Raw genomic sequence first — 267577 nt, 5'->3', positions numbered from 1 at the left:
CGGCCGGGGTGGCCAAACATGGAGTCTGATGGTCACGTGCATGGGTGCAGGCACGTGGTCTGGGGATCGTCTCAGGTCCAGTGTAGGAGGATTATGTACAGTTATGGGTGGACGGGAACCAGTTCCACCCGTAGATCCGGGGCTGCGGAGATCAGCGAGGACCACGCCACGAGGCCGGGTCCAACACACCCACACACATAACCACACGTAACCACACACAACCAGACTCAACCATGCCCAACCACACACACACAACCACACCCACAACCATACCCACAACCACACACACAACCCCACACACACGCAACCACACACACAACCACACCCAGACACACAACCACAAACACACACAAACAACCTGTTAGAAGGGGCGATCCCAGAGGCCAGGTTATGTCTACCCGACTCCACCGTGACCCGCCTCTCCCACCAATAATGCCAAGCCTTATGAGAGATCTCCACCGAGAAGACCTCAAGTAGCAAATCGTACACACCACACTTATGAACAGACACCACACCGTGGGTTTCGTTATCAACTTCTTTATAATCACGTAAAAAGTATTATCACTCATACACAATGATCGAGGGATCGCAGAAAGTCTCAAGTCTTTAGAGAGGGGGTAGCGGGACAGTCTTAGTCTCATAGGCCAGTACGTAGCGTACCCTGCACACAGCTCTCAATCCTCGAGTCTTCAAGATTCAAGCTCGAGCAGCGATGAGGTCAGCAGGGCTCCGATGTTTCAGTTCCAAGAACGAGCCGCGACAGCGTCAGCAGGGCTCAAAGAGTTGCGAGGTTCAGTTCAGCCGCGATTAGATCAGCAGGGCTTCCTTGTCCAAGATACAACTGCCCGCTAGTTCAGGGGAGGGCCTTGATATAGTCCAGTGGCCCTCTGATGTCCGGACCCTCACAGGCGGAGGTCCGAGGCTCTGGGGGCAGCCCGTGGGTGAGGTCCGGCGGTTGGTCCTTTGATCCCTTTGAGGATGCGACCGGGAATTCCCAGACGCCCAGTAGGTCTGGAGCCAGCACTCAGGGAGGCCAGAGGTGCAATCGAAACTGGCCCCCAGGGGGAAGACCAGAGGTGTGACAGAAACTCGTCTCTCAGGGGAGGCCGGAGGTGCCATCGAAACTCCATGTCTTCTCTCACTAGGGTAGCCCTCACCCTCCCAACGGGGCTGGCGCGTCTGGAGCCTACGCTGCGCTGGGGCTGGGGTCATGCTAGGCCCACGGAGTCAGGGATCTCGGGAAGGGAAAATGGCTGCCGGTGGGCCTATGGGGCCTTGCGGGTTTGGGGCGCGCGGGCTGGGAAGGTGGCCGGGGACAGGCCGATCCGGGCCGTGGGCGTTTGGTCGGACATGGGCAGGGCAGCTAGGGGTTTCTGGGTACGGAGATGGGCTGACGGGTAGCTGAGTAGCGGGGAGAACCACGCCACGAGGCCAAGTCCAACACACGTCCCCCCCAGCTGAAAGGCGGAGAGAACTACCCATCCCCTTGGGGGTTCTCTTCACTGAGGCGGAAGAATCGGGACAGGCCGTAGGCGTTGGCGTGGTCAACACCCGGCCGGTGCTCAACAGTGAAATCCATCCCCTGGAGGGAGATGGACCATCGCAACAATTTGGGATTCTCCCCTCTCATTTGCATTAGCCACCGGAGGGGTCAGTGGTCGGTTTGGACCCAGAAGTGAGTACCGAACAGCTTCTTCAGGGCCCAAACCACCGCGAAGGCCTCCCGCTCGATGGTGGTCCACCTTTGTTCTTGAGGGAGTAACCTCCGGCTAATGAAGGCCACTGGCTGATCCAGGCCTTTCTCGTTCAATTGGGACAGGACGGCCCCGATGCCATGTTCGGATGCGTCTGTCTGGACGACGAACTCTTTGGAGTAGTCGGGGGCCTGCAACACAGGGGCAGTGCACATGGCGTGCTTCAGGGCTTCAAACGCCTCCTGGCAGGCGGGGGTTCAGCTAACTTTCTTCAGCTGGTTTTTGGAGGTCAATTCCGTGAGGGGCACTACGATGCTGCCATACCCCTTTATGAATCTTCGGTAGTACCCCGTGAGCCCTAAGAACGCCCGCACCTCCGTTTGGGTGGAGGGGGCCTCCCAGGCCACGATCGCATCGATCTTCGGTTGGAGAGGTGCTACGAGGCCGCTGCCGACCTGGTGCCCAAGGTAGACCACAGACCCCTGTCCGATTTGACATTTGCTGGCCTTGATGGTGAGACCGTTTTTTATAAACAAGGGAACCCCACTTAATAGAACCTGGGGTGGAATGATGCTTTTTTAGTTACAATGGTTCAGTTTTGGCCTGATTAGGTCCTAGAGGACAGGTATGGGTAGCGAGTATTCAATAAACGCTAGGGAGCAAAGACTGTAGGTGTAGGTAGAAAAAAGTTATTTATTTTGATCTTTTTTGGATATACATAAATACTTATACTTATACTATATTTCAGGTGCTCAAGTGAATAGTACGGTGCAGGTCGTGACAAAAGTGAAAAAAGTGAACGGACTGTCACACAACAACAACAAGGTTAAAAAACAATTATATACAATGGAAAGAGTAAGAATCCTTGGGTATGTCGACGGCGTTTCGATCTATGTAACTTTAGATCATCATCAGGACTGATGAGCTTCCTGAAACTTGCCAAGGCATTTTCAGGCAAGGGGGAGATTTGAATATTGGAGTTGAAGGTTGCTTGCTGTAGAGAACAAAGTAGTTAATGAAAATGTTCTCTAAATCTGATGATCCAGGTAGCGCTCGGACACTTTAACTTGGACGAGGGTTCTACTAGGATTGAATGTTTGAGCAGAGCGAGAGAAAAGGTTTTTTCGGTATCCTCGCTGTGGAACTTTCAATTAATAGCGCGTTGAATATGGCGATATTTGAAGCCGATAGGGGGTCTGCCTGAGCGCGTTCGTCGCTCTGCAAGTAGAGGTCAACCGGCTGGTGAGAGACTCGGACCCCCGACCTCCTCCGCGAGCGTGCTAGAATTAATTTTTAGGCGCCAAAATACCTCTACTTGCAGAGCGACGAACGCGCTCAGGCAGACCCCCTATCGGCTTCAAATATCGCCATATTCAACGCGCTATTAATTGAAAGTTCCACAGCGAGGATACCGAAAAAACCTTTTCTCTCGCTCTGCTCAAACATTCAATCCTAGTAGAACCCTCGTCCAAGTTAAAGTGTCCGAGCGCTACCTGGATCATCAGATTTAGAGAACATTTTCATTAACTACTTTGTTCTCTACAGCAAGCAACCTTCAACTCCAATATTCAAACCTCCCCCTTGCCTGAAAATGCCTTGGCAAGTTTCAGGAAGCTCATCAGTCCTGATGATGATCTAAAGTTACATAGATCGAAACGCCGTCGACATACCCAAGGATTCTTACTCTTGCCATTGTATATAATTGTTTTTTAACCTTGTTGTTGTTGTGTGACAGTCCGTTCACTTTTTTCACTTTTGTCACGTCCTGCACCGTACTATTCACTTGAGCACCTGAAATATAGTATAAGTATAAGTATTTATGTATATCTAGGGCTATGTTGGCGATGTGGCGCGCAAGGGGACCTACAGCAGGGTCTTCTTGAGCAGGGGGCAGTTGGGGTCATTGGCATAGTGCCCTGTTTGATTACATCGGTAGCAGGCTGTGGTTATTCTGGGTCCTGGTCTAACGGGAGGGAATCCGGCCTTTGCATCCGGTGGGGGGTTCCCTGGCTGGTTCCTAGGGGGACTGTGGGGAGGCCCTGCCTGGGAACCCCTGTGTCTATTCTGATTCCCTGCACCTCTCTGACGGGGAGATCCTTGTTCGTTTCGGTTATAGTCCCCCACGGGCCCTCGGGGGACTCTGGTGTTCACCTATCGATCAGCCTCTAGGGCCAACTTCCGGGGGTCGGCCAACTTGCTATCCAGAAGGTGCTGTCTCAGTTCTACAAAGCAATTGTTGGATAGGTGTTCATAGGCGATGAGGTCTACAAGTCCTTCGAAGGTGGTCACTTTGCTGCCCTTGATCCACCCTTCCAAAGCCCGGCTGTAGAAATTCACATATTCTACCCATGTGGTGCCGGGGATCTTTTTGCAGTCTCGAAATCTCTGCCGGTACATCTCCGGGGTGAGCCCATAGCGAGCCATGAGGGCGTCCTTCATATGGGTGTAGGAGTTCATGACGGGGGAGGGCAGATCCAGCAGGGTGTCTCTTCCCTCGCTGAGGAAGCGGCCACATAATCCGGCCCCCCAATCCTTCTCAGGTACTCGGTGGGCGGTCATGGCGACCTCGTACACTTTGAACCACAGCTGGCTATCGTCATTTTTATAATATTCCTTCACTACATCCTTGGGGATGTGTACTTTCGGCTCGACCGGGGGTCCAGGGTCTCTGTTCCCCGGGGGTCGGGTCTCTTCGTTCCGGGCTTTAATTTCGAGCTCTTTCAAGCTACGCTCGTGTTCGAGTTGGAGTTTCTTTCCTTCGTGCTCTCGCTGGAGCTTCTTTTCTTCCAGCTCCCACTGGAGCTTCTTTTCTTCCACTTCTCCTTGCAGCCGTAACTGCTCTACGGCTAGTTTCTTTTCCGCCAGCTTTATTTCTCCTTCGATTTTAAGTCGGCCAGTTCTAGCTTGTGGTTTCGGTTGCGCTCTCGGTCTGCCATTTCTTCTATCGACAGACCTCTCTCCATGCTGGCATTCCGTGGCAGGGATTCAGATCCCTCTTCCCTCAGGCCGTCAGTTTCGGTCAGCGGCTCCTCCTCTTCACCATTTCTTTCTGTCGTGGGGAGGGGGCCCCGGCTTCTACCCAGGCCATCAGGGCTTTCTGGAAGTCGTCTTTGGTGCTCAACCCAGTGGTAGCGATGCAGAAATCTTTACAGAATTGTTTTAATTCTTTGTGTGTATAATCTTCCAGGTTTTCTTTCTGAAATGCGGTTTTTTCGCTGGTTCCGGTGAGACTCATGGTTGCCCTTGTTCGGGTGGTGTGTCAGTCGCTTTACTGTACGATTCTAGACGTAGGCTCTTATCCCGTTGCTTGCCACCAATGTTAGAAGGGGCGATCCCAGAGGCCAGGTTATGTCTAGCCGACTCCTCCGTGACCCGCCTCTCCCACCAATAAGCCGAGCCTTATGAGAGATCTCCACGGGGGAAGACCTCAAGTAGCGAATCGTGCACACGAGGACCACACCACACTTATGAACAGACACCACACTGTGGGTTTCATTATCAACTTCTTTATAATCACGTAAAAAGTATTATCACTCTTATATACAATGATCGAGGGATCGCAGAGTCTCAAGTCTTTAGGGAGGGGGTAGCGGGACAGTCTTAGTCTCATAGGCCAGTACGTAGCATACCCTGCGCACAGCTCTCAATCCTCGAGCCGGGGGAATACGGAAGATGGTAGCCGCACTGGTGATCCTACTCACTTGAGGATGAATCAACTCGTGTTGGTAGCGTCGATAGTCCAGCCGGACTAGAATGTTCCTCGAGCCGCGACGACGTCAGCAGGGCTCGCTCTGGAGGAAGTTCTGGGGGAGCCGCGACCACGTCAGCAGGGCTCAGAAGGTTCAGTAGAGGTCTTCAAGATTCAAGATCGAGCCGCGACGAGGTCAGCAGGGCTCCGATGTTTCAGTTCCAAGAACGAGCCGCGACAGCGTCAGCAGGGCTCAAAGAGTTGCGAGTTACACACACACAACCACACAACCACACACACAACCACACACACACAACCATACCGCCACACACACAATCACACACACCCACACACACAACCACACACACACCACACACACAACCACACACACAACCACAACCAACCATGCACAACCACACACACAACCACAACCACACACAAAACCACACACAGCCACACACACAACCATACCCAAGCACAACCACAAACACACACACACAACCACCCACACACACAAAACCACACACACAACCACAACCACACACACATACACACCCACACACACAACCACAACCACACACAACGATGCCCAGCCACACACACACCACCAAACCCACAACCACATCCACAGCCACACCCACAATCACACCCACAACCCCACACACACACACAAGCACACACACAACCACACACACAACCACACACAAACCACACACACAACCACACACAACCATACCCACACCCACACACAACCACAAACACACACAAACAACCACAACCATACACAACCACACACACAAAATGACACACACACAAACCCACACAACCACTCACACAACCACACACACACAACCACAAACAAACACAACCACACAACCAACCACACACACACAACCACACACATACAACCACACACACAACTACACACACAGCCACAACCACACACAACCACAACACCACACACACACAGACACAACCACACACACAACCACTAACACAACCAAACACAACCACACACACATCCACACACACAACCACAACACACACAACTACAACCACATACGCAACCACACACACACACATCCAAACACACACAACCACACACACAACCATAGACACAACCACTAGCACACACACACCACACACAACCACACACACAACCACACACACATCCACAACACACACAACAACACACACAACCACTTACACAACCACACACACACACAACCACAACCACACACACCCACAACCACACTCACACCCTTACACAACCACAACCACACACAAGCACAACCATACACACACACAACCACACACACACACAACCACACCCACAACCACACCCACAACCACACACGCACACAACTACATACACACTCACACACACAACCACACTCACACACACTACAAACACCACCACCCACACAACCACTTACACACAACCACCCACAACCACACATAACCACAACCACATCCACAACTACACACACACACAACAACTCATACACAACCACAACCACACACTCAACCACACCCAAACCCATGCACACACACAACCACACAAACAACCTCACATCCACACACAACCACACACACACAACCACCCACAACCACACCCAGACCAACACACAACCACACCCACAACCACAACCACACCCATAACCACGCACACAACCACAACCACACACAACCACACCCACAACCACACCCATAACCATGCAACCACACACACAGCTACACAACCACACGCTTAAACACACACAACCACACACATACAACCACAAACACACACAACCACACCCACAACCACACACACAACCACACCCACAACCACACTCACACAACCACACACACACATAAGCACACACACAACCACAGCCACACACACAACCACATACACACCCACACACAACCACAACCACACACAACCATGCCCAACCACACACACACCACCAAACCCACAACCACACCCACATCCACAACCATACCCACAACCACACCCCCACACATACACAACCACACACACACAACCACACACACAACCACACCCACAGCCATACACACAGCCCCACACACACACACACAACCACAACCACACACACAACCACACACAACCACAACCACACTCACACAACCACACACACAACCACAAACACACAACAACACACACAACCACACACACCACACGCAACCACAACACACACAACCACACACACATAACCACAACCACAACCACACACGCAATCACACACACAACACACACACAACCACACACACACACAACCACACACGCAGCCATACACATAACCAGACACACATTCAAACACACACAACCACACACACAACACACCCACAACCACACACATACACCCACACACACAACTGCCCACACAACCACAACCACACACACTCTCAACCACACACACACAACCACTGTTGGACCCAGCCTCGTGGCCTGGTTCCCCCCGCGACTCAGCTCCCCGTTAGCCCAGCTCCGTACCTAGAGATCCCTAGCTGCCCTACCCATGTCCGACCAAACGCCCATTGCCCGCATCGGCCTGTCCCCGGCCACCCTTCCAGCCCACACGCCCCAAACCCGCAAGGTCCCATAGGCCCATCGGCAGCCATTTTCCCTTCCCGAGATCCCTGATGCCGTGGGCCTAGCATGACCTCAGCCTCAGCGCAGCGTAGGCTCCAGACGCTCCAGCCCCCGTTGGGAGGGTGAGGGCTGCCCTAGTGAGAGAAGGCGAGAAGTTTCGATGGCACCTCCGGCCTCCCCGGAGAGACTGGTTTCGATCACACCTCTGGTCGCCCCCCTGAGGGCCAGTTTCGATGTCACCTCTGGCCTCCCCGAGTGCTGGCTCCAGACCTGCTGGGCGTCTGGGAATTCCCGGACGCATCCTCAAAAGGATCAAAAACCAACCGCCAGACCTCACCCACGGACCGCCCCCCACAGCCTCGGACCCCCGCCTGCAAGGGTCCGGACATCAAAGGGCCACTGGACTATATCAAGGCCCGCCCCTGAACTAGCGGCAGTTGTATCTTTGACAAGGAAGCCCTGCTGATCTGATCGCGGCTGACTGAACCTCGTGAACTCTTGAGCCCTGCTGACGCTGTCGCGGCTCGTTCTTGGAACTGAACCATCGGAGCCCTGCTGACCTCGTCACCGCTCGAGCTTGAATCCTGAAGACATCTACGGAACCCTCTGAGCCCTGCTGACGTGGTCGCGGCTCCCCCAGAACTTCCTCCAGAGCGAGCCCTGCTGACTTCATCGTGGCTCAAGGAACACTCTAGTCCGGCTGGACTATCGACGCTACCAACCCGAGTTGAATCACCTGCAAGTGAGTAGGACCACCAGTGCGGTTACCATCTTCCGTATCCCCCCGGCTCGAGGATTGAGAGCTGTGCGCAGGGTACGCTCCGTACTGGCCTACGATACTAAGACTGTCCCGCTACCCCATCCCTAAAGACTTGAGACTTTCTGCAATCCCTCGATCATTGTATCTAAGAGTGATAATACTTTTTATGTGATTATAAAGAAGTTGATTACGAAACCCACGGTGTGGTGTCTGTTCGTAAGTGTGGTGTGGTCCTCGTGTGTACGATTTGCTACCTGAGGTCTTCCCCGGTGGGGATCTCTCATAAGGCTCAGCATTATTGGTGGGAGAGGTGGGTCATGGAGGAGTCGGGTAGACATAACCTGGCCTCTGGGATCGCCCCAGCAAACAGTTATTCTAATTGGTGTCAGCAGGGTTTAAAGAGTTCACGAGGTTCAGTTCAGCCGCGATCAGATCAGCAGGGCTTCCTTGTCCAAGATACAACTGCCGCTAGTTCAGGGGCGGGCCTTGATATAGTCCAGTGGCCCTTTGATGTCCGGACCCTCACAGGCGGAGGTCCGAGGCTTTGGGGGCGGCCTGTGGGTGAGGTCCGGCGGTTAGTCCTTTGATCCCTTTGAGGATGCGTCCGGGAATTCCCAGATGCCCAGCAGGTCTGGAGCCAGCACTCGGGGAGGCCAGAGGTGCAATCGAAACTGGCCCCCAGGGGAAGGCCAGAGGTGTGACAGAAACCAGTCTCTCAGGGGAGGCCGGAGGTGTCACCGAAACTCCTTGTCTTCTCTCACTAGGGTAGCCCTCACCCTCCCAACGGGGGCTGTCGGGTCTGGAGCCTACGCGGCGCTGGGGTCATGCTAGGCCCACGGAGTCAGGGATCTCGAGAAGGGAAAATGGCTGCCGGGGGTTTATGGGGCCTTGCGGGTTCAGGGCGCGCGGGCTGGGAAGGTGGCCGGGGACAGGCCAATGCGGGTCGTGGGCGTTTGGCCGGACATGGCCAGGGCAGGTAGGGGTTCCTAGGTACGGAGCTGGGCTAACGGGGAGCTGTGTCGCGGGGGGGGAACCACGCCACAAGGCCAGGTCCAACAGGATCCAATACAGCAAAGCTTTAATTAAGATTATTATATTATGGGATTGAGAGCTAAATCGAATCTCACTGGAGTTATAATTGAGCTTGATGGAAGTTTAAAGAGGGCCCTAATGAACTTATTTTCAATCCTTGTCACACCCTCTGCTGCAGCGTAGCCTCAAATTTCCACCCGATAAATTGCAGATGTTACAGCTGAAGCTCTATATACAGTAATGACCAGGGACAGAACTCCTCCCGAGGCAGCTCTACATTTTCTTACAATCGCCGAAGATTTCAGTTGGAGAGTTGCTTTACTTTTTTCCAGCTGAGGGTCCCATGTCTGATTATCACTCAACCCAACTCCCAGGTAAGCAAAATGTGGGACTTTTTCAAGGGGAACTCCCTCTTTGGTCACATTCCCTCTTACGTTTTATGGGTATTTATGGTAATAACTTTGGATTTAGTAGGGTTAAGTTCTAAGCCTCTTCCCTCACAGAAGGTGACAAAGGCATTTAATTCTGCCTGCAACCTCATTGGTGTTTGCGAGATTAAAAAGGTGTCGGCCAAGAACATCAAGATGGGTGTAGGCAACCCCGCTATTTTGGGAGCGTCGTGTTGACAGTCCATCAATTTCTTAACTGCGCAATTAATATATAAACTAAAAAGCGCAGGTACAAGTACACACCCTTGTCTGACCCCTTGCTTGATCTGAATCCTGTCTGTCAAATCCACTGCGGTGTTCCATCTGACCCTTGCATATGTGCTTGCATGTGGGATTCTCAATAGTCTAAGTAGGCCTGGAGGGATGCCGTACCAATCCAAGACTTCCCAAATGGTTTCCCTGGGGACCAGGTTGAAAGCCGCTCTCAGGTCAAGGAAAGCAACGTACAGATGGTCACACTTCAGGGTAACATATTAACAGGTTATCACCTTGAAGTGGAGGACCTGGTCCAAGGTACAAATCTTGGTTCCAACACCTGCTTGCGCCTCTTCCAGAATAATATTTTGACCTATCCATTTGTTTAGTTTAAACAGCACCTGCCTGCAAAAGATTGTCTGTGTATTATCTAGCAGGCTTATAGGTCTGTAATTTGAGGGGTTAGTTCTCTCTCCCTTCCTAGGTCTCGCCTGCGGCAGCGCATGCGCTACTCTGGCAAGACACTTAGTAAGCGGCTTTTTGAAGTGGTACCCACAGGCTTTTTCCGGCCATCAGCTTGCTGTCACAGGCAGAAGCGTACGCGCCTCGCTCCGCCTCTCCAATGTTGTGCGCACATCCCTAGCGTGCTTAGGACAGAGCGCGTCAACGCAATCACTTTCGCTTTCATGTCCGCGCAGCGTTACTTTTACGGCCGCGCAGCCAATGCTTGTTCCCTTTGTCTGTGGTACTGCACGGTCTTGCAAGCTCTCCTGCAGCTTCTGCCTCTTTGTCATCTCCTATAATTTAAAGAAAGTGAATACTTTGTCATAAAAAAGCTTCTAAAAGCTGCGATCCCTTTTTCAGGGCATCAGACATGAAAGCTAAGCTTGCTGATGAAAACTGCAGCTTATCTCTTTCTCTTTGGCTTTTCATGGCAATAAGCATTGTTCGTCTTGTTGGAAGCGTGTCCCGGTTTGATGGTCTGCAGGAAGGATGCGAGGGCACTGAATGAGGCTCCGACTACCTCCACAGGCTTATTTTTAGCAAATGACAAGGATATGCTTCCTGACTTCATCTCTGCGGAATTGTGCTTCCCCCTCCCAGCCATCATCCTATCCTCAGATGTTGTTCAAGACAGGGCACCCTCGAGAGATCCCCTTGAAGACCGAGTGCAGCCTAGCTGTGCCCTGCAGAGTCAAAGTTGAGACTGGATTTTCTTGCTTGTGTTTTTAAGAAACCTTTCCTTATTTTTGTTACCCTTGAAACAGACGTTTGTTCCAAGGCTTGGCATTGGGGGACTTGCTGATATCCATCCTTCCTTTGACATTTTGCTGATCACTAATCATTTTAATAACTTTGACACCAGAAGTCCCTTTCCTTAATTGGCTACTTATATCAAATCTACAGTAAAGAGCTTTGTGGAATCACGAAAGTGGGACGACAACTGCCCTGGTAATGTCAGGATAATCTTGATGGCTGTCGGAATATTGTCACAGCTGTCCGTCAGATGCTTGAACATTAGTGAATGTGGACAAGTCTGAGAATAGTCACAGAAAGGTCCTGGGGAAGGTTGTAATGGAGTTTTTTTATTTTATTTATAAAACTGTATAAGAATAACATGTTTTTACATAGCTCTTTCTATCACATCCTCTGTCGTCTACTAGATCTATGAAAATCTAATGTTTTACCACCTTTATTGCACCTTGCCCAGCTCAAACCTTGGTCACTTTCCCTATCACAGTAAGCCTCGCTTTAACTCTGCACTGTTGAAGTTCAACCTATACCCTTCCCTTTCACACTGGACCGCTCGTCGCTCACACTACCGCTCATCTTTCCACTTTACCGCCCCAGTGTCTCTACACCTATCAACCATCACACTGTTCCTCTTCCTGTTCTACTGACAGTCTCTGGTTATTACTCTGCTCCATGCCACCTCAATGTGACTACCCCTCACCTCCACAATCCACTTCCCTCATCACTGCACATCTCTCTCGGTCCTCACTTACTGCTTACTTATATACTTACTGCTCGCCTTGCCACTGAGTCTCTAACCACTGCACATCACATAGAACCTTCGTCTCTCCCAGTTGTGCTGTGCCTGCTCCAATACGACAAATTGTTTCACTAAACACTACTGCAGCAGTGCTGGGCGCAGTGACACTGGCAGCAGGTAGACGCCCCCCCATACTGCGCTACAGAAGCATTTGTCACTGACCTGTCATTTGTCACTAAGCATGGGCGAATTTTGCAAATCTGGCGTTCGCGAATTTGCGTATTTGCGAACTCGCAATTTGCAAAATCCGCGAATTCTCGTGAATTTGCAGATTTTTTTTTGTGTTCGCAAGGGTTTCTTCCAGTTCACGAGGGTTTGGTACCAGTTCGCAATTGCGAACTTACTTGTCGGCTCGCAACGGTCGCGACTATGTTGTTTCAACGTCTGGTTCATCATCACAGGTTCCCAGCACCCTCTGTTTAACCACTGCCACCCTCTGTTTCACCCATGCCACCCTCTGGTACATCAATGCCACCCTCTGGTTCATCATCACTGTAGATTATGAGGGGGAAAAGCAAGCACACCTGCCCTGCTTCAACTGACATGAATTCATTTGGGGTTGGTTTATTAATGTGTCACTGTTTTAAAATTCCAGTCTGGCACCTGCTTCCTTATCTGTAATTTGCTTTCTGTTGCAGTGCAACTTTTGTTTTTCAGGACCTTTGTGGCCTACTTGTAGCTATTCTATGAGCCTGCTGTGAGGGTCAGAGCAGGGTCATACAATTGTTGCAACTAGCAACTGAACTCTGGAGGGGCCCCAGTCAGGAAGCACTACAGGGAATGTTTACTATTACTAATGATGAGTTTGAACTTTTGCACCTGCTGAGTGCTTTCATTTTTGAAAATTCGTTTTTCTGCAGAGCAGCAACTGTAATGCCCCAAACAAACATAGGCAACTGAACTCTGGAGGGGGCCCTCAGGAAGTACTACAGGGAATGGTTACTAATGATGAGTGAACTTTTGCACCTGCTGAGTGCTTTCTGCAGAACAGCAACTGTAATGCCCCAAACAAACTTACTTATGAAAGTTGATTTCTAATCCAAAAGTGATCCAAAGAGAGTCAAAAGGCCTCAAATCCCAAAAAGTGCAGGCAAATGTCAACCTGAGGAGTTATTCTGATACAAATCATCATTTTAAGAAGGTCTATGCTGCTTGCTAGTGGATTTCTTGTGCAGAATTGCAAATTTTGTAATTTCGCGAGCGCGAGATTGTTGCTGCCCGCCGCACCTACATGTTCGCAATTGCAAACTCTCGCGATGCGTCGCCAAACTCCTGCGGGATCCTGCAGCAAGATCCAAAATGGCGCAGCACTCGCAAAAATATCGAGAAAAACAACTCGGCAAACGCTGAATGACGGTAAGTGAACGCTGCACGCCATAAAAATTGTATCACCAAGAAAAAAAAAATCGCTGCGTGCAAATTTGCGGATTTTGCGGGAAATTCGCGAATCTCGCGGATTGCGAATTTACCGAAAATCCGCAAAATTTGCGAGCGGAACGGATTTTCCGCCCATGCTTATTTGTCACTCTATCCAATATCACTGTATCTCATCACGAAGCCCGCCCCACTTCGTAACTCCGTGAACTCTGCCTGCACCATTGGCAGGCTGTTCACAAGTATTTGTCACACTGAGCTGGTAGAGCACTGATTAGCTCCAAATCTGAGAAAGCAGAGGCACTCGAACAGTGTAAGCATTACACCCTATCACAGCAGCGGACCCTCAGTCCCTTCCCTCATGGTTTAACCGAGACTCGAGTTGAAAGCTGTTCTTTATTGGATGTAGCTCGTGAGTATGGTACAGGGGTGAATGTTTGGCTGGACAGTGTCCACATCGCAAAGGGGAAAACACATGATACTTAGATTTAAAGATGGATCACGGTGAATAATGGATGTTTTCACCATGAGGTTTTGATTGATATCCAGTAGATTAGTGCTAAGCTGTAGTTGTCTAGGATGTCACACTCATCTTCGAGGCAGATCCATATGATTGACACCCACTAGGTAACGAGTGCCAAGGCGCAGCCGTCTCTAGGATGTCACCCTCACCTCCTAGATAAACAAGCATTGGCATAGCCAACAGGTCTCGCTTTTGGGACCTTATAAGTATTTAGTTATGCAGCACAATATCCTTGGTGCAACAACATCAACAGTTGCGTAGCTAAACACTTATAAGGTCCCAAAAGCGAGACCTATTGGCTATGCCAATGCTTGTTGTATATTGGCACACTGATTGCTCCATTCCATGTTGGAGGAATTGGATTACCTTTAAAGATACTATTGGATACGGCTTTCAAGTACGGGGTCCAGATGTCTGGTTGAGACAGGAAAAGATCTCCTGGTATGCCATCCATCCCTGGACTTTTTCCTTTTTTGTTAATATTATTGCTCGATAAGTTTCAGCTAGGGTAAAACAAATACGGTCTCTTGTTATGGGAGATTCTCTACTCTCTTTGTGGCTTGCAATTTCCTCATGGGCACTAGTTTCCCGGCAAGCGGTTTGTCTAATTTGTTTTAAGTCTGATTACCCTGATACAAACAGCTGAATTGGGGCTGTAAGTAAAGGTTGGACAACGGTACAATGCAGGTAACTATATTGTATGCCTTTACCACACTTTTTACCACACATGTTTTTACTGCAAATATGCTTTTACAATGCATGCCATTACCATGCATTGTTTTTATATATAAAAACATTGTATTTGTGGGGGAGACCCCCCACAGCCTCCAACTTACCTTAAATGTGTGGTGAAGGCATGTGTTGTAGAGGCATGCATGTGGTAAAAATATGTGTGCTACAAAATGCATGGTAAAGGCACAACGAAGTAAAAACCTTGCTGTTAAGGCTGTTTCCTGTCAATAAAATGGTAAGTATTCATTTGTAATCTTATTTTTTTGTCTTTGTTTCCTTTAATTATGAGTGATGGGTCCTTAATGCAGCCCTAGAACACATTTAAAAGTGCTATTTATGTTTGTTGATTGAAGTATGCATAAATAAGTGCTAAAAATACCTGCTTTAGGTGATTTTGCTCATTTTTGTACTGGCTGGGACATCAAAATACCGGTGGTGCCGGTATATATCCGATCAGCCTGCAACCCTAATCAGGAGACTGAAACTTTGTTGCAGGGTCAGCACATTATTTATTTCCTCCACCCTCCATCCCTGATTGATGCCATAATAGCAGTAGTTTAACTTATATCTGAAACCCTACGCCGGCCGTCAATACAATGCGGAGTTACTCCAGGTGTCTGGGAATATATCCTGCATTCACACAACTTCCTCCTCATTCTCACAAATCACCCTTCACCTTCATGTTCACCCTGGACTTACAGCGATCACACTGAACTAGCACTGCTCTCTATGCACTGACACCATTTACCTCCCGTAGGAAGCGGGCTCTGTATATACTATACCAAAATGAGGTATAGTCCAGTGGAACCCCAAGAGTAAGCAGAGGTAAAAGTAGATAGCACTTTACTCTCTATTTGTGGTAGTGCCGGCGAACAGTAAGGCTTTATCAGAGGGTAGTGTTAGGCATTTGTTGTGCAAACTCAGGCAAGAAATGATGTCACACACTCAGACCAATTTGTTTGTATAAAAATATTATTTAGTTTTTTTTATTTCTAGAACCAAGCCAGGCCTAGTGCAGGTAAATGAAATAATACTTTGCAAAATCGTATGCAGTGATTTACAGTTGAATGCAGGTTCAAATGCAGTTGGTTGAATTACAGGTAAGTCAACAGTTCAAAATTACTTTTCAGTTGCTTTACAGATTATTGTGCTCATTACTTTTTAGATTACTTTTTTTAGTTACATTTGCTAATCAGTTTGATATGCCTAGATATCACACTGAGGCATTTTTTAGACAAAAGGTAAGTCATTAACTTTTAGTGCATTTTCAGTTTGTCAATGTTTCATCCAAACCAACCCCACACTTAGAAGAATTTTCAAGGAAAGAAATCAATGCAATCCTATGGAAGGAAATTAAGTTAACGGTTTGCAGGTAAGTACTTATTTGTGGGGGTTGGTATTCTGGAGTTAGAATCAGAGTTCCCCGAGGGTCGAGGATGCACTCTCGAACACCCTCAGTGGTACTAGGACAGCTGGGTACAGAGTGCTGAGGCCCAATGTTATCCAATGGGTGATAGGGGTCTCCGGTTGGTGGCTGCTCACGAGCAGGCCACAAAGATGTGGGAGTAAAGCTCCCGGCGTTATGCTCAGGCCAAAGGGAAATCCAAGTTAGCACACAAAGGGCACCCGCAGCGGCGCCTGGGCGACTGGGTACTGTTTTGGCGTCGGGTGCCCTGTTGTTTTCAATGGGAGTTGCATGTTTTGGATTTTGCCTGCAGGATCGGTCCAAGAAGACTTCCGGAGGAAACCAAAAGCTTGGCAAGTAAGTTGGAGGGCTTTGGGACGTAGGCGCACTTCGGGTTCTCTTCTCCAGGGCACAGGAAGGGCTGGATGCAGGTGTTTCTTTTGAGGTCAGATTTCTCCTTACCGGGCCACTTACGGTTTGGGGGGTCCGTGCAGAGGCTGCAGGTAACGTTGGGAGTCCTGGAGGGGTCAAGCCACAGTGGACTCGGACTCTAGAGCGCTAGATGACCTCGTTGGAACCAGTGGGCCACTCGAGGTCGGGCCGTAGGCGTCAGGTGCAGTGGTGGTTCCAGGCGTCAGGTTTCTTTGTCCTCAGCAGGCTCAGAGTTTTTCTTGGCTGTGTCTTTTGGACAGAGCTGCTGTTCACAGGAGAGCCCGTCTTTGTTGAAGGCAGTCAGTCCTCCCAGGGGTTCTGGAGATCGCTGACTGCAGGACAAGGTAACTTTTGGCGCAGGATCTCTGGAAACTGCAGAGGGGCCGGTAGGGCTGGGGACAAGTCAGTTTTTCTCTGCAGTCTCCTCTGCTGGGTGTCTTCTTTCATCCTTCTTCTTTGGTTGCTGGAATCTGTCTTCTTGGATCAGGGCTGCCCTTAAATACTGTATTCAGGGGTCGTTTCAGGGGTCTTGAGGTCAGTAGCTAATGGGCTACTGACCTTAGGTGACTACACCCTTGGTGTTCTCACCCCACGTGGGGGAGTGGGCACAATTCCTAATCCTGATTGGAGAGAGCCTGCCTTCTGCAAGATGCAGGCACTGAAGAGTGGGCTTCACCTCGACTCCCCACCTATTAGGGTTGGCAGAGGTGGGCACACCTTCTGGCCTGGGCTAATTTTCCCGCCTGTCTTCCCATTGAAAAGGAGTGGAGGCAGTAGGGGGTCTGCTCCCGAGAGCAGGAGAGGCTGGGGGTTGCCTTACAAAGGCGGCAAGGCCTTTGAAGCTCCCCTACCACAGATGGCTCTTCCTGGCCTGGGGGAGGTGCGACCACCTATGCCCAGAAAAAGGCTTTGTTTCTGGGATAAGGGAGTGACGGCTGCCACCCCAGGGGTCCAGAAACATATCTTGTGATGGCAGGCTGGTGTGTACCAGTCAGGGAACACACTAGAGGCTGGTCATTTTTCAGGGGGCATCTCTACAATGCCCTCTGAGTGCATTTTTCTTTAAAACCCACAACTGGCATCACTGTGGGTTTAATGTGCTGAGAAGTTTGATACCAAACTTCCCAGTTTTCAGTAAATCCATTATGGTGCTGTGGAGTTCGTAATGACAAACTCCCAGCACCATATACTCTTAATGACATTACTGCACCCCCTCTAAGGATTGATCTAGACACTCTAGGGGTACAGGGTTCATGCACCTGTACTCTCACCACTGGTTTAGTGCACCCAGCTAGAGGCGTAGCTGACCTATGCCAGGGCAGTGGGTTGTAGGCATGGGACACAGTGATGCATGCCTTGTCGACTCTTCACTTTGTGATGCACCAAAACACTCAGCCTGCACTGGCAGCGTGTGTGTAAAGGTACAGGGTAACAAAGGGTAATACAATATGTGCTGCAGCCCTTAGTGTCCTTCCCTGGCCACAGTGCCCCTGGAATCTATGGTACATTTTGCAACTGACTGCCATGTGGCCAGAAAGGTGCCAAATGGGTGTAGAAGGTACCGTTTTGGGAAAGAATATAGGCAACGTCGGAATCCAGAAGGCGGCACTGGAATGGATCATCTCCTTCCTCGATGGAAGAACACAGAGAGTCCGTCTACCACCATACAAGTCAGAGGCCACCGAAGTCATCTGCGGCGTCCCTCAAGAATCATCGCTGAGCCCCACCCTCTTCAACGTCTACATGAGCCCCCTCGCGGCCATCGCACGCCAACACAACCTCAACATCATCTCCTACGCTGACGACACCCAGCTGATCCTTTCCCTGACCAACGACCCCGCCGCCGCCAGAGCCAACCTTCACGAAGGGATGAAAGACGTAGCCGAGTGGATGACGACCAGCCGCCTGAAACTGAACTCAGACAAGACGGAAGTCCTCATCCTGGGCGCCTCGCCCTCCGCCTGGGACGACTCCTGGTGGCCCCCCGCCCTGGGCACCGCACCCAAACCGACAGACCACGCACGCAACCTGGGCTTCATCCTGGACTCCTCCCTCTCCATGACCAGACAAGTCAACGCCGTCTCCTCGTCATGCTTCAACATCCTGCGCATGCTACGGAAGATCTTTCGGTGGATCCCCACCGAGACCAGGAAGACGGTCACCCAGGCCCTCGTCACCAGCCGACTGGACTAGGGCAACGCCCTCTACGCCGGAACCACCGCCAAGCTCCAGAAGAGACTCCAGCGGATCCAGAACACCTCAGCCAGACTCATCCTCGACATCCCACGACACAGCCACATCTCCGGACATCTGAGAGACTTGCATTGGCTCCCCGTCAACAAAAGAATCACCTTCCGCCTCCTCACCCACGCACACAAAGCCCTACACGATCAAGGCCCGAGCTACCTCAACAACCGCATCAACTTCTACGCTCCCAAACGCCATCTACGATCAGCCAGTCACGCCCTCGCTGCCCCGCATCCGAAGAACGACAACAGGAGGAAGGTCCTTCTCCTACCTGGCCGCCAAGACCTGGAACTCCCTCCCGTCCGACCTGCGCCTGACCCAAGACCACCTCTCCTTCAGGAAGAAGCTCAAGACCTGGCTGTTCGAGCAGTAGCAGCCCCCCCCCCCCCCCCCCCCAAGCGCCTTGAGACCCTCCGGGTAAGTAGTGCGCTCTATAAATGCCTTTGATTGATTGATTGATTGATAGGCCCTGGGAACCTGATTGGCAGAGACCCATGGCACATCAAGTTGAAGTGCATCAATAGTCTGGCAAAAATGGGGGGGGGGGGCTACTGCAACGGAAACCCAGCTTCCTACACCTTCTCCCTACCCTGCACTCACAGGAGCACACCGCTCACCCTGCACACACATGACACACCACTCACTTGTCACTTTCACCGCTCACACTACGCTCAAAGCGATCACACTGCACTCACTATGTTACCCTACACTAACAGTTCATCCTCCTTTTACCCTGCGACCACACTGTACTTCTGCCCCTTGCCATGAACTCATGCTATTCTCCCTCCACTTATTCTGCGATCAAAGGGTACACCGCTCACCCTGCACTCACAGTGATCACACTGAACTCACACCACTCGCCATGTACTCACGCTTTTCACCCTGCACTCATGTGACACTAACCTCATCGGTCACTCTCACTGCTCACTCTGCAATCTCACTCAAACAGGCACATCACTCACCATGCATTCATTCCTTCCACTCTGCACTTTAACCCACACCCAAACTTTACTGTCACTACTCTCACCCTACTCTCACAATGCTCACTGTGCACTCACATAGGCACTCCAGTCACTCACACAGCTCACCCTTCACTCACATGCAGGGCCGGCACTAGGGCTGTGTGACCAGTGCCACTGCACCGGTTGCTGAGTTCAGGGGGCGCTGAGTTTGCAAGTTTATTTATAAACCTTTCTTTTATCTATATCACAGGTAACCCAGGAATAAAGAATACCAAAGGAGGGTATACCAGTAGGTATTTTTAAGATGATATATTTTCATCTGGCTCCCTGCTTATCCAGTTTTGATTTATATAGAAACTCCCATCACATCTTGCTTGAGTCCCCCCTGGTGGTACCAACTTACCAGGGTGCGGATAGGCGATGATGATGAAGCATGTCACTATTTAGGGCCTGATTCTGATGCGGTTAGGAAAGAATTCCCATCTAGGGTCTGATTCTGATGCGGTTAGGAAGGCCTCCTAATGGCATTTGCTCTTTCCAAATCGGATCGGGAACGTGTCTTCCCGACCCAGGGCCCAATTATGATGCGGTTAGGAACATATGCTCCCATTGAAGTCAATGGGAGTCCAACCAAATCGTATCTGGAAGCATTTCCAAACCGATTCGGTCGGGAAGCTTTCCAACCCGAATCAGAATCAGGCCCTAAGTGAGTGAGGCATCTAATCCAAAATCTTTGGATACCTGTGAGTCAGATTATAAGGGTCATACATATGTAGTAAAATGACTACAGATTGATTTTATTCACACCCAAACACATTTGCGCCACTCTAAAGAGTTTGCCAGTGAAGCGCTACTTTTGTTTTCTTGTCTTCCTTTGAATGTCATTGTTTTCCCTGGGCGGGGAACTAGTACATCAATACTGAAGGTACTGCAACACATGGATTAGAAATAAAATGACATTTTACTGATTGATATAGACCTCATCCGAGATCCACAATATGTTAAAATAGTATATACAAATTTCCAATACCATTGTATTACAATATATCATAAAATTCTTTATAAGCAAAATTGATTATTGTTCTTAGCTTACATATCTCTAAAATAGCTGGAATAACACTTTTAAAGTGTTAAAAACTTTGTAACATACAAATTCATCAGGAGGGGTTCTTATAATCTTAATCAGATCCATAATTCTAAAAATATTATATTTTATACAAATAGGTTTTAAAAATCGAGAGCATGCATCAACCAAACTGCCATTTGGACAGACAAATAGGACATGTACCAAATTTTGTGTTTCTCCATTACACATATCACATTGGCCTATTTTGTTAAAGTTTCCACCCCAGTTTTTTGTTACATCTTTTAGCGGTATTGTCCTCATCCTTAGCATCAAGATGCAACACTGAACCTTGTGGTCCAGTGTAAAATTCAAATATTTTGGGATCTCTTTATACTCCACCCTAGCTAACGTAAGCTTGTAGTGCAATAACTGTTGGCAATAAAGTTTGTCCCTCCGCTTCGGAGTAGATTTTTTCAAAAAGAATTTCAAGAGTTCTGGGGACCAACTTTGTAAAAGGTTCTCGGAGCATTGAAAGTGCTCAAACGAGATCTCTAAATTTCATTTAAAAGTATATACTCCTGGATCGGCCTTAAAAGTTATCTGAGGGAAAATTGCTCTTAATGTACCGTCAGGTGCATGTGGCATATTATAAGCCCATCTGACAAGGTTTGCTATAGCTCTTGCATATGCACTCAATTCCAATCGCAGTGCCTGTACGGGAGTGGCTTGGCTTGTAGTCGTAAGCGTGTGCAAGGGTTTTCCCTCCCTGAGATTTAAAAAACCTTTATAGCAATATATTCTAAACCATATGTTAGAATCGGGGTGAACTTTGTTCGATAGACTTCCAGGAGAGCTGAAAAATGTCACCTCCTAGTAGAGAAATAAAACTTTTTTAGATCACTCACATGGGATACTGTCCAGTCCGCTGAAAGTGCGGAACAGTACCAGTGGGCTGAGATAAAACTCTCCCTAAATAGATGTACGTAGATGCTATTTCTATTGTAATTCCTCCTAGTTCCCAGGTAAAATGTATAGCTTTTTTCTTAGCCCTAAATGGTACTATTTTTGTTTTTGAAATATATATATTTTTTAAATGTCTTTCAGTATAATTAAAAAGAGCTTCACATTACGCTGCAGCCCAATTGGGGTTAGATCAAATAAAACCACGTCATCAACATACATTAAAAGGTGGATTTTTTGTGATACTAATTGAGGTGGGAAATTATTTACCTCCTGGAAACAGTCCGGTAAATCGCTAAGGAATAGTGAAAAAAGGAGGGGGCAATTAAACACCCTTGCTTGAGGCCGTTTTGCGTAGAAATCTCTTGGGTTAAGCCCTTATCTCCTCCCATTTGTACCTTACACCATGTAGTTGTGTGAAGCGCTACTATTATTCTTAGCAGACTTGTCGGAACACCCAACGTCAATAGTTTCCTCCACAGGGAAGGCCTAACCACCTTGTCAAAAGCTGTAGAAAAATCTACAAATAAACTATAAACCATGTGAGCTCTACTAATTACATATTTGTCAATAATAGTTTGCAGGATGGTGATATTGTCAATCACAGAGTGGTTTTGACGAAAACCTGCTTGTACCATAGGAATTACACCCCCTAGCTATGGCCCAATCGTTCAGATATTCCAAAATGCTGGCCGCAAATATTTTTCCCGTAGCATCAAGGAGGGCAACCTGATGATAATTACTCAGAGAAAAGCGGGAACCTTTTTTCAAAAGAGGAACTACTATACTGCCCGTCCATGATTTCGGAATTTGGCCAGTTCAATAGCAGTGCTTGAATAGGGGGTCCGAGAATTGACTTCATCCTTCAAAGTTTTCTTTTAGGACCTTCACCGGAATCCTGTCTGGTCCCATTGCTGCTGTGTCTCTCGCTTTGACTAACTGTGTATGCTCCCATTGCTTTGTATGCAGTACCCACCCTCCCTAATGCACAGTATTTTCTTGTGTTCCATGTCTGTTGAATGACTCCTTGGTGACTTCTTTGACTATGTAAAGCGGTCTGATACCCTAACGGGTCAGGTTCGCGCTCTATTAAACACCAAAATAAATAAATGTATACAGCAATTTGCTGATAAGTAGGTGACTTTTTCTGCTGGTCGATTCCCTTGCAAAGAAATTTCCCGATATCAATAGATGGTAAATTTTCCTCATATAATTTGGATAAGTAAGTGACCCATTCTTTTTGTGGGACGGTAGTTGCTCTCTGTGGTATATTGTTTCCACTAGCTTTTGCAACTATATCCCAGAAGGCTTTAGAATTTTTAAAACACTGCTTCTTGCAGGTCTACCCAACATCTATCAATTTTTTTATTCTATTCTCTTTCATGCAAAGCCTTTTTCGTCTTTTCTGCAGGGTGGAAATTTCGGCTTTCCTAGCCGGAGAAACATAAACTGCAACCTAATCAGCTGGTTTAATTTCTTAGACAGGAGGTTTACTGTCAAATCGTTTATCATTTGTGGGCTATCTTTACTGGGAAGATGCTTCTTTTGCATAGTAGTAAATATCAGGGTTTTAAAGTTTTCAAAATTGGAGATTGGGTTAACTCTCTTGTTGATTTGCTCATACATTTGGGACTCCATAATCTTATGAATTTCATTATAAATTTGCTTATAGTTCTTACTGCTCCACAGTATTCGAGCAGGCATTTGTTTGAGTGATACTTCCCCCCCACCATGTTATAAGAACCATGTGGAAGCTGCCATGTTTTATGTAATGCCCTAGAATCAGTTAGCATTCTAGTGCTAACTCTGTATCTACACTTAACACCCACCCACCACTGATGTCACTGGTCATGTGACACAGCATCAATAAAAGAGGCCGAGCGCACGTGCTCTGGGCCAGTTGCACCATACCTCCAGTGTGTCCTGCGTCAGTGCATGAGTGCTTGCCAGCATGAGGGCCTAGGGCCCACCACAGCCCTTTACAATGGCGACGAGGGTTTAGCTGTGCCCATGCGTGCCAGCTAATTGAAAACGCCCACCCGCCTAAGAACAGGCCCGTCGGCCGAAGGTGAGCCCCAGACTGTGAAGCACTAAAAGCGGAGCCCACCCGCTATGAACCACGAACATCTACTGTGCCCCCAAAAGTGCGAGCAGTGCCGGCCGCTATTGCCCCATCATTGAATCAAGACTCGCGGAGCCCACCCGCGGCTTGCCTGTTGCGACGCGGCGTCGGCCGCAACTGCCCCCGTGGTGAAGCAAGGCTCGCGGAGCCCACCCGCAGCCTGCATGCAATGTCCCCCGCAGCGTGTATGAAGTGCAGCGCTGGGAAATGACTGAAGAGGAGAGCGCCCGCAGCGTGAGGGGGCTGCCGGGCGCCCAGAGAATAAAAGCGGAGTTCGCCCGCAATCAACTTAAGTCTAAACGGAGCCCACCCGGCGCTAACATCTCCCCGCGCCGCGTGTGCTATGAAGGCGGCGGGGGAGGAGAAAGGTGAGATCCTGCACCCGGCCCGCAGCCGGCTATGGCGTCAGTGATCACATCCTGCGCAGCCCGGCGAGAAAGAGACTCACCGGAGAAGGAAGGCTGTCCAGCAGTGACCGCCCGCCTTGCCCTGCTGCCCCGTGCTTGTGGGCCCTAGAACGGAGCGGCCCGAACACCAACGCCGACGCCTCTCCCCGCCGCGCAGCATATGAGGAAGGAAGCTGCGGCGGCGGGGCACACAAGGACAAAGACAGCATGCGGCCTGACCCGAAGACGTTTCAAACCCCCAGCGCTTACCTAGGCGAAGGCACTTTGGGAAAGGAGAAGCCCGTTGTAAGGAGGCTGGAGACCGCCATCCAGTTCCTCTGCTCTCAACTAAGCCCCCTTCTTCACAACCCAGAGTCAAGTCAAAGTTTATCTGCATAATTAGTAAAAAAAAGCCCCAGAGGAAAAGCGAAGAACTTAGCAGGATTCAGCAAGCAGGCAAAAGGAGGCAGCCCCTCTCACACGTTGTCTGCTGCCCCCAGCACACCAGCAGAGCCAGAGTGGCTGCACCAACACTTGCCCCCATGCAGCATGAAACCCTGAACCGGACATAAGACTCGCAAAAAAGGGAAAGTCTGCCGGTACCTGCAACAGAGATCCCTGCCATCTAGTGGCCAAACTGGAAAATCGCACTCACCCATTGAAGGACACTAGCAGCCAGGTTAAATACCACAAAAAAAGAAACAAGACTCCAACAAGCACAAGGCAACCCAAGACTGCATGGCCCCCACACAAGCGTTGCCCAGAAACTGATAGAGAACCACCTGCTGGCAGGTGGCTACTCGCAAGAAGAGAGGAACGCGCCACAACACACAAGGAAGGTCTACAGCAAAAGACTACGAAGACCAGCAACCTGCCCGCCGTCATGCCCTAAGAAGTACACAAGCCATCACACCGCCGAGGAAGAGACAAGGTAATGGCGCAGGAGCGCGCCAGAAGCACAATAACGCGACAGAACCTAAGAACAGGGACAGAAATCCCAGAAGCGCGCCAGGGGTGCAGCGACTCCTCACAGGATATCCAAGAGAATGCGCGACAAGTGCGCCCACGAAAAGGAGTTTACAAGAATCGCAACCAGCACCAAACAGAAGAATCAAGACCAGAAGAACGTCAACGGAGTGGTGACGCAACCCTCCAGAAGCATCTACGCCACGCCAGAAGAGGAGACAGCGATGCCTAGCGGCCACAGGCCATCGCTGCAGCAGAATGGCGAAAGCAGGAACACCCCACACGAACCAACGATGGTTCTAGAACCCAGCACCAGGAAGTGCGAAAGCGCATGACACAAATACGTAGCAGTGCGGCCAGCACTAGCCCAAAGTAGCAAGTCACAAGAGATCACCCGAAGAGCGCACCCAGTTGCGCACCAAAGCAATTAAACTGAGATGAAAAGGAAATGGTTGCGCAGACAACCCGCAGAACTGAAGATTCAACACAGAAGCAACGTGACCACTCAGCCTGGTCACAAAGCACGAAGTCGACCAGCCAGATGGTTGCACCAAGAAGCCTACCTGCCGGACATCGGCAGAAGGGACCAGCACGAGGTCCAAGAAGCTCAGCACCACGAATCTTACCTGCCAGACCTCGGCAGAAGGGACCAGCACAAGGTCCAAGAAGTTCGGACAAGGCGCGGTCCGAGGACCTGGACCCACGAACTTCAACCACACAAACTAACGGAAGCAACAGGAAGAAGATGTGAAGGTCGTGACGCTAACCCTGGAAGTGAGTGACAAGAAGACAGTGTCCTAGGACTAGGACAAGACCAGGAAGACACGTGCAGAGTGCGCGCACTGCATGGGGAAGCCTGGCCAGAGAAGATGAAGAAAAGGGAACCAGGGTACGTCGCAAGAAGAGAAGAAGAATGATCGGAGTGGCATGCCGCCACCGAAGAAAGGAGAAACAACAGAGTGGCCACCGCCACTAAGAAGAAAAGAAGGAAGAAGTAATCAGAGTGGCACGACTGTCAGGGTAAGAAGAAGGAAGAAAGAATAGAGTGGCCGCTGCCGCTAAGAAAAGAAGAAAGAAGCCACCCCTGCGGAAAGAAGGAAAGGGACAGGCACTGGAACACCTGAGTGCAATGGAAGACAAACCTGGCAAGAGCACCGGCAGTGCAGAACAGAGACAACCACCTACGAGACATCCATCCACATGGCGATCGCAGAAGAGAGCAAGATAGACTGTTGGCGACATCTACCTCTGGGGTTTGAGCGGAAGATTGGATGGCGAGACTACTCAGGCCTCTGGAAGTTGAGGACCTGACCTACCTCGCACCAGCCCGTGGCAAACCAAAATCAGAAGCCTCGAGGGACTCTGGTGGCAGCAAGTCCCGCACGAGAGACAGACCTACTGAAGCACGTCTGCAGGACCCAAGAGGATGCTAGCCTCGCGAGCAATGAAGAGTCGACAACTCAACCTTCAGGTGGAACTAGGACACGACGGTGAGGCTCGTGGAGCGCCCTGCTCACGGCCCGAAGGCTATGGTAGAGCAACGTGACCAAAAACACCAGTCCAGTGGAAACCTGGCAAAGAGGTCCTCCCGGACATCTTGTGGCAGAAGAAAACCGTTGAGAGGGGCATCCTAGTGAGAGGGATGTTCGCACCTATTCTATTCACCTGCCAAGAAACACACTGAAGCCTGCCTGGAAACATCACGCAACCAGCATGGAGAAAAGAAGCCGGAAGACAAACAACAACCATGTCATCCATCTCTCTTTAACTATTCGTCACCAAGAGAGCAAAGCAAAAGACAGGGCTGAGAACAGCCGACAGAGAAAGAATGAACCCGCTGAACAACTGCAAACCGTGCCACCAAGAACTGCTAATTCAAAACGCAAGAACTATACTGCCTGCGGCTTGCAAGCAGCCAAAGAGACTCATTTTGAAAGCGCAAGTCCAATGTTATTTTCTGTGTTTTCTTTCCCCCACAGGTTTTTGGACTTTTTCTGTTTGGGTTAATTTTTAACCAATTTGGGGAGGGATGTAATGCCCTAGAATCAGTTAGCATTCTAGTGCTAACTCTGTATCTACACTTAACACCCACCCACCACTGATGTCACTGGTCATGTGACACAGCATCAATAAAAGAGGCCGAGCGCACGTGCTCTGGGCCAGTTGCACCATACCTCCAGTGTGTCCTGCGTCAGTGCATGAGGGCCTAGGGCCCACCACAGCCCTTTACATTTTAGACAACTTTATATTACGTCCGTCTTATCTTTCCTTTCCCCGCTGCCTGGATTTCTGGCTTTCTCTCGCCTTCCTCGCAATAGGAGCCCTCGCACCCCACCCTCTGAACAGCTGAGGGTTTCTTATACATGTGCGAGAGCTAACGCCTAGAATTTGAATAGGAAATATGCTATCAGAACAAAATAAACATTGGAAACAAAACTACAAATGCCGAGCATACTAGGAAAAAATTCCCAGTATGACCAGCATTTGTAATTTTGTTTCCATTGTTTAATTTGATAACACATTTTGTAGGCACGGGGTAGAGCTGATACTTGAACCGATTCCTTGCTCATGGAGTCAGCAGCTCTGTAGCTTACATTACACCTTCTGAAAAGTATAGCGGACCCTGAACCACCACAAGTATGGCTGCACCAAAATGCTGATATATGTAGGTGACTGATGAAAAACAGCAACGGAATATGAAAGAGTAGTCTGGGCCATTGGTACACTACCGCTAGCCCATTCCAGTAAGCACATGTTTGTGGAGGGAGAAAGCAGTGCGAGCAGGGGCTGAACATGTGTAGCAGCCTAGGAGAGGTGAGTGCAGGCTGCTACTGCTTCCCATTCACTGCTTCCAGGTCTTAATATTTGGCCCTATTCTTCGTGCACATTTATCCTCCTGCATAATGTTACTCGATGTACCCCATGTGCTGGTCCCTGCCCATTTCCTCTTCAATGCTTGTTGCTTCCCCACTTGCGTCCTCTGTGTTGATTACCCCTTCCCCCTGTTGCTTCCGCCCCCTTCCACCCCCCTATGTTGCTTCCAAGTACCCCCACCTTGTGTGTTTCTTCAGTGTCCCCCTGCCACCTCCCATGGAGCTTGTGTCCTATGATGCATGCACCCCCGTTCCTTCTGCCCTAAGTTGCTTCCGCTGCCCCCTCCTCCTGATTTAATAAAGCACTTGCCTCACTCTCACACCCCGTCACCCTTACACCCCCTCACCCTCACACACACCCTCACCCTCACACACCCTCTCACCCTCACACACCCTCTCACCCTCACACCCCCTCTCACCCACCCTCACCCGTCTCACCCACCCTCACACTGCCTCACCCTCACCCTCACATCCCCTCACCCCCTCACCCTCACACCCCTCACCCTCACGCCCTCACACCCCCACACCCCCTCATCCACCCTCACCCTCACACCCCCTCACCCAACCTCAATCACCCTCTCACCCTCACACACCCTCTAACCCTCACACCCCCTCACACACCCTCACACACACCCTCACCCACACTCACCCTCACACACCCTCACCCTCGCACCCCCTCACCCCATCACCCTCACCCCGTCTCCCTCACTCTCAAACCCCCTCACACTCCCTCGCCCTCACACCCTCACAACCCCACACCCTCACAACCCCACACCCTCACACACCCTCACCGTCACCCCTTCTCACCCTCACACCCTCATACACCACCTCACCCTCACACCCCCTCACCCTCACACCCCCTCATCTTCACCCTCAAACCCCCTCACCCTGACACCCCCTCACACCCTCACCTTTACACACCCTCTCACACACCCTCTCATCCTCACACACCCTCACACCCCTCACACACCCTCACCATCACACCCCCTCATCCTCAAACCCCCTCACCCTCACACCCCCTCACCCTCAACCCTGTCACCCTCACACCCCCACACCCCCTCACACCCCCTCACTCTCACACCCTCACAACCCCTCACCCTCACACCCCCTCACCCTTACACTCACACACACCCTCACACACACCCTCACCCTCACAGCCCTTCACCCTCACACACCCCCTAACCCTCACACCCCCTCACCCTCACCTACCCTCACCCCCTTACCTCTCACCCTCACACACCCTCACAACCCCACCCCTCACACACCCTCACCATCCCACCCCCTCACCCTCACCCCCTCACCCTCACACCCCCTCACCCTCACACTCACACACACCCTCACACACACCCTCACAGCCCTTCACCCTCACACACACCCTCACCCTCACAACCCTACACCCTCACACCCCCTCACCCTCACCTACACTTACCCCCTCACCCTCACACCCTCTCACCCTCAACCTCACCCTCACACACAAACTCACCCTCACACGCACCCTCACCCTCACAACCCTTCACCCTCACACACTCCCTCACCTTCACACCCCCTCTCCCTCACACACCTGTCACTATTTAGGGCCTGATTCTGATGTGGTTAGGAAAGAATTCCCACCTAGGGCCTGATTCTGATGCGGTTGGGAAGGCCTCCTAATGGCATTTGCTCCTTCAAATCGGATCGGGAACGTGTCTTCCTGACCCAGGGCCCAATTATGATGCGGTTAGGAACATATGCTCCCATTGCAGTCAATGGGAGTCCAACCAAATCGTATCTGGAAGCATCCGGATGCATTGTACTCCGTCGGTCGGACTCTGCCGATCCGAGTGGGTCGGAAACCATTTCCAAACCGATTCGGTCGGGAAGCTTTCCAACCCGCATCAGAATAAGGTCCTAAGTGAGTGAGGCATCTAATCCAAAATCTTTGGATACCTGTGAGTCAGATTATAAGGGTCATACGTAGTAAAATGACTACAGATTGATTTTATTCACACCCAAACACATTAGCGCCACTCTAAAGAGTTTGCCAGTGAAGCGCTACTTTTGTTTTCTTGTCTTCCTTTGAATGGCATTGTTTTCCCTGGGCGGGGAACTAGTACACCAATACTGAAGGTACTGCAACACATGGATTAGAAATAAAATGACATTTTACTGATTGATATAGCCCTCATCCGAGATCCACAATATATTAAAATAGTATATACAAATTTCCAATACCATAGTCTTACAATATATCATAAAATTCTTTATAAGCAAAACTGATTATTATTCTTAGCTTACATACCTCTAAAATAGCAGGAATAACACTTTTAAAGAGTTAAAAACTTTTTAACATACAAATTTAACAGGAAGGGTTCTTATTATATTTTATACAAATAGGTTTTAAAACATCGGGAGCATGCATCAACCAAACTGCCATTTGGACAGACAAATAGGACATGTACTAAATGTTGTGTTTCTCCATTACACATATCACATTGGCCTGTTTTGTTAAAGTTTCCACCCCACTTTTTTGTTACATCTTTTAGCGGTAGTGCCCTCAGCCTTAGCATCAAGATGCAACACTGAACCTTGTGGTCCAGTTAAAAATTCAAATATTTTGGGATCTCTTTATACTCCACCCTAGCTAACGCAAGCTTGTAGTGCGATAACTGTTGACAATAAAGTTTGTCCCTCTGCTTCGGAGTACATTTTTTCAAAAAGAATTTCAAGAGTTCTGGGGAACAACTTTGTAAAAGGTTCTCGGAGCATTGAAAGTGCTCCAAAGAGATCTCTAAATTTAATTTAAAAGTATATACTCCTGGATCGGCCTTAAAAGTTATCTGAGGTAAAATTGCTCTTGATGTACCGTCAGGTGCATGTGGCATATTATAAGCCCATCTGACAAGGTTTGCTATAGCTCTTGCGTATGCACTCAATTCCAATCGAAGTGCCTGCACACCCCCTCACCCTCACACACCCCCTCACCCCCCCCACACCCTAACACCACCTCATCCTCACACCCTCTCACACCCCCTCACCCTCACACCACCTCATCCTCACACCCTCACCCTCACACCCCCTCACCCTCACACACCCTCAATCACCCTCACACCCCCTCACAACCCTCTCACCCTCACACCCCCTCACCCTCACACCCACTCAACCCCCTCATCCTCACACACCCTCACACCCCTCACCCTCACCCTCACACCCCCTCACTCACCCGCACACCCCCTCACCCTCACACCTACTCACCCTCACACCCTCACACACTCTCACCCTCACCCACCCTCACTAACCCCCACCCAACCTCACCAGTATAGCATAACAAAACATAGCATAGCATAAAAAAACACAGCATAGCATAACAAAACACAGCATAGCATAGCATAACAAAACACAGCATAGGATAGCAAAACATAGCATAACAAAACAAAGTATAGGATAGCAAAACAAAACATAGCATAACAAAACAAAAGATAGCATAGCAAAACACAACAAAGCATAGCATAGCATAACAAAACACAACAAAACATAGCATAGCATAAAAAAATAGCATAACAAAACAAAGCATAGCATAACATAACAAAGCATGGCAGAACAAAACATAGCATAGTATAACAAAACATAGCATAGCACAACAAAACACAACAAAACATAGCAGAACAAAAACATAGTATAACATAACAAAACATAGCATAACATAAAAAAGCATAGCATAACAAAACATAGCATAACATAACAAAACAAAGCATAGCATAACAAAACATAGCATAACAAAACATAGCAAAACACAACAAAACAGCATACATAACAATACATAGCATAGCAAAGCAAAACATAGCATAGCATAACAAAACATAGCATAGCATAACAAAACACAACATAGTATAGCATAACAAAACAAAGCTTAGCATAGCTTCACAAAACATAGCATAGCAAAACAAAGCATAGCATAATAAAACACAACAAAACATAGCATAACATAACAAAACACAACAAAACATAGCATAGCATAACAAAACAAAGCATAGGATAGCAAAACAAAACATAGCATAACAAAACATAGCAAAACATAACAAAACATAGCATAACAAAACACAACAAAATATCCCCTTAAGTGCTGCCTCGGTGCATTGGCCGATGGCAGCACTACCTCCCCAGTGCTGCGCACGACCATTGGACGTCCATTCAGCACTAGTTCCAATGGACAGCGCAGCACTGGGGAGGAATGTTTAATAGCATCTATGAGGTTAAAGCATAGCAAAACAAAACATATGATAGCATAGCATACTAAACACAACAAAGCATAGCATAGCATAAAAAATAGCAAAGCATAGCATAATAAAACACAACAAAACATAGCATATCATAACAAAACATAGCATAGCAAAACAAAGCATAGCATAGCAAAACATAGCATAGCATAACAAAACATAGCATAGCCTAACAAAACATAGCATAGCATAACAAATTAAAGCATAGGATAGCAAAACATAGCATAGCATAGCTAAGCATAACAAAACAAAACATAGGATAGCGAAACAAAACATAGCATAGCATAACAAAACATAGCATAGCTTACCAAAACATAGCATAGCATAACAAATTAAAGCATAGGATAGCAAAACATAGCATAGCATAGCTAAGCATAACAAAACAAAACATAGGATAGCGAAACAAAACATAGCATAGCATACAGCATCACTCAGCACCACCACAACATCACTCAGGGGCACCACAACATCACTATGCACTACCACAGCATCACTGAATGCCACAGCATCACTCGTTCGCCAATCACATCACTCAGCGCTACCACAGCATCAATCTGTTCAACCATTCAACAACAACTGGTTCAAATGAGTTCTCTCAATGATTTAAGCTTTATTACAAATGTAACAAAATGATGTTAATATTTCACTTCTGTTCTTGGATTTTTGTCACAATAAAATACACTGAACATAATCTTCACAAAAGTTATTTACAAAAGTTTAAGATATTGCCATTATAAATTACAACAATCTTTTTTAAATATTCATTATTAAAAAAAATAAAAGCCATTGTTATTTGTAATGTCAATACATGTAAGTCACGTAAATACAACACATATTGCATTGCAAATGCTATAGGTGTAACATTTGTGAAAGTTATAACTATTGGCATTGTAAATGACAAAGCTAATAATTTCGCTATTACCAAAAACAAAACATAAATAAAAAATGTGTCATTTACTATACCAATAGCTCAAACTTTCCTAATGCGAGACCTATTGCATTTCAAATGCTTGTTCCAGGATGTTGTTACTTTTTTTTTGTAGGCAGCAAATTGCTCGTCTAATGTGTAATTTAAAGTCAGCCACATCCAGGTGTTTATAGCGGGGCACAATTGGGTTGTAGTTGAAGGCAATGCAAGTTTCTCTCAGTGGGTCAGTATGGCGTTTAGTAGAGGAGAGCACCATAGTCAGAGCTTCCCAATTTGGAACTGGGGAACCTGGTTCTGTAGGACGATTATTGAGAGATGTCTGCCCTGTCAGCACTACCTAACAAGCATTTACAATGCAATGGTCTCGGCTTTATTAAAGTTAGAGCTATTGGCATTGCAAATGGCATTTTTTTCATTTTTTGTTTTTTTTAAACATAAATAAATGGTATTGTCATTTACAATGGCAATAGGTGAACATTAGAGAGTGGTAGAGAGTATTAGCGGACACAGAGCCACACACACAGAGCCACACACACAGAGCCACACATACACAGCCACACACACACAGAGCCACACACATACAGAGCCACACACACACACACACACACACACCCACACACACAGAGCCACACACACACACAGAGCCCCACACACACACAGCCCCACATACACAGAGCCCCACACACACACAGAGCCCACCCCACACACACAGAGCCTCACACACATACTCCATAATAGCAACTACAGAGTTCCTTCCAACCAAGCCACTGAATAAGATGTAGCTGCAAGCAATAAAAGGTGCAAATAATCACAATAGTGTCAAATAAGGTCAGAAACAAACTAAAATAGAAAAAATGTATGCTCAGCCACTTTCAGCTCCAAACTCTAATGCGCCCCTTCACCACCCCGTGAATGGCTACTTGGAGAATGGTATGAGCCGCAGAGTACCATGTCACTTCTACACACACAAATGACAAGGGGGTTATGGCGTTAACACATGGAGATGTGTGTCAACTGACCCGAGAGGGCAGTTGAAGTATTCAACACACGTCTGACACTCTGGTTATGCCAACCATACATAAGATACAGGTGGGTGGTACCCCCTCACTTTTCAGCCCATGTTCGACACATAAACCACAGGCATACTCAAGACTCCAACAAGGCCTTCCCTAAGGCGCGTCCGAAACCCTGGACTTTCCCAAACTATGCCGCCTTGCAGCTCCCTCAACTACCCCCAGATGTACCCTCTCGAGAAGTCACTTGCATCTGGTTGTCACATACTTCCAACAGCCTAAGTCTCACCTTGGATACTTACAAGGCCGTAAGCTGCCTCTTTCATGCAACTGCCATCGATAAGAGGTACCTGTCCAGTCCACATACCTTCGATACTCAAAACTAACATCCCTGGACCTTGAAGACAGCCACCCTCGCCCAATAAGCCACACACTTCACGCCAATGGCCCTGACATACTCACAGCTGCCAGCTACCCCATCAGGTGCTTACTGTTGCTGTTGTACTCCCAGCTACCCTCATCACTGGGTACAGCAGTCCCGGGTCATTCTAGAAATACTGAAAGACAGTGCAGCTTCGCAATGACAGCCGCCCTGCAGCCCACAAGATACTCACAGCTGCACGGTCCACCCAGGCAGTCCGTCGGGTACTTGGGCTAACCTCCTCCGACTACAGTCCACCAGGTCCCCGAAGCAGCGGCACGAAGCCGGGCAGGTGCGACCGCGTGCCCCGCACAGCAGCACCGCCAACACCCAGAGGTGCAGGCCGGGCCACGGTACTCCCCGCAGCCGCCGCTGCCCCTCGGGACAGAGCCACATCGCTGCCGGCGGTGAGATTCCCGGGGCTCCTGTGCTCCCGAGCCTCCTGCACGTACGGGTCCTCCCACAGAGCACAGAGAATCAGATTCGGTCGTGTTATTGACACCTGTCCCCTCCTGAGTCTTCGGTTTGAAGAGGTCCTTCCTCTAAAAAAGCACTTGTTGTTGCTGTACTCGCTGATCCTTCCTCACTTCTGGGGGTTACCCGGGATGTACTTGGTTGTTGTGATCTACCCTGTTGGGGTCTATTGGAACTGTCGCTCCCTGATGATGAGGTGTCTGTTTTCTGTGTGTAAGGACGGTTCCTCCTCCTTTGGGCGTACACCTCTGCCCAGGTGTACACCTCCTCAAGCTTGTAGTCTAAGGTGTCCCTCTTAAACTTTCTGATTTTTCTTTCATTTATTTCTCTGAAGTGTTTAGTTATCTGATCGTTGATTTCCTCCAAGGTTTTAGACCATTCCTCTGTTGTCATCATGCCGGTTAACTCCGTAGATACCTCTGCTATCTCTTTCGTTAATTCTTCCAAGATACTGGAGAGTTCCTCGATGATTAATAGGATCAGGTCCAGAGAACATTTATTCAGGATAGCGAACCACTTATCCTGAAAGTTTTTTGAATTTTTGCATAGTGATGGTTTTAAAGCTATGCGGAGCCCGCGGGGAAATCGTTGTGATTTGTGGTACCGTATTAACGTGCTGGCATGCAGTTTTTGGTTCACCTCCCTTTTTGACAAGTAAATCAATTGCTTTAAGTATTGTTCTTTGGTTCTACTGGTGGTTGATTGTGTGAATTCTTCCCGAATTCTTCATTCAAGAGGAACCAATATTAGTGTGCCTGGAGGGGATGTAACCAATGACCCATTGGCTACACATTCAGTGCAAGAACAAAAGCGCCGCCATTTTGCGATTCGGGGCGTGCATTTAGCAGTTTAATGACGGATGACGTCACGGTTTAAAAACTGCAAAAAAACACACCACCGAATCGCAAAAAGACGGGGCTTGAACTGAGTGACGCCCCTCTCCTCCAATGGCTGGCCTCCGTTTAGAAAGCCAGCCAATGGAGAAGAGGGGCTGGTTCAAACCCCCATAGTGCAAACAAAAAATCTCGGACTCCGCCCACTGCTAGTGCGACGATAGTCCAAGACCTAAAAAGGGAGTCAGTGCATGCACACAAGAGGCAGTATGTCTGCACCTAGAGAGCGAAGGGGAGCTGTGTGACTGTGCCCAGGGAGCAATGGGGGCTGTGTGACTGCACCCAGGTAGCGAAGGGGGGCTGTGTAACTGAAACCAGAGTCAAGGGCGCTGCGTGACTGAAACCAGAGAGTGAAGGGAGCTGTGTGACTTAAACCAGAGAGTGAAGGGAGCTGTGTGACTGAAACCAGGGAGTGGTGAAAGTGGTGCCCCAGCAGAGGTGCATACATGGGCGCTAGAACACCCCAGCAGGGCTCGAGTCGGGGTACCACGCGGGTGGACGGCGTCCCCCCACTTATTTTAGGGGTCTTACCGGGTGGACGCCGTCCCCCCTGCGCAAAAGCTGGGCTTTAAATTATAGCGTTATTCCTGACTCGAGCCCTGCTCTTGACTCCGTTAGACGCGCTGTTTAATACAATGAATAGGAAGGAGCAAGGACTGCTAGACAAGCACCCCTGCCCTCTGTCCTAATAACTCTGCGATCTTATCAGCGCTGCTGCGGTAATGGAGTATGTGAGCGCTATCACGTATTTGAGCGTCCCCCCACTTCACTTTTTTCCTTTCGTGATGTCACTTCCGGTCGGGTGGACGCCATCCCCCCTGCGCAAAAGCTGGGCTTTAAATTATAGTGTTATTCCCGACTCGAGCCCTGCTCTTGCCTCCGTTAGACGCGCTGTTTAATACAATGAATAGGAAGGAGCCAGGACTGCCAGACAGGCACCCCAGCCCCCTGTCCTAATAGCTCTATGATCTTATCGGCGCTGCTGCGTTAATGGAGTATGTGAGCGCTATTGCAAATTTGAGCGTCCCCCCACTTCTAGGTTTTTTTCCTTTTTGTGACGTCACTTCCGGTCGTGCCGTCACTTCACGTATTTGAGCGTCCCCCCACCTCTAGGCTTTTGCCTTTCGTGACGTCACTTCCGGTCGTGACGTCACTTCCTGTCTGTGAGCGTCCCCCCACTTCTTTATTTAGGACTTGTGCCCTGCACCCCAGTGAGAAATACGGCCCCCTCCCGTGAGGTTAGTTGATTGGAGCTGTTCTTCTCTGTAACCTGCAGAAACTTTAAACTATTCAAAGTGGAATACTCTGCTAAAACAGGTTCCATTGATTTAGGGCTGAAAAGGATTGATTACAAGGGTGCCGCTCGTAGCCGTCGGAGGTGATTAACGGAGCCATTAATGAGGAGGAGAACCATTTCCTTGTGATACAGCAGGGATTGCCACAATTGCCGGGAGAAAAGCAGAGGAGTGACTAGGACTGACCAGCAGGCACGGGACTGCGAGTCCCAGAAGGCGGAGCGCCGAAGTCAGCTGGCGCACCTGCGAATCTTCCCGCCCCCTCCTGCTCAGTAGCTGAAAACGGCTCGCGGCTCCCGCTTCGCGGGAGCCGCTCGTAGGCGTCGGAGGTGATTAACGGAGCCATTAATGAGGAGGAGAACCATTTCCTTGTAATACAGCAGGGATTGCTAGAATTGCCGGGAGAAAAGCAGAGGAGTGACTAGGACTGACCAGCGGGCGCGGGACTGAGAGTCCCAGCAGGCGGAGCGCCGAAGTCAGCTGGCGCACCTGCGACTCTTCCCACCCCCTCCTGCTCAGTAGCTGAAAACGGCTCACGGCCCCCACTTCGCGGGAGCCGCTCGTAGCCGTCGGCGGTGATTAACGGAGCCATTAATGAGGAGGAGAACCATTTCCTTGTGATGCAGCAGGGATTGCCACAATTGTCGGGAGAAAAACAGAGAAGTGACTAGGACTGACCAGCGGGCGCAAGACTGCGAGTCTCAGCAGGCGGAGCGCCGAAGTCAGCTGGCGCACCTGCGACTCTTCCCGCCCCCTTCTGCTCAGTATATAGGAAAGCTTGTACACGCGCACGCGGGACACGCGCACGCGGGACGCGCGCGGGTCGGAGCACAGGGCGAAGCCCGGGCAAAGGGCGGGCCGTTTGAGGCCGTTAGACACTGTTACAGACTGGGCTGGGCCACCCCCCTAAAAAGTTTGTCCGCCTAGCCGTAACTTATAAACCTTGATAATTATCCACATTTGTCCCATACAAACCCTGGGGTTCTGCCTGTATTTCCACACGCTCACCCTCTTCTATGTAAGTGAGACAGTACCCAAATGTCCATCATGTCTACACGAGGAAGTAGAAGCAAAACTGCCGCCAAGGACGGACAAATTACTAGTCCTATCGATAATTTTATCACCTGAGCGAATACTTTTATAGATCAAAGTATTTCCTTGATAGAACGTAGAGTGTCACAAGACTTAGCAAACGCCAAAAGGTCCTCTATGGGTCATTTGGCAGATGCACGAACACCGGATCAACGTAGGGACCTGGGACTGAGTGAAGCCTGTGGCCAAAGGCATAGCCTTCCAACCACGGTGGACCTATCAGTCTCACAGCTTTCCGACTCACAACTCTCCCTGGACTTAAAAAAGACACCAGATTTAGTGATCCATCCTACCCCAGAGGAAATAAGACAGTCAAGAGGGAGGAGGGAGGGTGCAATAAGAAAGAAAAAAACCTACAGCCACAAACAACCAAAAAACAAAAAAACTAGATAAGGGCCCTAATAAGACAGGAGAGACCCGAACCCTTACCCCACCGAGAGGAAATCAGGAAATTTGTAATGTGATTGTTCACCAAACACTACATGACACCCTGCCACCCACTACTAGGGAAATCATAACTGACCTCCCATTAGGTAAGGATGTAGATGATAACTCTGACTGTAATGCCCAATTATTAACAAAAATTGGAGACCTTTTTATACAACTATTCAAACCACTAGAAATGAGACTGGGACAAATAGAAAAAAACATTGGCTGATTTGACAGCCTCTGTAAAAACTAAAACAAATCAGGGGGTACAAAAGACAGGGGGAGGTAAACAGCTATCTACAACCACCACCGTACAAAGTAAACAACCTATCCCCCCGGTAGCTAAATCAGCCCAACAGATTGTGACCAAAAAAAAAGACATCAGAAGACACCCTAAGTAATACCCCGCTTAACATCAACACCACAAACACAAATTTGGTACACAATAATATGGGCCCAGCTACACAGTCTAACAGAGAGTGGGATAGAAGTCCCACCGATGGAAGATTTTTTGTTAATCTCCCACCGGAAGCCAGTCCTTTCATAGTGGTAATGACTGGCATACCAGAATTGGGAGATCATACTAATGAAGCAACCTGGTCGCTAAAGAATAAGGTCCAACATTGGCTAAGCGCAAATCGCCCACCTCCTCCCTATTGTTCAACCAAGATACTAATGGTAAGAAGAGCCCCCTGGGTAGGGCATGGTAAAAAACGATACATGGGGATTGTGTCCTTATCACTTTTGATGATCCTAGACTGGTTGACCATATCTGTTCATGGGACCACCCAACCTCAACCGGCACTATAGGAACAAAGCGCCTTTCTTTCTTCTATCCCCCAAGACATCGTAATGGTTATCATTACGATGGACCCTTGCAAACAGTAGGCCCTCAACATTGGGGTAGAGAAAGGGATGACTGGGGAGGACCATACTATAGGGATCCCTATAGAGAACCACCATCTTGGGAGGGCTGGAGCGGCAATCCAATGACGAATAGTTACAGTGGCTTGAGTTAGTGGATTGACCACCACAGGCTGAAAATCATCCCAGCCCTAAAAAAAGTGAATCAGATGGTAATACTGGACCCCAAATAGCTCTAACTCCAAATAGGGATCCCCAAACTTTGAGTTTTGTGTCTTGGAACATTGCCAGTCTCCGCCCCAAGATCGAGGACGGCACAGCTATAAGTTTCCTAGACAGTCATCAAGGAAACATGGTCACTAACGGAACCACACCTCCTGGGTTTTAGGACGTTCTTTTCGCCAGCCTTGGCTGGGGCCATGGGCAGAGCAAAGGGGGGACTAGCCATCTATATAGTGAATACCATACAACAATTAAAAATAACCACTCTTGAACTGGATGTAAATTTCCAGCTTCTCTCCCTTTCTCTACCCAAAAATGAGACTGTCCTACTTATTAACTTCTATAATAACTTGGAGGAAGGAGAATTTTTGAGAGTAATATTAAATCTAAATGAAAAACTCACTAACTTTTGACAGACGAAAGGTGGGAAAGGGGTTGTTTTCTTTTTATGGGGAGGGGACTTCAACCTGCATCCCTGAGCTCACTCCATCAAAAACTGTAGTAAAATGGTTAACGAATTGGATATCCCCCTTACCCATTTTTGTCATACAAAATCGGGCATAGCCATGAACGACCTTCTGTCAGACCTGGGACTAATAATAGCCAACTACCTAAACCCAAAAACAGGTCAACTAGAACCTACGTATGTAGGGAGGGACTACCAGTCTACTGTCGACTACATCCTCATATCAGATGGGCTGTCAAATAGGATTAAGCACGCTGAGGTCCTATTAAATACTTTAAGCGATCACTCTGCTATCAAGATAGAACTTAACTTACTACACCAACAATCCCTTGAGTCAACAATAGCAAAAGCTTTGAATCAGAACAACCTACAACTGGCCCAGATAGTTATACTCTAAAATGGGGGAAGATAAACCCTGGGCAAATCACTGAAGAGGTGATCAAAACAGCATACCCCCATATCTTAAAATGCCTTGATCTAACCATGATAAAGGAGGAAGTTTTAAGTAACTTCTCCAAAATCTTAACTGTCATCAAGGGCCTCCTAAGAAAAAAATCAAAGGCAGAAACTCTAAATAAGAGAGGCTGGTTTAATCATAGCTGCACCTCGGCACATACTAAGCTTAAAGTGGCCCTGAATAATGAAAATAGAGACCCACAGCTAATTACCAGACTCAGAAAAGAATATTTGTCCGCCCGAAAGCAGAGAAAGGCCGAATTAAAGCAGGCCTTGTGGGATGAATTACATAAAAGTGCCCTACACAAAAACATGGAGGCATTCTGGCGAGTATTAAATTCCCCATTCTTAACTGACGATGACCTCCCAAAAATAGAAGTGGCCATAGAAGAAGGAGCATGGGTTTCTCACTTTTCAGGAATTTTTAAGAAACAAATGTTTCCTGACAGTGAAGAAACAACTCACCCAGCTGTCAATTACCCCATTCTAATAGAATTTGATATTTCCGAAGTTCTTATGGCCCTAAACCTAAGTAAAAATGGAAAAGCTCCGGGCCCTGATGGAGTCCCGGTAGACATTTTTAAATACAATCCGGACCTTTGGGCCCCCGTATTGACCAGGGTGTGTACGGCAGCCGCAAAAAAGGGACTTCTGGAATCTTGGACCAAGTCAGTTATGGTCCCGATTTTCAAAAAAGGAGACCGTCAGGACCCTACCTGCTATCGTCCCATCTCACTGTTGGATTCAGTAGGTAAGGTAGCCGGTAGGGTCATCCTTGAGCGTCTCCAACAATGGGCAGAGGATAGGGGGATACTGTCCGATTTACAATTCGGCTTTCGAGAGGGTTTTGGTACTGTGGAGCAGGCTCTAAACCTATCGATAATCGTGGGAAAATACATCCATGCAAAGAAAGACAAACTATATATGCTGTATGTGGACGTGTCCGCAGCATTTGACTGCGTGTCCCATTCAAAATGATGGTTAGTCTTGTCACAAATGGGCGTGGACCCCTCACTTCTAGACTTTTTAAGAGAACTATACTCCAAGGCTTCCGCAAGAGTACGTTACGGTGTCAGGGGCGAGTTGACTGCATCTTTCGGAGTAGAGCGTGGAGTCAGGCAGGGTTGTGTCTTGGCCCCCTTCTTATTCTCCTTATATACTAACAGCCTGGAGACGGAGCTTCTGAAGGGGGCTCAAGACCTCCCCCGAGTAAGACAACGCCTGATTCCCGCCCTGCTCTATGCAGACGACGCCGTCATCCTGGCCCGTACCCCACGTGAGCTACAAACAGCACTAACCAGGTACGCGGATTTCATGGGCACCCTTGACCTCCACATTAATATTAAGAAGACCTTTGTAATGGTGGCAGGTAAAGGGAAAAAAGGGTTTAGGGATATATCCCTCAATAACCAAAACCTCGAACTGACGGCCCAGTACCCCTACTTAGGTATTACAATAGATGATAAATTGAATTGGAAAGCGGCAGTTGAGTCTAGAAAGCATTCCTTCAAGCGGGCAGTAGCCGCACTGACGTCCTTTTCACAAAAACTGGGCAAACGGCCACCTGTGGAACTATTGAAAATGTATAATGCGAAGTGCCAGACAGTAGCTCTGTACGGGGCTGGGGTTTGGGGGCACGTCGACGTTAGCGCTCTACAGGTGGCAAAAAACTCTTTCTTAAGAATTCTTCTGGTGGCACCAAGGCGAATCTCCACTTACGCTTCCCACATTGAATTAGGCATACCCCATTTTGAGGACCTGGAAAAAATCCAACCTTTGCTATTATGGCGGCCTATATGGACCTCAGAGAAAAACCTGTTAACTAAAGGGATTGCGGTGGACTCAATGTCACTAGACCATTCGGGAAAAATAAAATGGCTCGCCTATATCAGAAACTTTCTCACGGATCTAGGCCTAGAGGACTATTACATAACACCGGAAAAGATCTGTGAAATAACTAAGAAGGACTTGAAAGAAATGGCTCTGAGCCATCTTGATGGACTAAGACTCACAAGCGAAATAAGGCAACCTTCGGTCCACCATGCAATCATGGTTCATTCTGTCCCTATAATTCAGCCTTACCTAATGCTTGAAATTGGCATTTTTGATCGTTTCTTACTAACCAGATTCAGATTAAATCTTTTCCATCGGTTAGTAGCCTTCCCCATGAGAAACACCTGGGAACAAACGTTAGACCATTGTCCTTGCGATGATACATCTGTACAGACTACTATGCATACAGTATTGTTTTGTAAGTACTATCATGTCCATCGCAAAATTTGGTTGGTACCAGTGCTGAAATCGTGGGACCTAAGACAGTGTCGCCCTGCAATGCTACGCCTTCAATTTTTGGACTCTGAAGCTACTTGCTACCATATGATTAACTATTTAAAATGTATTTTTAAACATAGAACTAACCTGTGAGAAAATTGTTCACGCAATGAACTGTATCAAATGTAAACAGAACTGAACTATTTTTTAAGTACCCCTCTTCAAGTTTTTATTGTAAAAAATTTAATTTTAAAAGGTGTATTTCTTTTTATGGTAAAATGCGTATAAGAATGCTTTTATGGATTTCTATCATGAAATACCGAATAAAGAAATTTAATAAAAGTAAATTAAAGTGTCGCATTGTATGTAAGCGTTCTGGTACCTACGGGTCAAGCTAGCGCTATATAAAACTTTTTAAATAAATAAATAAAAATGCCACAATTTTTTCATTTTTGTGCCGCTAAACTAGCAAATCCGAGATCTGAATACACCCGATGCATGCCACAACAGACGGCAATGGGAGAGGAGCACTCGAAGCTTCTACTTCAGTAAGATTCGGCAAGGCAATCATTTAGAACAGCACTAGCCCCTTCTTGGATGCATAGGAAACCCCAGTTCTATGTTCGACTCGTCACTTCTCCGAACTTGAAACTACAGAGCATGCGCAGTGGAAGATTGCCTCTGCCGGGACACAGCGCTACAGAACTGGCTGACGAGTTACGACCGCCGTTGGAGGAATACAGTGGAGGCAGTGTTACTGCTACCGGACGCGAGAAAAGGAAGCCGTAGGTGGGTATACCTGGGTGCACCTCCTCCCTCTGAGGCCACGCCACTTCTATCCTCACGACTCTGTTCGATGGTTTTTATTTATTTTATATACCGCGGACTTTAGCCGCCCGCTATGCAGGCTTTTTGTGTGCAGACCACCGGCTTATCCCTGCTGTATTGCGTGAGCCTGGCAAGAGAAATAGTTATGCTTGTGCGGCCATGCTGGTATTGTGGTTTGATCGGCACGCGGGCCAGTAGGTCGCTACACCCAGTAGACGGCTTCAGTCCTCGCACGTGCGCCGTGCAATGGAGCCTTGTGTTGGAGGGAACTTCTTCTTCCATTGCGGGCCTGGAGGCTTTCCGGTGGCTATCGGCTAACACTTTGCCCGTGACACCAGAAGGGGGACGGCCACTGTCCTGCCGGTTAGTTGCACTATTCGCCCCACGTGGCTTTTGTTACTTAACCTTTCCGGGGTCCTAAAGGTCGATAGCGCCTCTGCTTAGGCTGACCAGACGTCCCTGACTTCCCGGACAGTCCCGACTTTCAAATGACTGTCCGGCGCTTTCTTTAATTTGGAGCATTTTGGGTCAAAGGTCACGTCAGGCTTGGGGAGTGGATGTTGTCTGACGGCTAGACTGCCGAATTTGGTGCTGGAAAGCAAGGTTTCAGTCGCGTCCACATCTTGTCATTCTGGGCAAATCACTTCATCTCCCCGTGCCTGAATGTGTCCTGGTGTAACGTAACCGGTGCTCATGTAAAGACCTCCAATACCTTCGGGTTGAGTTCGCGCTATATAAATCTGCATACAAAAAAAAAGAATTGAAAGGCATCTGGAGTAATTTTTCTTTCGGGCAGCACAGGGGAGGTCGGCTGCATGCATGCTGCAGCAGATGAGACCTTGGGGGCATAGCTAATGAATGATATGTATGCGTAGCTTGTAAATGTGTGGCATATATTTATACGCACACTTGGGGGCAGATTTACAACCCCCATGCGCCACCATATTTACAAGGACAGGAAAAGCCACCCTGTGTGACTTTTCCTCTCCTTGCAAATACGGTCCTTCACACGCATCAGTTTGGGCAGAAGGGGTGTTCCATGGGTGTTGCTGTGGGTGTTCACACGCAACCCCCATGGAACAAGACACATCTCCAGATTTATGAGAAATCGTAAATCTGGAGATGCGTCTGAACGCTACGCCACCTCTGGCGTAGGGAGACACAACGAGGAGAAATGTTTTCATTTCTCCTCGTTTTTTCCTCTTTCAATGCGTGCTGTAGTCTACAGCACGCATTAAAAGAGGAAAAAGCCTTTAGTGGTTGTTTTTGTGCAGAAAGGTGCCCCTTCCTGCACGAAAACCATCTCCCCTTGGCGCAGGCATCCTTGCACCATAGTGCAAGGGTACCTGCGTGGCGCTTGGCAGCTGTTTGTGCACCAGCGGTGCCACGCTGCAGCACTTTCTTGAAGATCTGCCCCTTAATAAATAAATAAATATATATATATATATATATATATATATATTCCTCCAATCCTGCTTCGTTTAAAAACAGGTCTGACATTCTGGGGATGTCAAACACAGATTTATTGCCACCAAAATGCACTTAGCAAATTTCGCGCTATTCACACTATCAGCTCCTGGCAGACGCGTTTCAGCGTGTGTCTTTATCAGTGCCTGGTATCTGCTGTGTGTGCCGAGATGACATTTTTTCGCGGGGTTTGACTTAAAAGTCCTGCCGAGGGTTTTCATTGGCTGCATGTTGTAAAAGTAGAAAACGGTCAGGGAAAGTTCTTTCCGATGGTATCCGCCGCTTTCCTAACCAACAATCCTCGACTGCAGTGCACAAAGTCCTGCAATTAGAAACAGAACAGTTCAATCCAGAACAAGGTACAGTGACCCGTCTTTGCACATAATGCCTTTTGACTTGTCTGCTTCTTTTATTTTGCTGGAACTGCTTGGTGGGTTTTCCATCGTTGCCGGACATGTCCTTTAGAAGATAATCTGCTCCCTCTCCCCAATACCTTCGCCAAAGTCCAGGTTGGAGGGGGGGGGGGGCGCGTTGTGCCTTCCAAGCACCACAATCCACAAATTTTGCCGATAGACGCGGAGCTCCTGACCGAGGGGCGTGCCAGGAAAGCGGAGCCGGCCTCCGCTTGCAAACATTCCTCCAATCCTGCTTCGTTTAACAACAGGTCTGACACATGCTGGGGATGTCAACACAGATTTATTGCCACCAAAATGCACTTATCAAATTTTGCGATATTCACACTACCAGCTCCTGGCAGACGCATTTCGGCGTGTGCCTTTATCAATGCCTGGTATCTGCTGTGTGTGCAGAGATGCGGTACAAAAGGGGGTGGTGATGGACGGAGCATCTGAATCAAACACTCACACCCAGTCAAAAGATCTGGGTTTAATCCATCACCGTTCTTTAGCCCACTCTGCCACCCCAGTTCAGACATGGCTATATGCAAATCAGTCTGACCCTGTGCCTCATGGGAACAGTCCAGCCCGAACTGCCAAGCCATGCCTTCCCTGGACCGGAAACAAGCTTTCGAGGACCGGTTTCTGGCATTCCAGCCGTCTTCAGCTCGGCTTGCTTGAATCCAGTGGCAAAGTGAGCAAGGGACTCACTTCTGAGCATACCCTGCCACACTTATGGCGGCCAAAAGCGGTACAAAAGGGGGGGTGATGGACGGAGCATCTGAATCAATCAAACACTCACACCCAGTCAAAAGATCTGGGTTTAATCCATCACCGTTCTTGGTGTGTGCAGAGTGCAGAGATGACATTTTTTCACGGGGTTTGACTTAAAAGTCCTGCAGAGGGTTTTCATTGGCTGTACGTTGTAAAAGTAGAAAGCGGACAGGGAAAGTTCTCTCCGATGGTATCCGCCGCTATACCTACATACATACATACATACATACATACATACATACATACATACATGTGTGTTTTTACACGTTTACAAGGCTATGCTAAATCGGACCGAACAGGCAAAAAACTCCAGGCTAAATGCTTTAGACCTACTTTTATGTCTGGTCCGTCTCTGTTTTTCCTTCTCATTCTGGGCCCCCTACCTCCACTGTAGTTGGGATTATTTATGTCCTGCTGTCTCTCGAGCTTCAGTATTTCGCAAACACATTGATTTGCAAGTCGAATAACCAAATGTCTCTTTTGTATCGTTGACATCCCCAGCATTTAATTTAACAAGTCGGTTCGTTAGGCGAGCTGTATTTATTTTATAGAATCAGTTTCGTTAAACCGTGTCAGTCATTTATGAAAAGCTAGAGACCAAGACTGAAAAAAATTGTTTCAGTTGTCAAGGAGAGAACAGGTGGGCACCAGTTCGGTGTATGTGTCCCTGGGCTGCAGCTTTTCCTTTGGTACGGTTACCTTATTTACTGTGTATTATTTAAAACCACCGCTTACAGTCGGTGGGTAACTGAAGAGTTTCTCCTGCGATCGATGCGGGCAGTTTTAGGTGGAGCCTCAAATCGTGCATGATCTACTCTGCAAGACTTGTTAGGTCGAGCCTAGAGTAGCACGCATGCACTGAGACTGCCCTTTGTAAATGCTGGCTTCTGATTTATAAATAGGCTTTTTAAACCCTCCTTAGTACCGCCTTGTCTTCATTTGTAACCTCCCAAGGCTACTTGTCCTTTTACTTCTGTTGTTGCACCGTACGTGTTATTTAGTCTGTAAGCACTACGGGGTAGATTTACAAGCCCCTTGCGCCACATTTACACTGCAGTTGCGCCGTATTTACAACGTGACGCATCTAGGGAGATGTGTCATTTTGTAAACCCCTGCGCCACATGAAACCTGCGTCCAGTTTCATGTAGGCGTCCCACGCAGGGACGCCTCGTAAAAGTGACGCAAGATTTCACAGAGTCACTTTTACGGCCATGCTGCGTCAATACCCTGCGCCTGCTTGAAGCAGGCGTATGGATTGATGCAGCGTGTTAGGCATAGGGCAGCCCCGAGCCTTGTCGGAGCCACATCGCACTTGCGATGCTACTCCAACAATGCGCCGCCTTTCCACCGGGGCTGCGACACGCATCTGCCCATATGTGCGCCACGGCGCGCTGCATTATAAATGCAGTACAAAAGGGGGTGGTGATGGACGGAGCATCTGAATAAATCAAACACTCCTACCCAGTCAAAAGATCTGGGTTTAATCCATCACTGTTCTTTAGCCAACTCAGCCACCCCAGTTCAGACATGGCTATATGCAAATCAGTCTGACCCTGTGCCTCATGGGAACAGTCCAGCCCGAACTGCCAAGCCATGTCTTCCCTGGACCGTAAACAAGCTTCCAAGGACCGGTTTCTGGCATTCCAGCCGTCTTCAGCCCGGCTTGCTTGAATCCTGTGGCAGGGTATGCTCAGACGTGAATCCCTTGCTCACTTTGCCACTGGATTCAAGAAACTCCGGTGTAAAGTTTAAAATCAGTCTGATTAATGATGAGACAATCCCGAACCTGACTTTGAGGAGAACTCGTACAGATCTGACTCCTGAAATCAGATTGCCATTCCACATATGATTATTGCTTGCTGATTGCAACTAAGGTTGAGCATATTTATAGATCGGATATAGTAGTTCTTGTAAAAATGGGGCAATATTTAGATCTAAATTGAGCTTTTAAAGGATTATACACTTCATGCAGGGAAAATTGCTGCATGTTTTTCTTTGTACTCATCACATGTAGAAGCTATCAAATGGCCCCTGTGGTTTTCCATGCCAAGTAAATATATTGTGGGATTTAACTCTAGCACTTGTCCCAAATAATATGCACTCATTTGTATGAGCAATCTTAGTTGATCTTTGTAAATCGTACAGGGTCCCTCAGTTACTGCTTCCACCAAACCTCCAAATTGAATGCTCCACAGAATGTCAAAAACTTGCATTTCTCTTTTGTCACAGTCATACTCCCTATCTTTCAGCACCCCGTTAATTCCTGTTAATATCCTGTTGTATTCCTCGACACTATAGGCATGAATCAAACCATCGTCCAGGAAAGCTTGTACTGGCTGGAGATTTTTAAATCTGTACATTAGCTTTGTAAAATAGTAGTCATGAATGTGGGTCGGCATGGTATACGCAAATATTTATGAGCACCAAATGGCGTCCGAGGTAGTTAAGATTTGAGAATTGGCTTCAAGTATCATTTGATGAAGTGCTGCATTAAGTTCTATTGTTGTAAAATAACCGGCATCCCTCAGCATGCCTATCATTTCCTGTATTTTGGAAATCGAATGATGTTCAGTAACTATATTCTTGGTGAGTGAGCGCCAACCTGCACACAATCTTATTTAGACACCCCTCCTTTTGCCCACTCTAGGACAGCGGAAATCAACTGTGCTACATCAACAGGCTTAATAATCTCTTGCACACATAAATCACCTAAAAGCTGCCTCAACTCACCCCTAAGATTGAGTTTCACATTTCCCTTCTTATGTTTGACAGGATGGCGCCTTTCTGCAAAATTGTGTGCTCAAACCGTTTGCTACAACCTACTTTGACAAAGAAAACCTCTCCAAAGCAGTTCAAAATATGACACTCATCCATCCGCCCCATCAAAATCGATGGGTTATCTGTACCTGGTGCGGTCCCTAATCTACCCTGATTAACCCATCCAACTAGGTCTCTACTGTCACTCGCTACGTAGCCTTTTGTGTAGGTACCACTGTCCTTAATCTCCTCAGCAGTCTTCATATAGCCGTAAGTAATGATACGTGCTCACCAAACACTTCATTTTTAATATATGAAGCCTTCAGGAGCTCATTTGCCAGAACTTCTGTAAAACTGTATTCCGATAAAATAGTTACAAGTAAACCCAAATCAGTCATAACCCTTTATCTACTGTTAACGCCAGTTTTGACATTCTTTCACTCACATGATTTATTTTCTCCTTTATGTGACTTACTCTCACTGAGTTATGTGCCTTAAACACACTTTTAAAAGTGTCCTGATATTTTGCACTTCTTTCCCACTGCTGGACCAGCGGAATTGCTTCCCTCGTGTCCTTGAACCACATCTTGAATAGATATCTCCCTCTCCCTTCCTTTTGTATATGACTTTTCTCTAACTCACAACATGGACAGTAGGGTGAATCAATTGTGCTCTTTCTTGCAATGGCCAGAGCAGGTAACATTAACTTCTCAAACCACTTGGCTGTTCATACATATTCTCTCAGGGGCTGGACTTTTGTCTACAGAGTAATCTTTTATGACGATTATTAAAAGTATTCATCTCAATTTGGTCTCTGAGATCTTGGTCAGTGCAGTTTCCAAATTCACTGTGTAGCAGCCCGGAATCCTTAGTGCAGCCATATATTTGTCATTATTTTCCTGCTTTCCTTGTTTCTACTAAAAGTTATGCGCTTCTACTTCGAAACGTGATCCTCCTTAAAGTGCCATTTCTTTCGATTAACAGCTTCAGTGTACTCGTGTCGTCTGCCAAATTCAGCTGGGATCGGCTCAGCTTCTGGTAAGTGTTCACATTTGTTTGGCCCTCATCACCCAATGAAATAAAACAGTGTTTCAAATGACTTTCTATCAATTTCTACCTAATGAGGAATTGAAAACTCTGTGCCATTGTTTTCACTTAATGTTTTTCTTGCCTGGATTTTGGAAAACTGTGGTAGGCTGTTGCACACTCTGCGACGTTGCCATGGTTAGGCCTGCAGTATCTCCTTAGCTTTATCTTCCACTTTGTCAAAATAACTAACACCAGTTTGCAATTTCTACAAAACTGTGCACAGTGCTGTTCATTTCTTATATCCCGATAGCTTTTAGGCCAGTAAAGAATACTTGAATATTTTCTTTGTTCCAATTTCAGTTAACGCTGGCCTTTTGTGACCAGTGAATGTTTTGTGTCCGCGATTTATCTGCTAAACCGAAAAGGACCACTGCATCTTCTCACCATGCGTGGGGACGTAACCGCATTCTATGTACTCTAGGTCAGGCACAGCCGTTGCATGCTGTGATGGGTCAGCCTGACTTTGATTGACCAGCATGTTACTGCTTTGCTAGCCTCATTTGAACAGTATGTTAGATAGCCACAGCCCTCCTCCCTTTTTTGCTCTGCCCGGTAGTGTCTATCCAGCTCCAAATGTCTGCCGCCCACTGCACTAGATGTACTTAATTTTTCTCTGAAGCTGGTTCTTTTGGTTGGTCACTTCCATTAACTTTACACAACAGGACTCAAAACCGCTGCTATTCATTGCCAAAAATATCTGGTGATCTACACTTACAAGCAAATTGACCATTCAGAAAAAAAAATCTGAGTCTTGTGGTGGGTTTGTAAAGTTGTTCGCTCATAGTTAAGTAAATGCTATAAAGCCATAAAACTGCCACAGAAGAATACAATAATTTTCTTTTGTTCACCAAAATAATTGCAGTGTTTGCATCCAAGGGGAAATATAATCACTAAACTGCATACCTAAACTTCTCTAGCCACTCGGATGAATTGTCATTTTGAGTTTTCCTCCTTTGCAGTTAACCCACTAACAAGTGTCAACCTTTCAGCGCAAGAGGCGATATTGTGCTGCATGTCCATTAGATTATGCTGCACCAAAGTCCGTACCATGGGACCAGATCCAAGACTGGGTGGGAATAATAGAGAGAAGAATGTAAGGATTGCACCCTTACTTCCACCCCTGCACCAGGCCTTCCTGAAGCATGGAGGCTACAAGACCCACCATGGTGCTCCCATGTAACCCCTGCACTCCATGACCTGTCTGTAATCTGCCTCTTGGTGCAACCAGACCCCAAGCCTTCAGAAGAGGGAGAAGGCCAAAGGGGAAAATGGCACACCCAGTCATTGCCTTATGTGAATGATTTGTGTCGCATTGCAGTTAAAACCGAGAACGCAATTTTGAAAGCGAGTGTTGATTGGCTGTTAGCACGGGCATAGGGCTTCTCTTGACTTTGTGAACCTCTGTAGTTGCTTATTGACTGGTGAGCTTTATGACCTGTCTGGTTTTTGGCATGTCAAACCACCAGATACTCTTTTCCATCCTTCACGATTAGGCTATTAGGGTCCAGTTAGTTCACAGCGTGTGCAAAGTAATTGAGCTTGAGTTTTCATGTTTCGCTTGTAGGCTACATTTTTCAGAGGTACCTCCTGTAGGTGCTGCTCTTTTATCTGGTAAGCATTCAGCTCCCCTTCATTTGATACTCTGCTATTCCTTTCCCCCAGCCTTTGTACCCTCGTCCAACTGAGTAGTGTAACTGACCTGTTTGTCAGTGCTCCCCATAATTCATCTTACTTTGAATTGCAGGTTGAGAGTACCTTTCAGTTGTTCCTGTGTGGCTTGATGGATTGTAGTGCCAATGTCTTAACCAGTGCTCATTCCTGCTTTTTGGTCAAATGTTGTGGTCCTCGTTCCTTGTCACCACTGACTGCTGCCTCTACAGGCTCCTCTGGCGATGATGATACACTTGCCCTCACTGAGAACGAGTGTTCAATAATGAGAAACCTATCATGTACTCATAAATCTGAGCTGGACAGACGCCCATGCCTCATATTGCAGGCAGCTAAAAGTGACTTGGTGTTTTTGCAAGAGAGCTTCGTAAGTGGGGCTAAAGGAGGGACCGTGGAACTCTTCTCCTCTTGCAGGCTGTTAAGATTTGCTATACTTTTCAGCTCCGGTGAGGTAGAGACTCGAGTGGGTGAAGAATGATGTACTGTTTCTTTCAGGTTATCTTACTAAATAGTGCTTAACATACTGTGCCTTCGCTTTTAGGAATGATGGCCCGAAGAATGCTGCTGTTATCTCGGCTACCCTCCAAAAAGGTGAGGAACTATTTTCAAGCAGGCGTCAGTTAGACTTTGTAGCTTAAATGTCTTTTATTGTGCAACTTGATGTCCTTCTTGCGTTGTCTTACTAAGACTTGGATCTTTGTATGCTGTGGGACCTATGTACATGCTATAGCTTAACTCTTGATATTGGGTGAACTTGTGAGGTCGGTGTTTTGTGGGCCATGCTATCTATTTGAAAAGACCGATTTGTCTGTAGTGCTTCTAAGAAGCACAGATGCATTGTCTGACCGAAGATGGTCCTACAGATGCTGCATTCTAAAAGTATGCTTCGCTCCTCCACATGTGGTGTAAGGTTTAAAATCAGTCTGATTAATGATGAGACAATCCCGAACCTGACTTTATGAAGAGAACTCGTACGGATCTGACTCCTGAAATCAGATTGCCATTCCACATATGATTATTGCTTGCTGATTGCAACTAAAGTTGAGCATATTTATAGATCGGATATGGTGGTTCTTGTAAAAATGGGGCAATATTTAGATCTAAATTGAGCTTTTAAAGGATTATACACTTCATGCAGCGAAAATTGCTGCATGTTTTTCTTTGTACTCATCACATGTAGAAGCTATCAAATGGCCCCTGTGGTTTTCCATGCCAAGTAAATATATTGTGGGATTTAACTCGAGCACTTGTCCCAAATAATATGCACTCATTTGTATGAACAATCTTAGTTGATCTTTGTAAATCGTACAGGGTCCCTCAGTTACTGCTTCCACCAAACCTCCAAATTGAATGCTCCACAGAATGTCAAAAACTTGCAGTTCTCTTTTGTCACAGTCATACTCCCTATCTTTCAGCACCCCGTGAATTCCTGTTAATATCCTGTTGTATTCCTCGACACTATAGGCATGAATCAAACCATCGTCCAGGAAAGCTTGTACTGGCTGGAGATTTTGAAATCTGTACATTAGCTTTGTAAAATAGTAGTCACAAATGTGGGTCGGCATGGTATACGCAAATATTTATAAGCACCAAATGGCGTAACAGAGGTAGTTAAGAATTGGCTTCAAGTATCATTTGATGAAGTGCTGCATTAAGTTCTATTGTAAAATAACCGGCATCCCTCAGCATGCCTATCATTTCCTGTATTTTGGAAATCGAATGATGTTCAGTAACTATATTCTTGGTGAGTGAGCGCCAACCTGCACACAATCTTATTTAGACACCCCTCCTTTTGCCCACTTTAGGACAGCGGAAATCAACTGTGCTACATCAACAGGCTTAATAATGTCTTGCACACATAAATCACCTAAAAGCTGCCTCGACTCACCCCTAAGATTGAGTTTCACATTTCCCTTCTTATGTTTGACAGGATGGCGCCTTTCTGCAAAATTGTGTGCTCAAACCGTTTGCTACAACCTACTTTGACAAAGAAAACCTCTCCAAAACAGTTCAAAATATGACACTCATCCATCCGCCCCATCAGAATCGATGGGCTATCTGTACCTGGTGCGGACCCTAATCTACCCTGATTAACCCATCCAATTAGGTCTCTACTGTCACTCGCTATGTAAACTTTTGTGTAAGTACCACTGTCCTTAATCTCCTCAGCAGTCTTCATATAGCCGTAAGTAATGATACGTGCTCACCAAACACTTCATTTTTAATATATGAAGCCTTCAGGAGCTCATTTGCCGGAACTTCTGTAAAACTGTATTCCGATAAAATAGTTACAAGTAAACCCAAATCAGTCATAACTCTTTATCTACTGTTAACGCCAGTTTTGACATTCTTTCACTCACATGATTTATTTTCTCCTTTATGTGACTTACTCTCACTGAGTTATGTGCCTTAAACACACTTTTAAAAGTGTCCTGATATTTTGCACTTCTTTCCCACTGCTGGACCAGCGGAATTGCTTCCCTCGTGTCCTTGAACCACATCTTGAATAGATATCTCCCTCTCCCTTCCTTTTGTATATGACTTTTCTCTAACTCACAACATTGACAGTAGGGTGAATCAATTGTGCTCTTTCTTGCAATGGCCAGAGCAGGTAACATTAACTTCTCAAACCCCTTGGCTGTTCATACATATTCTCTCAGGGGCTGGACTTTTGTCTACAGAGTAATCTTTTATGAAGATTATTAAAATAAGTATTCATCTCAATTTGGTCTCTGAGATCTTGGTCTGTGCAGTTTCCAAATTCACTGTGTAGCAGCCCGGAATCCTTAGTGCAGCCATATATTTGTCATTATTTTCCTGCTTTCCTTGTTTCTACTAAAAGTTATGCGCTTCTACTTCGAAACGTGATCCTCCTTAAAGTGCCATTTCTTTCGATTCACAGCTTCAGTGTACTCGTGTCGTCTGCCAAATTCAGCTGGGATCGGCTCAGCTTCTGGTAAGTGTTCACATTTGTTTGGCCCTCATTACCCAATGAAATAAAACAGTGTTTCAAATGACTTTCTATCAATTTCTACCTAATGAGGATTGAAAACTCTGTGCCATTGTTTTCACTTAATGTTTTTCTTACCTGGATTTTGGAAAACTGCGGTAGGCGGTTGCACACTCTGCGACGTTGCCATGGTTAGGCCTACAGTATCTCCTTAGCTTTATCTTCCACTTTGTCAAAATAACTGACACCAGTTTGCAATTTCTACAAAACTGTGCACAGTGCTGTTCATTTCTTATATCCTGATAGCTTTTAGGCCAGTAAAGAATACTTGAATATTTTCTTTGTTCCAATTTCAGTTAACGCTGGCCTTTTGTGACCAGTGAATGTTTTGTGTCCGCGATTTATCTGCTAAACCGAAAAGGACCACTGCATCTTCTCACCATGCGTGGGGACCTAACCGCATTCTATGTACTCTACGTCAGGCACAGCCGTTGCATGCTGTGATGGGTCAGCCTGACCTTGATTGACCAGCATGTTACTGCTTTGGCTAGCCTCATTTGAACAGTATGTTAGATAGCCACAGCCCTCCTCCCTTTTTTGCTCTGCCCGGTAGTGTCTATCCTGCTCCAAATGTCTGCCGCCCACTGCACTAGCTCTGAAGCTAGTTCTTTTGGTTGGTCACTTCCATTAACTTTACACAACAGGACTCAAAACCGCTGCTATTCATTGCCAAAAATATCTGGTGATCTACACTTACAAGCAAATTGACCATTCAGAAAAAAAATCTGAGTCTTGTGGTGGGTTTGTAAAGTTGTTCTCTCATAGTTAAGTAAATGCTATAAAGCCATAAAACTGCCACAGAAGAATACAATAATTTTCTTTTGTTCACCAAAATAATTGCAGTGTTTGCATCCAAGGGGAAATATAATCACTAAACTGCATACTTAAACTTCTCTAGCCACTCGGATGAATTGTCATTTTGAGTTTTTCTCCTTTGCAGTTAACCCACTAACAAGTGTCAACCTTTCAGCGCAAGAGGCGATATTGTGCTGCATGTCCATTAGATTATGCTGCACCAAATTCCGTACCATGGGACCAGATCCAAGACTGGGTGGGAATAATAGAGAGAAGAATGTAAGGATTGCACCCTTACTTCCACCCCTGCACCAGGCCTTCCTGAAGCATGGAGGCTACAAGACCCACCATGGTGCTCCCATGTAACCCCTGTACTCCATGACCTGTCTGTAATCTGCCTCTTGGTGCAACCAGACCCCAAGCCTTCAGAAGAGGGAGAAGGCCAAAGGGGAAAATGGCACACCCAGACATTGCCTTATGTGACTGATTTGTGTCGCAGTGCAGTTAAAACCGAGAACGCAATTTTGAAAGCGAGTGTTGATTGGCTGTTAGCACGGGCATGGGGCTTCTCTTGACTTTGTGAACCTCTGTAGTTGCTTATTGACTGGTGAGCTTTATGACCTGTCTGGTTTTTGGCATGTCAAACCACCAGATACTCTTTTCCATCCTTCACGATTAGGCTATTAGGGTCCAGTTAGTTCACAGCGTGTGCAAAGTAATTGAGCTTGAGTTTTCATGTTTAGCTTGTAGGCTACATTTTTCAGAGGTACCTCCTGTAGGTGCTGCTCTTTTATCTGGTAAGCATTGAGCTCCCCTTCATTTGATACTCTGCTATTCCTTTCCCCCAGCCTTTGTGCCCTCGTCCAACTGAGTAGGGTGTCTGACCTGTTTCAGTGCTCCCCATAATTCATCTTACTTCGAATTGCAGGTTGAGAGTACCTTTCAGTTGTTCCTGTGTGTCTTGATGGATTGTAGTGCCAATGTCTTAACCAGTGCTCATTCCTGCTTTTTGGTCAAATGGTGTGGTCCTCGTTCCTTGTCACCACTGACTGCTGCCTCTACAGGCTCCTCTGGCGATGATGATACACTTGCCCTCACTGAGAACGAGTGTTCAATAATGAGAAACCTATCATGTACTCATAAATCTGAGCTGGACAGACGCCCATGCATCATATTGCAGGCAGCTAAAAGTGACTTGGTGTTTTTGCAAGAGAGCTTCGTAAGTGGGGCTAAAGGAGGGACCGTGGAACTCTTCTCCTCTTGCAGGCTGTTAAGATTTGCTATACTTTTCAGCTCCGGTGAGGTAGAGACTCGAGTGGGTGAAGAATGATGTACTGTTTCTTTCAGGTTATCTTACTAAATAGTGCTTAACATACTGTGCCTTCGCTTTTAGGAATGATGGCCCGAAGAATGCTGCTGTTATCTCGGCTACCCTCCAAAAAGGTGAGGAACTATTTTCAAGCAGGCGTCAGTTAGACTTTGTAGCTTAAATGTCTTTTATTGTGCAACTTGATGTCCTTCTTGCGTTGTCTTACTAAGACTTGGATCTTTGTATGCTGTGGGACCTATGTACATGCTATAGCTTAACTCTTGATATTGGGTGAACTTGTGAGGTCGGTGTTTTGTGGGCCATGCTATCTATTTGAAAAGACCGATTTGTCTGTAGTGCTTCTAAGAAGCACAGATGCATTGTCTGACCGAAGATGGTCATACAGATGCTGCATTCTAAAAGTATGCTTCGCTCCTCCACATGTGGTGTAAGGTTTAAAATCAGTCTGATTAATGATGAGACAATCCCGAACCTGACTTTATGAAGAGAACTCGTACGGATCTGACTCCTGAAATCAGATTGCCATTCCACATATGATTATTGCTTGCTGATTGCAACTAAAGTTGAGCATATTTATAGATCGGATATGGTGGTTCTTGTAAAAATGGGGCAATATTTAGATCTAAATTGAGCTTTTAAAGGATTATACACTTCATGCAGCGAAAATTGCTGCATGTTTTTCTTTGTACTCCTCACATGTAGAAGCTATCAAATGGCCCCTGTGGTTTTCCATGCCAAGTAAATATATTGTGGGATTTAACTCTAGCACTTGTCCCAAATAATATGCACTCATTTGTATGAACAATCTTAGTTGATCTTTGTAAATCGTACAGGGTCCCTCAGTTACTGCTTCCACCAAACCTCCAAATTGAATGCTCCACAGAATGTCAAAAACTTGCAGTTCTCTTTTGTCACAGTCATACTCCCTATCTTTCAGCACCCCGTGAATTCCTGTTAATATCCTGTTGTATTCCTCGACACTATAGGCATGAATCAAACCATCGTCCAGGAAAGCTTGTACTGGCTGGAGATTTTGAAATCTGTACATTAGCTTTGGAAAATAGTAGTCACGAATGTGGGTCGGCATGGTATACGCAAATATTTATAAGCACCAAATGGCGTAACAGAGGTAGTTAAGAGTTGAGAATTGGCTTCAAGTATCATTTGATGAAGTGCTGCATTAAGTTCTATTGTAAAATAACCGGCATCCCTCAGCATGCCTATCATTTCCTGTATTTTGGAAATCGAATGATGTTCAGTAACTATATTCTTGGTGAGTGAGCGCCAACCTGCACACAATCTTATTTAGACACCCCTCCTTTTGCCCACTTTAGGACAGCGGAAATCAACTGTGCTACATCAACAGGCTTAATAATGTCTTGCACACATAAATCACCTAAAAGCTGCCTCGACTCACCCCTAAGATTGAGTTTCACATTTCCCTTCTTATGTTTGACAGGATGGCGCCTTTCTGCAAAATTGTGTGCTCAAACCGTTTGCTACAACCTACTTTGACAAAGAAAACCTCTCCAAAACAGTTCAAAATATGACACTCATCCATCCGCCCCATCAGAATCGATGGGCTATCTGTACCTGGTGCGGACCCTAATCTACCCTGATTAACCCATCCAATTAGGTCTCTACTGTCACTCGCTATGTAAACTTTTGTGTAAGTACCACTGTCCTTAATCTCCTCAGCAGTCTTCATATAGCCGTAAGTAATGATACGTGCTCACCAAACACTTCATTTTTAATATATGAAGCCTTCAGGAGCTCATTTGCCGGAACTTCTGTAAAACTGTATTCCGATAAAATAGTTACAAGTAAACCCAAATCAGTCATAACTCTTTATCTACTGTTAACGCCAGTTTTGACATTCTTTCACTCACATGATTTATTTTCTCCTTTATGTGACTTACTCTCACTGAGTTATGTGCCTTAAACACACTTTTAAAAGGGTCCTGATATTTTGCACTTCTTTCCCACTGCTGGACCAGCGGAATTGCTTCCCTCGTGTCCTTGAACCACATCTTGAATAGATATCTCCCTCTCCCTTCCTTTTGTATATGACTTTTCTCTAACTCACAAAATTGACAGTAGGGTGAATCAATTGTGCTCTTTCTTGCAATGGCCAGAGCAGGTAACATTAACTTCTCAAACCACTTGGCTGTTCATACATATTCTCTCAGGGGCTGGACTTTTGTCTACAGAGTAATCTTTTATGAAGATTATTAAAATAAGTATTCATCTCAATTTGGTCTCTGAGATCTTGGTCTGTGCAGTTTCCAAATTCCCTGTGTAGCAGCCCGGAATCCTTAGTGCAGCCATATATTTGTCATTATTTTCCTGCTTTCCTTGTTTCTACTAAAAGTTATGCGCTTCTACTTCGAAACGTGATCCTCCTTAAAGTGCCATTACTTTCGATTCACAGCTTCAGTGTACTCGTGTCGTCTGCCAAATTCAGCTGGGATCGGCTCAGCTTCTGGTAAGTGTTCACATTTGTTTGGCCCTCATTACCCAATGAAATAAAACAGTGTTTCAAATGACTTTCTATCAATTTCTACCTAATGAGGATTGAAAACTCTGTGCCATTGTTTTCACTTAATGTTTTTCTTACCTGGATTTAGGAAAACTGCGGTAGGCGGTTGCACACTCTGCGACGTTGCCATGGTTAGGCCTACAGTATCTCCTTAGCTTTATGTTCCACTTTGTCAAAATAACTGACACCAGTTTGCAATTTCTACAAAACTGTGCACAGTGCTGTTCATTTCTTATATCCTGATAGCTTTTAGGCCAGTAAAGAATACTTGAATATTTTCTTTGTTCCAATTTCAGTTAACGCTGGCCTTTTGTGACCAGTGAATGTTTTGTGTCCGCGATTTATCTGCTAAACCGAAAAGGACCACTGCATCTTCTCACCATGCGTGGGGACGTAACCGCATTCTATGTACTCTACGTCAGGCACAGCCGTTGCATGCTGTGATGGGTCAGCCTGACCTTGATTGACCAGCATGTTACTGCTTTGGCTAGCCTCATTTGAACAGTATGTTAGATAGCCACAGCCCTCCTCCCTTTTTTGCTCTGCCCGGTAGTGTCTATCCTGCTCCAAATGTCTGCCGCCCACTGCACTAGCTCTGAAGCTAGTTCTTTTGGTTGGTCACTTCCATTAACTTTACACAACAGGACTCAAAACCGCTGCTATTCATTGCCAAAAATATCTGGTGATCTACACTTACAAGCAAATTGACCATTCAGAAAAAAAATCTGAGTCTTGTGGTGGGTTTGTAAAGTTGTTCTCTCATAGTTAAGTAAATGCTATAAAGCCATAAAACTGCCACAGAAGAATACAATAATTTTCTTTTGTTCACCAAAATAATTGCAGTGTTTGCATCCAAGGGGAAATATAATCACTAAACGGCATACTTAAACTTCTCTAGCCACTCGGATGAATTGTCATTTTGAGTTTTCCTCCTTTGCAGTTAACCCACTAACAAGTGTCAACCTTTCAGCGCAAGAGGCGATATTGTGCTGCTTGTCCATTAGATTATGCTGCACCAAAGTCCGTACCATGGGACCAGATCCAAGACTGGGTGGGAATAATAGAGAGAAGAATGTAAGGATTGCACCCTTACTTCCACCCCTGCACCAGGCCTTCCTGAAGCATGGAGGCTACAAGACCCACCATGGTGCTCCCATGTAACCCCTGTACTCCATGACCTGTCTGTAATCTGCCTCTTGGTGCAACCAGACCCCAAGCCTTCAGAAGAGGGAGAAGGCCAAAGGGGAAAATGGCACACCCAGACATTGCCTTATGTGACTGATTTGTGTCGCAGTGCAGTTAAAACCGAGAACGCAATTTTGAAAGCGAGTGTTGATTGGCTGTTAGCACGGGCATGGGGCTTCTCTTGACTTTGTGAACCTCTGTAGTTGCTTATTGACTGGTGAGCTTTATGACCTGTCTGGTTTTTGGCATGTCAAACCACCAGATACTCTTTTCCATCCTTCACGATTAGGCTATTAGGGTCCAGTTAGTTCACAGCGTGTGCAAAGTAATTGAGCTTGAGTTTTCATGTTTAGCTTGTAGGCTACATTTTTCAGAGGTACCTCCTGTAGGTGCTGCTCTTTTATCTGGTAAGCATTGAGCTCCCCTTCATTTGATACTCTGCTATTCCTTTCCCCCAGCCTTTGTGCCCTCGTCCAACTGAGTAGTGTGTCTGACCTGTTTCAGTGCTCCCCATAATTCATCTTACTTCGAATTGCAGGTTGAGAGTACCTTTCAGTTGTTCCTGTGTGTCTTGATGGATTGTAGTGCCAATGTCTTAACCAGTGCTCATTCCTGCTTTTTGGTCAAATGTTGTGGTCCTCGTTCCTTGTCACCACTGACTGCTGCCTCTACAGGCTCCTCTGGCGATGATGATACACTTGCCCTCACTGAGAACGAGTGTTCAATAATGAGAAACCTATCATGTACTCATAAATCTGAGCTGGACAGACGCCCATGCATCATATTGCAGGCAGCTAAAAGTGACTTGGTGTTTTTGCAAGAGAGCTTCGTAAGTGGGGCTAAAGGAGGGACCGTGGAACTCTTCTCCTCTTGCAGGCTGTTAAGATTTGCTATACTTTTCAGCTCCGGTGAGGTAGAGACTCGAGTGGGTGAAGAATGATGTACTGTTTCTTTCAGGTTCTCTTACTAAATAGTGCTTAACATACTGTGCCTTCGCTTTTAGGAATGATGGCCCGAAGAATGCTGCTGTTATCCCGGCTACCCTCCAAAAAGGTGAGGAACTATTTTCAAGCAGGCGTCAGTTAGACTTTGTAGCTTAAATGTCTTTTATTGTGCAACTTGATGTCCTTCTTGCGTTGTCTTACTAAGACTTGGATCTTTGTATGCTGTGGGACCTATGTACATGCTATAGCTTAACTCTTGATATTGGGTGAACTTGTGAGGTCGGTGTTTTGTGGGCCATGCTATCTATTTGAAAAGACCGATTTGTCTGTAGTGCTTCTAAGAAGCACAGATGCATTGTCTGACCGAAGATGGTCATACAGATGCTGCATTCTAAAAGTATGCTTCGCTCCTCCACATGTGGTGTAAGGTTTAAAATCAGTCTGATTAATGATGAGACAATCCCGAACCTGACTTTATGAAGAGAACTCGTACGGATCTGACTCCTGAAATCAGATTGCCATTCCACATATGATTATTGCTTGCTGATTGCAACTAAAGTTGAGCATATTTATAGATCGGATATGGTGGTTCTTGTAAAAATGGGGCAATATTTAGATCTAAATTGAGCTTTTAAAGGATTATACACTTCATGCAGCGAAAATTGCTGCATGTTTTTCTTTGTACTCATCACATGTAGAAGCTATCAAATGGCCCCTGTGGTTTTCCATGCCAAGTAAATATATTGTGGGATTTAACTCTAGCACTTGTCCCAAATAATATGCACTCATTTGTATGAACAATCTTAGTTGATCTTTGTAAATCGTACAGGGTCCCTCAGTTACTGCTTCCACCAAACCTCCAAATTGAATGCTCCACAGAATGTCAAAAACTTGCAGTTCTCTTTTGTCACAGTCATACTCCCTATCTTTCAGCACCCCGTGAATTCCTGTTAATATCCTGTTGTATTCCTCGACACTATAGGCATGAATCAAACCATCGTCCAGGAAAGCTTGTACTGGCTGGAGATTTTGAAATCTGTACATTAGCTTTGTAAAATAGTAGTCACGAATGTGGGTCGGCATGGTATACGCAAATATTTATAAGCACCAAATGGCGTAACAGAGGTAGTTAAGAATTGAGAATTGGCTTCAAGTATCATTTGATGAAGTGCTGCATTAAGTTCTATTGTAAAATAACCGGCATCCCTCAGCATGCCTATCATTTCCTGTATTTTGGAAATCGAATGATGTTCAGTAACTATATTCTTGGTGAGTGAGCGCCAACCTGCACACAATCTTATTTAGACACCCCTCCTTTTGCCCACTTTAGGACAGCGGAAATCAACTGTGCTACATCAACAGGCTTAATAATGTCTTGCACACATAAATCACCTAAAAGCTGCCTCGACTCACCCCTAAGATTGAGTTTCACATTTCCCTTCTTATGTTTGACAGGATGGCGCCTTTCTGCAAAATTGTGTGCTCAAACCGTTTGCTACAACCTACTTTGACAAAGAAAACCTCTCCAAAACAGTTCAAAATATGACACTCATCCATCCGCCCCATCAGAATCGATGGGCTATCTGTACCTGGTGCGGACCCTAATCTACCCTGATGAACCCATCCAATTAGGTCTCTACTGTCACTCGCTATGTAAACTTTTGTGTAAGTACCACTGTCCTTAATCTCCTCAGCAGTCTTCATATAGCCGTAAGTAATGATACGTGCTCACCAAACACTTCATTTTTAATATATGAAGCCTTCAGGAGCTCATTTGCCGGAACTTCTGTAAAACTGTATTCCGATAAAATAGTTACAAGTAAACCCAAATCAGTCATAACTCTTTATCTACTGTTAACGCCAGTTTTGACATTCTTTCACTCACATGATTTATTTTCTCCTTTATGTGACTTACTCTCACTGAGTTATGTGCCTTAAACACACTTTTAAAAGTGTCCTGATATTTTGCACTTCTTTCCCACTGCTGGACCAGCGGAATTGCTTCCCTCGTGTCCTTGAACCACATCTTGAATAGATATCTCCCTCTCCCTTCCTTTTGTATATGACTTTTCTCTAACTCACAACATTGACAGTAGGGTGAATCAATTGTGCTCTTTCTTGCAATGGCCAGAGCAGGTAACATTAACTTCTCAAACCACTTGGCTGTTCATACATATTCTCTCAGGGGCTGGACTTTTGGCTACAGAGTAATCTTTTATGAAGATTATTAAAATAAGTATTCATCTCAATTTGGTCTCTGAGATCTTGGTCTGTGCAGTTTCCAAATTCACTGTGTAGCAGCCCGGAATCCTTAGTGCAGCCATATATTTGTCATTATTTTCCTGCTTTCCTTGTTTCTACTAAAAGTTATGCGCTTCTACTTCGAAACGTGATCCTCCTTAAAGTGCCATTTCTTTCGATTCACAGCTTCAGTGTACTCGTGTCGTCTGCCAAATTCAGCTGGGATCGGCTCAGCTTCTGGTAAGTGTTCACATTTGTTTGGCCCTCATTACCCAATGAAATAAAACAGTGTTTCAAATGACTTTCTATCAATTTCTACCTAATGAGGATTGAAAACTCTGTGCCATTGTTTTCACTTAATGTTTTTCTTACCTGGATTTTGGAAAACTGCGGTAGGCGGTTGCACACTCTGCGACGTTGCCATGGTTAGGCCTACAGTATCTCCTTAGCTTTATCTTCCACTTTGTCAAAATAACTGACACCAGTTTGCAATTTCTACAAAACTGTGCACAGTGCTGTTCATTTCTTATATCCTGATAGCTTTTAGGCCAGTAAAGAATACTTGAATATTTTCTTTGTTCCAATTTCAGTTAACGCTGGCCTTTTGTGACCAGTGAATGTTTTGTGTCCGCGATTTATCTGCTAAACCGAAAAGGACCACTGCATCTTCTCACCATGCGTGGGGACCTAACCGCATTCTATGTACTCTACGTCAGGCACAGCCATTGCATGCTGTGATGGGTCAGCCTGACCTTGATTGACCAGCATGTTACTGCTTTGGCTAGCCTCATTTGAACAGTATGTTAGATAGCCACAGCCCTCCTCCCTTTTTTGCTCTGCCCAGTAGTATCTATCCTGCTCCAAATGTCTGCCGCCCACTGCACTAGCTCTGAAGCTAGTTCTTTTGGTTGGTCACTTCCATTAACTTTACACAACAGGACTCAAAACCGCTGCTATTCATTGCCAAAAATATCTGGTGATCTACACTTACAAGCAAATTGACCATTCAGAAAAAAAATCTGAGTCTTGTGGTGGGTTTGTAAAGTTGTTCTCTCATAGTTAAGTAAATGCTATAAAGCCATAAAACTGCCACAGAAGAATACAATAATTTTCTTTTGTTCACCAAAATAATTGCAGTGTTTGCATCCAAGGGGAAATATAATCACTAAACTGCATACTTAAACTTCTCTAGCCACTCGGATGAATTGTCATTTTGAGTTTTCCTCCTTTGCAGTTAACCCACTAACAAGTGTCAACCTTTCAGCGCAAGAGGCGATATTGTGCTGCATGTCCATTAGATTATGCTGCACCAAAGTCCGTACCATGGGACCAGATCCAAGACTGGGTGGGAATAATAGAGAGAAGAATGTAAGGATTGCACCCTTACTTCCACCCCTGCACCAGGCCTTCCTGAAGCATGGAGGCTACAAGACCCACCATGGTGCTCCCATGTAACCCCTGTACTCCATGACCTGTCTGTAATCTGCCTCTTGGTGCAACCAGACCCCAAGCCTTCAGAAGAGGGAGAAGGCCAAAGGGGAAAATGGCACACCCAGACATTGCCTTATGTGACTGATTTGTGTCGCAGTGCAGTTAAAACCGAGAACGCAATTTTGAAAGCGAGTGTTGATTGGCTGTTAGCACGGGCATGGGGCTTCTCTTGACTTTGTGAACCTCTGTAGTTGCTTATTGACTGGTGAGCTTTATGACCTGTCTGGTTTTTGGCATGTCAAACCACCAGATACTCTTTTCCATCCTTCACGATTAGGCTATTAGGGTCCAGTTAGTTCACAGCGTGTGCAAAGTAATTGAGCTTGAGTTTTCATGTTTAGCTTGTAGGCTACATTTTTCAGAGGTACCTCCTGTAGGTGCTGCTCTTTTATCTGGTAAGCATTGAGCTCCCCTTCATTTGATACTCTGCTATTCCTTTCCCCCAGCCTTTGTGCCCTCGTCCAACTGAGTAGTGTGTCTGACGTGTTTCAGTGCTCCCCATAATTCATCTTACTTCGAATTGCAGGTTGAGAGTACCTTTCAGTTGTTCCTGTGTGTCTTGATGGATTGTAGTGCCAATGTCTTAACCAGTGCTCATTCCTGCTTTTTGGTCAAATGGTGTGGTCCTCGTTCCTTGTCACCACTGACTGCTGCCTCTACAGGCTCCTCTGGCGATGATGATACACTTGCCCTCACTGAGAACGAGTGTTCAATAATGAGAAACCTATCATGTACTCATAAATCTGAGCTGGACAGACGCCCATGCCTCATATTGCAGGCAGCTAAAAGTGACTTGGTGTTTTTGCAAGAGAGCTTCGTAAGTGGGGCTAAAGGAGGGACCGTGGAACTCTTCTCCTCTTGCAGGCTGTTAAGATTTGCTATACTTTTCAGCTCCGGTGAGGTAGAGACTCGAGTGGGTGAAGAATGATGTACTGTTTCTTTCAGGTTATCTTACTAAATAGTGCTTAACATACTGTGCCTTCGCTTTTAGGAATGATGGCCCGAAGAATGCTGCTGTTATCTCGGCTACCCTCCAAAAAGGTGAGGAACTATTTTCAAGCAGGCGTCAGTTAGACTTTGTAGCTTAAATGTCTTTTATTGTGCAACTTGATGTCCTTCTTGCGTTGTCTTACTAAGACTTGGATCTTTGTATGCTGTGGGACCTATGTACATGCTATAGCTTAACTCTTGATATTGGGTGAACTTGTGAGGTCGGTGTTTTGTGGGCCATGCTATCTATTTGAAAAGACCGATTTGTCTGTAGTGCTTCTAAGAAGCACAGATGCATTGTCTGACCGAAGATGGTCCTACAGATGCTGCATTCTAAAAGTATGCTTCGCTCCTCCACATGTGGTGTAAGGTTTAAAATCAGTCTGATTAATGATGAGACAATCCCGAACCTGACTTTATGAAGAGAACTCGTACGGATCTGACTCCTGAAATCAGATTGCCATTCCACATATGATTATTGCTTGCTGATTGCAACTAAAGTTGAGCATATTTATAGATCGGATATGGTGGTTCTTGTAAAAATGGGGCAATATTTAGATCTAAATTGAGCTTTTAAAGGATTATACACTTCATGCAGCGAAAATTGCTGCATGTTTTTCTTTGTACTCATCACATGTAGAAGCTATCAAATGGCCCCTGTGGTTTTCCATGCCAAGTAAATATATTGTGGGATTTAACTCTAGCACTTGTCCCAAATAATATGCACTCATTTGTATGAACAATCTTAGTTGATCTTTGTAAATCGTACAGGGTCCCTCAGTTACTGCTTCCACCAAACCTCCAAATTGAATGCTCCACAGAATGTCAAAAACTTGCAGTTCTCTTTTGTCACAGTCATACTCCCTATCTTTCAGCACCCCGTGAATTCCTGTTAATATCCTGTTGTATTCCTCGACACTATAGGCATGAATCAAACCATCGTCCAGGAAAGCTTGTACTGGCTGGAGATTTTGAAATCTGTACATTAGCTTTGTAAAATAGTAGTCACAAATGTGGGTCGGCATGGTATACGCAAATATTTATAAGCACCAAATGGCGTAACAGAGGTAGTTAAGAATTGGCTTCAAGTATCATTTGATGAAGTGCTGCATTAAGTTCTATTGTAAAATAACCGGCATCCCTCAGCATGCCTATCATTTCCTGTATTTTGGAAATCGAATGATGTTCAGTAACTATATTCTTGGTGAGTGAGCGCCAACCTGCACACAATCTTATTTAGACACCCCTCCTTTTGCCCACTTTAGGACAGCGGAAATCAACTGTGCTACATCAACAGGCTTAATAATGTCTTGCACACATAAATCACCTAAAAGCTGCCTCGACTCACCCCTAAGATTGAGTTTCACATTTCCCTTCTTATGTTTGACAGGATGGCGCCTTTCTGCAAAATTGTGTGCTCAAACCGTTTGCTACAACCTACTTTGACAAAGAAAACCTCTCCAAAACAGTTCAAAATATGACACTCATCCATCCGCCCCATCAGAATCGATGGGCTATCTGTACCTGGTGCGGACCCTAATCTACCCTGATGAACCCATCCAATTAGGTCTCTACTGTCACTCGCTATGTAAACTTTTGTGTAAGTACCACTGTCCTTAATCTCCTCAGCAGTCTTCATATAGCCGTAAGTAATGATACGTGCTCACCAAACACTTCATTTTTAATATATGAAGCCTTCAGGAGCTCATTTGCCGGAACTTCTGTAAAACTGTATTCCGATAAAATAGTTACAAGTAAACCCAAATCAGTCATAACTCTTTATCTACTGTTAACGCCAGTTTTGACATTCTTTCACTCACATGATTTATTTTCTCCTTTATGTGACTTACTCTCACTGAGTTATGTGCCTTAAACACACTTTTAAAAGTGTCCTGATATTTTGCACTTCTTTCCCACTGCTGGACCAGCGGAATTGCTTCCCTCGTGTCCTTGAACCACATCTTGAATAGATATCTCCCTCTCCCTTCCTTTTGTATATGACTTTTCTCTAACTCACAACATTGACAGTAGGGTGAATCAATTGTGCTCTTTCTTGCAATGGCCAGAGCAGGTAACATTAACTTCTCAAACCACTTGGCTGTTCATACATATTCTCTCAGGGGCTGGACTTTTGGCTACAGAGTAATCTTTTATGAAGATTATTAAAATAAGTATTCATCTCAATTTGGTCTCTGAGATCTTGGTCTGTGCAGTTTCCAAATTCACTGTGTAGCAGCCCGGAATCCTTAGTGCAGCCATATATTTGTCATTATTTTCCTGCTTTCCTTGTTTCTACTAAAAGTTATGCGCTTCTACTTCGAAACGTGATCCTCCTTAAAGTGCCATTTCTTTCGATTCACAGCTTCAGTGTACTCGTGTCGTCTGCCAAATTCAGCTGGGATCGGCTCAGCTTCTGGTAAGTGTTCACATTTGTTTGGCCCTCATTACCCAATGAAATAAAACAGTGTTTCAAATGACTTTCTATCAATTTCTACCTAATGAGGATTGAAAACTCTGTGCCATTGTTTTCACTTAATGTTTTTCTTACCTGGATTTTGGAAAACTGCGGTAGGCGGTTGCACACTCTGCGACGTTGCCATGGTTAGGCCTACAGTATCTCCTTAGCTTTATCTTCCACTTTGTCAAAATAACTGACACCAGTTTGCAATTTCTACAAAACTGTGCACAGTGCTGTTCATTTCTTATATCCTGATAGCTTTTAGGCCAGTAAAGAATACTTGAATATTTTCTTTGTTCCAATTTCAGTTAACGCTGGCCTTTTGTGACCAGTGAATGTTTTGTGTCCGCGATTTATCTGCTAAACCGAAAAGGACCACTGCATCTTCTCACCATGCGTGGGGACCTAACCGCATTCTATGTACTCTACGTCAGGCACAGCCATTGCATGCTGTGATGGGTCAGCCTGACCTTGATTGACCAGCATGTTACTGCTTTGGCTAGCCTCATTTGAACAGTATGTTAGATAGCCACAGCCCTCCTCCCTTTTTTGCTCTGCCCAGTAGTATCTATCCTGCTCCAAATGTCTGCCGCCCACTGCACTAGCTCTGAAGCTAGTTCTTTTGGTTGGTCACTTCCATTAACTTTACACAACAGGACTCAAAACCGCTGCTATTCATTGCCAAAAATATCTGGTGATCTACACTTACAAGCAAATTGACCATTCAGAAAAAAAATCTGAGTCTTGTGGTGGGTTTGTAAAGTTGTTCTCTCATAGTTAAGTAAATGCTATAAAGCCATAAAACTGCCACAGAAGAATACAATAATTTTCTTTTGTTCACCAAAATAATTGCAGTGTTTGCATCCAAGGGGAAATATAATCACTAAACTGCATACTTAAACTTCTCTAGCCACTCGGATGAATTGTCATTTTGAGTTTTCCTCCTTTGCAGTTAACCCACTAACAAGTGTCAACCTTTCAGCGCAAGAGGCGATATTGTGCTGCATGTCCATTAGATTATGCTGCACCAAAGTCCGTACCATGGGACCAGATCCAAGACTGGGTGGGAATAATAGAGAGAAGAATGTAAGGATTGCACCCTTACTTCCACCCCTGCACCAGGCCTTCCTGAAGCATGGAGGCTACAAGACCCACCATGGTGCTCCCATGTAACCCCTGTACTCCATGACCTGTCTGTAATCTGCCTCTTGGTGCAACCAGACCCCAAGCCTTCAGAAGAGGGAGAAGGCCAAAGGGGAAAATGGCACACCCAGACATTGCCTTATGTGACTGATTTGTGTCGCAGTGCAGTTAAAACCGAGAACGCAATTTTGAAAGCGAGTGTTGATTGGCTGTTAGCACGGGCATGGGGCTTCTCTTGACTTTGTGAACCTCTGTAGTTGCTTATTGACTGGTGAGCTTTATGACCTGTCTGGTTTTTGGCATGTCAAACCACCAGATACTCTTTTCCATCCTTCACGATTAGGCTATTAGGGTCCAGTTAGTTCACAGCGTGTGCAAAGTAATTGAGCTTGAGTTTTCATGTTTAGCTTGTAGGCTACATTTTTCAGAGGTACCTCCTGTAGGTGCTGCTCTTTTATCTGGTAAGCATTGAGCTCCCCTTCATTTGATACTCTGCTATTCCTTTCCCCCAGCCTTTGTGCCCTCGTCCAACTGAGTAGTGTGTCTGACGTGTTTCAGTGCTCCCCATAATTCATCTTACTTCGAATTGCAGGTTGAGAGTACCTTTCAGTTGTTCCTGTGTGTCTTGATGGATTGTAGTGCCAATGTCTTAACCAGTGCTCATTCCTGCTTTTTGGTCAAATGGTGTGGTCCTCGTTCCTTGTCACCACTGACTGCTGCCTCTACAGGCTCCTCTGGCGATGATGATACACTTGCCCTCACTGAGAACGAGTGTTCAATAATGAGAAACCTATCATGTACTCATAAATCTGAGCTGGACAGACGCCCATGCCTCATATTGCAGGCAGCTAAAAGTGACTTGGTGTTTTTGCAAGAGAGCTTCGTAAGTGGGGCTAAAGGAGGGACCGTGGAACTCTTCTCCTCTTGCAGGCTGTTAAGATTTGCTATACTTTTCAGCTCCGGTGAGGTAGAGACTCGAGTGGGTGAAGAATGATGTACTGTTTCTTTCAGGTTATCTTACTAAATAGTGCTTAACATACTGTGCCTTCGCTTTTAGGAATGATGGCCCGAAGAATGCTGCTGTTATCTCGGCTACCCTCCAAAAAGGTGAGGAACTATTTTCAAGCAGGCGTCAGTTAGACTTTGTAGCTTAAATGTCTTTTATTGTGCAACTTGATGTCCTTCTTGCGTTGTCTTACTAAGACTTGGATCTTTGTATGCTGTGGGACCTATGTACATGCTATAGCTTAACTCTTGATATTGGGTGAACTTGTGAGGTCGGTGTTTTGTGGGCCATGCTATCTATTTGAAAAGACCGATTTGTCTGTAGTGCTTCTAAGAAGCACAGATGCATTGTCTGACCGAAGATGGTCCTACAGATGCTGCATTCTAAAAGTATGCTTCGCTCCTCCACATGTGTTGTAAGGTTTAAAATCAGTCTGATTAATGATGAGACAATCCCGAACCTGACTTTATGAAGAGAACTCGTACGGATCTGACTCCTGAAATCAGATTGCCATTCCACATATGATTATTGCTTGCTGATTGCAACTAAAGTTGAGCATATTTATAGATCGGATATGGTGGTTCTTGTAAAAATGGGGCAATATTTAGATCTAAATTGAGCTTTTAAAGGATTATACACTTCATGCAGCGAAAATTGCTGCATGTTTTTCTTTGTACTCATCACATGTAGAAGCTATCAAATGGCCCCTGTGGTTTTCCATGCCAAGTAAATATATTGTGGGATTTAACTCTAGCACTTGTCCCAAATAATATGCACTCATTTGTATGAACAATCTTAGTTGATCTTTGTAAATCGTACAGGGTCCCTCAGTTACTGCTTCCACCAAACCTCCAAATTGAATGCTCCACAGAATGTCAAAAACTTGCAGTTCTCTTTTGTCACAGTCATACTCCCTATCTTTCAGCACCCCGTGAATTCCTGTTAATATCCTGTTGTATTCCTCGACACTATAGGCATGAATCAAACCATCGTCCAGGAAAGCTTGTACTGGCTGGAGATTTTGAAATCTGTACATTAGCTTTGTAAAATAGTAGTCACAAATGTGGGTCGGCATGGTATACGCAAATATTTATAAGCACCAAATGGCGTAACAGAGGTAGTTAAGAATTGGCTTCAAGTATCATTTGATGAAGTGCTGCATTAAGTTCTATTGTAAAATAACCGGCATCCCTCAGCATGCCTATCATTTCCTGTATTTTGGAAATCGAATGATGTTCAGTAACTATATTCTTGGTGAGTGAGCGCCAACCTGCACACAATCTTATTTAGACACCCCTCCTTTTGCCCACTTTAGGACAGCGGAAATCAACTGTGCTACATCAACAGGCTTAATAATGTCTTGCACACATAAATCACCTAAAAGCTGCCTCGACTCACCCCTAAGATTGAGTTTCACATTTCCCTTCTTATGTTTGACAGGATGGCGCCTTTCTGCAAAATTGTGTGCTCAAACCGTTTGCTACAACCTACTTTGACAAAGAAAACCTCTCCAAAACAGTTCAAAATATGACACTCATCCATCCGCCCCATCAGAATCGATGGGCTATCTGTACCTGGTGCGGACCCTAATCTACCCTGATTAACCCATCCAATTAGGTCTCTACTGTCACTCGCTATGTAAACTTTTGTGTAAGTACCACTGTCCTTAATCTCCTCAGCAGTCTTCATATAGCCGTAAGTAATGATACGTGCTCACCAAACACTTCATTTTTAATATATGAAGCCTTCAGGAGCTCATTTGCCGGAACTTCTGTAAAACTGTATTCCGATAAAATAGTTACAAGTAAACCCAAATCAGTCATAACTCTTTATCTACTGTTAACGCCAGTTTTGACATTCTTTCACTCACATGATTTATTTTCTCCTTTATGTGACTTACTCTCACTGAGTTATGTGCCTTAAACACACTTTTAAAAGTGTCCTGATATTTTGCACTTCTTTCCCACTGCTGGACCAGCGGAATTGCTTCCCTCGTGTCCTTGAACCACATCTTGAATAGATATCTCCCTCTCCCTTCCTTTTGTATATGACTTTTCTCTAACTCACAACATTGACAGTAGGGTGAATCAATTGTGCTCTTTCTTGCAATGGCCAGAGCAGGTAACATTAACTTCTCAAACCCCTTGGCTGTTCATACATATTCTCTCAGGGGCTGGACTTTTGTCTACAGAGTAATCTTTTATGAAGATTATTAAAATAAGTATTCATCTCAATTTGGTCTCTGAGATCTTGGTCTGTGCAGTTTCCAAATTCACTGTGTAGCAGCCCGGAATCCTTAGTGCAGCCATATATTTGTCATTATTTTCCTGCTTTCCTTGTTTCTACTAAAAGTTATGCGCTTCTACTTCGAAACGTGATCCTCCTTAAAGTGCCATTTCTTTCGATTCACAGCTTCAGTGTACTCGTGTCGTCTGCCAAATTCAGCTGGGATCGGCTCAGCTTCTGGTAAGTGTTCACATTTGTTTGGCCCTCATTACCCAATGAAATAAAACAGTGTTTCAAATGACTTTCTATCAATTTCTACCTAATGAGGATTGAAAACTCTGTGCCATTGTTTTCACTTAATGTTTTTCTTACCTGGATTTTGGAAAACTGCGGTAGGCGGTTGCACACTCTGCGACGTTGCCATGGTTAGGCCTACAGTATCTCCTTAGCTTTATCTTCCACTTTGTCAAAATAACTGACACCAGTTTGCAATTTCTACAAAACTGTGCACAGTGCTGTTCATTTCTTATATCCTGATAGCTTTTAGGCCAGTAAAGAATACTTGAATATTTTCTTTGTTCCAATTTCAGTTAACGCTGGCCTTTTGTGACCAGTGAATGTTTTGTGTCCGCGATTTATCTGCTAAACCGAAAAGGACCACTGCATCTTCTCACCATGCGTGGGGACCTAACCGCATTCTATGTACTCTACGTCAGGCACAGCCGTTGCATGCTGTGATGGGTCAGCCTGACCTTGATTGACCAGCATGTTACTGCTTTGGCTAGCCTCATTTGAACAGTATGTTAGATAGCCACAGCCCTCCTCCCTTTTTTGCTCTGCCCGGTAGTGTCTATCCTGCTCCAAATGTCTGCCGCCCACTGCACTAGCTCTGAAGCTAGTTCTTTTGGTTGGTCACTTCCATTAACTTTACACAACAGGACTCAAAACCGCTGCTATTCATTGCCAAAAATATCTGGTGATCTACACTTACAAGCAAATTGACCATTCAGAAAAAAAATCTGAGTCTTGTGGTGGGTTTGTAAAGTTGTTCTCTCATAGTTAAGTAAATGCTATAAAGCCATAAAACTGCCACAGAAGAATACAATAATTTTCTTTTGTTCACCAAAATAATTGCAGTGTTTGCATCCAAGGGGAAATATAATCACTAAACTGCATACTTAAACTTCTCTAGCCACTCGGATGAATTGTCATTTTGAGTTTTTCTCCTTTGCAGTTAACCCACTAACAAGTGTCAACCTTTCAGCGCAAGAGGCGATATTGTGCTGCATGTCCATTAGATTATGCTGCACCAAATTCCGTACCATGGGACCAGATCCAAGACTGGGTGGGAATAATAGAGAGAAGAATGTAAGGATTGCACCCTTACTTCCACCCCTGCACCAGGCCTTCCTGAAGCATGGAGGCTACAAGACCCACCATGGTGCTCCCATGTAACCCCTGTACTCCATGACCTGTCTGTAATCTGCCTCTTGGTGCAACCAGACCCCAAGCCTTCAGAAGAGGGAGAAGGCCAAAGGGGAAAATGGCACACCCAGACATTGCCTTATGTGACTGATTTGTGTCGCAGTGCAGTTAAAACCGAGAACGCAATTTTGAAAGCGAGTGTTGATTGGCTGTTAGCACGGGCATGGGGCTTCTCTTGACTTTGTGAACCTCTGTAGTTGCTTATTGACTGGTGAGCTTTATGACCTGTCTGTTTTTTGGCATGTCAAACCACCAGATACTCTTTTCCATCCTTCACGATTAGGCTATTATGGTCCAGTTAGTTCACAGCGTGTGCAAAGTAATTGAGCTTGAGTTTTCATGTTTAGCTTGTAGGCTACATTTTTCAGAGGTACCTCCTGTAGGTGCTGCTCTTTTATCTGGTAAGCATTGAGCTCCCCTTCATTTGATACTCTGCTATTCCTTTCCCCCAGCCTTTGTGCCCTCGTCCAACTGAGTAGGGTGTCTGACCTGTTTCAGTGCTCCCCATAATTCATCTTACTTCGAATTGCAGGTTGAGAGTACCTTTCAGTTGTTCCTGTGTGTCTTGATGGATTGTAGTGCCAATGTCTTAACCAGTGCTCATTCCTGCTTTTTGGTCAAATGTTGTGGTCCTCGTTCCTTGTCACCACTGACTGCTGCCTCTACAGGCTCCTCTGGCGATGATGATACACTTGCCCTCACTGAGAACGAGTGTTCAATAATGAGAAACCTATCATGTACTCATAAATCTGAGCTGGACAGACGCCCATGCATCATATTGCAGGCAGCTAAAAGTGACTTGGTGTTTTTGCAAGAGAGCTTCGTAAGTGGGGCTACAGGAGGGACCGTGGAACTCTTCTCCTCTTGCAGGCTGTTAAGATTTGCTATACTTTTCAGCTCCGGTGAGGTAGAGACTCGAGTGGGTGAAGAATGATGTACTGCTTCTTTCAGGTTATCTTACTAAATAGTGCTTAACATACTGTGCCTTCGCTTTTAGGAATGATGGCCCGAAGAATGCTGCTGTTATCTCGGCTACCCTCCAAAAAGGTGAGGAACTATTTTCAAGCAGGCGTCAGTTAGACTTTGTAGCTTAAATGTCTTTTATTGTGCAACTTGATGTCCTTCTTGCGTTGTCTTACTAAGACTTGGATCTTTGTATGCTGTGGGACCTATGTACATGCTATAGCTTAACTCTTGATATTGGGTGAACTTGTGAGGTCGGTGTTTTGTGGGCCATGCTATCTATTTGAAAAGACCGATTTGTCTGTAGTGCTTCTAAGAAGCACAGATGCATTGTCTGACCGAAGATGGTCATACAGATGCTGCATTCTAAAAGTATGCTTCGCTCCTCCACATGTGGTGTAAGGTTTAAAATCAGTCTGATTAATGATGAGACAATCCCGAACCTGACTTTATGAAGAGAACTCGTACGGATCTGACTCCTGAAATCAGATTGCCATTCCACATATGATTATTGCTTGCTGATTGCAACTAAAGTTGAGCATATTTATAGATCGGATATGGTGGTTCTTGTAAAAATGGGGCAATATTTAGATCTAAATTGAGCTTTTAAAGGATTATACACTTCATGCAGCGAAAATTGCTGCATGTTTTTCTTTGTACTCCTCACATGTAGAAGCTATCAAATGGCCCCTGTGGTTTTCCATGCCAAGTAAATATATTGTGGGATTTAACTCTAGCACTTGTCCCAAATAATATGCACTCATTTGTATGAACAATCTTAGTTGATCTTTGTAAATCGTACAGGGTCCCTCAGTTACTGCTTCCACCAAACCTCCAAATTGAATGCTCCACAGAATGTCAAAAACTTGCAGTTCTCTTTTGTCACAGTCATACTCCCTATCTTTCAGCACCCCGTGAATTCCTGTTAATATCCTGTTGTATTCCTCGACACTATAGGCATGAATCAAACCATCGTCCAGGAAAGCTTGTACTGGCTGGAGATTTTGAAATCTGTACATTAGCTTTGGAAAATAGTAGTCACGAATGTGGGTCGGCATGGTATACGCAAATATTTATAAGCACCAAATGGCGTAACAGAGGTAGTTAAGAGTTGAGAATTGGCTTCAAGTATCATTTGATGAAGTGCTGCATTAAGTTCTATTGTAAAATAACCGGCATCCCTCAGCATGCCTATCATTTCCTGTATTTTGGAAATCGAATGATGTTCAGTAACTATATTCTTGGTGAGTGAGCGCCAACCTGCACACAATCTTATTTAGACACCCCTCCTTTTGCCCACTTTAGGACAGCGGAAATCAACTGTGCTACATCAACAGGCTTAATAATGTCTTGCACACATAAATCACCTAAAAGCTGCCTCGACTCACCCCTAAGATTGAGTTTCACATTTCCCTTCTTATGTTTGACAGGATGGCGCCTTTCTGCAAAATTGTGTGCTCAAACCGTTTGCTACAACCTACTTTGACAAAGAAAACCTCTCCAAAACAGTTCAAAATATGACACTCATCCATCCGCCCCATCAGAATCGATGGGCTATCTGTACCTGGTGCGGACACTAATCTACCCTGATTAACCCATCCAATTAGGTCTCTACTGTCACTCGCTATGTAAACTTTTGTGTAAGTACCACTGTCCTTAATCTCCTCAGCAGTCTTCATATAGCCGTAAGTAATGATACGTGCTCACCAAACACTTCATTTTTAATATATGAAGCCTTCAGGAGCTCATTTGCCAGAACTTCTGTAAAACTGTATTCCGATAAAATAGTTACAAGTAAACCCAAATCAGTCATAACTCTTTATCTACTGTTAACGCCAGTTTTGACATTCTTTCACTCACATGATTTATTTTCTCCTTTATGTGACTTACTCTCACTGAGTTATGTGCCTTAAACACACTTTTAAAAGGGTCCTGATATTTTGCACTTCTTTCCCACTGCTGGACCAGCGGAATTGCTTCCCTCGTGTCCTTGAACCACATCTTGAATAGATATCTCCCTCTCCCTTCCTTTTGTATATGACTTTTCTCTAACTCACAACATTGACAGTAGGGTGAATCAATTGTGCTCTTTCTTGCAATGGCCAGAGCAGGTAACATTAACTTCTCAAACCACTTGGCTGTTCATACATATTCTCTCAGGGGCTGGACTTTTGTCTACAGAGTAATCTTTTATGAAGATTATTAAAATAAGTATTCATCTCAATTTGGTCTCTGAGATCTTGGTCTGTGCAGTTTCCAAATTCCCTGTGTAGCAGCCCGGAATCCTTAGTGCAGCCATATATTTGTCATTATTTTCCTGCTTTCCTTGTTTCTACTAAAAGTTATGCGCTTCTACTTCGAAACGTGATCCTCCTTAAAGTGCCATTACTTTCGATTCACAGCTTCAGTGTACTCGTGTCGTCTGCCAAATTCAGCTGGGATCGGCTCAGCTTCTGGTAAGTGTTCACATTTGTTTGGCCCTCATTACCCAATGAAATAAAACAGTGTTTCAAATGACTTTCTATCAATTTCTACCTAATGAGGATTGAAAACTCTGTGCCATTGTTTTCACTTAATGTTTTTCTTACCTGGATTTTGGAAAACTGCGGTAGGCGGTTGCACACTCTGCGACGTTGCCATGGTTAGGCCTACAGTATCTCCTTAGCTTTATCTTCCACTTTGTCAAAATAACTGACACCAGTTTGCAATTTCTACAAAACTGTGCACAGTGCTGTTCATTTCTTATATCCTGATAGCTTTTAGGCCAGTAAAGAATACTTGAATATTTTCTTTGTTCCAATTTCAGTTAACGCTGGCCTTTTGTGACCAGTGAATGTTTTGTGTCCGCGATTTATCTGCTAAACCGAAAAGGACCACTGCATCTTCTCACCATGCGTGGGGACGTAACCGCATTCTATGTACTCTACGTCAGGCACAGCCGTTGCATGCTGTGATGGGTCAGCCTGACCTTGATTGACCAGCATGTTACTGCTTTGGCTAGCCTCATTTGAACAGTATGTTAGATAGCCACAGCCCTCCTCCCTTTTTTGCTCTGCCCAGTAGTATCTATCCTGCTCCAAATGTCTGCCGCCCACTGCACTAGCTCTGAAGCTAGTTCTTTTGGTTGGTCACTTCCATTAACTTTACACAACAGGACTCAAAACCGCTGCTATTCATTGCCAAAAATATCTGGTGATCTACACTTACAAGCAAATTGACCATTCAGAAAAAAAATCTGAGTCTTGTGGTGGGTTTGTGAAGTTGTTCTCTCATAGTTAAGTAAATGCTATAAAGCCATAAAACTGCCACAGAAGAATACAATAATTTTCTTTTGTTCACCAAAATAATTGCAGTGTTTGCATCCAAGGGGAAATATAATCACTAAACTGCATACTTAAACTTCTCTAGCCACTCGGATGAATTGTCATTTTGAGTTTTCCTCCTTTGCAGTTAACCCACTAACAAGTGTCAACCTTTCAGCGCAAGAGGCGATATTGTGCTGCTTGTCCATTAGATTATGCTGCACCAAAGTCCGTACCATGGGACCAGATCCAAGACTGGGTGGGAATAATAGAGAGAAGAATGTAAGGATTGCACCCTTACTTCCACCCCTGCACCAGGCCTTCCTGAAGCATGGAGGCTACAAGACCCACCATGGTGCTCCCATGTAACCCCTGTACTCCATGACCTGTCTGTAATCTGCCTCTTGGTGCAACCAGACCCCAAGCCTTCAGAAGAGGGAGAAGGCCAAAGGGGAAAATGGCACACCCAGACATTGCCTTATGTGACTGATTTGTGTCGCAGTGCAGTTAAAACCGAGAACGCAATTTTGAAAGCGAGTGTTGATTGGCTGTTAGCACGGGCATGGGGCTTCTCTTGACTTTGTGAACCTCTGTAGTTGCTTATTGACTGGTGAGCTTTATGACCTGTCTGGTTTTTGGCATGTCAAACCACCAGATACTCTTTTCCATCCTTCACGATTAGGCTATTAGGGTCCAGTTAGTTCACAGCGTGTGCAAAGTAATTGAGCTTGAGTTTTCATGTTTAGCTTGTAGGCTACATTTTTCAGAGGTACCTCCTGTAGGTGCTGCTCTTTTATCTGGTAAGCATTGAGCTCCCCTTCATTTGATACTCTGCTATTCCTTTCCCCCAGCCTTTGTGCCCTCGTCCAACTGAGTAGTGTGTCTGACCTGTTTCAGTGCTCTCCATAATTCATCTTACTTCGAATTGCAGGTTGAGAGTACCTTTCAGTTGTTCCTGTGTGTCTTGATGGATTGTAGTGCCAATGTCTTAACCAGTGCTCATTCCTGCTTTTTGGTCAAATGGTGTGGTCCTCGTTCCTTGTCACCACTGACTGCTGCCTCTACAGGCTCCTCTGGCGATGATGATACACTTGCCCTCCCTGAGAACGAGTGTTCAATAATGAGAAACCTATCATGTACTCATAAATCTGAGCTGGACAGACGCCCATGCCTCATATTGCAGGCAGCTAAAAGTGACTTGGTGTTTTTGCAAGAGAGCTTCGTAAGTGGGGCTAAAGGAGGGACCGTGGAACTCTTCTCCTCTTGCAGGCTGTTAAGATTTGCTATACTTTTCAGCTCCGGTGAGGTAGAGACTCGAGTGGGTGAAGAATGATGTACTGTTTCTTTCAGGTTATCTTACTAAATAGTGCTTAACATACTGTGCCTTCGCTTTTAGGAATGATGGCCCGAAGAATGCTGCTGTTATCTCGGCTACCCTCCAAAAAGGTGAGGAACTATTTTCAAGCAGGCGTCAGTTAGACTTTGTAGCTTAAATGTCTTTTATTGTGCAACTTGATGTCCTTCTTGCGTTGTCTTACTAAGACTTGGATCTTTGTATGCTGTGGGACCTATGTACATGCTATAGCTTAACTCTTGATATTGGGTGAACTTGTGAGGTCGGTGTTTTGTGGGCCATGCTATCTATTTGAAAAGACCGATTTGTCTGTAGTGCTTCTAAGAAGCACAGATGCATTGTCTGACCGAAGATGGTCATACAGATGCTGCATTCTAAAAGTATGCTTCGCTCCTCCACATGTGGTGTAAGGTTTAAAATCAGTCTGATTAATGATGAGACAATCCCGAACCTGACTTTATGAAGAGAACTCGTACGGATCTGACTCCTGAAATCAGATTGCCATTCCACATATGATTATTGCTTGCTGATTGCAACTAAAGTTGAGCATATTTATAGATCGGATATGGTGGTTCTTGTAAAAATGGGGCAATATTTAGATCTAAATTGAGCTTTTAAAGGATTATACACTTCATGCAGCGAAAATTGCTGCATGTTTTTCTTTGTACTCATCACATGTAGAAGCTATCAAATGGCCCCTGTGGTTTTCCATGCCAAGTAAATATATTGTGGGATTTAACTCTAGCACTTGTCCCAAATAATATGCACTCATTTGTATGAACAATCTTAGTTGATCTTTGTAAATCGTACAGGGTCCCTCAGTTACTGCTTCCACCAAACCTCCAAATTGAATGCTCCACAGAATGTCAAAAACTTGCAGTTCTCTTTTGTCACAGTCATACTCCCTATCTTTCAGCACCCCGTGAATTCCTGTTAATATCCTGTTGTATTCCTCGACACTATAGGCATGAATCAAACCATCGTCCAGGAAAGCTTGTACTGGCTGGAGATTTTGAAATCTGTACATTAGCTTTGGAAAATAGTAGTCACGAATGTGGGTCGGCATGGTATACGCAAATATTTATAAGCACCAAATGGCGTAACAGAGGTAGTTAAGAGTTGAGAATTGGCTTCAAGTATCATTTGATGAAGTGCTGCATTAAGTTCTATTGTAAAATAACCGGCATCCCTCAGCATGCCTATCATTTCCTGTATTTTGGAAATCGAATGATGTTCAGTAACTATATTCTTGGTGAGTGAGCGCCAACCTGCACACAATCTTATTTAGACACCCCTCCTTTTGCCCACTTTAGGACAGCGGAAATCAACTGTGCTACATCAACAGGCTTAATAATGTCTTGCACACATAAATCACCTAAAAGCTGCCTCGACTCACCCCTAAGATTGAGTTTCACATTTCCCTTCTTATGTTTGACAGGATGGCGCCTTTCTGCAAAATTGTGTGCTCAAACCGTTTGCTACAACCTACTTTGACAAAGAAAACCTCTCCAAAACAGTTCAAAATATGACACTCATCCATCCGCCCCATCAGAATCGATGGGCTATCTGTACCTGGTGCGGACCCTAATCTACCCTGATTAACCCATCCAATTAGGTCTCTACTGTCACTCGCTATGTAAACTTTTGTGTAAGTACCACTGTCCTTAATCTCCTCAGCAGTCTTCATATAGCCGTAAGTAATGATACGTGCTCACCAAACACTTCATTTTTAATATATGAAGCCTTCAGGAGCTCATTTGCCGGAACTTCTGTAAAACTGTATTCCGATAAAATAGTTACAAGTAAACCCAAATCAGTCATAACTCTTTATCTACTGTTAACGCCAGTTTTGACATTCTTTCACTCACATGATTTATTTTCTCCTTTATGTGACTTACTCTCACTGAGTTATGTGCCTTAAACACACTTTTAAAAGGGTCCTGATATTTTGCACTTCTTTCCCACTGCTGGACCAGCGGAATTGCTTCCCTCGTGTCCTTGAACCACATCTTGAATAGATATCTCCCTCTCCCTTCCTTTTGTATATGACTTTTCTCTAACTCACAAAATTGACAGTAGGGTGAATCAATTGTGCTCTTTCTTGCAATGGCCAGAGCAGGTAACATTAACTTCTCAAACCACTTGGCTGTTCATACATATTCTCTCAGGGGCTGGACTTTTGTCTACAGAGTAATCTTTTATGAAGATTATTAAAATAAGTATTCATCTCAATTTGGTCTCTGAGATCTTGGTCTGTGCAGTTTCCAAATTCCCTGTGTAGCAGCCCGGAATCCTTAGTGCAGCCATATATTTGTCATTATTTTCCTGCTTTCCTTGTTTCTACTAAAAGTTATGCGCTTTTACTTCGAAACGTGATCCTCCTTAAAGTGCCATTACTTTCGATTCACAGCTTCAGTGTACTCGTGTCGTCTGCCAAATTCAGCTGGGATCGGCTCAGCTTCTGGTAAGTGTTCACATTTGTTTGGCCCTCATTACCCAATGAAATAAAACAGTGTTTCAAATGACTTTCTATCAATTTCTACCTAATGAGGATTGAAAACTCTGTGCCATTGTTTTCACTTAATGTTTTTCTTACCTGGATTTAGGAAAACTGCGGTAGGCGGTTGCACACTCTGCGACGTTGCCATGGTTAGGCCTACAGTATCTCCTTAGCTTTATGTTCCACTTTGTCAAAATAACTGACACCAGTTTGCAATTTCTACAAAACTGTGCACAGTGCTGTTCATTTCTTATATCCTGATAGCTTTTAGGCCAGTAAAGAATACTTGAATATTTTCTTTGTTCCAATTTCAGTTAACGCTGGCCTTTTGTGACCAGTGAATGTTTTGTGTCCGCGATTTATCTGCTAAACCGAAAAGGACCACTGCATCTTCTCACCATGCGTGGGGACGTAACCGCATTCTATGTACTCTACGTCAGGCACAGCCGTTGCATGCTGTGATGGGTCAGCCTGACCTTGATTGACCAGCATGTTACTGCTTTGGCTAGCCTCATTTGAACAGTATGTTAGATAGCCACAGCCCTCCTCCCTTTTTTGCTCTGCCCGGTAGTGTCTATCCTGCTCCAAATGTCTGCCGCCCACTGCACTAGCTCTGAAGCTAGTTCTTTTGGTTGGTCACTTCCATTAACTTTACACAACAGGACTCAAAACCGCTGCTATTCATTGCCAAAAATATCTGGTGATCTACACTTACAAGCAAATTGACCATTCAGAAAAAAAATCTGAGTCTTGTGGTGGGTTTGTAAAGTTGTTCTCTCATAGTTAAGTAAATGCTATAAAGCCATAAAACTGCCACAGAAGAATACAATAATTTTCTTTTGTTCACCAAAATAATTGCAGTGTTTGCATCCAAGGGGAAATATAATCACTAAACGGCATACTTAAACTTCTCTAGCCACTCGGATGAATTGTCATTTTGAGTTTTCCTCCTTTGCAGTTAACCCACTAACAAGTGTCAACCTTTCAGCGCAAGAGGCGATATTGTGCTGCTTGTCCATTAGATTATGCTGCACCAAAGTCCGTACCATGGGACCAGATCCAAGACTGGGTGGGAATAATAGAGAGAAGAATGTAAGGATTGCACCCTTACTTCCACCCCTGCACCAGGCCTTCCTGAAGCATGGAGGCTACAAGACCCACCATGGTGCTCCCATGTAACCCCTGTACTCCATGACCTGTCTGTAATCTGCCTCTTGGTGCAACCAGACCCCAAGCCTTCAGAAGAGGGAGAAGGCCAAAGGGGAAAATGGCACACCCAGACATTGCCTTATGTGACTGATTTGTGTCGCAGTGCAGTTAAAACCGAGAACGCAATTTTGAAAGCGAGTGTTGATTGGCTGTTAGCACGGGCATGGGGCTTCTCTTGACTTTGTGAACCTCTGTAGTTGCTTATTGACTGGTGAGCTTTATGACCTGTCTGGTTTTTGGCATGTCAAACCACCAGATACTCTTTTCCATCCTTCACGATTAGGCTATTAGGGTCCAGTTAGTTCACAGCGTGTGCAAAGTAATTGAGCTTGAGTTTTCATGTTTAGCTTGTAGGCTACATTTTTCAGAGGTACCTCCTGTAGGTGCTGCTCTTTTATCTGGTAAGCATTGAGCTCCCCTTCATTTGATACTCTGCTATTCCTTTCCCCCAGCCTTTGTGCCCTCGTCCAACTGAGTAGTGTGTCTGACCTGTTTCAGTGCTCCCCATAATTCATCTTACTTCGAATTGCAGGTTGAGAGTACCTTTCAGTTGTTCCTGTGTGTCTTGATGGATTGTAGTGCCAATGTCTTAACCAGTGCTCATTCCTGCTTTTTGGTCAAATGTTGTGGTCCTCGTTCCTTGTCACCACTGACTGCTGCCTCTACAGGCTCCTCTGGCGATGATGATACACTTGCCCTCACTGAGAACGAGTGTTCAATAATGAGAAACCTATCATGTACTCATAAATCTGAGCTGGACAGACGCCCATGCATCATATTGCAGGCAGCTAAAAGTGACTTGGTGTTTTTGCAAGAGAGCTTCGTAAGTGGGGCTAAAGGAGGGACCGTGGAACTCTTCTCCTCTTGCAGGCTGTTAAGATTTGCTATACTTTTCAGCTCCGGTGAGGTAGAGACTCGAGTGGGTGAAGAATGATGTACTGTTTCTTTCAGGTTCTCTTACTAAATAGTGCTTAACATACTGTGCCTTCGCTTTTAGGAATGATGGCCCGAAGAATGCTGCTGTTATCCCGGCTACCCTCCAAAAAGGTGAGGAACTATTTTCAAGCAGGCGTCAGTTAGACTTTGTAGCTTAAATGTCTTTTATTGTGCAACTTGATGTCCTTCTTGCGTTGTCTTACTAAGACTTGGATCTTTGTATGCTGTGGGACCTATGTACATGCTATAGCTTAACTCTTGATATTGGGTGAACTTGTGAGGTCGGTGTTTTGTGGGCCATGCTATCTATTTGAAAAGACCGATTTGTCTGTAGTGCTTCTAAGAAGCACAGATGCATTGTCTGACCGAAGATGGTCATACAGATGCTGCATTCTAAAAGTATGCTTCGCTCCTCCACATGTGGTGTAAGGTTTAAAATCAGTCTGATTAATGATGAGACAATCCCGAACCTGACTTTATGAAGAGAACTCGTACGGATCTGACTCCTGAAATCAGATTGCCATTCCACATATGATTATTGCTTGCTGATTGCAACTAAAGTTGAGCATATTTATAGATCGGATATGGTGGTTCTTGTAAAAATGGGGCAATATTTAGATCTAAATTGAGCTTTTAAAGGATTATACACTTCATGCAGCGAAAATTGCTGCATGTTTTTCTTTGTACTCATCACATGTAGAAGCTATCAAATGGCCCCTGTGGTTTTCCATGCCAAGTAAATATATTGTGGGATTTAACTCTAGCACTTGTCCCAAATAATATGCACTCATTTGTATGAACAATCTTAGTTGATCTTTGTAAATCGTACAGGGTCCCTCAGTTACTGCTTCCACCAAACCTCCAAATTGAATGCTCCACAGAATGTCAAAAACTTGCAGTTCTCTTTTGTCACAGTCATACTCCCTATCTTTCAGCACCCCGTGAATTCCTGTTAATATCCTGTTGTATTCCTCAACACTATAGGCATGAATCAAACCATCGTCCAGGAAAGCTTGTACTGGCTGGAGATTTTGAAATCTGTACATTAGCTTTGTAAAATAGTAGTCACGAATGTGGGTCGGCATGGTATACGCAAATATTTATAAGCACCAAATGGCGTAACAGAGGTAGTTAAGAATTGAGAATTGGCTTCAAGTATCATTTGATGAAGTGCTGCATTAAGTTCTATTGTAAAATAACCGGCATCCCTCAGCATGCCTATCATTTCCTGTATTTTGGAAATCGAATGATGTTCAGTAACTATATTCTTGGTGAGTGAGCGCCAACCTGCACACAATCTTATTTAGACACCCCTCCTTTTGCCCACTTTAGGACAGCGGAAATCAACTGTGCTACATCAACAGGCTTAATAATGTCTTGCACACATAAATCACCTAAAAGCTGCCTCGACTCACCCCTAAGATTGAGTTTCACATTTCCCTTCTTATGTTTGACAGGATGGCGCCTTTCTGCAAAATTGTGTGCTCAAACCGTTTGCTACAACCTACTTTGACAAAGAAAACCTCTCCAAAACAGTTCAAAATATGACACTCATCCATCCGCCCCATCAGAATCGATGGGCTATCTGTACCTGGTGCGGACCCTAATCTACCCTGATTAACCCATCCAATTAGGTCTCTACTGTCACTCGCTATGTAAACTTTTGTGTAAGTACCACTGTCCTTAATCTCCTCAGCAGTCTTCATATAGCCGTAAGTAATGATACGTGCTCACCAAACACTTCATTTTTAATATATGAAGCCTTCAGGAGCTCATTTGCCGGAACTTCTGTAAAACTGTATTCCGATAAAATAGTTACAAGTAAACCCAAATCAGTCATAACTCTTTATCTACTGTTAACGCCAGTTTTGACATTCTTTCACTCACATGATTTATTTTCTCCTTTATGTGACTTACTCTCACTGAGTTATGTGCCTTAAACACACTTTTAAAAGTGTCCTGATATTTTGCACTTCTTTCCCACTGCTGGACCAGCGGAATTGCTTCCCTCGTGTCCTTGAACCACATCTCGAATAGATATCTCCCTCTCCCTTCCTTTTGTATATGACTTTTCTCTAACTCACAACATTGACAGTAGGGTGAATCAATTGTGCTCTTTCTTGCAATGGCCAGAGCAGGTAACATTAACTTCTCAAACCCCTTGGCTGTTCATACATATTCTCTCAGGGGCTGGACTTTTGTCTACAGAGTAATCTTTTATGAAGATTATTAAAATAAGTATTCATCTCAATTTGGTCTCTGAGATCTTGGTCTGTGCAGTTTCCAAATTCACTGTGTAGCAGCCCGGAATCCTTAGTGCAGCCATATATTTGTCATTATTTTCCTGCTTTCCTTGTTTCTACTAAAAGTTATGCGCTTCTACTTCGAAACGTGATCCTCCTTAAAGTGCCATTTCTTTCGATTCACAGCTTCAGTGTACTCGTGTCGTCTGCCAAATTCAGCTGGGATCGGCTCAGCTTCTGGTAAGTGTTCACATTTGTTTGGCCCTCATTACCCAATGCAATAAAACAGTGTTTCAAATGACTTTCTATCAATTTCTACCTAATGAGGATTGAAAACTCTGTGCCATTGTTTTCACTTAATGTTTTTCTTACCTGGATTTTGGAAAACTGCGGTAGGCGGTTGCACACTCTGCGACGTTGCCATGGTTAGGCCTACAGTATCTCCTTAGCTTTATCTTCCACTTTGTCAAAATAACTGACACCAGTTTGCAATTTCTACAAAACTGTGCACAGTGCTGTTCATTTCTTATATCCTGATAGCTTTTAGGCCAGTAAAGAATACTTGAATATTTTCTTTGTTCCAATTTCAGTTAACGCTGGCCTTTTGTGACCAGTGAATGTTTTGTGTCCGCGATTTATCTGCTAAACCGAAAAGGACCACTGCATCTTCTCACCATGCGTGGGGACGTAACCGCATTCTATGTACTCTACGTCAGGCACAGCCATTGCATGCTGTGATGGGTCAGCCTGACCTTGATTGACCAGCATGTTACTGCTTTGGCTAGCCTCATTTGAACAGTATGTTAGATAGCCACAGCCCTCCGCCCTTTTTTGCTCTGCCCAGTAGTGTCTATCCTGCTCCAAATGTCTGCCGCCCACTGCACTAGCTCTGAAGCTAGTTCTTTTGGTTGGTCACTTCCATTAACTTTACACAACAGGACTCAAAACCGCTGCTATTCATTGCCAAAAATATCTGGTGACCTACACTTACAAGCAAATTGACCATTCAGAAAAAAAATCTGAGTCTTGTGGTGGGTTTGTAAAGTTGTTCTCTCATAGTTAAGTAAATGCTATAAAGCCATAAAACTGCCACAGAAGAATACAATAATTTTCTTTTGTTCACCAAAATAATTGCAGTGTTTGCATCCAAGGGGAAATATAATCACTAAACTGCATACTTAAACTTCTCTAGCCACTCGGATGAATTGTCATTTTGAGTTTTCCTCCTTTGCAGTTAACCCACTAACAAGTGTCAACCTTTCAGCGCAAGAGGCGATATTGTGCTGCTTGTCCATTAGATTATGCTGCACCAAAGTCCGTACCATGGGACCAGATCCAAGACTGGGTGGGAATAATAGAGAGAAGAATGTAAGGATTGCACCCTTACTTCCACCCCTGCACCAGGCCTTCCTGAAGCATGGAGGCTACAAGACCCACCATGGTGCTCCCATGTAACCCCTGTACTCCATGACCTGTCTGTAATCTGCCTCTTGGTGCAACCAGACCCCAAGCCTTCAGAAGAGGGAGAAGGCCAAAGGGGAAAATGGCACACCCAGACATTGCCTTATGTGACTGATTTGTGTCGCAGTGCAGTTAAAACCGAGAACGCAATTTTGAAAGCGAGTGTTGATTGGCTGTTAGCACGGGCATGGGGCTTCTCTTGACTTTGTGAACCTCTGTAGTTGCTTATTGACTGGTGAGCTTTATGACCTGTCTGGTTTTTGGCATGTCAAACCACCAGATACTCTTTTCCATCCTTCACGATTAGGCTATTAGGGTCCAGTTAGTTCACAGCGTGTGCAAAGTAATTGAGCTTGAGTTTTCATGTTTAGCTTGAAGGCTACATTTTTCAGAGGTACCTCCTGTAGGTGCTGCTCTTTTATCTGGTAAGCATTGAGCTCCCCTTTATTTGATACTCTGCTATTCCTTTCCCCCAGCCTTTGTGCCCTCGTCCAACTGAGTAGTGTGTCTGACCTGTTTGAGTGCTCCCCATAATTCATCTTACTTCGAATTGCAGGTTGAGAGTACCTTTCAATTGTTCCTGTGTGTCTTGATGGATTGTAGTGCCAATGTCTTAACCAGTGCTCATTCCTGCTTTTTGGTCAAATGTTGTGGTCCTCGTTCCTTGTCACCACTGACTGCTGCCTCTACAGGCTCCTCTGGCGATGATGATACACTTGCCCTCACTGAGAACGAGTGTTCAATAATGAGAAACCTATCATGTACTCATAAATCTGAGCTGGACAGACGCCCATGCATCATATTGCAGGCAGCTAAAAGTGACTTGGTGTTTTTGCAAGAGAGCTTCGTAAGTGGGGCTAAAGGAGGGACCGTGGAACTCTTCTCCTCTTGCAGGCTGTTACGGTTTGCTATACTTTTCAGCTCCGGTGAGGTAGAGACTCGAGTGGGTGAAGAATGATGTACTGTTTCTTTCAGGTTATCTTACTAAATAGTGCTTAACATACTGTGCCTTCGCTTTTAGGAATGATGGCCCGAAGAATGCTGCTGTTATCTCGGCTACCCTCCAAAAAGGTGAGGAACTATTTTCAAGCAGGCGTCAGTTAGACTTTGTAGCTTAAATGTCTTTTATTGTGCAACTTAATGTCCTTCTTGCGTTGTCTTACTAAGACTTGGATCTTTGTATGCTGTGGGACCTATGTACATGCTATAGCTTAACTCTTGATATTGGGTGAATTTGTGAGGTCGGTGTTTTGTGGGCCATGCTATCTATTTGAAAAGACCGATTTGTCTGTAGTGCTTCTAAGAAGCACAGATGCATTGTCTGACCGAAGATGGTCATACAGATGCTGCATTCTAAAAGTATGCTTCGCTCCTCCACATGTGGTGTAAGGTTTAAAATCAGTCTGATTAATGATGAGACAATCCCGAACCTGACTTTATGAAGAGAACTCGTACGGATCTGACTCCTGAAATCAGATTGCCATTCCACATATGATTATTGCTTGCTGATTGCAACTAAAGTTGAGCATATTTATAGATCGGATATGGTGGTTCTTGTAAAAATGGGGCAATATTTAGATCTAAATTGAGCTTTTAAAGGATTATACACTTCATGCAGCGAAAATTGCTGCATGTTTTTCTTTGTACTCATCACATGTAGAAGCTATCAAATGGCCCCTGTGGTTTTCCATGCCAAGTAAATATATTGTGGGATTTAACTCTAGCACTTGTCCCAAATAATATGCACTCATTTGTATGAACAATCTTAGTTGATCTTTGTAAATCGTACAGGGTCCCTCAGTTACTGCTTCCACCAAACCTCCAAATTGAATGCTCCACAGAATGTCAAAAACTTGCAGTTCTCTTTTGTCACAGTCATACTCCCTATCTTTCAGCACCCCGTGAATTCCTGTTAATATCCTGTTGTATTCCTCGACACTATAGGCATGAATCAAACCATTGTCCAGGAAAGCTTGTACTGGCTGGAGATTTTGAAATCTGTACATTAGCTTTGTAAAATAGTAGTCACGAATGTGGGTCGGCATGGTATACGCAAATATTTATAAGCACCAAATGGCGTAACAGAGGTAGTTAAGAATTGAGAATTGGCTTCAAGTATCATTTGATGAAGTGCTGCATTAAGTTCTATTGTAAAATAACCGGCATCCCTCAGCATGCCTATCATTTCCTGTATTTTGGAAATCGAATGATGTTCAGTAACTATATTCTTGGTGAGTGAGCGCCAACCTGCACACAATCTTATTTAGACACCCCTCCTTTTGCCCACTTTAGGACAGCGGAAATCAACTGTGCTACATCAACAGGCTTAATAATGTCTTGCACACATAAATCACCTAAAAGCTGCCTCGACTCACCCCTAAGATTGAGTTTCACATTTCCCTTCTTATGTTTGACAGGATGGCGCCTTTCTGCAAAATTGTGTGCTCAAACCGTTTGCTACAACCTACTTTGACAAAGAAAACCTCTCCAAAACAGTTCAAAATATGACACTCATCCATCCGCCCCATCAGAATCGATGGGCTATCTGTACCTGGTGCGGACCCTAATCTACCCTGATTAACCCATCCAATTAGGTCTCTACTGTCACTCGCTATGTAAACTTTTGTGTAAGTACCACTGTCCTTAATCTCCTCAGCAGTCTTCATATAGCCGTAAGTAATGATACGTGCTCACCAAACACTTCATTTTTAATATATGAAGCCTTCAGGAGCTCATTTGCCGGAACTTCTGTAAAACTGTATTCCGATAAAATAGTTACAAGTAAACCCAAATCAGTCATAACTCTTTATCTACTGTTAACGCCAGTTTTGACATTCTTTCACTCACATGATTTATTTTCTCCTTTATGTGACTTACTCTCACTGAGTTATGTGCCTTAAACACACTTTTAAAAGTGTCCTGATATTTTGCACTTCTTTCCCACTGCTGGACCAGCGGAATTGCTTCCCTCGTGTCCTTGAACCACATCTTGAATAGATATCTCCCTCTCCCTTCCTTTTGTATATGACTTTTCTCTAACTCACAACATTGACAGTAGGGTGAATCAATTGTGCTCTTTCTTGCAATGGCCAGAGCAGGTAACATTAACTTCTCAAACCACTTGGCTGTTCATACATATTCTCTCAGGGGCTGGACTTTTGTCTACAGAGTAATCTTTTATGAAGATTATTAAAATAAGTATTCATCTCAATTTGGTCTCTGAGATCTTGGTCTGTGCAGTTTCCAAATTCACTGTGTAGCAGCCCGGAATCCTTAGTGCAGCCATATATTTGTCATTATTTTCCTGCTTTCCTTGTTTCTACTAAAAGTTATGCGCTTCTACTTCGAAACGTGATCCTCCTTAAAGTGCCATTTCTTTCGATTCACAGCTTCAGTGTACTCGTGTCGTCTGCCAAATTCAGCTGGGACCGGCTCAGCTTCTGGTAAGTGTTCACATTTGTTTGGCCCTCATTACCCAATGAAATAAAACAGTGTTTCAAATGACTTTCTATCAATTTCTACCTAATGAGGATTGAAAACTCTGTGCCATTGTTTTCACTTAATGTTTTTCTTACCTGGATTTTGGAAAACTGCGGTAGGCGGTTGCACACTCTGCGACGTTGCCATGGTTAGGCCTACAGTATCTCCTTAGTTTTATCTTCCACTTTGTCAAAATAACTGACACCAGTTTGCAATTTCTACAAAACTGTGCACAGTGCTGTTCATTTCTTATATCCTGATAGCTTTTAGGCCAGTAAAGAATACTTGAATATTTTCTTTGTTCCAATTTCAGTTAACGCTGGCCTTTTGTGACCAGTGAATGTTTTGTGTCCGCGATTTATCTGCTAAACCGAAAAGGACCACTGCATCTTCTCACCATGCGTGGGGACGTAACCGCATTCTATGTACTCTACGTCAGGCACAGCCGTTGCATGCTGTGATGGGTCAGCCTGACCTTGATTGACCAGCATGTTACTGCTTTGGCTAGCCTCATTTGAACAGTATGTTAGATAGCCACAGCCCTCCGCCCTTTTTTGCTCTGCCCAGTAGTGTCTATCCTGCTCCAAATGTCTGCCGCCCACTGCACTAGCTCTGAAGCTAGTTCTTTTGGTTGGTCACTTCCATTAACTTTACACAACAGGACTCAAAACCGCTGCTATTCATTGCCAAAAATATCTGGTGATCTACACTTACAAGCAAATTGACCATTCAGAAAAAAAATCTGAGTCTTGTGGTGGGTTTGTAAAGTTGTTCTCTCATAGTTAAGTAAATGCTATAAAGCCATAAAACTGCCACAGAAGAATACAATAATTTTCTTTTGTTCACCAAAATAATTGCAGTGTTTGCATCCAAGGGGAAATATAATCACTAAACTGCATACTTAAACTTCTCTAGCCACTCAGATGAATTGTCATTTTGAGTTTTCCTCCTTTGCAGTTAACCCACTAACAAGTGTCAACCTTTCAGCGCAAGAGGCGATATTGTGCTGCATGTCCATTAGATTATGCTGCACCAAAGTCCGTACCATGGGACCAGATCCAAGACTGGGTGGGAATAATAGAGAGAAGAATGTAAGGATTGCACCCTTACTTCCACCCCTGCACCAGGCCTTCCTGAAGCATGGAGGCTACAAGACCCACCATGGTGCTCCCATGTAACCCCTGTACTCCATGACCTGTCTGTAATCTGCCTCTTGGTGCAACCAGACCCCAAGCCTTCAGAAGAGGGAGAAGGCCAAAGGGGAAAATGGCACACCCAGACATTGCCTTATGTGACTGATTTGTGTCGCAGTGCAGTTAAAACCGAGAACGCAATTTTGAAAGCGAGTGTTGATTGGCTGTTAGCACGGGCATGGGGCTTCTCTTGACTTTGTGAACCTCTGTAGTTGCTTATTGACTGGTGAGCTTTATGACCTGTCTGATTTTTTGGCATGTCAAACCACCAGATACTCTTTTCCATCCTTCACGATTAGGCTATTAGGGTCCAGTTAGTTCACAGCGTGTGCAAAGTAATTGAGCTTGAGTTTTCATGTTTAGCTTGTAGGCTACATTTTTCAGAGGTACCTCCTGTAGGTGCTGCTCTTTTATCTGGTAAGCATTCAGCTCCCCTTCATTTGATACTCTGCTATTCCTTTCCCCCAGCCTTTGTGCCCTCGTCCAACTGAGTAGTGTGTCTGACGTGTTTCAGTGCTCCCCATAATTCATCTTACTTCGAATTGCAGGTTGAGAGTACCTTTCAGTTGTTCCTGTGTGTCTTGATGGATTGTAGTGCCAATGTCTTAACCAGTGCTCATTCCTGCTTTTTGGTCAAATGGTGTGGTCCTCGTTCCTTGTCACCACTGACTGCTGCCTCTACAGGCTCCTCTGGCGATGATGATACACTTGCCCTCACTGAGAACGAGTGTTCAATAATGAGAAACCTATCATGTACTCATAAATCTGAGCTGGACAGACGCCCATGCCTCATATTGCAGGCAGCTAAAAGTGACTTGGTGTTTTTGCAAGAGAGCTTCGTAAGTGGGGCTAAAGGAGGGACCGTGGAACTCTTCTCCTCTTGCAGGCTGTTAAGATTTGCTATACTTTTCAGCTCCGGTGAGGTAGAGACTCGAGTGGGTGAAGAATGATGTACTGTTTCTTTCAGGTTATCTTACTAAATAGTGCTTAACATACTGTGCCTTCGCTTTTAGGAATGATGGCCCGAAGAATGCTGCTGTTATCTCGGCTACCCTCCAAAAAGGTGAGGAACTATTTTCAAGCAGGCGTCAGTTAGACTTTGTAGCTTAAATGTCTTTTATTGTGCAACTTGATGTCCTTCTTGCGTTGTCTTACTAAGACTTGGATCTTTGTATGCTGTGGGACCTATGTACATGCTATAGCTTAACTCTTGATATTGGGTGAACTTGTGAGGTCGGTGTTTTGTGGGCCATGCTATCTATTTGAAAAGACCGATTTGTCTGTAGTGCTTCTAAGAAGCACAGATGCATTGTCTGACCGAAGATGGTCCTACAGATGCTGCATTCTAAAAGTATGCTTCGCTCCTCCACATGTGTTGTAAGGTTTAAAATCAGTCTGATTAATGATGAGACAATCCCGAACCTGACTTTATGAAGAGAACTCGTACGGATCTGACTCCTGAAATCAGATTGCCATTCCACATATGATTATTGCTTGCTGATTGCAACTAAAGTTGAGCATATTTATAGATCGGATATGGTGGTTCTTGTAAAAATGGGGCAATATTTAGATCTAAATTGAGCTTTTAAAGGATTATACACTTCATGCAGCGAAAATTGCTGCATGTTTTTCTTTGTACTCATCACATGTAGAAGCTATCAAATGGCCCCTGTGGTTTTCCATGCCAAGTAAATATATTGTGGGATTTAACTCTAGCACTTGTCCCAAATAATATGCACTCATTTGTATGAACAATCTTAGTTGATCTTTGTAAATCGTACAGGGTCCCTCAGTTACTGCTTCCACCAAACCTCCAAATTGAATGCTCCACAGAATGTCAAAAACTTGCAGTTCTCTTTTGTCACAGTCATACTCCCTATCTTTCAGCACCCCGTGAATTCCTGTTAATATCCTGTTGTATTCCTCGACACTATAGGCATGAATCAAACCATCGTCCAGGAAAGCTTGTACTGGCTGGAGATTTTGAAATCTGTACATTAGCTTTGTAAAATAGTAGTCACAAATGTGGGTCGGCATGGTATACGCAAATATTTATAAGCACCAAATGGCGTAACAGAGGTAGTTAAGAATTGGCTTCAAGTATCATTTGATGAAGTGCTGCATTAAGTTCTATTGTAAAATAACCGGCATCCCTCAGCATGCCTATCATTTCCTGTATTTTGGAAATCGAATGATGTTCAGTAACTATATTCTTGGTGAGTGAGCGCCAACCTGCACACAATCTTATTTAGACACCCCTCCTTTTGCCCACTTTAGGACAGCGGAAATCAACTGTGCTACATCAACAGGCTTAATAATGTCTTGCACACATAAATCACCTAAAAGCTGCCTCGACTCACCCCTAAGATTGAGTTTCACATTTCCCTTCTTATGTTTGACAGGATGGCGCCTTACTGCAAAATTGTGTGCTCAAACCGTTTGCTACAACCTACTTTGACAAAGAAAACCTCTCCAAAACAGTTCAAAATATGACACTCATCCATCCGCCCCATCAGAATCGATGGGCTATCTGTACCTGGTGCGGACCCTAATCTACCCTGATTAACCCATCCAATTAGGTCTCTACTGTCACTCGCTATGTAAACTTTTGTGTAAGTACCACTGTCCTTAATCTCCTCAGCAGTCTTCATATAGCCGTAAGTAATGATACGTGCTCACCAAACACTTCATTTTTAATATATGAAGCCTTCAGGAGCTCATTTGCCGGAACTTCTGTAAAACTGTATTCCGATAAAATAGTTACAAGTAAACCCAAATCAGTCATAACTCTTTATCTACTGTTAACGCCAGTTTTGACATTCTTTCACTCACATGATTTATTTTCTCCTTTATGTGACTTACTCTCACTGAGTTATGTGCCTTAAACACACTTTTAAAAGTGTCCTGATATTTTGCACTTCTTTCCCACTGCTGGACCAGCGGAATTGCTTCCCTCGTGTCCTTGAACCACATCTTGAATAGATATCTCCCTCTCCCTTCCTTTTGTATATGACTTTTCTCTAACTCACAACATTGACAGTAGGGTGAATCAATTGTGCTCTTTCTTGCAATGGCCAGAGCAGGTAACATTAACTTCTCAAACCCCTTGGCTGTTCATACATATTCTCTCAGGGGCTGGACTTTTGTCTACAGAGTAATCTTTTATGAAGATTATTAAAATAAGTATTCATCTCAATTTGGTCTCTGAGATCTTGGTCTGTGCAGTTTCCAAATTCACTGTGTAGCAGCCCGGAATCCTTAGTGCAGCCATATATTTGTCATTATTTTCCTGCTTTCCTTGTTTCTACTAAAAGTTATGCGCTTCTACTTCGAAACGTGATCCTCCTTAAAGTGCCATTTCTTTCGATTCACAGCTTCAGTGTACTCGTGTCGTCTGCCAAATTCAGCTGGGATCGGCTCAGCTTCTGGTAAGTGTTCACATTTGTTTGGCCCTCATTACCCAATGAAATAAAACAGTGTTTCAAATGACTTTCTATCAATTTCTACCTAATGAGGATTGAAAACTCTGTGCCATTGTTTTCACTTAATGTTTTTCTTACCTGGATTTTGGAAAACTGCGGTAGGCGGTTGCACACTCTGCGACGTTGCCATGGTTAGGCCTACAGTATCTCCTTAGCTTTATCTTCCACTTTGTCAAAATAACTGACACCAGTTTGCAATTTCTACAAAACTGTGCACAGTGCTGTTCATTTCTTATATCCTGATAGCTTTTAGGCCAGTAAAGAATACTTGAATATTTTCTTTGTTCCAATTTCAGTTAACGCTGGCCTTTTGTGACCAGTGAATGTTTTGTGTCCGCGATTTATCTGCTAAACCGAAAAGGACCACTGCATCTTCTCACCATGCGTGGGGACCTAACCGCATTCTATGTACTCTACGTCAGGCACAGCCGTTGCATGCTGTGATGGGTCAGCCTGACCTTGATTGACCAGCATGTTACTGCTTTGGCTAGCCTCATTTGAACAGTATGTTAGATAGCCACAGCCCTCCTCCCTTTTTTGCTCTGCCCGGTAGTGTCTATCCTGCTCCAAATGTCTGCCGCCCACTGCACTAGCTCTGAAGCTAGTTCTTTTGGTTGGTCACTTCCATTAACTTTACACAACAGGACTCAAAACCGCTGCTATTCATTGCCAAAAATATCTGGTGATCTACACTTACAAGCAAATTGACCATTCAGAAAAAAAATCTGAGTCTTGTGGTGGGTTTGTAAAGTTGTTCTCTCATAGTTAAGTAAATGCTATAAAGCCATAAAACTGCCACAGAAGAATACAATAATTTTCTTTTGTTCACCAAAATAATTGCAGTGTTTGCATCCAAGGGGAAATATAATCACTAAACTGCATACTTAAACTTCTCTAGCCACTCGGATGAATTGTCATTTTGAGTTTTTCTCCTTTGCAGTTAACCCACTAACAAGTGTCAACCTTTCAGCGCAAGAGGCGATATTGTGCTGCATGTCCATTAGATTATGCTGCACCAAATTCCGTACCATGGGACCAGATCCAAGACTGGGTGGGAATAATAGAGAGAAGAATGTAAGGATTGCACCCTTACTTCCACCCCTGCACCAGGCCTTCCTGAAGCATGGAGGCTACAAGACCCACCATGGTGCTCCCATGTAACCCCTGTACTCCATGACCTGTCTGTAATCTGCCTCTTGGTGCAACCAGACCCCAAGCCTTCAGAAGAGGGAGAAGGCCAAAGGGGAAAATGGCACACCCAGACATTGCCTTATGTGACTGATTTGTGTCGCAGTGCAGTTAAAACCGAGAACGCAATTTTGAAAGCGAGTGTTGATTGGCTGTTAGCACGGGCATGGGGCTTCTCTTGACTTTGTGAACCTCTGTAGTTGCTTATTGACTGGTGAGCTTTATGACCTGTCTGTTTTTTGGCATGTCAAACCACCAGATACTCTTTTCCATCCTTCACGATTAGGCTATTATGGTCCAGTTAGTTCACAGCGTGTGCAAAGTAATTGAGCTTGAGTTTTCATGTTTAGCTTGTAGGCTACATTTTTCAGAGGTACCTCCTGTAGGTGCTGCTCTTTTATCTGGTAAGCATTGAGCTCCCCTTCATTTGATACTCTGCTATTCCTTTCCCCCAGCCTTTGTGCCCTCGTCCAACTGAGTAGGGTGTCTGACCTGTTTCAGTGCTCCCCATAATTCATCTTACTTCGAATTGCAGGTTGAGAGTACCTTTCAGTTGTTCCTGTGTGTCTTGATGGATTGTAGTGCCAATGTCTTAACCAGTGCTCATTCCTGCTTTTTGGTCAAATGTTGTGGTCCTCGTTCCTTGTCACCACTGACTGCTGCCTCTACAGGCTCCTCTGGCGATGATGATACACTTGCCCTCACTGAGAACGAGTGTTCAATAATGAGAAACCTATCATGTACTCATAAATCTGAGCTGGACAGACGCCCATGCATCATATTGCAGGCAGCTAAAAGTGACTTGGTGTTTTTGCAAGAGAGCTTCGTAAGTGGGGCTACAGGAGGGACCGTGGAACTCTTCTCCTCTTGCAGGCTGTTAAGATTTGCTATACTTTTCAGCTCCGGTGAGGTAGAGACTCGAGTGGGTGAAGAATGATGTACTGCTTCTTTCAGGTTATCTTACTAAATAGTGCTTAACATACTGTGCCTTCGCTTTTAGGAATGATGGCCCGAAGAATGCTGCTGTTATCTCGGCTACCCTCCAAAAAGGTGAGGAACTATTTTCAAGCAGGCGTCAGTTAGACTTTGTAGCTTAAATGTCTTTTATTGTGCAACTTGATGTCCTTCTTGCGTTGTCTTACTAAGACTTGGATCTTTGTATGCTGTGGGACCTATGTACATGCTATAGCTTAACTCTTGATATTGGGTGAACTTGTGAGGTCGGTGTTTTGTGGGCCATGCTATCTATTTGAAAAGACCGATTTGTCTGTAGTGCTTCTAAGAAGCACAGATGCATTGTCTGACCGAAGATGGTCATACAGATGCTGCATTCTAAAAGTATGCTTCGCTCCTCCACATGTGGTGTAAGGTTTAAAATCAGTCTGATTAATGATGAGACAATCCCGAACCTGACTTTATGAAGAGAACTCGTACGGATCTGACTCCTGAAATCAGATTGCCATTCCACATATGATTATTGCTTGCTGATTGCAACTAAAGTTGAGCATATTTATAGATCGGATATGGTGGTTCTTGTAAAAATGGGGCAATATTTAGATCTAAATTGAGCTTTTAAAGGATTATACACTTCATGCAGCGAAAATTGCTGCATGTTTTTCTTTGTACTCCTCACATGTAGAAGCTATCAAATGGCCCCTGTGGTTTTCCATGCCAAGTAAATATATTGTGGGATTTAACTCTAGCACTTGTCCCAAATAATATGCACTCATTTGTATGAACAATCTTAGTTGATCTTTGTAAATCGTACAGGGTCCCTCAGTTACTGCTTCCACCAAACCTCCAAATTGAATGCTCCACAGAATGTCAAAAACTTGCAGTTCTCTTTTGTCACAGTCATACTCCCTATCTTTCAGCACCCCGTGAATTCCTGTTAATATCCTGTTGTATTCCTCGACACTATAGGCATGAATCAAACCATCGTCCAGGAAAGCTTGTACTGGCTGGAGATTTTGAAATCTGTACATTAGCTTTGGAAAATAGTAGTCACGAATGTGGGTCGGCATGGTATACGCAAATATTTATAAGCACCAAATGGCGTAACAGAGGTAGTTAAGAGTTGAGAATTGGCTTCAAGTATCATTTGATGAAGTGCTGCATTAAGTTCTATTGTAAAATAACCGGCATCCCTCAGCATGCCTATCATTTCCTGTATTTTGGAAATCGAATGATGTTCAGTAACTATATTCTTGGTGAGTGAGCGCCAACCTGCACACAATCTTATTTAGACACCCCTCCTTTTGCCCACTTTAGGACAGCGGAAATCAACTGTGCTACATCAACAGGCTTAATAATGTCTTGCACACATAAATCACCTAAAAGCTGCCTCGACTCACCCCTAAGATTGAGTTTCACATTTCCCTTCTTATGTTTGACAGGATGGCGCCTTTCTGCAAAATTGTGTGCTCAAACCGTTTGCTACAACCTACTTTGACAAAGAAAACCTCTCCAAAACAGTTCAAAATATGACACTCATCCATCCGCCCCATCAGAATCGATGGGCTATCTGTACCTGGTGCGGACACTAATCTACCCTGATTAACCCATCCAATTAGGTCTCTACTGTCACTCGCTATGTAAACTTTTGTGTAAGTACCACTGTCCTTAATCTCCTCAGCAGTCTTCATATAGCCGTAAGTAATGATACGTGCTCACCAAACACTTCATTTTTAATATATGAAGCCTTCAGGAGCTCATTTGCCAGAACTTCTGTAAAACTGTATTCCGATAAAATAGTTACAAGTAAACCCAAATCAGTCATAACTCTTTATCTACTGTTAACGCCAGTTTTGACATTCTTTCACTCACATGATTTATTTTCTCCTTTATGTGACTTACTCTCACTGAGTTATGTGCCTTAAACACACTTTTAAAAGGGTCCTGATATTTTGCACTTCTTTCCCACTGCTGGACCAGCGGAATTGCTTCCCTCGTGTCCTTGAACCACATCTTGAATAGATATCTCCCTCTCCCTTCCTTTTGTATATGACTTTTCTCTAACTCACAACATTGACAGTAGGGTGAATCAATTGTGCTCTTTCTTGCAATGGCCAGAGCAGGTAACATTAACTTCTCAAACCACTTGGCTGTTCATACATATTCTCTCAGGGGCTGGACTTTTGTCTACAGAGTAATCTTTTATGAAGATTATTAAAATAAGTATTCATCTCAATTTGGTCTCTGAGATCTTGGTCTGTGCAGTTTCCAAATTCCCTGTGTAGCAGCCCGGAATCCTTAGTGCAGCCATATATTTGTCATTATTTTCCTGCTTTCCTTGTTTCTACTAAAAGTTATGCGCTTCTACTTCGAAACGTGATCCTCCTTAAAGTGCCATTACTTTCGATTCACAGCTTCAGTGTACTCGTGTCGTCTGCCAAATTCAGCTGGGATCGGCTCAGCTTCTGGTAAGTGTTCACATTTGTTTGGCCCTCATTACCCAATGAAATAAAACAGTGTTTCAAATGACTTTCTATCAATTTCTACCTAATGAGGATTGAAAACTCTGTGCCATTGTTTTCACTTAATGTTTTTCTTACCTGGATTTTGGAAAACTGCGGTAGGCGGTTGCACACTCTGCGACGTTGCCATGGTTAGGCCTACAGTATCTCCTTAGCTTTATCTTCCACTTTGTCAAAATAACTGACACCAGTTTGCAATTTCTACAAAACTGTGCACAGTGCTGTTCATTTCTTATATCCTGATAGCTTTTAGGCCAGTAAAGAATACTTGAATATTTTCTTTGTTCCAATTTCAGTTAACGCTGGCCTTTTGTGACCAGTGAATGTTTTGTGTCCGCGATTTATCTGCTAAACCGAAAAGGACCACTGCATCTTCTCACCATGCGTGGGGACGTAACCGCATTCTATGTACTCTACGTCAGGCACAGCCGTTGCATGCTGTGATGGGTCAGCCTGACCTTGATTGACCAGCATGTTACTGCTTTGGCTAGCCTCATTTGAACAGTATGTTAGATAGCCACAGCCCTCCTCCCTTTTTTGCTCTGCCCAGTAGTATCTATCCTGCTCCAAATGTCTGCCGCCCACTGCACTAGCTCTGAAGCTAGTTCTTTTGGTTGGTCACTTCCATTAACTTTACACAACAGGACTCAAAACCGCTGCTATTCATTGCCAAAAATATCTGGTGATCTACACTTACAAGCAAATTGACCATTCAGAAAAAAAATCTGAGTCTTGTGGTGGGTTTGTGAAGTTGTTCTCTCATAGTTAAGTAAATGCTATAAAGCCATAAAACTGCCACAGAAGAATACAATAATTTTCTTTTGTTCACCAAAATAATTGCAGTGTTTGCATCCAAGGGGAAATATAATCACTAAACTGCATACTTAAACTTCTCTAGCCACTCGGATGAATTGTCATTTTGAGTTTTCCTCCTTTGCAGTTAACCCACTAACAAGTGTCAACCTTTCAGCGCAAGAGGCGATATTGTGCTGCTTGTCCATTAGATTATGCTGCACCAAAGTCCGTACCATGGGACCAGATCCAAGACTGGGTGGGAATAATAGAGAGAAGAATGTAAGGATTGCACCCTTACTTCCACCCCTGCACCAGGCCTTCCTGAAGCATGGAGGCTACAAGACCCACCATGGTGCTCCCATGTAACCCCTGTACTCCATGACCTGTCTGTAATCTGCCTCTTGGTGCAACCAGACCCCAAGCCTTCAGAAGAGGGAGAAGGCCAAAGGGGAAAATGGCACACCCAGACATTGCCTTATGTGACTGATTTGTGTCGCAGTGCAGTTAAAACCGAGAACGCAATTTTGAAAGCGAGTGTTGATTGGCTGTTAGCACGGGCATGGGGCTTCTCTTGACTTTGTGAACCTCTGTAGTTGCTTATTGACTGGTGAGCTTTATGACCTGTCTGGTTTTTGGCATGTCAAACCACCAGATACTCTTTTCCATCCTTCACGATTAGGCTATTAGGGTCCAGTTAGTTCACAGCGTGTGCAAAGTAATTGAGCTTGAGTTTTCATGTTTAGCTTGTAGGCTACATTTTTCAGAGGTACCTCCTGTAGGTGCTGCTCTTTTATCTGGTAAGCATTGAGCTCCCCTTCATTTGATACTCTGCTATTCCTTTCCCCCAGCCTTTGTGCCCTCGTCCAACTGAGTAGTGTGTCTGACCTGTTTCAGTGCTCTCCATAATTCATCTTACTTCGAATTGCAGGTTGAGAGTACCTTTCAGTTGTTCCTGTGTGTCTTGATGGATTGTAGTGCCAATGTCTTAACCAGTGCTCATTCCTGCTTTTTGGTCAAATGGTGTGGTCCTCGTTCCTTGTCACCACTGACTGCTGCCTCTACAGGCTCCTCTGGCGATGATGATACACTTGCCCTCCCTGAGAACGAGTGTTCAATAATGAGAAACCTATCATGTACTCATAAATCTGAGCTGGACAGACGCCCATGCCTCATATTGCAGGCAGCTAAAAGTGACTTGGTGTTTTTGCAAGAGAGCTTCGTAAGTGGGGCTAAAGGAGGGACCGTGGAACTCTTCTCCTCTTGCAGGCTGTTAAGATTTGCTATACTTTTCAGCTCCGGTGAGGTAGAGACTCGAGTGGGTGAAGAATGATGTACTGTTTCTTTCAGGTTATCTTACTAAATAGTGCTTAACATACTGTGCCTTCGCTTTTAGGAATGATGGCCCGAAGAATGCTGCTGTTATCTCGGCTACCCTCCAAAAAGGTGAGGAACTATTTTCAAGCAGGCGTCAGTTAGACTTTGTAGCTTAAATGTCTTTTATTGTGCAACTTGATGTCCTTCTTGCGTTGTCTTACTAAGACTTGGATCTTTGTATGCTGTGGGACCTATGTACATGCTATAGCTTAACTCTTGATATTGGGTGAACTTGTGAGGTCGGTGTTTTGTGGGCCATGCTATCTATTTGAAAAGACCGATTTGTCTGTAGTGCTTCTAAGAAGCACAGATGCATTGTCTGACCGAAGATGGTCATACAGATGCTGCATTCTAAAAGTATGCTTCGCTCCTCCACATGTGGTGTAAGGTTTAAAATCAGTCTGATTAATGATGAGACAATCCCGAACCTGACTTTATGAAGAGAACTCGTACGGATCTGACTCCTGAAATCAGATTGCCATTCCACATATGATTATTGCTTGCTGATTGCAACTAAAGTTGAGCATATTTATAGATCGGATATGGGGGTTCTTGTAAAAATGGGGCAATATTTAGATCTAAATTGAGCTTTTAAAGGATTATACACTTCATGCAGCGAAAATTGCTGCATGTTTTTCTTTGTACTCATCACATGTAGAAGCTATCAAATGGCCCCTGTGGTTTTCCATGCCAAGTAAATATATTGTGGGATTTAACTCTAGCACTTGTCCCAAATAATATGCACTCATTTGTATGAACAATCTTAGTTGATCTTTGTAAATCGTACAGGGTCCCTCAGTTACTGCTTCCACCAAACCTCCAAATTGAATGCTCCACAGAATGTCAAAAACTTGCAGTTCTCTTTTGTCACAGTCATACTCCCTATCTTTCAGCACCCCGTGAATTCCTGTTAATATCCTGTTGTATTCCTCGACACTATAGGCATGAATCAAACCATCGTCCAGGAAAGCTTGTACTGGCTGGAGATTTTGAAATCTGTACATTAGCTTTGGAAAATAGTAGTCACGAATGTGGGTCGGCATGGTATACGCAAATATTTATAAGCACCAAATGGCGTAACAGAGGTAGTTAAGAGTTGAGAATTGGCTTCAAGTATCATTTGATGAAGTGCTGCATTAAGTTCTATTGTAAAATAACCGGCATCCCTCAGCATGCCTATCATTTCCTGTATTTTGGAAATCGAATGATGTTCAGTAACTATATTCTTGGTGAGTGAGCGCCAACCTGCACACAATCTTATTTAGACACCCCTCCTTTTGCCCACTTTAGGACAGCGGAAATCAACTGTGCTACATCAACAGGCTTAATAATGTCTTGCACACATAAATCACCTAAAAGCTGCCTCGACTCACCCCTAAGATTGAGTTTCACATTTCCCTTCTTATGTTTGACAGGATGGCGCCTTTCTGCAAAATTGTGTGCTCAAACCGTTTGCTACAACCTACTTTGACAAAGAAAACCTCTCCAAAACAGTTCAAAATATGACACTCATCCATCCGCCCCATCAGAATCGATGGGCTATCTGTACCTGGTGCGGACCCTAATCTACCCTGATTAACCCATCCAATTAGGTCTCTACTGTCACTCGCTATGTAAACTTTTGTGTAAGTACCACTGTCCTTAATCTCCTCAGCAGTCTTCATATAGCCGTAAGTAATGATACGTGCTCACCAAACACTTCATTTTTAATATATGAAGCCTTCAGGAGCTCATTTGCCGGAACTTCTGTAAAACTGTATTCCGATAAAATAGTTACAAGTAAACCCAAATCAGTCATAACTCTTTATCTACTGTTAACGCCAGTTTTGACATTCTTTCACTCACATGATTTATTTTCTCCTTTATGTGACTTACTCTCACTGAGTTATGTGCCTTAAACACACTTTTAAAAGGGTCCTGATATTTTGCACTTCTTTCCCACTGCTGGACCAGCGGAATTGCTTCCCTCGTGTCCTTGAACCACATCTTGAATAGATATCTCCCTCTCCCTTCCTTTTGTATATGACTTTTCTCTAACTCACAAAATTGACAGTAGGGTGAATCAATTGTGCTCTTTCTTGCAATGGCCAGAGCAGGTAACATTAACTTCTCAAACCACTTGGCTGTTCATACATATTCTCTCAGGGGCTGGACTTTTGTCTACAGAGTAATCTTTTATGAAGATTATTAAAATAAGTATTCATCTCAATTTGGTCTCTGAGATCTTGGTCTGTGCAGTTTCCAAATTCCCTGTGTAGCAGCCCGGAATCCTTAGTGCAGCCATATATTTGTCATTATTTTCCTGCTTTCCTTGTTTCTACTAAAAGTTATGCGCTTTTACTTCGAAACGTGATCCTCCTTAAAGTGCCATTACTTTCGATTCACAGCTTCAGTGTACTCGTGTCGTCTGCCAAATTCAGCTGGGATCGGCTCAGCTTCTGGTAAGTGTTCACATTTGTTTGGTCCTCATTACCCAATGAAATAAAACAGTGTTTCAAATGACTTTCTATCAATTTCTACCTAATGAGGATTGAAAACTCTGTGCCATTGTTTTCACTTAATGTTTTTCTTACCTGGATTTAGGAAAACTGCGGTAGGCGGTTGCACACTCTGCGACGTTGCCATGGTTAGGCCTACAGTATCTCCTTAGCTTTATGTTCCACTTTGTCAAAATAACTGACACCAGTTTGCAATTTCTACAAAACTGTGCACAGTGCTGTTCATTTCTTATATCCTGATAGCTTTTAGGCCAGTAAAGAATACTTGAATATTTTCTTTGTTCCAATTTCAGTTAACGCTGGCCTTTTGTGACCAGTGAATGTTTTGTGTCCGCGATTTATCTGCTAAACCGAAAAGGACCACTGCATCTTCTCACCATGCGTGGGGACGTAACCGCATTCTATGTACTCTACGTCAGGCACAGCCGTTGCATGCTGTGATGGGTCAGCCTGACCTTGATTGACCAGCATGTTACTGCTTTGGCTAGCCTCATTTGAACAGTATGTTAGATAGCCACAGCCCTCCTCCCTTTTTTGCTCTGCCCGGTAGTGTCTATCCTGCTCCAAATGTCTGCCGCCCACTGCACTAGCTCTGAAGCTAGTTCTTTTGGTTGGTCACTTCCATTAACTTTACACAACAGGACTCAAAACCGCTGCTATTCATTGCCAAAAATATCTGGTGATCTACACTTACAAGCAAATTGACCATTCAGAAAAAAAATCTGAGTCTTGTGGTGGGTTTGTAAAGTTGTTCTCTCATAGTTAAGTAAATGCTATAAAGCCATAAAACTGCCACAGAAGAATACAATAATTTTCTTTTGTTCACCAAAATAATTGCAGTGTTTGCATCCAAGGGGAAATATAATCACTAAACGGCATACTTAAACTTCTCTAGCCACTCGGATGAATTGTCATTTTGAGTTTTCCTCCTTTGCAGTTAACCCACTAACAAGTGTCAACCTTTCAGCGCAAGAGGCGATATTGTGCTGCTTGTCCATTAGATTATGCTGCACCAAAGTCCGTACCATGGGACCAGATCCAAGACTGGGTGGGAATAATAGAGAGAAGAATGTAAGGATTGCACCCTTACTTCCACCCCTGCACCAGGCCTTCCTGAAGCATGGAGGCTACAAGACCCACCATGGTGCTCCCATGTAACCCCTGTACTCCATGACCTGTCTGTAATCTGCCTCTTGGTGCAACCAGACCCCAAGCCTTCAGAAGAGGGAGAAGGCCAAAGGGGAAAATGGCACACCCAGACATTGCCTTATGTGACTGATTTGTGTCGCAGTGCAGTTAAAACCGAGAACGCAATTTTGAAAGCGAGTGTTGATTGGCTGTTAGCACGGGCATGGGGCTTCTCTTGACTTTGTGAACCTCTGTAGTTGCTTATTGACTGGTGAGCTTTATGACCTGTCTGGTTTTTGGCATGTCAAACCACCAGATACTCTTTTCCATCCTTCACGATTAGGCTATTAGGGTCCAGTTAGTTCACAGCGTGTGCAAAGTAATTGAGCTTGAGTTTTCATGTTTAGCTTGTAGGCTACATTTTTCAGAGGTACCTCCTGTAGGTGCTGCTCTTTTATCTGGTAAGCATTGAGCTCCCCTTCATTTGATACTCTGCTATTCCTTTCCCCCAGCCTTTGTGCCCTCGTCCAACTGAGTAGTGTGTCTGACCTGTTTCAGTGCTCCCCATAATTCATCTTACTTCGAATTGCAGGTTGAGAGTACCTTTCAGTTGTTCCTGTGTGTCTTGATGGATTGTAGTGCCAATGTCTTAACCAGTGCTCATTCCTGCTTTTTGGTCAAATGTTGTGGTCCTCGTTCCTTGTCACCACTGACTGCTGCCTCTACAGGCTCCTCTGGCGATGATGATACACTTGCCCTCACTGAGAACGAGTGTTCAATAATGAGAAACCTATCATGTACTCATAAATCTGAGCTGGACAGACGCCCATGCATCATATTGCAGGCAGCTAAAAGTGACTTGGTGTTTTTGCAAGAGAGCTTCGTAAGTGGGGCTAAAGGAGGGACCGTGGAACTCTTCTCCTCTTGCAGGCTGTTAAGATTTGCTATACTTTTCAGCTCCGGTGAGGTAGAGACTCGAGTGGGTGAAGAATGATGTACTGTTTCTTTCAGGTTCTCTTACTAAATAGTGCTTAACATACTGTGCCTTCGCTTTTAGGAATGATGGCCCGAAGAATGCTGCTGTTATCCCGGCTACCCTCCAAAAAGGTGAGGAACTATTTTCAAGCAGGCGTCAGTTAGACTTTGTAGCTTAAATGTCTTTTATTGTGCAACTTGATGTCCTTCTTGCGTTGTCTTACTAAGACTTGGATCTTTGTATGCTGTGGGACCTATGTACATGCTATAGCTTAACTCTTGATATTGGGTGAACTTGTGAGGTCGGTGTTTTGTGGGCCATGCTATCTATTTGAAAAGACCGATTTGTCTGTAGTGCTTCTAAGAAGCACAGATGCATTGTCTGACCGAAGATGGTCATACAGATGCTGCATTCTAAAAGTATGCTTCGCTCCTCCACATGTGGTGTAAGGTTTAAAATCAGTCTGATTAATGATGAGACAATCCCGAACCTGACTTTATGAAGAGAACTCGTACGGATCTGACTCCTGAAATCAGATTGCCATTCCACATATGATTATTGCTTGCTGATTGCAACTAAAGTTGAGCATATTTATAGATCGGATATGGTGGTTCTTGTAAAAATGGGGCAATATTTAGATCTAAATTGAGCTTTTAAAGGATTATACACTTCATGCAGCGAAAATTGCTGCATGTTTTTCTTTGTACTCATCACATGTAGAAGCTATCAAATGGCCCCTGTGGTTTTCCATGCCAAGTAAATATATTGTGGGATTTAACTCTAGCACTTGTCCCAAATAATATGCACTCATTTGTATGAACAATCTTAGTTGATCTTTGTAAATCGTACAGGGTCCCTCAGTTACTGCTTCCACCAAACCTCCAAATTGAATGCTCCACAGAATGTCAAAAACTTGCAGTTCTCTTTTGTCACAGTCATACTCCCTATCTTTCAGCACCCCGTGAATTCCTGTTAATATCCTGTTGTATTCCTCAACACTATAGGCATGAATCAAACCATCGTCCAGGAAAGCTTGTACTGGCTGGAGATTTTGAAATCTGTACATTAGCTTTGTAAAATAGTAGTCACGAATGTGGGTCGGCATGGTATACGCAAATATTTATAAGCACCAAATGGCGTAACAGAGGTAGTTAAGAATTGAGAATTGGCTTCAAGTATCATTTGATGAAGTGCTGCATTAAGTTCTATTGTAAAATAACCGGCATCCCTCAGCATGCCTATCATTTCCTGTATTTTGGAAATCGAATGATGTTCAGTAACTATATTCTTGGTGAGTGAGCGCCAACCTGCACACAATCTTATTTAGACACCCCTCCTTTTGCCCACTTTAGGACAGCGGAAATCAACTGTGCTACATCAACAGGCTTAATAATGTCTTGCACACATAAATCACCTAAAAGCTGCCTCGACTCACCCCTAAGATTGAGTTTCACATTTCCCTTCTTATGTTTGACAGGATGGCGCCTTTCTGCAAAATTGTGTGCTCAAACCGTTTGCTACAACCTACTTTGACAAAGAAAACCTCTCCAAAACAGTTCAAAATATGACACTCATCCATCCGCCCCATCAGAATCGATGGGCTATCTGTACCTGGTGCGGACCCTAATCTACCCTGATTAACCCATCCAATTAGGTCTCTACTGTCACTCGCTATGTAAACTTTTGTGTAAGTACCACTGTCCTTAATCTCCTCAGCAGTCTTCATATAGCCGTAAGTAATGATACGTGCTCACCAAACACTTCATTTTTAATATATGAAGCCTTCAGGAGCTCATTTGCCGGAACTTCTGTAAAACTGTATTCCGATAAAATAGTTACAAGTAAACCCAAATCAGTCATAACTCTTTATCTACTGTTAACGCCAGTTTTGACATTCTTTCACTCACATGATTTATTTTCTCCTTTATGTGACTTACTCTCACTGAGTTATGTGCCTTAAACACACTTTTAAAAGTGTCCTGATATTTTGCACTTCTTTCCCACTGCTGGACCAGCGGAATTGCTTCCCTCGTGTCCTTGAACCACATCTCGAATAGATATCTCCCTCTCCCTTCCTTTTGTATATGACTTTTCTCTAACTCACAACATTGACAGTAGGGTGAATCAATTGTGCTCTTTCTTGCAATGGCCAGAGCAGGTAACATTAACTTCTCAAACCCCTTGGCTGTTCATACATATTCTCTCAGGGGCTGGACTTTTGTCTACAGAGTAATCTTTTATGAAGATTATTAAAATAAGTATTCATCTCAATTTGGTCTCTGAGATCTTGGTCTGTGCAGTTTCCAAATTCACTGTGTAGCAGCCCGGAATCCTTAGTGCAGCCATATATTTGTCATTATTTTCCTGCTTTCCTTGTTTCTACTAAAAGTTATGCGCTTCTACTTCGAAACGTGATCCTCCTTAAAGTGCCATTTCTTTCGATTCACAGCTTCAGTGTACTCGTGTCGTCTGCCAAATTCAGCTGGGATCGGCTCAGCTTCTGGTAAGTGTTCACATTTGTTTGGCCCTCATTACCCAATGCAATAAAACAGTGTTTCAAATGACTTTCTATCAATTTCTACCTAATGAGGATTGAAAACTCTGTGCCATTGTTTTCACTTAATGTTTTTCTTACCTGGATTTTGGAAAACTGCGGTAGGCGGTTGCACACTCTGCGACGTTGCCATGGTTAGGCCTACAGTATCTCCTTAGCTTTATCTTCCACTTTGTCAAAATAACTGACACCAGTTTGCAATTTCTACAAAACTGTGCACAGTGCTGTTCATTTCTTATATCCTGATAGCTTTTAGGCCAGTAAAGAATACTTGAATATTTTCTTTGTTCCAATTTCAGTTAACGCTGGCCTTTTGTGACCAGTGAATGTTTTGTGTCCGCGATTTATCTGCTAAACCGAAAAGGACCACTGCATCTTCTCACCATGCGTGGGGACGTAACCGCATTCTATGTACTCTACGTCAGGCACAGCCATTGCATGCTGTGATGGGTCAGCCTGACCTTGATTGACCAGCATGTTACTGCTTTGGCTAGCCTCATTTGAACAGTATGTTAGATAGCCACAGCCCTCCGCCCTTTTTTGCTCTGCCCAGTAGTGTCTATCCTGCTCCAAATGTCTGCCGCCCACTGCACTAGCTCTGAAGCTAGTTCTTTTGGTTGGTCACTTCCATTAACTTTACACAACAGGACTCAAAACCGCTGCTATTCATTGCCAAAAATATCTGGTGACCTACACTTACAAGCAAATTGACCATTCAGAAAAAAAATCTGAGTCTTGTGGTGGGTTTGTAAAGTTGTTCTCTCATAGTTAAGTAAATGCTATAAAGCCATAAAACTGCCACAGAAGAATACAATAATTTTCTTTTGTTCACCAAAATAATTGCAGTGTTTGCATCCAAGGGGAAATATAATCACTAAACTGCATACTTAAACTTCTCTAGCCACTCGGATGAATTGTCATTTTGAGTTTTCCTCCTTTGCAGTTAACCCACTAACAAGTGTCAACCTTTCAGCGCAAGAGGCGATATTGTGCTGCTTGTCCATTAGATTATGCTGCACCAAAGTCCGTACCATGGGACCAGATCCAAGACTGGGTGGGAATAATAGAGAGAAGAATGTAAGGATTGCACCCTTACTTCCACCCCTGCACCAGGCCTTCCTGAAGCATGGAGGCTACAAGACCCACCATGGTGCTCCCATGTAACCCCTGTACTCCATGACCTGTCTGTAATCTGCCTCTTGGTGCAACCAGACCCCAAGCCTTCAGAAGAGGGAGAAGGCCAAAGGGGAAAATGGCACACCCAGACATTGCCTTATGTGACTGATTTGTGTCGCAGTGCAGTTAAAACCGAGAACGCAATTTTGAAAGCGAGTGTTGATTGGCTGTTAGCACGGGCATGGGGCTTCTCTTGACTTTGTGAACCTCTGTAGTTGCTTATTGACTGGTGAGCTTTATGACCTGTCTGGTTTTTGGCATGTCAAACCACCAGATACTCTTTTCCATCCTTCACGATTAGGCTATTAGGGTCCAGTTAGTTCACAGCGTGTGCAAAGTAATTGAGCTTGAGTTTTCATGTTTAGCTTGTAGGCTACATTTTTCAGAGGTACCTCCTGTAGGTGCTGCTCTTTTATCTGGTAAGCATTGAGCTCCCCTTCATTTGATACTCTGCTATTCCTTTCCCCCAGCCTTTGTGCCCTCGTCCAACTGAGTAGTGTGTCTGACCTGTTTCAGTGCTCCCCATAATTCATCTTACTTCGAATTGCAGGTTGAGAGTACCTTTCAGTTGTTCCTGTGTGTCTTGATGGATTGTAGTGCCAATGTCTTAACCAGTGCTCATTCCTGCTTTTTGGTCAAATGTTGTGGTCCTCGTTCCTTGTCACCACTGACTGCTGCCTCTACAGGCTCCTCTGGCGATGATGATACACTTGCCCTCACTGAGAACGAGTGTTCAATAATGAGAAACCTATCATGTACTCATAAATCTGAGCTGGACAGACGCCCATGCATCATATTGCAGGCAGCTAAAAGTGACTTGGTGTTTTTGCAAGAGAGCTTCGTAAGTGGGGCTAAAGGAGGGACCGTGGAACTCTTCTCCTCTTGCAGGCTGTTAAGATTTGCTATACTTTTCAGCTCCGGTGAGGTAGAGACTCGAGTGGGTGAAGAATGATGTACTGTTTCTTTCAGGTTCTCTTACTAAATAGTGCTTAACATACTGTGCCTTCGCTTTTAGGAATGATGGCCCGAAGAATGCTGCTGTTATCCCGGCTACCCTCCAAAAAGGTGAGGAACTATTTTCAAGCAGGCGTCAGTTAGACTTTGTAGCTTAAATGTCTTTTATTGTGCAACTTGATGTCCTTCTTGCGTTGTCTTACTAAGACTTGGATCTTTGTATGCTGTGGGACCTATGTACATGCTATAGCTTAACTCTTGATATTGGGTGAACTTGTGAGGTCGGTGTTTTGTGGGCCATGCTATCTATTTGAAAAGACCGATTTGTCTGTAGTGCTTCTAAGAAGCACAGATGCATTGTCTGACCGAAGATGGTCATACAGATGCTGCATTCTAAAAGTATGCTTCGCTCCTCCACATGTGGTGTAAGGTTTAAAATCAGTCTGATTAATGATGAGACAATCCCGAACCTGACTTTATGAAGAGAACTCGTACGGATCTGACTCCTGAAATCAGATTGCCATTCCACATATGATTATTGCTTGCTGATTGCAACTAAAGTTGAGCATATTTATAGATCGGATATGGTGGTTCTTGTAAAAATGGGGCAATATTTAGATCTAAATTGAGCTTTTAAAGGATTATACACTTCATGCAGCGAAAATTGCTGCATGTTTTTCTTTGTACTCATCACATGTAGAAGCTATCAAATGGCCCCTGTGGTTTTCCATGCCAAGTAAATATATTGTGGGATTTAACTCTAGCACTTGTCCCAAATAATATGCACTCATTTGTATGAACAATCTTAGTTGATCTTTGTAAATCGTACAGGGTCCCTCAGTTACTGCTTCCACCAAACCTCCAAATTGAATGCTCCACAGAATGTCAAAAACTTGCAGTTCTCTTTTGTCACAGTCATACTCCCTATCTTTCAGCACCCCGTGAATTCCTGTTAATATCCTGTTGTATTCCTCAACACTATAGGCATGAATCAAACCATCGTCCAGGAAAGCTTGTACTGGCTGGAGATTTTGAAATCTGTACATTAGCTTTGTAAAATAGTAGTCACGAATGTGGGTCGGCATGGTATACGCAAATATTTATAAGCACCAAATGGCGTAACAGAGGTAGTTAAGAATTGAGAATTGGCTTCAAGTATCATTTGATGAAGTGCTGCATTAAGTTCTATTGTAAAATAACCGGCATCCCTCAGCATGCCTATCATTTCCTGTATTTTGGAAATCGAATGATGTTCAGTAACTATATTCTTGGTGAGTGAGCGCCAACCTGCACACAATCTTATTTAGACACCCCTCCTTTTGCCCACTTTAGGACAGCGGAAATCAACTGTGCTACATCAACAGGCTTAATAATGTCTTGCACACATAAATCACCTAAAAGCTGCCTCGACTCACCCCTAAGATTGAGTTTCACATTTCCCTTCTTATGTTTGACAGGATGGCGCCTTTCTGCAAAATTGTGTGCTCAAACCGTTTGCTACAACCTACTTTGACAAAGAAAACCTCTCCAAAACAGTTCAAAATATGACACTCATCCATCCGCCCCATCAGAATCGATGGGCTATCTGTACCTGGTGCGGACCCTAATCTACCCTGATTAACCCATCCAATTAGGTCTCTACTGTCACTCGCTATGTAAACTTTTGTGTAAGTACCACTGTCCTTAATCTCCTCAGCAGTCTTCATATAGCCGTAAGTAATGATACGTGCTCACCAAACACTTCATTTTTAATATATGAAGCCTTCAGGAGCTCATTTGCCGGAACTTCTGTAAAACTGTATTCCGATAAAATAGTTACAAGTAAACCCAAATCAGTCATAACTCTTTATCTACTGTTAACGCCAGTTTTGACATTCTTTCACTCACATGATTTATTTTCTCCTTTATGTGACTTACTCTCACTGAGTTATGTGCCTTAAACACACTTTTAAAAGTGTCCTGATATTTTGCACTTCTTTCCCACTGCTGGACCAGCGGAATTGCTTCCCTCGTGTCCTTGAACCACATCTCGAATAGATATCTCCCTCTCCCTTCCTTTTGTATATGACTTTTCTCTAACTCACAACATTGACAGTAGGGTGAATCAATTGTGCTCTTTCTTGCAATGGCCAGAGCAGGTAACATTAACTTCTCAAACCCCTTGGCTGTTCATACATATTCTCTCAGGGGCTGGACTTTTGTCTACAGAGTAATCTTTTATGAAGATTATTAAAATAAGTATTCATCTCAATTTGGTCTCTGAGATCTTGGTCTGTGCAGTTTCCAAATTCACTGTGTAGCAGCCCGGAATCCTTAGTGCAGCCATATATTTGTCATTATTTTCCTGCTTTCCTTGTTTCTACTAAAAGTTATGCGCTTCTACTTCGAAACGTGATCCTCCTTAAAGTGCCATTTCTTTCGATTCACAGCTTCAGTGTACTCGTGTCGTCTGCCAAATTCAGCTGGGATCGGCTCAGCTTCTGGTAAGTGTTCACATTTGTTTGGCCCTCATTACCCAATGCAATAAAACAGTGTTTCAAATGACTTTCTATCAATTTCTACCTAATGAGGATTGAAAACTCTGTGCCATTGTTTTCACTTAATGTTTTTCTTACCTGGATTTTGGAAAACTGCGGTAGGCGGTTGCACACTCTGCGACGTTGCCATGGTTAGGCCTACAGTATCTCCTTAGCTTTATCTTCCACTTTGTCAAAATAACTGACACCAGTTTGCAATTTCTACAAAACTGTGCACAGTGCTGTTCATTTCTTATATCCTGATAGCTTTTAGGCCAGTAAAGAATACTTGAATATTTTCTTTGTTCCAATTTCAGTTAACGCTGGCCTTTTGTGACCAGTGAATGTTTTGTGTCCGCGATTTATCTGCTAAACCGAAAAGGACCACTGCATCTTCTCACCATGCGTGGGGACGTAACCGCATTCTATGTACTCTACGTCAGGCACAGCCATTGCATGCTGTGATGGGTCAGCCTGACCTTGATTGACCAGCATGTTACTGCTTTGGCTAGCCTCATTTGAACAGTATGTTAGATAGCCACAGCCCTCCGCCCTTTTTTGCTCTGCCCAGTAGTGTCTATCCTGCTCCAAATGTCTGCCGCCCACTGCACTAGCTCTGAAGCTAGTTCTTTTGGTTGGTCACTTCCATTAACTTTACACAACAGGACTCAAAACCGCTGCTATTCATTGCCAAAAATATCTGGTGACCTACACTTACAAGCAAATTGACCATTCAGAAAAAAAATCTGAGTCTTGTGGTGGGTTTGTAAAGTTGTTCTCTCATAGTTAAGTAAATGCTATAAAGCCATAAAACTGCCACAGAAGAATACAATAATTTTCTTTTGTTCACCAAAATAATTGCAGTGTTTGCATCCAAGGGGAAATATAATCACTAAACTGCATACTTAAACTTCTCTAGCCACTCGGATGAATTGTCATTTTGAGTTTTCCTCCTTTGCAGTTAACCCACTAACAAGTGTCAACCTTTCAGCGCAAGAGGCGATATTGTGCTGCTTGTCCATTAGATTATGCTGCACCAAAGTCCGTACCATGGGACCAGATCCAAGACTGGGTGGGAATAATAGAGAGAAGAATGTAAGGATTGCACCCTTACTTCCACCCCTGCACCAGGCCTTCCTGAAGCATGGAGGCTACAAGACCCACCATGGTGCTCCCATGTAACCCCTGTACTCCATGACCTGTCTGTAATCTGCCTCTTGGTGCAACCAGACCCCAAGCCTTCAGAAGAGGGAGAAGGCCAAAGGGGAAAATGGCACACCCAGACATTGCCTTATGTGACTGATTTGTGTCGCAGTGCAGTTAAAACCGAGAACGCAATTTTGAAAGCGAGTGTTGATTGGCTGTTAGCACGGGCATGGGGCTTCTCTTGACTTTGTGAACCTCTGTAGTTGCTTATTGACTGGTGAGCTTTATGACCTGTCTGGTTTTTGGCATGTCAAACCACCAGATACTCTTTTCCATCCTTCACGATTAGGCTATTAGGGTCCAGTTAGTTCACAGCGTGTGCAAAGTAATTGAGCTTGAGTTTTCATGTTTAGCTTGAAGGCTACATTTTTCAGAGGTACCTCCTGTAGGTGCTGCTCTTTTATCTGGTAAGCATTGAGCTCCCCTTTATTTGATACTCTGCTATTCCTTTCCCCCAGCCTTTGTGCCCTCGTCCAACTGAGTAGTGTGTCTGACCTGTTTGAGTGCTCCCCATAATTCATCTTACTTCGAATTGCAGGTTGAGAGTACCTTTCAATTGTTCCTGTGTGTCTTGATGGATTGTAGTGCCAATGTCTTAACCAGTGCTCATTCCTGCTTTTTGGTCAAATGTTGTGGTCCTCGTTCCTTGTCACCACTGACTGCTGCCTCTACAGGCTCCTCTGGCGATGATGATACACTTGCCCTCACTGAGAACGAGTGTTCAATAATGAGAAACCTATCATGTACTCATAAATCTGAGCTGGACAGACGCCCATGCATCATATTGCAGGCAGCTAAAAGTGACTTGGTGTTTTTGCAAGAGAGCTTCGTAAGTGGGGCTAAAGGAGGGACCGTGGAACTCTTCTCCTCTTGCAGGCTGTTACGGTTTGCTATACTTTTCAGCTCCGGTGAGGTAGAGACTCGAGTGGGTGAAGAATGATGTACTGTTTCTTTCAGGTTATCTTACTAAATAGTGCTTAACATACTGTGCCTTCGCTTTTAGGAATGATGGCCCGAAGAATGCTGCTGTTATCTCGGCTACCCTCCAAAAAGGTGAGGAACTATTTTCAAGCAGGCGTCAGTTAGACTTTGTAGCTTAAATGTCTTTTATTGTGCAACTTAATGTCCTTCTTGCGTTGTCTTACTAAGACTTGGATCTTTGTATGCTGTGGGACCTATGTACATGCTATAGCTTAACTCTTGATATTGGGTGAATTTGTGAGGTCGGTGTTTTGTGGGCCATGCTATCTATTTGAAAAGACCGATTTGTCTGTAGTGCTTCTAAGAAGCACAGATGCATTGTCTGACCGAAGATGGTCATACAGATGCTGCATTCTAAAAGTATGCTTCGCTCCTCCACATGTGGTGTAAGGTTTAAAATCAGTCTGATTAATGATGAGACAATCCCGAACCTGACTTTATGAAGAGAACTCGTACGGATCTGACTCCTGAAATCAGATTGCCATTCCACATATGATTATTGCTTGCTGATTGCAACTAAAGTTGAGCATATTTATAGATCGGATATGGTGGTTCTTGTAAAAATGGGGCAATATTTAGATCTAAATTGAGCTTTTAAAGGATTATACACTTCATGCAGCGAAAATTGCTGCATGTTTTTCTTTGTACTCATCACATGTAGAAGCTATCAAATGGCCCCTGTGGTTTTCCATGCCAAGTAAATATATTGTGGGATTTAACTCTAGCACTTGTCCCAAATAATATGCACTCATTTGTATGAACAATCTTAGTTGATCTTTGTAAATCGTACAGGGTCCCTCAGTTACTGCTTCCACCAAACCTCCAAATTGAATGCTCCACAGAATGTCAAAAACTTGCAGTTCTCTTTTGTCACAGTCATACTCCCTATCTTTCAGCACCCCGTGAATTCCTGTTAATATCCTGTTGTATTCCTCGACACTATAGGCATGAATCAAACCATTGTCCAGGAAAGCTTGTACTGGCTGGAGATTTTGAAATCTGTACATTAGCTTTGTAAAATAGTAGTCACGAATGTGGGTCGGCATGGTATACGCAAATATTTATAAGCACCAAATGGCGTAACAGAGGTAGTTAAGAATTGAGAATTGGCTTCAAGTATCATTTGATGAAGTGCTGCATTAAGTTCTATTGTAAAATAACCGGCATCCCTCAGCATGCCTATCATTTCCTGTATTTTGGAAATCGAATGATGTTCAGTAACTATATTCTTGGTGAGTGAGCGCCAACCTGCACACAATCTTATTTAGACACCCCTCCTTTTGCCCACTTTAGGACAGCGGAAATCAACTGTGCTACATCAACAGGCTTAATAATGTCTTGCACACATAAATCACCTAAAAGCTGCCTCGACTCACCCCTAAGATTGAGTTTCACATTTCCCTTCTTATGTTTGACAGGATGGCGCCTTTCTGCAAAATTGTGTGCTCAAACCGTTTGCTACAACCTACTTTGACAAAGAAAACCTCTCCAAAACAGTTCAAAATATGACACTCATCCATCCGCCCCATCAGAATCGATGGGCTATCTGTACCTGGTGCGGACCCTAATCTACCCTGATTAACCCATCCAATTAGGTCTCTACTGTCACTCGCTATGTAAACTTTTGTGTAAGTACCACTGTCCTTAATCTCCTCAGCAGTCTTCATATAGCCGTAAGTAATGATACGTGCTCACCAAACACTTCATTTTTAATATATGAAGCCTTCAGGAGCTCATTTGCCGGAACTTCTGTAAAACTGTATTCCGATAAAATAGTTACAAGTAAACCCAAATCAGTCATAACTCTTTATCTACTGTTAACGCCAGTTTTGACATTCTTTCACTCACATGATTTATTTTCTCCTTTATGTGACTTACTCTCACTGAGTTATGTGCCTTAAACACACTTTTAAAAGTGTCCTGATATTTTGCACTTCTTTCCCACTGCTGGACCAGCGGAATTGCTTCCCTCGTGTCCTTGAACCACATCTTGAATAGATATCTCCCTCTCCCTTCCTTTTGTATATGACTTTTCTCTAACTCACAACATTGACAGTAGGGTGAATCAATTGTGCTCTTTCTTGCAATGGCCAGAGCAGGTAACATTAACTTCTCAAACCACTTGGCTGTTCATACATATTCTCTCAGGGGCTGGACTTTTGTCTACAGAGTAATCTTTTATGAAGATTATTAAAATAAGTATTCATCTCAATTTGGTCTCTGAGATCTTGGTCTGTGCAGTTTCCAAATTCACTGTGTAGCAGCCCGGAATCCTTAGTGCAGCCATATATTTGTCATTATTTTCCTGCTTTCCTTGTTTCTACTAAAAGTTATGCGCTTCTACTTCGAAACGTGATCCTCCTTAAAGTGCCATTTCTTTCGATTCACAGCTTCAGTGTACTCGTGTCGTCTGCCAAATTCAGCTGGGACCGGCTCAGCTTCTGGTAAGTGTTCACATTTGTTTGGCCCTCATTACCCAATGAAATAAAACAGTGTTTCAAATGACTTTCTATCAATTTCTACCTAATGAGGATTGAAAACTCTGTGCCATTGTTTTCACTTAATGTTTTTCTTACCTGGATTTTGGAAAACTGCGGTAGGCGGTTGCACACTCTGCGACGTTGCCATGGTTAGGCCTACAGTATCTCCTTAGTTTTATCTTCCACTTTGTCAAAATAACTGACACCAGTTTGCAATTTCTACAAAACTGTGCACAGTGCTGTTCATTTCTTATATCCTGATAGCTTTTAGGCCAGTAAAGAATACTTGAATATTTTCTTTGTTCCAATTTCAGTTAACGCTGGCCTTTTGTGACCAGTGAATGTTTTGTGTCCGCGATTTATCTGCTAAACCGAAAAGGACCACTGCATCTTCTCACCATGCGTGGGGACGTAACCGCATTCTATGTACTCTACGTCAGGCACAGCCGTTGCATGCTGTGATGGGTCAGCCTGACCTTGATTGACCAGCATGTTACTGCTTTGGCTAGCCTCATTTGAACAGTATGTTAGATAGCCACAGCCCTCCGCCCTTTTTTGCTCTGCCCAGTAGTGTCTATCCTGCTCCAAATGTCTGCCGCCCACTGCACTAGCTCTGAAGCTAGTTCTTTTGGTTGGTCACTTCCATTAACTTTACACAACAGGACTCAAAACCGCTGCTATTCATTGCCAAAAATATCTGGTGATCTACACTTACAAGCAAATTGACCATTCAGAAAAAAAATCTGAGTCTTGTGGTGGGTTTGTAAAGTTGTTCTCTCATAGTTAAGTAAATGCTATAAAGCCATAAAACTGCCACAGAAGAATACAATAATTTTCTTTTGTTCACCAAAATAATTGCAGTGTTTGCATCCAAGGGGAAATATAATCACTAAACTGCATACTTAAACTTCTCTAGCCACTCAGATGAATTGTCATTTTGAGTTTTCCTCCTTTGCAGTTAACCCACTAACAAGTGTCAACCTTTCAGCGCAAGAGGCGATATTGTGCTGCATGTCCATTAGATTATGCTGCACCAAAGTCCGTACCATGGGACCAGATCCAAGACTGGGTGGGAATAATAGAGAGAAGAATGTAAGGATTGCACCCTTACTTCCACCCCTGCACCAGGCCTTCCTGAAGCATGGAGGCTACAAGACCCACCATGGTGCTCCCATGTAACCCCTGTACTCCATGACCTGTCTGTAATCTGCCTCTTGGTGCAACCAGACCCCAAGCCTTCAGAAGAGGGAGAAGGCCAAAGGGGAAAATGGCACACCCAGACATTGCCTTATGTGACTGATTTGTGTCGCAGTGCAGTTAAAACCGAGAACGCAATTTTGAAAGCGAGTGTTGATTGGCTGTTAGCACGGGCATGGGGCTTCTCTTGACTTTGTGAACCTCTGTAGTTGCTTATTGACTGGTGAGCTTTATGACCTGTCTGATTTTTTGGCATGTCAAACCACCAGATACTCTTTTCCATCCTTCACGATTAGGCTATTAGGGTCCAGTTAGTTCACAGCGTGTGCAAAGTAATTGAGCTTGAGTTTTCATGTTTAGCTTGTAGGCTACATTTTTCAGAGGTACCTCCTGTAGGTGCTGCTCTTTTATCTGGTAAGCATTCAGCTCCCCTTCATTTGATACTCTGCTATTCCTTTCCCCCAGCCTTTGTGCCCTCGTCCAACTGAGTAGTGTGACTGACCTGTTTGTCAGTGCTCCCCATAATTCATCTTACTTCGAATTGCAGGTTGAGAGTACCTTTCAGTTGTTCCTGTGTGTCTTGATGGATTGTAGTGCCAATGTCTTAACCAGTGCTCATTCCTGCTTTTTGGTCAAATGTTGTGGTCCTCGTTCCTTGTCACCACTGACTGCTGCCTCTACAGGCTCCTCTGGCGATGATGATACACTTGCCCTCACTGAGAACGAGTGTTCAATAATGAGAAACCTATCATGTACTCATAAATCTGAGCTGGACAGACGCCCATGCATCATATTGCAGGCAGCTAAAAGTGACTTGGTGTTTTTGCAAGAGAGCTTCGTAAGTGGGGCTAAAGGAGGGACCGTGGAACTCTTCTCCTCTTGCAGGCTGTTACGGTTTGCTATACTTTTCAGCTCCGGTGAGGTAGAGACTCGAGTGGGTGAAGAATGATGTACTGTTTCTTTCAGGTTATCTTACTAAATAGTGCTTAACATACTGTGCCTTCGCTTTTAGGAATGATGGCCCGAAGAATGCTGCTGTTATCTCGGCTACCCTCCAAAAAGGTGAGGAACTATTTTCAAGCAGGCGTCAGTTAGACTTTGTAGCTTAAATGTCTTTTATTGTGCAACTTAATGTCCTTCTTGCGTTGTCTTACTAAGACTTGGATCTTTGTATGCTGTGGGACCTATGTACATGCTATAGCTTAACTCTTGATATTGGGTGAACTTGTGAGGTCGGTGTTTTGTGGGCCATGCTATCTATTTGAAAAGACCGATTTGTCTGTAGTGCTTCTAAGAAGCACAGATGCATTGTCTGACCGAAGATGGTCATACAGATGCTGCATTCTAAAAGTATGCTTCGCTCCTCCACATGTGGTGTAAGGTTTAAAATCAGTCTGATTAATGATGAGACAATCCCGAACCTGACTTTATGAAGAGAACTCGTACGGATCTGACTCCTGAAATCAGATTGCCATTCCACATATGATTATTGCTTGCTGATTGCAACTAAAGTTGAGCATATTTATAGATCGGATATGGTGGTTCTTGTAAAAATGGGGCAATATTTAGATCTAAATTGAGCTTTTAAAGGATTATACACTTCATGCAGCGAAAATTGCTGCATGTTTTTCTTTGTACTCATCACATGTAGAAGCTATCAAATGGCCCCTGTGGTTTTCCATGCCAAGTAAATATATTGTGGGATTTAACTCTAGCACTTGTCCCAAATAATATGCACTCATTTGTATGAACAATCTTAGTTGATCTTTGTAAATCGTACAGGGTCCCTCAGTTACTGCTTCCACCAAACCTCCAAATTGAATGCTCCACAGAATGTCAAAAACTTGCAGTTCTCTTTTGTCACAGTCATACTCCCTATCTTTCAGCACCCCGTGAATTCCTGTTAATATCCTGTTGTATTCCTCGACACTATAGGCATGAATCAAACCATCGTCCAGGAAAGCTTGTACTGGCTGGAGATTTTGAAATCTGTACATTAGCTTTGTAAAATAGTAGTCACGAATGTGGGTCGGCATGGTATACGCAAATATTTATAAGCAACAAATGGCGTAACAGAGGTAGTTGAGAATTGGCTTCAAGTATCATTTGATGAAGTGCTGCATTAAGTTCTATTGTAAAATAACCGGCATCCCTCAGCATGCCTATCATTTCCTGTATTTTGGAAATCGAATGATGTTCAGTAACTATATTCTTGGTGAGTGAGCGCCAACCTGCACACAATCTTATTTAGACACCCCTCCTTTTGCCCACTTTAGGACAGCGGAAATCAACTGTGCTACATCAACAGGCTTAATAATGTCTTGCACACATAAATCACCTAAAAGCTGCCTCGACTCACCCCTAAGATTGAGTTTCACATTTCCCTTCTTATGTTTGACAGGATGGCGCCTTTCTGCAAAATTGTGTGCTCAAACCGTTTGCTACAACCTACTTTGACAAAGAAAACCTCTCCAAAACAGTTCAAAATATGACACTCATCCATCCGCCCCATCAGAATCGATGGGCTATCTGTACCTGGTGCGGACCCTAATCTACCCTGATTAACCCATCCAATTAGGTCTCTACTGTCACTCGCTATGTAAACTTTTGTGTAAGTACCACTGTCCTTAATCTCCTCAGCAGTCTTCATATAGCCGTAAGTAATGATACGTGCTCACCAAACACTTCATTTTTAATATATGAAGCCTTCAGGAGCTCATTTGCCGGAACTTCTGTAAAACTGTATTCCGATAAAATAGTTACAAGTAAACCCAAATCAGTCATAACTCTTTATCTACTGTTAACGCCAGTTTTGACATTCTTTCACTCACATGATTTATTTTCTCCTTTATGTGACTTACTCTCACTGAGTTATGTGCCTTAAACACACTTTTAAAAGTGTCCTGATATTTTGCACTTCTTTCCCACTGCTGGACCAGCGGAATTGCTTCCCTCGTGTCCTTGAACCACATCTTGAATAGATATCTCCCTCTCCCTTCCTTTTGTATATGACTTTTCTCTAACTCACAACATTGACAGTAGGGTGAATCAATTGTGCTCTTTCTTGCAATGGCCAGAGCAGGTAACATTAACTTCTCAACCACTTGGCTGTTCATACATATTCTCTCAGGGGCTGGACTTTTGTCTACAGAGTAATCTTTTATGAAGATTATTAAAATAAGTATTCATCTCAATTTGGTCTCTGAGATCTTGGTCTGTGCAGTTTCCAAATTCACTGTGTAGCAGCCCGGAATCCTTAGTGCAGCCATATATTTGTCATTATTTTCCTGCTTTCCTTGTTTCTACTAAAAGTTATGCGCTTCTACTTCGAAACGTGATCCTCCTTAAAGTGCCATTTCTTTCGATTCACAGCTTCAGTGTACTCGTGTCGTCTGCCAAATTCAGCTGGGACCGGCTCAGCTTCTGGTAAGTGTTCACATTTGTTTGGCCCTCATTACCCAATGAAATAAAACAGTGTTTCAAATGACTTTCTATCAATTTCTACCTAATGAGGATTGAAAACTCTGTGCCATTGTTTTCACTTAATGTTTTTCTTACCTGGATTTTGGAAAACTGCGGTAGGCGGTTGCACACTCTGCGACGTTGCCATGGTTAGGCCTACAGTATCTCCTTAGTTTTATCTTCCACTTTGTCAAAATAACTGACACCAGTTTGCAATTTCTACAAAACTGTGCACAGTGCTGTTCATTTCTTATATCCTGATAGCTTTTAGGCCAGTAAAGAATACTTGAATATTTTCTTTGTTCCAATTTCAGTTAACGCTGGCCTTTTGTGACCAGTGAATGTTTTGTGTCCGCGATTTATCTGCTAAACCGAAAAGGACCACTGCATCTTCTCACCATGCGTGGGGACGTAACCGCATTCTATGTACTCTACGTCAGGCACAGCCGTTGCATGCTGTGATGGGTCAGCCTGACCTTGATTGACCAGCATGTTACTGCTTTGGCTAGCCTCATTTGAACAGTATGTTAGATAGCCACAGCCCTCCGCCCTTTTTTGCTCTGCCCAGTAGTGTCTATCCTGCTCCAAATGTCTGCCGCCCACTGCACTAGCTCTGAAGCTAGTTCTTTTGGTTGGTCACTTCCATTAACTTTACACAACAGGACTCAAAACCGCTGCTATTCATTGCCAAAAATATCTGGTGATCTACACTTACAAGCAAATTGACCATTCAGAAAAAAAATCTGAGTCTTGTGGTGGGTTTGTAAAGTTGTTCTCTCATAGTTAAGTAAATGCTATAAAGCCATAAAACTGCCACAGAAGAATACAATAATTTTCTTTTGTTCACCAAAATAATTGCAGTGTTTGCATCCAAGGGGAAATATAATCACTAAACTGCATACTTAAACTTCTCTAGCCACTCGGATGAATTGTCATTTTGAGTTTTCCTCCTTTGCAGTTAACCCACTAACAAGTGTCAACCTTTCAGCGCAAGAGGCGATATTGTGCTGCATGTCCATTAGATTATGCTGCACCAAAGTCCGTACCATGGGACCAGATCCAAGACTGGGTGGGAATAATAGAGAGAAGAATGTAAGGATTGCACCCTTACTTCCACCCCTGCACCAGGCCTTCCTGAAGCATGGAGGCTACAAGACCCACCATGGTGCTCCCATGTAACCCCTGTACTCCATGACCTGTCTGTAATCTGCCTCTTGGTGCAACCAGACCCCAAGCCTTCAGAAGAGGGAGAAGGCCAAAGGGGAAAATGGCACACCCAGACATTGCCTTATGTGACTGATTTGTGTCGCAGTGCAGTTAAATCCGAGAACGCAATTTTGAAAGCGAGTGTTGATTGGCTGTTAGCACGGGCATGGGGCTTCTCTTGACTTTGTGAACCTCTGTAGTTGCTTATTGACTGGTGAGCTTTATGACCTGTCTGGTTTTTGGCATGTCAAACCACCAGATACTCTTTTCCATCCTTCACGATTAGGCTATTAGGGTCCAGTTAGTTCACAGCGTGTGCAAAGTAATTGAGCTTGAGTTTTCATGTTTAGCTTGTAGGCTACATTTTTCAGAGGTACCTCCTGTAGGTGCTGCTCTTTTATCTGGTAAGCATTCAGCTCCCCTTCATTTGATACTCTGCTATTCCTTTCCCCCAGCCTTTGTGCCCTCGTCCAACTGAGTAGTGTGACTGACCTGTTTGTCAGTGCTCCCCATAATTCATCTTACTTCGAATTGCAGGTTGAGAGTACCTTTCAGTTGTTCCTGTGTGTCTTGATGGATTGTAGTGCCAATGTCTTAACCAGTGCTCATTCCTGCTTTTTGGTCAAATGTTGTGGTCCTCGTTCCTTGTCACCACTGACTGCTGCCTCTACAGGCTCCTCTGGCGATGATGATACACTTGCCCTCACTGAGAACGAGTGTTCAATAATGAGAAACCTATCATGTACTCATAAATCTGAGCTGGACAGACGCCCATGCATCATATTGCAGGCAGCTAAAAGTGACTTGGTGTTTTTGCAAGAGAGCTTCGTAAGTGGGGCTAAAGGAGGGACCGTGGAACTCTTCTCCTCTTGCAGGCTGTTACGGTTTGCTATACTTTTCAGCTCCGGTGAGGTAGAGACTCGAGTGGGTGAAGAATGATGTACTGTTTCTTTCAGGTTATCTTACTAAATAGTGCTTAACATACTGTGCCTTCGCTTTTAGGAATGATGGCCCGAAGAATGCTGCTGTTATCTCGGCTACCCTCCAAAAAGGTGAGGAACTATTTTCAAGCAGGCGTCAGTTAGACTTTGTAGCTTAAATGTCTTTTATTGTGCAACTTGATGTCCTTCTTGCGTTGTCTTACTAAGACTTGGATCTTTGTATGCTGTGGGACCTATGTACATGCTATAGCTTAACTCTTGATATTGGGTGAGCTTGTGAGGTCGGTGTTTTGTTGGCCATGCTATCTATTTGAAAAGACCGATTTGTCTGTAGTGCTTCTAAGAAGCACAGATGCATTGTCTGACCGAAGATGGTCCTACAGATGCTGCATTTTAAAAGTATGCTTCGCTCCTCCACATGTGGTGTAAGGTTTAAAATCAGTCTGATTAATGATGAGACAATCCCGAACCTGACTTTATGAAGAGAACTCGTACGGATCTGACTCCTGAAATCAGATTGCCATTCCACATATGATTATTGCTTGCTGATTGCATCTAAAGTTGAGCATATTTATAGATCGGATATGGTGGTTCTTGTAAAAATGGGGCAATATTTAGATCTAAATTGAGCTTTTAAAGGATTATACACTTCATGCAGCGAAAATTGCTGCATGTTTTTCTTTGTACTCATCACATGTAGAAGCTATCAAATGGCCCCTGTGGTTTTCCAAGCCAAGTAAATATATTGTGGGATTTAACTCTAGCACTTGTCCAAAATAATATGCACTCATTTGTATGAGCAATCTTAGTTGATCTTTGTAAATCGTACAGGGTCCCTCAGTTACTGCTTCCACCAAACCTCCAAATTGAATGCTCCACAGAATGTCAAAAACTTGCATTTCTCTTTTGTCACAGTCATACTCCCTATCTTTCAGCACCCCGTTAATTCCTGTTAATATCCTGTTGTATTCCTCGACACTATAGGCATGAATCAAACCATCGTCCAGGAAAGCTTGTACTGGCTGGAGATTTTGAAATCTGTACATTAGCTTTGTAAAATAGTAGTCACGAATGTGGGTCGGCATGGTATACGCAAATATTTATAAGCACCAAATGGCGTAACAGAGGTAGTTAAGAATTGAGAATTGACTTCAAGTATCATTTGATGAAGTGCTGCATTAAGTTCTATTGTAAAATAACCGGCATCCCTCAGCATGCCTATCATTTCCTGTATTTTGGAAATCGAATGATGTTCAGTAACTATATTCTTGGTGAGTGAGCGCCAACCTGCACACAATCTTATTTAGACACCCCTCCTTTTGCCCACTTTAGGACAGCGGAAATCAACTGTGCTACATCAAGAGGCTTAATAATGTCTTGCACACATAAATCACCTAAAAGCTGCCTCGACTCACCCCTAAGATTGAGTTTCACATTTCCCTTCTTATGTTTGACAGGATGGCGCCTTTCTGCAAAATTGTGTGCTCAAACCGTTTGCTACAACCTACTTTGACAAAGAAAACCTCTCCAAAACAGTTCAAAATATGACACTCATCCATCCGCCCCATCAGAATCGATGGGCTATCTGTACCTGGTGCGGACCCTAATCTACCCTGATTAACCCATCCAATTAGGTCTCTACTGTCACTCGCTATGTAAACTTTTGTGTAAGTACCACTGTCCTTAATCTCCTCAGCAGTCTTCATATAGCCGTAAGTAATGATACGTGCTCACCAAACACTTCATTTTTAATATATGAAGCCTTCAGGAGCTCATTTGCCGGAACTTCTGTAAAACTGTATTCCGATAAAATAGTTACAAGTAAACCCAAATCAGTCATAACTCTTTATCTACTGTTAACGCCAGTTTTGACATTCTTTCACTCACATGATTTATTTTCTCCTTTATGTGACTTACTCTCACTGAGTTATGTGCCTTAAACACACTTTTAAAAGTGTCCTGATATTTTGCACTTCTTTCCCACTGCTGGACCAGCGGAATTGCTTCCCTCGTGTCCTTGAACCACATCTTGAATAGATATCTCCCTCTCCCTTCCTTTTGTATATGACTTTTCTCTAACTCACAACATTGACAGTAGGATGAATCAATTGTGCTCTTTCTTGCAATGGCCAGAGCAGGTAACATTAACTTCTCAAACCACTTGGCTGTTCATACATATTCTCTCAGGGGCTGGACTTTTGTCTACAGAGTAATCTTTTATGAAGATTATTAAAATAAGTATTCATCTCAATTTGGTCTCTGAGATCTTGGTCTGTGCAGTTTCCAAATTCACTGTGTAGCAGCCCGGAATCCTTAGTGCAGCCATATATTTGTCATTATTTTCCTGCTTTCCTTGTTTCTACTAAAAGTTATGCGCTTCTACTTCGAAACGTGATCCTCCTTAAAGTGCCATTTCTTTTGATTCACAGCTTCAGTGTACTCGTGTCGTCTGCCAAATTCAGCTGGGATCGGCTCAGCTTCTGGTAAGTGTTCACATTTGTTTGGCCCTCATTACCCAATGAAATAAAACAGTGTTTCAAATGACTTTCTATCAATTTCTACCTAATGAGGATTGAAAACTCTGTGCCATTGTTTTCACTTAATGTTTTTCTTACCTGGATTTTGGAAAACTGCGGTAGGCGGTTGCACACTCTGCGACGTTGCCATGGTTAGGCCTACAGTATCTCCTTAGCTTTATCTTCCACTTTGTCAAAATAACTGACACCAGTTTGCAATTTCTACAAAACTGTGCACAGTGCTGTTCATTTCTTATATCCTGATAGCTTTTAGGCCAGTAAAGAATACTTGAATATTTTCTTTGTTCCAATTTCAGTTAACGCTGGCCTTTTGTGACCAGTGAATGTTTTGTCCGCGATTTATCTGCTAAACCGAAAAGGACCACTGCATCTTCTCACCATGCGTGGGGACGTAACCGCATTCCATGTACTCTACGTCAGGCACAGCCGTTGCATGCTGTGATGGGTCAGCCTGACCTTGATTGACCAGCATGTTACTGCTTTGGCTAGCCTCATTTGAACAGTATGTTAGATAGCCACAGCCCTTCTCCCTTTTTTGCTCTGCCCAGTAGTGTCTATCCTGCTCCAAATGTCTGCCGCCCACTGCACTAGCTCTGAAGCTGGTTCTTTTGGTTGGTCACTTCCATTAACTTTACACAACAGGACTCAAAACCGCTGCTATTCATTGCCAAAAATATCTGGTGATCTACACTTACAAGCAAATTGACCATTCAGAAAAAAAATCTGAGTCTTGTGGTGGGTTTGTAAAGTTGTTCTCTCATAGTTAAGTAAATGCTATAAAGCCATAAAACTGCCACAGAAGAATACAATAATTTTCTTTTGTTCACCAAAATAATTGCAGTGTTTGCATCCAAGGGGAAATATAATCACTAAACTGCATACTTAAACTTCTCTAGCCACTCGGATGAATTGTCATTTTGAGTTTTCCTCCTTTGCAGTTAACCCACTAACAAGTGTCGACCTTTCAGCGCAAGAGGCGATATTGTGCTGCATGTCCATTAGATTATGCTGCACCAAAGTCCGTACCATGGGACCAGATCCAAGACTGGGTGGGAATAATAGAGAGAAGAATGTAAGGATTGCACCCTTACTTCCACCCCTGCACCAGGCCTTCCTGAAGCATGGAGGCTACAAGACCCACCATGGTGCTCCCATGTAACCCCTGTACTCCATGACCTGTCTGTAATCTGCCTCTTGGTGCAACCAGACCCCAAGCCTTCAGAAGAGGGAGAAGGCCAAAGGGGAAAATGGCACACCCAGACATTGCCTTATGTGACTGATTTGTGTCGCAGTGCAGTTAAATCCGAGAACGCAATTTTGAAAGCGAGTGTTGATTGGCTGTTAGCACGGGCATGGGGCTTCTCTTGACTTTGTGAACCTCTGTAGTTGCTTATTGACTGGTGAGCTTTATGACCTGTCTGGTTTTTGGCATGTCAAACCACCAGATACTCTTTTCCATCCTTCACGATTAGGCTATTAGGGTCCAGTTAGTTCACAGCGTGTGCAAAGTAATTGAGCTTGAGTTTTCATGTTTAGCTTGTAGGCTACATTTTTCAGAGGTACCTCCTGTAGGTGCTGCTCTTTTATCTGGTAAGCATTCAGCTCCCCTTCATTTGATACTCTGCTATTCCTTTCCCCCAGCCTTTGTGCCCTCGTCCAACTGAGTAGTGTGACTGACCTGTTTGTCAGTGCTCCCCATAATTCATCTTACTTCGAATTGCAGGTTGAGAGTACCTTTCAGTTGTTCCTGTGTGTCTTGATGGATTGTAGTGCCAATGTCTTAACCAGTGCTCATTCCTGCTTTTTGGTCAAATGTTGTGGTCCTCGTTCCTTGTCACCACTGACTGCTGCCTCTACAGGCTCCTCTGGCGATGATGATACACTTGCCCTCACTGAGAACGAGTGTTCAATAATGAGAAACCTATCATGTACTCATAAATCTGAGCTGGACAGACGCCCATGCATCATATTGCAGGCAGCTAAAAGTGACTTGGTGTTTTTGCAAGAGAGCTTCGTAAGTGGGGCTAAAGGAGGGACCGTGGAACTCTTCTCCTCTTGCAGGCTGTTAAGATTTGCTATACTTTTCAGCTCCGGTGAGGTAGAGACTCGAGTGGGTGAAGAATGATGTACTGTTTCTTTCAGGTTATCTTACTAAATAGTGCTTAACATACTGTGCCTTCGCTTTTAGGAATGATGGCCCGAAGAATGCTGCTGTTATCTCGGCTGCCCTCCAAAAAGGTGAGGAACTATTTTCAAGCAGGCGTCAGTTAGACTTTGTAGCTTAAATGTCTTTTATTGTGCAACTTGATGTCCTTCTTGCGTTGTCTTACTAAGACTTGGATCTTTGTATGCTGTGGGACCTATGTACATGCTATAGCTTAACTCTTGATATTGGGTGAACTTGTGAGGTCGGTGTTTTGTGGGCCATGCTATCTATTTGAAAAGACCGATTTGTCTGTAGTGCTTCTAAGAAGCACAGATGCATTGTCTGACCGAAGATGGTCATACAGATGCTGCATTCTAAAAGTATGCTTCGCTCCTCCACATGTGGTGTAAGGTTTAAAATCAGTCTGATTAATGATGAGACAATCCCGAACCTGACTTTATGAAGAGAACTCGTACGGATCTGACTCCTGAAATCAGATTGCCATTCCACATATGATTATTGCTTGCTGATTGCAACTAAAGTTGAGCATATTTATAGATCGGATATGGTGGTTCTTGTAAAAATGGGGCAATATTTAGATCTAAATTGAGCTTTTAAAGGATTGTTCGAGGCATGTGGGCTGCTGAATTCATATCTGTGCATAGTCCGCCACCTAGTGTTGGGTCCGGATGATTGCACATTGTTGTCCTGGAAGAGTCTTCGAAGTATCACGAGATAGGTGGCTCCTCCCCTGGACTACAGTGCGCATGGGCATCGCCTCCATCCCCAGATTGTTTTTTTCCGCCATTGGGTTCGGATGTGTTTCGGTTCCCTCTGTCGGAACCGATAGTTGTTCTACTTTTTACTCGAGACCAAAAGGTCTTTAGGCTGGGCATCGGTATAGTTGCGTACGGGTTTCTTACTGACTCTCAGCTCCGATCTCTTACTGCCCTTCCACGTGCTTTCGCGCGGACGGGCCTACACTACACCCTTTGCTATGGAGCGGACTCCATTCAAGAAGTGTCCGCTGTGTCACTCTAAATATTCACACCTCGACGTGCACCCCGTGTGCAATACATGCTTGTCACCGGATCACCGAGAAGACACCTGCATGGCGTGTTCGAAATTTAGAAGTAAGAAGACTTTAAAGATTTGCCGGGCTAATCGGCTCCAGGCTCAATTATCGGCTTCGGCACCCCCACCTGATGACATCTTCCAGGAATCTGTCGAGGGAGAAGACGACGTACAAGGGTCGGACTCTGGCCCCGCGTCCGAGGAAGAGACCTACGACGCGGGTGAGGAGGCCTACGACGAAGTCTCCGACGAGGTAGGGGACGACGAACTGGCTTGTGCCACGATGGGAGATAGCTCGGAGGAAGAGCATCCCCAACCAGACTCAGGGGTTACTCCCCGTCATACGGCCCAGGTCGAGGGATCGCCTTCGGGCCTTACCCAAGATCTCACTATGAGTCCTACGTCCCCGCCTCCGGGCCCGGTCACGGACATTTCTAAGAAGAAACCGAAAGTGAAGCCAACTGGTCTCGCACCCTCGGATGCGAAACCGAAACTGAAAGTGGCGTTGGTGAAGAAGGTTCTGGAGGCGTCAACTTCCACGAAACCCAAAATGGCCGACCTGAAGAGCCACGCCAAAATGGCCGACCTGAAGAGCCACGCCAAAATGGCCGACCCGAAGCCCTCTGGGTCGGCGCCGAAGGTGAAGGCCTCCGACACGGCTGCGTCGGCACCGAAAGGGGTCGTGGACCCGAAGACGGCTTCGAAGAAGCGTCACGCCGACGGTGCGCCTAGCCATGGGGCGTCGGCCCCGAAGAAGAGGCCTACCGGCGATCGGGCTCTCGGAGATGAGGAGTCGCTCGAGCCGGTTCAGCCCTCGGCATCCCTTACAAGGAAGGTGGGGGAATCCTTACAGCGGATCCGACAGTCCACTGTGGTTCCCGATCAGGACACTGTAGTGCCTAGACCCACGCCGAAGCCTGCTAAAGAACAAACGCCCATTCGTTTTACCCTTCCACCCAAGTCGGCGCCGAAGGCCTTCGCGCCTAAACAGGGCGGACACTCAAAGGAGGTATTGACGCCGAAAGCTGCCTTGGTGGTGTCGAAGCTTCGGCTCCAGCCGCTTGCGGTGGAGGAACGTCGTGAGGTGATCATCGACGCCAACACCGGAAAATTGTCGCTCCTCAAACGAAAGATTACGTCGGAGCCGGCCTTGGAACCTTTTAAGATTCCACTCAAGAACAAGAGGTACTCTGCGGACTCTTCGGCTCTGATGGAACCTCTGTCCCCACAGGCCCTGGAACACTCGCCGACCCATTCCCCCGCGCCTGATGTGGACGAGGAAGATGCCGAGTACACCTATCCTGCGTACTCGGATCCGGAAGAGGAGCATGTGCCCTGGACCGCAGGGGGCGACGCAGACGACCCGCAGTCGGGTCAGGACACTCAACTTTTCGCCGCCAAGACGTCCCCGACAGAGGACTCGGCGGCCTTCAATGCCTTAATAGAGAGAGCTGCAGCGAACCATGACGTCGAACTGCACTCGGACCCCGTGGATGCGGACTTCTTAGTCGACACCTTCTCGGTAGCCGAAAAGCAAGTCAAGACACTACCGATGCTTAAAGGGGTGCTGAAGCATGCACAGGAGGTATTCAAGGAGCCCACCCGGGCGCGGTGGTCAATCCTCGCATCGACAGGAAATATAAAGCGGCGCCCACGGGTCCCACGTATATTAAGGGACACTTGCCATTGGACTCCCTGGTGGTTTCCAACGCTCGAAAGAGGGCGAATTCGCAGACTACTGGTGACGCTCCTCCCCCAGACAAAGAGTCCAAGATCTTTGAGGCATCAGGCAAACGCATTGCTGCACAGGCAGCGAACTTATCCAGTATTAGGGGTGTCTTTCATAGATTCACATGCCTGAATCATTCCCCGTCGTCGAGACGGGAGCCTCCGGTAAATAAAAAAGTAATGTCCATAGACATACATAGAGAGAAAAGGGTCCAAGGGTCTCCCCTTAGTAGCCTTTCCTTGTCCTTATGTAAAAAGGACCAAACTGACATAGTCAGCCAATCAGCTCCGACCTCCCTCTAGAACCTTCCTGGGAGGAGCCTCAGTCTCTCAGATTTTCTACCGCACGTTGTGCTAGGGAGTCTCCTGCCTGAGCTCTCCTCAGGATTACTTTAACTTCACCAAACTTTCTTTGAAAGTGTTTTCTGAAGCCTCAAAACTCTTCAAGGACTTCTTCAACACACTATCCTGAAGTAAGTGTGTATTTCTACTGCTTTTTCCATGTCTGACTCGGGGAAGAAAGCCCTGTTCAGGGCCTGCTCTTCCTGCAGCAAGAAAAGAATACATGTGGACGATCGGCACGACCTGTGCCTGTATTGCCTTTACCCGGACCATAATTCGGAGAAATGTGCAATCTGTCAGTCTTTTCCAAAAAAGACTGTGAGAGACAGGGAAGGTCGCCTTCTAATTTGGTTGGACAGGCTAAAGAACAGAGACAATCTGGACTCCTCTGTGAGCAGCGTTTCCAGGACCTCTGCTGTCTCAAACAAGAGGCCAAGGGAAGCTTCCCCGGGCCCCTCAGACACTCCTCCTACGAAGACCCACAAAAAGTCTTCAGAGGCGAGATCTGCGTCATCTTCAGTGTCTGCTAAGGAGGATAAAACCTTTAAAATGCCTGCTCCGTCCTCCAGACAAAGCCAGAGGACTACTTCAGTCAAAACCACAGTGTCCACCACATCAGCATCGTCGCCCTCAGCATCGACGACGATGACTACGTCCTCCTCATCTTCAGGTAGACCTGTCTCTTCAATAATTCCCCTGACTTCGGCGTCGACGACAAAGACCATGTCGACAACGAAGACTACACCGTCGACGACGCCGTCACCAGCGACGAGCCCATCGTCGTCAAAACCGGCGACGACTAAAGTGTCGACGAGAGACTCGTCGACGAGGCCATCGTCTACGAGGGCGCCGTCGATGAAGACGACTTCGCAGTCGTCGACGACCAAGATCCCTTCGTCCACCACACCGTCGACGAAGACCTCGTCGACGACCCCGCCGACGACCCCGTCGACGAAGACACCGTCGACGAAGACACCGTCGACGAAGACACCGTCGACGACGACAACAAAGGCTCCGTCGACGGACCCGTCGACGACACCGTCGACGGACGACTCATCGTCGAATGAACCATGGAAAAAATCGAAACTGGTGGAGGCACCGTCCATGATGCTACCACCGCCGACGATCCCCTCGACGACGACCAACTCTACCACACAGTCTGGCAAACCAAGCAAACCACCAATTACCCCGGAAACGACGTCTCCAAGCAAGGTGGACAAGCAACCACCTCAAGAAATTTTCCAAAGCGAGGAATCCGAAGAGGATCTGGATCCCGCTACTTCAGTCTCAGAACTTCACATAAAATGCCAAAGCACTGATGAGGAACAGGAGGAATTCACCTATCAGGAACACTCCGTCCACGCCAGTGTCCGCACTGAAGTCACCCCCATGATATGCTTACCAGCGACCCTGGTTGATGACTTAAGACTTCTTGTGCAAGACTACAAGCAACGCTTTCCGGAGGCTAACAGAGGCGGTCAAGCGCCTAAGAGTCCCGCACCAGGGGACAAGGGGGATCAGACACCTCCAGCTCAAGTACAGGTGTCCGCACCGGAACGCACTCACCTTCGCCATCAAGCCCACCATGACGTCCAGCCTCAAGTGGTGGTTTCTTCGGACGATGAGGAGGAAGAGGAGGAACTAGAGGAAGGAGAGGTCCGGGAGGTTCACTCGGACCACTCGGACCAGGATGAAGAGGATGAATATATTGCATCGTCCCCAGCTTCACCACAACCACGCCAAGCGGACTCCCCCCCGGTGGACATCGCTGGCTTCCACAAGCTGGTGGAGAGGGCGGCGAAGAGATTCCACATGGTGGTGGAATCCACGGAAACTGACTGTTTCCTGCACGACTTTAAGGAACAGACTCAGAAATCTGCAAAAGCTGTTCCGATCATAGAATTTTTGTGGGAACAGGGAAAGAAGTTAATGCTAACTCCTGCTTCTGTGCCGGCGGTGGTCCCACGCCTAGATAAGAAATACAGAGCACCACTCACTGCGGCGGCTTGCCTTAATGGTCACCCCAAACCGGACTCGGTAGTGACGCAGGCGGCCCAGAAACACTCCCGCAACCCTTCCTCACCACTGTCCGCTCCCCCGGATAAAGAGGGCAGAAAACTTGACACGATTGGTAAACGTTTCACATCCACATCGGCCATGTCCATCAAGGTGGCCAACTCCATTGCCTTGCTGGGGCGTTACAATCGCCAGCTGTGGGAGGACATTGCCCCTTACGTAAAGGAAATGCCTGACGAAGTCCAGGGTGAGGTGAAGGCGCTCCTCGCGGAAGGTCAATCTTCGGCAGCGGAACTCATAGACTGTGCTATCGACGCAGCCATGACAGGCTTCCGTCAACTTGCGGGAGCTGCTGTACTGAGACGCCAGGGATGGCTAAGAGCGACTTCATTCCGCCAAGAAGTCCAAGCAAAGGTTCTGGACATGCCCTTCGACGGCCAGCACCTGTTTGGAGTAAAGGTCGATGAGGCTCTACAGGCCATTAAGAAGGACACAGACACGGCAAGGGCACTGGGCTCTCTGCAGGCTAGAAACCAGTCCTTTCGGGGCAACAGGCCCAGAGGTCAGTCCTCCTATCGGGGCTCATATCAAAACAGGTCCTCGTCCTCGTTCTCATACAATAACAAAGGCCAGTACCAAAACAAACAACAGCAAGGCCGACAATCTTCATTCGGAAGATCAACTTACAGAGGAAAAAATACCAAGACGGGGCGCTGGCGGCCGCCAGTGACCAACTACTCCAGCCAGTCCAAACACCATCTCCATCCTTTCAAATTGGAGGAAAGCTGACCCATTTCCTTCACAATTGGCAACACATCACCACGGACCGGTGGGTTCTTCAAATTATTCGATTCGGCCACTCTCTCGAATTCAACTCCATCCCTCCCAATACCCCTCCACACAGACGGACACACAAACATCCACGCCTGCTTCTGAAGGAACTTTCGACAATGCTACAAAAAGGAGCAATCGAAAGGGTTCCGGCATCCTCAAAGGGGAAAGGATTTTACTCCCACTTCTTTCTTGTACAACAAAAAGAAAACAAGTGGAGACCCATCCTGGATCTCCGGGGACTCAACACCTTCCTGCGGAACCAATCGTTCAGGATGGTGACGATTCAAGAAATCCTGGGCATTCTAGAGAAAGGAGATTTCATGGTATCTCTGGATCTCCAGGATGCATACTACCACATCCCCATCCTCAAGAATCACCGAAAATTCCTAAGATTCGAAGTGGCGGGCCGTCACTATCAGTTCAAAGTCCTGCCTTTCGGCCTCAAGTCTGCACCGCGCATTTTCACGAAATGCCTTGCGCCAGTGGCAGCCTTCCTGCGTCAACTGGGCCACCAGGTCTTCCCCTACCTAGACGACTGGCTGGTGAAAGCACCCTCACCTGGGAACGCAATCGCGTCCTCCAACGCCTGCACCAATCTCTTTCAAAATCTGGGATTGACGCTCAATCTCAAAAAATCATGCATGGTCCCCGCAACAAAGATTACCTTCCTAGGGGCCATATTGGACACAGTGTGCACGAAAGCCTTCCCCTCAAAAGAGAGGACAGACAAGATCTTATCTCTGGCCACGGCTGTGGCAAAGACAACGCACCTGAAAGTTCGGACTTACACCTCCCTCCTGGGGATGATGTCCTCCTGCATACTTCTCATTCCGCACTGCAGGCTCAGAATGCGGCCCTTGCAGGAGGCACTCGCGAGCCAATGGACCCAAAGCACTGGCTCCTTCGAGGACATCCTTCGGATCACTCCGAAAATTTCCAAAGCTCTACAATGGTGGACACGTCGCCAAAATCTAACAGTGGGCTTACCGTTTCTCCTCCCAGCATCACCGCTGGTGATAACAACGGACGCCTCCCTAGAGGGGTGGGGCGCGGTGCTCCAGGACCTACAGATCAGCGGCAAATGGGACTCTCAGGAGCAATCACTCCATATAAACCTCTTGGAGCTAAGAGCAGTATATCTGGCTCTTCAAGCCTTCTTACCCCGCATCCAGAAATCCCCAGTGCTCGTCAGGACAGACAACACCACGACGATGCACTATCTAAACAAACAAGGGGGAACGCGTTCGCTCTCGCTCTCACGCGAATCGCAGAAGATCTGGAACTGGCTGGTGCTGCACGAAATCCAACTCAAAGCGGAATATGTCCCGGGAAAGGACAATACCATCGCGGACGCCCTGAGCAGGCAAAAGTCCCTCTCCCACGAGTGGGAACTATCGGACAGCGCCCTCACTCACATCTTTTCTCTTTGGGGAGTCCCAAACATCGACCTCTTTGCCACCAAGAGGAACGCCAAATGCCCGTGCTACGCAAGTTGGCATCCCCAACCAGGATCACTAGGAAATGCATTTACCATCGGATGGTACAGCGTCTTTGCATACGCCTTTCCTCCATTCCCGATGATTCCACGGCTCCTCAGAAAAATGAAGGCGGAACCATGCACCCTGATCCTGATTGCCCCGTCCTGGCCGAGGCAACACTGGTTCTCGGATCTGCTTCGACTCTCCATCAAATCACCGATTCGCCTGAACCAACACCCGGCCCTTCTGACGATGTCCAATGGGCAAGTGCAACACCCGAACCTCCAATCGCTCAAATTATCAGCCTGGCTCCTGAGCACAGAGTTCCGAGGCCTAAATATCCCACAAGACTGCAGGGATGTACTAGCCAAAGCAAGGGCAGACAGTACGAACAAGACCTACTGTCTCAAATGGAAGAGGTTCTGCATTTGGTGTTCAGACCAAGGCCTACGGCCCCTCGCCATCACACCTGAACAAATATTACCATACCTCCTGCATTTAGCCCAGTCGGGACTGGCACATGCGTCCATCAAAGTTCACCTGGCAGCAATCTCGAGGTTCACCAGAACGGTCACAGGACCTTCTCTGTGGTCTAGTAGACTGGTCAAGCAATTCCTCAAAGGGCTATACAGATCCTTCCCGAGGCCTCGGAAAGTACCTCCCACATGGCAGCTCAACCTGGTACTCAACCAGCTCATGCGTCACCCGTTTGAGCCCATTCACAGGGCATCTCTTCAACACCTCTCATGGAAAACTGCGCTCTTACTCGCTCTAACTTCGGCCAGAAGAGTTAGCGAACTGCAAGCCTTGTCCATTCAGGAACCATATCTGCAATTCAGACATGATAGGGTGATACTGCGACCAAACCCTAAGTTCATTCCAAAAGTACCTTCGGACTTCCATCTCAACGAACCATTGGTCCTTAGGTCCTTCTTTTCCAACCCTTCCACAGCAGCGGAAAGGTCACTGCATTCTTTGGACCTTATGAGGTGCCTCAAGTTCTACCTGGACAAGACTAAGGCTCTCAGGAAATCCTCACAGCTGTTCGTGGCATACAGCAGACCACGAATGGGCCTGCCCCTCACGAAGCAAAGCATCTCCAGGTGGATCTCCTCGGCGATTTCATTCTGCCACGAAAAGGCCGGCCGGCCTTTGAATGACCGTGTTCTGGCTCACTCAACCAGAGCGATGTCTACGTCAGCGGCACTGTTTGCTGGAGTGCCGATCCTGGACATCTGCAGAGCGGCGACCTGGAAGTCACCGCATACTTTCTCCAGACACTACTGCCTGGATATCGAACTCCAGAAGGATGCGGCAGTGGGCCAGGCGGTACTTCGCCATCTCTTTCAGTAAGGTGAGCCTTCCTACATCCCGCCTTCCAGGTATGCACATTATTGCTCTGATGATATTCTGTCTATGCTGTCTCTTTATTGTATGATATTATATGCATTATCTACTATGACGGCAGAGCAACTCTGTTTTACAAATGTGCTACTATGATTGCTAGCTACTCTGATTCAGGCATGTGAATCTATGAAAGACACCCCTAATACTGGATAAGAAATGCGTTACTTACCTGTAACAGCAGTTATCCAGTATTGGTGTCTTTCATAGATTCACATGCAACCCTCCCGCCTCCCCTGGAAGGACTCACTTCCCTCTCGGACTATATTACGCCAAACCTAGCTGGGTGCGTACGAAAATCTGAGAGACTGAGGCTCCTCCCAGGAAGGTTCTAGAGGGAGGTCGGAGCTGATTGGCTGACTATGTCAGTTTGGTCCTTTTTACATAAGGACAAGGAAAGGCTACTAAGGGGAGACCCTTGGACCCTTTTCTCTCTATGTATGTCTATGGACATTACTTTTTTATTTACCGGAGGCTCCCGTCTCGACGACGGGGAATGATTCAGGCATGTGAATCTATGAAAGACACCAATACTGGATAACTGCTGTTACAGGTAAGTAACGCATTTCATCTGGAGGATCTCTAACACCTAAGCCCTGCTTGCACGTTATGATAGGGCCCATTATGACACATTAGAGGCCATTCTGCAGCACTTGCCTGACCAATACAAGGAGGCGGGGGAGATGCTCATTCAGGAGGGTAAACTCATTACAAATGCATCCATCAAATGTGCCCTAGATGTGGCAGACACTGCCTCCAGGGCTATCAATACAAGTGTGTTACTTAGACGCCATGCCTGGCTTCGAATCTCTGGGTTCAAACCCGACATCCAAACCACAATATTGGGTCAAACAGTGAATCCTGACCATCTGTTCGGCCCTGAGGTGGATGCCTCCCTAGAAAAGATGAAAAGAGATACCGAAACTGCCAAGTCTATGGGGGCTTTACAAAGTCAGCAGTTTCGGGGTGGTTCCTTTCGCCGCTCCAATTCAAGAGGCACCTCAAGGGGCCAGGCATCCCAGTCCACACAATACTACAAGGGTAACACCCAGTCCTCGTATAACAACAACAAGGGCAGGGGTGGCTACAGAGGCAATAATATCAAAGGCAGGGGACGTGGAAACAATGCCTCCAGGTCCACCACCACCAACAAGCAGTGACGTCTTGTCACTTCCCCCCGATCACACGACACCTGTCGGGGGGAGACTCCAGCAGTTCCTGCCGGCGTGGAGGTCCATCACCACGGACAGGTGGGTGAGGTCTCTTATCCAGTACGGGTACTGTCTAGAACTTACGTCCATTCCACCGGACATACCGCCAAGAAGCCGTGCTATGTCCGACGAGCACTTGACCTTGTTGCAGCAAGAAGTTCTAGTCATGCTGCAAAAAGGGGCGATAGAGCTCGTTCCATTGCAAGAGCGGGGAACAGGGGTTTACTCCCTGTATTTTCTGATCCCCAAAAAGGACGGATCACTCAGGCCGATCCTGGACCTCAGGCCCCTGAACTGGTACATCAACTCGGAGCACTTCCATATGCTCACATTGCAGCAGGTGCTTCCCCTGCTTCAACAGGGGGACTTCCTAGCTACGCTGGATCTGAAGGATGCCTATTTTCATATTCCCCTGCATCCTTCCCACCGAAAGTATCTCAGATTCACGATCTTAGACCAGCATTACCAGTTCAGAGTCCTGCCGTTCGGGGTCACCACGGCACCGAGAGTATTTACGAAATGCCTAGCGACTGTGGCGGCGCATCTCCGTCGCCAGCACGTCCATGTCTTTCCATACCTAGACGACTGGCTTATTCAGGCAAAGACGGAACAGCAGTGCGTAGACCACGTGTCACGCACCATTCACCTCCTGCACGATCTGGGATTCTCTCTGAACTACCCAAAGTCCCATCTCCAGCCCGCCCACGTGCGACAGTATCTGGGCGCGACAATCGACACTCTGGCAGCCACTGCGCAGCCGAGTTCAGTGAGAATCGCCAGTATCCAGGCGCTGATCCAACGATTCAGACCCCAACACTCGCTTCCAGCGAAGGTGTTCATGCAGTTGATAGGCATGATGGCCTCCTGCATCTCCATTGTCCCGCACGCGAGACTACATATGCGTCCGCTTCAGGAGTGCCTAGCACGTCAGTGGACTCAGGCTCATGGGCAACTGACAGACCTAGTGTTGGTGAGCGGTCGGGCGTACAACTCTCTGCATTGGTGGAATCCACAAAACCTTTGCAAGGGCCGACCATTCCAAGAGCCTGTCCCACAGATCATCCTGACGACGGACGCCTCTCTCCAGGGATGGGGAGCGCATGTACTCCACTACACTGTGCAGGGACTATGGACACTTCAGCAAAGGAAGATGCACATCAATGTGTTGGAACTGATGGCAATCTTCATGGCCTTAAAGGCGTTCAAAGTACATCTGTGCAACAAGGTCGTGTTGATCCGGACGGACAACATGACGGCCATGTACTACATCCAGAAGCAGGGAGGTACACACTCTCCACAGCTGTCTCATCTGGCTCAGAGCATGTGGAAGTGGGCCATTCAGAGGAACATCTTCCTCATGGCAGAGCATCTCCCGGGCAAGGACAATCAAATGGCGGATCTGCTCAGCAGGCACAGCCATCAGATGCACGAGTGGGAGATACATCCATCAGTACTCCAACCGTACTTCCAAAGGTGGGGTCATCCAGAGATAGACCTGTTCGCCACAAAGGAGAACGCAAAATGCCAAAGCTTCGCCGCCAGATTCCCACACCCCCAATCACAGGGCAATGCGATGTGGATGAACTGGTCAGGCAGATTTGCGTACGCTTTTCCCCCAGCACCTCTGATACCGCTGGTGGCACGCAAGCTCAGGCAACACTCGATGACGCTCATCCTGGTTGCTCCAACGTGGGCTCGCCAACCATGGTACACCACGTTTCTGGAACTCTCCGTGGTACCGCATCAAAGGCTTCATCTCACTCCCAGCCTTCTGACGCAAAGCCATGGCGACATTCAGCACCCAGATCCGCAACAGCTCAACCTGGCGATCTGGCTCCTGAAGTCCTAGAGTTTGGCTACCTCAATCTTCCTCCCGATTGCATGGACATCATTCGGGAGGCAAGGAAGCCCACTACTAGAGCTTGTTATGCGGCTAAATGGAAGAGGTTTGTCATCTACTGCGTGGACCACAGCATTGACCCGCTAGACGCTTCCTGTAGGAAATGGGACCCCCGGCCGGCCAGGGCTTGCGCCACAGCCAGTCAGAGACCGCCACTCCTATGAAAAGTCGACCCCTGCTCGCCCTCTAGGTAACGCGGCGCGGGCAGCCAGGCTTATCTCGGAGGACATGTGAAGCATTTGCGCACGCACCCACCAACAACAACATCCCGGGCCTCCCACAAAAGGAACTCCACACCAAGTATATGTGAGAATAGTCTTTGTATTAAGCATGACACATATAGACACACATTGTACAAGGTGCCAGGGGCACGGGCAGGGGCTACAGGGAAGAAGGTACAGCGCAGGGCCAAGGGACCACTGCCAGGAATCACATACAGGGGACATCTGGCATTTCAGGGGGGAAAGGACAAAAGTACATAAGTCTGCAGGGGTACCTGTAGGAAAGACACATAGAATAAATCTCAAGGAGCACAATTGACATTTAGCTAGTCCTCTCAACAGGCCAACCGACCTTCGGGGGCTGGGACGCCCATAGTCTCAATGTCAGGGGTGGGGAGGACTGCAGGTACCCACCGATAAACCTAAACGTGGCAGCGGCCCACGAAGTGCTGGGCAGCTGTAGATGCTGGGGGCATCACGTTGGAGCCTCGCAGGCTCGGCAGGACAAGGGACAATGGTGGAGCCTCTCGGGCTCGAGGAACGAAGGGGCCAGAGGTGGAGCCTCGCAGGCTCGAGGTACGAAGGGGCCAGAGGTGGAGCCTCGCAGGCTCGAGGTACGAAGGGGCCAGAGGTGGAGCCTCGCCGGGCTCGCGAGATGAGGGGGGGCCAAGGTAGAGCCTCGCCGGGCTCGGGAAAATGAAGGGCCAGAGGTGGAGCCTCGCAGGCTCGAGAGATGAGGGGGCCCAAGGAAGAGCCTCGCCGGGCTCGGGAAAATGCAGGGCCAAAGGTGGAGCCTCGCAGGCTCGAGAGATGAGGGGGCCCAAGGAAGAGCCTCGCCGGGCTCGGGAAAATGAAGGGCCAAAGGTGGAGCCTCGCAGGCTCGAGAGATGAGGGGGCCCAAGGAAGAGCCTCGCCGGGCTCGGGGAAATGAAGGGCCAAAGGTGGAGCATCGTGGGAGTCCTTCCCGGACTCGGGGACAAAAGGGGGGGGGGGAGCCTCGCGGACCCACAGCACTCCCCAGGGCAGAGGAGCGTCCCGTAGCCTGCCCGCACTCACCAGTTGTTAGAGGCGGCGGCTCCACGGGGCCTCAGCTCCTCGGCGTGGCGATGGCGGCGCTCCCTCCTCCGGGAGAACCATAGACTGCCGGGTGCGCCTGGGGAAGCCCTCCAAGGTCGGGCCAATCCCTGCGCGGCCCCGCAATGACGCGGTAGGAGTCCCGGCGGCCAGGACCAATGGCGGGGTGGCAATGCTTTCTCCGGGGCCGCCAATGGCAGCGCGGCCCTGGATAGGGAGGCGGGCACAGCGCCTCCACAGCCGACTCCGGGCTGCAGCGGTGAACTCGGGGAGGTAGCGAGGAGTAGGCTCCTTCGTGAATATGCCACGCAAGGGGGTAGGCGAGGTAGGCACTCGCTGGGCGTCTGGCAACTCCGTGGGGCAGGGCAAATGCCGGGTGGCACCGGCTCGATGAATCCAGCGCTCCCAAGCGCTAGGGTATAGATGCCGCGCTCCCAGCGCTAGGGATCAGAAGAAAAGCGCTTCCCCAAAGGCCAGATGAAGGTAGCAAAGTCCATAGGGAGTCTAGGACCTCAGGTGGAGCGTCGCCGCTCCTAGAAGGGGGAACACCATCAGGAGTCCAGGAGTCGGGCAGGGCCCAGGGAGGCAAGCCAACCCTGAGCCCAAGCAGCAGCAGCTCCTGGTAGATTCTAGTTGAGAACAAGAACAAGTCCAGAGTGTCACAGCACCCTTTTTATACACACATTCTTGGTCTGAAGGGGCAGGCAGGGCGAGAACCAGCTGGAACTGGTTATGGGGGGGATTCTTTACACTGGCCAGGCTAGGAACATCAGCCGCACCCCAGGGGGTGGAGCCAGCATTGTCTGGGGAAAACCCAGCCTCATTCATGACACTCAAACCAGACAGTCAATCCACAAGCAGACCCAGGCTCACTCCTCCCCTCACATCAGTATGCTAAACACTCCATTCACCACCGGGGCAGACCCTCCCAGATCCTGGGAGCCAGGCTCACCAGCCAGCCCCGGCCAATCATACGCCAGGCACATATTCCACAAATATGCCAACTTCCAAAAGGGGGACTTCTACACTAGACACACTCATACCTCATATACCGTTGCGCAGCATTCAATCTCACGAGTTCATACATACCAGACTTGACCCTGCACACCCTACGCACCCGGAACTACAGAGGACTCATCCATTCCCCATGTATTCCTATGGAAGGGTAGGTCGCTCTCTCCTCACACTCACTCAGAGGGGGAATCACCATCCCCAGGTTACATATACCATAAAAACTTCAGGGGCGGACCTGCCAGATGGGCCACGTCCAACACATGCCCCTCCCAGCCCAAACGCAGGGTAGACCAATCACTACCGTGATGGACTTCCCTGCTGCAGGGCGATAGAACATGGACGTGGCTCGCGCTACCGAGCCACCCTCCAGTTCGACGCCTACCTGGGCCGATAGACACACACAGGCTAAAAATTAAGAAAAATAAAAAAATAAAATAAAGACATAGGTCCAACCAGGCTACCCCCCTGGCACGCCTTAGTTGTCCGTGACTAGGACCAGGCCCTAGGCCACCCAGATACCACTGGTCCCTGCGAATCCGAAGTGGGGGGTGGTAACCCCGGGCCCACAATAGCCCTTCTCCACTCCCTTTCTCAGGGTAGCCACGACTACCACTGTTCCTTCCACCTAGGGTCCACACCCTCAGGCTTGCCAGAGGTCACGGGCAAGAATGCCCCACCCTACCTCTACTTCTGAGGTTCCGCGTTCTCCCAGGAGAAACACCCTCAGAACACACTTTCCTAACAGTCTTGGAACTTCCTCCCTCCACTGGTCTTCCACCTGGGAACTAAGCGTTTTAGCTCTCCCTAAGGCAAGCCGCGGCCGCGCCAGCAGGTCTTCCTTGTCTGGGATACAACTAACATGAATTCAACAAAACGAGCCGCGGCAGTACTAGCCGGTCTCAAGGTTCAGCTCTCCCCAAGGCAAGCCGTGGCCGAGCCAGCAGGTCTTCCTTGTCCGGGATACAACTACCATAACTTTAACAAAACGAGCTGCAGCAGCGCCAGCCGGTCTCAAGGTTCAGCTCTCCCCAAGGCAAGCCGCGGCCGAGCCAGCAGGTCTTCCTTGTCCGGGATACAACTTAACATAAATTCAGCCAGGGCGACACCTGACGCCTAAACCACATTCAGCGGGGTACGGAACGCATGATGCATCAAACACAATCATCGGGATAAGGAAGGACAAGATTAACGTTGATTCAGCAAGCTCCCCATCCCAGAGAACTTATACTCCATTACTCAGCATATCTCAACATTCATGCACATACCGTTCCCTAGACTGGTAGGACAGTTTTCCACCGCCCCTGATTCCTCAACCTGACCCTCGGGGCACAGGTACCATTACTCTAGGGCAGGGACAAGGACCATACATATTTGAACACAATTTTGCAACCACCACTGGATCCCACCCTCCTGGTGAATCCAGAAAACCATATTACACTAGGGAGATGATTTACCCTCCCAAGCTAGGGACACCTAACTCTCAGTATACATGTACATTTTTTTCTACAGAACAGATATTTAAGTAACCCTTAAAACTTTCCACAGGACGGGTATTTCTAACAATCTTTAACATTTTTCACAGACATTTTTAGCAACCTGACCTGTCCCTATGTGGCACAGGTACCATTATTCCAAGGAAGGGACAGGGACCATATACATTGAACATAATTATGCTGCCACCACTGGATCCCACCCTTCCGGTGAGTCCAGAAAACACATTGTACTAGGGAGTTGATCTACCCTCCCTAGTTAGGGCCATCTAACCAGAACATATCTTTCATAGGACGGACATTTACGTAAACTCTTAAAACAATAATCTCTTTTCTTTGCGACCATTTACAATACAGAGTTTTGTAGGGAGGCCAGTTATCATTGTGGTACTGCGCAAACACAAGTCCGGATCCCACCGCTAGCCACCAGTGTAGGAAATGGGACCCCCGGCCGGCCAGGGCTTGCGCCACAGCCAGTCAGAGACCGCCACTCCTATGAAAAGTCGACCCCTGCTCGCCCTCTAGGTAACGCGGCGCGGGCAGCCAGGCTTATCTCGGAGGACATGTGAAGCATTTGCGCACGCACCCACCAACAACAACATCCCGGGCCTCCCACAAAAGGAACTCCACACCAAGTATATGTGAGAATAGTCTTTGTATTAAGCATGACACATATAGACACACATTGTACAAGGTGCCAGGGGCACGGGCAGGGGCTACAGGGAAGAAGGTACAGCGCAGGGCCAAGGGACCACTGCCAGGAATCACATACAGGGGACATCTGGCATTTCAGGGGGGAAAGGACAAAAGTACATAAGTCTGCAGGGGTACCTGTAGGAAAGACACATAGAATAAATCTCAAGGAGCACAATTGACATTTAGCTAGTCCTCTCAACAGGCCAACCGACCTTCGGGGGCTGGGACGCCCATAGTCTCAATGTCAGGGGTGGGGGGGACTGCAGGTACCCACCGATAAACCTAAACGTGGCAGCGGCCCACGAAGTGCTGGGCAGCTGTAGATGCTGGGGGCATCACGTTGGAGCCTCGCAGGCTCGGCAGGACAAGGGACAATGGTGGAGCCTCTCGGGCTCGAGGAACGAAGGGGCCAGAGGTGGAGCCTCGCAGGCTCGAGGTACGAAGGGGCCAGAGGTGGAGCCTCGCAGGCTCGAGGTACGAAGGGGCCAGAGGTGGAGCCTCGCCGGGCTCGCGAGATGAGGGGGGGCCAAGGTAGAGCCTCGCCGGGCTCGGGAAAATGAAGGGCCAGAGGTGGAGCCTCGCAGGCTCGAGAGATGAGGGGGCCCAAGGAAGAGCCTCGCCGGGCTCGGGAAAATGAAGGGCCAAAGGTGGAGCCTCGCAGGCTCGAGAGATGAGGGGGCCCAAGGAAGAGCCTCGCCGGGCTCGGGAAAATGAAGGGCCAAAGGTGGAGCCTCGCAGGCTCGAGAGATGAGGGGGCCCAAGGAAGAGCCTCGCCGGGCTCGGGGAAATGAAGGGCCAAAGGTGGAGCATCGTGGGAGTCCTTCCCGGACTCGGGGACAAAAGGGGGGGGGGGGAGCCTCGCGGACCCACAGCACTCCCCAGGGCAGAGGAGCGTCCCGTAGCCTGCCCGCACTCACCAGTTGTTAGAGGCGGCGGCTCCACGGGGCCTCAGCTCCTCGGCGTGGCGATGGCGGCGCTCCCTCCTCCGGGAGAACCATAGACTGCCGAGTGCGCCTGGGGAAGCCCTCCAAGGTCGGGCCAATCCCTGCGCGGCCCCGCAATGACGCGGTAGGAGTCCCGGCGGCCAGGACCAATGGCGGGGTGGCAATGCTTTCTCCGGGGCCGCCAATGGCAGCGCGGCCCTGGATAGGGAGGCGGGCACAGCGCCTCCACAGCCGACTCCGGGCTGCAGCGGTGAACTCGGGGAGGTAGCGAGGAGTAGGCTCCTTCGTGAATATGCCACGCAAGGGGGTAGGCGAGGTAGGCACTCGCTGGGCGTCTGGCAACTCCGTGGGGCAGGGCAAATGCCGGGTGGCACCGGCTCGATGAATCCAGCGCTCCCAAGCGCTAGGGTATAGATGCCGCGCTCCCAGCGCTAGGGATCAGAAGAAAAGCGCTTCCCCAAAGGCCAGATGAAGGTAGCAAAGTCCATAGGGAGTCTAGGACCTCAGGTGGAGCGTCGCCGCTCCTAGAAGGGGGAACACCATCAGGAGTCCAGGAGTCGGGCAGGGCCCAGGGAGGCAGGCCAACCCTGAGCCCAAGCAGCAGCAGCTCCTGGTAGATTCTAGTTGAGAACAAGAACAAGTCCAGAGTGTCACAGCACCCTTTTTATACACACATTCTTGGTCTGAAGGGGCAGGCAGGGCGAGAACCAGCTGGAACTGGTTATGGGGGGATTCTTTACACTGGCCAGGCTAGGAACATCAGCCGCACCCCAGGGGGTGGAGCCAGCATTGTCTGGGGAAAACCCAGCCTCATTCATGACACTCAAACCAGACAGTCAATCCACAAGCAGACCCAGGCTCACTCCTCCCCTCACATCAGTATGCTAAACACTCCATTCACCACCGGGGCAGACCCTCCCAGATCCTGGGAGCCAGGCTCACCAGCCAGCCCCGGCCAATCATACGCCAGGCACATATTCCACAAATATGCCAACTTCCAAAAGGGGGACTTCTACACTAGACACACTCATACCTCATATACCGTTGCGCAGCATTCAATCTCACGAGTTCATACATACCAGACTTGACCCTGCACACCCTACGCACCGGGAACTACAGAGGACTCATCCATTCCCCATGTATTCCTATGGAAGGGTAGGTCGCTCTCTCCTCACACTCACTCAGAGGGGGAATCACCATCCCCAGGTTACATATACCATAAAAACTTCAGGGGCGGACCTACCAGATGGGCCACGTCCAACACTTCCATTCAAAACATCATATGTTACCTCTTTCACCTGTATCGTAGTAATCTAGCTTACTCTTCCATCCGCATTCACCTGTCGGCTATGGCAGCATACCTCCAGAATAGGCAGCACCTGTCGCTCTTTAAGGTCCCTGCTATCAAGGCTTTTCTGGAAGGACTCAAAAGGGTCATTCCACCAAGGACTCCACCAGCTCCAGAATGGAACCTCAATGTGGTTCTTACAAGGCTGATGGGTCCTCCCTTTGAGCCACTGCACTCTTGTGAGCTCCAGTTTTTAACTTGGAAGGTTGCGTTCTTAGTAGCAATCACATCGCTACGGAGGGTTAGCGAACTGCAGGCGCTCACCATCCAAGAACCTTTCTTCCAGGTACATGCTAACAGGGTGGTGCTCCGCACCAACCCTAAGTTCTTACCCAAAGTGGTCTCACAGTTTCACATAAACCAAACAATTGAATTGCCGGTGTTTTTCCAAAACCCAGAGACGCTGGCGGAGCGTATGCTCCACACCCTTGATGTGAAAAGGGCCTTGATGTACTATGTGGACAGGACAAAAGATTTCCGCAAAACCAAACAACTTTTCGTTGCTTTTGCCACACAACACAAGGGAAATGCAATCTCCAAAGCGGGGATCGCTAGATGGATAGTAAAGTGCATTCAGATCTGTTACGCTAAAGCTAAGCGCACTCTCACTATCCCACCGAGGGCCCACTCCACTAGGAAGTTGGGGGCCTCTATGGCTTTCTTAGGTAACATTCCCTTAGAAGACATCTGTAGAGCAGCCACATGGTCTACCACACATACTTTCACTAAGCACTACTGTGTAGACGTGCATTCCAAACAGCAGGCAGCTGTTGGTCAGGCTGTTCTAAAAACGCTTTTTCAGACTGCTGCAGCTGGCACGGGCGGCCGCCGTTAATGGAGGGACTGCTATGTATTCTATGCACAGATATGAATTCAGCAGCCCACATGCCTCGAACTGCAAATGCTACTTACCAGTATGCATCTGTTCTTGGCATGTAGGGCTGCTGACATTCATATCGCCCACCCTCCTCCCCGGCGCCTGTAGCAGCTGCAGTATGTATTCATATACACACATATGCTCATAGCATGGTCATCACTCACTTTCTTCACTCCATCTCTGCCAATGGCTAAAAACAATCTGGGGATGGAGGCGATGCCCATGCGCACTGTAGTCCAGGGGAGGAGCCACCTATCTCGTGATACTTCGAAGACTCTTCCAGGACAACAATGTGCAATCATCCGGACCCAACACTAGGTGGCGGACTATGCACAGATATGAATGTCAGCAGCCCTACATGCCAAGAACAGATGCATACTGGTAAGTAGCATTTGCAATACACTTCATGCAGCGAAAATTGCTGCATGTTTTTCTTTGTACTCATCACATGTTGAAGCTATCAAATGGCCCCTGTGGTTTTCCAAGCCAAGTAAATATATTGTGGGATTTAACTCTAGCACTTGTCCCAAATAATATGCACTCATTTGTATGAGCAATCTTAGTTGATCTTTGTAAATCGTACAGGGTCCCTCAGTTACTGCTTCCACCAAACCTCCAAATTGAATGCTCCACAGAATGTCAAAAACTTGCATTTCTCTTTTGTCACAGTCATACTCCCTATCTTTCAGCACCCCGTTAATTCCTGTTAATATCCTGTTGTATTCCTCGACACTATAGGCATGAATCAAACCATCGTCCAGGAAAGCTTGTACTGGCTGGAGATTTTGAAATCTGTACATTAGCTTTGTAAAATAGTAGTCACGAATGTGGGTCGGCATGGTATTCGCAAATATTTATAAGCACCAAATGGCGTAACAGAGGTAGTTAAGAATTGAGAATTGACTTCAAGTATCATTTGATGAAGTGCTGCATTAAGTTCTATTGTAAAATAACCGGCATCCCTCAGCATGCCTATCATTTCCTGTATTTTGGAAATCGAATGATGTTCAGTAACTATATTCTTGGTGAGTGAGCGCCAACCTGCACACAATCTTATTTAGACACCCCTCCTTTTGCCCACTTTAGGACAGCGGAAATCAACTGTGCTACATCAACAGGCTTAATAATGTCTTGCAAACATAAATCACCTAAAAGCTGCCTCGACTCACCCCTAAGATTGAGTTTCACATTTCCCTTCTTATGTTTGACAGGATGGCGCCTTTCTGCAAAATTGTGTGCTCAAACCGTTTGCTACAACCTACTTTGACAAAGAAAACCTCTCCAAAACAGTTCAAAATATGACACTCATCCATCCGCCCCATCAGAATCGATGGGCTATCTGTACCTGGTGCGGACCCTAATCTACCCTGATTAACCCATCCAATTAGGTCTCTACTGTCACTCGCTATGTAAACTTTTGTGTAAGTACCACTGTCCTTAATCTCCTCAGCAGTCTTTATATAGCCGTAAGTAATGATACGTGCTCACCAAACACTTCATTTTTAATATATGAAGCCTTCAGGAGCTCATTTGCCGGAACTTCTGTAAAACTGTATTCCGATAAAATAGTTACAAGTAAACCCAAATCAGTCCTAACTCTTTATCTACTGTTAACGCCAGTTTTGACATTCTTTCACTCACATGATTTATTTTCTCCTTTATGTGACTTACTCTCACTGAGTTATGTGCCTTAAACACACTTTTAAAAGTGTCCTGATATTTTGCACTTCTTTCCCACTGCTGGACCAGCGGAGTTGCTTCCCTCGTGTCCTTGAACCACATCTTGAATAGATATCTCCCTCTCCCTTCCTTTTGTATATGACTTTTCTCTAACTCACAACATTGACAGTAGGGTGAATCAATTGTGCTCTTTCTTGCAATGGCCAGAGCAGGTAACATTAACTTCTCAAACCACTTGGCTGTTCATACATATTCTCTCAGGGGCTGGACTTTTGTCTACAGAGTAATCTTTTATGAAGATTATTAAAATAAGTATTCATCTCAATTTGGTCTCTGAGATCTTGGTCTGTGCAGTTTCCAAATTCACTGTGTAGCAGCCCGGAATCCTTAGTGCAGCCATATATTTGTCATTATTTTCCTGCTTTCCTTGTTTCTACTAAAAGTTATGCGCTTCTACTTCGAAACGTGATCCTCCTTAAAGTGCCATTTCTTTCGATTCACAGCTTCAGTGTACTCGTGTCGTCTGCCAAATTCAGCTGGGATCGGCTCAGCTTCTGGTAAGTGTTCACATTTGTTTGGCCCTCATTACCCAATGAAATAAAACAGTGTTTCAAATTACTTTCTATCAATTTCTACCTAATGAGGATTGAAAACTCTGTGCCATTGTTTTCACTTAATGTTTTTCTTACCTGGATTTTGGAAAACTGCGGTAGGCGGTTGCACACTCTGCGACGTTGCCATGGTTAGGCCTACAGTATCTCCTTAGCTTTATCTTCCACTTTGTCAAAATAACTGACACCAGTTTGCAATTTCTACAAAACTGTGCACAGTGCTGTTCATTCCTTATATCCTGATAGCTTTTAGGCCAGTAAAGAATACTTGAATATTTCCTTTGTTCCAATTTCAGTTAACGCTGGCCTTTTGTGACCAGTGAATGTTTTGTGTCCGCGATTTATCTGCTAAACCGAAAAGGACCACTGCATCTTCTCACCATGCGTGGGGACGTAACCGCATTCTATGTACTCTACGTCAGGCACAGCCGTTGCATGCTGTGATGGGTCAGCCTGACCTTGATTGACCAGCATGTTACTGCTTTGGCTAGCCTCATTTGAACAGTATGTTAGATAGCCACAGCCCTCCGCCCTTTTTTGCTCTGCCCAGTAGTGTCTATCCTGCTCCAAATGTCTGCCGCCCACTGCACTAGCTCTGAAGCTAGTTCTTTTGGTTGGTCACTTCCATTAACTTTACACAACAGGACTCAAAACCGCTGCTATTCATTGCCAAAAATATCTGGTGATCTACACTTACAAGCAAATTGACCATTCAGAAAAAAAATCTGAGTCTTGTGGTGGGTTTGTAAAGTTGTTCTCTCATAGTTAACTCCTTCCATGCTGATGACAGAACGGTTCCGTCATCAGCTACGGGTGAGCTGTGCTGATGACGGAACCGTTCCGTCATGACTCCGCCCGCGCAAGGCGGAGTCAGCACAGGCGGAAAATACGCCCCGCACGGAAGGGGTTAAGTAAATGCTATAAAGCCATAAAACTGCCACAGAAGAATACAATAATTTTGTTTTGTTCACCAAAATAATTGCAGTGTTTGCATCCAAGGGGAAATATAATCACTAAACTGCATACTTAAACTTCTCTAGCCACTCGGATGAATTGTCATTTTGAGTTTTCCTCCTTTGCAGTTAACCCACTAACAAGTGTCAACCTTTCAGCGCAAGAGGCGATATTGTGCTGCATGTCCATTAGATTATGCTGCACCAAAGTCCGTACCATGGGACCAGATCCAAGACTGGGTGGGAATAATAGAGAGAAGAATGTAAGGATTGCACCCTTACTTCCACCCCTGCACCAGGCCTTCCTGAAGCATGGAGGCTACAAGACCCACCATGGTGCTCCCATGTAACCCCTGTACTCCATGACCTGTCTGTAATCTGCCTCTTGGTGCAATCAGACCCCAAGCCTTCAGAAGAGGGAGAAGGCCAAAGGGGAAAATGGCACACCCAGACATTGCCTTATGTGACTGATTTGTGTCGCAGTGCAGTTAAAACCGAGAACGCAATTTTGAAAGCGAGTGTTGATTGGCTGTTAGCACTGGCATGGGGCTTCTCTTGACTTTGTGAACCTCTGTAGTTGCTTATTGACTGGTGAGCTTTATGACCTGTCTGGTTTTTGGCATGTCAAACCACCAGATACTCTTTTCCATCCTTCACGATTAGGCTATTAGGGTCCAGTTAGTTCACAGCGTGTGCAAAGTAATTGAGCTTGAGTTTTCATGTTTAGCTTGTAGACTACATTTTTCAGAGGTACCTCCTGTAGGTGCTGCTCTTTTATCTGGTAAGCATTCAGCTCCCCTTCATTTGATACTCTGCTATTCCTTTCCCCCAGCCTTTGTGCCCTCGTCCAACTGAGTAGTGTGACTGACCTGTTTGTCAGTGTTCCCCATAATTCATCTTACTTCGAATTGCAGGTTGAGAGTACCTTTCAGTTGTTCCTGTGTGTCTTGATGGATTGTAGTGCCAATGTCTTAACCAGTGCTCATTCCTGCTTTTTGGTCAAATGTTGTGGTCCTCGTTCCTTGTCACCACTGACTGCTGCCACCTCCGTATTTCAGGAATCGAACCACGAGAGGGAACCACGAGGTTAAACCGGCATTAGGGTTTATCAGCGCTACAACTGCTGCAGGTAAACTAACACGCAATACGGAGTGCGCCACAACCGTAAATGTTTTACCTGTTTTAGCTAAATTGGTTAAATAAGTCCCCTTGTGAAAACGTTAACGTACAAGTGAGAAAAGGGTGCGATGCTGTATAGCAGCAAACAGTAGCTTGTACTTGAAAATAAACTTGTCTTTAGTGGAAAATAGAATAAACATGGAATAGCCCTTAAAAGATTCGCCCCTTTTTCTTCATTATTAGAAACCAAATTAAATCGGCAATTCGTCGGAGAGACAGACCTGACGCCCAGATATATACTGATAAAAAATGCCTAACATCTGCTAACCATAAGGAATGAGTGACACCGCTATAAGGCAGCGCCTAAACTAATCTTGGTAAGCATTAATAACAGCTGCATCCTATATGCAGAAAATAAAGGGAACTTCAGTAAGAACACTAGCTCGAATTTATGTTGGCTATATTTTTTCATTATTAGGTTCTTAACTGTATAACAGTACATTAGTCATGGTGACGCAATGAGAAACAGACCCCAGATGAAGAATATACATTAACTCTCTAGGGGTAAGTCATCATAAACATGCCCACATCAATACATAACTAAATATATAAGTTGCCTTTAGCTAAAATGTATGTTTTTTTCAGTAGGGAATTGTCACCTCTCTGGTCTCTTAGAGGGGGGGGGGAAAAAAAAAAAAACCCAATACTACAAGAGAACAGTACTGCTTCTGTACATTAGTACTTCTTTAGGTAAGATAGTAAAATGCATGGAATCATGGTGTTTACAACCTGATTAGAATAAAGGCTATTGCAGAACACACTAGGAGTATTCTTTCTGTCCTCCTTTTCCAATTCCTTTTCCTACTCTTTGTCTATTCTTATATGTACAAGCTGATAAATTTTCTCAGAACAAAAATCGAAAAGAAAGTGATGTAATGCTAACAAGTAAATACATTATGAAAAAAGAACAAATAAGTACCACATTAATTCTTTGAACCAGTGATTATGAAATCTGTGAATAAGAAAACGGTTCTTATCTATGTTTAATCACACTAAAATGAATTATGTAAAATATGAGTGTGAATCGTGTAAGAAAACTGTTCTTATCTTTGTTTAATCACACTAAAATGAATTATGTAAAATATGAGTGTGAAACGTGTAAATAACTAGTCATGTAGTGTACCTCCCTGTTTGCACACATTGAACATAATAAGGTTTGTTCTAGAGAATTGTTTTTACACATAGGTGTTTGTTATGTATAATAGGCGGTATATCAAATACTTAAATACCTTTCTTACCAATAGAATTGTGGAAACAACAGGAAACTAGTTCAGTTTTATCATTTGATGATAGGAAATGTAAATAGTAAAACATTGTTATGATCTCTTTTTCAGAAATTGATGGTAAAGTCCTGATGAAGGCATACTCTTACATGTCGAAACGCGTCGACTGGATACCATCTAATCTTTTTAATTTTTTGTGAATACATATGTATCACTTCATGGCAATTTTATCAAATCTGATTAATGCACTGAATTTTATCATTTTCTTTTAATTATATTAAAAATGTATTTTTTCTAAACTGCACTAGTTTGGTTGTTTAATCTATTGTGTAAATAAGCATATGCCTGGGAGCGTTGTTTCACATACTTGATGGATTGTAGTGCCAATGTCTTAACCAGTGCTCATTCCTGCTTTTTGGTCAAATGTTGTGGTCCTCGTTCCTTGTCACCACTGACTGCTGCCTCTACAGGCTCCTCTGGCGATGATGATACACTTGCCCTCACTGAGAACGAGTGTTCAATAATGAGAAACCTATCATGTACTCATAAATCTGAGCTGGACAGACGCCCATGCATCATATTGCAGGCAGCTAAAAGTGACTTGGTGTTTTTGCAAGAGAGCTTCGTAAGTGGGGCTAAAGGAGGGACCGTGGAACTCTTCTCCTCTTGCAGGCTGTTAAGATTTGCTATACTTTTCAGCTCCGGTGAGGTAGAGACTCGAGTGGGTGAAGAATGATGTACTGTTTCTTTCAGGTTATCTTACTAAATAGTGCTTAACATACTGTGCCTTCGCTTTTAGGAATGATGGCCCGAAGAATGCTGCTGTTATCTCGGCTACCCTCCAAAAAGGTGAGGAACTATTTTCAAGCAGGCGTCAGTTAGACTTTGTAGCTTAAATGTCTTTTATTGTGCAACTTGATGTCCTTCTTGCGTTGTCTTACTAAGACTTGGATCTTTGTATGCTGTGGGACCTATGTACATGCTATAGCTTAACTCTTGATATTGGGTGAACTTGTGAGGTCGGTGTTTTGTGGGCCATGCTATCTATTTGAAAAGACCGATTTGTCTGTAGTGCTTCTAAGAAGCACAGATGCATTGTCTGACCGAAGATGGTCATACAGATGCTGCATTCTAAAAGTATGCTTCGCTCCTCCACATGTGGTGTAAGGTTTAAAATCAGTCTGATTAATGATGAGACAATCCCGAACCTGACTTTATGAAGAGAACTCGTACGGATCTGACTCCTGAAATCAGATTGCCATTCCACATATGATTATTGCTTGCTGATTGCAACTAAAGTTGAGCATATTTATAGATCGGATATGGTGGTTCTTGTAAAAATGGGGCAATATTTAGATCTAAATTGAGCTTTTAAAGGATTATACACTTCATGCAGCGAAAATTGCTGCATGTTTTTCTTTGTACTCATCACATGTAGAAGCTATCAAATGGCCCCTGTGGTTTTCCATGCCAAGTAAATATATTGTGGGATTTAACTCTAGCACTTGTCCCAAATAATATGCACTCATTTGTATGAACAATCTTAGTTGATCTTTGTAAATCGTACAGGGTCCCTCAGTTACTGCTTCCACCAAACCTCCAAATTGAATGCTCCACAGAATGTCAAAAACTTGCAGTTCTCTTTTGTCACAGTCATACTCCCTATCTTTCAGCACCCCGTGAATTCCTGTTAATATCCTGTTGTATTCCTCGACACTATAGGCATGAATCAAACCATCGTCCAGGAAAGCTTGTACTGGCTGGAGATTTTGAAATCTGTACATTAGCTTTGTAAAATAGTAGTCACGAATGTGGGTCGGCATGGTATACGCAAATATTTATAAGCACCAAATGGCGTAACAGAGGTAGTTAAGAATTGAGAATTGGCTTCAAGTATCATTTGATGAAGTGCTGCATTAAGTTCTATTGTAAAATAACCGGCATCCCTCAGCATGCCTATCATTTCCTGTATTTTGGAAATCGAATGATGTTCAGTAACTATATTGGTGAGTGAGCGCCAACCTGCACACAATCTTATTTAGACACCCCTCCTTTTGCCCACTTTAGGACAGCGGAAATCAACTGTGCTACATCAACAGGCTTAATAATGTCTTGCACACATAAATCACCTAAAAGCTGCCTCGACTCACCCCTAAGATTGAGTTTCACATTTCCCTTCTTATGTTTGACAGGATGGCGCCTTTCTGCAAAATTGTGTGCTCAAACCGTTTGCTACAACCTACTTTGACAAAGAAAACCTCTCCAAAACAGTTCAAAATAGGACACTCACCCATCCGCCCCATCAGAATCGATGGGCTATCTGTACCTGGTGCGGACCCTAATCTACCCTGATTAACCCATCCAATTAGGTCTCTACTGTCACTCGTTATGTAAACTTTTGTGTAAGTACCACTGTCCTTAATCTCCTCAGCAGTCTTCATATAGCCGTAAGTAATGATACGTGCTCACCAAACACTTCATTTTTAATATATGAAGCCTTCAGGAGCTCATTTGCCGGAACTTCTGTAAAACTGTATTCCGATAAAATAGTTACAAGTAAACCCAAATCAGTCATAACTCTTTATCTACTGTTAACGCCAGTTTTGACATTCTTTCACTCACATGATTTATTTTCTCCTTTATGTGACTTACTCTCACTGAGTTATGTGCCTTAAACACACTTTTAAAAGTGTCCTGATATTTTGCACTTCTTTCCCACTGCTGGACCAGCGGAATTGCTTCCCTCGTGTCCTTGAACCACATCTTGAATAGATATCTCCCTCTCCCTTCCTTTTGTATATGACTTTTCTCTAACTCACAACATTGACAGTAGGGTGAATCAATTGTGCTCTTTCTTGCAATGGCCAGAGCAGGTAACATTAACTTCTCAAACCACTTGGCTGTTCATACATATTCTCTCAGGGGCTGGACTTTTGTCTACAGAGTAATCTTTTATGAAGATTATTAAAATAAGTATTCATCTCAATTTGGTCTCTGAGATCTTGGTCTGTGCAGTTTCCAAATTCACTGTGTAGCAGCCCGGAATCCTTAGTGCAGCCATATATTTGTCATTATTTTCCTGCTTTCCTTGTTTCTACTAAAAGTTATGCGCTTCTACTTCGAAACGTGATCCTCCTTAAAGTGCCATTTCTTTCGATTCACAGCTTCAGTGTACTCGTGTCGTCTGCCAAATTCAGCTGGGATCGGCTCAGCTTCTGGTAAGTGTTCACATTTGTTTGGCCCTCATTACCCAATGAAATAAAACAGTGTTTCAAATGACTTTCTATCAATTTCTACCTAATGAGGATTGAAAACTCTGTGCCATTGTTTTCACTTAATGTTTTTCTTACCTGGATTTTGGAAAACTGCGGTAGGCGGTTGCACACTCTGCGACGTTGCCATGGTTAGGCCTACAGTATCTCCTTAGCTTTGTCTTCCACTTTGTCAAAATAACTGACACCAGTTTGCAATTTCTACAAAACTGTGCACAGTGCTGTTCATTTCTTATATCCTGATAGCTTTTAGGCCAGTAAAGAATACTTGAATATTTTCTTTGTTCCAATTTCAGTTAACGCTGGCCTTTTGTGACCAGTGAATGTTTTGTGTCCGCGATTTATCTGCTAAACCGAAAAGGACCACTGCATCTTCTCACCATGCGTGGGGACGTAACCGCATTCTATGTACTCTACGTCGGGCACAGCCGTTGCATGCTGTGATGGGTCAGCCTGACCTTGATTGACCAGCATGTTACTGCTTTGGCTAGCCTCATTTGAACAGTATGTTAGATAGCCACAGCCCTCCTCCCTTTTTTGCTCTGCCCGGTAGTGTCTATCCTGCTCCAAATGTCTGCCGCCCACTGCACTAGCTCTGAAGCTGGTTCTTTTGGTTGGTCACTTCCATTAACTTTACACAACAGGACTCAAAACCGCTGCTATTCATTGCCAAAAATATCTGGTGATCTACACTTACAAGCAAATTGACCATTCAGGAAAAAAATCTGAGTCTTGTGGTGGGTTTGTAAAGTTGTTCTCTCATAGTTAACTCCTTCCATGCTGATGACAGAACGGTTCCGTCATCAGCTACGGGTGAGCTGTGCTGATGACGGAACCGTTCCGTCATGACTCCGCCCGCGCAAGGCGGAGTCAGCACAGGCGGAAAATACGCCCCGCACGGAAGGGGTTAAGTAAATGCTATAAAGCCATAAAACTGCCACAGAAGAATACAATAATTTTGTTTTGTTCACCAAAATAATTGCAGTGTTTGCATCCAAGGGGAAATATAATCACTAAACTGCATACTTAAACTTCTCTAGCCACTCGGATGAATTGTCATTTTGAGTTTTCCTCCTTTGCAGTTAACCCACTAACAAGTGTCAACCTTTCAGCGCAAGAGGCGATATTGTGCTGCATGTCCATTAGATTATGCTGCACCAAAGTCCGTACCATGGGACCAGATCCAAGACTGGGTGGGAATAATAGAGAGAAGAATGTAAGGATTGCACCCTTACTTCCACCCCTGCACCAGGCCTTCCTGAAGCATGGAGGCTACAAGACCCACCATGGTGCTCCCATGTAACCCCTGTACTCCATGACCTGTCTGTAATCTGCCTCTTGGTGCAATCAGACCCCAAGCCTTCAGAAGAGGGAGAAGGCCAAAGGGGAAAATGGCACACCCAGACATTGCCTTATGTGACTGATTTGTGTCGCAGTGCAGTTAAAACCGAGAACGCAATTTTGAAAGCGAGTGTTGATTGGCTGTTAGCACTGGCATGGGGCTTCTCTTGACTTTGTGAACCTCTGTAGTTGCTTATTGACTGGTGAGCTTTATGACCTGTCTGGTTTTTGGCATGTCAAACCACCAGATACTCTTTTCCATCCTTCACGATTAGGCTATTAGGGTCCAGTTAGTTCACAGCGTGTGCAAAGTAATTGAGCTTGAGTTTTCATGTTTAGCTTGTAGACTACATTTTTCAGAGGTACCTCCTGTAGGTGCTGCTCTTTTATCTGGTAAGCATTCAGCTCCCCTTCATTTGATACTCTGCTATTCCTTTCCCCCAGCCTTTGTGCCCTCGTCCAACTGAGTAGTGTGACTGACCTGTTTGTCAGTGTTCCCCATAATTCATCTTACTTCGAATTGCAGGTTGAGAGTACCTTTCAGTTGTTCCTGTGTGTCTTGATGGATTGTAGTGCCAATGTCTTAACCAGTGCTCATTCCTGCTTTTTGGTCAAATGTTGTGGTCCTCGTTCCTTGTCACCACTGACTGCTGCCTCTACAGGCTCCTCTGGCGATGATGATACACTTGCCCTCACTGAGAACGAGTGTTCAATAATGAGAAACCTATCATGTACTCATAAATCTGAGCTGGACAGACGCCCATGCATCCTATTGCAGGCAGCTAAAAGTGACTTGGTGTTTTTGCACGAGAGCTTCGTAAGTGAGGCTAAAGGAGGGACCGTGGAACTCTTCTCCTCTTGCAGGCTGTTAAGATTTGCTATACTTTTCAGCTCCGGTGAGGTAGAGACTCGAGTGGGTGAAGAATGATGTACTGTTTCTTTCAGGTTATCTTACTAAATAGTGCTTAACATACTGTGCCTTCGCTTTTAGGAATGATGGCCCGAAGAATGCTGCTGTTATCTCGGCTACCCTCCAAAAAGGTGAGGAACTATTTTCAAGCAGGCGTCAGTTAGACTTTGTAGCTTAAATGTCTTTTATTGTGCAACTTGATGTCCTTCTTGCGTTGTCTTACTAAGACTTGGATCTTTGTATGCTGTGGGACCTATGTACATGCTATAGCTTAACTCTTGATATTGGGTGAACTTGTGAGGTCGGTGTTTTGTGGGCCATGCTATCTATTTGAAAAGACCGATTTGTCTGTAGTGCTTCTAAGAAGCACAGATGCATTGTCTGACCGAAGATGGTCATACAGATGCTGCATTCTAAAAGTATGCTTCGCTCCTCCACATGTGGTGTAAGGTTTAAAATCAGTCTGATTAATGATGAGACAATCCCGAACCTGACTTTATGAAGAGAACTCGTACGGATCTGACTCCTGAAATCAGATTGCCATTCCACATATGATTATTGCTTGCTGATTGCAACTAAAGTTGAGCATATTTATAGATCGGATATGGTGGTTCTTGTAAAAATGGGGCAATATTTAGATCTAAATTGAGCTTTTAAAGGATTATACACTTCATGCAGCGAAAATTGCTGCATGTTTTTCTTTGTACTCATCACATGTAGAAGCTATCAAATGGCCCCTGTGGTTTTCCATGCCAAGTAAATATATTGTGGGATTTAACTCTAGCACTTGTCCCAAATAATATGCACTCATTTGTATGAACAATCTTAGTTGATCTTTGTAAATCGTACAGGGTCCCTCAGTTACTGCTTCCACCAAACCTCCAAATTGAATGCTCCACAGAATGTCAAAAACTTGCAGTTCTCTTTTGTCACAGTCATACTCCCTATCTTTCAGCACCCCGTGAATTCCTGTTAATATCCTGTTGTATTCCTCGACACTATAGGCATGAATCAAACCATCGTCCAGGAAAGCTTGTACTGGCTGGAGATTTTGAAATCTGTACATAAGCTTTGTAAAATAGTAGTCACGAATGTGGGTCGGCATGGTATACGCAAATATTTATAAGCACCAAATGGCGTAACAGAGGTAGTTAAGAATTGAGAATTGGCTTCAAGTATCATTTGATGAAGTGCTGCATTAAGTTCTATTGTAAAATAACCGGCATCCCTCAGCATGCCTATCATTTCCTGTATTTTGGAAATCGAATGATGTTCAGTAACTATATTGGTGAGTGAGCGCCAACCTGCACACAATCTTATTTAGACACCCCTCCTTTTGCCCACTTTAGGACAGCGGAAATCAACTGTGCTACATCAACAGGCTTAATAATGTCTTGCACACATAAATCACCTAAAAGCTGCCTCGACTCACCCCTAAGATTGAGTTTCACATTTCCCTTCTTATGTTTGACAGGATGGCGCCTTTCTGCAAAATTGTGTGCTCAAACCGTTTGCTACAACCTACTTTGACAAAGAAAACCTCTCCAAAACAGTTCAAAATAGGACACTCACCCATCCGCCCCATCAGAATCGATGGGCTATCTGTACCTGGTGCGGACCCTAATCTACCCTGATTAACCCATCCAATTAGGTCTCTACTGTCACTCGTTATGTAAACTTTTGTGTAAGTACCACTGTCCTTAATCTCCTCAGCAGTCTTCACATAGCCGTAAGTAATGATACGTGCTCACCAAACACTTCATTTTTAATATATGAAGCCTTCAGGAGCTCATTTGCCGGAACTTCTGTAAAACTGTATTCCGATAAAATAGTTACAAGTAAACCCAAATCAGTCATAACTCTTTATCTACTGTTAACGCCAGTTTTGACATTCTTTCACTCACATGATTTATTTTCTCCTTTATGTGACTTACTCTCACTGAGTTATGTGCCTTAAACACACTTTTAAAAGTGTCCTGATATTTTGCACTTCTTTCCCACTGCTGGACCAGCGGAATTGCTTCCCTCGTGTCCTTGAACCACATCTTGAATAGATATCTCCCTCTCCCTTCCTTTTGTATATGACTTTTCTCTAACTCACAACATTGACAGTAGGGTGAATCAATTGTGCTCTTTCTTGCAATGGCCAGAGCAGGTAACATTAACTTCTCAAACCACTTGGCTGTTCATACATATTCTCTCAGGGGCTGGACTTTTGTCTACAGAGTAATCTTTTATGAAGATTATTAAAATAAGTATTCATCTCAATTTGGTCTCTGAGATCTTGGTCTGTGCAGTTTCCAAATTCACTGTGTAGCAGCCCGGAATCCTTAGTGCAGCCATATATTTGTCATTATTTTCCTGCTTTCCTTGTTTCTACTAAAAGTTATGCGCTTCTACTTCGAAACGTGATCCTCCTTAAAGTGCCATTTCTTTCGATTCACAGCTTCAGTGTACTCGTGTCGTCTGCCAAATTCAGCTGGGATCGGCTCAGCTTCTGGTAAGTGTTCACATTTGTTTGGCCCTCATTACCCAATGAAATAAAACAGTGTTTCAAATGACTTTCTATCAATTTCTACCTAATGAGGATTGAAAACTCTGTGCCATTGTTTTCACTTAATGTTTTTCTTACCTGGATTTTGGAAAACTGCGGTAGGCGGTTGCACACTCTGCGACGTTGCCATGGTTAGGCCTACAGTATCTCCTTAGCTTTGTCTTCCACTTTGTCAAAATAACTGACACCAGTTTGCAATTTCTACAAAACTGTGCACAGTGCTGTTCATTTCTTATATCCTGATAGCTTTTAGGCCAGTAAAGAATACTTGAATATTTTCTTTGTTCCAATTTCAGTTAACGCTGGCCTTTTGTGACCAGTGAATGTTTTGTGTCCGCGATTTATCTGCTAAACCGAAAAGGACCACTGCATCTTCTCACCATGCGTGGGGACGTAACCGCATTCTATGTACTCTACGTCGGGCACAGCCGTTGCATGCTGTGATGGGTCAGCCTGACCTTGATTGACCAGCATGTTACTGCTTTGGCTAGCCTCATTTGAACAGTATGTTAGATAGCCACAGCCCTCCTCCCTTTTTTGCTCTGCCCGGTAGTGTCTATCCTGCTCCAAATGTCTGCCGCCCACTGCACTAGCTCTGAAGCTGGTTCTTTTGGTTGGTCACTTCCATTAACTTTACACAACAGGACTCAAAACCGCTGCTATTCATTGCCAAAAATATCTGGTGATCTACACTTACAAGCAAATTGACCATTCAGAAAAAAAATCTGAGTCTTGTGGTGGGTTTGTAAAGTTGTTCTCTCATAGTTAACTCCTTCCATGCTGATGACAGAACGGTTCCGTCATCAGCTACGGGTGAGCTGTGCTGATGACGGAACCGTTCCGTCATGACTCCGCCCGCGCAAGGCGGAGTCAGCACAGGCGGAAAATACGCCCCGCACGGAAGGGGTTAAGTAAATGCTATAAAGCCATAAAACTGCCACAGAAGAATACAATAATTTTGTTTTGTTCACCAAAATAATTGCAGTGTTTGCATCCAAGGGGAAATATAATCACTAAACTGCATACTTAAACTTCTCTAGCCACTCGGATGAATTGTCATTTTGAGTTTTCCTCCTTTGCAGTTAACCCACTAACAAGTGTCAACCTTTCAGCGCAAGAGGCGATATTGTGCTGCATGTCCATTAGATTATGCTGCACCAAAGTCCGTACCATGGGACCAGATCCAAGACTGGGTGGGAATAATAGAGAGAAGAATGTAAGGATTGCACCCTTACTTCCACCCCTGCACCAGGCCTTCCTGAAGCATGGAGGCTACAAGACCCACCATGGTGCTCCCATGTAACCCCTGTACTCCATGACCTGTCTGTAATCTGCCTCTTGGTGCAATCAGACCCCAAGCCTTCAGAAGAGGGAGAAGGCCAAAGGGGAAAATGGCACACCCAGACATTGCCTTATGTGACTGATTTGTGTCGCAGTGCAGTTAAAACCGAGAACGCAATTTTGAAAGCGAGTGTTGATTGGCTGTTAGCACTGGCATGGGGCTTCTCTTGACTTTGTGAACCTCTGTAGTTGCTTATTGACTGGTGAGCTTTATGACCTGTCTGGTTTTTGGCATGTCAAACCACCAGATACTCTTTTCCATCCTTCACGATTAGGCTATTAGGGTCCAGTTAGTTCACAGCGTGTGCAAAGTAATTGAGCTTGAGTTTTCATGTTTAGCTTGTAGACTACATTTTTCAGAGGTACCTCCTGTAGGTGCTGCTCTTTTATCTGGTAAGCATTCAGCTCCCCTTCATTTGATACTCTGCTATTCCTTTCCCCCAGCCTTTGTGCCCTCGTCCAACTGAGTAGTGTGACTGACCTGTTTGTCAGTGTTCCCCATAATTCATCTTACTTCGAATTGCAGGTTGAGAGTACCTTTCAGTTGTTCCTGTGTGTCTTGATGGATTGTAGTGCCAATGTCTTAACCAGTGCTCATTCCTGCTTTTTGGTCAAATGTTGTGGTCCTCGTTCCTTGTCACCACTGACTGCTGCCTCTACAGGCTCCTCTGGCGATGATGATACACTTGCCCTCACTGAGAACGAGTGTTCAATAATGAGAAACCTATCATGTACTCATAAATCTGAGCTGGACAGACGCCCATGCATCATATTGCAGGCAGCTAAAAGTGACTTGGTGTTTTTGCAAGAGAGCTTCGTAAGTGGGGCTAAAGGAGGGACCGTGGAACTCTTCTCCTCTTGCAGGCTGTTAAGATTTGCTATACTTTTCAGCTCCGGTGAGGTAGAGACTCGAGTGGGTGAAGAATGATGTACTGTTTCTTTCAGGTTATCTTACTAAATAGTGCTTAACATACTGTGCCTTCGCTTTTAGGAATGATGGCCCGAAGAATGCTGCTGTTATCTCGGCTACCCTCCAAAAAGGTGAGGAACTATTTTCAAGCAGGCGTCAGTTAGACTTTGTAGCTTAAATGTCTTTTATTGTGCAACTTGATGTCCTTCTTGCGTTGTCTTACTAAGACTTGGATCTTTGTATGCTGTGGGACCTATGTACATGCTATAGCTTAACTCTTGATATTGGGTGAACTTGTGAGGTCGGTGTTTTGTGGGCCATGCTATCTATTTGAAAAGACCGATTTGTCTGTAGTGCTTCTAAGAAGCACAGATGCATTGTCTGACCGAAGATGGTCATACAGATGCTGCATTCTAAAAGTATGCTTCGCTCCTCCACATGTGGTGTAAGGTTTAAAATCAGTCTGATTAATGATGAGACAATCCCGAACCTGACTTTATGAAGAGAACTCGTACGGATCTGACTCCTGAAATCAGATTGCCATTCCACATATGATTATTGCTTGCTGATTGCAACTAAAGTTGAGCATATTTATAGATCGGATATGGTGGTTCTTGTAAAAATGGGGCAATATTTAGATCTAAATTGAGCTTTTAAAGGATTATACACTTCATGCAGCGAAAATTGCTGCATGTTTTTCTTTGTACTCATCACATGTAGAAGCTATCAAATGGCCCCTGTGGTTTTCCATGCCAAGTAAATATATTGTGGGATTTAACTCTAGCACTTGTCCCAAATAATATGCACTCATTTGTATGAACAATCTTAGTTGATCTTTGTAAATCGTACAGGGTCCCTCAGTTACTGCTTCCACCAAACCTCCAAATTGAATGCTCCACAGAATGTCAAAAACTTGCAGTTCTCTTTTGTCACAGTCATACTCCCTATCTTTCAGCACCCCGTGAATTCCTGTTAATATCCTGTTGTATTCCTCAACACTATAGGCATGAATCAAACCATCGTCCAGGAAAGCTTGTACTGGATGGAGATTTTGAAATTTGTACATTAGCTTTGTAAAATAGTAGTCACGAATGTGGGTCGGCATGGTATACGCAAATATTTATAAGCAACAAATGGCGTAACAGAGGTAGTTAAGAATTGAGAATTGGCTTCAAGTATCATTTGATGAAGTGCTGCATTAAGTTCTATTGTAAAATAACCGGCATCCCTCAGCATGCCTATCATTTCCTGTATTTTGGAAATCGAATGATGTTCAGTAACTATATTCTTGGTGAGTGAGCGCCAACCTGCACACAATCTTATTTAGACACCCCTCCTTTTGCCCACTTTAGGACAGCGGAAATCAACTGTGCTACATCAACAGGCTTAATAATGTCTTGCACACATAAATCACCTAAAAGCTGCCTCGACTCACCCCTAAGATTGAGTTTCACATTTCCCTTCTTATGTTTGACAGGATGGCGCCTTTCTGCAAAATTGTGTGCTCAAACCGTTTGCTACAACCTACTTTGACAAAGAAAACCTCTCCAAAACAGTTCAAAATATGACACTCATCCATCCGCCCCATCAGAATCGATGGGCTATCTGTACCTGGTGCGGACCCTAATCTACCCTGATTAACCCATCCAATTAGGTCTCTACTGTCACTCGCTATGTAAACTTTTGTGTAAGTACCACTGTCCTTAATCTCCTCAGCAGTCTTCATATAGCCGTAAGTAATGATACGTGCTCACCAAACACTTCATTTTTAATATATGAAGCCTTCAGGAGCTCATTTGCCGGAACTTCTGTAAAACTGTATTCCGATAAAATAGTTACAAGTAAACCCAAATCAGTCATAACTCTTTATCTACTGTTAACGCCAGTTTTGACATTCTTTCACTCACATGATTTATTTTCTCCTTTATGTGACTTACTCTCACTGAGTTATGTGCCTTAAACACACTTTTAAAAGTGTCCTGATATTTTGCACTTCTTTCCCACTGCTGGACCAGCGGAATTGCTTCCCTCGTGTCCTTGAACCACATCTTGAATAGATATCTCCCTCTCCCTTCCTTTTGTATATGACTTTTCTCTAACTCACAACATTGACAGTAGGGTGAATCAATTGTGCTCTTTCTTGCAATGGCCAGAGCAGGTAACATTAACTTCTCAAACCACTTGGCTGTTCATACATATTCTCTCAGGGGCTGGACTTTTGTCTACAGAGTAATCTTTTATGAAGATTATTAAAATAAGTATTCATCTCAATTTGGTCTCTGAGATCTTGGTCTGTGCAGTTTCCAAATTCACTGTGTAGCAGCCCGGAATCCTTAGTGCAGCCATATATTTGTCATTATTTTCCTGCTTTCCTTGTTTCTACTAAAAGTTATGCGCTTCTACTTCGAAACGTGATCCTCCTTAAAGTGCCATTTCTTTCGATTCACAGCTTCAGTGTACTCGTGTCGTCTGCCAAATTCAGCTGGGATCGGCTCAGCTTCTGGTAAGTGTTCACATTTGTTTGGCCCTCATTACCCAATGAAATAAAACAGTGTTTCAAATGACTTTCTATCAATTTCTACCTAATGAGGATTGAAAACTCTGTGCCATTGTTTTCACTTAATGTTTTTCTTACCTGGATTTTGGAAAACTGCGGTAGGCGGTTGCACACTCTGCGACGTTGCCATGGTTAGGCCTACAGTATCTCCTTAGCTTTGTCTTCCACTTTGTCAAAATAACTGACACCAGTTTGCAATTTCTACAAAACTGTGCACAGTGCTGTTCATTTCTTATATCCTGATAGCTTTTAGGCCAGTAAAGAATACTTGAATATTTTCTTTGTTCCAATTTCAGTTAACGCTGGCCTTTTGTGACCAGTGAATGTTTTGTGTCCGCGATTTATCTGCTAAACCGAAAAGGACCACTGCATCTTCTCACCATGCGTGGGGACGTAACCGCATTCTATGTACTCTACGTCGGGCACAGCCGTTGCATGCTGTGATGGGTCAGCCTGACCTTGATTGACCAGCATGTTACTGCTTTGGCTAGCCTCATTTGAACAGTATGTTAGATAGCCACAGCCCTCCTCCCTTTTTTGCTCTGCCCGGTAGTGTCTATCCTGCTCCAAATGTCTGCCGCCCACTGCACTAGCTCTGAAGCTGGTTCTTTTGGTTGGTCACTTCCATTAACTTTACACAACAGGACTCAAAACCGCTGCTATTCATTGCCAAAAATATCTGGTGATCTACACTTACAAGCAAATTGACCATTCAGAAAAAAAATCTGAGTCTTGTGGTGGGTTTGTAAAGTTGTTCTCTCATAGTTAACTCCTTCCATGCTGATGACAGAACGGTTCCGTCATCAGCTACGGGTGAGCTGTGCTGATGACGGAACCGTTCCGTCATGACTCCGCCCGCGCAAGGCGGAGTCAGCACAGGCGGAAAATACGCCCCGCACGGAAGGGGTTAAGTAAATGCTATAAAGCCATAAAACTGCCACAGAAGAATACAATAATTTTGTTTTGTTCACCAAAATAATTGCAGTGTTTGCATCCAAGGGGAAATATAATCACTAAACTGCATACTTAAACTTCTCTAGCCACTCGGATGAATTGTCATTTTGAGTTTTCCTCCTTTGCAGTTAACCCACTAACAAGTGTCAACCTTTCAGCGCAAGAGGCGATATTGTGCTGCATGTCCATTAGATTATGCTGCACCAAAGTCCGTACCATGGGACCAGATCCAAGACTGGGTGGGAATAATAGAGAGAAGAATGTAAGGATTGCACCCTTACTTCCACCCCTGCACCAGGCCTTCCTGAAGCATGGAGGCTACAAGACCCACCATGGTGCTCCCATGTAACCCCTGTACTCCATGACCTGTCTGTAATCTGCCTCTTGGTGCAATCAGACCCCAAGCCTTCAGAAGAGGGAGAAGGCCAAAGGGGAAAATGGCACACCCAGACATTGCCTTATGTGACTGATTTGTGTCGCAGTGCAGTTAAAACCGAGAACGCAATTTTGAAAGCGAGTGTTGATTGGCTGTTAGCACTGGCATGGGGCTTCTCTTGACTTTGTGAACCTCTGTAGTTGCTTATTGACTGGTGAGCTTTATGACCTGTCTGGTTTTTGGCATGTCAAACCACCAGATACTCTTTTCCATCCTTCACGATTAGGCTATTAGGGTCCAGTTAGTTCACAGCGTGTGCAAAGTAATTGAGCTTGAGTTTTCATGTTTAGCTTGTAGACTACATTTTTCAGAGGTACCTCCTGTAGGTGCTGCTCTTTTATCTGGTAAGCATTCAGCTCCCCTTCATTTGATACTCTGCTATTCCTTTCCCCCAGCCTTTGTGCCCTCGTCCAACTGAGTAGTGTGACTGACCTGTTTGTCAGTGTTCCCCATAATTCATCTTACTTCGAATTGCAGGTTGAGAGTACCTTTCAGTTGTTCCTGTGTGTCTTGATGGATTGTAGTGCCAATGTCTTAACCAGTGCTCATTCCTGCTTTTTGGTCAAATGTTGTGGTCCTCGTTCCTTGTCACCACTGACTGCTGCCTCTACAGGCTCCTCTGGCGATGATGATACACTTGCCCTCACTGAGAACGAGTGTTCAATAATGAGAAACCTATCATGTACTCATAAATCTGAGCTGGACAGACGCCCATGCATCATATTGCAGGCAGCTAAAAGTGACTTGGTGTTTTTGCAAGAGAGCTTCGTAAGTGGGGCTAAAGGAGGGACCGTGGAACTCTTCTCCTCTTGCAGGCTGTTAAGATTTGCTATACTTTTCAGCTCCGGTGAGGTAGAGACTCGAGTGGGTGAAGAATGATGTACTGTTTCTTTCAGGTTATCTTACTAAATAGTGCTTAACATACTGTGCCTTCGCTTTTAGGAATGATGGCCCGAAGAATGCTGCTGTTATCTCGGCTACCCTCCAAAAAGGTGAGGAACTATTTTCAAGCAGGCGTCAGTTAGACTTTGTAGCTTAAATGTCTTTTATTGTGCAACTTGATGTCCTTCTTGCGTTGTCTTACTAAGACTTGGATCTTTGTATGCTGTGGGACCTATGTACATGCTATAGCTTAACTCTTGATATTGGGTGAACTTGTGAGGTCGGTGTTTTGTGGGCCATGCTATCTATTTGAAAAGACCGATTTGTCTGTAGTGCTTCTAAGAAGCACAGATGCATTGTCTGACCGAAGATGGTCATACAGATGCTGCATTCTAAAAGTATGCTTCGCTCCTCCACATGTGGTGTAAGGTTTAAAATCAGTCTGATTAATGATGAGACAATCCCGAACCTGACTTTATGAAGAGAACTCGTACGGATCTGACTCCTGAAATCAGATTGCCATTCCACATATGATTATTGCTTGCTGATTGCAACTAAAGTTGAGCATATTTATAGATCGGATATGGTGGTTCTTGTAAAAATGGGGCAATATTTAGATCTAAATTGAGCTTTTAAAGGATTATACACTTCATGCAGCGAAAATTGCTGCATGTTTTTCTTTGTACTCATCACATGTAGAAGCTATCAAATGGCCCCTGTGGTTTTCCATGCCAAGTAAATATATTGTGGGATTTAACTCTAGCACTTGTCCCAAATAATATGCACTCATTTGTATGAACAATCTTAGTTGATCTTTGTAAATCGTACAGGGTCCCTCAGTTACTGCTTCCACCAAACCTCCAAATTGAATGCTCCACAGAATGTCAAAAACTTGCAGTTCTCTTTTGTCACAGTCATACTCCCTATCTTTCAGCACCCCGTGAATTCCTGTTAATATCCTGTTGTATTCCTCAACACTATAGGCATGAATCAAACCATCGTCCAGGAAAGCTTGTACTGGATGGAGATTTTGAAATTTGTACATTAGCTTTGTAAAATAGTAGTCACGAATGTGGGTCGGCATGGTATACGCAAATATTTATAAGCAACAAATGGCGTAACAGAGGTAGTTAAGAATTGAGAATTGGCTTCAAGTATCATTTGATGAAGTGCTGCATTAAGTTCTATTGTAAAATAACCGGCATCCCTCAGCATGCCTATCATTTCCTGTATTTTGGAAATCGAATGATGTTCAGTAACTATATTCTTGGTGAGTGAGCGCCAACCTGCACACAATCTTATTTAGACACCCCTCCTTTTGCCCACTTTAGGACAGCGGAAATCAACTGTGCTACATCAACAGGCTTAATAATGTCTTGCACACATAAATCACCTAAAAGCTGCCTCGACTCACCCCTAAGATTGAGTTTCACATTTCCCTTCTTATGTTTGACAGGATGGCGCCTTTCTGCAAAATTGTGTGCTCAAACCGTTTGCTACAACCTACTTTGACAAAGAAAACCTCTCCAAAACAGTTCAAAATATGACACTCATCCATCCGCCCCATCAGAATCGATGGGCTATCTGTACCTGGTGCGGACCCTAATCTACCCTGATTAACCCATCCAATTAGGTCTCTACTGTCACTCGCTATGTAAACTTTTGTGTAAGTACCACTGTCCTTAATCTCCTCAGCAGTCTTCATATAGCCGTAAGTAATGATACGTGCTCACCAAACACTTCATTTTTAATATATGAAGCCTTCAGGAGCTCATTTGCCGGAACTTCTGTAAAACTGTATTCCGATAAAATAGTTACAAGTAAACCCAAATCAGTCATAACTCTTTATCTACTGTTAACGCCAGTTTTGACATTCTTTCACTCACATGATTTATTTTCTCCTTTATGTGACTTACTCTCACTGAGTTATGTGCCTTAAACACACTTTTAAAAGTGTCCTGATATTTTGCACTTCTTTCCCACTGCTGGACCAGCGGAATTGCTTCCCTCGTGTCCTTGAACCACATCTTGAATAGATATCTCCCTCTCCCTTCCTTTTGTATATGACTTTTCTCTAACTCACAACATTGACAGTAGGGTGAATCAATTGTGCTCTTTCTTGCAATGGCCAGAGCAGGTAACATTAACTTCTCAAACCACTTGGCTGTTCATACATATTCTCTCAGGGGCTGGACTTTTGTCTACAGAGTAATCTTTTATGAAGATTATTAAAATAAGTATTCATCTCAATTTGGTCTCTGAGATCTTGGTCTGTGCAGTTTCCAAATTCACTGTGTAGCAGCCCGGAATCCTTAGTGCAGCCATATATTTGTCATTATTTTCCTGCTTTCCTTGTTTCTACTAAAAGTTATGCGCTTCTACTTCGAAACGTGATCCTCCTTAAAGTGCCATTTCTTTCGATTCACAGCTTCAGTGTACTCGTGTCGTCTGCCAAATTCAGCTGGGATCGGCTCAGCTTCTGGTAAGTGTTCACATTTGTTTGGCCCTCATTACCCAATGAAATAAAACAGTGTTTCAAATGACTTTCTATCAATTTCTACCTAATGAGGATTGAAAACTCTGTGCCATTGTTTTCACTTAATGTTTTTCTTACCTGGATTTTGGAAAACTGCGGTAGGCGGTTGCACACTCTGCGACGTTGCCATGGTTAGGCCTACAGTATCTCCTTAGCTTTGTCTTCCACTTTGTCAAAATAACTGACACCAGTTTGCAATTTCTACAAAACTGTGCACAGTGCTGTTCATTTCTTATATCCTGATAGCTTTTAGGCCAGTAAAGAATACTTGAATATTTTCTTTGTTCCAATTTCAGTTAACGCTGGCCTTTTGTGACCAGTGAATGTTTTGTGTCCGCGATTTATCTGCTAAACCGAAAAGGACCACTGCATCTTCTCACCATGCGTGGGGACGTAACCGCATTCTATGTACTCTACGTCGGGCACAGCCGTTGCATGCTGTGATGGGTCAGCCTGACCTTGATTGACCAGCATGTTACTGCTTTGGCTAGCCTCATTTGAACAGTATGTTAGATAGCCACAGCCCTCCTCCCTTTTTTGCTCTGCCCGGTAGTGTCTATCCTGCTCCAAATGTCTGCCGCCCACTGCACTAGCTCTGAAGCTGGTTCTTTTGGTTGGTCACTTCCATTAACTTTACACAACAGGACTCAAAACCGCTGCTATTCATTGCCAAAAATATCTGGTGATCTACACTTACAAGCAAATTGACCATTCAGAAAAAAAATCTGAGTCTTGTGGTGGGTTTGTAAAGTTGTTCTCTCATAGTTAACTCCTTCCATGCTGATGACAGAACGGTTCCGTCATCAGCTACGGGTGAGCTGTGCTGATGACGGAACCGTTCCGTCATGACTCCGCCCGCGCAAGGCGGAGTCAGCACAGGCGGAAAATACGCCCCGCACGGAAGGGGTTAAGTAAATGCTATAAAGCCATAAAACTGCCACAGAAGAATACAATAATTTTGTTTTGTTCACCAAAATAATTGCAGTGTTTGCATCCAAGGGGAAATATAATCACTAAACTGCATACTTAAACTTCTCTAGCCACTCGGATGAATTGTCATTTTGAGTTTTCCTCCTTTGCAGTTAACCCACTAACAAGTGTCAACCTTTCAGCGCAAGAGGCGATATTGTGCTGCATGTCCATTAGATTATGCTGCACCAAAGTCCGTACCATGGGACCAGATCCAAGACTGGGTGGGAATAATAGAGAGAAGAATGTAAGGATTGCACCCTTACTTCCACCCCTGCACCAGGCCTTCCTGAAGCATGGAGGCTACAAGACCCACCATGGTGCTCCCATGTAACCCCTGTACTCCATGACCTGTCTGTAATCTGCCTCTTGGTGCAATCAGACCCCAAGCCTTCAGAAGAGGGAGAAGGCCAAAGGGGAAAATGGCACACCCAGACATTGCCTTATGTGACTGATTTGTGTCGCAGTGCAGTTAAAACCGAGAACGCAATTTTGAAAGCGAGTGTTGATTGGCTGTTAGCACTGGCATGGGGCTTCTCTTGACTTTGTGAACCTCTGTAGTTGCTTATTGACTGGTGAGCTTTATGACCTGTCTGGTTTTTGGCATGTCAAACCACCAGATACTCTTTTCCATCCTTCACGATTAGGCTATTAGGGTCCAGTTAGTTCACAGCGTGTGCAAAGTAATTGAGCTTGAGTTTTCATGTTTAGCTTGTAGACTACATTTTTCAGAGGTACCTCCTGTAGGTGCTGCTCTTTTATCTGGTAAGCATTCAGCTCCCCTTCATTTGATACTCTGCTATTCCTTTCCCCCAGCCTTTGTGCCCTCGTCCAACTGAGTAGTGTGACTGACCTGTTTGTCAGTGTTCCCCATAATTCATCTTACTTCGAATTGCAGGTTGAGAGTACCTTTCAGTTGTTCCTGTGTGTCTTGATGGATTGTAGTGCCAATGTCTTAACCAGTGCTCATTCCTGCTTTTTGGTCAAATGTTGTGGTCCTCGTTCCTTGTCACCACTGACTGCTGCCTCTACAGGCTCCTCTGGCGATGATGATACACTTGCCCTCACTGAGAACGAGTGTTCAATAATGAGAAACCTATCATGTACTCATAAATCTGAGCTGGACAGACGCCCATGCATCATATTGCAGGCAGCTTAAAGTGACTTGGTGTTTTTGCAAGAGAGCTTCGTAAGTGGGGCTAAAGGAGGGACCGTGGAACTCTTCTCCTCTTGCAGGCTGTTAAGATTTGCTATACTTTTCAGCTCCGGTGAGGTAGAGACTCGAGTGGGTGAAGAATGATGTACTGTTTCTTTCAGGTTATCTTACTAAATAGTGCTTAACATACTGTGCCTTCGCTTTTAGGAATGATGGCCCGAAGAATGCTGCTGTTATCTCGGCTACCCTCCAAAAAGGTGAGGAACTATTTTCAAGCAGGCGTCAGTTAGACTTTGTAGCTTAAATGTCTTTTATTGTGCAACTTGATGTCCTTCTTGCGTTGTCTTACTAAGACTTGGATCTTTGTATGCTGTGGGACCTATGTACATGCTATAGCTTAACTCTTGATATTGGGTGAACTTGTGAGGTCGGTGTTTTGTGGGCCATGCTATCTATTTGAAAAGACCGATTTGTCTGTAGTGCTTCTAAGAAGCACAGATGCATTGTCTGACCGAAGATGGTCATACAGATGCTGCATTCTAAAAGTATGCTTCGCTCCTCCACATGTGGTGTAAGGTTTAAAATCAGTCTGATTAATGATGAGACAATCCCGAACCTGACTTTATGAAGAGAACTCGTACGGATCTGACTCCTGAAATCAGATTGCCATTCCACATATGATTATTGCTTGCTGATTGCAACTAAAGTTGAGCATATTTATAGATCGGATATGGTGGTTCTTGTAAAAATGGGGCAATATTTAGATCTAAATTGAGCTTTTAAAGGATTATACACTTCATGCAGCGAAAATTGCTGCATGTTTTTCTTTGTACTCATCACATGTAGAAGCTATCAAATGGCCCCTGTGGTTTTCCATGCCAAGTAAATATATTGTGGGATTTAACTCTAGCACTTGTCCCAAATAATATGCACTCATTTGTATGAACAATCTTAGTTGATCTTTGTAAATCGTACAGGGTCCCTCAGTTACTGCTTCCACCAAACCTCCAAATTGAATGCTCCACAGAATGTCAAAAACTTGCAGTTCTCTTTTGTCACAGTCATACTCCCTATCTTTCAGCACCCCGTGAATTCCTGTTAATATCCTGTTGTATTCCTCAACACTATAGGCATGAATCAAACCATCGTCCAGGAAAGCTTGTACTGGATGGAGATTTTGAAATTTGTACATTAGCTTTGTAAAATAGTAGTCACGAATGTGGGTCGGCATGGTATACGCAAATATTTATAAGCAACAAATGGCGTAACAGAGGTAGTTAAGAATTGAGAATTGGCTTCAAGTATCATTTGATGAAGTGCTGCATTAAGTTCTATTGTAAAATAACCGGCATCCCTCAGCATGCCTATCATTTCCTGTATTTTGGAAATCGAATGATGTTCAGTAACTATATTCTTGGTGAGTGAGCGCCAACCTGCACACAATCTTATTTAGACACCCCTCCTTTTGCCCACTTTAGGACAGCGGAAATCAACTGTGCTACATCAACAGGCTTAATAATGTCTTGCACACATAAATCACCTAAAAGCTGCCTCGACTCACCCCTAAGATTGAGTTTCACATTTCCCTTCTTATGTTTGACAGGATGGCGCCTTTCTGCAAAATTGTGTGCTCAAACCGTTTGCTACAACCTACTTTGACAAAGAAAACCTCTCCAAAACAGTTCAAAATAGGACACTCACCCATCCGCCCCATCAGAATCGATGGGCTATCTGTACCTGGTGCGGACCCTAATCTACCCTGATTAACCCATCCAATTAGGTCTCTACTGTCACTCGCTATGTAAACTTTTGTGTAAGTACCACTGTCCTTAATCTCCTCAGCAGTCTTCATATAGCCGTAAGTAATGATACGTGCTCACCAAACACTTCATTTTTAATATATGAAGCCTTCAGGAGCTCATTTGCCGGAACTTCTGTAAAACTGTATTCCGATAAAATAGTTACAAGTAAACCCAAATCAGTCATAACTCTTTATCTACTGTTAACGCCAGTTTTGACATTCTTTCACTCACATGATTTATTTTCTCCTTTATGTGACTTACTCTCACTGAGTTATGTGCCTTAAACACACTTTTAAAAGTGTCCTGATATTTTGCACTTCTTTCCCACTGCTGGACCAGCGGAATTGCTTCCCTCGTGTCCTTGAACCACATCTTGAATAGATATCTCCCTCTCCCTTCCTTTTGTATATGACTTTTCTCTAACTCACAACATTGACAGTAGGGTGAATCAATTGTGCTCTTTCTTGCAATGGCCAGAGCAGGTAACATTAACTTCTCAAACCACTTGGCTGTTCATACATATTCTCTCAGGGGCTGGACTTTTGTCTACAGAGTAATCTTTTATGAAGATTATTAAAATAAGTATTCATCTCAATTTGGTCTCTGAGATCTTGGTCTGTGCAGTTTCCAAATTCACTGTGTAGCAGCCCGGAATCCTTAGTGCAGCCATATATTTGTCATTATTTTCCTGCTTTCCTTGTTTCTACTAAAAGTTATGCGCTTCTACTTCGAAACGTGATCCTCCTTAAAGTGCCATTTCTTTCGATTCACAGCTTCAGTGTACTCGTGTCGTCTGCCAAATTCAGCTGGGATCGGCTCAGCTTCTGGTAAGTGTTCACATTTGTTTGGCCCTCATTACCCAATGAAATAAAACAGTGTTTCAAATGACTTTCTATCAATTTCTACCTAATGAGGATTGAAAACTCTGTGCCATTGTTTTCACTTAATGTTTTTCTTACCTGGATTTTGGAAAACTGCGGTAGGCGGTTGCACACTCTGCGACGTTGCCATGGTTAGGCCTACAGTATCTCCTTAGCTTTGTCTTCCACTTTGTCAAAATAACTGACACCAGTTTGCAATTTCTACAAAACTGTGCACAGTGCTGTTCATTTCTTATATCCTGATAGCTTTTAGGCCAGTAAAGAATACTTGAATATTTTCTTTGTTCCAATTTCAGTTAACGCTGGCCTTTTGTGACCAGTGAATGTTTTGTGTCCGCGATTTATCTGCTAAACCGAAAAGGACCACTGCATCTTCTCACCATGCGTGGGGACGTAACCGCATTCTATGTACTCTACGTCGGGCACAGCCGTTGCATGCTGTGATGGGTCAGCCTGACCTTGATTGACCAGCATGTTACTGCTTTGGCTAGCCTCATTTGAACAGTATGTTACATAGCCACAGCCCTCCTCCCTTTTTTGCTCTGCCCGGTAGTGTCTATCCTGCTCCAAATGTCTGCCGCCCACTGCACTAGCTCTGAAGCTGGTTCTTTTGGTTGGTCACTTCCATTAACTTTACACAACAGGACTCAAAACCGCTGCTATTCATTGCCAAAAATATCTGGTGATCTACACTTACAAGCAAATTGACCATTCAGAAAAAAAATCTGAGTCTTGTGGTGGGTTTGTAAAGTTGTTCTCTCATAGTTAACTCCTTCCATGCTGATGACAGAACGGTTCCGTCATCAGCTACGGGTGAGCTGTGCTGATGACGGAACCGTTCCGTCATGACTCCGCCCGCGCAAGGCGGAGTCAGCACAGGCGGAAAATACGCCCCGCACGGAAGGGGTTAAGTAAATGCTATAAAGCCATAAAACTGCCACAGAAGAATACAATAATTTTGTTTTGTTCACCAAAATAATTGCAGTGTTTGCATCCAAGGGGAAATATAATCACTAAACTGCATACTTAAACTTCTCTAGCCACTCGGATGAATTGTCATTTTGAGTTTTCCTCCTTTGCAGTTAACCCACTAACAAGTGTCAACCTTTCAGCGCAAGAGGCGATATTGTGCTGCATGTCCATTAGATTATGCTGCACCAAAGTCCGTACCATGGGACCAGATCCAAGACTGGGTGGGAATAATAGAGAGAAGAATGTAAGGATTGCACCCTTACTTCCACCCCTGCACCAGGCCTTCCTGAAGCATGGAGGCTACAAGACCCACCATGGTGCTCCCATGTAACCCCTGTACTCCATGACCTGTCTGTAATCTGCCTCTTGGTGCAATCAGACCCCAAGCCTTCAGAAGAGGGAGAAGGCCAAAGGGGAAAATGGCACACCCAGACATTGCCTTATGTGACTGATTTGTGTCGCAGTGCAGTTAAAACCGAGAACGCAATTTTGAAAGCGAGTGTTGATTGGCTGTTAGCACTGGCATGGGGCTTCTCTTGACTTTGTGAACCTCTGTAGTTGCTTATTGACTGGTGAGCTTTATGACCTGTCTGGTTTTTGGCATGTCAAACCACCAGATACTCTTTTCCATCCTTCACGATTAGGCTATTAGGGTCCAGTTAGTTCACAGCGTGTGCAAAGTAATTGAGCTTGAGTTTTCATGTTTAGCTTGTAGACTACATTTTTCAGAGGTACCTCCTGTAGGTGCTGCTCTTTTATCTGGTAAGCATTCAGCTCCCCTTCATTTGATACTCTGCTATTCCTTTCCCCCAGCCTTTGTGCCCTCGTCCAACTGAGTAGTGTGACTGACCTGTTTGTCAGTGTTCCCCATAATTCATCTTACTTCGAATTGCAGGTTGAGAGTACCTTTCAGTTGTTCCTGTGTGTCTTGATGGATTGTAGTGCCAATGTCTTAACCAGTGCTCATTCCTGCTTTTTGGTCAAATGTTGTGGTCCTCGTTCCTTGTCACCACTGACTGCTGCCTCTACAGGCTCCTCTGGCGATGATGATACACTTGCCCTCACTGAGAACGAGTGTTCAATAATGAGAAACCTATCATGTACTCATAAATCTGAGCTGGACAGACGCCCATGCATCATATTGCAGGCAGCTAAAAGTGACTTGGTGTTTTTGCAAGAGAGCTTCGTAAGTGGGGCTAAAGGAGGGACCGTGGAACTCTTCTCCTCTTGCAGGCTGTTAAGATTTGCTATACTTTTCAGCTCCGGTGAGGTAGAGACTCGAGTGGGTGAAGAATGATGTACTGTTTCTTTCAGGTTATCTTACTAAATAGTGCTTAGCATACTGTGCCTTCGCTTTTAGGAATGATGGCCCGAAGAATGCTGCTGTTATCTCGGCTACCCTCCAAAAAGGTGAGGAACTATTTTCAAGCAGGCGTCAGTTAGACTTTGTAGCTTAAATGTCTTTTATTGTGCAACTTGATGTCCTTCTTGCGTTGTCTTACTAAGACTTGGATCTTTGTATGCTGTGGGACCTATGTACATGCTATAGCTTAACTCTTGATATTGGGTGAACTTGTGAGGTCGGTGTTTTGTGGGCCATGCTATCTATTTGAAAAGACCGATTTGTCTGTAGTGCTTCTAAGAAGCACAGATGCATTGTCTGACCGAAGATGGTCATACAGATGCTGCATTCTAAAAGTATGCTTCGCTCCTCCACATGTGGTGTAAGGTTTAAAATCAGTCTGATTAATGATGAGACAATCCCGAACCTGACTTTATGAAGAGAACTCGTACGGATCTGACTCCTGAAATCAGATTGCCATTCCACATATGATTATTGCTTGCTGATTGCAACTAAAGTTGAGCATATTTATAGATCGGATATGGTGGTTCTTGTAAAAATGGGGCAATATTTAGATCTAAATTGAGCTTTTAAAGGATTATACACTTCATGCAGCGAAAATTGCTGCATGTTTTTCTTTGTACTCATCACATGTAGAAGCTATCAAATGGCCCCTGTGGTTTTCCATGCCAAGTAAATATATTGTGGGATTTAACTCTAGCACTTGTCCCAAATAATATGCACTCATTTGTATGAACAATCTTAGTTGATCTTTGTAAATCGTACAGGGTCCCTCAGTTACTGCTTCCACCAAACCTCCAAATTGAATGCTCCACAGAATGTCAAAAACTTGCAGTTCTCTTTTGTCACAGTCATACTCCCTATCTTTCAGCACCCCGTGAATTCCTGTTAATATCCTGTTGTATTCCTCGACACTATAGGCATGAATCAAACCATCGTCCAGGAAAGCTTGTACTGGATGGAGATTTTGAAATCTGTACATTAGCTTTGTAAAATAGTAGTCACGAATGTGGGTCGGCATGGTATACGCAAATATTTATAAGCACCAAATGGCGTAACAGAGGTAGTTAAGAATTGAGAATTGGCTTCAAGTATCATTTGATGAAGTGCTGCATTAAGTTCTATTGTAAAATAACCGGCATCCCTCAGCATGCCTATCATTTCCTGTATTTTGGAAATCGAATGATGTTCAGTAACTATATTCTTGGTGAGTGAGCGCCAACCTGCACACAATCTTATTTAGACACCCCTCCTTTTGCCCACTTTAGGACAGCGGAAATCAACTGTGCTACATCAACAGGCTTAATAATGTCTTGCACACATAAATCACCTAAAAGCTGCCTCGACTCACCCCTAAGATTGAGTTTCACATTTCCCTTCTTATGTTTGACAGGATGGCGCCTTTCTGCAAAATTGTGTGCTCAAACCGTTTGCTACAACCTACTTTGACAAAGAAAACCTCTCCAAAACAGTTCAAAATATGACACTCATCCATCCGCCCCATAAGAATCGATGGGCTATCTGTACCTGGTGCGGACCCTAATCTACCCTGATTAACCCATCCAATTAGGTCTCTACTGTCACTCGCTATGTAAACTTATGTGTAAGTACCACTGTCCTTAATCTCCTCAGCAGTCTTCATATAGCCGTAAGTAATGATACGTGCTCACCAAACACTTCATTTTTAATATATGAAGCCTTCAGGAGCTCATTTGCCGGAACTTCTGTAAAACTGTATTCCGATAAAATAGTTACAAGTAAACCCAAATCAGTCATAACTCTTTATCTACTGTTAACGCCAGTTTTGACATTCTTTCACTCACATGATTTATTTTCTCCTTTATGTGACTTACTCTCACTGAGTTATGTGCCTTAAACACACTTTTAAAAGTGTCCTGATATTTTGCACTTCTTTCCCACTGCTGGACCAGCGGAATTGCTTCCCTCGTGTCCTTGAACCACATCTTGAATAGATATCTCCCTCTCCCTTCCTTTTGTATATGACTTTTCTCTAACTCACAACATTGACAGTAGGGTGAATCAATTGTGCTCTTTCTTGCAATGGCCAGAGCAGGTAACATTAACTTCTCAAACCACTTGGCTGTTCATACATATTCTCTCAGGGGCTGGACTTTTGTCTACAGAGTAATCTTTTATGAAGATTATTAAAATAAGTATTCATCTCAATTTGGTCTCTGAGATCTTGGTCTGTGCAGTTTCCAAATTCACTGTGTAGCAGCCCGGAATCCTTAGTGCAGCCATATATTTGTCATTATTTTCCTGCTTTCCTTGTTTCTACTAAAAGTTATGCGCTTCTACTTCGAAACGTGATCCTCCTTAAAGTGCCATTTCTTTCGATTCACAGCTTCAGTGTACTCGTGTCGTCTGCCAAATTCAGCTGGGATCGGCTCAGCTTCTGGTAAGTGTTCACATTTGTTTGGCCCTCATTACCCAATGAAATAAAACAGTGTTTCAAATGACTTTCTATCAATTTCTACCTAATGAGGATTGAAAACTCTGTGCCATTGTTTTCACTTAATGTTTTTCTTACCTGGATTTTGGAAAACTGCGGTAGGCGGTTGCACACTCTGCGACGTTGCCATGGTTAGGCCTACAGTATCTCCTTAGCTTTATCTTCCACTTTGTCAAAATAACTGACACCAGTTTGCAATTTCTACAAAACTGTGCACAGTGCTGTTCATTTCTTATATCCTGATAGCTTTTAGGCCAGTAAAGAATACTTGAATATTTTCTTTGTTCCAATTTCAGTTAACGCTGGCCTTTTGTGACCAGTGAATGTTTTGTGTCCGCGATTTATCTGCTAAACCGAAAAGGACCACTGCATCTTCTCACCATGCGTGGGGACGTAACCGCATTCTATGTACTCTACGTCAGGCACAGCCGTTGCATGCTGTGATGGGTCAGCCTGACCTTGATTGACCAGCATGTTACTGCTTTGGCTAGCCTCATTTGAACAGTATGTTAGATAGCCACAGCCCTCCTCCCTTTTTTGCTCTGCCCGGTAGTGTCTATCCTGCTCCAAATGTCTGCCGCCCACTGCACTAGCTCTGAAGCTGGTTCTTTTGGTTGGTCACTTCCATTAACTTTACACAACAGGACTCAAAACCGCTGCTATTCATTGCCAAAAATATCTGGTGATCTACACTTACAAGCAAATTGACCATTCAGAAAAAAAATCTGAGTCTTGTGGTGGGTTTGTAAAGTTGTTCTCTCATAGTTAAGTAAATGCTATAAAGCCATAAAACTGCCACAGAAGAATACAATAATTTTCTTTTGTTCACCAAAATAATTGCAGTGTTTGCATCCAAGGGGAAATATAATCACTAAACTGCATACTTAAACTTCTCTAGCCACTCGGATGAATTGTCATTTTGAGTTTTCCTCCTTTGCAGTTAACCCACTAACAAGTGTCAACCTTTCAGCGCAAGAGGCGATATTGTGCTGCATGTCCATTAGATTATGCTGCACCAAAGTCCGTACCATGGGACCAGATCCAAGACTGGGTGGGAATAATAGAGAGAAGAATGTAAGGATTGCACCCTTACTTCCACCCCTGCACCAGGCCTTCCTGAAGCATGGAGGCTACAAGACCCACCATGGTGCTCCCATGTAACCCCTGTACTCCATGACCTGTCTGTAATCTGCCTCTTGGTGCAATCAGACCCCAAGCCTTCAGAAGAGGGAGAAGGCCAAAGGGGAAAATGGCACACCCAGACATTGCCTTATGTGACTGATTTGTGTCGCAGTGCAGTTAAAACCGAGAACGCAATTTTGAAAGCGAGTGTTGATTGGCTGTTAGCACGGGCATGGGGCTTCTCTTGACTTTGTGAACCTCTGTAGTTGCTTATTGACTGGTGAGCTTTATGACCTGTCTGGTTTTTGGCATGTCAAACCACCAGATACTCTTTTCCATCCTTCACGATTAGGCTATTAGGGTCCAGTTAGTTCACAGCGTGTGCAAAGTAATTGAGCTTGAGTTTTCATGTTTAGCTTGTAGGCTACATTTTTCAGAGGTACCTCCTGTAGGTGCTGCTCTTTTATCTGGTAAGCATTCAGCTCCCCTTCATTTGATACTCTGCTATTCCTTTCCCCCAGCCTTTGTGCCCTCGTCCAACTGAGTAGTGTGACTGACCTGTTTGTCAGTGCTCCCCATAATTCATCTTACTTCGAAGTGCATGTTGAGAGTACCTTTCAGTTGTTCCTGTGTGTCTTGATGGATTGTAGTGCCAATGTCTTAACCAGTGCTCATTCCTGCTTTTTGGTCAAATGTTGTGGTCCTCGTTCCTTGTCACCACTGACTGCTGCCTCTACAGGCTCCTCTGGCGATGATGATACACTTGCCCTCACTGAGAACGAGTGTTCAATAATGAGAAACCTATCATGTACTCATAAATCTGAGCTGGACAGACGCCCATGCATCATATTGCAGGCAGCTAAAAGTGACTTGGTGTTTTTGCAAGAGAGCTTCGTAAGTGGGGCTAAAGGAGGGACCGTGGAACTCTTCTCCTCTTGCAGGCTGTTAAGATTTGCTATACTTTTCAGCTCCGGTGAGGTAGAGACTCGAGTGGGTGAAGAATGATGTACTGTTTCTTTCTAAATAGTGCTTAACATACTGTGCCTTCGCTTTTAGGAATGATGGCCCGAAGAATGCTGCTGTTATCTCGGCTACCCTCCAAAAAGGTGAGGAACTATTTTCAAGCAGGCGTCAGTTAGACTTTGTAGCTTAAATGTCTTTTATTGTGCAACTTGATGTCCTTCTTGCGTTGTCTTACTAAGACTTGGATCTTTGTATGCTGTGGGGCCTATGTACATGCTATAGCTTAACTCTTGATATTGGGTGAACTTGTGAGGTCGGTGTTTTGTGGGCCATGCTATCTATTTGAAAAGACCGATTTGTCTGTAGTGCTTCTAAGAAGCACAGATGCATTGTCTGACCGAAGATGGTCATACAGATGTTGCATTCTAAAAGTATGCTTCGCTCCTCCACATGTGGTGTAAGGTTTAAAATCAGTCTGATTAATGATGAGACAATCCCGAACCTGACTTTATGAAGAGAACTCGTACGGATCTGACTCCTGAAATCAGATTGCCATTCCACATATGATTATTGCTTGCTGATTGCATATTTATAGATCGGATATGGTGGTTCTTGTAAAAATGGGGCAATATTTAGATCTAAATTGAGCTTTTAAAGGATGATACACTTCATGCAGCGAAAATTGCTGCATGTTTTTCTTTGTACTCATCACATTTAGAACTTATCAAATGGCCCCTGTGGTTTTCCATGCGAAGTAAATATATTGTGGGATTTAACTCGAGCACTTGTCCCAAATAATATTCACTCATTCGTATGAACGATCTTAGTTGATCTTTGTAAATCGTACAAGGTCCCTCAGTTACTGCTTTCACCAAACCACCAAATTGAATGCTCCACAGAATGTCAAAAACTTGCAGTTCTCTTTTGTCACAGTCATACTCCCTATCATTCAGCACCCCGTGAATTCCTGTTAATATCCTGTTGTATTCCTCGATACTATTGGCATGAATCAAACTATCGTCCTGGAAAGCTTGTACTGGCTGGAGATTTTGAAATCTGTACATTAGCTTTGTAAAATAGTAGTCACGAATGTGGGTCGGCATGGTATACGCAAATATTTATAAGCACCAAATGGCGTAACAGAGGTAGTTCAGATTTGAGAATTGGCTTCAAGTATCATTTGATAAAGTGCTGCATTAAGTTGTATAGTTGTAAAATAACCGGCATCCCTCAGCTTGCCTACCATTTCCTGTATTTTGGAAATCGAATGATGTTCAGTAACTATATTCTTGGTGAGTGAGCGCCAACCTGCACACAATCTTATTTAGACACCCCTCCTTTTGCCCACTTTAGGAAAGCGGAAATCAACTGTGCTACATCAACAGGCCTAATAATCTCTTGCACACATAAATCACCTAAAAGCTGCCTTGACTCACCCCTAGGATTGAGTTTCGCATTTCCCTTCTTGTGTCTGACAGGATGGCGCCTTTCTGCAAAATTGTGTGCTCAAACCGTTTGCTACAACCTACTTTGACAAAGAAAACCTCTCCAAAAAAGTTCAAAATATGACTCATCCATCCGCCCCATCAGAATCGATGGGGTATCTGTACCTGGTGCTGTCCCTAATCTACCCCAATTAACCCATCCAATTAGGTCTCTACTGTCACTCGCTACGTAACCTTTTGTGTAAGTACCCCTGTCCTTAATCTCCTAAGCAGTCTTCATATAGCCGTAAGTAATGATCCGTGCTCACCAAACACTTCACTTTTAATATATGAAGCCTTCGGGAGTATATTTGCCAGAACTTCTATAAAGCTGTATTCCGATACAATAGTTACAAGTAAACCCAAATCAGTCATAACTCTTTATGTTCGAGGCATGTGGGCTGCTGAATTCATATCTGTGCATAGATCGCCGCCTAGTTTTGGGTCCAGATGATTGCACATTGTTGTCCTGGAAGAGTCTTCGAAGTATCACGAGATAGGTGGCTCCTCCCCTGGACTACAGTGCGCATGGGCATCGACTCCATCCTCAGATTGTTTTTTTCCGCCATTGGGTTCGGATGCATATTGGTTCACTCAAGTCGGAATCTATATAAAGTTTTCCTAAGGCTAAAAGGCCTTCAGTTTTTCGTCGGTATAGTCTTGCGTTCGGTGCCTAGTTCTTTCCAGCTCAGTTCCGAGCCGGATTCCAGGAGAGCCGCGTGCTAGACGCCAGAGGCCTTATCGTCGAACCATCATTAAACGGAGCCCGTTCAAGAGATGTCCCGTGTGCAACTCCAAGTACCCCCATATTGACGTCCACCCGGTGTGCAACAAGTGTCTGTCGCCGGATCATGATGAAGCCAGCTGCATGGCTTGTTCCCGTTTTCAATCCAAGAAGACACTTCTGCATCGACGTGCTGTGCGCAAGGAAGCCCAGCAGACTGCACTGGAGCCTGTGGACATCTTCGATGCCGGGGATGACGAAGGAGCAGACCGGGAGGTTCGAGAGAACCTGTCTAATCCTGCGTCGGAGGTCGACTCCAACTACGACGCGGATGTTTAAATGCTCGAAGCGGAAGAAGTCGTCTACGAGGTAGGGGACGACGACGGGGCCTTTGGGGCCATGGAAGATAGCTCGAGCGAAGAGCTAAGCACACAAACTGACATTAAGGCCGAAACGCTTCATAAGGCTCAGGTCGAGGGATCGCCACTAGGCCTTACCCAAGATCTTCCAATAAGTTCTACGGCCCCGCCTTCGGACATATCTAATGAGCCGCAAACTGCAAAACCGAAAGTGACAGCTCCGGTCTCGACGCAAGCAAAAGCACTGGTGACTACATCAAAACCGAAAATGCGTATTGCTTTGGTCGGCTCGAAGTCTTCGGACCTGTCGGCACCGACGAAGCAGAAGAGCGTTATCGACCCGAAGAAACCACTCAAGGGCGTCGAGACGAAGTCTAGCACGCAGAAGGCTAAGGTCAAGGCACTCGACCCGAACAAATCGGCGCCGAAGACAGTCTACGCCGACAATGGACTCGGTGATCCGAAGGTTCTCGAGCCTCCGCGTCGACAAGACAAGGCCAAGAGCAGAAGGACCCACGAGTCCACGCCTGGTGGTGCCTCGAGGGATCCCGTCGAGTCGACGCAGCCGTCCGCCTCCTTCTCGAAGCAGGTGGCAGACTCCCTGAAGCACATCAAGGACAAAGCCTCAAGTGTCGGGCCTAAAGATCCTCCACCTTCGAAGCCTGCCGATAAACCTCAGAAGACATCGATGCCCATTCACTTCACGCTGCCGCCGAAAGTGGTGCCGAAGGCTTTCGCCCCTAAAATGGCCACCGCCGTGCCCAAGAAGGTGTCCTCGGTGCCGAAGTCGACAACTGTGGTCCCGGCCATAAAGCATCGACAATCCTCGTTGGAAGAGCAACAGGAACAGTTTATCGATGCCGAGACAGGCAGACTTTCTCTTTATAAGCGGAAAATCGCCCCGGAACACCCAATGGAGTCCTATAAAATTCCACTGAAGAACAAAAAAGATTCTTCTTCCAACACCTGTGCTTGTGGAACCTATATCTCCTCGTGGCCATGATGTCTCACCCACTTATTCAGATGTGGACACTGGGGAAGGTGATAATGATGAATACAGCTATCCTGTGGACACTGATCCAGATGATACAAATGAACCCTGGGCAGATGCTGCTGACCCAGGTGATCCTCACTCTGCCCCAGACATTCAAGTGTATGCTGTAAAAACGTCGCCTAACGAGGATTCGGCAGCGTTTAATACCCTCATTTAAAGGGCTGCTAAGAATCATGACGTCCAGCTACATGCTGACCCCATTAAAGTAGACTTTCTTTTTTACACCTTTTCCGCCTCAGAGAGGACTGTCAAGACTCTGCCTATGTTGAAGGGTGTCTTGAAGCATGCTGGGGAAATCTTTAAGGAGCCTACAAGAGCCAGGGTGATAAACCCCAGAATTGAAAAGAAGTACAAACCGGCACCTGGAGACCCTACTTGCATTAAGGGACAGTTGCCATTGGACTCTCTGGTTGTTTCTAATGCCCGGAAGAAGGCTAATTCACAAACCACGGGTGATGCTCCTCCCCCAGATAAGGAATCTATGGTGTTTGAGGCATCAGGAAAAAGGGTGGCAGCTCAAGCGGCCAATATCTGGCGCATTTCAAACACTCAGGCGCTTCTAGCCAGGTATAACAGGGCCCATTACGACACACTTGAGACCCTGTTACAGCACCTGCCAGATGAATACAAAAAGGCAGCTGAGATGCTCATCCAAGAAGGGAAGCTCATATCAAATGCTTCTATTAAATGTGCACTGGACGCAGCAGACACCGCGGCCAGAGCTGTTAACACTAGTGTCATGCTGAGACGACATGCCTGGCTCAGAATCTCCGGGTTCAAGCCAGAGATACAGACCACCATTTTAAATCAAACAGTAAACCCTGACCATCTATTTGGATCAGAGGTGGACACCACCTTGGAAAAAATCAAGAAAGACATTGAGACTGCAAAGTCCATGGGGGCTCTACAGTCGCAGCAGTTCAGGGGTGGTTCTTTTCGTTACTCAAGCAATAGAGGTGTTTCCAGAGGCCAGCTTTCCCAAAACACACAGTACTATAAGGGCGGCACGCAGACCACATACACCAAACAAAGTAGAGGTGGATATCGTGGAAACAGCGCCAAAGGCAGAGGTTGTGGAAACAACCACTCCAGATCCTCAGCCACTAACAAACAGTGACGCCTTGTCACTGCCCCCTGACCACACAACACCGGTCGGGGGGAGACTTCAACAGTTCCTGCCAGTCTGGAAGTCCATCACCACAGACAGGTGGGTCACACAGCTTATCCAGTACGGTTATTGTCTGGAGTGAACATCCACTCCACCCAACATACCCCCAAGACACCGTCCTATGTCCACCGAGCATTTGCACTTATTGCAGCAGGAGGTACTCGTAATGCTGCAAAAAGGGGCAATCGAGCTCGTGCCTGTGGAAGAAAGAGGCACAGGAGTTTACTCACTGTACTTCTTGATACCAAAAAAGGACGGGTCCCTCAGACCCATCCTGGACCTCAGACCCCTCAATCAGTACATTCTGTCGGAGCACTTTCCCATGCTAACACTGCAGCAAGTCCTACCGTTGCTCAGTCAGGGGGATTTTCTCGCAACTTTAGATCTAAAGGATGCGTATTTTCATATTCCGCTGCACCCGTCACACAAAAAATACCTCCGGTTCACCATCCACAACAAGCATTACCAGTTCAAGGTTCTACCTTTCGGAGTCACCACGGCATCCAGGGTGGTTTACAAAGTGCCTGGCGACGGTGGCGGCACACCTAAGGAGACAGAATATTCACGTGTACCCTTATCTGGACGACTGGCTAATCCAGGCAAATTCAGCCCAGCAGTACGCCGCCCACATGTCCCACACCATTCACCTTCACGATCTGGGATTCTCACTGACTTACCCAAAGTCCCACCTGCAACCCGCCTACATACGGCAGTATCTTGGTGCGACAAACACTCTGGCAGCCACAGCACAGCCAAATTCAGTGAGGGTCAGCAGCATTCAATCGCTGATACAGAAATTCAGACCTCAACACTCGCTTCCAGCACGAGTGTTCATGCAGTTGATAGGCATGATGGCCTCCTGCATCTCTATAGTCCCGCACGCGAGACTACATATGCGTCCGCTTCAGGAGTGCTTAGCAAGTCAGTGGACAGTTGAAAGACCTAGTGTTGGTAACCGGTCGTGCATACAACTCTCTGCATTGGTGGAATCCACAAAACCTTTGCAAGGGACGACTGTTCCAGGAGCCTGTGCCACAGATCATTCTGACGACGGACGCTTCTCTCCAGGGTTGGGGAGCTCATGTACTCCACTACACAGTGCAGGGACTATGGACGCCACAGCAAAGGAAGATGCACATCCATGTTCTAGAACTGATGGCTATCTTCATGGCAATGAAAGCATTCAAGGTACATCTGTGCAACAAGGTCGTGTTGATCCGGACGGACAACATGACGGCCATGTACTACATCCAAAAGCAGGGAGGTACTCACTCTCCACAGTTGTCCCATCTGGCTCAGAGCATGTGGAAGTGGGCCATTCAAAGGAATATCTTCCTCATGGCGGAACACCTCCCGGGCAAGGACAATCAAATGGCGGAACTGCTCAGCAGGTACAGCCACCAAATGCACGAGTGGGAGATATATCCATCAGTACTCCACCCGTACTTCCTAAGGTGGGGTCATCCAGAGATAGACCTGTTCGCCACAAAGGAAAACGCCAAATGCCGAAGCTTTGCCGCCAGGTTTCCACACCCACAGTCGCAGGACAATGCGATATGGATGAATGGTCAGGCAAATTTGCGTACGCTTTTCCCCCAGCACCTCTAATACCGCTGGTGGCACGCAAGCTGAAGCAGCACTCGATGACTCTCATCCTGGTTGCTCCGACGTGGTCACGCCAACCATGGTACACCACGTTTCTGGAACTGTCCGTGGTACCGCATCAAAAGCTGCACCTCACACCCAGGCTTTTGACGCAGAGCCATGGAGACATTCAGCATCCAGATCCGCAACCGCTCAATCTGGCGATCTGGCTCCTGAGGTCTTCGAGTTTGGCTATCTCAACTTACCTCCTGACTGTATGGACATAATCAAGGAGGCAAGGAAGCCCACCACCAGAGCATGCTATGCGGCGAAATGGAAGCGGTTTGTCATTTATTGTGCAGACCACAACATTAACCCGCTGGATGCATCTATTCAGAACATCATTTGTTATCTCTTACATCTGTACAAATGTAATCTGGCTATGCTTCCATTCGTATACATCTATCCGCAATGGCTGCTTATCTCCAAAACAGACAGCACCTCTCCCTTTTCAGAGTGCCTGCCATTAAAGCTTTTCTGGAAGGACTCAAACGAGTCATTCCTCTGCGGACCCCACCAGCTCCTGGATGGAACCTAAATGTGGTCCTCACCAGGCTGATGGGTCCCCCTTTCTAGCCACTGCATTCATGCGATATTCAGTTGTTAACATGGAAAGTGGCTTTCCTTATAGCGATTACGTCGCTACGACGAGTTAGGGAACTCCAGGCACTAACTATCCAAGAGCCATTTATTCAGATTCATTCCAACAGGGTGGTGCTTCGCACTAACCCTAAGTTCCTTCCTAAGGTAGTTTCTCAGTTCCATATCAACCAGACTATAGAACTGCCTGTGTTCTTCCAAAATCCAGAGTCGGTTGCGGAGAGGATGCTCCACACGCTTGACGTCAAGAGGGCCTTAATGTATTACATTGATAGGACCAAAGATTTTCGGAAGACAAAACAACTATTTGTTGCTTTTTCGCCACAACACAAGGGCAACCCCATTTCCAAGGCTGGTATAGCCAGGTGGATCGTTAAGTGTATTCAGATCTGCCATCAGAAAGCCAAGCGCACTCTAACCATTCCACCGCGGGCCCACTCCACCCGGAAGTTGGGGGCCTCCATGGCTTTCCTTGGAAATATTCCTTTGGAAGACATATGTAGAGCAGCCACATGGTCTACCACACACACATTTACAAAACTCTACTGTGTTGATGTGCACTTCAAACAGCAGGCAGCTGTAGGGCAGGCTGTTCTGAAAACACTTTTCCAAACTGCTGCAGCTGGCACAGGCGACTGCCGTTAATGGAGGGACTGCTATGTTTTCTATGCACAGATATGAATTCAGCAGCCCACATGCCTCGAACCGAATATGCTACTTACCAGTATGCATCTGTTCTTGGCATGTAGGGCTGCTGACATTCATATCGCCTGCCCTCCTCCCCGGCGCCTGTAGCGGCTGCAGCGTTCACACATACTTCTAGCATGGTCATCATTCACAGAGTTTCACTCCATCTTTGCCACAATGGCTAAAAACAATCTGAGGATGGAGTCGATGCCCATGCGCACTATAGTCCAGGGGAGGAGCCACCTATCTCGTGATACTTCGAAGACTCTTCCAGGACAACAATGTGCAATCATCCGGACCCAACACTAGGCGGCGATCTGAATGTCAGCAGCCCTACATGCCAAGAACAGATGCATACTGGTAAGTAGCATATTCGATGCTGGACAGCTGCTCCACCAAAACCCAGACCTATAAACAGTCGCCAGGAACTGTGATTTGCTTCATGTTTGCAATTGCGAATACATTCCTTTGAGGTCTAGAGTACGTTTTAGAAAGGATTAGTAATAACGCTTGAACTATGTGCTTTGGGAGTACCCAATCTCAAAGTGCGGCAGCACAATCTTGATTGGAGGTGGCATTTAATTAGGCCAGAAGACTGTCCTGTTCTGTTGGGTAATGTAGGAGTGTGATGCCTAGGATTAGTTTTTATCATTAAGCTAACTGTTTGCCATACCCTAAGAGCATGGTGTTAAATTTTTTTACTGCCATTGTTTCTTAAATATAATCAAAAATCCTCAAACGATTTGTGGTACTTTTAATTAGTAGACTTGCATAAATATGTTTACATTTTCTGAAAGTTCCTTGGATGTGTAGTATTCTTAGTCCCTTCTTTTTATAATAATAATTTTTCTCTATGGTGTTGCTTGATGAAGTCTTGATATCTGGGGTCAAAAATAAAGTAATGATACTGATGTAGGATCTCCAGTAATGTACTTAGTTGCAGATTTTAATTTGAAGGCCCACTTTTTAGGTTTCGCCTCGCGATCCGCTGCGCAGCAGCGTTCGCGCAGGCGAAATCTTTTGAGAACAGTCTGGGGCTTTGTTCTGCCTCTCTGTTCCATTGGCTAGCTCCATAAATGGAGGCTAGCCATTGGAACAGAGATGCGTCACTCATTCCCCGAGCAGATTCGTGGGCGTTCCGGCGATTTTTACTCATCCCGCCCATTTTTGTGCGTCATGTGGCGGTGAGCGGTTGTTTTTGGGTTTTTTTCGTATCTGCATGTTGGTTTCATTTCCAACGTGTGCTTTGCAGGGGTGGGCTCCGCGATTTCACTTTCCAAGAGTTGCTAGCAGGTAAGCAGCAGATTTTACTACTTTTTTTTTATCCCGTTCCCGCCCGCCCCCATCCCATCCAATCCCCCCCCCCCCCCCCATCTGCTGTCTGTGGTCTGTGTGCCCGTCCCCCCTCCCGCTGTCAGTGAGCCCGTCCCCCCTCCCGCTGTCAGTGAGCCCGTCCCCCCTCCCGCTGTCAGTGAGCCCGTCCCCCCTCCCGCTGTCAGTGAGCCCGTCCCCCCTCCCGCTGTCAGTGAGCCCGTCCCCCCTCCTGCTGTCCATGAGCCTGTCCCCCCTCCTGCTGTCCATGAGCCTGTCCCCCCTCCTGCTGTCCATGAGCCTGTCTCCCCTCCTGCTGTCCATGAGCCTGTCCCCCCTCCTGCTGTCCGTGAGCCCGTCCCCCCCTTCCCGCTGTCCGTGAGCCCGCCCCCCCCCCCTCCCGCTGTCCGTGTGCCCGTCCCCCCTCCCGCTGTCCGTGAGCCCGTCCCCCCTCCCGCTGTCCGCTCTCGCCCACCCCTCCCTCTGCTCAGCTCTCCTCCGTCCGCTCCGTTGCATCACCCCCATACGTCTCGTGCCTTCTGAAGGTGCCGAGGTCTGCTGAACTGGGTCACGGGTGGCATGCCATTTCAGGATGAATCGGGGGGTGGGGGAGTTAAGTTGCGTGTTTGCATTCATTCCTTCTGTTTATCCTATGTGTCGAGTAAGAGGGTTCTCTTTTCGTACTCGCAAGGCATCGGGTATCTTTCTATGCATGATTAACGGTGCTGAATTCCCAATAAGACTACGTACATGTCCTGACGCCTCTCCGCTGCCTCGCCGTTTGAGCACTCGACAAGTATCAGATGCAGTGTTACTATGCAGGGGAGCGGTCCACCCCACGTCATCACTCAGTAAACTTTTCATCTTCTAAATTTCAGTCTGACGCACTTCAGCTGGCCCACAGGCCTGACATGCGCAGTTAAGAAGAATGCTATTCCTCACCGGCCAACCACAGGCCTGACATCAGACTTCATAAAGGTCTGACAGCCCCCGTTTAATCAATGCCCATAATAGGTATAACCAATGTCCCTTGGACGCTTGGCCAGAGCCCTCTGCAGCCATGAATGGAGCTTTCTGCCACCCTCATGAGGGACCCCTACTGTCATTTCCGGAGCTTGTAATCATCCGCCCATCCCCCCGCCGCACCCCGCAATCTGTATTAGCCACGTACAGTCCGGTCTGATACCCTCTACAGGCTGCACCCAGCCTCTTGGAAGCCGAACCCAAGCCAGGGTGTTATAAAAGCGCAGCGGTGCCCGTTGACTGCACGCCCTTTAGGCCTCCGGCCTCTGTGTGGCGGAGAGGTTCTGGCATCGCAAGGGCTCCTGTCTGCTTGTGTTGGCAGGGCCGGTCCTAGCCATGGGCGGTATGGGCAGCTGCCCATGGCCTCACCGCCGGCCCCGCAGTTGCGGGAATAAATAAATGATGATGGGGAAAAGTGCTGCGCAGTGAGCACAGCACTCGCGCAGGGGCCGGGCCGCAGGCTGCAGGCAGTAACTAACTAAGGCAGGGAAGGAGGCCTGGGAGAAGTCAATGTTCCGGTTATGAAGGCAGTGGGAGAACAGTGATCTGAGGTGCTAGGACAGGCACGTCCAGCTCTGGTATTAAAGATAGGGGCATAGAATGCGAGGCCCCTAGGACAGGCTAATCCAGTCTTTATTATGAACGATGGCTGGAGCTGAAGGTAGAGAGGGCCGGTTGCTTCAGCTGAGCTCTGGTATTAAAGGTTCAGATTTATTTCTACATGAATGCAATCTTCCGTCCAATAATATTGAGTGTGTTTATTTTGCAGACAGTTACCAGGCCTCATTCTCCACACTCTGTTGCACGTGGCCCCGAGGACGAAGTGCCTGACTGAATACATCGCTCACTTACTTGCCTGCCTCGCCTCTGACTTGACATTGGGGACATCTGTTACCGTCTCTGATGCTTGTGCGAACAATTGGCATTTCTGTGATATTCAATTCAAGGGTGTCTGCTGGCTGCAAAGAAAGTGCAAGAGGAGACTTCTAAGAGCTCTGTATTCATTCAGCCATTATTCATTAGGCATCACTGCCCCCTGGCCCCCCTCTCTCTTTCTCTTACTTCACCTAGGGTCTCTGCGTCCCATCTTTGAGCTGAGCCTGCTGCTACTTTTTAGTCTGCACCTCCTGCACAATACAGGGAACAACACTGTCTGCGCATGCGCGCAAAGACGCCTGCACGCCCCCCACCACCTAGCTTGGTTGGTGGTGGTGCGTGCCCTGGTGGTGACGTGACGCCGGCATCGCCGGCCTTGAATCTTCCTCATGCAGGTGACAGTGGGTCCCAGGGTCGTCAATCTGGTAGTGCGCGAAAGCGCTACCAATGACGGCCCTGGACATGATTTTATGGCCAGCCCCCGCTCAGTGTGACACACTCAACTGATGCCAAATAACTAAGATCAAAAATCCTGCGAAGTCACTTTCTGTGATGTCACTTGGAGGGGCCTCACATCTTCCCTTTCGCCCGGGGCCTCAGAAGGCCTAGGACCGGCACTGTGTGTTGGGCTGTAGACCTGATTTCCTCGCAGTTCCCCTGTAGGTCTGTGAGAACAGTCTTTGTCTCCGGTCGTATTTAGTCCTGATTTGGACCCTTTACAGACCTGTCCTTGATCATTTAGTTGGGTATTAGCTGCCAGCCCCAGAATAACAGAGAGGATGTTTGGTTGTCAACTAAGACTGTGGGTTATCCTAGCCCCCGGCCGATAGTAGTAGAAGTAGCTTCAAAGAGACACCCCTGTCAGACAGTTCTCTGCTTTAACATGGCACCAACTAAGCAAATAGTAAACAAAACGGAAGGATTTTTATCTTTTCTGGAACAAATTTAGCAAGGGGCTTATCTTTGCTTTCGTTCACCTGTGAAACATTTATCAGATTATGATAATTGAAAACTGTCTTGGGTATTTGGTTACACAAAACAATGTTTTAAAATTTTTTGTCGACGGTGTTCGCAAATAGAAATAAGCTTAAAAGTAGTGAACTCATTATACATGGTTTGGGACCTGAGTGCGCACATTTAATAGAAGTTGATACTTTATCACTAATCACAGCGTGGAGTGATCTCATACTTCATTACTTTACTACCACTCAGAATAAGATCACACTTTGAAACTCCTAAAACTAGCTTGTACTTTTCCTCTGCACAGAACAAGCGGGTAATGAGCTATTAAGTACTGTATGGCTCTGACATTTTCTAATCCATATGCACATGCACTGTGATGCCTGCAGGAGGCGTAGTCTCCTTTCAGTGCACGTACACAACTTCTTAAGAGGTTGATTATATTTTTAGATCTGCGGCAGCAGCCATGGCCTTTTCTTCTTCATGCTGCTGTCGCTTTGGCGAGTGTACTTTAATGTAGTCCACATGTCTCCAGAACTGCTCACTTCTTTGCATAACTTTGGATGGAAAATATTTAAAGATGCCCGTGACGCCAGTTTGGTAGCAGCAGTGTTAGTGTGGGCTAAATGCAGAACTCGGTGTCTGACACTTACACCGGTTGTTGGAAACTTGCGTCCCCTGTCGCGGCAGATGTTTCCCATGCCGTTGAGTGTGCAAGTACCCACTCAAAGGTTTGATCCGACACGGACTAAGAATCTTATTTCCTCAAACATGGAGTAGGCTCATGTATTTCTCGTCACTTTGCTGCTTTCTGCAACCTCTCACTGAACTCCCTCCACCTTGCCACCAACTTTTTTGCACTCCTTCTTGAGCCTTGCTCTACTCATAAACCCTCTGGTACTTCAGAGTTAGGTGCGTCCTGTATAACCTCCAATTCACGTGTAAAGGTGCTATGATTGTGAGTTGCCTCACCCTTTTATGCGCAGGGATTATTAAAGCGAGGCTCTACTACTGCTGGCCAGTGGATTTTTGTGGGAAGCGGTGGTCAAGGAGTGGGTGGATAAACCTTTATGTTAAATTTGTGACTTTGTGTACACACTTCTTATATTCTTTCCATGAGACAGTCGAAAGCATTTAAAGTGATTTTCAGTCCGTAGAATAGACTGCACTTTTTTGTAATGTTCAGGTTAGCACTGTTGTGGTTCTGCTACAGTAGTTTGTAAAAAGAGGTTGTACATTTTGTATATTGCCTATTCCTTCTGCATTTTCATTTGTTATACTTTTTAGGTTTCGCCTGGCGTGTGTGTGTGTGTGTGAGCTCTGTGTGGGTCTGTGTGTTTTTGTGTGGCATTTGCGAGAGATTAAACTATTGGCATTGTAAATGACAATGCCATCTATTTATCTGTTTTCAAAACCAACACATAAATAAAAAATTTGACATTTACAATGCCAATATTTCTAACTTTAGCGAAGGTGACACCGTTGCTTTGTAAATGCTTGTTAGAAATTGGTGTCTGATTCCTTGAGTGTCTTGTGAATTTCTTCTAAAATGGTTTTGGTGCTGTTTAAATGCTTTACATGTGGTCCTTTGTGTTAGCCTTGCTGCTCAGAGCCACAGCTAGCCAGGGTTGAGCTAGAGGGTGTAGTAAACGAAACCTACTGGTCCTAAATTGGTTGGTAAGTGTATTACACGGTGAGGTATCACAACCACTCCATATAATACACCCCATTTCCTCACATGTATGTACAATGCAACTTATGCAATCATCTTCAGGCAAATTTAACATTTCTGAAGTGGGATCAGTAGAAGTTCCGAAATATTAATAAGCAAGGACTGAGTTATGAGGCCTATGCTGTTGTACAGTCCCAGATTGTTGGCCTTCCCTAGATTTAAAATAAAACTGCAGATTAACTCTTTCACTGTCGACACTTGTATGCTGCATGAAAAGTATAGATTTTTCGTCAGTTTAACTTTTTTTGATACAGTACTTGATTGTTTTTTTTTCTTCTTCAAATTGCAGGTTGAAGGACCAGTGTAGAAGTCTTGTCCCAGGTATAATTGTAATCTTATCTGTAATGGTCTGTTCAGTGATGAAACTAACCCGAACCTTGAATGCGTGATGAAACCTTTTAGTAGGGATTGTAAAGGTGGGCTTGGTTTACAATCCCCTGAATCCCCGCCCCCGGTTTGGTTTTTTAACTTTCTGTTATGCATCTGTTCATTATGGTGCAGTGGCAACTTGTTTTATCTTCAATCGCCACCTAACATGATGCACACTAAGTGGAATTTGCGAGCCTATACCGTCTGGGTGTTTCACTTGTGAGTCTCCTGAATAAGCTACTGCTGCTTAGCCACTAAGCATGTTTAGAGCCTCAACTACAAACTTGGCTTTATCCTAGAGGGTTCATACTAGCTGAATAATTAAAACATGGTGAAGGTGCTTTTATATGACTTAAGACCAAGGGTGGCTGTCAATAGGTATGTGCATGCCAATTTGCCTGCCTGCTAACTGAGAATGTGTTACTTTCAGGTACCTTAGATGAGATGGCAAGACCTGAGGAGTTGGCGTTTACTACCAGAGGAAGTTTAAGGAATAAGAATTTGATTGACCTGATCTGGTGACTGTTTTGGATATTTACACTGATGTATTCAATAAAAGTTTGCTTTGAATTTGTTTGGGTGCATCATTGTGTTGAAAGGCTCTGATCTCCGATTGGTCCGTGTTATAAAAAAGATTATGCTGTCATAACTACATCTTTTGATGTCTTGGTTGGCAGCAAGCTGTGAAGTGTAAATTGGGACTAAATTATGCAGTTATTGAACACCTTTGAAGGCCTGCTTAGGTAGCTGTGTACCTGAGCTACATACAGAGAATTTCAGAGAGCTTCTATGGTATAGATGGCCATTTGTGATCGACCACGATGAGACCACAGATTGGAACTGCAATGGTTGAGTCTCCAGTTAGCCAGACTCTGATGCTTGTTCACTTTTATTCTTCAAAAGCACTCTGGTTTTGCAGCGTGGATCTTTCTGGATTCACTATGCTGTGCATTATTCCGCGGTCTTGTGGTTGGGTCCGGAATCGTCGTCTTTTCTTTGTTTTTTAGGTCTCGCCTATCCCATTCCGCAAGGAATGGATAGGGGAGAATAATAGGAGGCAAAATAAGTTCTCAAACCTTCAGGCGGATTTCAAACAGTTCACTTGAACACAAGCACGCGCTTTTCCCCCACAGGCTTTTTAGTACCATTTGCCCCTGCCTCCGAGAGCTTTAAAGGGATCCTCGCATTGCTGGCCTAATTACTTTCACTTTCGCAGTGATGTTCTCAGTTAGCCGCCTCTGTGCTTTCAACCTTGTGTACTTCACATTTGTCCATTGACACAGGCATTTGTCCATTCTTGAAAGCACTCCAGAGACTGCGTGCCAAGCGCAGCTGAAGTCTGTTTTTTTTCGGGAACTGTATAAATACCGCCAGAATGTTCCCGTTCGCATCTCGGCAGGGCACCTCCACTGGTTCGGTTACTGTCCCTTCCCAGGCTTACTTGTATATTTGTGCATCGCCATTTGAGTTGACAATTCAGGGCTCGCTAAATCAGTCCCTTAATCATGGCCTCTTAACCCGACGTGCCAAAGGACCACTGCGTGGATAAAAAGCCACCACATACTGATGCAATAATTATTTATTTTTTTAGTTAAATAAAGTGTTTGTGTAAAGCTCCGTATAACTTCGTCAGCTTTCTTTAAATCTCATTCATATTACGATTACGTCACGTCTGTTTCAGTTTTTGTCATTTGTACGTCCTCATGGTGTTGTCGACAGTCGTATGGGTACCTTTTCCTAGGGTTCTGTTCTTTACCTACTCTCAGTAATATGGTGTTCGCGGCATGTGGGCTGCTGAATTCATATATCTGCATAGATCGCCGCATAGTGTTGGGTCCGGATGATTGCACATTAATGTCCTGGAAGAGTCTTCGAAGTATCACGAGATAGGTGGCTCCTCCCCTGGACTACAGTGCGCATGGGCATCCTCTCCATCCTCAGATTGTTTTTTTCCGCCATTGGGTTCGGATGTAATTTCGTAACTCGGAGTTCGGAATCGATTACAAACTTTCTAAAAGGCCAAAAAGCCTTCGGGGGCATCTGTATTGTTATTCGATCGGTGCCAACAACTTTATTCCTGTTGCTTTCTACTCAGGACGTCGAATCGGGCCGCGTGGCCTTTTCAACACCAACGGACCGACCGTCAATGGAACGAAGTCCATTCAAAAGATGTCCCAACTGTAACTCCAAATATCCACACATAGATAAACACCCTGTGTGTAACAAGTGTTTATCTCCAGAACACAATGAAGCCGACTGCTTAGCTTGTGCATGATCGAAGAAAACACTTCGGATTCGACGAGCAGCGAGGCAGACAATGCAGAAGCCAGTGCCTGACCCGGAGAATATCTTTGAAGACGACGAAGAGGTCATCAAAGCTGAAAACTCAGATCAGTAGTCGGAACAGGGGTCAAAACATGACTCCAACTACTACGTCGAGGAAGAAGAAGACATCGTCGAGGTAGGGGACGACGATGCAGGCATCGGAGCCGTCGAGGACACTGGGCCAACCGTGAGTACGGAGCCCAGTACATTTACTGATACGCTTCCAGAGGCTCAGGTCGAGGCATCGCCGGAAGGCCTTAGCCAAGATCATGACATCGATTCTATAGCCCCGCAATTCAGCCCGGCTAAGAATATAAAACAAGAGCCATCGGTGCAACATTACCATAGCTTGGGAATATCGAAACCGAAACTGATGGATTCACACCTTTCGGTCCGAAGACTGTAAAGTCTATCGGAGCCGACCAAAAAGAAAATGGTCGTCGACCCGGCTGGGTCCACGCCTAAGCTAAAGGCCGTCGAACCGACAAAATCTATGTCGACACCAAGCAACACAAACAAGGGACTCGAATAGAAGACGGTTGTCGAACCGAAACAGAAAGTCGACAAACTAAGGCCAGTGCAAACAAAGACACTCGAGCCGAAGGAAAGGATCGAACCAAAGGGGTCCGTCGAGCCGAGGCAGTAAAACATCGCTCCGAAGCAGCAAGCTCCGAAGACGACACAAGGCGAAAAAGTGGTTTTGCAGCGTGAATCTTTCTGGATTCACTATGCTGTGCATATTCCGCGGTCTTGTGGTTGGGTCCGGATTCGTAGTCTTTTCTTTGGTTTTTTTTTTTTTTTTGTAGCCCTTGTGGGCGTCGGCGTCACACCACCTCGGGTGCATTTCCGGTGACGTCGGCATGCTTCCTGCGGAAGCTCCCACTCTTGGGCGCCATCTTCGGATTCTTTTTTCCGCGGTCGGGTCTGGATCGTTCCCGTTGGGCTCCAGACATTTTTGGAGAAAGTACTGAAAAGAGTGGAAGTTGGAGGAGATATTGGAAGAAGACTGAAGAAGACTTCACAGAACATTGACGAAGAGGAAAGAAGGTGAAAACCTCGAACTTCGACGATCGTCGACGTCCACGCGGTCAGGGAGGCCTGAACGCACGAGGATGGACAACACGCCGTTCAAGTTCTGCCCGAACTGCAGACACAAGTACGCGCAGAAAGACCAGCACCCGGTTTGCAACCTTTGCCTACCGGTAGAACACATAAGCGAGGACTGAAACGCCTGCGCCGTCTTCGCCCTGAAGACTCTTCGTGTGAGGAAGAGACAGAGGGTAGCACACGCCGCCCTCAAAGGAAAATCCCCGACTCCATCGCTGTACGAGCTGGGGATGTCCTCAGAGGAGGGGGACAACATTGCCGCCGAAGACGACAGCTACGCGGTCGTAGAGACCGATTACAAGAAGACACCTGATAAGGTAGGAGATACGTCCCACAAGAACACGAGAGACTCTGAGTCTCGAAAGTACGAGGCCAAGAGCCCGAAGGCGCCGACGCAGCGACATCTGCCGTCCGCGACCACAAGCAGGCCCAGCGGATCCTCGGAGAAGGAGTCCCTGGCGCCGAAAGCTGTTGACCAGCAGAAAGCGTCGAAGATTGTCGCCGAAAGGGACCGATAGACGTCGAGGGAGAAAGACCCTAAAGCCTCGGCACCGTCCAAGGACCCGAAAGCCAGTTCGACGTCCAAGCCGTCGACGCCGAAAATCTCGCCGCCGAACCAGGCGACGAAGAGAGGGGCGAACTTTCCGAAGCCGAAAACGCGGCCGAGGTGGAAAGGAAAAGACGTCGGCTAGAAGCCGAGATGGCGAGCCTCTTGCAGCGGAGAAAGGAGGTCGCCGCCGAGATGAGTGCCTTCACGATTCCACACAAGACCAAGCACGCCGTGCTAGATCTGGTCGAGGAGGAAGAGGAACATGTCGATGACCATGTACCGAGCAACGAGATGGTCGACGACCGGGAAGCTGAAGAAAATCCCTACGAGGATTACAGCTATGAGGACGAAGAGGGCAGTAGGTTGGACGCCGAGTCGGTCACCTCTGACCCACGCGAGGAGGATTACCTAGACGTCGACACAGAGAGCCTGGAAGAGGCGGTCGACTCATACCCCTCGATACCCTCGCCGCCGGATGACATCGGGGCATACAACTCGGCAATACAATCAGCCGCAACGGCATTCAAGTTAAAGCTCGACGAAGAAAAGCAGAAAGCAGACTTCCTGCTAGAGACATTGCTCCCAACACAAACAAGAAGCCAGTTCCTCCCAATGCTCGAGAGCGTCTTGGCTCAGGGAAAGGAAGCGTTCAAAGAGCCCGCAACATGCAAGGCGGTAACTCCCAGAACAGAGAAAAAATACAAACACTCCTCGAAGGACCCGGCCTACATTCGAGGCGATGTCTCCGCTGACTCCATTATCACGGCCACAGCTAGGAAGAGGGCGAGCGTATCCACTACCTCGGGCCCACCACCGGATAAGGAGAGCAAGAGGATGGATCTGGTGGGGAGAAGGATAGAGCGAAATGCCGCGACCCACTGGCGCATGGCTAATTCCAACGCCCTGTTAAACAGGCACATGTACCAGATCATGGAGGGGCTGGGGCAGTTGGTGAAGGACCTACCCCAGGATGCCAGGCAGAAGGCCGAAAAATTGATCGAAGAGGGGAAAAACGCGGCAAATTCTTGCCTTAAGACGGCCCTGGACGGAGCTGACACCGCCAGCAGGCTCATGATGATGGGTGTCACGGAAAGGAGACCCGCCTGGCTCAGGATCTCAGGGTTCAAACCCGAGGTACAACACAGTATCCTGAACACACCGTTCAACGGCGAAACCCTTTTCGGTGCAACGGTTGACGACAAACTATGCCAACTCAAAAAGATAACGAGACGGCAAGATCCATGGGGGCATTGCAGTTCAGAGGCAACAGAAGAGGCACCCCGGCACGGAGGCCCGGCGGGAGAGGTGGAAACCAGCCAGGTACATCGCACCAAGCCTTCCAGCAGACGCACCAGGCAGACTCGCAGGCTCAGCAAGGTCACCAGAAGCAGGCCTGGCAATACCAGCCAAGAGGTCAGTCCTTTCGAGGGAGAAATGGCCGTGGCCAGAATAGAAGAGGGGGGCAGCAGCCCACCTCAAAGTGACTTCAGACACCTCCGGGTGCCCGACCACAGAAAAGATCCCAGGGGGCACCACGTACGAAGGGGTCAGGACAATCTAGAGACCTACGACCACATGACACCAGTGGGAGGAAGATTAAAGTTCTATCTCCAAGAATGGAGAGAAATAACATCAGACAAATGGATCCTAAACATCATTCAATTCGGATACTGCTTGGAGTTGGAAAGAAAGCCAACAAACAGAAAGCCAAGAGGGAAGCCACCAGCAAGAGAACAGCTGGCGAGGCTTCAGGAAGAAGTGCAAGAACTTCTACAAAAACAGGCCATAAAAAGAGTTCCCTTCAGGGAAAAAAACAAGGGAATATACTCAACGTACTTCCTAGTACCAAAGGTCGACGACAAGATGAGACCCATCCTAGACCTAAGGTTCCTCAACAAATTCATAAGGACACAAAAGTTCAAAATGACCTCCCTACAGGAGGTGCTGCCGCAGTTGCAGGTCGGAGACTTCATGGTCACGATAGACCTCAAGGACGCCTACCTGCACATACCGATGAACGAGAGGCACAAGCATATGCTCAGGTTCGCAATCGGAGGAGGCCACTACCAGTTCACAACGCTGGCCTTCGGACTGAAATCGGCACCAAGGGTATTCACTAAGTGCCTCGCGGCAGTCGCAGCGCACCTACGAAGACAGGGGATACACGTATACCCTTACCTGGACGACTGGCTGGTGAAAGCAAACTTGTACCAGAAGTGCAAGCAGCATGCACATGCAGTATGCACATGCAGTGACAAGCACGCTCATAAACCTGCGGTTCTCCCTCCATTGGAAGAAATCATCAATGGAGCCGGAGCAAGTGAAGATCTTCCTGGGGGCAGAGATAAACACCTTACAGGGCAAAGTGTTTCCCAGCGAGAAGAGAGCGAGGGCACTGGTCAAGGAAACTCGCCTCTACCGGAAGGGACAAGCTCGGACAGTGAGGACTGCGAGCAAGATCATGGGGATGATGGCATTGTGCATCCACCTAGTGCCGAATGTGTGGCTCCACATGAGACCCATGCAAGAATGGCTCCAGGAACAATGGTCACAGGCTTCGGGCAGTTGGGAGGATCTTGTGGTGGTGACGCATGCAGTGCAGAAGGAGATGGCATGGTGGACCTTGGAGAACTTAACAAGGGGACAACCTCTAACACTCCCAACTCCGACAGTGACCATCACCACGGACGCATCCCTGAAGGGATGGGGAGCTCACATGGAGGAGCTCAAGGTGAGGGGTCTTTGGACGCCAACAGATGCGACAAAGCACATCAATTACCTCGAATTGAAGACAATCTTCCTTGCACTGAAAGCCTTCCAGACAAGACTGTACAGGCAAAGGGTGTTGCTACAGACAGACAACACCACGGTGATGTTCTACATCAACAAACAGGGTGGAACACAGTCCACAACGCTTTCGACACTGGCGCAGGAGATATGGAGGTGGGCCATCCCTCTCCAGATAGACCTGCTAGCCATACACCTACCAGGGAAGGAGAACATTCAGGCAGACTGGCTGAGCAGACAGACCTCGGCATCCCACGAATGGGAGCTCAATGCTCAGGAGACAAGGAGGCTGTTCAACAGGTGGGGAACGCCATCAGTGGACCTGTTTGCAACACGCCAGAATGCGAAATGCCGAAACTTCGCATCCAGACAACACGAAGAAGGGTCCCTTGGGAATGCCCTATGGATAGATTGGTCCGGGAAATTTGCGTACGCTTTTCCCCCGATACCACTGATACAGAGTACTGAGCAAGTGCAGAGCGAGCACCATGACCCTGATACTGGTCGCGCCGCAGTGGGCGAGGCAGACATGGTACTCGCAGATCATGGAGATGGCGCAGTGTGCACCCCACAGATTCGGCAGAAGAAAAGACCTGCTCTCCATGCAGAACGGAGAGGTGCTGCACCCAGAACCAGAGAGCATGAGCCTAGTAGCATGGCTCCTGAGGACATAGAGTTCGCACATTTGAGACTGCCCGAGAGCACCCTCAGGGTCCTTCGGGAGGCACGAAGGCCCAGCACAAGGAAGTGCTATGTCGCAAAGTGGAAAAGATTCACGATGTGGTGCAGGAGGGAAAGACTCCACAATAAAATGAAAAAGGACTCCACGGTACTGAAGTACCTGACACACTTACTGGAGAAAACCTCAGCTCGTCCTCCTTGAGAGTTCACCTGGCGGCTATAGTGGCATACACAAGGGGTGAGATGGGCAGAAGCTTCTTCACATCACAAGTTGTAAAGAGGTTCCTGGAAGGAGCAAAAAGGATTGCACCACCCAAGCGGGTACCACCACCGGCATGGAACTTAAACGTGGTCTTGACGGAACTAATGAAGGAGCCCTTCGAGCCACTTCACAAGGCCTCCTTGAAGATGCTAACTATGAAAACTGCTTTCCTGGTTGCGATAACGTCCTTACGAAGAGTGAGCGAGCTGCAAGCGCTAACGCTACAGGAGCCCTACTTACAAATACACAATGACAGGGTGGTGATGAGGACCAACCCACACTTCATGCCGAAGGTGGTGTCCAAGTTCTACATGAACCAGTCCATACAGATACCGAGTTTTTTCCAAAAACCAACAACTAACGCAGAGCGAGCTCTGCACACCCTGGACGCCAGAAGGGCGGTCATGCATTACATTGAAAGGACAAAAGGGCACAGGAAAACGAAACAGTTCTTTGTGCTCGCCCCAGACAGTCGTCAGCCACCTCCAGACGACGGCAGACCTCCTGCACCAGCTTGGGTTCTCCATCAATGTGCCGAAGTCACACTTGTGCGCCTCTCAGAAGCTCCTTTTCATCGGAGCGGTTCTCGACTCGGCGCAGTTTCGGGTTTATACTCCCGAACAGCGGGTTCGGGATATACAGGCTCTGATTCCGATCTTTCAGCCTTTATCCCGAGTCTGTCAGGTTGACGCTGCGGCTTCTGGGCTGATGGCTTCCTGTATCCTTCTGGTGCATCACGCCCGTTGGCGGATGCGGGCTCTGCAGTGGGACCTGAAGTTTTAGTGGGCCCAGCATTAGGGCAACCTGTCCGACCAAGTCCTGATCTCGGAGGGCACTGCGTGAAAGTTGCAGTGGTGGCTCACGGACCGCGATTGGATCAGCAGCAGATCCCTCTCCCTTCCCCAACAGGAGCACGTAGTTGTGACGGACGCGTCCCTCCGGGGCTGGGGAGGCCACATGGGAGAGGCGGAGATCAGAGGCCTCTGGTCTTCGGCAGAGTCCCGGCTCCATATCAACCTTTTGGAGCTGCGGGCGATTAGTCTTGCACTGAAGGCATTCCTCCCCTCTGTCCGAGGGAGTGTAGTGCAGGTGTTCGGACAACACCACCGCCATGTGGTACTGCAACAAACAGGGCGGAGTGTGGTCGTGGACCCTATGCCAGGAGGCTCTGCGCCTCTGGCAATGGCTGGAACATCAGGGCATGACCCTGGTGGTTCAACACCTGGCAGGTTCTCTGAACGCCAGGGCGGACAAACTCAGCCGTCTGTGCATGATGGATCACGAATGGCGTCTGAACTCTGACGTGGCGCAAGGCCTCTTTCATCAGTGGGGAGAGCCTTGGTTAGATCAATTCGCCACAGAAGAGAACACGCAATGTCATCAGTTCTGCGCGTTGGAATTTCCAAGGCGGCACTCGCTCGGAGACGCTTTTCGTCGCGAGTGGAGTTGCGGTCTGTTGTACGCCTTTCCGCCTATACCACTTCTCCCCAGAGTGCTGAAGAAGATCAAACGCGACCGGGCCCAAGTCATCCTTTTGGCTCCGGACTGGGCACAAAGGTACTGGTATCCTGAGCTACTCAGTATGTCAGTCCATCCCCGGTTCGTCTGCCTCTTCAGGAGGACCTTCTGTCGCAGCAGCAGGGGACGGTCCTCCACCCGAACCTGTTCAGTCTCCACCTCCATGCTTGGAGATTAAGCGGCGACAGTTGAGGCCATTTGACTTGCCTCCTGAAGTTTGCAACATCATTCTGGCAGCCAGGCGTCCCTCCACAAAGTCGGTATACGCCTGCAGGTGGAACAGATTTGTGGCATGGTGCACAGCAAAGGCTGTGGATCCCCTCAATGCCCCTCTTTCTGAGGTTCTCCTCTTCTCTCTCTTGCCCAGCAGGGCTCTGCTCTGGGCACTATCAAGGGCTACATTTCTGCCCTTTCAGCCTTTCTAAGGCTGCCTGATCAACCATCTTTGTTCAAGTCCCCTATTGTAAATAGTTTTCTGAAGGGCATCACACACACGTTTCCACCTGTTCCCTTTGTGATGCCTCAGTGGGACTTGAACCTGGTTCTTACTTTTCTGATGTGCGCTCCCTTCGAGCCACTTCACAACTGTCCTATCCGCCTTCTTACTCTGAAGACTGCTTTCCTGGTTGCCATCACCTCTGCCAGGAGGGTGAGTGAGCTCCAGGCTCTATCCTCTAAGCCTCCTTTCAGTTCTGTCCATCCGGACAAGGTTGTGTTGCGGACAAAACCCTCTTTCCTGCCCAAGGTAGTCACAGCCTTCCACATCGGGCAGTCCATCACCTTGCCCACCTTCTTTCCGACTCCGCATCCCTCGAAAGAGGAAGAAAGGCTCCACCGTCTGGACCCAAAACGTGCGCGCTCATACTATCTGGATCGCACACGCCAGTTCCGGGTGGATGACCAACTCTTTGTTGGTTACGTGGGTGCTAAGAAAGGACGGGCGGTTCACAAACGGACCTTCTCTCGGTGGATCGTGTTGTGCATCCAAGCGTGCTACTCTATGGCTAAGAAGGAGCCTCCTGTTGGGCTAAGGGCCCATTCCACTCGGGCCACAGCGACTACTACTGCCCTGGGCCGAGGAGTCCCCTTGCAGGACATTTGTCAGGCAGCAACGTGGGCCTCGCTGCACACGTTATTATTATTATTATTATTATTAACGAGTTTTATATAGCGCCCGGTTACCCTTGGGCATCCCCGCGCTGATCCAAAGGAAGACACTGCCACTGAAACACAAGAACTAGACAGTAAATAAATAAATAAATACGTTGGCAAGACACTACTGCCTGGACAGCTAAGTCCTGAGGGATGGCTTCTTTGGCCGTTCCGTCCTCCAGGACTTTCTGGTGTGATTATTGGTTCGCAGACCCACCACCGAGGTTGGTATTGCTGGGCTATCTATTCTAAGGTAAGGAATCTATCACTAATGTGTCTCTTTCAGATGCACTAGTTACTACTTGTGTAACGATATATCTGTAAGAGACATTAGTTAGTGATAGATTCCTTACCGATCCTCCCCGTTCTGCGAACCGATATCTAGGGTTAAGGTCATCCCTTTTCAGGGCCCGAGTTATAATGGCACCAGTGTTGGTTTTTGACATGGCTCTGCGTTTTTGGCGCGGAAAAGCTGTGTTTAAGAACTGACGTCTGCACGTGGAGGCGGCGTCTAAGTACTCTGACGACGTTATCACGGCGCCCACGATACCGGCGACGGACGCGGAGCCGCAGACGACGCCTACCGACGCGCAAGGGTACTGCTACGCTAAAATTTCTGGATCCAGTCTGACGCCTGGGGATATTCTAAGGTAAGGAATCTATCACTAACTAATGTCTCTTACAGATATTTCGTTACACAAGTAGTAACTTGTGCGCCAGGGCTGTAACACAATTCTGCTCCCTGAAAGCCGCAATCGTTTGTCTTATGCTACAAATTAGCACATATGAACGAAAGCGTATTTTTTTTATATAGCAAAGCTTTATGTTTTTGTTAAATCATTATGTAAGAACAACTATTGACGAAGCTAATAGGCATGGCTGCTTTTTGGTGTGTTTCCACTTGTGTTACATATATGGATTCGCTGACAGGAGTGGAAACATACTAGTTTGGCGGCACTCTATGCTAAAACCTATTTTTTAGGTTATTTGTGTTTTGGACACTTTTGTATTAGTTATGTATGCTTTCTGCATCTCCACTTTGTATATTATTGAGAGATTCAGTTACCCCTACCTCATTTTTATTAGGTCTAGCCTAAGGCATTGCTTTAGCAATGCTTGTTGGCGAGATATAAAGTAAGGGTTTTGAAAAATGCTCCTAAAGTGCGGATTGGTCTATCGCCCTCACTCTATCGCCCTCACTCTATCGCTCTCACCCTATCTCGATCTATCGCCCTCCCTCTATCGATCGCCCTCCCTCTATCGATCTATCGCACTCACTACAGCATCACTCTGCACCACCACAGCACCACTCTGCACCACTACAGCACCACTCTGCACCACCACAGCACCACTCAGCACCACCACAGCACCACTCAGCACCAACACAGCACCACTCAGCACCAACACAGCACCACTCAGCACCATCACAGCACCACTCAGCACCATCACAGCAGTATCACTCGGCACCATCACAGCAGTATCACTCGGCACCATCACAGCATCATCACTCGGCACCATCACAGCATCATCACTCGGCACCATCACAGCATCATCACTCGGCACCACCACAGCATCACTCGGCACCACCACAGCATCACTCGGCACCACCACAGCATCACTCGGCACCACCACAGCATCACTCGGCACCACCACAGCATCACTCGGCACCACCACAGCATCACTCGGCACCACCACAGCATCACTCGGCACCACCACAGCATCACTCGGCACCACCACAGCACCACTCGGCACCACCACATTATGACTCCGCACCACCACAGCATCACTCGGCACCACCACAGCATCACTCGGCACCACCACAGCATCACTCGGCACCACCACAGCAGCATCACTCGGCACCACCACAGCAGCATCACTCGGCACCACCACAGCATCACTCGGCACCACCACAGCATCACTCGGCACCACCACAGCATCACTCGGCACCACCACAGCATCACTCGGCACCACCAAAGCACCACTCGGCACCACCACATTATGACTCAGCACCACCACTCAGCACCACCACAGCACCACTCAGCACCATCGCAGCACCACTCGGCACCATCGCAGCACCAATCGGCACCACCACAGCACCACTCGGCACCACCACAGCATCACTCGGCACCACCACAGCATCACTCGGCAGCATCACTCGGCAGCATCACTCGGCGGCATCACTCGGCAGCATCACTCGGCACCACCACAGCATCACTCTGCACCACCACAGCATCACTCGGCACCACCACAGCATCACTCGGCGGCATCACTCGGCAGCATCACTCGGCACCACCACAGCATCACTCGGCACCACCACAGCATCACTCGGCACCACCACAGCATCACTCGGCACCACCACAGCATCACTCGGCACCACCACAGCATCACTCGGCACCACCACAGCATCACTCGGCACCACCACAGCATCACTCGGCACCACCACAGCATCACTCGGCACCACCACAGCATCACTCGGCACCACCACAGCATCACTCGGCACCACCACAGCATCACTCGGCACCACCACAGCATCACTCGGCACCACCACAGCATCACTCGGCACCACCACAGCATCACTCGGCACCACCACAGCATCACTCGGCACCACCACAGCATCACTCGGCACCACCACAGCATCACTCGGCACCACCACATTATGACTCGGCACCACCACATTATGACTCGGCACCACCACATTATGACTCGGCACCACCACATTATGACTCGGCACCACCACATTATGACTCGGCACCACCACATTATGACTCGGCACCACCACATTATGACTCGGCACCACCACATTATGACTCGGCACCACCACATTATGACTCGGCACCACCACATTATGACTCGGCACCACCACATTATGACTCCGCACCACCACATTATGACTCCGCACCACCACATTATGACTCCGCACCACCACATTATGACTCCGCACCACCACATTATGACTCCGCACCACCACATTATGACTCCGCACCACCACATTATGACTCCGCACCACCACATTATGACTCCGCACCACCACATTATGACTCCGCACCACCACATTATGACTCCGCAGCACCACTCAGCACCACCACAGCACCACTCAGCACCCCCACAGCATCACTCCGCACCACCACAGCATCACTCTGCGCAACCATTCAACAACTGGTTCAAATATGTTCTCTCAATGTTTCAAGCTTAATTACAAATGTCACAAAAAGATGTTAATATTTCACTTCTGTTCTTGGATTTTCATCACAATAAAATACACTGAACATAATCTTCACAAACGTTATTTACAAAAGTTTAAGCTATTGCCATTATAAATTACAATCACTTTTATTTAAGTATTGTAGGAGAGGAGGGTCTGCAATCCTATGGTCACCCCAGATTTTTGCTTTTTGCTTCACTGGTTTAAGACTTTCCCTGGCTGGGGGCCTGCTAATCAGACCCACAGCCTAGCTGTTCTCTCTCTAAATTGACATCCATGTACTTTAGGTGCATATACCAATTGGTATTGGGTCACTCTTGTAAGTCCTTGTACAGTGTACCATAGGTACCCAGGGCATAAGTGAACCCAAGGCCTACCAGGGGCTGCAGCATGTATTATACCACCCCTGGCTGGCCATCCAAATCTGACACAACTGGCTGATCAATCAGCTGGGGCAAGGTGGTGTAATCACCCTTTGCTTTAGATATAGTATACCTATATCTAAACCTAAAATGGACACGTATACTCCTGTAAGTCACTCCTATGGCAGAACAATCCTGGAGGCAGAGTGCTTGGAATTATGTGAGATAGTGCTCTGGCATGAGCTGAGTCTGTCTGCAGCTTTCGGAACCAAGTCCTTTAGCTGTTTCCATGATAACGCTATACCATATACTCTTAAGTGCATTATAATCCTCGCGGTTATTGCTAACTTTTGCATAGCATTATCAAAACATGTCGAGTAAGGGGTCATACGAATTGGAATACTACCCCCTCGCCTATTCTGGCGACGGGGGTAGCATTCCACCCTTTTAGAGGGACACGACATGTATGTAACTGTGAACCCCTGTTAAAGTTAACTTGAGCCTCAGCATCACAAAATGGATGCTGCCACCACAGACACAAGTCTGACCTCCTGCTGCTGGGAGTCCTTCCAGCGAGGGTGGCTTGGACAAAGGGTTTCCTGCCTTGGGAGGTGCTAGCACCACCCCAGACAGGATTTTGTGTATTAGGTAGGACAGGGCTGAAAGGAATGAGACATGCCTGGGGCACACAAGGTGTCCCTGTGCATACTCCGGTCTAAACCAGTTCCTGGGGCACTCCAGCCCCAGCTCTGGCGCAAGACCGGACAAAGGATAGGGGGTGTAACCACCCCCCTTCCTGGTCCCACCCAGAGGAGAGACCTAGTCATAGTACAGCCCCCTTTAGCCGGATAAAGGTAGGAGCTGGTCCCATTCCAGATTAGATTATCCTGAACAACTTTACAAGAAGAAACTCTGGACTTCGACGTTCTGCTCCACAGAAGACTGAAGAAATCTCCCTTGTGGCGAAGAAGTGTCCACCCTGCACCAGCAGGCACCATCAGCGTTCAACGGCTTCCCTTTGTCGTCTTCCCTCGAGGATCCAGATTTCAGAGCCCAACGAGACCCAGATTCCCAGACCTCTCCGACCTCAACTCACATCTGCAGCACAGCTGAGATCCGTGGGTGCGACGAGACACGTGAGACCGGCCATCTTGGAGAAACTGCACTTCGCTTCCAGCACGACTTCTGAGGTATCCTCGACGAAGTGCTTTGGGGATTGAGAAGCCCCAGCCCGAGCAGCTCCTGCACAGAAGACCAGCCCTCCAGCATCCACGAGATCTGCTTTGGGCCCTTTAACTTGATTGCTGCTCGAAGCGTTGTCTGGTCACTTGCCGGCTGGCTAGTGGCCTCCTAGACGATGAACCTTGAAATCCACACCGCTGGTCTGGTTGCTCCAGACTGGCCCTTGCTTCCCTGCAAAGGAGAAGCATCCCGGACCCTCCTGGTCCGCACCAGACGCCGATTCCACTCACCGCGTGGGTTGCCTTTGCCAAGGCCTGTTGACGCCGAATCCGGATCCAACACCGCCGACAGCGAGAGCCTGCGTGGGACAGCTCGTGACTCCATCCTGGTCGTCGAAGACACCTCCTGGTCCACGTGGCTGCAGAGTCAGGCGTCCACTCTTCACCTGATCACAACGACAGCCTCTGGTTCCTTCCTGGTTCTACTCCAGTCACTGGCTAGTGACTTTGAACACTGTCCCCTCTGCTTTCAGGTCTTCAGCTTTCTTGATCCACCCTTGGATCACACTGGACATCTTCCTCCTGGTCGCCTGCAGCATCTTTTCTTCCAGGCTCCATAGACTTCAACGCAGAAACCCAACACGACTTCGCACCTATGCACCCGCAGCCCGTGGGTGAGGTAACAAGAGCATTTCGGTGCTCAAGGGTAGATTGACTAGTGTCCAGATTCAGTCGTTTTAGTCCTAACTAGTCAGGATTGTCCGTACTCACCTTTCTTGAACTGTACTGTCCATAGACGTTGATACGCATCTCGCGTGTGAGTTCACACTCTGCACACACGTTCAGTGGGCCTCCGATTACTTACCTAAAGATAGGATAGTGTAGTCCGAGCGATCCTACAGCCTCTGGACAGCTCCATTCCTTCCATTGACTTCCTTATACCACTTGTTTAGTATATAGTTTGTTGCCCCCCTAGGGCAACATTGTAACTCGTGCAACTTAACGTATTTTTCTTAAGAGTCTTGTCATGTGCTTAGCCCTCTGAACTCATAAAGAGCTCAGAGGTGTTTGTTATTAATAGATATCTGTTTATTTTTATAACAACCTGTGTGGTGTCCTTTCACTTGGTATTCAAGGGTTTATATGTGGTAAAACAGCTGGCTTCACATGCCAAAAGAATTTAGCCTAAGACTGCTTTGTCCATGCTACCATTAGGATAGCTGGTCTATAAGGTTGACTTACAACCAATCACCATAAGGGTTGTTTGGACTGATACAAGGTGATCACTAGAACTAGTGAGCATCATATATCAGGCCAACTTCTCACAAGTATTAATTATTTTAAAAAATTCAAAGCCATTGTTATTTGTAATATCAATACATCTAAGTCACGTAAATACAAAACATGTTGCATTACAAATGCTATAGGTGTCACATTTGCGAAAGTTATAACTATTGGCATTGTAAATGACAAAGCTAATTAGCTATTTTCAAAACCAACACATAAATAAAAAAATTGTCATTTACAAGATGACTAGTTAAAACTTTCATAATGCGAGACCTATTGCACTGCAAATGCTTGTGTTTTTTTGAGCCCAGGTGGCCGTCGACGTCCCACCTTTTGGTGTATTTCCGGTGACGTTGGCACGCTTCCTGCGGAAGCATAGACTCTTGGGTGCCATCTTCAGATTCTTTTTTCCGCTGTTGGGTCTGGATCATTCCCGAAAGGGCTCCAGACATTTTTGGAGAAAGAAGAAGGAAAAATACACTTTTTGGACGAAAACATATTGGAAAGACTACAGGAGACATCATCATCGAAGAAGACAACTAAGGAGAAGGAAACATTCGAGAACTTCGACGTCCATCAGAGAATGCACGATCAGGGGGCCCCCTGAATGCGAGAGATGGACAACACTCCTTTCAAATTCTGCCGTAACTGCCACCACAAGTAGGCGCAGAAAGACCAGCACCCGGTTTGCAACCTTTGCCTGCCGGTCAACCACGAGAGCAAGGACTGCAACGCCTGCTCCGCCTTCACGCCGAAGACCCTTCGAGTTCGAGCGAGGCAGAGGGTAGCCAACGACAGCATGCAGGGCAGGGGCCAGCCACCGTCCCTTCGAGACCTGGGGCTCTCAGGCGAAGAGGACTACGTCGCCGACGAAGACTGCTACGTGGTCGTAGAGACCGATAACACAAAGACTCCTAAGAATGTAGGAGACTCTACGGCCCCTAAGACCCGAGAGACCCTGACTCTCAAAACGAGGGGAAACCCTCGAAAGCGCCGACACGCTACACCCAGCCTCAGCGGATCCTCTGAGACGGACTCCCCGGCGCCGAGAGCTGGAGAACAGCAAAAGACGTCAAAAAACGTCACCGAGAAGCGCCGACCCCTGGCTTAGCCCCACCCTTTTCAACATTTATGTGCCCCCCCTTGCCAGACTTATTAGATCCTTTGGGATGGAGGTAGTCTCCTATGCGGATGACACCCAGATCCTTGTCTCTCTCTCCCAGTCAGTTACGTCGACTGCCTCCAACTTTAGATCTTGTATGGAGGCAGTCGGCCAATGGAAGATTCACAATTCATTGAAACTGAATGGGGAGAAGACTGAGGTGATGGTGTTTGGAGGAAAGGAAGAGATCTGGTCAGCTGAGTGGTGGCCGGACTCACTGGGTGCCTGTCCTGATCCTACTTCCTCAGCTAAAAACCTTGGGGTTATGATTGATCCCATCCTTAGTATGTGCCACACAGGTCAACAGGTCTGTATCGACCTGTTGGGGTATCATCCACATACTAAGGAAAATCAGGCACCACCTCTCTTTGCAGGCAAGAAAGCAACTTGCTGTTGCCCTCCTGGGCTCCCGTCTGGACTATTGCAATGCGCTGTATGCGGGACTGAATAAAAGTCAGCTACAGCGCTTGCAGGTGGTCCAGAACGCTGCAGCCAGATTTGTTCTGAATCTACCCCGACGTGCCTCTGCCACCTCTGCCCGTAAGCAGCTCCACTGGCTTCCTGTTGAGGACCGGATACTCTTTAAGACCATGTGTATGGTCTACAAGGCTTTAGCTAAAAATAGCCCTACCGGCATTGGATCCATTTTGTCCCATCACAATCCTGGCAGGAACCTTCGCTCCTCAAACAGACTTCTCTCTGTTCCGCGTATTCGGAAAACCAGATGGGGTGGTAAAGCTTTTTCCAATCTGGCCCCAAAGTGGTGGAACGCTCTCCCGCTTGAATTAAGGTCTCTCCCCACTCTACAATCTTTTAGATCTGCCCTGAAGATCCACCTCTTTGAACGCGCGTACCTGTAGTTCTGCTCTGCATTTTTGATAGTCGCCTTGACACCTTCGGGTTTAGTTTGCGCGATACAAATTGCATAATAAATAAATAAATAACGTTCGACGCCGAGGGAAAAAGACCCAAAGAACACTTTGGTGCCGACTAAGGACCCGAAAGTCAGCTCGGCGCCGAAACCTTCGACGCCGAAGGTCGGCGCCGCGCCGACCTATCCGCCGAAAAGACCGGCCAAACCATTCGACACATACCACCCTGCCGAAATGGAAAAAAAGAAGACGGCTCGAGGCCGAGATGGAGAACATCCTGCAGCGGAAGAAAGAATTAGACGCCAGGATGAAAGACTACTTGATCCCGACGAAACCCAAGCCACAGGTTGTCGAGATAACGGAGGAGGTGGACTAAGACGTCCAAGGACGGTCGGGAACCACCGAGAGGTTCGACGAACCAGACGAGGAAGAGGCCTACTACGATTATGAAGGGGACGACGACCGCAGGACGCTCCTTGGGTCTGCATCTTCGGAGACTCAAGAAATAGATTGGCAAGACGTCGACACCGAGAGCCCGGAAGAGGGAGTAGACACATATCCCTCATTGGGGTTTACAACACAGGAATGCAGCTGCAGTTTTCAAAGTAAAACTCGATGAAGAGAAGCCGAAGGCAGATTTCCTTCTAGAGACACTGCTCCCCACACAGACCAGGAGCCAGTATCTGCCCATGCTAGAAAGCGTCATGGCACAGGGGAAAGAGGCTTTCAAGGAGCCTGCAACCTGCAAAGCCGTCCCACCCAGGACGGAGAAAAAGTATAAACACTCCTCCAAGGACCCACCCTACATGCAGGGCGCGGTCTCAGCAGACTCCATCATTGCAGCCATGGCAAGGAAGAGGGCCAATGTGCCAACTACTTCTGAGCCACCCCCAGAAAAGGAAAGCAGAAGGATGGATCTGGTGGGGAGGAAAATTGAACGGAATGCCGCAATGCACTGGCGCATGGCAAATTCCAACGCACTGCTCAACAGGATTCACTATGCTGTGCATAGACTTTGTAGCGGTTTCTCATGTTTGTGGCGGCTGGGTGGAAGATGAGCGTTGGTTATTGAATATGTGTTGAAGCACCTTTGGTCTGACTTGTGCTTCCTTGTTCATCTGTATATCCACACAGTAGTGCTTTGTGAACGTGTGCACTGAAGCCCATGTTGCCGCCAGGCATATGTCCTGAATGGGTGTGTTAGCTAGGAAAGCTATTGTAGCTCCCTTTTTCCTGGTAGAGTGGGCACATGTCCCCTCTGCTAGTTCCAGTCCTGCCCGCTTGTGGCAGAACTCTATCGTTTGGGCGATCCATCTCGCAATTGTTCCTTTAAAGTTTCTTAAGGCCAAAAGGCCTTTAGTTTTTTCGTCGGTATTGTCTTGCGATCGGTGCCCAGTTCTGTCCAGCTCAGTTCCCGAGCCGGATATCCAAAAGAGATGCGTGCTTTTTGACGCTGAAGGCCCGGTCGACGCCAGAGGCCTTATCGAGTGGAGTGGTGTGGCTCACTGGTTAGAGGCCGCAGACCCAGAAGCAGAGGACGGCCCGGGACCAGGGTTCAATTCCCGACGCGGCAGGGTCGTGAACCAGGGTCAGCGGACTCGATAATTCTCGCCTTGGTGCCTACTCTAACCAGGGATCACACTCGGCAACTCTGGGCATTAGCTTGCCTCATCTCCACAACGGCCCCCCACAAACGCCGGGGATGCCTGGTTTCACCTTGGAAATACCCAGGAGGGAACATCGCACAGGGAAAGCCAGGACGGATTCCCCAGAGGTCTATAGCGCCAGGACGCCTCCGGGTAGCAGTGCGCTTTACAAGACACACACATTTACATTGACGACCCATCATGGAACGGAGCCCGTTCAAGAGATGTCCCGTGTGCAACTCCAAATATCCCCACATCGACGTCCACCCGGTGTGCAACAAGTGTCTGTCGCCGGATCATGATGAAGCCAGCTGCATGGCTTGTTCCCGTTTTCGATCCAAGAAGACGCTTCTGCATCGACGCTCTGCGCGCAAGGCAGCACAGCAGACTGCACCGGAGCCAGTGGACATCTTCGATGCCGGGGATGATGAAGGATTAGAGCGGGAGGTTCGAGAGAACCTTTCTGATCCCGCGTCGGAGGTCGACTCCAGCTACGACGCTGATGTTGAGATGCTCGATGCGGAAGACGTCGTCGACGAGGTAGGAGACGACGATGGGGCCTTTGGGGCCATGAAAGATAGCTCAAGCGAGGAGCTAGGCCCACAAACTAATACTGGGGCCAAGACACTTCATAAGGCTCAGGTCGAAGAATCGCCGCAGGGCCTTACCCAAGATCTACCAAAAAGTTCTACGGCCCCGCCTTCGGGCTCGGCTTCGGACATGTCTATGGAGCCGCAAACAGCGAAATCGAAACCGAAAGTGAAAGCTCCGGTATCGACGCAACCAAAAGCACTTGTGACTACATCGACACCGAAAGTGCGTATTTCTTTGGTCGGCTCGAAGTCCTCAGACCTGTCGGCACCGACGAAGCAGAAGAGCGTTATCGACCCAAAGAGGCCGCTGAAGGGCGTCGAGACTAAGTCTATCTAGCACGCCGAAGGCAAAGGTCAAGGTAGTCGACCCGAACAAGTCGGCGCCAAAGACAGTCGACACCGACAAAGGACTCTGTGATCAGAAAGTTCTCTAACCTCCAAGTCGGTCGGACAAGGCCAAAAGCGGTACAACCCCCAAGTCCACGCCTGGTGGTGCCTCGAAAGATTCCGTCGAGTTGACGCAGCCGTCCGCCTCCTTCACGAAGAAGGTGACAGACTCCCTAAAGCGCATCAAGGACAAGGCTTCGGCTGTCGGGCCTAAGGATCCTCCACCTTTGAAGCCTGCCGATAAACCTCAAAAGACGTCGGCGCCCATCCACTTCACGCTGCCACCAAAAGTGGTGCCGAAGGCTTTCGTCCCTAAAATGGCCGTCGACGTGCCCAAGAAGGTGTCCACGGTGCCGAAGCCTACAACTGTGGTCCCGGCCGCAAAGCATCGACAATCCTTGTTGGAAGAGCAACAGGAACAGTTTATCGATGCCGAGACAGGCAGACTTTCTCTTTTTAAACGAAAGATCGCCCCGGAACAGCCAATGGAGTTCTATAAAATACCACTAAAGAAGAAGAAGGATTCTACTACAACACCTGTTCTTGTAGGACCTGTATCTCCACGTGGCCATGATGTCTCGCCCACTTATTCAGATGTGGACACTGGGGAAGGTGATAATGACGAATACAGCTATCCTGTGGGCACTGATCCAGATGATACAAATGAACCCTGGGCAGATGCTGCTGACCCAGGTGATCCACACACTGCCCCAGACACATGTGTATGCTGTGAAAACGTCGCCCACTGAGGATTCGGCAGCGTTTAATGCCCTCATTGAAAGGGCAGCCAAGAATCATGACGTCCAGCTCCATGCTGACCCCATTGAAGTAGACTTTCTTTTCGACACATTTTCCGCCTCAGAGAGGACTGTCAAGACTCTGCCTATGTTGAAGGATATCTTGAAGCATGCTGGGGAAATATTTAAGGAGCCTACAAGAGCCAGGGTGATAAACCCCAGGATTGAAAAAAAGTACAAACCTGCGCCTGGAGACCCTACTTACATTAAGGGACAGTTGCCGTTGGACTCTCTTGTTGTTTCTAATGCCCGGAAGAGGGCTAATTCACAAACAATGGGTGATGCTCCTCCCCCAGATAAGGAATCTAAGGTGTTCGAGGCATCAGGGAAAAGGGTGGCAGCTCAAGCAGCCAATATCTGGCGCATTTCAAACACTCAGGCACTCTTAGCCAGGTATGACAGGGCCCATTACGACACACTTGAGACCCTGTTACAGCACCTACCAGATGAAAATAAGGAGGCAGCTGAGCTGCTCATCCAGGAAGGGAAGCTCATATCAAATGCTTCTATCAAATGTGCACTGGACGCAGCAGACACCGCGGCCAGGGCTGTTAACACTAGTGTCATGTTGAGACGACATGCCTGGCTCAGAATCTCCGGGTTCAAGCCAGAGATACAGACCACCATTTTAAATCAGACAGTAAACCGTGATCATCTCTTTGGCCCAGAGGTGGACACCACCTTGGAGAAAATCAAGAAAGACACTGACTGCAAAGTCTATGGGGGCTCTACAGTCGCAGCAGTTCAGGGGTGGTTCTTTTCGTCGCTCAAGCAATAGGTGTTTCCAGAGGCCAGCTGTCCCAGAACACACAGTACTATAAAGGTGGCGCGCAAACCACATACACCAAACAAAGTAGAGGTGGCTATCGTGGAAACCGCGCCAAAGGCAGAGGTCGTGGAAACAACTCCTCCAGGTCCTCCGCCACTAACAAACAGTGACGCCTTGTCACTGCCCCCCGAACATACAACACCTGTCGGGGGGAGACTTCAACAGTTCCTGCCAGTCTGGAAGTCCATCACCACGGACAGGTGGGTCACACAGCTTATACAGTACGGTTATTGTCTGGAGTGAACATCCACTCCACCCAACATACCCCCAAGACACCGTCCTATGTCCACCGAGCATTTGCACTTATTGCAGCAGGAGGTACTCGTCATGCTGCAAAAAGGAGCAATCAAGCTTGTGCCTGTGGAAGTAAGAGGCACAGGAGTTTACTCACTGTACTTCTTGATACCAAAAAAGGACGGGTCCCTCAGACCAATACTCGACCTCGGACCCCTCAATCAGTACATTCTGTCGGAGCACTTTCACATGCTGACACTGCAGCAAGTCCTACCGTTGCTCAGTCAGGGAGATTTTCTCGCAACATTAGATCTGAAGGATGCGTATTTTCATATTCCGCTGCACCCGTCACACAAAAAATACCTCCGGTTCACCATCCAAAATCAACATTACCAGTTCAAGGTACTACCTTTCGTAGTCACCACGGCACCCAGGGTGTTTACTAAGTGCCTGGCGACAGAGGCGGCACACCTACGGAGACAGTCCATTCACGTCTACCCTTATCTGGACGACTGGCTAATCCAGGCAAAGTCGGCCCAGCAGTGTGCCGCCCACATGTCCCACACCATTCACCTTCTTCACGATCTGGGATTCTCACTGAATTACCCAAAGTCCCACCTGCAACCCGCCCACATACGGCAGTATCTGGGTGCGACTATAAACACTCTAGCAGCCAAGGCACAGCCAAATTCAGTGGGGGTCAGCAGCATTCAATCGCTGATACAGAAAGTTCGAGGCATGTGGGCTGCTGAATTCATATCTGCATAGATCGCCGCCTAGTGTTGGGTCCGGATGATTGCACATTGTTGTCCTGGAAGAGTCTTCGAAGTATCACGAGATAGGTGGCTCCTCCCCTGGACTACAGTGCGCATGGGCATCCTCTCCATCCTCAGATTGTTTTTTTCCGCCATTGGGTTCGGATGTTACTATCTTAGCTCAAGTTAGGAAAACTTTCTACAAAGCCAAAAGGCTTTCGATAGCGTCGGTATCGTTTCGTTCGGTATCGGTGCCTTTGCTTAGAGGACACCGAGGATTCAACATGTTTTTTCTTTCCACACTCTACCTGATCTTAGATCTGAAATGGAAAGAAGTCCATTCAAGCGGTGTCCCCTTTGCAATGCAAAGTACCCGCACATCGATGTCCACCCGGTGTGCAACAAGTGCCTGCCCGGTTCAGATCGAAGAAAACCCTCAAGATTCGACGCGCAACTCGATTGGAGTCGAAGAAGTCAGCGCCTGTTCCCGTGAACATCTTCGGGACCGAAGACGAGGAGGTTGTTGATCTGGAAGATCAGGAACACTGCTCCGATCCGGCTTCGGGCCATGACTCCCGAGTATGCCGCCGAAGACGAGGAGGTACAAGACGAAGACGAGAACGTCGTCAATAAGGTAGGAGACAACATGGAGGCCCTTGGGGCCGTAGAAGATCGCTCGGGCGAAGAGCTAGGCCAACCCAGCCGCACAGAGGCCGAAGATGACGCACTCGATAACTCAGGTTGAGGGATCGCCACTAGGCCTTACCCAAGATCCGCAATCTCGTTCTACAGCCCCGTATAAAGGCCCGGCTTTGAACATTTCTAAAGAGCCTGCGGTTTCGAAACCGCCATCGGTCGATACAAAGAAATCGAAACAGACAGCATCTTTGCAGAAACCGAAACCAAAAGTGCTTGTGCCTCTCGTCGGCTCCAAGGCCTCAAACCCCTCGGAGCCGAAGAAAAGTAAAATGGCCGTTGATGCCGGAAAACTCAAGAAGGTCGTCGAGCCAATGGTTGGGGCGCCGAAGACCAAGGTTAAGGCCGTCGACCTATTGAAGCCGACTCCGAAGGGTGTCGATTCGCACAAAAGGCCCGAACCGAAAGAAGGGATTGATCCTCGGTCGTGGCTTGCGGACAAGTCGAAGACTGGCTCCAAGGACCCTGTCGAGTCGACGAGACCCAGTCCGTTCATAGCCAAAGAAGTGTCGGAGTCGCTCCAACGCATCAAGGATAAGGCTACATCGGTCGTACCGAAGAAGGCCCGACGCGGAAGCTGGTCGGACAAGTTCAGACCGCGTCGACACCTATCAAGTTTGGGTTACCACCCTCGGTGCGTCCGAAGATGTTTGAGCCGAAAAAATCTATCGGCGCCACTGCACATGTGTCGACGGAAATGGAGGCTACGGAAGAGCCTGAAGACGAAGAGCCGAGACAATTCATCGACTCGGAAACTAGGAGACTGTCCATATACAAACTAAAGTTAATGCCAGAGACTCCCATGGAATCATATAAGATTCCCTTGAAGAAAAAGAGACTTTCTACAACTTCTCCAGCTCTTGTGGAACCCCTCCATCACTATGGACAGGAACCTCAAAATTTTTCCCCAACATACTCAGATGTTGAGACCGGGGATTATGACAATGAGGATGACCTCTATCATGTGGACACTGATCCTGATGATCAAGACCAACAATGGACGGACCCTGCTGACTCAAGGGATCCGCAGACTGGCCCGGACACTCATGTGTACTGTGTGAAAACGTCTCCTACTGAGGACACAACTGCTTTTAACGCCCTTATTGAGAGGGCAGCCAGTAATCATGACGTCGAGCTACATGCTTATCCTGTGGACGTAGACTTTCTGGTCGACACTTTTCAACTTCAGACAGGGCAGTCAAAACCCTACCCATGCTCAAAGGGCTCCTCAAGCGTGCTGCTGACATTTTTTAAGGTACCACTAGGGCCAGGGTGTTAAACCCAAGGATTGAGAAGAAATATCGGCCGGCCCCTGTGGACCCTCCTTATATAAAGGGACAGTTGCCATTGGATTCATTGGTTGTTTCTAATGCACGTAAGAGAGCAAACTCCCAGACTACAGGTGATGCTCCTCCTCCTGACAAAGAGTCGAAGGTTATGGAAACTTCAGGAAAAAGAGTAGCTGCGCAGGTGGCTAACATCTGGCGCATTGCCAACACTCAGGCACTCTTGGCCAGATATGACAGGGCACATTATGATACCCTTGAGACACTATTACAACACCTACCTGATCAGTACAAGGAGGGGGCAGAGCTACTCATCCAGGAGAGGAAACTCATAACCAATGCTTCTATCAAGTGCGCTCTAGACGCAGCTGACACTGCAGCCAGGGCCATCAACACTAGTGTTATGCTAAGACGACACGCCTGGTTGAGGATTTCAGGATTCAAACCTGAAATTCAAACTTCTATCCTCAATCAGCCAGTTAACCCAGACTTCTTATTCGGACCGGAAGTTGACACCACCCTTGAGAAACTTAAAAAGGACACAGACTGCAAAGTCTATGGGGGCTTTGCAGTCACAGCAGTTTCGGGGTGGCTCCTTTCGTCGCTCCAGTACTAGAGGCCCCTCGAGAGGCCAGTCAACGCAACAGACACAATACAATAAGGGAGGAACACAATCCACCTACAATAAGAACAACTGTGGTGGATATCGGGGAAACAACATCAAGGGCAGAGGCAGAGGAAACAGTTCCAGATCCTCTGCCAATACCAAACAGTGACGCCCTGTCACTGCCCCCCGACCATATAACACCTGTCGGGGGGGAGACTACAACAGTTCCTGCCGGTCTGGAAATCCATCACCGCAGACAGGTGGGTGAGAGACATTGTACAGTATGGGTATTGTCTGGAATTAACGTCCACTCCACCCAACATCCCACCAAGACACCGTCCTATGTCCGCAGAGCACTTACACTTATTGCAGCAGGAGGTCGTCAGCATGCTGCAAAAAGGGGCCATAGAGCTCGTGCCTGTAGAAGACCAAGGGTCAGGGGTGTACTCTCTCTACTTTCTAATACCCAAAAAGGACGGGTCGCTCAGACCTATACTGGACCTCAGGCCTCTAAACAGTTACATTCTGTCAGAGCATTTTCATATGCTCACCTTGCAACAGGTTCTGCCGTTACTCAGTCAGGGAGACTTCCTCGCAACGCTGGATCTAAAAGATGCGTATTTCCATATACCCATACACCCATCACACAGACAGTATCTCCGGTTCACTATTCAACATCAACATTATCAGTTCAAAGTCCTCCCTTTCGGAGTAACGACAGAACCCAGGGTGTTCACAAAGTGCCTGGCAACAGTAGCAGCACACCTCAGGAGACAGCACATACATGTCTACCCTTATCTGGGCGACTGGCTTATTCAAGCAAAGTCGGCCCAGTAGTGTGCCAGCCACATGTCCCACACCATTCATCTTCTTCACAGTCTGGGATTCTCACTGAATTACCTGAAGTCACACCTTCAGCCCGCCCACGTTCGACAGTACCTGGGTGCGACAATAGACACTCTGGCAGCCAAAGCACAGCCAAATTCAGTGAGAATAAACAGCATGCAATTGCTGATACAGAAATTCAGACCTCAACGCTCGCTTCCAGCAAAGGTGTTCATGCAGTTGATAGGCATGATGGCCTCCTGCATTTTCATAGTCCCACACGCGAGACTACATATGCGGCCGCTTCAGGAGTGCTTAGCACGTCAGTGGAATCAGGCTCAAGGACAGTTAAAGGACCTAGTGTTGGTGAGCGGTCGGGCATTCAACTCTCTGCATTGGTGGAACCCACGAAACCTTTGCAAGGGCCGACCGTTCCAAGAGCCTGTTCCACAAATTGTACTGACGGCCGACGCGTCTCTCCAGGAATGGGGAGCTCATGTACTCCACTACACAGTGCAGGGACTATGGACAGCAAAAGAAGATGCACATCAACCTTCTGGAACTGATGGCAATCTTCATGGCGATGAAAGCTTTCAAGGTACACTTGTGCAACAAGGTCGTGTTGATCCGGACGGACAACATGACTGCCATGTACTACATACAGAAGCAGGGAGGAACGCACTCTCCACAGTTGTCTCATCTGGCTCAGAGCATGTGGAAGTGGGCCATTCAGAGGAACATCTTCCTCATGACGGAACGCCTCCCGGGCAAAGACAACCAGATGGCGGATCTGCTCAGCAGACACAGCCACCAGATGCACGAGTGGGAGATGCATCCATCAGTACTCCAACCGTACTTCCAGCAGTGGGGTCATCCACAGATAGACCTGTTCGCCACAAGGGAAAATGCAAAATGACAAAGCTTCGCAAGCAGGTTCCCACACCCACAGTCGCAGGGCAATGCGATATGGATGAACTGGTCAGGCAAATTTACGTGCGCTTTTCCCCCAGCCCCTCTAATACCGCTGGTGGCACACAAGCTGAAGCAACACTCGATGACTCTCATCCTGGTTGCTCCGACGTGGGCCAACCATGGTACACCACGCTTCTGGAACTATCCGTGGTACCGCATCAAAGCTGCGCCTCACACCCAGGCTTTTGACGCAGAGCCGTGGCGACATTCAGCATCCAGATCCGCAACAGCTCAACCTGGCGATCTGGCTCCTGAGGTCTTAGAGTTTGGCTACCTCAACTTACCTCCTGACTGTATGGACATAATCAGGGAGGCAAGGAAGCCCACCACCAGAGCATGCTATGCGGCGAAATGGAAGCTGTTTGTCATTTATTGTGCAGACAACATAAACCCGCTAGACTCATCTATTCAAAACATCATTTGTTATCTCTTACATCTATACACATGTAATCTGGCCTATGCTTCCATTCGTATACATTTATCCGCAATGGCGGCTTATCTCCAAAACAGGCAGCATCTCTCCCTTTTCAGAGTGCCTGCCATCAAAGCCTTTCTGGAAGGACTCAAATGAGTCATTCCTCCACGGACCCCACTAGCTCCCGAATGGAACCTAAATGTGGTCCTCACGAGACTGATGGGTCCACCTTTCGAGCCACTGCATTCATGCGAGATTCAGTTCTTGACATGGAAATTGGTTTTCCTGATGGCGATTACGTCGCTACGACGAGTTAGTGAACTCCAGGCACTAACTATCTAAGAGCCATTCATACAGATTCATTCCAACAGGGTGGTGCTTCGCACTAACCCCAAGTTCCTTCCTAAGGTGGTTTCACAGTTCCATATCAACCAGACTATAGAACTACCTGTGTTCTTCCAAAATCCTGAGTCAGTTGCGGAAAGAATGCTCCACACGCTTGACGTCAAAAGAGCCTTGATGTACTACATTGATAGGACCAAAGATTTTCGGAAGACGAAACAACTTTTTGTTGCCTTTTCGCCACAACACCAAGGCAACCCCATTTCGAAGGCTGGTATAGCCAGGTGGATGGTTAAGTGTATTCAGATCTGCTTTCAGAAAGCCAAGCGGACTCTAACAATTCCCCCGCGGGCCCACTCCACCCGAAAGTTGGGGGCCTCCGTGGCTTTCCTTGGAAATATTCCTTTGGAAGACATATGTAGAGCAGCCACATGGTCTACCACACACACGTTTACAAAACACTACTGTGTAGATGTGCACTCCAAACAGCATGCAGCTGTAGGGCAGGCTGTTCTAAAAACACTTTTCCAAACTGCTGCAGCTGGCACAGGCGGCCGCCGTTAATGGAGGGACTGCTATGTATTCTATGCACAGATATGAATTCAGCAGCCCACATGCCTCGAACCGAATATGCTACTTACCAGTATGCATCTGTTCTTGGCATGTAGGGCTGCTGACATTCATATCGCCCGCCCTCCTCCCCGGCGCCTGTAGTGGCTGCAGCACTCACAATTACTTCTAGCATGGTCATCATTCACAAAGTTTCACTCCATCTTTTCCACAATGGCTAAAAACAATCTGAGGATGGAGTCGATGCCCATGCGCACTGTAGTCCAGGGGAGGAGCCACCTATCTCGTGATACTTCGAAGACTCTTCCAGGACAACAATGTGCGATCATCCGGACCCAACACTAGGCGGCGATCTATGCACAGATATGAATGTCAGCAGCCCTACATGCCAAGAATAGATGCATACTGGTAAGTAGCATATTCGTTTTCAAGCAGCCGTCAGTTTGACTTTGTAGCTTAAATGTCTTTTATTGTGAAACTTGATGTCCTTCTTGCGTTGTCTTACTAAGACATGGATCTTAGTATGCTGTGGGACCTATGTACATGCTATAGCTTAACTCTTGATATTGGGTGAACTTGTGAGGTCGGTGTTTTGTGGGCCATGCTATCTATTTGAAAGACCGATTTGTCTGTAGTGCTTCTAAGAAGCACAGATGCATTGTCTGACCGAAGATGGTCATACAGATGCTGCATTCTGAATGTATGCTTCGCTCCTCCACATGTGGTGTAAGGTTTAAAATCAGTCTGATTAATGATGAGACAATCCCGAACCTGACTTTATGAGGAGAACTCGTACATATGATTATTGCTTGCTGATTGCAACTACGGTTGAGCATATTTATAGATCGGATATGGTGGTTCTTGTAAAAATGAGGCAATATTTAGATCTAAATTGAGCTTTTAAAGGATGATACACTTCATGCAGCGAAAAGTGCTGCATGTTTTTCTTTGTACTCATCACATGTAGAAGCTATCAAATGACCCCTGTGGTTTTCCATGCCAAGTAAATATATTGTGGGATTTACTCGAGCACTTGTCCCAAATAATATTCACTCATTCGTATGAACAATCTTAGTTGATCTTTGTAAATCGTACAAGGTCCCTCAGTTACTGCTTTCACCAAACCTCCAAACTGAATGCTCCACAGAATGTCAAAAACTTGCAGTTCTCTTTTGTCACAGTCATACTCCCTATCTTTCAGCACCCCGTGAATTCCTGTTAATATCCTGTTGTATTCCTCGACACTATTGGCATTAATCCAACTATCGTCCTGGAAAGCTTGTACTGGCTGGAGATTTTGAAATCTGTACATTAGCTTTGTAAAATAGTAGTCACGAATGTGGGTCGGCATGGTATACGCAAATATTTATAAGCACCAAATGGCGTAACAGAGGTAGTTCAGATTTGAGAATTGGCTTCAAGTATCATTTGATGAAGTGCTGCCTTAAGTTGTATTGTTGTAAAATAACCGGCATCCCTCAGCATGCCTACCATTTCCTGTATTTTGGAAATCGAATGATGTTCAGTAACTATATTCTTGGTGAGTGAGCGCCAACCTGCACACAATCTTATTTAGACACCCCTCCTTTTGCCCACTCTAGGACAATGGAAATCACCTGTGCTACATCAACAGGCTTAATAATCTCTTGCACACATAAATCACCTAAAAGCTGCCTCGACTCACCCCTAAGATTGAGTTTCACATTTTCCTTATGTTTGACAGGATGGCGCCTTTCTGTAAAATTGTGTGCTCAAACCGTTTGCTACAACCTACTTTGACAAAAAACCTCTCCAAAACAGTTCAAAATATGACACTCATCCATCCGCCCCATCAGAATCAATGGGGTATCTGTACCTGGTGCGGTCCCTAATCTACCCTGATTAACCCATCCAATTAGGTCTCTATTGTCACTCTCTACGTAACCTTTTGTGTAAGTACCCCTGTCCTTAATCTCCTAAGCAGTCTTCATATAGCCGTAAGTAATGATACGTGCTCACCAAACACTTCACTTTTAATATATGAAGCCTTCAGGAGCACATTTGCCAAAACTTCTGTAAAGCTGTATTCCGATAAAATAGTTTCAAGTAAACCCAAATCAGTCATAACTCTTTATCTACTGTTAACGCCAGTTTTGACATTCTTTCACTCACATAATTTATTTTCTCCATTATGTGACTTACTCTCACTGAGTTATGTGCCTTAAACACACTTTTAAAAGTGTCCTGGTATTTTGCCCTTCTTTCCCACTGCTGGACCAGCAGAATTGCTTCCCTCGTGTCCTTGAACCACATCTTAAATAGATATCTCCCTCTCCCTTCCTTTTGTATATGACTTTTCTCTAACTCACAACATTGACAGTAGGGTCAATCAATTGTGCTCTTTCTTGCAATGGCCAGAGCAGGTAACATTAACTTCTCAAACCCCTTGGCTGTTCATACATATTCTCTCAGGGGCTGGACTTTTGTCTACAGAGTAATGTTTTATGAAGATTATTAAAATAAGTATTTGTCTCAATTTGGTCTCTGAGATCTTGGTCTGTGCAGTTTCCAAATTCACTGTGTAGCAGCCCGGAATCCTTAGTGCAGCCATATATTTGTCATTATTTTCCTGCTTTGCTAGTTTCTACTAAAAGTTATGTGCTTCTACTTCGAAACGTGATCCTCCTTAAAGTGCCATTTCTTTCGATTCACAACTTCAGTGTACTCGTGTCGTCTGCCAAATTCAGCTGGGACCGGCTCAGTTTCTGGTAAGTTTTCACATTTGTTTGGCCCTCAGCACCCAATGAAATAAAAACAGTGTTTCAAATGACTTTCTATCAATTTCTACCAAATGAGGATTGAAAACTGTGCCATTGTTTTCACTTAATGTTTTTCTTGCCTGGATTTTGGAAAACTGCGGTAGGCGGTTGCACACTCTGCGACGTTGCCATGGTTAGGCCTACAGTATCTTCTTAGCTTTATCTTCCACTTTGTCAAAATAACTGACACCAGTTTGCAATTTCTACAAAACTGTGCACAGTGCTCTTCATTTTTTATATCCCGATAGCTTTTAGGCCAATAAAGAATACTTGAATATTTTCTTTGTTCCAATTTCAGTTAACGCTGACCTTTTGTGACCAGTGAATGTTTTGTGTCCGCGATTTATTTGCTAAACCGAAAAGGACCACTGCATCTTCTCACCATGCGTGGGGACGTAACCGCATTCTATGTACTCTAGGTCAGGCACAGCTGTTGCATGCTGTGATGGGTCAGCCTTACCTTGATTGAGCAGCATGTTACTGCTTTGGCTAGCCTCATTTGAACAGTATGTTAGATAGCCACAGCCCTCCTCCCTTTTTTGCTCTGCCCGGTAGTGTGTATCCTGCTCCAAATGTCTGCCGCCCACTGCACTAGATGTACTTAATTTTTCTCTGGAGCTGGTTCTTTTGGTTGGTCATTTCCCCTAACTTTACACGACAGGACTCAAAACCGCTGCTATTCATTGCCAAAAATATCTGGTGATCTACACCTACAAGCAAATTGACCATTCAGAAAAAAAATGTGAGTCTTATGGTGGGTGTGTAAAGTTGTTCGCTCATAGTTAAGTAAATGCTATAAAGCCATAAAACTGCCACAGAAGAATACAATAATTTGCTTTTGTTCACCAAAATAATTGCAGTGCTTGCATTCAAGGGGAAATATAATCACTAAACTGCATACTTAAACTTCTCTAGCCACTCAGGTGAATTGTCATTTTGAGTTTTCCTCTTTTGCAGTTAACCCTCTAACGAGTGTCAGCCTTTCAGCGCAAGAGGCGATATTGTGCTGCATGTCCATTAGATTATGCTGCACCAAAGTCCGTACCATGGGACCAGATCCAAGACTGGGTAGGAATAATAGAGTGAAGAATGTAAGGATTGCACCCTTACTCAGAAGCACGTATCCTCCTGAGGCAGAAGCCGGGAGTTCTTTGTTGTTAATTTTAAAATTTGATGTCACTCTAATTTCCTGATTTTAAAGCACTCACTTGTTCTTTAGGATCCCAGGACTTGTCCTTCGAGCATACCGCACAGCCGAGTGAAGGCTGGTAGCGGACCCAAACAACCAAACATTTCCCGCCGCCATCGCTGGCGTGCCGCGAGGCCACGCCCACTCTGAGGCCACGCCCACCGCCACCCTGCATAAAAGGGCTGATCAATCGCGCCACAGTTCAGAAGCATGTATCCTCCTGAGGCGGAAGCCGGGAGTACTTTGTTGTTAATTTTAACATTTGATGTCACTCTAATTTCCTGATTTTAAAGCACTCACTTGTTCTTTAGGATCCCAGGACTAGTCCTTCGAGCATATCGCACAGCCGAGTGAAGGCTGGTAGCGGACCCAAACAACCAAACATTTCCCGCCGCCATTGCTGGCGAGCCGCGAGGCCACGCCCACTCTGAGGCCACGCCCACCGCCACCCTGCATAAAAGCGCTGATCAATAGCGCCGCAGTTAAGAAGCACGTATCCTCCTGAGGCGGAAGCCGGGAGTTCTTTGTTAATTTTAAAATTTGATGTCACTCTAATTTCCTGATTTTAAAGCACTCACTTGCTCTTTAGGATCCCAGGACTTGTCCTTCGAGCATACCGCACAGCCGAGTGAAGGCTGGTAGCGGACCCAAACAACCAAACATTTCCCGCCGCCATCGCTGGCGAGCCGCGAGGCCACGCCCACTCTGAGGCCACGCCCACCGCCACCCTGCATAAAAGGGCTGATCAATCGCGCCGCAGTTCAGAAGCACGTATCCTCCTGAGGCGGAAGCCGGGAGTTCTTTGTTGTTAATTTTAACATTTGATGTCACTCTAATTTCCTGATTTTAAAGCACTCACTTGTTCTTTAGGATCCCAGGACTTGTCCTTCGAGCATACCGCACAGCCGAGTGAAGGCTGGTAGCGGGCCCAAACAACCAAACATTTCCCGCCACCATCGCTGGCGAGCCGCGAGGCCACGCCCACTCTGAGCCACGCCCACCACCACTCTTACCCCTTGAAAAACATGTGCTTTCACCGTACGCGCAGTGGACGGGCGCAGCGGGCGAGCCGAAGTCGCGCCTAAGGCAAGCCCGTCTGCGCCAGTCATCGCCAAGACATCGCCTCTCGCCTTTCCCCCTGGTCAAATCACCCGGGGAGTCTATCGTTATGATAGAGACTGCCTTCTCGCTTTAAATCTGGGAAAAAACTGCGAGAAGATATCGGGAAATGTTGGACAGACACACCTACACTGTAAGTCGTGCCACTTCTCCACACCCAACCCCCGCTCTTCAAAGCGCCTCTCAGCTGCGTATAAACTCACCCCTCTCACCATTTTACAACTCAATGTGAGATCACTATGTAAGCACCATCAAGAGATCAACACCCTTCTACTTGAAGAAAACCCTGATATCCTTTTTATCTGTGAAACCTGGCTACATGATGATATGACCAGTATCATCAATCTTGCGCTGCCAGAGAGCTATCACATGAAGTCGATAAATAGAGACACCAGAGGAGGTGGCATTGCTGTCATTTATAGAAAGCAATTTCTGTGCTCCTTCACTAAAGAATTTATTTCGAACTGTGAAAGCGCTCGCTTTAAGATCACAGCGGGCCCCCATTTTTCTTTATCTGGCCTCTACATTTATCGGCCCCCCGGTCCCTCATCTAAATTTATAGAAGCTCTCCTTGAAACGGCGAACTCCCTGGTGGTGAGCTCGGCTAACTTAACGATACTGGGAGACTTGAATCTCCATTTCGATAGGAATCAAGATCCCACTATTAAAAACCTCCTAGCCGACATATCAGCCCTACAACTCTGCCCCCTGATCCAGGACGCCACCCACTCGGCTGGTCACATCCTATACCCTGTTTTTACCAACCTCCCGGAGACTATAATAAAGAGGCCCAAACCTATGGATTGGTCGGATCACTACTTAGTCAAATTTACGATACTGATTAAGGAAGTGTTAAATAAAGCTGAACCTACCCGTCATCTCAAAAGAGCATGGCACAAACTCTCAGCTAACGACCTACATACCACCTTAGGAGAATTCCATCAAGAAGCACATACAAACATAAACACCACATATGCTGCTTTCTATGATTGGATTAATCAGGGGCTGGATACCCTTGTACCTCTTAAATGGATTAAAGGACGCAGCTCTCACTCTAACCCTTGGTATAACAACACCTTGAAAGCCATGCGTAAGGACTGCAAGACAGCCGAAAGAACATGGAGACGAGAATACAGTATCAAAGACAAATCTGCCTATCGACTCAAACAAAAGCTTTATCACAAAGCTATCTGTTCCGCTAGGGCCACTTTATATGCGGAAGAAATTAATTCTAGTACCAACCCCTCCAAAGTTGTGTTTAAACTAGTAGATGAGCTGCAGAAAAATAGATCTCCTTCCTCCAATGCTATGTCAGCACAGCAATGTGAGGATCTTGCTTTCTTTGTGAACAAAGTACAAAACATCTACAAATCCTTTCCACGCCACTCTGCTATAGCTCTCAGCTCCCCTCCTCCCATTAATAAATGCACCAGGATGGAGCTTATACCTGAAATCTCTCATGAAGACCTAGCTGTACTTTGCAGGAAGGTCAAATCTGGTTCCCCAGCAGACCCCATGAGACCGGCCCACTTCTTAGAATCCCTGGATTTCTTTTTACCCTCTCTGGCATCTATATTAAATTTGTCCTTTTCCTCGGCCACTGTCCCGACTGTTTGGAAGCAAGCATGGGTCTCTCCCATCATTAAAAAACCGACCCTCGATCCCTCCAAACCGGAGAACTATAGACCCATTTCGTTGCTTCCATGGATTTCCAAACTCGCAGAGGCTCACGTTAACATCATCCTGTCCAAGCACATGGATCTAAATAACATCTTAGATCCATCCCAAAACGGGTTTAGGCCAGGCCATAGCACTGAGTCTGCCCTCCTAGCCACGTCAGAACATCTTTGGACGATACTTGATGCCGGCCAAAGTGCTGCGCTGATCCTATTAGATCTCAGCGCGGCCGTTGACACGGTATCACATAACATTCTACTGTATCGTCTGAACATGGCAGGTATCTCGGACCGTGCATTGGACTGGTTCCGCTCCTTTTTGGAGGACAGGTCTTTTCGGGTGTCAGCCCCTCCATTCCTCTCCCAGTCCCACCCCGTCGGACATGGAGTACCTCAGGGCTCCGCACTCAGCCCATCCCTTTTTAACCTATATGTACAGCCGCTTGCGGCTGTAGCTAGAGAATGGGACCTCTCGCTGGTGTCATACGCAGATGACACGCAGCTAGCAATCACTCTTACTGAGGGTCCCTCTATCTCTGCGGCGAGGTTCAGGGATGGGCTGGCTGCCGTAGCCCAATGGATGACGGATAATTGCCTGCAGCTCAACGCAGGCAAGACGGAGGTACTGCTTCTTGGAAAGAATACCAGTTACTGGAATCGACACTGGTGGCCTCTGTCGCTAGGCACCATGCCTCCCCCCAAATCCCTGGTCAAAAACCTGGGCGTTTGGATGGACTCATCACTCAACTTCCAGACCCACACAAAAAGAATAGCGGCCACTTGTGTGGGCCTGATGAGGAGCCTTAATCCCATACTCGGCTTCTTTGATTCCAAGGTTCGTCAAACGATTATACAAGCCACAATTCTGTCCCGCCTAGACTACGCTAACGTCTTACTCCTGGGCGCCAACAAAGCTGAGATTGCGCGTCTGCAGCGCGTACAGAACACCGCGGCAAGAACCTTGGTCGGACTTCCCCGTAGGTGCTCGGCTAGAGCCACAATACGAAAGCTGCATTGGCTGCCGATTGAGTCCCGTATCCAGTTTAAAGCTCTCGTTATGATCTTTAAAATTCTCAAAACTGGACGCCCAAAACTTCTCCGCCCTCTCCTTATACCTTACTGGCCACCGCGCAATCTGCGCTCTCTTGGCCAACATTTACTGACAGTTCCCCTCACAAAGTTAGCTCACACAGGTGGGCGCTCCTTTAGAGTACTAGGAGCCAAACTTTGGAACAATCTGCCGGTGAACATCCGCTCAATGGAAAATCTGTCTGCTTTCCGGAGAGCTGTCAAAACCCATCTATTTTCTCCCCTTTAGGTTTCTGACTCCTGGTTTTCTGTTTTTTGTGAAGATTCTGTGGTTCTTTAGCGCCGGGACTCCCCTTTGCTGGGGCAGCTGTTTTGCGCTCTACCAAATTTTAACATAACATAACATAACTTCGTCCCCTGCACCAGACCTTCCTGAAGCATGGAGGCTACAAGACCCACCATGGTGCTCCCATGTAACCCCTGTACTCCATGACCTGTCTGTAATCTGCCTCTTGGTGCAACCAGACCCCAAGCCTTCAGAAGAGGGAGAAGGCCAAAGGGGAAAATGGTACAAAAGGGGGTGGTGATAGACGGAGCATCTGAATCAATCAATCAAACACTCACACCCAGTCAAAAGATCTGGGTTTAATCCATCACCGTTCTTTAGCCCACTCTGCCACCCCAGTTCAGACATGGCTATATGCAAATCAGTCTGACCCTGTGCCTCATGGGAACAGTCCAGCCCGAACTGCCAAGCCATGTCTTGCCTGGACCGGAAACAAGCTTCCGAGGACCGGTTTCTGGCATTCCAGCCATCTTCAGCCCGGGTTGCTTGAATCCAGTGGCAAAGTGAGCAAGGGACTCACGTCTGAGCATACCCTGCCACACTTATGGCGGCCAAAAGCGGTACAAAAGGGGGTGGTGATGGACAGAGCATCTGAATCAATCAAACACTCACAACCAGTCAAAAGATCTGGGTTTAATCCATCACTGTTCTTTAGCCCACTCTGCCACCCCAGTTCAGACATGGCTATATGCATCACACATAGGGTAAATGTATTTTTTCTTTATATCCTATGGTGTGTTTAGGATAAAGGCGTTTCTAATTTTCAATGCGATGTTCTTAATGTCACACCACCTTTACCCAGTCCCTCACAACCTTTGCACTGCCCTTCCCCACCGAGAGCACTATAAATGTAATGACTTCACAATTACATTGAAATAACGTTGTTGAATATATGATACACAATATGTTGAACTAAGAACAGAAGTAAATGAGTGCATAAATAAATGCAATTCAAACTTGAACACTGTATATTTCTTCCACAGAATCGTTTACTTAAATTTATTGAAATGAACATGTGGTGTTTGTCTGTATGATGCAATACAGAATAAATCCTGAAAAGTAATTGCTTTGTAACTCGGACCACCTCCTTCTTGTACTGATTTACGGACCCAGGTCCTTGAGTTCTAAGGGCCCACCCCTTTATTACTCACACATATACTCAATACGGCTTTCACTGCACTTGCAATGTCTATTGCTCATGCAGCTATGGCCTCACTTCTGGTATAGTGCTCCCTGCCTTAGGGCGGTGAGACCTGCAAGAGGTGGGACTTATCTATGCCACAGGTAATGTTTGTAGACATGACATGCCGGGATGTGTGCCATGTAGACTTTTAAGTTTTATCTGCACCAAAACACACAGTCTGCAATAGCAGTGAGTGTGTTAGGTGATGGGTCTCTGAGGGTGGTACAATACATGCCCGAGCCTTTAGAGGCTCTCTCTGGTCACAATGCCCTTGGTACCAGTGGTACCTTTTAGGATGGACTTTTATATGGGCCAGAGGTGTGCTAATTGTGGAAGGAACATAGGCTCTGGAAACCTGATTGGCAGTGACCCAGTGCACATTCAGTCAAAGTGCATCAAATGAGGGGGTAACTATGCAAAAAGGGGCACTTTCCTACAGATAGTTTCCTGTATAGTGTTTTCCTACCAGTTAGCCAACAAACACTTACCTGGCAGAATTAAGGCCCATTCTTCTAGGAGTTAAGCGGAAACTGCTGCTCTGAGAAATGTACCCATTTCTGAAACATGTAAAGCTACAACATGGAGATCAGTACATACTTTTGCCAGGCATTACTGACTAGACTCAGACAGATACTCAAGTAAGATAGGCTTCTTTAAAGGAATCTTTTTAGATAATTGTGACAGCTGCTGTTACAGATTTTTGTGTGCATGTTTGTAGTATGGGCTAGCTATTCAATTCAGTGCTTATGACTATTGATGAGGATCCCTAGAAGAGAAGGATAAATTGCTTCTGTTGTCTGAGTTCACTTCCAGGGGAATCCTCATCATTGTTGGAAACAACCCTCCCACCTCCCTGGACAAATTTGTTGTGCAACCTATTACATATCCTTTGTGTTCTGGATTCCATATACCATAAAAAAAGACCTGACCTAACCTAACTGTCACCTGTGAGGCATGATGGGATACAAGGGGTCCTGTGAGGTCTGAAAGACATGGTGCCAGTTTTGCTCTGTGGTGATTTGAATGCAACCTATGGGCAAAGAATGTCTCCTATTCCGGTTAATTTTCCTTTTTAAATAAAGTTTGTTAAATCATCTTACGGTCTTTTTTCTGTTTCTGATCGAAATATCTTGGTAACTGTTGGGTGATTTGATATGAAATGTAATTTGGACATTTTTAGCCTTTGTTATAGGCTGCAGATATATATATATATTCACTGAAACAAACAAAGGTTTAGGAATGTTATGGTAAGGAAATGGAATTTTAAAAAACTTAAATTCACTGAAAAAACTAAAGGTCATAGGGATGTTATATTTGGGCTCAGATTTGACTCGTACAAAACCAGTGAAATTCAGCAGTTATAGTTAGCTGGGCTTACTATAACTAACACCCCTGCAATGCACTGCTTATGACCTTACATATTACATCACTCACTACATAGTCAGTGATATGAGTGATGGCATATCAAATTGCATCAATGACAACATCACTGATGACATCATCCAGTGCCTGTGAGTGTTTTTAAAAACGTTATCAGTGTTAAATATATATATAGCAAGGTGTATTGGTGAACCAGTGGGTGTATGAGTGCCTTTATGGATGATTCAGTGGTTGCGTGACTGAGTGTATAAGTGCGTGATTAGGTGTCTCAGTGAATGTATGGGTGAGTGACTGTGTGAATGTCTGTATCAGTCAGTCATTGACATTGACTGTATCAGAATGTCTGTATCAGTACGTCATGCCATTGACATCCGCCAAATTTCACAACTCCACCCCTTTCGGAAACGTATCAAGACCTGGCTATTTCCCTAACTCTATCCGCCTGCCACTCGTTCTTGTTCTCCTCAGTTAAGAGTATTCTCCAGCGCCAGGAAACCTGCAAGGTGTCAGCTGCGCTATATAAATACTTTAAATAAATAAATAATAAATTGGTGTCAGAGTTCCTGTATGGGTGTGTAAGTGGGTACGTGAGTGGCTGTATAGGTGAGTGATTAGTTGTCTGAGTACCTGTATTGGTGTCTGGGTGGGTTGGGCAAGGGGTTATGTGACTGCCTGTATGGATGGATGAGTAAATGGGTGAATCAGTGGCTATATGGGTTAGTGATTGCATGTATGAGGGGCTGTAACGGGTTGGTGTGTGTTTGGCTGTGTGGGTGAATGAGTGGACTCACGGATCACCTGTTAGGGGGGATTACATCTGGGTCCCCAATAGAATCATGTCCTTTAAAGATCTTGAAAACAGGAAGGAAATCTATTGTACCCCTCCTTACCTCAGTACTTAATGTGGCTATTTCAGAGGGGCAATACCCCATCCCTTGGAAGACTGCAGTGGTTAAACCTCTTTTAAATAAAACCTTCATTAGACCCAGCGGAATTAAAGAATTATCGTTCTATCTCCCTGTTACCAGTTCCAGCCAAAATCTTGGAGAAATATTTGAATCCTCACCTTAGTTCCTATTTAGGGGATTACCAGCTGGCTGATGGTTCTCAGCATGATTTTAGAGGTGAACATAGCACGGAGACAGCGTTAACCTCGGAATCTGATAATATTCATGTTCAGGTTGATGCAGGACACTCTACGCTGTTGGTTCTCCTTGACCTGACCGCAGCTTTTGAGACTGGTGGAACGGCTCAAGGCGATAGGTATTGGGGGCATGGCCCTCAAGCTCCTTACCTCCTTGTGGATTATATCATCAGTGATGTCATGCGTGAGGTCATTTGAGATGTCATCATTGATGGCACTGACCATGATGTAATATCTGAGGTCATAAGCAGTGCATTGTGAGAGGTGGGTTATAGTTAGCTCAGCTAACTATTAATGCTGAATTTCACTGGTTTGGTACGAGTGAAATCTGAGACTAACAATACCATCCCTGTAACCTTTGATTTTTTTCAGTGAATTTCTAAGGTTCTGTAGTAGGGGATCTCTGTGTATAGTCATAATCTAGTGAAATAGTCCCGCCCATGTGCGTGGACCCCGGCAATCAAAAATAATCTCTTAAATTGTCAAAATAATGCAGAAACTGCAAAGACACTTAAGAGAGAATTTAAAGACAAATAATGCAGCCTATATCCACAGGCTACACTGTCCAGTACTTCAACTAGAAATTCCACCAAAAATCACCACACACAGCAAGCCTGCTAGTTTCTACCATAGAGAAACCTGCCTCCCCCAGTCAAAGACTCAGGAATGATAGAGAGGAAGGTAGGGACAGACCAGCCCCATAGGCTGCCATTATGCGGCTTAAATAGGATACTGTGCCTTTAAGAGAACTTTCCAGAGCTTCTCCCAGTATCCCAGAATGCATAGCAGGTCCCTCTACTTTCAGTTCTTTTTTCCGGCTCCTGCTTACAGGACCCTGGCATTGAGCTCTCCCTTTTTCAAGGGTTTATTGGAATTGTTTTTGCACTTTTGAATTCTAAAAGTGTTGCAGTTTATTTCTTGGTGTTCTCTTCTCCCTTTTGTGCTGTTTTAGGTGTTTTGGGGCTCCAAAATGCCTGGCCTTTTTGTGAAGTGCCCAGCATGTGAGAGGAAGAAGGCCAAGAGTGATCCCCATGAGGTCTGCATCGTGTGCCTTCCAGAAGATCATGTCCCTGAGGATTGTGTAATCTGCCAGCAGCTTTCTGCTCGGACCTTGAGGGACAGATTGAAGATCAGGCTGGCTGGCCTGGAGGATAGGCGTCTGCGGGCTGCAGGTGGGTCTGGGCAGCCTGGGAAGGTTCCCTCTGCCTCTGCTGAGGCCCCTGGGGGGCTCCCCGGGGGCAGGAAGTCCAGCAAACGGTCCCATTCTCCGTCGACGTCGATGGCATCGACGACGACGTCGAGAGGGATGACGACGGCGTGCTCCCCTTCTCCCCGGGGCTCCGGGTCGAGACGGCGTGACGGCTCGACGGCGAAGGAGAAGCCGACGTCGAAGCCGCCGTCGACATCATCGTCTTCGTCGACGTCGAGATCTTCCTACCGACGCCGAAGGCACAGTGACGTGTATCGGCGCTCGCCGTCGAAGCGGCACCGACGCTCGCCGTCGAGGCGACACCGTCGGTCGTCGTCGAGGCGACACCGTCGATCGCCGTCGAGGCGACACCGCCGGTCGACGTCGAGGGGCTCCTCGACGTCGGGAACATCAAGGCGGCGTTCGTCGTCGAGGGCGGACCGCCCGACGTCGAGAGGGCGACGTGAGAAGTCGCGGAAGAGAAGGTCAACGTCGAGGAGTCGGCGTTCGACGCCGAGGAGAAGAGGGTCGACGGCGTTCGACGCCGGAGTCGAGGAAGCGTCATTCGACGCCGGAGAAGCGTCGCTCTGCAGACAGCGGTCAGCGTCGAGGAGTAGGTCACCCTCTCCAAAACGGCACAGAAGGGACTCTGGTCCCGGGAGTCACGCTGCTTCCAGTGGAGGACGCAAGAGGAAGCGGTCGCCTGCTGATGGGGATGGCTCTCCGCGCCCCTCGCCTAAAGGGTCACCGGGCTCGGTGTACTCGGAAGTGTACACGCCGTCTCGGCCCAGGACTCCGACTCCTCCCCCCGTGCCTAAGGAGGACCCTCCGCCCAAACCACCACTGCCTTCAGGAGACCCTCCTCCACCTCCGGTCCCTCCGCATGGGCCCACACCGCAGCCAAAGGTTCCTCCGCCGAGGTCCACTTCCCTGCCGTCCCTGCCTGTTCCTCCTAAGGGGACTCCGAAACCGAAACCCCGGGAGGAACCGAAGAAACCCCGTGAGGAACCATGGAAGACCCCTCCACGTAAACCAAAGGAGCGCCCACGAGCTGGCAGGTCTCGCTTTCGCTCTGGGCGGAAGGAGAGATCGAGGCGCAGATCATCCACGAGATCGAGGCACCGCCATAGGAGACGCGAATCTCGATCCCAGACGAGGTCCTCTGGGACAAGGGATTATTCACCTACCCTATCGGGGTCGCCGGATACCAGAGTGTCCCCGATAGATGACCTAGTTGCTTTTCAGGACGTCCTGTTGAGGGGCGCGGCGAAGCTAGGCATATCCCTGACAGTGCCTACGCCAAAGACGTCTGTCATTTTCGAGACTCTACATCAGAAGCATCTGTCTCGCCCTCTCCTGCCCCTGGTGCCGGGCCTGGAAGAACCGGCTATGTCTCTGTTTCTCACCCCGGCGGTGACGAGGGCGGCTCCGTCAAGATAATTAAAGAAGTACCGGGCTCCCGACTCGGATCCCGCCTTTTTGAGAGCGGAGCCTCCGCCTGACTCCGTCATCGTCACGGCCCGCAAGCAGCATGCCACCACTCCGACCTCCACGGTTCCCCCGGACAAGGAGTCAAGGTGGATGGACTCGGCGGGGAGGAAAGTCTGTGGAACTTCCGCTACCTCCATGAAAGCGGCGAGTGCCACGGCTCTGTTGGGACGATACGACCGCGCCCTCTGGGACTCCCTCGAGCGTTTTGCGGAGCATTTGCCTCGGGAGCAGCGTGAAGACTTCATGGAAGTCCTGAGTGAGGGGATGCTGGTGGCCAACCAGATAATCAGCGCGGCTGCGGACTCTTCCCTGTTGGCGGCTCACGGATTTTGCCACGGAATCAACCAACGGCGCCACGCATGGCTCCGGCTTACGTCCCTGAAACCGGACGCACAGCAGAGGGTGGCCAATCTGCCGTTCTCCGGTGAGACCCTCTTCGGGAAGCATGCGGATGATGAAATGGCCCGCATGAAGGCGGAGGCCGAAACGCTGATGGCTGTGGGCCTGGAGAAGCCCAAAGAGACTAAGAAGCAGTACCGCCCCTTCCAACGGCGGTTCGGCGGACAAGGCCGTGGACGGGGACAGGCCTCGGGACAATCGCAACAGCAACACCAGTTCCGTAAGCCGTTCCAGAAGCGGCAGAAGGGCAGGGGAGGCCAGCAGTCGGCTCTGACGCCCAAGGGCCAGGCGGGGTCTAGGCCCTAGGAACTTACTTCCCCCGGATCCGTTACCCACTTCGGTAGGGGGAAGCATCCAATTTTTTCTGGCAGAGTGGAGAAAAATTACTCAGGACAAGTGGGTGCTGAATATTGTTTGCAATGGATACAGTCTTCGGTTCACCAGCCCTCCTCCAGCTATTCCCCCGGTCAGCTCGCGGTTTCAGCTGCGCGAGCTTCAGGCGGAAGCGGATGTCCTGTTAAGGAAAAGGGCGATAGAAGACGTACCTCTGTCCCAAAGAGGAAGAGGTCTGTACTCCCGGTTCTTTCTGGTTCGCAAGAAAGACAAGAACGAGTTCAGGCCCATTCTGGATTTGCGGCAAGCAAACAAATGGATTCGCAGAGAAAAGTTCTGCATGCTGTCGTTGCATCAGATTTACCCTCAGTTGCAACAGGGAGACTGGCTTTGCGCTATAGACCTACAGGATGCTTACTTCCATGTGCCCATTGCACACAAACACAGGAAGTTCCTGCGGTTCCAAGTCGGCACCAATCACTATCAATACACAGTACTCCCATTCGGTCTGAAGTCTGCGCCGAGAACGTTCTCGAAGTGCATGGCGGTGGTAGCAGCACACCTGAGGAAGAACAAGGTGTTCGTCTACCCTTACTTGGACGATTGGTTGATGAAGGCATCCTCCTTCTCGGAAGCGCGAGCACACTTCCAGAAGACGTGCGTTCTCCTGAACAAGCTGGGGCTGCACATCAACATGGCCAAGTCTGTCCCGACTCCGGTCCAATGCATACAGTACTTGGGAGCCTCCATCAATACGCTGTCAGCAAGCGTGTCTCCTTCGGAAGAGCGACGATTATCACTCCTTCGGAAGGCTCAGGTTCTTATGACGACTCCATCTACAACAGTGAGGACGGTGTCTTCTCTACTGGGATCGATGGCCTCTTGTATCTTCCTGACGCCACACGCACGGCTGCACATGAGACCGTTGCAGGAGTGCTTGGAGGACCAGTGGGATCAGAGGAAAGGATCTTGGGACGACAAGATTCGACTGTCGCTGCATGCTCTTCAGTCTCTGAAGTGGTGGTGTTCGGCGGAGAATCTCCTCAGAGGGGTTCCCTTTCACAAGGATATTCCCACGCAGACTGTCGTGACGGATGCGTCTCTTCTGGGATGGGGAGCGCACTCCGGGACTCTACAGATTCAAGGCACGTGGTCACCGATGGAGGCCACGTATCACATCAATTTCCTGGAACTCAGGGCTGTTCACTTGGCACTGAAGGCCTTTCTTCCGTCCTTCCGGACCAACTCTCTGCTTGTACAGACGGACAATACCACCACGATGTATTACCTCAAGCAGGGGGGATCGAGATCGCGCACTCTGTCACAGGAGGCGCAGACGATCTGGCACTGGCTTCTGGCCAGAGGACTGACGATAACGGCCACCCATCTTCCAGGTGTGCAGAATGTTCAGGCAGACGCACTGAGCAGACTACTTCAGGAAAACCACGAATGGGTCATAAACGACGAAGTACTAGGAGAAGTCTTAGCAAGGTGGGGAACTCCAGACGTAGATTTGTTCGCCACCGCCGAAAACAGCAAGTGCAGAGACTTCGCCTCCAGGTACTTCCAGCAAGGGACGCTGGGGAATGCGTTATGGATCAACTGGACGAACGGTTTTCTGTACGCCTTTCCTCCCATTCCCCTGATTCCGGCGGTACTCATCAAGCTGGCCCGGTCCAGAGCTCGGATGATACTCATCGCCCCGGAGTGGCCCAGGCAGTGGTGGTTCACGGACCTTCTTCACCGGTCTCTCCTTCCTCACATTCGGTTGCCGTGCAGGCCGGACCTTCTCACGAAGTTCGGGGGACGGATGTTACACCCCAACCTCTCGTCTTTGAGTTTGGCGGCATGGCTCCTGAGATAGTGCAATATGGCCATCTGAATCTGCCCGATGACTGCATGGACATACTGAAGGAGTCTAGGAGACCTTCCACTCGGACTTCATATGCTTACAAGTGGAAGAGGTTTTGTATCTGGTGCCAGTCTAAGAACCATGATCCTACGACCTGCAAGGAAGATGTCATCCTTCCTTACCTTTTACATTTGGCTCAGTCTGGCCTTAATGTCCATTCCATTAAGGTACATCTTGCTGCGTTGACTGCCTACAGGAAATGCCCTTCACAGACTTCCTTTTTCCAGATCCCTGTGATCAAAGATTTTCTGGAAGGTTTGAAGAAAGTATTCCCTCCTGTCAGGCTTCCCTCGCCTTCATGGGAATTGAATGTGGTGCTGTCCAGATTGATGAAGGAGCCTTTTGAACCTATTCATAAGGCTTCGTTGCAGCACCTGTCCTGGAAGGCGGCGTTCCTCGTGGCCATTACATCGGCCCGCAGGGTGAGTGAAATTCAGGCGTTGTGTTGTAATGAACCTTATACTGTATTTCATGCTGCTAAGGTTGTTATGCGTACTCACCCTAAATTTCTTCCTAAGGTTATTTCTGGTTTTCATGTCAACCAGACTATAACTTTGCCTACGTTTTTTCAGAACCCTTCATCCCCAGCGGAGAGGTCTCTCCATTCCCTGGATGTTAGGAGGGTGTTGAAATTTTATCTGGATAAAACCAAGGATATTCGTAGGTCTGACCAATTGTTCATCAATTATGGGTCGGTCAGGACGGGTCTTGCGACCTCGAAGCAGTCCATCTCTAGGTGGATTGTGTCCTGCATACAATTGTGTTACCAAAAGGCTAATAAGACCTTAGGAGGTAAGCCTAAGGCTCATTCCACCAGGGGCAAAGCTGCCACGACGGCTCTGCTCCGTAACGTGCCGATTGCTGAAATCTGCAAGGCAGCCACTTGGAAGTCGGTTCATACCTTTGCTAAGCATTACTGCCTGGACACTGACGCCAGAGCAGACGCTCAGGTTGGGCAGGCTTCGCTGCGGAATTTGTTCGCACAGTAGTGGCGTTATGTATTTCTTCTCCACCGCCGCTTTGGTGTGGGGATGGGCTTGCCATTCTATTCACTAGATTATGACTATACACAGAGATCCCCTACTACAGAAGGAGTCGTTTCTGTCCTGTAACTCCAGTTCTGTAGTAGGGGTATCTCTGTTATAGTCATAAGCGCCCGCCCTCCTCCCCGGTGGAGATTTTCATTATGTAAAGAATGCGACAGGTCTGGCGTGCTTCGCCTTCAAAAAGAACTGAAAGTAGAGGGACCTGCTATGCATTCTGGGATACTGGGAGAAGCTCTGGAAAGTTCTCTTAAAGGCACAGTATCCTATTTAAGCCACATAATGGCAGCCTATGGGGCTTGTCTGTCCCTACCTTCCTCTCTATCATTCCTGAGTCTTTGACTGGGGGAGGCAGGTTTCTCTATGGTAGAAACTAGCAGGCTTGCTGTGTGTGGTGATTTTTGGTGGAATTTCTAGTTGAAGTACTGGACAGTGTAGCCTGTGGATATAGGCTGCATTATTTGTCTTTAAATTCTCTCTTAAGTGTCTTTGCAGTTTCTGCATTATTTTGACAACTTAAGAGATTATTTTTGATTGCCGGGGTCCACGCACATGGGCGGGACTATTTCACTAGATTATGACTATAACAGAGATACCCCTACTACAGAACTGGAGTTACAGGACAGAAACGACTCCTTTTCTTTATTCAATTTCCTAACAATAACGTCCTTGTGAAGTTTGTTTTTTTCACTGAATTTCTATGTTTTTTAACCCCTTCGACGCTGATGACGAGCTGGGCTCGTCATCAGCGTGCGAGGAGGCTATGCCATGACGAGCCCAGCTCGTCATCAGCGTCGAAGGGGTTAAAAAACATAGAAATTTGTCACGTAAAGTGCGTTTCCGCAAAACCCAGCGTGCATGCGGAATTCCGCTAGCGCGCATGGTGTTAAGTAGGAATGGCGTTTGCAGAGTGGTGGTGAAAGGAGGCAGGGCCTTTGACCAGCTTCCGGAATTCCGCTGTGTAAGACTTACAGAAAGTACCAGGAGGGTTTCTTGGCCCCTAAGTTCTCTCAGCACACAAGAGGACTTCATTCCCCAATCAGTAGTGCGCCAGGAGACATGTTTGCAGAGTGGTGGAGAAAGCGGGCATGGCCTCCGAAGACCTCTTAGCAATCCTGCAGCGTGGGACTTACTGGAGGTAACTGGAGGGATTATTCACCCAGAGGGACCCTCAGCAGCCAAGGGGACTTCATGTCCCAACTAGTAGTGCTTATGTAATCCAATTGGAATGTGGACAGACGCACTCCAAGTGTAGATAGGTAATCAAGGTAACTGTAGGTAGTGAGTGCCTTATTGGTGAACCCTCCTGGGCGTAAGGGTAAGAAACTACAAAGAAACAAGCGTTATCTCCCGTAGGAATACCAGCCCCAATTGGCACACCTTTGACAAACTTTCAATAATATTTATAAGAGTCTTGTAGATGATTTTACCAATTGTTGATTTTATTGTAGTTGAATCTCATACTATTGCAATCATAGTATATAAGTTTTAGCTTCTGGCAATTCACATTGTTCTGCCCAATGCATTTCGGGCAAAAGCCCTTTTTCAGGGGACTTTAGTTCTGAAAGTATTAAAATAAATCATATTACACCATTGGCACTTTAGTTCTGAAAGTATTGAAATAAATCATATTACACCATTGGCACAGGGGAAACATCATGTATATACCATATAAGGAAAGTAAATGGAAAAGGAACCATGCAGGGCATTTCATTAGAAGGTACTCGGGGAGTTAGAGCGAGGATTCGAGAAACGCTTATGAAGTAAAAGTGTTTAATACTGTGCTCTTCTTAGGAGATGCACGCGTGTTTCCATTTCAAAATAGCGCGGTACGAATGTTGAATAGGACTAGTGTACACAGTGGTTGCGGATAGTACCGCCGGACCATTGTGATAATTAAAAAAGATGGGTGTGTCAACAATAATTCATGCTGGAGAAAACCGTGATGGCAGATTGACATAATGAGTCTTACGGGCCCGTGATTGATTCCGAGTTAACGGTGCAAAAGTATATAACGAGTAGTGAGGTGAACAATACATACATTATCGTACAATAGTGCTGAAGTCTGACCTTATTTCAAAATCTTACTTGATTACACTTAGTAAAGAGCTTCACCGAGGCGAAGAGCGAGGTCAGGAAATGGACGATATTACCTAAAAATGAGATCGAAAGTCATTGCTGTGCGTTCGAGATAATCAATGCTAAATGGAGAGGCGGGGAACCGCACAGTTGCTTACCGTAATCTCGTGGCGGAGTGCTAGCGTCAGTGTCCGAATTCATGCATTCAAATGAAATGTCAGGCAGTGTAGTGAATTTAAACAGAGGTTCCGATCATGTGATCATGAAGAAAGAAGACAGACTGTGATGTTAAGTTACAGCGTCAAGCGCAAGTGTGAAAAACAGACTAGCGTGAAACTTCTCGATGTTCCTAATGCACAATAAAGTTATTTTGAAATGATGTGAACTAACCAAAATGTTCTGAACAGTGACGAAATAGTCATGTGGAAATAAGCTGTGGTACCTATGGAAAGTGATAACTAAACATTTGCATAAAAAACTAACAGAATTGTCAAGAAAGGATACCAATGTATTCAGTGGCGGCTGGTGACATTTGAACGTGGTGAGGCGGAAAATGATTTCCGCACTGTAGCTCGCGAACGCAGCGCGCATGCCCTAACACCACTGAGAAAAAAGGTGAAAATAGAGTGGTTCATCACAGCACCATCTGGTTCACCACTGCCACCCTCTGGTTCATCACTGCCACCCTCTGGTTCATCACTGCCACTCTCTGGTTCATCACTGCCACTCTCTGGTTCATCACTGCCGCTCTCTGGTTCATCACAGCACCCTCTGGTTCGCCCCTGCCACCCTCTGGTTCACCCACTGCCACCCTCTGGTTCACCCACTGCCACCCTCTGGTTCACCACTGGCACCCTCTGGTTCACTAATACAATTAGCATTGCCTAAAAATACGGCGAGTTTGCAACATGGACCACAACTACATTTGAACCCAGTGAAGTTCAAGACACAGGTGCCTTTGTGAGCAGAAGACAGGTTTCAGCAGCTCCACTTGGAATACCAGGTACATGTTATCAAACAATATCCCATTCCTTTCAAGCCTCGATGTAAATGCAGATTTGCGGAGTGTGAGATACGGTGCAAATGACACGTTCCTGATCGGGAGCCTCTGAAGGACAGTGGGCTACTCCCCGTGCCAACCCTTCAAAAGGCTTCAGTTCATGCATCTGCAACTCCAGCTGCAAGTTCATTGGATGCATTGTATTAGTGTATAGTGCAAACCGTATTTTCAATGACGCACCGTCGCTGACCCTAATGCCACCTACAAAAATGGAGAACCTTTCCCTTTGTTAGCCACTCAAATATAGTCCTAATTGGGGTGCTCAAGGCTGCTCACACCATGGATCGCAGATGCAAGTATGTATGCTGCATTACTGATATCTATTCCCCTGATTAATTCATCTGTAAATAAATGTGGTCCTTATTTTTGAAATTCCTAAATTCTCTAGTTCGAGCATTGAGTGAGATTGGGTAGGAACCTGTTCTATTGTTCCTATCTCCTCACCTTGTGACGATGTGTCGGTGTTTAATACTTTTGAGTCGATATAAGTGCAGGTCGATATTTTAACTTCGTGGTTATGATAGACCAGCTTTGTTCACAGCTGCGGTAAGAGCCGAAAGCTGAGAGTACGGGCGGACGGGGAACAATAACACGTAGATAAATCGTTCGTTATTATCTGCTCTCGCGCAGATTATGTATATGAAAAATGTTTAGCACGCCGCACTCTCTCAGCTGTCTGACAGCTGAATGTGGTCTCGCAGGAGCGTGGCTGTCAGACTTCAGAAGAAACGGTTCAAGGTTGAAAGGGGTCTGTCAAACACAACTCGAACAGCAGTTACTTTTATTTTCATGTTAAGAGAAAAAACATACACACAAAGAATCGATCTTGGCTTCCCAAAATCAAATGCTGCAGCTCTAGCGCCTAGGCCTCCTCTCCAGATGTGAATAGAGCGGTGTCTGAGACAAGGGGCATTCAGCTCTGATTGTGCTGCCTTCTGGTGGTGTGCATCTTTGCGGCTGCAGTAGGTTGAAGGAATTCGAGGTCCCGGCTTTTACGCCTGTGAGAAGAGGAGATTTCGCATTTGTTTTTGCCTGCGAGTACAAGACCGGAGACCCGATTAATGGAAGTGTAGAGAATTATATCACTGCTTCATGCTCATGTTTTATTGGCTTTCCATATATGTTATTATTTTTTATTTTAAATCAGGGAAAGCAGAAATACACTAATCGAGCGGCTGATGTAATCCCTCGGGGGTACTCGGCAGAGCGCGTGCAGCCGGGAGCACTTGACTAGACACCCCTGGCTCATTAGTATTCATTACTGGAGCAGCCAAACTCCCCGCCCCATTAGGAGACCGGGGGCTGCGGCATGAGGCAACCCCCGGTCTCCCAAGGGGGAGGCTAGTGCGCATGTTCGCGCCGGGCAGGAAAATGACCTGTCCGAAAGGACAAGAGCACTAGCGTGTCTGCACAGCCCCACCCCCCCTTTTCCTGATGATTTCTGGACCGGCCCGGTGACCGGCCGGCCAGAAACTCGTAGCTGAATGTGTGATTTAGGCACACATTGGCGGTCCTGGATGGCGGCGGTGCGCATTGGGAGGGCAATGCCCCAACGCCCCAATGGACGCACCGCTGCTGAATGTATTCATGCACAAAGCAGTAAGCATTTGTTAGAAATGGTGAAAACTAACAGGAAATTCAGAAACAGTGTCATCATGTTCATACAGCTGTGAGCCATGATAACTATGCAAAACTCACTACATTTATAGAAAACAAATGAATTCTAGGCATTTCTTGGAAATGCTAAAAACTAACGGAAATATCAAAGACAGTGATGATGTGTTCATACAGCTATGAGACGTGATAACTATGCAAAGCACACTGCGTTTATAGAAAACAACTGAATTCTAGGCGGCCATGAAGCCTTTGGGTTGTAGCATGGTAAGATGATTTATCCAGAAGATTTCTATCTCTTCTCAATAAATTCTGAGAGTTGTTTCTTCCAGGCAATAGAGGCACATTTTCTAAAATGCAGAAATGAAGTTGGCTTAGGTTATGGTTGAACTGGTTGAAGTGTGCGGCGACTGTAGATTGGTGTTTTTAAGTCTTATATTGCTTTTATGTTCAATAACTTGTGTTTTGATTTTTCTTTGAGTTTTGCCAACATAAACAAGTCCGCAAGGACATTTGAGCATGTATATTAAATTACTACTGTAGCAGGTTCCTGTAACTCTGAGTTTAATGGGGATTCCCCTCGTGGGGTGTGCTATCTCATTTCCCTTGATTATGGCATTGCAGTTGCCACAGTTGTGGCATGGAAGGGTACCTAGATACCTCATTGCTGTTTTGTCTTCTTTTTCTTTAAGTAGTTCGTTGAGATAACGTGTGCGTGCATAAGCAAATCTTGGATTGGTTGTAAAAATGCCTTAGAAGTCTTCCTCCAGTGTAAGTAATGGCCAATGTCTCAGAATAGATTTCTTGATTGCATAACTTCTGGTAGAGAATTTTGAAACAAAAACAGGTCTTTGTTCATCACTTTTAAGTTGTGGAGTGAGTAAGTGCTTCTTTTCCAGCTTTTGAACCCTTTCAGTGGCGTTATTGAGTATGGTTTCCGGATATCCTCTGTATTTGAAGTTCTCGATGGTGATCACTTTGTGTTTGTTGTAGACTTCTTCTGTTGATGCAATTCTTTTGATGTGAATAAGTTGGGAAAAAGGCAGATTTATTTTAAAGATGGTTGATGAAAACTATTGTAGTGCAGAAGATTGTTTCTATCAATTGGCTTAGTAAATACACTGGCTGTTAATGTTCCATTGTCATTTGTAATCAGAACATCTAAAAATGATATTCGGTGTTTGCTGTTGGTAGATGTGTACACAATCCTGTCATTTACCTCACTGAGATTTTGAATTGCGGTGGTCAATGTAATTTCTGATCCTGTCCAAAGGATGAACATATCATCGATGTACCTTTTGTACATGATAAGGTGTCAATTCCAGTCAGGATGTTGTAGTATGTGATCTAGCTCAAAACGATGCTTAAAGATGTCAGCGTAGGATGGTGCAGCGCAATTTCCCATGGACGTTCCGGATGACTGTACAAAAAACCGCTCATTCCAACTAGTAGTGCACCAGGAGGCGTGTTTCCACAGTGGTAGAGAAAGGAGACGGGCCACAAAGATCTCTTAGAAATTCCACAGTGTGGGACTTACTGAAGGTAACAGGGGGAGTAGTTGGCCCTAAAGGACGTCCTTGGGGGCCAACAATCCCTCCTGTTACCTCCAGTAAATCCCAGAGAGCGCGATTACTTACATGACTTTAAAGGCCATACCCCCTGCATCATGTGATTTAGCTCTGGAGTGGTGGTGGTCCCCAAGACTTGCAAGGGTAAAGCGTTGCCCTCTGCTATGTTTTTGGTTAAAGCCCCGGGGAGGTGGTGGTCCCCAGGGCTGCATTTCAGTAGGTTTTTGAGCTACCAGATATCTATATTTTTAAAACTTAAATACCTCTGCAAGTACTGAATCGATTTACACCAAATCATAAAAAGCACGTTCTCATGACCAACATCTAGCTTTCTGACACATTTGGTGTAATTACCCCTTAGACTCAACATGGGGAAAAGGACAAGGTACGACGAAGTAGGACGAGGTAGGACAAGGATCTGCCGCCGGATGTCGTTCGTTGGATGTGGGGGACAGCTGCGAGGGCGAGGCTGGCGGAGCGGAGCTGGCGGGTGGGGGTGTGGAAGCTGGGTCTGCTGTTCAGGTAGTCCGGTCTGGCATTGTGGAGTGCTTTGTGTGCGTGAGTTGGGAGCTTGAAGGTGATCCTCTTGTCGAGGGGGAGCCAGTGTAGGTCTCTCAGATGGGGGGTGATGTGGCTGCGGCGGGGGACGTTGACGATCAGTCGGGCGGAGGTGTTTTGGATGCATTGTAGTCGTCGTAGGTGTTTGGCTGGAAATCCTGCGTAGAGTGCGTTAAGTCTAGTCTGCTTCTGACAAGGGCCTGCGTCACTGTTCTTCTTGCTTCGGTGGGGATCCACTCGTAGATCCTGCGGAGCATGCAGAGGGTGTTGTAGCAGGAGGAGGAGACTGCGTTAAGTAGCTTCAACATGGAGAGGGAGGAGTCTAGGATGAATCCTAGGTTGCGTGCATGGTCGGTGGGTGGGTGTTGTTGCTGTTCCCAGTGTGGTCGGCCACAAGGAGTTGTCCCAGGCTGAGAGGGTGGGTCCTAGGATGAGGACCTCCGTCTTGTCCGAGTTCAGCTTCAGACACCTGCTCCTCATCCAGTCGGCGACGGCCTTCATTCCATCGTGGAGGTTGGTTTTGGTGGTGTGTGGGTCCTTGGTGAAGGATAGGATGAGCTGGGTGTCGTCGGCGTAGGAGATGATGTTGATGTCGTGATGGCGAACCACTTGTGCGAGGGGGGCCATGTAGACATTGAACAGCGTCAGGCTGAGGGATGAGCCCTGGGGGGACGCTGCAGATGATGTCTGTGGCTTTAGATCAGAAGGGTGGGAGGCGGACCCTCTGGGTTCTTCCGGAGAGGAAGGATGTGGTCCAGTCAAGAGCCTTCTCTTGGATTCCAGCTTGTAGGAGGTGTGGCAAATGAATTTTCAGGGGTTTGGGTGGATATGTGTTTTTAGGTGGTAAGGTCTTTTTTAGGGTGGGTGTGGGTTTTTGAGTTCAAGGGACCTTTGGGGTTTTATGGTGGGTATGGGTTTTTGGGTGGACAATTGTATTTTTAGGGTTGAAGGTGGATATTTATTTTTGGGTGGTATGGGATTTTTTAGGGTTTAGGGTGGGTATGGGTTTAGGGTAGGAAGGGGTTTTTAGGTAGCAAGGTAATGTTTAGGGTTAGAGAGGGTATGGGTATTTTGGGTGGTAAGGGATTTTTTAGGGTTTAGGGTGGGCATGGGTTTAGGGTGGGCATAGGTTTTTGGGTGAAAATGCATCTTTTAAGGTTTCAGCTTTTGTATGGGTTTTCAAGTGGCAAGGGATTTTCTAGGGTTTAGGGTGTGTATGGGTTTTTAGGTGGCAAGGGAATTTTTAGGGTTTAGGGTGGGTATGGGTATATTGGGTGTTGAGGGATTTTTAGGGTCTAGGGTGGGCATGGGTTTTGGGTGGCAAAGAAATCTTTGGGGTTTAGGGTCGGTATGAGTTTTTGTGTAGTAATAAATCTTTTAGGGTTTATCATTTCTGTGGGTTTTTGGGTGGCAAGGGATTTTTTTAGGGTTTAGGGTGGCAAGGGATTTTTGGGTGGCAAGGGAATTTTTAGGGTTTATGTTGGTTATGGGTTTTTGGGTGGCAAGAGACTTTGTAAGGTTTCGTATGGTTTGGGGTTTTTTTGGATGCAAGGGAAATTTTATGGCCTAGGGTGGGTATGGGTTTTTTTGGTGGTAAGGAATTTTTAGTGTTTAGGATATGTGTGTTTTCGGCTGGTAAGTTATTTTCTAGGGTTTAGGGTTTGTATGGGGTTTTGTGTGGCAAGGGAATTTGTAGGATTTAGGGTGTTTTAGAGTGATAAGGACTTTTTATGGTGGGTATGGGTTTTTTGGTGGCAAGGGAATTTATTTGGTTTAGGGTGGGAATGGGTGTTTTGGATGGTAAAGGTTTTTCTAGGGTTTAAGGTGGGTATATGTTTTGGGTGGAAAAGGAACTTTTAAGGTTTTGGGTGGGTATGGGTTTTTGGGTGGTAATGCATTTTTAGGGTTTAGAGTTTGTATGGGTCTTTAGGTGGGATTGGGATTTTTTAGGATGAGTATTGGTTTTTGGAGGGCAATGGATTTTTTGGGGTGGGTATGGATTTTTAGGTAGCAAGGACATTTTGAGGGTTTAGGGTGGGTATTGTTTTTTGGGTGGCAAGGGAATTTTCCACATATAGGGTGGGTGTGGGTTTTTCAGTGGCAAGGGAATTTTTGTGGGTTTAGGCTGGGTATGGGTTTTTGGAGGGCAAAGGAAATGTTATCTTTTCAGGTGGATATTGGTTTTGGGGGTGAGTATTTTTTCGGGTTTAGGTAAGGAATGGATTTTCGGGAGAGAAGGGAATTTTTGGGGTTTTTGGTGGTTATGGGTGGTAAGGTACTTTTTAGGGTTTAGGTTGGGTATGGGTTTTGGGTGGTAAAAGATTTGTTTGGGGTAAGGGTGGCAAAGGAATTTTTATCTTCTCTGGTGGGTATGGGTTTTTGAGTGAAAAGGTAATTTTTAGGGTTTAGGGTGGGTGGGTGTTTTTTGGTGGTAAAGTAGTTGTTCGGGTTTAGGTTGGGATTGGATTTTTGGGTGGCAAGGGCATTTTCGTGGTTTAGGGTAGGTATGGGTGGCAAAGAAATGTTTAGGGTTTAGGGTGGGTATGTGTCTTTGGGTGACAAGGGACTTTAAGGCTGTAGTGTGGGTAAGGGTTTAGGGTGGCAAGGCAATTTTTAGGGATTAGTTTGGGTCTTCAGGTGGCAAGGGATTTGTTAGGGTTTAGGGTGGTGTTGGAAGCTGGCTCTGTGTATACTATACCAAAGTAAGGTTTAGTGTGCACAGAGTCTAGTGGAACCACAAAGATAGGCAGAGGTAAAAGTAGATAATACCTTACTCTCCATTTGTGGTATTGTGGGCGAGCAGTAAAGCTTTATCAGAGGGTAGTGTGAAGCATTTATTGTACACACTCAGGTGGTAAATGATGTCACATATTCAAAGACAATTTGTTTGTATAAAAGTATTATTTAGTTATTTTATTTCTAGAACCAAGCCAGGCCTGGTGCAGGTAATTGAAATAATACTTTGCAAAGATGTTGAAATACAATTGAAATGCAGTTGGATGCAATTGGTTTGTTTACAAGAAAACAGTCCAAATTACTGTACAGTTACTTTTGAGATTACTTTGGACCTTACTTTTGAGATTACTTTTTAACTTACTTTTTCTACTTAGTGTGATATGCCTAGATATCACACTGGGACATTTCCTAGAGAAAAGGTAAGAAATTCCGTTTTTATACATTTGCAGTTTTTCAAGGTTTCATACAAACCACCTCCACACTTGGAAGATTTTTCACAGAAAAGCAGAAAAGCAGTCAATGCAGTCCTATGGGATAAAACAGTGCTATCGGTTTATAAGTAAGTACCTAGGTTTTGGAGTTGGTATTCTTGTGTTAGAACCAGGGTTCTCCCAGGGTCGAGGATGTACTCTCAAAGCACCCTCAGCAGCACTAGGGTGGCTGGATGCAGAGTGCTGAGGGTCAATGTTATCCAATGGGGGATAGGGGGTATCCGGTTGGTGGCTGCTCAAGAGTATGCCACAAGGCTGTGGGAGAAAAGCTCCTGGTGTTAGGCTCAGGGCAAAGGGGATACGATTTAACCCACAAGCTGCACCCACAGTGGCACTGGGGCGGCCAGGTGCTGTTTTGGCATTGGGTGCCCCTGTTGATTTCAATAGGGATTCTCCGGTTGCAACAAACACTGCAGGCTCGGGACGAAGAGGTTTTGGAAGCGACCACCAGTTGGAGAGGTAAGTTGGGATGCCTGGTGATGTTGGGACATCTTCGGTTGGGCCACCCAAGGCCGTGGGACATCTGGTGCAGGGGGGTCTTTTTGCATCTGGTTTTTCCTACCAGCTACAGCCGCGGTTGGGGGGATCCTCCAGAAAGGGGCTGTAGGTGTCAGTTGGAGACTTGAGGCAGGTCAGGGATCACCAGATCACCAGACCCCAGGTCAGTATCACTGGGGAGACCGCCTTGTGGTGGTGTTGGGCCTGCCGAACTCGGGCTGTCTGCGTCGAGTGCAGACTCGCTGATTTGGCCAGAGTCTGTTAGTGAGCAAATCTATTGCACACAGGAGACAAAGTTTTTTCAGTGAAGGCAGGGCAGGTCCTCTGGGTTCTTGGGGGCTGCTGGCTTTAGGACACACCAGGAGTTTGCTGGAGCAGGTTCGAGGTTGGAACAGGCCGGTAGTGCTAGGGCCAAGTCAGTTGGTGTACTCCTTCTTTCAGCATGGCTTCTTTGGTCCTTCTTCTCTCTTCTTGTCTGAGGAGGCAAGGTTCTGGGTTGCTCCTAAATACTAGATTCACGGGTGTTACAGGTAGGTACAGGTCAGGACCAATGGGTCCTTTCCTCGGGGTGGGTATACCCCCTATTATGCCACCTTCCAGTAGGAGGAGGTCATAAGCCACACTCTGGTTGGCTGGGTCCACCCATCTGCAAGATAGCAGGAACTGAGAGCTGTGCTTCACCTTGCCATCCCTACCTGGGGGGTGGGGTTGGCAAAGATGGGAACACCTCTCCTCCTAACTTTGTTACCAGCGAATTCTCCTGCTCAAAGTGGGGCTCAGAACCGGGGGGCAGTTGCTGGGAGCAGCAAATAGCTGTCGCAGCTCACAACGGCAAGCCTTTGAAGCTTCCCCTTTGTGGACTCTGCCATCCTGGGGAGGAGGTTTCGCACCTCTTCCCAGGATGTGCTTTGTTTTAGGACTCTGAGAGTGGCCGGCTCTCTACCCAGGGGTCCAGAAATATGTCTAGTCATGGCAGCTGGCGAGCAGCCACTCAGCCAGGACACTAGAGTTAGGTCGTTTTTCAGGGGGCATCTCTAAGATACCCTCTGAGTGCATTTTTCTTTAAATCCCACACTGGTATCAGTGTGGGTTTAATGTGCTAAAATGTTTGATACCAAACCTCCAAGTTTTCAGTAAAGCCATTATGGTGCTGTGGAGTTCGTAATGACAAACTGCCAGATCATATATTCTTTCTGGCATTACTGCACTTACAATGTCTAAGAATTGACTTAGACACTGTTGGGGTACAGGGCTCATGCACCTGTACCCTCAGCACTTGTATAGTACACCCAGCTAGAGGTGTGGCTTGCCTATGCCTGGGCAGTGGGTTGTAGCATGGCACACAGGGATGTTTGCCATGTTGACTCTTCACTTTGCTCTGCACCAAAACACACATCCTGCAATGGCAGTGTGTGGGTGTAAAGGTGCAGGGCCTCTAAGGGCGGCACAATAAGTGCTGCAGCCCTTAGAGGTCTTCCCTGGTCACAATGCCCTTGGTACCTGTGGTACCTTTTACAAGGGACTTACATGTGGCCAGAGAGTTGCCAATTGGGTCTAGCATCAGTACATTTAGGGGAAAGAACATAGGCCCTGGGTACCTGGTTGGCAGGAACCCAGGGCACACTAAGACAAAGTACACCAACAGTAGGAAAAACGTGGACAGCAACCAAGGGGCACTTTCCTTCAGATGGCAATTAATTTTTAGGTTTGATTTTAAATTCATAAAGCGCAGCAGTTACCGGAATGCGTCAAGGCACTGTGGATCACCGTCTAAGAAGAGAGTCCACTAGTATTCTGAAATCAGAAGCTAACTACAAGTAAAATAGCCAAGTCTTAGGGGCCTTCCTGAAGGGCAGAAGCTGGGAGTGAAGGGCAGAAGCTGGAATATTTAGTGTAAGTATGGGTCTTCGGGTGGCAACAAATTCGTTAGGGATTAGGGTGGCAAGGACTTTTTTAGGGTTTATGGTGGTATGGGTTTTTAATTGGCAAGGACATTTTTAGGAGTTAGGCTGGGTATGGGTTATTGGATGGCAAGGGAGTTTTTAGTGGTTTTTGACTTGCCTATATCTTTTGTGCCGGTTGACGATTATTCACAAAATGTTCCTAAAAAAGTGTGCTGGGAATTCTAGTTGTGCATAGAAAGTTGCGGGGCATAGAAAAAGGCAAATATAAAAAAATTGTATTTCCTAGGTTAATTAATGAGTCTTTAGACACTCCTGCAGCCCGAACCGCTGGACAGAATTACATTTGGGAGATGGGTAGATTCTGTTCCAGAGATCATGCTTTTTCTTATTTGGTGTAAATCCGTTTAGTAGTTCAAGATATTATAGGAAACCAAATTTATATATCTGGGTGTATGTGGTACTTTTGTAGTACCTTAGTATATATGTTTAAAACGTATAAACGTTTAGAAGACAGTAACAATCACTGGATGATGTCATCAGTGATGTCATTTGAGATGTCATCAGTGATGTCATGAGTAATGTCACTGACCATGTCATGAGTGATCTAATATGTGAGGTCATAATCAGTGCATTGTTGGGCATAAATTATAGTTTCATCAGGTACGTATAACCGCTGAATTTCACTGGTTTTGTACGAGTAAAGTTTGAGCCTAACTATAACGTTCCTGTAACCTTTGTTCTTTTAAAGTGCATTTTTAAGGTTTTTTTAAATTCTATTTCCTAAGTATAATGAGCCTGTAACTTTAGTTTTTTTTCAGTGAATTTCTATTGTTTTTTTAAGTTAAGTAAGATGCCCATCGCAATGCAAAGTGGGAGGTAAATGCAGGGCCTGGCCTGGCTTTGTGCTGCCCCCACCCAAGCTTGCTGCTCCTGACCCACCCTCCTCCTTGTCCAAGTCCATGACCCTGCTTCCTTATTACAGCCATTTGTGGCTATTTTTCTGCCACTGCCCTTCCTGCTTGCCCTAAACAGTTAGCTTGCTGCCACATCCACCTCCACCCGACCCTCTCACGTCTGAGTCTATGTACAAGCCTACTCCCTCCTGCCCTGCATGGTTGGATGTGCTGCCATTGACCTCCATTAAGCTTGACATCCCTGCCCACTCCTCCTGCCCTCTGTTGCCCAATTATATGCCTCATCATTGCCCTCCTGCTCAGCCTCTGTGCTTAGCTTGCAGGCACTACTGTCCTTCCACTTGTCCCCTGATGTCTGCGTGCATGCCCCTGCTTCCTCCTTTCTGCCCACCATATTCATGGACCTGCCACACTCTAATCTACTCTGAGTGTTCAGTTGAGCTGCCACTGCCCCTTCCACCTGCTTAGCATGGTCAGATGGCTGCTGCTTGTCCCGGCTACCTTCACCCTGCCTGTCCAAGTTCCATGCTTTATCTCCTCTCTCCTGTCCTCTATCGTAATTTTGCTGTCACTCCCTAATGCCCTCCATGTTCCATTTTGCTGCAACTGCTTTTCCTGCCTGCCCTGCGTGGTCTGTTGTAAAGCCCCTTCCTCTGCCCTCTTGTGTGTGTGTCCAGCCCCGGCCCCTCCCTCTGTCCTCCACGGTTCTTTGTGCATGCCCTGTCCCCTGACTCTTGCCCACTACGCCGTTGTGCTATCACTAACCCTCCTGCTTGCCATGCAAGGTTTTCTGTGATGCCATATCCCCTCCCACCTGCCCTGTGTAGTCAGTTTTCTGCCCCTGAACCCCCTCCCACCTTTCCTCCAATGTCTGTGAGTATGCCTTTATAGTCTCACTGTTGCCCTCCATGGTGTGTTGTGCTTCCAGAAACCACCCCTCCTGTCTTCAATCAATCAATCAGGGGTTTATAGAGCGTGCTACTCACCAGTAAGGGTCTCAAGGCGCTGGGGGGGAGCAGCTCCGGATCAGTCGAAGAGCCAGGTCTTGAGGCACTTCCTGAAGGTGTGTGGGGTAGGGGAGCGTCTGATATTGACTGGGAGCTCGTTCCAGGTCTTTGCTGCGATGTTGGAGAAAGCTCCTCCACCTGCTCTGGTTCTGCGGATGCGTGGGGTCTCAGCCAGGGCAAGGTCGCCGGAGCAGAGGTTCCTTTTGAGTATGTGGAAGAGACTCTAGCTTTGAGGTATTGGGGTTCGATGTTGTGGAGAGATTTGTAGGCATGGGTGAGTAGTTTGAAGGTCACTCTCTTCTCGATGGTGAGCCAGTGGAGATCTTGTAAGTGCTGGGTCATGACGTGGGTTTCTGAGGATGAGTCTTGCTGCGGTGTTCTGGATGGTTAGGAGCTTGTGTAGCAGGGTTTTGTTGATTCCGGCGTAGAGGGCATTTCTGTAATCCAGTCTGCTAGTTATGAGTGCTTGAAAGACGGTCTGTCTGCATTTGGGAGGATCCACTTGAAAGTCTTGCGGAGGATGCAGAGGGAGTTGAAACAGGTGGAGGCGACGGCATTGATCTGGCGGGTCAGAGGGAGGAGTCTTGGATATGCCAAGATTGTGGGCGTGGGCATGAGCTGTCCCACGCAGTGGGGGAGGGTCCAAGGATGTCTGTCTTCTCAGAGTTCAGTTTTAGGCAGCTGTTGCTCATCCAGGTTGCGACATCTTTCATTACTTCTTGGAAGCTGAGACTGGTGTCATTGGGGTTCTTTGTAAGAGAGAGGATGAGCTGGGTGTCGTTGGCGTAGGATACTATGCTGAGCCCATGCTGTCTGACAATGGAGGCGAGGGGGGCCATGTAGATGTTGAAAAGAGTGGGCCTGAGCAAGGATCCTTGAGGTACTCCACAGTTGATCTCAGTCGGTTTCGATAAGAAGGGGCGAGTCTGATCCTTTGGGTTCTGCCGGAGAGAAAGGAGCAGGTACAGTCGAGGGCGGTTTGAGAAAAGGGAGTGTGTATTTCGTGAAAGGTCAGAATTGTACTTATTTGGATGAATATCCGTTCTTTCAGATTTTCAAATAGAGGACAAGGCTACTTCAAGTTGCAATGTGACCACTTTATTGTTGTGTTGTGAAACATGGACAGCCGACACGTGTTTCGCCCCCTATTGGCGATTTGTGCCGGGGTGCATTCGGTATGTACATGGGTTGAATCGGGATTTAACCCATGTACATACCGAATGCTGAGAGCCACGAGCAGGGACCGAACTGCACCCTTCAGCCTTTTGCAAATTTACAGAAGAATATTGTTCTGCGATTATTGAAACTCTTGTCTTTGGGATTCTGACAATATGGAAACAGTTGCATTATACGCTGCATTTGTGTAAATAGCCTTGAGAAAGCCCCGGCACAAATCGCCAATAGGGGGCGAAACACGTTTTCGGCTGTCCATGTTTCACAACACAACAATAAAGTTGTCACATTGCAACTTGAAGTAGCCTTGTCCTCTATTTGAAAATCTGAAAGAACGGATATTCATCCAAATAAGTACAATTCTGACCTTTCACGGAATACACACTCCCTTTTCTCAAACTCGTTTTCTCTTATGAAGCTCAAGAGGTCCAGAGCTTCGAGTGTGTCTCCATTTACTTATTAAAGGAGCTTATTTAAGCGTTGTTTAGCCTTGGAATCCTTGGACCTTCCCTGCTTTGTTAGTAAGTCGAGGGCGGTTCTCCGTGTACCGGCGTTGTGGGGTCTGACTGCAAGAGTCTGATGAGAGAAGACGTTGAAGGACGCAGAGAGGTCTAGTAGGATGAGGGCCACAGGGTTGCCCTGGTCGTGTAGCATGCAGATATCGTCGGTGGCGGCATGGAGGGCGGTCTTGGTGCTGTGGTTGAGGCAAAATCCGGACTGGAAGGGGTCAAGGATGGCATTCTTTTCGATGAAGGTGGTCAGCTGGGTTTTGATGAATCTCTAGGATACTTTAGATGCAAAGGAAAGGAGAGAGATGGACCAGTAGTTTTTCAGGTCCGTCAGGTCGGCCGATAGTTTCTTGAGGAGGGGCTTGACCTCTGCCCGCTTCAAGTCATCAGGAAAAATGCCAGACTCGAGGGAGGCGTTGATGGTCCAGCTTAGTTTAGGTGCTATGACAGCGGCAGCTCGGTGGTAGATGTGCGGTGGGCAGGGGTCCGAGGGAGCTCCTGAGTGGGTGTTCTTCATGGTCATGGTGGTGTCTTCAGTGGTGGTAAGTTTCCAGGTGGTGATGGTCGGCTGGATGTCCGTGGTGGGGAGGGGTGTGGTGTCTGGAGTCTGTTCGCTGAAGTTGTCATAGAGGGCCTTGATTTTCAGGTGGAAGTGGGAGCTGAGCTTGTTGCAGAGGTCCTGGGATGGTGTGGCATCCATGGCTTCGCTGGGGGGGTTTGGTGAACTGCTGTATGACATTAAAGAGTTCTTTTGCGTTGCTTACGTTGGTGTGGATTTTGTTTTTGATGAAGGTCCACTTGGTGGCTCTTATGCGCTGGTGGTATGCATTCATGGCATTTCTGTAGTTGTTCTGGTCTTCAATGGTTTTCCTGTTCTGCCAGAGTTTCTCGAGGTGCCTGCAGGAGCACCTGGCTTCTTGGAGGTCTGTGGTGAACCAGGCGGCCTTCAGGGGGCGTTGTTTGACGGGGTGGAGGAGGGGTGCAAGCATATCGGCGCAGCTGGCGATCCAGCATTGTAGTTCTTTGGCTGCGGAGTTGGCATTGGTAGTGGTGGAGGGGGTGTCGTGGAGGAGGGTGGTGTTGAGGTGTTCCTCTGTGATATTGCTCCAGTTCTTCTGTGGTGGGCGAGGGGTGGGTTTGGGTGCAGTGGTGGTGGTGAAGTGCACGCAGTGGTGGTCCGTCCAAAGGTGCTGCGTGGTATGGCTGAAGTGGATGCTTGTCCCTCCTGCGAAGATGGGGTCCAGGGTCTATCCGGCTCTGTGGGTGGGGGTGGGGACGAGCTGCTTCAGTCCGAGGTTGTCAAAGAGGGTGGTAGAGTCGGGGTGGATGCAGTTGTCGAAGTGGAAATTCAGGTCTCTGATGAGATGTAGTCCATGGAGGTGAAGGAGTGGGGTGCGCGAGGTCGGCAATGGTTGTGGCTGAAGAAGTGCGGGGTCCGGGGGTCTGTAGATGAGGGTCCAGCGCAGCCTGTTTAGGATCTGGAAGTGGAGGTGCTCGGTGTTGGAGAGGGGGTCGCTCGTGCTGGAGGTGGATAGTCAGAGGGAGCTCTTGTGCGTGATGGCGAGTCCTCCTCATGGGTGGAGGGGCGGTCCTTTCTTTGGTTCTTGTATCGTTGGGGATGACGGTGGTTATGTCGGGTGTGGAGGTGGTGTTGGTCCATGTTTCCGTGAAGAAGTGATGAAGGTAACGTCAGGTGAGAGGGTGTTGAGCAGGTCCCAGATCTCTGTGGCATGTGTGTGGATGGAGCATAGATTGACTAGGATGCACGTCATGGCTTCGGTGGTATGGGCACTGCGGTCATGGGAGGGTTGTTGATGGTGAAGAATAATGGGCAGTGTCACCAGGAGAACTGGCCGTCGGTAGTGTCCGGCGACGATCTCTGGCAGTGGTTGTTTCTCCTGAGATTTAGTGTGAGGAGGCCGGCAGCAGTGTAGCGGTTGTAGATCATGGGTCCTTGGCGCTGGTCGCGGACGGGTGCAGACAGGCTTGCCTTTGGCACGCTTTCAGCTTGCTGCTGTTGCCCTGTCCCCTTCCCCCCAGTCTCCGTTTTCAATATCCATATCCCTATCTCCTCTCTCCTGCCTTATCTGGTCCTAGGTCCCCCCTGCCCTTCAGGGTCTGTTATGCTGCAACTGTCCCTTCTGTCGGTCTGGTATGATCAGCTTGATGCCATTTCCTCTTTCCCCTCTGCTCACTGTTGTCAATGTGCATGGACCTGTCCACTCCCTATTGCTTTCCGTGGTCCGTTGTGCTGCACTGTCATCCCACTTGCCCTGTGTGGTGTATTGTGCTGCTACAACCCCTGATGACTGCTCTGTAAGGTCAGTTTGGTGCCCCTGCCCATCTTCTTCCTGTCCTCTCTTATGTAAGTCCAAGACCCTACCCAATTCCTCCTGCCCTCTGTAATCCAATGTACCTTATTGTACAACATTTTGAACTTGGTAAGTGGGAGATTTTGAAAAAGAAAACCTGGGGAATTGATTTTCCCTATTGACTCACACTGAAAAAGAAGAGCTTTTAGGCAGGAGACCGATAAAATACAGCCCTTTTGGGCTTAAAAACATCGGGTGTCTCCTGCCTGAATCGGGTCTGTTGGCACGTATGGTTGTACTGCCACTGCCTCTTCCTTCTGCCCTAAATGGTCATTCATGTTGCCACAGCCTCTTTTGCCTGTACTGCATGGTTAGTTTGCCTACTCGCCCCCCTTTCCTCTGCCCTCCATGGTCCCGTTGTGCTGCCACAGACCCTCCCGCCTGCCCAGCATGATCAACTTACTGCCTCTGCAACCTTTTCCATGAGAGGGTCTTATTCCCAGAGAAAG

General features: G+C 46.3%; 1 protein-coding gene and 51 non-coding genes across 52 annotated transcripts; all 52 read left to right on the top strand.

The window, feature by feature from the left end:
- The first annotated feature begins 24500 nt into the window (after positions 1–24500).
- On the top strand, positions 24501–81127 carry LOC147707714 (uncharacterized). Its single transcript, XM_086925661.1, has 7 exons — positions 24501–24661; positions 69461–69514; positions 71757–71806; positions 74118–74171; positions 76414–76463; positions 78782–78835; positions 81078–81127. Exons 1-7 carry the CDS (start codon positions 24501–24503, stop codon positions 81081–81083), a joined length of 429 nt encoding a protein of 142 aa, XP_086781787.1. The 3' UTR covers positions 81084–81127.
- On the top strand, positions 48821–48886 carry LOC147707728 (small nucleolar RNA SNORD50). The gene has a single exon (XR_015296845.1). It is a non-coding gene; the product is annotated as a small nucleolar RNA SNORD50 (small nucleolar RNA).
- On the top strand, positions 52791–52876 carry LOC147707727 (small nucleolar RNA SNORD103/SNORD85). The gene has a single exon (XR_015296812.1). It is a non-coding gene; the product is annotated as a small nucleolar RNA SNORD103/SNORD85 (small nucleolar RNA).
- LOC147707726 (small nucleolar RNA SNORD50) lies at positions 53499–53566 on the top strand. The gene has a single exon (XR_015296844.1). It is a non-coding gene; the product is annotated as a small nucleolar RNA SNORD50 (small nucleolar RNA).
- On the top strand, positions 57448–57533 carry LOC147707725 (small nucleolar RNA SNORD103/SNORD85). Its single transcript, XR_015296811.1, has one exon. It is a non-coding gene; the product is annotated as a small nucleolar RNA SNORD103/SNORD85 (small nucleolar RNA).
- Positions 58156–58223, top strand: LOC147707724 (small nucleolar RNA SNORD50). The gene has a single exon (XR_015296843.1). It is a non-coding gene; the product is annotated as a small nucleolar RNA SNORD50 (small nucleolar RNA).
- LOC147707723 (small nucleolar RNA SNORD103/SNORD85) lies at positions 62112–62197 on the top strand. The gene has a single exon (XR_015296810.1). It is a non-coding gene; the product is annotated as a small nucleolar RNA SNORD103/SNORD85 (small nucleolar RNA).
- On the top strand, positions 62820–62887 carry LOC147707722 (small nucleolar RNA SNORD50). Its single transcript, XR_015296842.1, has one exon. It is a non-coding gene; the product is annotated as a small nucleolar RNA SNORD50 (small nucleolar RNA).
- Positions 66776–66861, top strand: LOC147707721 (small nucleolar RNA SNORD103/SNORD85). Its single transcript, XR_015296809.1, has one exon. It is a non-coding gene; the product is annotated as a small nucleolar RNA SNORD103/SNORD85 (small nucleolar RNA).
- LOC147707720 (small nucleolar RNA SNORD50) lies at positions 67484–67551 on the top strand. Its single transcript, XR_015296841.1, has one exon. It is a non-coding gene; the product is annotated as a small nucleolar RNA SNORD50 (small nucleolar RNA).
- On the top strand, positions 71433–71518 carry LOC147707719 (small nucleolar RNA SNORD103/SNORD85). Its single transcript, XR_015296808.1, has one exon. It is a non-coding gene; the product is annotated as a small nucleolar RNA SNORD103/SNORD85 (small nucleolar RNA).
- Positions 72141–72208, top strand: LOC147707718 (small nucleolar RNA SNORD50). The gene has a single exon (XR_015296840.1). It is a non-coding gene; the product is annotated as a small nucleolar RNA SNORD50 (small nucleolar RNA).
- On the top strand, positions 76090–76175 carry LOC147707717 (small nucleolar RNA SNORD103/SNORD85). Its single transcript, XR_015296807.1, has one exon. It is a non-coding gene; the product is annotated as a small nucleolar RNA SNORD103/SNORD85 (small nucleolar RNA).
- On the top strand, positions 76798–76865 carry LOC147707716 (small nucleolar RNA SNORD50). The gene has a single exon (XR_015296839.1). It is a non-coding gene; the product is annotated as a small nucleolar RNA SNORD50 (small nucleolar RNA).
- On the top strand, positions 80754–80839 carry LOC147707715 (small nucleolar RNA SNORD103/SNORD85). The gene has a single exon (XR_015296814.1). It is a non-coding gene; the product is annotated as a small nucleolar RNA SNORD103/SNORD85 (small nucleolar RNA).
- A 334-nt stretch (positions 81128–81461) lies between the features above and the next one.
- On the top strand, positions 81462–81529 carry LOC147707713 (small nucleolar RNA SNORD50). Its single transcript, XR_015296837.1, has one exon. It is a non-coding gene; the product is annotated as a small nucleolar RNA SNORD50 (small nucleolar RNA).
- Positions 81530–85417: 3888 nt separating this feature from the next.
- On the top strand, positions 85418–85503 carry LOC147707712 (small nucleolar RNA SNORD103/SNORD85). Its single transcript, XR_015296806.1, has one exon. It is a non-coding gene; the product is annotated as a small nucleolar RNA SNORD103/SNORD85 (small nucleolar RNA).
- A 622-nt stretch (positions 85504–86125) lies between these two features.
- On the top strand, positions 86126–86193 carry LOC147707711 (small nucleolar RNA SNORD50). The gene has a single exon (XR_015296836.1). It is a non-coding gene; the product is annotated as a small nucleolar RNA SNORD50 (small nucleolar RNA).
- A 3888-nt stretch (positions 86194–90081) lies between these two features.
- On the top strand, positions 90082–90167 carry LOC147707710 (small nucleolar RNA SNORD103/SNORD85). Its single transcript, XR_015296805.1, has one exon. It is a non-coding gene; the product is annotated as a small nucleolar RNA SNORD103/SNORD85 (small nucleolar RNA).
- A 622-nt stretch (positions 90168–90789) lies between these two features.
- On the top strand, positions 90790–90857 carry LOC147707709 (small nucleolar RNA SNORD50). The gene has a single exon (XR_015296835.1). It is a non-coding gene; the product is annotated as a small nucleolar RNA SNORD50 (small nucleolar RNA).
- Positions 90858–94746: 3889 nt separating this feature from the next.
- LOC147707708 (small nucleolar RNA SNORD103/SNORD85) lies at positions 94747–94832 on the top strand. The gene has a single exon (XR_015296803.1). It is a non-coding gene; the product is annotated as a small nucleolar RNA SNORD103/SNORD85 (small nucleolar RNA).
- A 622-nt stretch (positions 94833–95454) lies between these two features.
- Positions 95455–95522, top strand: LOC147707707 (small nucleolar RNA SNORD50). The gene has a single exon (XR_015296834.1). It is a non-coding gene; the product is annotated as a small nucleolar RNA SNORD50 (small nucleolar RNA).
- Positions 95523–99403: 3881 nt separating this feature from the next.
- Positions 99404–99489, top strand: LOC147707706 (small nucleolar RNA SNORD103/SNORD85). The gene has a single exon (XR_015296802.1). It is a non-coding gene; the product is annotated as a small nucleolar RNA SNORD103/SNORD85 (small nucleolar RNA).
- Positions 99490–100111: 622 nt separating this feature from the next.
- LOC147707705 (small nucleolar RNA SNORD50) lies at positions 100112–100179 on the top strand. Its single transcript, XR_015296833.1, has one exon. It is a non-coding gene; the product is annotated as a small nucleolar RNA SNORD50 (small nucleolar RNA).
- Positions 100180–104067: 3888 nt separating this feature from the next.
- LOC147707704 (small nucleolar RNA SNORD103/SNORD85) lies at positions 104068–104153 on the top strand. Its single transcript, XR_015296813.1, has one exon. It is a non-coding gene; the product is annotated as a small nucleolar RNA SNORD103/SNORD85 (small nucleolar RNA).
- Positions 104154–104775: 622 nt separating this feature from the next.
- Positions 104776–104843, top strand: LOC147707703 (small nucleolar RNA SNORD50). The gene has a single exon (XR_015296832.1). It is a non-coding gene; the product is annotated as a small nucleolar RNA SNORD50 (small nucleolar RNA).
- A 3888-nt stretch (positions 104844–108731) lies between these two features.
- On the top strand, positions 108732–108817 carry LOC147707702 (small nucleolar RNA SNORD103/SNORD85). Its single transcript, XR_015296801.1, has one exon. It is a non-coding gene; the product is annotated as a small nucleolar RNA SNORD103/SNORD85 (small nucleolar RNA).
- Positions 108818–109439: 622 nt separating this feature from the next.
- On the top strand, positions 109440–109507 carry LOC147707701 (small nucleolar RNA SNORD50). Its single transcript, XR_015296831.1, has one exon. It is a non-coding gene; the product is annotated as a small nucleolar RNA SNORD50 (small nucleolar RNA).
- Positions 109508–113395: 3888 nt separating this feature from the next.
- Positions 113396–113481, top strand: LOC147707700 (small nucleolar RNA SNORD103/SNORD85). Its single transcript, XR_015296800.1, has one exon. It is a non-coding gene; the product is annotated as a small nucleolar RNA SNORD103/SNORD85 (small nucleolar RNA).
- Positions 113482–114103: 622 nt separating this feature from the next.
- LOC147707699 (small nucleolar RNA SNORD50) lies at positions 114104–114171 on the top strand. The gene has a single exon (XR_015296830.1). It is a non-coding gene; the product is annotated as a small nucleolar RNA SNORD50 (small nucleolar RNA).
- Positions 114172–118059: 3888 nt separating this feature from the next.
- On the top strand, positions 118060–118145 carry LOC147707698 (small nucleolar RNA SNORD103/SNORD85). The gene has a single exon (XR_015296799.1). It is a non-coding gene; the product is annotated as a small nucleolar RNA SNORD103/SNORD85 (small nucleolar RNA).
- A 622-nt stretch (positions 118146–118767) lies between these two features.
- Positions 118768–118835, top strand: LOC147707697 (small nucleolar RNA SNORD50). Its single transcript, XR_015296829.1, has one exon. It is a non-coding gene; the product is annotated as a small nucleolar RNA SNORD50 (small nucleolar RNA).
- A 3891-nt stretch (positions 118836–122726) lies between these two features.
- Positions 122727–122812, top strand: LOC147707696 (small nucleolar RNA SNORD103/SNORD85). The gene has a single exon (XR_015296798.1). It is a non-coding gene; the product is annotated as a small nucleolar RNA SNORD103/SNORD85 (small nucleolar RNA).
- A 622-nt stretch (positions 122813–123434) lies between these two features.
- LOC147707695 (small nucleolar RNA SNORD50) lies at positions 123435–123502 on the top strand. Its single transcript, XR_015296828.1, has one exon. It is a non-coding gene; the product is annotated as a small nucleolar RNA SNORD50 (small nucleolar RNA).
- A 3882-nt stretch (positions 123503–127384) lies between these two features.
- Positions 127385–127470, top strand: LOC147707694 (small nucleolar RNA SNORD103/SNORD85). The gene has a single exon (XR_015296797.1). It is a non-coding gene; the product is annotated as a small nucleolar RNA SNORD103/SNORD85 (small nucleolar RNA).
- A 622-nt stretch (positions 127471–128092) lies between these two features.
- On the top strand, positions 128093–128160 carry LOC147707693 (small nucleolar RNA SNORD50). The gene has a single exon (XR_015296826.1). It is a non-coding gene; the product is annotated as a small nucleolar RNA SNORD50 (small nucleolar RNA).
- A 3888-nt stretch (positions 128161–132048) lies between these two features.
- Positions 132049–132134, top strand: LOC147707692 (small nucleolar RNA SNORD103/SNORD85). The gene has a single exon (XR_015296796.1). It is a non-coding gene; the product is annotated as a small nucleolar RNA SNORD103/SNORD85 (small nucleolar RNA).
- A 622-nt stretch (positions 132135–132756) lies between these two features.
- LOC147707691 (small nucleolar RNA SNORD50) lies at positions 132757–132824 on the top strand. Its single transcript, XR_015296825.1, has one exon. It is a non-coding gene; the product is annotated as a small nucleolar RNA SNORD50 (small nucleolar RNA).
- A 25278-nt stretch (positions 132825–158102) lies between these two features.
- On the top strand, positions 158103–158188 carry LOC147707690 (small nucleolar RNA SNORD103/SNORD85). Its single transcript, XR_015296795.1, has one exon. It is a non-coding gene; the product is annotated as a small nucleolar RNA SNORD103/SNORD85 (small nucleolar RNA).
- Positions 158189–158810: 622 nt separating this feature from the next.
- Positions 158811–158878, top strand: LOC147707689 (small nucleolar RNA SNORD50). Its single transcript, XR_015296824.1, has one exon. It is a non-coding gene; the product is annotated as a small nucleolar RNA SNORD50 (small nucleolar RNA).
- Positions 158879–162907: 4029 nt separating this feature from the next.
- Positions 162908–162993, top strand: LOC147707688 (small nucleolar RNA SNORD103/SNORD85). The gene has a single exon (XR_015296794.1). It is a non-coding gene; the product is annotated as a small nucleolar RNA SNORD103/SNORD85 (small nucleolar RNA).
- Positions 162994–163615: 622 nt separating this feature from the next.
- On the top strand, positions 163616–163683 carry LOC147707687 (small nucleolar RNA SNORD50). Its single transcript, XR_015296823.1, has one exon. It is a non-coding gene; the product is annotated as a small nucleolar RNA SNORD50 (small nucleolar RNA).
- Positions 163684–167712: 4029 nt separating this feature from the next.
- Positions 167713–167798, top strand: LOC147707686 (small nucleolar RNA SNORD103/SNORD85). Its single transcript, XR_015296792.1, has one exon. It is a non-coding gene; the product is annotated as a small nucleolar RNA SNORD103/SNORD85 (small nucleolar RNA).
- Positions 167799–168420: 622 nt separating this feature from the next.
- Positions 168421–168488, top strand: LOC147707685 (small nucleolar RNA SNORD50). The gene has a single exon (XR_015296822.1). It is a non-coding gene; the product is annotated as a small nucleolar RNA SNORD50 (small nucleolar RNA).
- A 4032-nt stretch (positions 168489–172520) lies between these two features.
- LOC147707684 (small nucleolar RNA SNORD103/SNORD85) lies at positions 172521–172606 on the top strand. Its single transcript, XR_015296791.1, has one exon. It is a non-coding gene; the product is annotated as a small nucleolar RNA SNORD103/SNORD85 (small nucleolar RNA).
- Positions 172607–173228: 622 nt separating this feature from the next.
- LOC147707683 (small nucleolar RNA SNORD50) lies at positions 173229–173296 on the top strand. The gene has a single exon (XR_015296820.1). It is a non-coding gene; the product is annotated as a small nucleolar RNA SNORD50 (small nucleolar RNA).
- Positions 173297–177328: 4032 nt separating this feature from the next.
- Positions 177329–177414, top strand: LOC147707682 (small nucleolar RNA SNORD103/SNORD85). The gene has a single exon (XR_015296790.1). It is a non-coding gene; the product is annotated as a small nucleolar RNA SNORD103/SNORD85 (small nucleolar RNA).
- Positions 177415–178036: 622 nt separating this feature from the next.
- LOC147707681 (small nucleolar RNA SNORD50) lies at positions 178037–178104 on the top strand. Its single transcript, XR_015296819.1, has one exon. It is a non-coding gene; the product is annotated as a small nucleolar RNA SNORD50 (small nucleolar RNA).
- A 4032-nt stretch (positions 178105–182136) lies between these two features.
- LOC147707680 (small nucleolar RNA SNORD103/SNORD85) lies at positions 182137–182222 on the top strand. Its single transcript, XR_015296789.1, has one exon. It is a non-coding gene; the product is annotated as a small nucleolar RNA SNORD103/SNORD85 (small nucleolar RNA).
- A 622-nt stretch (positions 182223–182844) lies between these two features.
- LOC147707679 (small nucleolar RNA SNORD50) lies at positions 182845–182912 on the top strand. Its single transcript, XR_015296818.1, has one exon. It is a non-coding gene; the product is annotated as a small nucleolar RNA SNORD50 (small nucleolar RNA).
- A 3890-nt stretch (positions 182913–186802) lies between these two features.
- LOC147707678 (small nucleolar RNA SNORD103/SNORD85) lies at positions 186803–186888 on the top strand. Its single transcript, XR_015296788.1, has one exon. It is a non-coding gene; the product is annotated as a small nucleolar RNA SNORD103/SNORD85 (small nucleolar RNA).
- Positions 186889–187498: 610 nt separating this feature from the next.
- On the top strand, positions 187499–187566 carry LOC147707677 (small nucleolar RNA SNORD50). Its single transcript, XR_015296817.1, has one exon. It is a non-coding gene; the product is annotated as a small nucleolar RNA SNORD50 (small nucleolar RNA).
- The last annotated feature ends 80011 nt before the right edge of the window (positions 187567–267577 follow it).

Source organism: Lissotriton vulgaris, chromosome 6 (genome assembly GCF_964263255.1).
Source record: "Lissotriton vulgaris chromosome 6, aLisVul1.2, whole genome shotgun sequence".
Lineage (NCBI taxonomy): Eukaryota > Metazoa > Chordata > Amphibia > Caudata > Salamandridae > Lissotriton > Lissotriton vulgaris.
This window is presented reverse-complemented; position numbering and strand designations above follow the sequence as displayed.

Coding starts and splice junctions, on each gene's coding strand:
- LOC147707714 (XM_086925661.1), top strand. CDS start 24,501: ATGACTGAAGAGGAGAGCGCCCGCAGCGTGAGGGGGCTGCCGGGCGCC. Junction 24,662..69,460: donor GGCGGCGGGGGAGGAGAAAG/GTGAGATCCTGC, acceptor TTCGATTCACAG/CTTCAGTGTACTCGTGTCGT. Junction 74,172..76,413: donor TGGGATCGGCTCAGCTTCTG/GTAAGTGTTCAC, acceptor CTTCGCTTTTAG/GAATGATGGCCCGAAGAATG.